The sequence below is a fragment of the Ambystoma mexicanum genome, chromosome 4p (assembly GCF_040938575.1).
Source record: "Ambystoma mexicanum isolate Mex_15411 chromosome 4p, UKY_AmexF1_1, whole genome shotgun sequence".
Classification (NCBI taxonomy): Eukaryota; Metazoa; Chordata; class Amphibia; order Caudata; family Ambystomatidae; genus Ambystoma; species Ambystoma mexicanum.
The window spans coordinates 809,803,508-810,091,865 of NC_090927.1; the positions used below are offsets into that span (position 1 = coordinate 809,803,508).

General features: G+C 46.9%; 1 protein-coding gene across 2 annotated transcripts; it reads right to left on the minus strand.

Moving 5' to 3' along the window:
* Positions 1-5,769: 5,769 nt before the first annotated feature.
* On the minus strand, positions 5,770-146,898 carry GJB7 (gap junction protein beta 7). Of its 2 annotated transcripts, none has more exons than XM_069606363.1 (2): positions 146,691-146,898; positions 5,770-6,664 (listed from the first exon to the last, which is right to left on the minus strand). In XM_069606363.1, exon 2 carries the CDS (start codon positions 6,644-6,646, stop codon positions 5,855-5,857), a length of 792 nt encoding a protein of 263 aa, XP_069462464.1. In that variant the 5' UTR covers positions 6,647-6,664; positions 146,691-146,898; the 3' UTR covers positions 5,770-5,854. The 2 variants fall into 2 exon arrangements, with proteins under 2 accessions (XP_069462464.1, XP_069462465.1); XM_069606364.1 differs by lacking the exon at positions 146,691-146,898 and adding an exon at positions 39,906-39,926.
* Between the last annotated feature and the right edge of the window lie 141,460 nt (positions 146,899-288,358).

Sequence of the window (288,358 nt, forward strand, 5' to 3'; positions counted from 1 at the left end):
TGGGGATTTACAGATTTTAATGGCACTGTGGCGGACCCAGCTACATTAGCTTCAAGCCCCACTTGTTGGACAGTCGTGGCTACGCCACTGACCTTGTGGCTGTCAGATATGCTCCTCGAGAAGCCCCGAAAGCTGGAGAGGTGGACTGGTCATAAAAGGAAATGGGGAATATTGATTTCCAATGTGTGGCATTGGAAGGCCTTTACTGAGTGTCAGAGGTAATCACATGCCAGGTTTGGATACCAATGCCTCTGCATTATTAGACACAGCTTGGGACCTAATGTAGGCCCAGCCCAGCTTTCCTTGCTTTTCATTTCTCAGGCACTGGGTTTTCAGACATGTCCTCTAATCTCCATGTAGGCCAGTTCAGCTCTGAGCAAAGCTGACAACCTAATAACGCCGCTTCCTCTGCAAGTTGAGCTTGTGAGTTCATTCAATTATGCATAAGAAAAACCTTTTAATGTGCTTCTTGATGGTGAATATTTAACACACAAGTTTTTTTTCTCCAAAACTCTTGGCGATTTTAAATTTGAACCCCCCTGTCAAACAGAGTAGAAATTTCAAGTAAAGCTAAAACCCATCACCGGATCTGGCTGTTCATTATACTAAGTCTCCCTTCACCTCTGTGCGTGGATGCTGGGTCACTCGTAGGGGCTTGTCCCATCATGAACAGAATCTGGCAGATTTTCTTTAGACCTTTCGTTCCTTGGCGGTGCACGAGGAAGGGAATCATAAACCCATGTAGACCTGAATATATTTGCTGTTCGTCTGACCAGTAAAAAACATTACTGTGGGAGCAAAATGTCCCCTGGGTAGAAGTAAATGGGCCTCATTACACGTTATGCGGTAAGGGATTACCGGCACCGTTAAGGGCACCGGTGCCGGCAATCCCTTACCACCCTACTACGAGGTCCCTCAGCGGGTCCCGTCCTTAAACGTGTGGTCAGATCACACGTTAAGGACGGGACCCGCGGAGGGACTTCAGAGCAAATAACGGTACCGCTAATAGTGGTACCGTTATTTGCTCCTTCCCCACTCCCATTGAGCCCTATGGGGGCTCAAATGGGAATGGGGAATGGTTCCCGGAATGGGGACTTACCGGTCCCACAAAGGTCGGAATAGACCGGTAACTCCCTATTCTGGGAACCCAGACTCCGACGGCGGTAGGGGGTAGCCATGGCGCTAATAGCGCTCTGGCTACCGCCTACCGTGTAATGAGGCCCAATGTGTCGATTGTACGTGTCTATAGATATCAAGGCCTCTATCTGTGGAAATGGCTGCATTATTGATAGGGAGGGGAACAGAGTCATGCTCTGCTACTGTAACTGTTTGTGAATGAGACTTCACAGATTTAATAGAGGTTTGAATCCATTATTTGATTTAACGATTTCGTTAAAGCTTGGGAGATGTTCGGGTAGCTCAGTAGTTTTAGCTTTTGCTGCTGATCGCTTAGCTCAGTGGTTTTAGCTTTTGCTGCTGAGGGCTGCCTTTGTTTGTTCCACAATCTGTGGTTCCATTCCCAACAAAGATGGACTCAAATTCATCAGCAATACTTATCAATACTATCATATTGTGTAGTATATGAAAACAGTTTTGTTCAAACGGTTCATAGTGACTGTTTCGACAGTCACAGTTTCGTTTGACTAAAGTTCTGACACAAAAGTGTCTAAAAAAAAGTTTCACATTTTTTTATTTTTTATGGGGGGGTCCCCCCCCCAAGCCCCTGTTTTTTTTTAAACACTTATTTTACCATACAAACTTAAAATAAACCCTTTAATATTAAAAAAAAACACATTCGAAACTTTTCTTTCAGAACTTTTGTCATTCTAAACGATTGTTGCGAAACTTTGACTGAACACCGTTCAAACATCATGTCTCGTAGATTGATGTCTTCTAATGATTTGCAATGAAATAAAGGTGCCTGCCCTTGGAAAAAAAAACAGTTTCACACATTTTGGGAAATCTTTAGCAGATAACATAAATGCACATATCCTACCTAGGTTACTTATTCATGGGCAGCTCTCCCCCTACCCAGAAACCTTTAGATCAGTTTCCATTCCATGCAGGGTTTGTCTTTCACCCATCAGGGGTTGACGGCTGTGCTTGGGTTTTGCAGTGTTAGGGAAGGAGGGCTGGCTAAGGAAGGGCGTGGGGGGCAACGGAACAGCAGCATTATTTGTTGTGCCAGTTGGGATTGTCTCCACATCAAGAACAAGTGTTACCATGCATTTCTTACATACTTTGGCACAGCCAGCAGGAAATCACATTCTTACAGTTGCAATATTGGCATAATTATTAGACACAGCCAACAGGCCTTAATACTGACCTATACTAACACTAAGGGGTGCCCCTAAGAACAGCGCTGGTGGGGGACAAGTAATCACAAATATATATGTATGTTCCCTGCTGCAGAAATAATTATTTTTTTTAAGTAATTTAGAAGCTCATTTGTAGAAGGTGCGTATCTGTAAAGATATCACACCAGGTCAAACCTAGGCCAATAAACATTCACGCATCATTTTTGTAATGTGAAAACCTTGGTGGGTGAAATGGATTGGTTTCAATATTCAAAAATAACTGAAAATAAATAGATCTATAGTGTTGACATAATATATACACATATAAAGTAGAAAACCAAATGTTATAATAAAACTGGTACAAGAAAGACCATTCATTTAGATGTTCCATGTACAGAAAGAGAGAAAGAAAAGAAGGTATACAAGCAGTCAGTTCACACTTCTAGTTTCCATATACAATTAGGAAACAGTGTTTGATCCAGAATCTTGAACCAAAGAGCATGAGGCAATTTATCACTCATATGGGCATAATAGTTTAATGTCCATATATAGTTATGCCCATGTGGAAGTAAGAATCTTAGCTTCTTAGAAGAACCTGGTTGTAGTTGGGATTCAGCTTCACGTTTCGGCGTGGAGGCAAAAGGTTGGCATGAATACAGCCTTCTTCAGGGCAGGTAGGCGTACCCTACGGGGAAGCAGACAAAAAGTGGAGAAAAAGGATACATGTGAATGCTACTGCCAGGGATGGTGCCTAGGCATTATAGCAGTTGCCTGATAGTAATTCTGATCCCCGGGTTTCAACTTACCCATCATTTATAAAGAGGGGACTTCCAAAAGTAATCGCTTCGCTTAGTAGGCGCTCTGGCATTCGAATACAGTCCTCCGCGATCTCCAGAAAATACATCAACGCTAGCCCTTCCCCCATATGGGAAAAATCGTGATAGGCATGAAATATAAAGAAAATGTCTATATAACCCAGCCTACCTTAGGGGTTACGTATTGGTGTCAGCGTGTCACAATGGCAAGCTATAATGCTCATGGATATACTTGTCTCCGGATGTATACGTGAGACCCGTGCAGACTTCAAAGTGCAGTGCAAAACGAAAAACAGATGAAGGAGCCGATGGTTGTTATAACTGCCTTTGAATTGACATATTAACAATATTTGGCACTCCTGTTTGATAGAGCTTTTACCTTAATTAGACCAGTGTTGTGGCCCACGTGTCTTGTTACTCCGTACCCGCGTGGCCCGTACTGCTGTCAGTGCTGTCTGTTGCCAAGGAGAACCGAGTGTCTACACAGACATTGTACCTTTCGTCCCTGCGTATGATGTATTACGTCGGGATATGTTTGTCTGCAGTCATGGCAACCATAAACATTAAACGGTAGCTCAAATCTGTCACTGATTCATCTAAGAAATAGTGATATTCGGTCTTCACTTGTCACTAAAGTCCCTAGATGGAGGGGGGGCTGGTTTTCAGGTGTCGAATGTCCTCTGTGTTATAATCAACAACCACAGAGAGTTTTTGGGCAAGAACTTCTCCTTATCTGTGCCGTGAAAACGGGATATGAATCGGGAGCTTCCTGTTGCCAAGGAGACCCGAGTGTCTACACATACACGGCACTTTTCGGCGCTGTGTATTGCGTCGGGATATGTTTACCATTAATATTATGCTGCAGCTCAAATTTTTTGCTGGTTAGTCTATGAAATAGTGCTACTCGGTCTTCACTTAGCAATAGAGTCCATGGATGGAGTAGGGACTGGTTTTATGGTGTCGAATGTACACTATGATTAAATCAAATATACTGACCTACCTTTTACACGTCCAGCATAACAATGTCTGCCCAGAACACCAAAGATGAGTCTTTGTGCCCACTCACTTTATAAATGCACAAGTAATCCAGAATAACGAATGGCATGCTTATGTGTCAATTTCTGTAAATATATACGGGGCTACCCTGCAGCAGGCATGGCTTTGTCACGCCTTGTCCATGCACTTAGAACGGTTGGCAAGCTAAGCAACCAGGAACAGTAGTAACTGATTGGTGCACTGCATGTCCGATTGGCACAATTACTACTGTTTTAAATAAGAGTGCAATGTGATTCTATTTTCAAACTGTCATTATTTTTATGGCGAAATGGGAAGCATATGTGAGTTGGGGCGGGGGTTGTGAACACTTGCAACTGTGCGAGCAGCTGGAATTTAACGTCCAGGATGGGGATACTCTGAAACATCAGACTGATACCACAAGTAGAAAGCATACTTCAATATGTACCCAGCACACAAAAACTGTATTTCTGAGAGTTTTAAAATACATTTTGCAAGACTGAAAACGAATATGTGCAGAATAAAGAATATTTTAGTGAGTCTACCGCACATCTTTGTTGTGGGTCTTCCCACATGCAACACACACATTATCGGGAATGTTAAGACATCACAATGCTGGATTTGACTTTTATGGACTTCATTGATTCATGGTGCGTCACCCTTTCTCAAGTTGGCCCTGAATCATGCTGTTCCCATCTTCGTGTATCCAGGCTTGCAACATTATGTGTTACTACTGACTTCTGCAATTGTATTCACTCTCCCCTCTTGCTTCTCCACTCTTTTTTACTGCATCCTCTCTGTTCCCTCCTCCTCTCCCTTTTTCCCTTTTCCTAGCTCCTCCCCTCCTCCTCTTACTTTCTTCTATGCACCTACTCTATCAGAATTGTCCCTGGACCTAATATGATAGCAACCTCTCCCCTCCCCTGTCTCCTCTCCCCTCCCCTTTCTCTCCCCCCCCAGCACTATCTGACATGTCATCAGGCATAGTACAATAGTCGCTTATTTTATCCTCCCATCCCTTTCGGCGCCCCTCTCGCTCACCTTTTGTTTTCTCTGGCTCCACCAGAAATATCGTTAGGACTAGTACGGTAGTCGCCTGTCTGTTTCCATTTCCTTCCCACTCTCCCCCTCCCTTCCTTATCTTTGTCTTAGTTCTTGCACTATCTGAAATGTCGTCAGGCCGAATATGATAGTTAATTTCACATCCTTACTGTTCATGGCCTGTAAGAATGTCATTTTATTTTCCCTTGTTCCCTCCCTTGCCTTGAAGCGCTTTGAAACAGATTGTGTATAGGCGCTATATAAATAAACTATCATATCACAACATTAGTTCCTGAGCTCTTATTAAAGGCACCATATATACATCAGTACAGTTCATTTTTAGCCAGCATTTGCACCGGTGCTATCATTTCCCCTCTGCAATGGATCCATCTTCTTGTTCTATTGCACACCTGCACCACTTATCACATCCTCCTTTCAAACTTTGCACTCTCCTCTTTGCGCCTAGATGCCTATAAATATAAAATGCAAAAAACATCAGCAAACGCCAAAACTATTGGATTTGCCATTTCTTGTCTAAGTTGGCTGTCAACTAATACCAATGGAATTCTCTATGAATGAGAGACTATTTTTGAAGCAAAGAAAACAATTCTAAGATATTTATTAGGATTACATTAGGGGAATAGTGTTTGAAATCATGAGTATTTACATTAATCCGAAACTCTCTTTTCAGTCTTGTGATTCTATTCGTTCAGCTTTTCCTGGAATATCTGTCAACGACTTCCGCAGTGGTACTTCGACCCCATTAACCAGTTGCTTGTGCATGCTTTCACAGTGCAGGTCCCTGCACTTGCATTCCCCCCTGGGCAGCCTGTCATTGTATCGCCTGAGGCAGTATTTGGCAAAGTGCTTAAAAAGCAGGTAGGCTAGTTCAGCTAAATTGAGCAGAATGCACAAGCCCGACGTGACGGCCACCAAGTAGAGGAAGATCTTCTTCTCCGTGGGCTTGCCAATATAGCAGTCCACCGAATTTGGGCAAGGTTTCATTTCGCATTTGACAAGTCGCGGCACATTAAATCCATCGTACAACTTGTAAAACAAGAACAGGAAGCCGAATTCAAAGCTTGTTTTGAAAATAAGGCTGATGACGTAGGTACACCACAAGCCGCCATCCATGCTACCTGGGTTATCATAGAGTTTCCTGTGGTATCTTTTCTCCCGGTTCTCTCTGTATGCAACGTGCAGAACAACTAGAAGGGATGGTGTTGACACCATGATGAGCTGAAGGGCCCAAAGTCTGACCTGGGAGATAGGGAAGAAGTGGTCAAAGCAGACATTTTCACAACCGGGTTGCCTGATGTTGCACTCGAAATCCTTTTGTTCGTCCTTCCACACCTGCTCTGCTGCCACAACATAAATTAGCAGGCGGAATACAAACACGACAGAGAGCCAGATTCGGCCAATGCTTGTGGAGTATTTATTCACTCCGCTGAGGATATCTCGCAAAAAGGTCCAACTCATGGCTTCTTCTCATCAATTCTGTAATATAGAAGAAACAAGTGTGAGTCTCTACACTTGAGGTAAACAGGCCATTCTGTTCATAGGATGTGGTGCCAAATTACCTTTAGAACTTAGAAAGACATTGAAAAGTGCAATATCGGAAACTTGTCGTTTATAATGCAACAAATGGCTCCCACTTCCATTCTTAAAATATTACTTAAAAATAAAAAAGGCATACCATCAATTGTGTTTGTTGGTTTGGGTGGGCTGTGAGTTAGTGGACGCTTGTGCCATGTGGCTGCAGGCAACTTTTTGGCTAATTCGGTCATCCTAACATTTATGGGTATTACCCAAATTGACCTTTTACAAATGACCTTTTGTCCTAATGGTATCCCTACAAAATATTCCAACCAAAAATATTGCCGTACATATGGGTGTTTGTCTCGCCATTGGCGATATTTTTGGGGGGATAATTTGTGGGAGCGGGGGTAGCGGGAGTGTCCCCTGCACATTTTAAAATAATGCAGGGGTTGCGGGGTGTCCCCTGCAGGGTCCATGATTCAATATTGCTGCAAAAATATGGCGATATGTTTGTATCATGATATTTTTGCGGGGATATTGATACATGGAACCGTCCTAATTGACCTAATAATAGTGGTCCGAATTGACCTTCTGCACAATTGATCTTTACCTTTATTTTACTTTTATATATATGTGTGGGGTGGTTTTGGGGTAATAAATAATATAATGGGATTGGGAAGGGGATTGTGGGGGGTTTTGGATTGAGTGGGGGGTTTCCCCCGCATGTATGTCCTAATTGACCTTCATTTCACGATCAATTGTGAAATGGTAAATTCCCACGCGATCAATTGTGAAGAGGTCAATTAGTATACAACCCATTTATGGGCTATTGGACCTCTTATTGCCATACACTTTTAAACCACAAGCGCCTAGTAAAGTGGCAATATATGAATACCTACAAAGAACTGGTACCATGCATTTAAGTTATGATAATATGTAATAAGCAGTTTTTTTTCAATTGGGAGGCTGACCTCCAATTGACCTGCAAGGCTTCCTCATTAAATACATAGGTCCTTAGGGGGGGGGCACACATCATTTATGGGCTCCTAATTTCGCCACAATTCTTTGTGGGCATATGTAATTGGTGAGGCCCAATGACTAAATGCAATCCCTCTTTTCCAGATGCCCACTCACCACACCAGCATGTTCATTCCCATTCTCTTATCCCAAGCACCCTGCACAGTGTATTAATATGTTCTGTCACGGTTACTCCACGACACATGCTGGCAGTACTTCAAGTACTTAATTCAAAGAATTAAGCTGTGTTGTTGGTCTAACACAGGTATTCTAATTCACCAAACTATTCTTCTATTTACTAAGAGCCAACACTGCTTCCCTTCATGCATCATAACATTCCTGCAATACTTTTGAATTGTGTGGCTGCCGGCATGATGCCAATGGCTATACCGAATTCTCGATGTGGCATGCTTTGGTAGAGTACGCCAAAGTGCTACCAGGTGGGTCACCTGCGGAATCGCCAATGGTACAAGAAAGGCCTCATTTCCCCTTTGCTATTGAGAACATCCCAGAATTGGGGGGGGGGGGAGAGAGAGAGAGAGAGAGAGAGAGAGAGAAGTGAGGGATATCAGGGGGGTGTTAAAACCCCAGATTAAGACTATGACCTGCTGGAGAGGGTGGGGATAACCTTGTCAGGGGCGGGGAGGGGCCGCAGAAAGTGATATGGCCGCATTTTAAAATCAATTTGAAAAATACAGGCACCTGATTAAGGTCCTGCTCTACCCAGGTAGGTAAATATTTATAAGACACAATTTAATACATAAGAAGTATGTTATTAATACATTTGTCCTAAATAGATTATTTGGGTCAGAATTAATAACAATTACATTCTCTATGCTAGTCCGGGTACCAGCGAGGACATCAAACAGCCTCTCGTCGTCCGCAGAAAGAAAAGCGTGCCTTTCTGCGGACGACGAGAGGCTTCTCCTACTCATCCAGTTCACAGTTGTATAGCAGATTTGAACCGCATTGGAAATTTCCTTTCTTTTGTCTAATGATTTGGACCTTCAGATTGTTGCCCCATTGCAACTCATTACGATTACATAGGATTCCTTGTGTGTATAATTCCCCCGTCCTGATGAAGGCCCGACCAAATGACAGCTACACAAGGATAGCTTCGAGGCCGAAACACAGTTGTGTTGACTTTTTGTCTCAATATTTCACTATTACACAGTCCAGTTCAGTGATTTCCACACCCTGTATCACAATTGCACTTTTGTTGCTCATGTTGTCCCGAACAAAGGACAATAGAGAATGTAATTGTTTTTAATTCTGACTCAAAGAATCTATTTGGGACAAACATTTATGTACCATGTTATGTATGCTTTAGGTATTTTATCGAGTGTCCTATGATTGCTTAATGTATTTATAACACATGCTTCTTATGTATTCAATTTTGATCAAAAGTAGCAGTCATCACCACCATTTGCTTGCTTATTGACAGTCAGGAGCTAGAGTTTTTCTTTTTGGGTTCCAGAACGCATTTTAAAATCGACACAAAAACAGCCAAAGGTCTTTTTTGTGTTCGGTTTTTAAAATGTGGTAATAACACATAGAACCGAAATGTTAGGCGTGTGCGGCCTAACTTTATTTCCGAGTCATTATGAGATGTGGAAAGGAGTCACTCTCAAAAGCAAGCCTCCTACCTTTACCATGAGCTATTTTTTACTTAATCCTAACCAAACCTTTCTTGCAAGTGTAAACCCACTTTGTGAGTTACAGAAAGGTTGGAGTATGTTTACATTGTGACTTTTGAACAGGCTGCAAGCAGGACGGAATCCGGATAGGAACGGGTTAGTTGTGATTCAATAGATCAGGATGTGTGGCAAGTATTTTCAAGAAGGAGTGTGTCAGGGCTCATCACTGAGGGAAGGATCCTAGTGGATAAAGGAAAGAGAACCCAGAGCATGGAGCAAATGGGAGAGTGTGAAGAAACAAGCAAACAAGTAGCAAAAGAGAGTGGCAGCTGCTGGATGGTTCTGAGTACGGAGGTATGGGCACATAAACAGCCTTCAAAAGAGAACTGGCATGGTCCCCAATCCATGCTGCAATCTAACAACTAGCCTCGTCTGAACCACAATGGGGAGCAACCTGGGAGAGATCAATTGAGGAGGATCCTTGTCTGAGCCTCTGGATGGACTTGGGCATTTCATGCAGTCCTGAGACTGAGAACTGTTGTTTATAGTAAGAATTTCCCCATTGTGAGTCAACTCCCTAGGCCACACCGCTCGAACTCTCACTCAGAGAACCAAATGCTGCATTTATTCTTATTTTCCTCTCTAGCAAAAGGTTAGACATCCAAGATCTAGCTGGCCTTTGATTCACTGTTTTGAGTTATTGCATATGTATTTCTCTGAAAATGAATGGCTAAATGTCGCGGCCAATTGCGCTCTTATACCACGTGATCAAATGCCAGGAATGCCCTGGCCTGTGTAACTGAACCTCTAAATGTGAATGGGATATACCTTTGTAAGAAAAGCAAATGTTTACATCTGAACGACCTAACACCTCAGAAACAATACGTCATATCTGCCAACAAGGTGCAAACATGTCCCCTTTGCAGTTTGAATGTTCAACAAGCAAAAGATCCTTTATAAGAAGCGAACCATACAAAACACCTGCAGCAATAGGCTTCTCATATATCTTTATACATTGGGCCCCGAGCATGGAAACAGGCAGTCACTATTATACCCAGCTCAATGACTGACAGACATGCAAAAATACCATAGAACATGCATTAGATTTACATACATTAAATACATTTGCGTCTATTTTCAAGCAAACAGATTCTTTTGTATGACCGGATGTGTCATCGTTTCACTTCTTCTGCAGTCTTTTCCCATTCTTAACCCCTTAAAGTCTGTTTAACCAACTGTAACGGCTTTTCGACATAGATCATGGCATCATTTGGAAATCAATAGATCTGACCCACCAAATGATAGCTTATCTGGTGGGGAGTGGGGGGGGGGGCGGCATTATCTACAGATAAGCTGCACTTAACAGAACTCAGCAAATACACCTTGGAACCAATGGAATACAATGGCAGCAGAGGGCAAGCAATCAAACAGGGCGAGGTGGCACTCCTGAGGGTAGAGCAAGCGTCAACGGTATTTTTGCCATTATAGAATACACACCATACCGTACAGTAGGCCTCAGGCACTGGTAGCTGGTGGTGGAAGCATCTGGCAGATGACAAAGAGTGAGTTGGCGCACAAGCTGAAGGCAACAAGCGCATCACTGGGCGATGCTGTTGCTTCTACTCGCCTATCATCCCGCCACACCCAGACTTAAATAATTAATCATAGAAAAGGGCAGCATCAGATTCCAAGGAAGGCAACCTGCAATATGTGTTACAAGCTCTTAAAACAAGCATTGGAAACACAAACAGGTCTTCATTTTAAATGCAGAGAGTACATTCTTCCCCCACAGCTCCCACAGGGCAAAACAGGCGTATTCTCTACATTTGCTAAACCACAGCCATTGGCTTCACCAATGCCTGAAATTGTGAATTTGCAATTGTCTAACATTCCCAGTGCAACTTCACAATAATATCGACCAGAATGCAAGCTCCGTGTTTGCTCTGAAGCCTTATTTGCATTTTAATTTCACTGAAAGCTATCATGTACCCTCAGGAAATCAGGCAGGTCTCTTTTGCATATACGTACAGCACTGCAATGCTTGGATTAGAGAATGGCCCCTTAGTCCTGTATCCTGTAATATTTTAAAATTGGATGGATTACAAATGGTTGGGTGGAGAGAGTTGAATGAATGAACAGTCCTGTGAGGTTAAACATGGTCATCGTAACTTTGACATTTTTCATCAGGAATAGTACACTATGTGCCAATTCTTTCTCCATTGGAAAAGAATGCTCAGCACAATGCACTGATCAGACATTTGATATGGTATGGCATTTATAACACGCCTATACACAAGTGTTTCGAGGTGCGACACAAGTGTTTCGAGGTGGGAGCCGTTTTAACAAAAGATTAAGGAGAGTCTTTGAGACGTCCGTAAGGTATGGAGCTGGCATTTGGATCAGTACCATTTGAAAGAGGAAAAGGAAGCTTAGAAGAATGTCAATCTTGATTGCACTCAGTCTCCCACCCCACAATAGGACCATCATCGGCAAGCAAGACATCTCCTCTGATTAGTTGCCAGAGTTCCACATAGCCTTGCACAGCCTCGCAGCCATTTAGTAAGGTTAACCCCATGCTTATGTATCACCTTCTCCTCAGTTTGGAATTGGGAGTGATCTAGCGGTTCTTTCAGCTTCAACTGTCCCTCCTTTAAGATGAGGACCACTGACCTTCTTAGATCAACTCTAAATCCCGAAAAGGCTCCACATTTATCCAGGACATCAATCAATGTTGGCAACAACACCAAAGGGTCTGGAATATGTACTAACATGCCATCTGGAAAAAGGTCCAGTTAATATTCTCAATTCTCTACTCTTATTCCCTTAATATCTTTTGTCTCCCAAATCTCTGTGGTCAGATTCTCAATAGCCAGATCAAACATCAGAGGTGGTAATGGGCACCCATGCCTCGTTCCCATTTCCAAAGCTAGTTTGTTTGAAACTATTCCAATTACCACTATGATCGTCCAGTATAACGCCTTCACACCCCCAACACACCACTGCCCAAAACCTATTTTGGGAGCATTGAAAACAAACCCCCCCAGTTGTCTCAGCCGAAAGCCTTTTCCATGTCAAGAGATAATAATACTGGGTCTAAGGAGTTACCTCCAAGTGAAACCATCAGGTTTAGTGTTTTCCATATATTTTCTGCTCTTGATATTCATGGATAAACCCAACCAGATAATTGTGGATCAACTTGGGCAGAATTAAACTAAGCCTTGCCACTGATAATCCCAGTAAAAATGTTCACGTCAACATTTAGCAGTGATATGGGTCTGTAGGAGTCACATTCACCTCTGTCCTGACCCTCATATGAAATGACTATGCCTCACACTTCCCCCTTCCAAGATTGTGTTATGTAGCTTGAGCAGGAATGGCTACAGTACACCCACAAATCTTTTATGGAAGGTTAGCATGAAGCCATCCCTTCCTCGGCTGTCCTGGGCTTCATCTTGTTGATCATCTTCAAGTTTTCTCACTGGGTAATTTGGGCATTTAACTTGGGAAATAAACTCTTATTATAGCATTTTGAGGCGTTAGATATGTGACATGAAATGCTACATTGAAAGGTGATATTTTAAAAATTGAATATTTTCATAGTTATCTCTACTTACTCGCAACTGCCCCTAAGCACCTGTGGGATCCAGCTACAAGAAAGCATTGGATTATGAGCAAAAGCCACACTATGTGAACACTGGTGTGCTATCCTGTGGAGTCCTCACAATAAACCTACCTAAAAAGTCTCCTGCCAGGTATCCAGGGAATGGCAGATGCTTCCTGACCGTGGGGGGTGGGGGGAGAGGGTGCAGGGTGGTAGCTGGGAGGATCACTAGGGAGGAGAAGGGTCACAGGGGAGCAGGAGGAATCAGTTGGATGAGACGCTGTACTCATCTTCCTCAAGGGAAGAAAGATCAGTGATAACAGAATATGTAATGGCTTGCTGTCAAAAAGAGCTGTTATCTTCCCAAACTAACTATATCAATGTGGATAAAAACAATCTTAAACACTTATGCCTTGTAAAGAAGAAAACCCCTTTTGAGGTCCCAGACATTCACAGAGATTAAAGCTCCTGTTACCTACAGGGGATTAAAAACAAAATTCTAAACATTATCAATGTAGTTATGAAAAACCTGCATTCCTCTGTGAAACAAGAACTGTCATTATAGTCTTATAATACTACTTTAGGGAATGTAAATAAGGATAGAAACAAAGTTAATAATGATATTGTCATTAGAAGAAGTAATTTGAACATTGTGGGCTTCAAGTCCCACAATGCTCAAAGTACTGTGACGAAGAAGAGGGAAACAGAGGAACAAAACTGGTGTGTGCAGTTAATTATTGTTAATGACCCACATTTGCGAGGTAGTGGGAGGTATTTAAAACCCCCTCATGCGTGGGCCAGTAGAAGCAGTTGGAGGCGTAGTAGTGACAACTGCGAGCGGCTGTTGTTGAATGCAGGAGAAGCTCGGACCACGACCTGTGTGTACGTGGATCTGGGTCCTGAGAAAGTCATCAGAGCAGGAGCTCTGAGCTGCAGAGGTTGCGCACCGGAAAGCAGTGCCGTGACGGACTGTTTCATTGGAGAGGGAGACTCACTGAAATGCTTGTTCGTTCTGGGTGGCTGGCGAGAACCGGAGTGTCAAAGGGGCAGTGCAAGCTCCTTTTCTAGGTGACCCTGGCTGCTGAAGATCAACCAAAGTGGGCAGGAACCCTTAAAGCAGCAGCGTTTTGCACAAAGGCGACCAAAGAGACTGGTGAGTTTGCCTAAGTGTGGAAACAGCGGAATGCTCTGTGAGCGAATGTTAGCTTTTAATCATAATTTTGAATACTGAACTGATATTTGTATTTGTATTTGTATTTTGCTTATTTGTATAGCACACAAGGCCCGAGGGCAACCGGGAGCATTATTTAGTTACAGTCAGCTTACATAGAAGTATTTACATTTAGAATATACAAAATATGCATGTGACATAATCAAAGGTATACAATTTACAATATACAAGTGACATAATCGAAGGTATACAATTTACAGGATAGGGCACAATGCAATGGCAGAGGCATAAAAATAGCCTGTGGTGTCATAGAATATTGTTACAGTCAATAGTCATCCTTAGTCGAGGGTGGATAGCCAAGCTTTGGCATAACGCTTGAAGGCAGTGAAGGAAGGTTCAGCTCTGAGTGGGTTGGGTAGTGTGTTCCACAGCTTGGCTGCTAGGACAGGGAAACTGCGACCTCCAGATTTTTGGAGGTTGAACCGTGGGATGACAAGGCAATTATCGTGTGCGCTTCTGAGAGGTCTCGCAGCTGAGTGCAAGGTGAACCTGTTGGAGAGGTAGCTGGGGGCTAGGTTAGCAATACTTTTATGCGTGAGTGCCAAGGCTTAAAGAGAGACTCTTTGATTAACTGAGTGCCAGGAAAGGCTCTGTCTGTATTCGGAGATATGTGCAGTTCTAGGAATGTTCAGGGCCGCTCTAATGGCGTTGTTTTGGATGATTTGAAGTTTTCTGATATTGCATTGGTTAGTGCCCAGATAGAGGGCATTGCAGTAATCGATTTTGGAGAGGACGAGTGTCCTGGCTGGAGTTGTGCAATTGGCAGGAGACAGGAAAGGGCAGAAAACTGTGATAAGCTTGCATGTGTAAGATGCAGTTTAAGAGACTGCATTAGATTGTCTGGATAGGGAGAGGGTGGAATCAAGATAAATACCTAATTTCTTCTATTAGGGGCTAAATATGCAGAGCAGAAACTTTGTGAACACAAGGATAGGTTATGTTAATGTTATTGTATTTATTTATTGGACATTTGTATGGCACAAGTGTTTCCATGTGCCACAAGACAAGATAGAGTGCGGGGGCAAGGGAATAACAACAAAACAAAAGACGGTTATATTGGCTTTGTGGCAATCCTACCGTGCAAGTGCTTGAGAAGGTTGTAAGTGCAGGGGGTTGGAGTAGAGAGAGAAGTGCAGAAGTGGGGCACCTCCAGGGGGGGGAGCTGGGAAGTTTTAGGGGGGCCAAGAAGGCAAGTGCCAGGGGAGAAAAGGGGGAAAGGGAGGATGAGTGCAGATGGCAGGGTAGACCAAGTTGGGTTAGTCCAGGAAAGGGAACCCTAGGGCAAGTGCTGGCAAAAGATGCAGGCGGGATTCATGGGGGATGGTCTGGGCCCTGTATGACTCTGAAGCAACCATCCCCAGTCGTAGCGGCAGAGGGAGAGTTAGCACGGTAGGGGGAGTGGGAAGGAAGAGGAGAAAAGGAAAGTCTTGAGATGTTACTGGAATTTTAGAAGACCCTGCTGAAGTCGTAGGATGGAAGGGAGGCCATTTCAGAGGGAGGAGTCGGCCGCAGAAGGGGACTTACCTCTCACTCTCTGCTTGGAGAAATGTTTGACCTGAAGAGAGTTGGAGCCAGAGGACTGAAGGACTCTGGTCGGGAGGAATTTATGGAGGGAAAGTGGATTGCCTTGTCATCCCACGTCCCAGGCGCCACACAGCCTTGTGGATGATGCAAAGGGTCTTGACTTTGATCCTTGCAGTCACCGGTAGCCAGTGGAGAGATTTTAGGGCAAGAGAGATGCAATGCCTGGGCTTGAGACCAAGGATAAGAGGGGGTGAAGGGTGGAAAGAGGCAGATTGAGGAAAAGGCTTTTGCAGTAGTCAAGCCTAGATACAACCTGGTCTCTGGAGATATTGAGCTTGTGGGGGAAGGTGAGGAAAGGTAGAATGCCCCTGAGAAGGTGGAGTTGAAAGTTGTACTTCTTGGCAAGGTCTGTGATGTGTGGAGAGAAATGGAGAGAGGAGTCAAAGATGATCCCAAGGTTTTTTGCCTCACAGGTGGGTGAAGGGATGGGACCCAAGCAGTCTGGCCAGAGAGACGGGGAAAAACAAGGAGCAGGCGTCCCAATGAGTAGGATCTCGGTCTTAATGGTATTAAGGCAGAGATCGTTGGCAGAGCACCAGGCCTGAATAGCAGTCAAGCAATCATGTATAATGGAGGAGGTGGAGGAGGTAGAAGATGGCTGCTTCAAGGCGAGCTATGTGACATCTGCATAACACTGGAAATGAGGTTAGAAAGTGGAGATCAGGAAGGCCAGAGGGGCCAGGTAGATGTTGAAGAGCCATGGCGATAAAACTGAGCCCTGGGGGACACCACAGGTGGAGAGTGTGGTGGAGGAGAGAAAATGACCCATTTGCAATTGGGAGGGTCTGTTAGAAAATAAGGAATTAAGCCACGGCAATGCCCTGTCTGTGATGCCTAGGGTATCACAGAGACGCTTTATGAGGATGGAGTGGTTGACCGTGTCAAAGACAGAAGAAAGGTCGAGGAGGATCGGAACAGAGGGGGAGTTGGAGTCCAGGCTGGAGAGTAGATCTTCACAGTTTTTCAGGTGGGCAGTTTCCATGCCTCTGGCAGCTCTAAACTGGACTGGTGATCGTGGAGGCAGCCGGCCATTTTGGTGTGGAGTGTCAGTTGGAGGATGACCAGTTTCTCCATGAGTTTGCCCAGGAAAGGGGTGATGGAGATAAGGCGATAGTTAGCCAGGCAAGAAGGGGCAGCAGATGTCTTTTTTAGGAGAGGGTCACAAGGCAGTGCTCACTGGGTTGAGGGAAGGAGCCAGTGGCAAATTATTGGTTGTAGAGGTCAGTCAAGGCTGGAGCGAGAGAGACAGTGTTGTCCATGATGGTTCTGGAGGAGCACGGGAGCACCTGTTTAGAGGAGACTTTCATAAAGCGGATGACTTTCGAGATCTCATTTGGCTCAATGGGAGAGAAAGAGGAGAGTATGGGGGGCAGGGGAGCAAAGAGAGGCAAGAGAGTGGGTGAGGGGACGGAGAGGGGAGCAGAAGACAGAGGACAGGATGTCCAAAGTTTTGGAGGAGAAGTGGGTGGCCAGTGCAGAGCAGAGGGCCTGGGAGCGGGAGTGGAAGAGGAGACTGCGGTAGGATTGGCAAGTTCCTTGCAGATTTTGAAGAGTTCAGTCATATTGTTGATGGCTTTAAAGATACAGGCTTGGACATGCACCTTCTTCTTGGAGCAAATGTTACAAGGATCAAGTGAAGTACCAATATACAAAGGGGACAAGACTTGAACAAGTTAACCAGGGTTATCATTGCCAAAGCCAAGAGGAAGTGATATTAAAGAAAGCATTACCCCATTACCCAAGCCAAGAGAAAGTAGTTCTTAAGCAAGTTTCTTCCTACCAGCAATTCAGAGAGAGAGCAATACAACAACAGAATGATTATATAGCATGTTGAGTAAGGCAAAGAAGGGCAAATGTGATACATTAAGATTGTTCACAGTGGTTTGTTGATAGAAAGGGTAAACAAGAGTGGCAGGAAGGCTGCCCCTCTGGTGGAATGTATTCAGAAGGAGTAGAGTGCATAACCTGCATTGCATGGGGCAATCACAAGTGTATAACAAACATCACCAGTGTGGTTCTTGTTTTCCCTGAAGAGATTCTTAAAATTGATGTTGTGAACAAGATACAATTATACTTTTTGGAAGCTTACCTTTACCACAGAAGTACTTGTAGTTAGTAGTTTAGTCTGGCATGGCAGGAGACTACATAAGGTCAAAGGACTGTGTATCCTTTTGTTCTGTTCTGGCAGGAGAGTACACCAGAGCAGAGAACTTTGTAGTGGTAGGCTTGGCAGGTGAGTAGACCAGGTGGAAGTCGATGAAGTACTGTCGTGTGGTGGTGAAGTGTCATAAAGTAGAAGTGGCAGAACCACTGAGATGTTTGTGTGAATTGCTACAGAATCATCCTGACAAACATATATCACTGAAGCAAGTGTTGTATGAACCGCTGCAGAATTATCTAACATTGATGAAATATGTGTTTTGTGAACTGTTGCAGAACAATCTCAACAAAGAAATTTTTGTTGTTTCGAATGAAACAAAAAATCATTCTTGATCCAGGAGAAGTTGCTTTGAGCTCTTTTGTCAAAAGTGAAAATACATTTGAACTGTTGGTTGAGATCAAGTTGGAACACACAGAACTGTATTGGAACCTTTGTGGTCAAGACGGAACCAAACGAACTGAGTTCGAACTTTATTATAAGACAGGATTTTCTTATTCTTTGGAACTGTTGAATAGAATCCTGCCAGAGCCTGGGGTAGGGGAATTGACACAGATTGGAAGGAGAAACCGTTATCAGATTGTGGATCTAACTGTTATTTTTATAAATTTTGATTTGCCATATATTACATTATTGAATTGTTGTGTGTACACGTGTGAGGGAAAGAAACCTTTTGTTAGAGTGATTCCTTTGGTTTATTTTAGGCACTGGAATCCTCATCAGGGTAGGGATAGTGTTAAGTTAATAAAATGGCAAAGTTGTCCCCTTCACATTTCTGACCCCTCACAGTACACATTGCAGAATCAGTCAAATAGGTTAATGTATTTCTTTTTAGGCAATTTACATCGAAAACTTTCTTTTGACATACTGAACAAACAATCTTTCATATGTCCATGAAAGTCAACAAGAGTAACTTTATAAAACGCAATCACGTTCAATGTACAGTAAGTCATTTAGAAATAAACGTGTCTGTTTGCAATTTACTCTGTTGTTGTTATTTGTTAAAAATAGCCAGATACTGGCCCTTATTACAAGTCTGGTGGTAACCTGCCGGTGATACCGGTGGGTTGCCGCCGGCCATGTAAGATTTATCAGCACTTGGCTTTCCGGTAACACCGGGGGATTACAACCCTGGCATTCCGGAATTTCATGCGCTGGTAAATATAATTCCCCATTCCCCTTGTGTCCTACAGGACTCAATGGGAATGAGGAACACAGAAGCAGACACCATTAATAACAGTGCTGGTGCTTCTGTTACGGTTTGCTTACCGTTGTGTCCTGTCGGGCACAGCGGCTCTGGCAGGCAAACCCATAGTGTGCCGGTCCGGAAACAATGGTGCAGGTAGGCTTACCGGCACCTTTGTTTCCGGACCGTCACACTTGTAATGAGGCCCACTGTATAAACAGGCAGTAAAACAGTCAACATTCGGAGAGGAAATAAAAGTAAAGATATGTTGAAATACACTCAATCTGATACAGCCAGTTTATACTTCACGCATTATAACTAAGACAAGGGGGCCTTACCACATGGTATCATGCCTCGTTAAATGCCCAAGAGCGGTTAGGCAAAATCCCCCACCTAGGGGTTTATAGCGATTCATACCCCAGAACAATCAGTATAGAGCAGAGGGTCATGTGGTACTAATAGTGAGAGGCAGAAGAGCAGGCCCCAAGCAGGCAAGAGTAGAGGAAGGAACATGCCAACTAGGTGATAGGTAGTCAGTCTAAGGCATGTCAATGGGGGTCTCAGGCGTCCAGAAGAAGGAGCAAAACAGCAGGATTGGGGAAGTTCATCAGGTGACGTAGTCATGCAGGCCCTTGGCAGGTGATGAAGTTAAGAGGGCATGGAATTTGAGGGGAGAGATTCGGGAGGCGGACAATGAAAGGAAATTGCTGCTGTGGAAAAGAGGAGGTGGACAGAGGCTGCTGCTGAAGAGGGAAACTCTGAGCTGCAACTGAGTCTGACCAATAAGTGCCCAAAATGTGCGGAACCCAGATACTAACAGCTACGACAGCAGCAGAATGTACAACATGACAGATGCTGTCCAGCAAGAATAAAATTAGATCATTTTCTGCAGCATCAACATTTCCAAATGTCTTAAGGGTCCACCTTAAGACTGCTTGCACCTAATCTATTGGTTACATGTGAAAAGAATCGTTTTTTTCTCCTTTTTTCTGTTAAATGCAATGTGTACTGTTTTCAATCTCTTATGTCTTCTACTTCCAGGGGTGTTAATGGCCTTTTAGATAAGAAATCAATTCCAGACCCGCATTCCATTCTTTCTGTTCCTCCAGTCAATGAAATGTTCCTTGTTCTTTTCTTTTTTTCGTTTTGAGAATTATCTGTGTTGTTGGTTTCCTTTACAAATCATTTCACTCCACAACATCTGAAGAAGAGGTCTGCGGGAATTTAAAAGCTAATGTTTTGTTCCATCTGAGCATATATTTTTCAACTAGTCCAATAAAAGAAATCCAAATCTGCAACTTGTGTGATTTTAAAACTGGACTAACACAGCGTCTAACTTTTCTTTGCAAATGTCTTACGAAAAGTTATATCATGCAGGGGTTCATTTTTGAGTTCCCCGGTAATTACGCTGAGGGAACTTGTTAGGCTTGCACCTTGACATACAGAGGTCCCCTCCATGACATTTTCAACTTTTGCAAGGTGGAGTGCAAAAGTGCAATGTGAAATAAGGGGTCATACTCACTTATATGCCACCCTTTTGCACTATGCTGTGGAAAATGAGTATACAGGGCCTGCCATGTGTGCAAAGGTGATTAAATGTATATTCATTGGAGGTTACAAAAACTCCTTCAGATTTCGCCTTCAGATGTCTCCCTTTCTCGTTCCTTTTCTTGCATAACTCTCCCTCCTAAACCCCCCGCACCACCTTGACGCTCACCCTTGCTATTGTTTTTCCTGGTTTATTGTAGAGGAAGCGCCCCTCTCACTTCCTCCCTCTTAGCTGTGGACCAATTACACTCAATCTTCTGGTTCTCATCCCGCTATACATACCTTAAAAAGAAACACTCACTTTCCATTTGTTTAAATATTTAAAATGAATTGCAACTTTTCAATGTTAACTACACTTTCCCCATTGAGTATCTGCAAATGTTAGCTAAATTATAATTCTGTACCAGAAAACCATGGTTAACACTAATCTCACATTTCGAGATTCTAACTACTTTATAATTATTACTGCAATTATCAGTCTTGCATTGTTCTTCAAATTTCCTTTCGTATGTGATCGTGCGACTGACCATGAGTGTCTGACGGAAGCATAGGCAGGTAGCATTAACGGCATAATCAGGCAGTGCCTGGATCTTCTTTGGTGCGGTGAATGCAAGAGCAGCACTCAGGCAGATGGAACAGCGCCTTAAGGCATCAATGATTCATCAGCAATAATCAATCATTCATAAACCAGCATTCTATATGTTGTAATCCCTGGGTATTAAAGTGATCACTGCACAGAAGAAACTTGACTCTAGTATCATTTATGGCCAACCTTTCGAATCAGCTTTCTTGCATTGAAGCTTTTTATCCAGATGCTTTAACACAGCCCTGAGAAACATTCAGTCTGACAAAATAGTTATTCAAACTAGCAGCGAGCATCAGAATGAGTGGATAGGGTTCCATGTCTTAAAATCGCAGCAAAAGGGCCGTGTTTGCTAAATATTGCAGAGAAAATGCAGTGGTTTTGCCGCCACAATCATGTAAAGGATGCAGGGGACACCCCCACAGCCCCCGATCCCCTTAAATGGTATAATGGGGTATACCTTTACCGGGTCAAACCACAGGATTTTTGCCGCGATTTCTTTTACCTGTGACATTTTTGGCGTAATTTTATTTCCTGATACCGTGGATAGTACATCCACCAGTGAGGGATAGTAAGATACACCTTCCGATAGATTAAGTGGAAATCCCCCCCCCCCATTAAAACGTTATTCATGTCTTTTCAGCTGATACACATTTGCATGAAACTAGCTGTATCCATCGGGTGCTGTGTCTTTTTGCAAAATAAGCAAATTACAAAAGGACGTTATTTAAATGTACAATTGTAAACTGTCGGTTTTCAACATTTTGCAAGTTTACTTCTAATAATCACTTCTAGAGTATGCTATAGTCATAAAAGGAATGCTGCACTTGTCTCACTGAGCAAAGCACATTATCAAAATCTAGAATAACCATGTATATTATTTTCTGAAAGAAGGTTAACAATCCCCGATGGACAGTCTGCTATACACCTATTGCACTCTAAGCCTGCTTTGCATAAAACCAAAGATGATTTTGGAAACATGTGAATGACCATAGGGAATTATATTGACAAGTGTGCCTGTGATAAAAGGGTTATATGCTTAAATCACTAAGTACATAATGCACAGTGGGCTGGGTGCTCATTTCGCATTTGACAACGCTCGCCCTACAGTAACATGTGTGTTGCATGGAAGCTTATATACTGATTCGGACAGCCCCGAGTTCTGCCTGTAGGGTAAAATGGCTCCGTCATCAGTAGGACCGCTGGGGTCCATGCGCTATCTAGGGATAATGCCTCCTTTCCCCATTCGTAAATTGAGCTGCTGTCAGGGCAAGTATGGCTGTACACGTGCTCAGCTCCCAATACACAGACATCATCAGAGCTGTCAATACAACTTTTGACCTTTGTTCAGTTCATTATTTGTATACACCAAATATTTCCAGACAGATGCAAGGGTGAAGGAATCTATTGCATAGGACTATCTTTCAGGAAGGACTCGTGCTTCAGCCTTGTGTGGGAAGGTCACCCTGCTTTCCTGTACAGTATTTACAGGCATCTAATTACTGTTCTAGTTACAGGAAGACACCAACTGGCCCTCCCCTCATTCATTTCACACAGCACTCACACGCATCTCCCACCCAGCAGTCTCCTGGGCTGCCATTCCCTCTGCAAACACCAACATTACACGGGCATGTGCTGATGTCCAGCAGGACCAGACACAACACAATATCCCATCTGCACATGACATTCAAACCCACAGCACATACACATTTAAAGATCAAGTGTCCTCTTGATATTCTAATCTTCCCTCGTGCGGTCTATTCTATTTGAACTTGCCCTCTTTTAACCTTTAAATTAAGCAATGCATATTTTAGGATTGATAAATTACAAGTGAAGACACCTGCTATATCCCACAATGATTTAAGGGCAAAGATGGGGTTGAGACGCTGGTGGTAGCCGTGCCTCTGTTGCTCTCCCACGCCCCGAGCTTCTTAAATGTGGAAGGAGGTGGATCATGGAAACTAAGCTCCGGCCCGCCACCTGGAGGCTGGCGGGAGCCCCTGGTACACCCGGGGGAACCATAGATACTTCTCCACACTGGAAGTGCATGCACAGCTTGAAGGGGACTCTCTGACTATTTCCCTGTACTCGGGGTGAGGTTGAAAGATGCCTTCCTGCTTGCCAGCACCTAGCATCTTCTGGCAGAAGCACTTTTGCCAGATGAATACCCACATCTGGGCTGCCTTTGGTTCCCAGTTGCTGAATGTGGTGGATAATCTGAGGGCCTGGTGGCCTGGCAGTGGTGCAGTAGCCTGGCAGAAGTGCTGCATCCGCCGGCCGCTGTGGCGATGAATCCCACATATGGCCAATTTGGCACTGATGCATGTTCCTTTATTAGTGGACGCAACCCACCAGGGTGGACAGGTCCCATTATTTCACATGCGCCTAAGCTACACTATTACTTTCGCTCTAGAAGAACTCATCTGTCCCTGGTGTGCGGAGGCCCATCACCCCTTCCTGTCTGTGTCTGCTCTAGATAGAGTGCCCTCGAGCGTCAACAAGCTTAGTTACTTAAATATTATTTCACAGTTGCCTGCTCAGCCAGCAGTCCTTGCTCTCATTTACTCCATAGATCAGCAGTATGAAGTTACCATGACATGCAGGACATGCGTTTTACACAGACCAAAAGTCCTAGGATGTCTCTGCAGCTAGAGCATCTTTTGCGTAAACATCCAGTTGTAACCCAGTGGCCTCCTTGAGCCTCGCATGGTAGCTCAGTCTACACCTGCTCTAAAGACCTTATACTTGCTGGACATGGAATCCCCTTCCTTCTCTATACTCCATTCCAGTGGAAATCCCCCCCATACAGGGAGCATGAGAACATGGAAACAAATGGCAGTTTCCACCCTGTAATACTTGAGTTTTCCGTAAATGTCAAAGTGGTGAAAGACCTCTCCAAATAATCTCACAAAAGAAGGCTTGTGTGTTTAACATGAACGTTACTTCTATGTGTAACTAGCACATTATCAAGCCTGCCCACGCCACAGAAATTGCTAATAATTAATGGAGAAAAGGATCCAGACGAAACCCACTTCATTCGCAGGTGCACCAAACAGCACCAAGGAAATGTTCAGATGTCTTTCGGATGAGATGGTTGTGTTTACCGCTGCTCGCCCATCATTCTTTTGCTGGTTCTGTTGTAATGGGGCAAGGACCGACTTCCTTCGTGACAGGTCCGGCAGACAAGTAATCCCAGGCTTTCAACAGTCTTTAAAACAACACGGAAGGAAACAATCAGTTGGTTTTCACGCACATGCTGCTGTGGTGCTGTCCATGTATGCATGTAGCAGTTTTGACAGGCAGAAACACGTGGGTGGTAAGTTACTTCGTGTAAGGAGGTTTAAGGAGGTGGGAAAAGGTAGTGGGGGCACTTTGTAGCGGGTGGGAAGGATTCTTTGGGGACCCCCCACCAAATTAAAAAGAATGAAGTAACCAATAGCAAAATAACTTACTGCACAGATTATCTTTCAGAGGTTTTCTGAAGAGCAGGTGGTTTTGCTGTGCTCTAAAATACATATTTAGAATGCTCCAGAAAATGGCAGCCTGTACTCTGTGGCACCTGGCCTTATGTTTTTTCCATTGGATCTTCAGTTTGCAAATCGTCTGCGTGACTGGTAATAACAGGATCCTGGGTTATTAGTAGGGGACGGCCATCTTGTCCAGGTACTCTGGGCCCTTGGTCTGGACATCCTTTTGCATGGTGAACAGGACTTTGAATTGTAGTCGGATTTAAGCACAGAGTCGATGGTGAGCTTTCCAGATGGGCTTCAGGTTCTCTGCTCCTTTGCAGGAAAAGCAGACCCGAACCTTCAGCATAAGTAGCTTTTTAGATACTAGAGTCTTGAGATTCTGAACAAGAGCTGACATTAGTTTCAATATTGTCTTGACCACAAGCTCGTTCAATGCTTGCTTCCTAGTAGAGCTCTCACTCCTGCTGAAGGAGCTAATGGGTCAAGGATGTAGCAAACCCCCCAAAATTCCTTCTGGCGGTCTCTTCTGGGGACCACAATGGCTTGCCAGTGCAAAATGATCTTGGTATTGGATCAGGATAGGTTGTGTTTAAAATAGCGTCACAGAGCTTGAACATTCGTGTGCAGGCTTCTTGGCACTACCACAATGGTTTGCTAGATCTCAGACAGGGTGAAAATGCATCCTAAGTAACTCGCTTACCAATGTCTTTAAACAATGTACAGACCCACAGAACCCAGGCTCAAAACACTGCTCTCGGAGCAGAAAGACGCTGGGGGATGAAGAAGCGACCGGAATAAGCTGAAATCAAGCTCTCCAGGGCTCTTCAGGATTCTCTCTGGTATTGAGGGAGTCTGGCACAGCAACAGGAGTCTGGAGATGCCAGGCAAATGGATCCCACTCCCAAAATTCTTGTTGGCACCTGCGTGATCCTATCTCGCAATGACCATGATAGGCTCTGCTGAAGTAGAATCAAGAAGACTCTGGAGTGAAAGTCAAAACACTGAACCTCCGCCGGCCCACAATATGTGTAGAGGAGCCATGGCACTCTGTGGAAAGAGGCAAATCACAGAATAATATAATAACAATCGCATACTTTTTATCTAGCGTTTCATGCCAGATTCTTCCTGCTTCTAAGTGCTGCAATAATGGGTGTTATTGTTACCCAATGCAGTGCTCAATTTATCAAAGCAGCAGGAAAGGCATAGGTCAGCCATGCTTAATTTTAAACTTGCCACAATCATGCAAGGTGGATCAGGAATTCAAATACTGAAATGCCTCTAGAATTGAGGGCACGCAGCATTCATTATATGACGGCGGTACAGAAGGCTCAGCTTCCAACACTTTCTATATCAGCATAATATTAGCTGATACAAGCCAGATAGGGGTTGGGGGGCTTGTGGGCATGAGGGAATGAGGGAGGTCAATCTATTATGGGATGCAATATGATGTGGTGGAAGTGTGCACAGGGGATGCGATTGGATCTTGCCCTGTAAGGGCAAAAGCCTACTGTGCAGCAATGTAGGGGCATCACTCCTGAAAGGACTTCGATCCACCTTCTGGCAAATAGCCGTCAATCCCTCCGCCATATACATTCGCCCAGAGGAAAAGCACGTGCCGAGTGACTACTGAACAAATACTGCTCACTCAATGGAATCATTGAAAGACATTCGAGGCATACTTAGAAATATTTTAAACAAAAAACTGGTGCAAGACTACAGCAGAAGTTGGAAATAATTCACACATCACTTTAAGCCTATATCTTACTTTAAACGTTCTAATTTAAGAAAGTTGGGATCAAAATGACAAAAAACGTAGGCTCCATAAGGACACACCCATCACAAGGCATTCCAGTGAACATCTCTATGATACCTCAATCGATTTTCAATTGAGCAAGGGGTTAATATTTCACTCGGCGCCTTCTGCTAGGTACATTAATCAAATGTTTCCATACGTCCTTAGCGTCCTGCAGCGTAACCTGTGGAGGTGGGTATCTTTACCACCTGTGGAAGTGGGTATCTTTAACACCTGTGGAGGTGGGTATCTTTACCACCTGTGGAAGTGGGTATCTTTACCACCTGTGGAAGTGGGTATCTTTAACACCTGTGGAGGTGGGTATCTTTACCACCTGTGGAGGTGGGTATCTTTAACACCTGTGGAGGTGGGTATCTTTACCACCTGTGGAGGTGGGTATCTTTAACACCTGTGGAGGTGGGTATCTTTAACACCTGTGGAGGTGGGTATCTTTACCACCTGTGGAAGTGGGTATCTTTAACACCTGTGGAGGTGGGTATCTTTACCACCTGTGGAAGTGGGTATCTTTACCACCTGTGGAGGTGGGTATCTTTACCACCTGTGGAGGTGGGTATCTTTCCCGTATACCGGTATTTGGCATCAGTAGAGAAGCACTGATCTAGAGTATATTTCGCGCTGGACACATTAGCTCATTCCGCGTGGCGTGAACAGCTGCCATATGAGCTCATGAGCGCATCCCAAAATGGGAGCACAATTAGTATTGACATAAAATACAAACAATCCATTGATTTAAAACCTCAGGACAACGAAAGAGAAATTATTAGAATAATTATACCCACATACGTGAAATTGGACAGAGGGACAAAATGGGCACCAATGATTCATGCGTGTTCAGATAGACTTGACAAAGCCACATTGGCGAAAACGTGCTACTGTGTTGGCATAAAACCAGAATGACAAAAGCAAAATTGAAAGCATAAAAGCTAGATTGACTTCAGCCATAATAATGAATGGTCAATAATTTGAGGAACAGAAATGTGTCCAGCACGAAATATACTGTAATAATTGTTTCCCTACGTTTTTTGAATTGAGCCCATTGGCGAGAGCAGTCCTGCAGGAGAATCCTGACCTCTCACGCCCAATGGTGTTGGTATCCAAGTTTCACTTGGCTATCCCTTGCCCTACGGTTCACAAGTTCCTATGTAAAGTGTTATGTAAACTTAATTCCACATAAATACAAAGAAATGGGGTCAAAAGCCTTTCTTCACATGAATTCCTTTTCTGTTCCTATGCATCCAGTCACAAACAAATGCACACACACATTATTTTTTTAACAAATGTATTTGTCTCTTCCAAATGCCAGCAAGACTGTGCCTGATTCACAGAAAAAAGTCCCCCAAAGTACTTTGCGTGTAAAACAACTGTGTGCCTACTTGAACACAAACGTTTTTTTGCACGTTTCACATATTAATGGGTTTTGAACCGCAAAGTAGCCTGAGGTGCAAAGAAAATAGAGTAGCACCCATAACACCCACAACACGCCCCCACTCAGTTCATTTTCAGGCTACCTTTGGCCACCTCTTCTCCGTCTCTCATCACTGATTGTCTGTCAGCTATCCAGGAGTGGTGTGCCGCCAATGGCCTCTGCCTTAATGCCAGCAAAACTGAGATTCTCCTCATCGACACACCTGCTCTCCCACCTTTCCTGTCGCTCTCTGGCCAGCCTCTCTTGGCCCTCTTCCTGCTCCCACCTGCAAGGCTAAAAACCTCAGGGACATCTTCGACTCCACACTCTCCTTCTCTCCTCACATCTCTGACGTCTCTAAGAAGTCACACTACCAGCTGCATCTCCTCAGAGGTATTCTTCCTTTCCTCTCCTTCCTCCAGAAGCTCACTGTCTCCAGAGCTCTGGTTCTCTCTAGGCTGGACTTTTGCAACAGCCTCTTTCTAAATCTGCCTGCCTCTACCCTCCGCTCTCTACAGCTCATCCAGAACAGGACTGCAAGACTTGTCCTTGGCCTCCAGGCCAGGGATCATATCTCTACAGGATTGAAATCTCTGCACTGGCTCCCAGTGGCTGCGAGGATTACATTTAAAACCCTCTGCATCGTCCACAATGCCTTCTGGGACTTGGGCCCTCAAAACCTTCAACTCTCTCTTCCTAAATATCTTCCTTCTCAAGCTCTTCGCTCACCTGCTTCCAACTCCCTCAGGGCCAGTCGCTTCTCCAAGCAACGAGCTGGTGGTAGATCTCTTTCTTCGGCTGGGGTCTGGCTCTGGAACAGCCTTCCCGCCTCCCCGAAACTTGAGGAGAACCATCTCCGGTTCCAGAAGCACCTCAAAACCTTTCTCTTTGCTTCTGATTTTTCTCCTCCTCTCCCCTGCTGACCTCCAGCCTGAACTGAAACTGCACTGGTTACCTTGCCACCCTCTGATCTCGGGCTCAGGACCCTCCCCCGCCAGTCACACACACCTGCACTGCCTGCCTGGCAACCCCCGCACTTGGGGACTGTTTCTGTATCCCTACAGTCCCACTACCAGCACTTGACACCTGATGTCTGCACTTACCTTTGCACTTGCCACCTGCTGGCCGTTACTTATTGTTATTACTCTACTTGCATGTACTGCACTGTCCGTTCCCCCCGCACTTTCCCCCTTTCCCCTTCCCATGCACTTGCGCGATCTGAATGACACCTGGCCTAGTAGGGTCGTTGTCTGTCCTCCCTTTGTTCCCCCTCCCTTGCCTCGTCGCGCCATGAAACACTTGTATATACCCCTGCGAGACTGCGTATGAACCCCCATACCCAAAACTGCACCACGCTAATCTGCATTCCATTTCATGTAACTCAAGGCAGCGCCCGGTTAATCTGCGTACAAGCCCCCATAATTCAAGGCAGCACCCCGATAATCTGCATACGATCACCCCTAACTCCAAGCGACACATCAACTATGTGCTGTCACCCCTAAATTGCTTTGTAAATGTTACCATTGTGCACTGGTTCCTATGAGCTTAGTGCTTTGCGCCTCCTACCATGTGGCAGTAAGATCACAAGGTTTGCATGTGACTTTTCCTGACGTGAAGTTGTGCTTTGAAATCCATTAATTCAATTGGGTTTGTGCTTGATTCGTCGTGCGATTTCTTTGCGTGGACTGTCCCTCAACAAAACCACGTTATTCCTTTTTCTTTCTCATTTTGCCAGGAGAATGGGAAATATGCACGTTCCGCCCCCTATTTATTTCTTTGCATAGGCCCTTCCCCACACATTGCGTGGAGTGTCGCACAAAGCACTCGACCTCATGCAACATTGTGATGGAACCGTGCAAAGTCCCAGAAAGACATGCAAAGTCCAATCCATGAATCAGTAGAAGGAGTTTTGCATGCTGAAATGTGTACTAAGTCGCTTTTCAACATGCAATAAATTTGATGAATCGGGTCCTTAATGTTGTAATAGTTTCCCGTCTTCCACTTTATTGGTCAGGGAGATACATAATAGCAGAGTAGAGACTTTTCCTGTATTACTCATTGCGGTAGAGCAAGCTCTGTAAATACACCTCTAACCAATGCACATATGTCACTAATTGTCCTGGGATGATAGCTCAGCGGCAACGTGTGCCCCTTGGAAGCAAGACGACACGAAGCAACACAGGTTCAATCCCTGGGTCTGCGCTTAGAAACGCCTGGGTGTTTAAGCGTGTTATAAATTGCAACTAAGACAATTACGCAACTAAAAAACAAAACCATTCCTGTAACAGTGCCTCGATGCCCGCTGGCTGTGTGAGCGCTTTAAAAATGCAAAAATAGAAACAAATTCATGCACATTTAACATAAGACAAAAATACCTTTAGAACCAACACTGCTGGGCAATTTGCATTCCTCTCTGTTTCCCTGACAATCCCATCAACACAAATTAATCCTTTCTTTTGACAAGTGTGTCATCTGCATGCCATTGGGTACACACCCCAGCGCAAACCCTGGTGCGTCCCTTTGTACATATTGACAAAGTTATTCACTGTAGTGACTACTTTACTCCTAGTCCATCCCCTTTCCTCCATACCTTTGGGACATTCTGTCCATTGGGAAGGGACCAGAGCACTTTAAGCATCAAAAATATTTTATTTTTACATGGGTCCACCGCACGTGACCTCAGCTCTGCCTTCCTGAGCTCTGCCCTGCGCATCACCCTTCAGTCCTTTTCTATCGCCAAGTCGAAGGAGCATTTAGCAAAATAGAGGATACTAATTAGAGGGGAAGGCGGATGGCGTCTGGAGGAAAGGGGACTATGGACTAGGAGTAAGGTAGTCAGTACTGTGAGTAACTCTGTCATACTCCTACGTCCTGTCCCCTTTCCTCCATACTTTTGGCAGATTCCCAAGCACTGACCAGAGAAAACAGGAGGATGGAAATGTCCCTTATTGGAACACGTTTTTAAGAACTGACTGGCCGAACTGGGCATCAGCCCGGGAGCTCAGGTCAAGACAATAATGCCTGCAGAAAGCCGAAGGGGAAGCCAATGTAGCAGCTTTATGGATTTAAGGACTTCCAAGGGAGATATTTCTGGAAGACAACAGCAGCTGCTTCGCCACGGACCAAGTGTGCATGAACACCCTTTGGGGGCACAAGGCCTTGAATTGTGTAGACCTCGGAGATACATGAAGCTATCCAACGGGAGATGGATTCTTTTGAAGCAGGTTTAGCTTTTGGTTCACCAAACATAACAAAGAGTTGTGAAGAACTTTTAAGTTCGCTTGTTCTGTCGAGGTAAAATTTCAAAACTCGTCTGACATCTAGGTTGTGTACAACCCTCTTGGCAATGAAGACCAGGTTCGGGAAGAAAACCGGTAAGGATATAGACTGGTTTATGTGGAACTCAAAGACAATCTTTGGAGGGAAAGAAGGATGAATGCAAAACACAACCTTATCCTGGTGGAATGTTAGGAACGGATGTTCAACAGAGAGAGCTTGAAGCTCACTTATTCTTCTCGCAGATGTTACTGCAATCAAGAAGGCCACTTTCCAAGAAAGGTACTTGAGCTCGGTAGTGGCCATAGGTTCAAAGGGCTTATGACACACAGAGCTGAGGACCACATTCAGATCCCATTTTGGATGAGGAGGCTGGACCGGAGGAAAAAGATGAAGAAGACCCGAGAAGTGTCTCTTGATTACTGGGTTTGCCAGTGAAAAGGAGCAACTGTGTGTAGACAGATAAGCCACAATGGCAGATAGGTATGTCCTGCATGATAAGACGTGGATGCCAGAGACTACAATGTCTGATATAAAAGACAAGACACAGTCAATATTATGCTTAATTATGCTGAATTTTAAGAATTCAGGTACCAGGGCGTTAAGCTGAAGGATTGTGGGGAGGGTTGCCACAACTGGAGATTGCTCTGGTGAGGAAGCTTGGGGATCTGTGGCAACCTGATCGGGTGCATACTGACATGTGCTGCAACTCTGAAAACCAGAACCTGGCTGGCCACCAAGGAGCTTTGAAGAGGAGACTGCAGTTGGAGATACTCCTGAGCTTCCAGAGGGACCGATGAATCAATGGCAAAGGAGGGAAGGCGTAAGCCTTTATGTTGTCCCAAGAGCTCTCGAGAGCGTCCCCCAAGGAAGACACTCCGAAACCATCCCTGGAAGCATAAACAGGATGTTTCCTGTTCGTTGAAGTTGTAAAGAGGTCCACCAGTGGAGAACCCCATTGCTGGAAGATTCTGGTAACAACATCATGGTTCATCTCTCACTCGTAACTTGCCGCAGATTGGAGGCTCAGGGAGTCTGCTGCAACATTGATATGACCTGGAATGTGCACTGCCTGAAGCCCGATTTTGGGCTGGATCGCCCAATTCCAAATCTGGATAGCTAGATCTACCAGAGGGGACCTGGTGCCCCTTTGTTTGTTGATGTAGAACATCGCTATGGAATTATCCATGCAAATTCAAACTACTCTCTTGATAATAGGGGGCTGAAAAGCTTTCAGCACTAGAAAGAATACCAGAAGCTCTAGGTAATTGATATGGGAGCATCTGTCCTGAGGTGTCCACAGATCGTACACCTCGAGGTGACATAGCATCACCCCCCACCCTAGAAGGGAGGAGCATGTTGTAACCGTGACTTGTGGGCAGGGCTCCTGGATGGAGGTCCCCACCAAAAGGGTGCTGGCGGATGACCACCAGTGAAGATCTGCCATCATGGAGGATGAAACCGGAATCATTTTGGAGTCCAGGTTCACAGCGTGAGACTAGCTGCTCCGAAGAACAAGCTGAGTGAGCCTCATTTTCAGTCTTGCAAGAGGTAGAGCTAACATGCAAGAAACCATAAGGCCCAAGAGTTTCTGGAACCACCAGGGCGACATGTGGGAGGACTGAAGGAAAATCTGACAAGTGGTTGACAGGTCCGCTATTCTGTCCTCTGTCAGGAACACTCTGGCACTGACAGTATTCCAACAGAAACCTAGAAAAATCAGGTCTTGAGCAACTGTCATAGATGATTTCTGCCAGTTCACTGACAGTCCCAGTTGGAACAGGAGCTGGAGGAGTGACTGAAGATTGACTCTTGCAGCGCATGGCAAGGACTGCGCAGAGGACAATCATCCGAATATGGATAAACATGAATTCCCTGCAGCCTCAGAAATGCTGCGATGACCGCCCTCATCTTTGTAAAGACACGTGTGTCATGATGCCCGCTCCCGGGGAGCCGGTTCAAGCCCTGCGTCCCCGAAAGCGGACATCCAGTCCCCAAGGAAGGACCCAGCAACCCCATATAGGGGCCCTTTGGACAGTGTCCTGGCGCCTATGGCGCCAGGCTCATAAAAGACATCAGTCCTGGCGCCATAGGTGCCAGGCTCATTATGGAAGTGCTTGGGTGCACTTACCTGATGCAGACCATGCTGCAGGATCCCGGCCTCCTTGAGGCCTGAAAGGAACTACTTTACCTGTGGGACTAATTTACCATCCGGGCGTGGTCGGGGAAGGATATATACATGATTGGAAGAAGGATACATACTTGGAACTTCTTCCAAGGCTATTTAAACCCCACCCGAACAGCCACACGTGCTTCGCGTTGTTCTGCATCTAGCAGCTGGACGCTCACCGTGTCTGCTCCTGCATCCTGACTTCTGCCACGCCTGCCAGCATCCTGGATCACCTGCAAAGGAAGAGAAGACAACAGAAGAAGGAAAAGTCCTTACCTGCTAAATCCGCATCCCGGAGACATCTCGCCGACAATCCTGAAAAGGAAGACTTTTATTTAAAAGCTCATCGCGTCGATCGCTGCAGCGCCGCATTCCACTCACCTTTACAGGGCGCCTCCATGTTCAGCAGCGATCATCCGGATTCGCAGTCATGCCCCAGCGCCTAGGGAGAAAAAGACCAGAACAAAAGGTGAGAGAGAGAGAAGGGAATAAGGAAAGCTAAATCTCCATGTTAAGACTTACCTGTTGATTCAATCCCTCTTCATTTCGGGTCCGCGCCGCATCCTGGCATTTCCGGACCCCGGCCCCTAAGGGGAAAAAGAGACATCAGCGTTAATGAGCGAATGAAAAGACATTACCAAAAAACGCTCATTAAAGACTTACCTGATTTCTACAAGGATTTCACCTCTCATCTCGGGTCGGTGCATGTTCCCCGGCATTCCGTACCGCGGCCCCTATGGGGAAAAAGACACTAGCATTAGTACATTAATGCGTGGACACAAGGGGAACCTCTTATCAAAAAACTTACCTGGAAGCCAAGCAAGTTTGGTTCTCACCAATCCGAAAATCCAGTGAAGTAACTGGATACCAACGCGCCCCTGCATCAGAAGCAGGATGGAGAGCTTGTCCTTCCAGACCCTAAGGTGAGACGCTACGAGGAATCACAGAAGGGTTTCGAGGAGGGTGAGAGGGGAAAGTGGGAGGCTGATTGCATTACCCCGCAGACAGTTAATCCCCTATTTTCGCCTACAGAAGGATACTTCTGCGAGCCAGACAAGCCAGATTTGCGGGGCCCGGTCCAGTCTGTCTTCCGAACCCTGCGCATCACCTTAGAAGAGGTCACAGCAGCGCGAACCAGGCCAGCGCCTCCGTGGGAGTCAGGTGAGTGTTACAACGTGAAGCCGAGCTGAGACCAAACAGAAGCACTCAATACTGGAAGTGTTCCATTCCCACGAAAAGATGCAGATATTTCCGATGTGGGCCCCAGGATGAGCATGTAAGTGTGCTGAGGATCTACCACACTGAGCCAATCACCCTTCTGGAGAGAGGACCTTATTTGGCTGGGTGTAATCATCTTGAATTTCTCTTGCGGTAGGAATAGATTGAAGTTGGAGAGGTCGAGGATAGTGCGCAGGCCAACCTGGTTGGGTTTGGGCACAATAAACAGACGGGAGTAATAGCCCTCCTCTTGCCTTCCACTGCTCTGAGGTCTAGAAGCTTCTATACCTCGGCTCCAAGGGAGGGCTACCCAGTCTGCTGAAGAGGATGGTGAGAGGGCAGGGTATGAGGGAGGGGCAAGCGGAAACACACTGCTCAGGTGACGGACAAAACTCATCAGTCTTCTGTGATGGTCTGCCACGCCTCCAGATGAGACGATATTCGTCCTCCCACTGGAGTCTCGTGAGACCGATGGAAAACATCATTTAGACGGTTTATCGGTGGGGAGATGACCTGTTGCTGAAGAGGAGGCTGTTGACTAAGAGAAAAACCGGCCACCTTGCCTTTGTTGCTTGCGACAATGCCCACCAGAGGGGCCTTCTGTCCTGCATGCACAGCAATCCTGGAACCCTTTGAAACCCGAGAAGGACCTTGTTTGGGTCCCCGACCTCTGAGTATAGATTGCTTTAACTCGGGCTTTGGCAAGGACCGACAAAGATTTAGCCATTTGCGTGCTTGCCGTTGTTTTAGTGAGTTCCTCATCGCTGGAGGAGTGAAACAGGTCTTTACCTTTGAAGGAAAGATCCAGTACTTTGTCCTGAACCTCCGTCCAAAACTTTGTATCATGCAGCCACGCTTGGCGGGAGATGTCTACCACAACCATAAAGCCAGCACTCTGGCATCGGATAAGCCTTCTTTAAAATCTTCGATCCTATCAGGAGAGATACATTCCTGAAACTCAGCAAGCTCCTTCCACAGCTTGAGATTTGCCGCTGCCAAGATGACCTCGTTATTTGCCTGTTGCAGCTGGAGAGCCGAATTGGAAAAACCTTTTTTCCCAATGGCATCAAATAGCTTGTCCTCCTTGCAAAGGACTCGAGAAGCTGCTGTAGAGGATGTCGAGGACGGCTTAGATTGGAGCGTAGCTGCTGCCACCACCGTTGATGAGGGGAGTGGACATGCAGTCAAGGGTATGTCTTCAGATGTGTGTAGCTTGTAGCGAGCATCAATTTTCCTGTTCAAGTGCTGCCTGGGATGAGGTTTTCCCCAGACCCTGCGGGCTTCACCTAGCACATCCTTTTGAAGGAAAAGGCCTGTGAGCTGCTGTGTCGAAAGAGTAAAGGCTCCTGAAAGTACACCTTCTTATGGAGCTGGAGACTCGGGATAGTAATGTCTAGCAATGCCATCATATCCACAACACGGTCATAAAAGGCTCTGATAGAGCGGGGTGGGTCCTCGCTATCCTGGTCCGCTTCATCTTCATCCAACGCAGTGGGAACAGAAAATGGATCCACAGTACGTGGCACCTCAAATCCCGTGGGCAGACTTGACTGTGCAACGGGAGTCTTAAGTATAGGTGAAAGTGGAGGCAGTGGTGGTAGAGGAGGAGAGGGTGGCACTACCAGAACCTGCTGAGGAGTAGCCAGAACAGGTTGCGGCTCGAGAGGCTTAGGATACATTTCTTTGAATAGATCCTTAAAATATGCCTTCTTTGGGTCCGAGTGCATAAGTGCCTGGAATTTAACAAAAAATGCATCCTCAGAGGAAGGTCTAGGCACTTGAGTGGGTAGAGGATGCTCTGTAGGGGAATTCCCCCAGGATTGCAAAGAGGCAGGTTGACAGGATGGCCCTCCACCAGCTGGATCCACATAAACTAAGGGTGCAGACGTAGGAGGGAGGGAGACTCTGTGTGGCAGCAGAAAATGAGCATGCCAATCCATTGTAGGGCGGAACAGATTCCTATTGTCAACATTGTGTGGAAAAGGCTGCTCGGCCCTAAAAACAGGGTCCTCAGTACCAGCCGTTGAGAATGTTGGTGCAAGAGAGATAGTCAAGATGGCTGCCTAAGACCACGTGGGTTGGGCCGCCATTTTGTTACTGCCTGAGGTGAACTGCATCACAGGTGCCAGTGAGGCCATTCTCACCACAGTGGTATCAGGGGACTTCTTTTCCATTTTAGCCTTGTGAAATCTAGAGCGCTTTTGATACCCCTTAGATTCTGCTGAAGAATTAGCCCTCAGTGAGGGAACCCCGGCAGGGCCGGTAACGGAAGACTTAAGGCGTTTGCCTTCCTTCTTTGCCCCCTCAGCAGGATCGGTTTGACCCACAGATTGTGTATGGGAAGGCTTAGGGTCACCCCTATAGCCGAAGCCCTCGAAGGGGGTCCCACAATCTTGCTGGTTGTAATTATAGCCCGTAGTCAGGGATCCTCAGGGATAACCTCAGTGCCTTTAGTCGCTATACAGGAAACCTCGAGACTAGTCTCGATACATTTAGTTCCAGACCCGGAAACCTCAGGAACTGCCCCGGTGAAAACAGTTCCAGAAATGCTGGGCTTAACTTTAGCCCCCCACTTGAGCCCCTCCCGGACCTAGAAGACCCCGGAAAGGAGTCTCCTGGCTGGTGTGACCTATGATGGAAGGAACTTACCGGATGCTTCCTTTTTTCTTCGATGAACTGCTGTAAATGAGAAGGAGGAATCCATTGGAACACCTCCTCCCAACTGACAAGCTGATGCTGGAGTGTACAGACGGAGAGGGAGTTGCAGTAGAAGCAAGAGTCCCACTGGTGTTCCGGCCCCAAGCACTCTAGACAGGGAGAATGGGGATCTGCCCTTGCGAAACGACGTTCGCACGAAGAACAGGAGACGAATCCCAAACACTCCGGCATAGACGGAAGAAAGAAGATTGTGGAACCCGAGCAGGAATATGAAGAACAAGGGAACAAAAAGAAAAAATTCCCTAAGATGCAAGTGCGTCCGGCCCCGACTGCACAGAGAAAAGGACTGAAGGGCAATGCGTGGGGCAGAGCTCAGGAAGGCGGGGCTGCAGTCACGTGCGGTGGGCTTGCGTGAAAATAAAAGGACAAAAAAAGTTATTTTTTGATGCTTAAAACAGTGCTCCGTTCTTGTCCTGATGGAAGGAATGTTCCAAAGTATGGAGGGAAGGGGACGAGACCTAGGAGTAATAACAATTGCAATGACACGTGACAGCTAATGCAAAAATGGCTGAATGGTGTCAATATCAGAAGGGATTTAGAAGAGTTGTTCTTGGAAAGGGGTGCAAAATTAGGCAGTGTTGTACACTTTTAAGTGGAGGTTTCCCGAAAATTGTTGCTTAGGTTGGAATTGTGGGCCACCCCTGAAACGGAACTTGAATGTTGGCAGGCGATGAGTGACAGAAACAACTCCTAAAAGGGAGTACTGATCGAAACACTTGTTCCGCTCTCCTAATTTCCCTACTCTTTGAGGCAAACCTAACACAATATTTTCAGAAAATATATATACATATTAATGCAGTCACCCAGAAATATATAGAAAAAATATATTTTCCTATAAACACAATTTAATGACACATACCAAAAATCCATAAAAAACACAAAACTGAATCAGTGCAGGGATTGGTAAATGCGTGATTTTACTGTTCATGCTCAGGTAATAATTTCTGACAAACTACAATACCAATCTACTGGTATAGATCTCTCCTGCCTTAGTACACTCTAACCGTCGTGCGTTGCCATAACCTACAGTCTCTTCCCCTTCCGGCTGTTAGGCAGGTTTCCTGCTCAATGTTAATAGCGCCGCTGTAAAAATCTTAAACCACCAGTTTTTTTAAAACCTGGATGTTCATTCGAACATATTACGTGAGAGATCTCCTAAGGGAACTAGTAGCTTGCCCAAGCTTGACATACGGAAATGTGGCTACTTTCCATAACGTTGTGCTTGATGTATTGTCTTTCGAATGCCATTGCTGAAGGAAATGGCCCCTGGTGTACACAGGCAGACGGTGGACAGCCTCCCTCTTTGTCGTTTTTTGGGCTGCACGAGGCAGTGGGTGTTCTGAGGTCAAGTCCTCAGCCACCTTCCACTTTGCTCTAGTTCCTTGCCTCGTCCAAGAGAATAAAACGACCACCTTCTACTCAACGCTATAGTTTCTTGCCTTTTCCAAGAGAACAGTAACTCAGCCCCCTTCCACTCTCTATGCTATCGTTTCATGCCTCCTCCAAGATAACAATAACTCCCTTTGCTCGTTACACCGCATGGAAATAGAGAGCCATTCAACAGAACATAAATGCATAGATATTACCAACAGAAAAGGACCTCTAGGACAGTAGAGGTAGTTCCTGCCACTGTCTGCTGTGACCCTGTGTGTGTAATTCAGTGATTCCTGACACTGCCAGAAGTTCTGAATGCTCATACATGTTGCGCTTGCTTCCCTCCTGCGGTGAGTCAGGGTCCTTCGTTAACCACCACTCCACTTTGTGAAAGGAATCTCAGTAGAGTCTCCCCCCACCCCCAACTGCTAGTTCTGCAACCACATGCCCAGTGCTATCTGCTTTGTTCCTCCACTTCTCCTGTAAGCCTGGGTGTGATAACCACCTGTAGTGGGCCTTCCATTTTGCTATGCTGCATTCATGAAGCCATTCATCGCTCTAGAGAGAATTTGTAATGCAGACCTTCTGCCCTCGTAGCATCCCTTCCCAGGGTGATCTCTTGTATATTGTTAGTCTGCAGGGGTGATTGGAGAATTGGACGAGTGCCCATGTGAGGGTAGTTGATAGTGAATGTGGATTATGAAATGGATCCCTCTTTCTGCACCCCAAGTCCCTCCATGCGCACATGGGGTGTTAGAGAGCATCCCCCTTCCTGCAGCTAGTGCAGGGGTTTGCACATCTTGGGCCAGATTACAGAAACTTTGCAGCCGTGCATGCGCCATTTTGCACAACATTTGGTCCCAGGTCAGAGGTTATTTGATGAAGTTTTGTGTTGATTCAATGCATTTTTTCACCAAGGCGTTTTTGTACTCCAATGAAAATGCAGCGTAAACTTTCTGTTAAACGGACCCTGTTCTTTTTCTAACTTCGACGGGGATGTCATGTAAGTCCGACAAAGGACACAGTGAAAATAAATCTGCAAAATGTTACCTAACGCAGAAATGCTTTTATTTTGGTTGAGCAAGAATCGATTCCCATCGAGCCAGACCATGCATTACCATGATGTCTGCATGAAGAGAAAATATGCAAGAATGATAATTACAGGGCGCACAATATGATGACATACCATTGCACTGCCCTATGCACTCACCTGCTTCCTGGGTCAGGAGGCTGCTGACCCAACCTTTGTTGCTGGGCTTCTTCAGTACTTTAGCATGCGTGGTCCTGGTGAGACTGTCCTAAGAGAAGAATACTCGAAAGGTGTCTGATGCAGTTTTTTTGTGGCGATGACATACTAGTAATTTCTATTATTTCAGTAAATTTTACGCCATTTCAAAAAATCACTTCCTTATGGTCGAATGCTGAAGCTCTGATCCACTCTTCATTTTCAGATGCAATTCCACCCCACCTTGTAGGGAACACAAAACTGGATTTTTATAACCCTCACCTGTGAGTTTCCCAGTTCTCCATTCCAGACTTCCTTGCAAGACCTCATTCCACCATTAAATAGGCTGAGAGGATAGCTCAGGGCCAACGCGTTTGCCTCGGAAGCAAGACAATGCAGAGTAACACAGGTTCAAATCCGGCTCCCGCGCTTAGAGATTGGTCTCTGGTATTAAGCGCATTACAAAAGATGAATACATCAAGTAGATAGTGTATCTCTCGTTTTTACGGACACTGAAGCATTCCCCAGACATGATTCCTCAACAGAGACAAAGTTAGGTGTCACTTTCAAAACATTGTTCCCTTCAGTCTTCCATGCCAAGCAGCGACACGACACCGCTCGTCTAGCTGAAGCTCCGCAGCAAGCGGCTGATGTTACAGAGCCTCCGCTGGGGATGCTTTCCAGTGGAGAGTAGCTTTTATATGGTTTGACTCTGGAATATCTGCAGTGTGGTACGTTCCCCAGCCCACATCTGTGAGTCAGAATCCGGCATAGGAACTCCTCCTTTGGGATGCCATCTCTTTCGGTGTGCCGCCCACGGAGGACGAATTGTTACCTAACCACCCTGTATAATAACCACCTTTGGCGAACCTAGGTAGTATTACTATCACCACACCTCTTAAATGGGTGTGATATGTTTCTGGCCAGCTTTATTTATCATTGTGCATTTATAGGTGTCGCAATAACTCATATTACTACTTTCTTCATGGCTTGTTACTTAATTATACAAGCTCGGGTTGCTGTCTTCAGAAAAACAAGAATTGGCAATGCCAATAGTTTTTGCTTTTATAGTTGTTTATTGCATTTTTTATTTAGCATGGAGGGAAGCAATGAGGAATAACAGCACAGGGAAGAATACATTACAGCGTGCGAGGGAATGAAGGACAGTGCTGGTGGGAGAGGAGGTCATTGTGCTGAAATAAGAATTGTGGGGAGAAATAAGAAATACATGGCAAATCAAGGGAGGAAAAATAAATCCAATCGATGAAGGATGGGCCAGCAACAGTACACAGGAGCATTGTACAAGATTTGAAGGAAGGCGAGGCAGAGCAAATGGTACGGAAAAAGTGACAGCACAGGGAGGAAGGAGAGACAGCACAAGGTTGGAAGGAGTAACAGCGCAAGGGGAAGGAACAACAGAGCAAGGGTGGAAGGAGTAACAGAGCTAGGGGGAAGGAGTGACAGCACACAGGGGGAAGAAATGATAGCACACGGGGAGGAGTGACAGCACAAGGGGAAGGGGTGACAGCACAAGGAGGAAGGAGTGACAGCCCGAGGGGGAAGGAGTGACAGCCCAATGGGAAAAGGAGCAACAGCAAAAGGTCAAAGGAGCGACAGCACAAGGGGAAAGAAGAGACAGCACAAGGGGGGATGGAGCAACAACACAAGGGGGAAGGAGCAACAGCACACGGGGAAAGGAGAGACAGCACAATGGCGAACGGAGCAACAGTGCAAGGAGGGAAGAAGCAACAGCGCAAGGGGGAAATGAGCAACAGCACAAGGGGACGGAGGGACAGCACAAAGGGGGAATAACAACAGAGTAAGGGCAGAAGGAGTGACAGCAGAAGGGGGACTGAGTGACAGCACACAAAGGATGGAGCAACAGCACAAGGGGGAAGGAGCAACAGCGCAACTGGGACAGAGCCAGAATTTCCGCTCATTGGTAATCTCATGGTTGAAACTCGAGACCCACTAAGACTTTGAAGTGCCCAGCGCCACCCGCACAAACTGTAAGCATGTATGCCTTCCTGCTTACCTGCCTGTGTGCCTCCTGCTTACCTGTATATAACTGCCTGCTGGCCTACTACTGATTTGTATATAACATTGTTGTACTTTATTTTTGTATTATCTATATTCTTGTATTGTAACTAAGTTTTTGAAAATTCTTGTAAAGGCTGCGCCCTGATACCCCCGGGTACGCTTGCGCATTATAAATAATAAAAACAAACAAACAAACAAACAAGAGCAACAGCACACAGGGGAAGGAGCAACAGCATACAGGGTAAGGAGTGACAGTGCAAAAAGTAAAGAGCAACAGTGCAAAAGGAGCATAGGGACCGCGCAAGGGGGGAGGGTGGGAAAAGCAAAGAGGTTGGAGGTACAGCAAGATGGGGTAGGAGCAACAGCACAAGTGGGGAGCACCTCTGTTGGTTGTATGTATAATTGCTGCCTGTTCGTAGTAGTCCTATATTGTAGTTTTGCTCTCAATGGGGATCATGTTCAGCCTGGTGCAGATGTCCTCAAAGGAAATCTGACATTTCTTCATAGTCACAGATTAACACATTCTGATGCCCTTTTCCCAACGTTTTATGCAATTGCACAAAGCAGTAGGAAAAAGGGCATTTCTACTCATTTCAATTGCATCTCAAGTTCAGAAGCGGGGTGTGCTTTGAAATGCACATAAATCTTCTTTCAATCGGGAGCAAGGGAATGCACAATGCATATGCAAGTCATTCATGACCCTGTTATGCTGTTTTTAATTTCTATCCCTCCAACAGAGATACACATGCTTGAACAACATATGCAACATCATAAGAGCACACATGTTTATCTAACAATGAAAACATAAGTCAGATATGAAAATCCTGGGATCCGAGCATTACATTGCATTACAAGCATTTTCTGGAGAGGTGCAGTAACCTTGACAACACACAGAGGTCCTCATAGATCTAAGATTTCTTATGCGGACCGCTGCAATGCATGATTTTTTGGAGAGGTCAGTACCACAAACAACATACAGAGTTCCTCTCAGATTTATTTTGAGGACCTCTGTATGTTGTCACTGGTACTGTAACTCCCCAAAAAATAATGCTGGCATTACATTGCATTACAAGCATAATTCTTTTGGAGAGGTGCAGTTTCACTGACAACATACAGAGGTCTGTGTAAGAAATCATTGATTTCTTACGCGGACCTCTGTATGGCATTATTATTTGCTGTATGGCATTATATTTTTTGGAGCGGTGCAGTAACATTGAGGTCCTCTCAGATTTCTTATGAAGACCTCTGATGTCATTGATACTGCATCTCCACAAGAAAATAATGTTTGTATTGTAACAGTCGCCAGAAAGGGAAACCTACCTCTAGCCCAATGAGCCAGGAAAGTAGCCTAAGAATAGCCCAACTCCCTCTGACTCTGAAAAGAAAGCTCACTACACGGCCCCAGCTCTGAAATTGATACACACATGTGACATGTTTCAGTACTCCTGATTAGGTGAAAATAAGTTAAACAAGCCATTACTGGATTAAATTGGCATAAGGAAACAAGAAAAAACATTCAGTGCATTGGCAGATTATGCCACAGCATTTCTGGGTGTCATGCCAAGCACAAAAGTCGCTTACTGGCCCACTTTGACTCTATTTCTCTTTTCTGTAGCAATGGTGTTGGCGATACTTCAAAATGTGCCGAGACCAAACATAGATGCTACCTTACAATGCCTATTTCAAAATTCATATACAAGCAGAGAATACAATGTAAAGCTCACACTGTGCTTCTGGGAGGGGGAGACACACCAACACAGTGTTTTTTTTGTGTTGTTGTGTTCCAATTTATATGAGCTCCTCCTCATAATATGGGGACTTTTATTATATCCCTCCCAGCTGCAGCAAATGAATACAGCAATGAGTAGTGGTTTCTAAACTTCTACTCAGCCTCACACTATTACTAGAACCGCAGGGATTCCAATATTAAAGGTGAAACGGGCACAACATGAATGGAGCACCTCTGCCCATGGCAGCACCGGAACAACAAAGTGCAGTAAATACTTGAATAAAGGACATGTCCAATCAAGTTTCCATAAAAGAAACATTGAATTAAACTAAAATAACAGAAACATGATTTAAAACACTAGCACACAACCCGGTATGAGATACACAGTGAATGCAGACTTTGGGAGAATAAGGTATCGTGGGTATTGAAGAAGAGGCGTCTACAAGTAAATAGTCTTGCAGAAAAGTCAAAGAAGTTGAATACTATAATGAAATCTCTGGGTGTATACTAATGCATGGATTGGAGCACTGACCTAGTACCCAGCACTGTTACTATTAGTGTTAATACTGCAGCGTGTGTACCGGACTGGCACCTACACCCTGAAATGCTAAGTAATACTCAATTATTGATGACTGTCTAGTTCCCCTGTGTGCATGTGTCATGTGCAAAGATGGGTCAATGGGTAATTTTATTCAAAGTGATTTCTTCACAATAGGTATTATGCAACCAAAGACTTTCTCAGAAACATGTTCTGCTAGGCTGGTTAGTCAGTGTGTGTTTCATCAAAGTGATTTATACACAATAGTTACTAAGTAACCAAAGACACTGCAAAAAGCATTTCTTCATAGGCCTACATGTTTTTCACTTTGTTGAATTTTAAGAAAGTACATGGTGTCAATCAACAAGAAGGAAGGCCACATTCTTATAGTTTCAAAAATGCAACATTCGGCAGCGTCACGTGCATACACACACTGACCATCAGCGGCGCTTGCCCCTCAACTCTAGGAGAGCCAGCACTGTGCCCCGGCAATCCCACAGGGCCAGTTCCATGACCATGCACCCCGTCAATTCATTATAACACAAAGCTGTTCTTGCAAACACGTTCCCTCCAGGTCCCCTATCTTTTCAAGTAGTTCCAATAAACACCCATTAATGTGATGACAGTTTTAAGAAGGTGCTGTGTGACCAGAGACGGCTGGCCCATTATGGCGGTGTGTTTGGTGCCCCGCCAAATAAATGTGCGTACACGTTTCGTTTTCAATGAAAATGAAACGGGTGCAGCAGAGGCAGCAGCTCAGTATGAGTCAGTAACTCCGTGCCCAAGGCTGCTTGATTTGTTTCCCTGGCCACGGCTGGCTGCGCTGGATGTCCAGTGGGGAAAGCGCTTTCAAGAGCTATCCCCACTCGACGTGCTCAGTGCAGTTTGAGCCCGGGGAGATATCAAAGGGTCTCCAAGCCGTGCGCAAACGGAGGCCTGGGAGCGGTCACATTTTTTTTAAATTTTTTTAATTTTTTAATTTTATTTATTTGCATTTTTAAAACGCTCACACAGCACGTGGGCATCAAGGCGCTGTTACAGGAATTGTTTGTTTTTTAGTTGCATAATTTAAACATTAAAACGCCCCCATGGCATAGATTGTCCACTTCACCCTGCCCTTTATCCTGTAGCGCATACAGACAGGGTTACAGTTCACTGACCCAACCCCAGCCCATGTTAGAGATAGGATAAGGGGGAGGAGGAAAGTGATGCTGTCATGATGTCACAAGCTGAAGGCGGCGCTAGGCCCTCCCTCAGCTCGAGACTGACATGCTGTGTTTTCATGAGGCTGGTGGAGGGAAAATCCCCTCCTACTGCATGTGCCAGACCAGGCCTCCAGCAGAAGTGTAGACGTTTTTTAGAGAACTGGACTGCGTAGTCTGTGGTGAGGTAAACATCACCTGTCCATGATACTTATTTGAAGTTGACTACTGACTCAAAAAGTTTAAATTATGTGACTGAGTCACGCAGACATTACGGTCATATAATTTGAATTATTTTGAGCCAGTCAGCCTATGTGAGATGTAAATGCAATGTGCAGTGCACATTACAATCTTAAGTGACAGTCACATGATTTACCTTTTAAAAGTAGGACTGCCAGTCTGGGACTGCTTTTCAAAAAGCATCCTGAACTGATAATGCTATTTTTAAAAGGTCACTTTTTTTATTGATTAAAATTTTATTACAACAACTTTTAGCAAATGACTTCAAAACCATTCCTCAATGCCACCCCCCATCAAATGGCACACAAGCATTTTTGGGTCAAAAAGGTCTTAGGAGCACTTCTCAGGCTTCGACCCAAGGCAGTTTTTCAAAAATGTAATCATAGAAATTGACAAATCAATTTTGTCCCCTCTTAGGAACTGCCCAACCACTCTTCAGCCGATAGGGAGGGAGTGGATGCCACGTTTTTGCAAAGTAAAGCGACCTCAAATCTGTTAAACCAGGACAGCGAGTGCAAAGATGTTGAAGTGTTTCCCGGACATCCGGTTCCTAACAAAACCTACACTGAGGAAATTCCAAACTATGATCCGCACTTGCCATGATGATTTCCATTGTAGGATCCAAGTTGAATCTAACCCTCATCAGCTGAGCTCTGAAGTACTGATCCGGAAAGATTTTGATATAATCCGGGGTGTGACTATATGGTCTTTCCTCCTTACCTAACTTGCTAAAAAGCTTCTGATTATTGGCTTCTTCGCAGGTCGTAATCCAGTCTTTTCCCCATAGTTTTTCTTAATTTTTGCAGGGTTAACTAATAGTTCTTCTACTGAAGACCACATACCTTCTAGAAACAATTTACGTGCTTGGTCCCACAAAGTCCTCACTTTGCTGTTTTTTGATGTTATTTCGCTTTTTATAACCCTGAAGATCTGTGAGGAATTGATGCCAAAGAGCTTGCCAAACAAGTTCAACATTTGCCACTCTACGCATCCCTTCAGTGAGATCAGCCCCATCTCTCTTCTGACAATCTGTATTGGGATTGACTTTGGTAGACCAAGCACTTTTTTCCAGAACTGCCCTTCAAGTAAAGGGCCACTGAGTCACAGGAATGGTTAGCAGGGCATCCACCCCGTAAGTCACCGTAGGCACTGCTTTAGCCTTGTAGAATTCAATCAAACGCATTAAGGAAGAACTACAGAATCTCTGCATCAGAATTGTTGCTTGGTTTGCCAGGACGCACATTTTTTGTTTCTGAATTTGGGATGTTTTAGTGGTCGACAAGTTTTTATCTATTGGGACTCCTAGGTATTTGGAGGTGTTTACAACTTCAATTTTCTGGCTCCCTAGGTGACAAGTAAATGAACGTTTGGCTTTCCCTCTGTTGTTTTGCATCACAAGTACCTTGGATTTCCTTAGATATATTTGAAGGCCATTCTACTTGGTGTATTCAATCAGTTTGTTAATTGCCTCTGTAAACCAATTGTCATCAAGTCAATCAAAGCCAAATCGTCTGCATACAAGAGTCGATTTATCTCGGCTCTTCCAATTCTTGGTGGAAAGTACCTGACATTAGCCAAAAGAGGAATACAAGTCTAAGATGTATAAGTTGAATAACGCTGGTGCCAAGGCGCACCTCTGTTTTACTCATCGGTCAGTTGGAATCTTCTCACTTAGTGTTCCCATGGCGTTCAGCCGAATTCTGCACGATGTGTTAATATGTAGAGACTTGATCTGGTCGACCAGGTCCCCTGTACAGCTCCAAGACAGAAGTTCCATAATCTGCTCCTGTTGATTCCATCGAAGGCTCTCGATAGGTCAATGAAGGCTATAAAGGCCAAATTATGAGACTGCGAGAGATATAATGTCCAATGTATTTACACCTCATTCATAGCCACATAAGTTAAACTTTAGTGAGTCAAATCGACTCTGACCCATAACAGTTCAAATTATGTGACTGCGAGTGTGAGATGTAAAAGCTCTGCACAGCACAACCTCCTGGAAGAATTCCTGTAATTCCCCTGCAAAAAAGCTCACATAATTTATGAGCTTGCTTTTTTTGAAGGGGAATCACATACTTGCTTCAAACCTGTGTAAGCTGTGTCATTAAGTGAGCGAGGGCCTGGAATTAAATCTGAAAGGATGCATATTCCATTTATTAAAGGCGTTCACTGCAAACTTGCCAAGAAACAGTAAACGCCTTTAACTAGTGGAAGCTATGTGTGTGTATCAACATATATATGTGTGCCTTGGCACGTGTGATTGTCACTTTCACCCCTAACTTCCATTGTTACGCGGATCACACGTAACTATCTTTCAGGCTCCCCTCAGCCACCTCCTCCTCCTCGCTCATATTGGACTGTCCACTATTCAGTCATGGTGTGCTGCAAACGACCTCTGCCTCAACACCAGTAAGACTGAGATAGTTCGCATTGGAACCCCTGTTCCCGCTTGCCCACTTTCACTTCACTCTGGCTAACCTCCCTTGGCCCTAGGCCCCCACCCACCTGCAAGGCTAAAAACCTTGGGGTCATCTTCGACTCCACTCTCTCCTTCTCCTCTCACATTTTGGAAATCTCTAAAAAGTCTATGAGCTACACCTCCTCAGAGACACTCTACCTTTTCTCACTTTCCCCCAGCGGCTCACTGTCTCCAGAGCCATTGTTCTCTCTAGACTGGACTATTGCAACAGCCTCTTCATTAACCTCCCTGCTTCTGCCCTGCACCCTCTGCAACTCATGCAGAACAGAACTGCAAGACTTATCCTTGGCCTCCAGCCCAGGGACCGCATCTCTCTGGTGCTGAAATCCCTCCACTGGCTCCTCGTGGCTGCAAGCATCAAGTTCAAGACCCTCTGCATTGTCCACAAGGCTTTCTGGGGCCTGTGACCTACCTACCTGTAATGTTGCCTACCTAAATACTGTCCCTCACGAGCCCTCCGCTCATCTACCCCCAACCTTCTGCACGTGAGCCGGTTCTCCAAGCAGAGATTTGGAGGGAGATCCTTATCTTCAGCAGGTGCCTCCCTCTGGAATAGCCTCCCAGCCGCCCTCGGTCTTGAGCCTGATCTTAAGTCCTGGCAACTCCTCAAGACCTTCCTCTTCTCCTCTACGTTCTCTCTCCCTCTATCCTGCTAACCTAGCTCTTTGCTCTTTCTCACTCTCTCTCTCATCTTCCTTACAGTTTGCTGACTGGCCGCCTGGTGTACCTCAGAGTGTCACAAGTCCCGTGCACCCCTGCCAGTCCTCTCTCCCATTTGCCTCAGGGCCTTGCACCTCGACCCTCCCTCACGGGACTTGAGAATTACCCAAGAGAGACACTCTCTCTGCACTTACCCCAGTCTCCACTGACTGGGTGCACTTGGACCTCCCCCTCCCTGTGACTGTCTGTGCACTTGCACGATCTGAAAGCACCACGCCTGAAGATCGTCTGTCTGTTTCTCCCTTGTCTGGTAAATGTATTATATGCACGTACTCTGCCTGTGCAAACTATTATCATCTCAGAATTTCAAGGGCTCTGAGCGACGCTTGTTTTTCCCCATGTTCCCACACTCCTTGAGCGCTTTGAAACACTTGCCTGTGTATAGGAGCATTGTAAATGAACATTACCATTACCATGTATGAGCTTTTTGGCTGGCTGATGATTTTGCCCTGTGGCCCAGCAGTGTCAGACTCTACATGCTGCATGGCTGCCTCACTGCTAGTGGGCATCATTACTGGCATTAATGAGCAAATCAAACATGAATATGTTATTATATGGGAATACTGGCATACATAGTGCCAACAGCATGAACATGTATCAGCACAGCCAGTGCACAAATGCTTTTTATTTTGGCATATAGTGTGGTGAAAGGCTTCATGAAAATGCCTTGGGAAATGTGCACGTGCACTGTTGGTCATGTGTTACCCTACAAAACCGGTTACAAACTGTCTGGCTTTTTACTCAAATCTTCACAGAAAATGTGCTGCATAATGCACAATTTTAACCTATAATTCAAAATATTTTCGAGGGTGGAGAACCCTCCCACCTCCCCAAAGTCCCTTTGGTTCAGGCTCCCTCGCTACGCTCGGTCGCTCTTGCATATTTGTGGCAAATTTGTACCCCATCCAAATAAAAAATTCACCAGCCGCCTTGTACCCAAGGGTTTGTCCCGGCTGAAAGCATAGAAGAGCAGCAGAGATGTTGGCACTCTGCAATGTCCTGTCTGAACGCAGTGCACAAGAGGGGGACCTTTCAAGACTTCTCAGTAGGTTTAAGTCCGAGCGGGGCTGAGCCTGCACAAGCCTTACTCCGCTATCATCCTTCCATTGGTAAAAAGCTGTTCAGTCTCGTCACGCCCAAAAGCTCTTCGGTTTTTAGAGCTGCACTCCGAAAGAAAGCGCAAAAGAGAGAGTGACTTGGCAGAAGCCAAGGAAAGGACCCGCTTTATTGGCGGGGCGCTCCCTATATGCGGTCTATATGATATCTGCATGACGACGCCCCTTCTCCTGACGGTGGACGAAAAACATTTGCGATACAAAAATTGCCACTCCCTTCGTGTTTTAAACGTGTCGCTCCTGTGAAAAATCATTTGGGCCTTGTTCGTGTTAATGGCTTCTTACTGCAAGCCGCTCGTTCGTAGCCCACATTGGTACAGTATACGAACTGTGGCGCATTTCGAGAAACCTGCCCCGTGAACTCTCGACGAGGTGAAGGTGTCCATACCCCGACACGTACCTGGCAGCATGTCAGCCAAACAAGTGAGTCACCCACCGGAAAGATCTCTTTCCCACTCTCAAATGAGCCTTCCTACGCAATATGCAAACGAGTGCCACATCGAACATGCAAAGCACACTCTGCTGTTTGTTGAAATGATACGTTGTGGTTTCAAGACGGAGAGATCCTGGTCCTAGAACAAGCACATTGCATCCGAGACCCAACCCTATCGCCTAATTACCCATTCATTTTGTCATTCAGATGCATGGTTTGCTGCCTAGAAAATGCAAAAGGTGTACTATAGGAGCACGCAGGATGTGTTCATTACAACCAGGGTCAGACCTAGGGGTTGCTGGGGCCCTGGGTGGCAAAAGACGTATGCCCCCCTTACTTGCATAAATAGTGAAAGGGATATTACATGGGAAATTAGATTAAAAATACTTTGCCATGAGCAAGGCAGGACACAAACTGTGACATCAATTGTCACTGTTAATATTGACCTGTCTGGCAATATCAGTGAGTGAGTTTTTTTTTGAAGCAGCAGTGTGAGCTGAATACCTTGTAGAGACTTCTAATTTTTGCAGATAAGGCATAGGGAGATAAAAGCATTTGCCCGGGAGCACACACTCTGATTAAGTGGAGAAGTCGGGATTTGAGACCACTCTGCAATTCAGGCACTTCAACACACCTCTTCCCTCATGTAATTGAAAGAAAAAGGTCTTTTTGAAAACACCATCCGTCTGTGGGAGGAAGATATTGTCAAAATATGGCGATTGTGTTTTGCTAGCTGAAGCTAACTGCTGTTTTTGAAGAAGTTTCACAATTATTTGATTTTTATTCTGTATATATTTGGTCATATTGTCCAAGCGAGCAATATGCTTTTATTTCAGAAGCTTCAGATAAGGATTATTTGGACTGTAAAAAAAAACTGGAAGCAGCTTCCAGGGATGCCATGTCAAGGCAGGAATTTGTTGGTCCTGGGGCAGACAGGGCAGGTTGCGTATACTGCAGGATGGGTTTACAGTGTTATACCACCTATTTACCTGCGAGGACTCGAGGCAGTGAGAGTAAGCAATTTTGCAGGTCTTCAAATGTGAAAAAAGTGCGCAGGGATCAAACCCTAAAAAAGTAGTGTCTCAATAATGTACGCATAGGAGTTGACTATATAGGGGCAGAGGGAGGCATAGTTGCTCCTGTTCTCCTTGAACAACCCAGACCGGAGTGTCTCGTTGCACCTCTGGAGATTCTGCAAAGTGTTTGCATGGGTGACCAAAAACAAACAATAAAATCCCGATTTAGTTCTGTGTGCTCCTCTAAATCACTGGGTGTGGCAGGATTTCTGTCTCCTCTCCTGCTGGGTTTTATTTATTTTCACTTTATTTATTTATTGAAAATTTGTAAGGTGCTTATACATCAAATAAATTGTGTTTCAAAGCACCCACAGGGCAACAGGTAGGGGACATGGGAATGAAAGGCAAATATAACAACGGAAGAGAGAGGCGGCCCTACTAGGCTTTTTGAGCATTCAGAGCGTGCAAGTGCAGAGAGAGAGGGATGGGGATTGTACATGCTAGTAAGTTGCAAGCTAAGTGACTGACAGAGATCATTTAGTGAGTGGTTGACTAACAATAAATAAGTGCATGCCTGTGATAGCACAGGCCACTGGGCGCCTAAGGCAAGTGCTGGGAGTGGGCGGAGGCTGAAAGCGATTGGGGTTGTGAGGCCAGCACCAAGGTGGATACATAAGGGCCTGGTCACCAATCTCAGCGACTGTGGGATTTAGCAAAGTAGAGAGGAAGGGGAAGGAGGTGCTGAAAAGGAAAGTCTTGAGGAGCTTCTGCAATTTGAGGAGATCTGGCTCAAGAGGATGGGGGAGGCTGTTCCATAAGAGGGAGCAAGCCGAGGAAAGAGATCGTCCACCAACTCGCTGCTTAGCAAATCGCTTGACACGCAGAGAGCTGGTGCCGGAGGAATGTAAAGTTCTGGAGAGAGTGTATTTGGTGAGAGCCAGTTGTAGATAATGTGGTCTCTGGCCCCAAACAGCCTTTTGGATGATGTAGAGGGTTTTGAATGTAATCCTTGCAGCAACCCAGTGGTTGGTTTTTAGGGCTGCAGAGATGTGGTCCCTGGGCTTTAGGCCAAGGATAAGTTTGGAAACCCTATTCTGGATTAGCTGGAGGGGACGTAGAGAGGAAGAGGGTAGATTAAGGAAGAGGCTATGCAGTAGTCAAGCCTAGAGAGTACAAGAGCTCTGGAGACATTGAACTTCTGGGGAAAAGTGAGGAAAGGAAGAATTCCATTGAGGAGGTAAAGTGGGCCTTCTTGGAAAGATCCTGGATGTGAGGGAGGAAGGAAAGAGAGGAGTCGAAGATGACTCCCAGGCTTTTGGCTTAGGATGAAGGAGAAGGGGGAGAGCCCATAGAGGGTGGCCAGAGTGAGGGGAAGAAAGAGGGGGCAGGAGTCCAAATGGGAAGGATCTCAGTTTTGCTGGAATTGATGCAGAGATCATTGGAGGCACACCAGGATTGGATGGCAGATGGGCAGTCAGGAATGATGGAGGGGGTAAGGACAGGGTCAGAGAAAGTTTGAAGAAGAGTCGTGTGTCATCTGAATAACACTGAAAGTGAGGGGAGTAGATGGAAATTAGGTGCACAAGAGGGGAAAAATATGTGTTAAAGAGCCAGGGAGAAAGGTTGGAGCCCTGGGATACGCCACAGGTGGAGATAGAGGTTGGAGAAGAGAAAGAGCCCAGGATAACCTGGGAGGGATGGTCAGTGAGGAAGGAGTTCAGCCAGTCCAGTGCCTGCTCTGAGATACCTAGGATATTGTGGAGCCGTTTTATGAGAATGGAATTGTTAATCATGTCAAATGCAGAGGAGAGAACAAGTAGAATGAGAACAGCTGGAGAGTTGAAGCCAAGAGATGCACGGGTGTTTAGAAGAGCTGTTTCTGTGCCTGTGGATGCTCAGAATACAGATTGATGGTTGTATAGGCAAACAACAAGCTCAGTATGCTGGGTCAGTTGGGGTAAACAGGCTTCTCCAAGAGTTTCCCAACGCAGGGGGTGATAGAGATGCGGCAGTAGTAAGCCACACAGGACAGGTCTGCAGAAGGTTTTTTCAGGAAGGGGTGCACAAGAGAGTGCCTGAGGGAAGAGGAGAAAGACCCAGCAGCAAAAGAGTGATTGCAGAAATCAGCAAGTGCAGGGGCAAGAGAGCCAATGTTGTCCTTAATAGATCTGGAAGAACAAGGGGAGACCTGTTTGGAGGAAACCTTCATAGAGCAGACAACTCTACTGACCTCATCAGATGTAATAGGAGAAAAGGAGGAGAGAAAGGCAGAGGGGGGTTGTGAAGCAGTAGGTAGCAGGAGGGTGGGGCAAGGGAAGGTGGAAGGAGAAGTGATGGTGCTCAGGATGCCCTGAGTTTTTGCAGTGAAGTCTGTGGCCAATGCATTGCAGAGGGCCTGGGAGGGAAGAGGTGAGGTGGAGACTACAGAAGGGTTGGCTAGTGCCTTGCAGATTTTAAAGAGTTTGTCGTGTCGTTGGATGCACCAGAGACGCAAGCCTGGATGCGGGCCCTTTTCTTGGGGTGAATTGAGAGTCAGTATTGCCTGTGGGAGCAGGTGACAGGCCAGTTATTGTATAAGCGCCTAACAAGCAAGCATTAAATAAACAATAAATTCAAAAAATGTTTGTCAGAGGGTGAGCCTGAGGTCTGCCACTTCCGTTCCACAGCTCTGCACTTGCGTTTCAGGGCAGCAAGTTCAAAGTCGTACCAGGTGTTATGCTTGGAGGCTTGTTTCAGGCAGATCCTCATGACTGGGGCAAGAATGTCAAGAGTGTTAGTGATGGCACGATGGAGGTTGCTGAGAGCAGAGTCAGTGTTAGAGTCTGCAGAGGGGGAGAAGGCGGATGAAGGTAGATGCAAAGGCAGCAGCTGACACTTGTTTCATTGACATGTTAGTATGCATCCTGCAAAATGATCAAGTGCTGCCTACTTCAAAATGAGGTGGGAGCCTCATCAATGTACCCCAGGAGCCTTGATTGAAGGGGGTTAAACAGGCCAAAGCTGTTTTTCGGGTATGGGAATAGCAGGGAGAAGCAAGGTATCTTATGGTAGAATGTTGCCAAAAAACTCATCAGGTTAGCTGACTTTTGCTGCAAAGTTATATGTTTATACCTTCCTGTAAATCATATGGCTTTTTTATATTCCTGCCTCAGAATGTGCTGTAATATGTGGTGTTTCGGCCCCCATAGCAAAAATATGCAAATTTAATTCAATTGACCGTTTCCCTTATAAGAAAGCGCACAAGGCAAAAGAGCATTGGCCTTTCAAAAACATTTATCAACACTAGAAAAATAACCTGAGAGTGGAGATTTTCCAATAACTATTTTGGCAAAGTACAAAAGGTGCCCACCCTTTAAACTCAATAATCTACAGTGAAAGATTTGCTGGAAAACAAAATCCCAGTATGAGACTTGTACTTTGACGACACTTTTATGTGGTCTTGTGGGTAAGCGTCTGCCCTGGGAACATGAAAACCTGGGAGAAATCCTCATAGCCAAACACTTGAGCAAGCTTGGAGGCCACAAACCCCCCCGAAGGTTTTTTTCCCGATCTCTGAAAAAAGTGGGCTGATGCAGTCCAACCGCATGTATCCTCTACTTGTGCCCTGAAAAGCTTAAAGCAGCACATGGCCACAACCAGGGACCATAATCCCTCCAGTCTTCAGTATTGCAACCTCTCTTGCCACATCCTGGGCAAATATTCATGACTCACTTGCCCTCTCATCATTGCCCCTCCTTATCCCATGTTTGCAAAGCAATCACACAAATATATAAATCCTTATAGAAATATGTTAGGCAAAAAGTGTACGATTGTAGAATTATTCCCCCATTTTGAATGTGAGACTACAAATCCCAGAATGCAATAATTCAGCAGAAAGCAAAACATGGTCTTTTGTTTTTGAAAATGTAATTTCAAGTCTGAAAAACAAAAGGCAATGTGTGAAAAGGTTACCTGTTTGTATTTCACAGTTTGACAAATGTAGGCTTCATATATGATGTCATGAAAATATTATATTCTATCAAAACTACACGACTATTTAGTGTGTTAAATATGAACATCTGAAATTAATGTAGTTTAAAACTGTTTTGTAGAATGTGTTTTAATTGGCTTGGATGAGGGCATAGATTAAGGCAGCTAATGTGGGCTTTGGGAGTGCTTTCAAAATAAAAATGCCCCTTTGCATTTTTTAACGAAGAAACGTTAAGGACGCCTTATCCAAAACAATGACCACTTAAATGAGCTATAACTTGTAAATCACTCCCACTTTAAAAGCTCTGCTAGGAACAAATTGCTAAGCAGTAATTATGGGGCCCTCAGTGGCTGATAGGCGCGGGGAGGGGTTGTTTGTCTCTAGAACTTCAGGGGGTGGGGGGGGGGGTTGGGCAGATGCACTTTGGCCTCATTCTGGCAAACAGAAACGCAAGCCTCGTGCTTCCTACATGAAAGCAGCAAAACCCCTCTTTAAAACAATATTATGTAGTCAGGCGGGCACTGGCAGCAGGGCCCTGGGCAAAAGCACAGACTGCCCATGCCTCTGGCCAGGCCAGCCGTGATTGTAACAGCCAAGAATACCCGCTTCAGAACATAAAGCACAATGCACGCTTTGAGAGAAAGCTGAGGCACCACACACCTTTTATTTTCCAGAATAAAAACAATGTCCCACTTGTGTAATGCTGTTAATCCTGCCATGCAGGACTTTCATGTTATTTCGTACTTTCTCGGGGGCATTTAACCCCTCAGGAAGAAACTGGTCCATTAATGTCTCCAAAACAGATCTGACTTTGTGAGTAAAATAAACAAGTTTTGGCAAATCGAACAGTCTGGGCTCACTAAAGGATCGCGTGCCTCCTTCCAGTCCTAGGCCCAAACAGGGAGGTACCGGCATGACTGATGAAAGATCACCGGGGCAGAAGAGGCAGCGTCCCTACACTGACACATTGCTACCCGCCTTCCAGAAACTCCAAGTGCCTTTCAGTGTGCACTGTGTGTTGGATGCTACACACCAATATCTATACCTATAGATCCCTTTCTTCCTCAGGCGCTAAACCACCCCTCAAGTGGCAAAAATAATGGTGCCACTAAAGAGGCACCTTTGAATCAAAACAATATTGCCTCATTAGATGGGGCTAAAGGTCCACCTATGCCAAAACTACATAGCCTACAGACACCTAGAGAGTCGTACAGAGTCCCATCCCTCCTTCTGACCATTTCATGCCAATGTTCTGCATAAATAAATGGAGCCTAAATTCCACTTTTAGGCCAAAAGTAAAAAATCGTCAGGGTGTGGTTCTACATAAAAGATCAGTTGCACGTGGCACAGTAAATATAACTTCACTGGTACATTTTTCTAAAATTCCTTCTCTTTATGTAGATTTTATTTTTATAGTACAATCACTATACAGTATAGTAGAGCAACAAGTCATACATGACCAAAGGGATACGTGATTACATTACACTTTAAGACTCAAAAATCCTGCAAAATCAGTCGGGAAAAATAGGTTTTGAAAAAAGTTAAGTGTACTACCTATAAAATGACGAGCTCTATCAGTGTTGGGAAAGACAACATACATGTAAAAACACTCAGCCTACCTGTAAAAGAACAAGCATTGGCAAAGCCAATATTGTTGGTGTTTAGTGCTATTCTTTGAATTTTGCATTTATAGACACCAGGGTGCAAGCAGGAGAGTGCAAAGTCTAAAGGTAGGGTGTGAGAAGGGATGCAAGTATGCACAAGAAAGGGCAATATAGAAAGAGTGTGGGCCATTGGGAGAGGGTGCCATCGATAACGAACAAGACAAAATATGAGCGAGAAAGGGTGAGAGGGGGAGGGTAAGAGAAAAAGCGAAGTTGGTAGAGGAAGTATGAGAGAAAAAGGGCTGCAAGCAAAGGTGAGAGTTGGAGAAGATGGAATGAGGGTGCAAGAGGGGATATCATCAAAGGTGCCAGGGTGAGGGGGAGGGTGCAAAGAGAGAGTGAACGCACAAGGGGAGAGAGTGACAATACAGAGAGACAACAGAGAGAGGGAGAGAGTGACAACAGAGAGAGACAGAGTGATAGCTCACAGAGAGCGCGAGTGACTGCGCAGAGAGACAGACTGACAGCGCATGGAGGGAGAGAGAATGACAGAACATGGAGAGGGAGAGAGTGACAATTCATGGGGAGAGAGAGAGAGAGAGAGAGAGAGAGAGAGAGAGAATAGCATTGAATGGAGAGAGAGTTCTGCCGCAGTCCCCCGCTAAACACGAATCTCTGTTGAGACTATATATTTGCCTGTAAAATCAAGTGATATGGGACTGAAGGAGGACCAACACAACAATGATGTAATTCTAGGTGACAGCTTTGGAGACCACTTACTGAGTGTACACCATTTGCTCCCTGAAATTAACTCTACCCCATTGTCAGGGGGTCTTTTTTCATATGCTGTGAATTTAATCACTTATTCTACTCTAATGTGTGCAGTAAAGTCAGGTTGAGATTTTGCCAAGGATGGCACACTTTGACTAAGCTTGGGTTTTTAACCCACTCTGCAATTCAAGTACTTGACCACACACCTTCCAGGTGTAACTATTATTAACATTTTGGATTTCAAGGCCTACAATAATGCTGTATGATAGAGTGTACTTGCCAAATACACTGATTCCAGCAACCCGGCATGTCAATCCTTAAAGAAACTGTACAGAAGCAGATATACACGTCACTCATCGAGCCCACCCCCTGACCTCTGTCATATTGGGAGAACAGCAAGAAAGCACTTTGCATGACACCTGGTATCATCCCAATACCGCACCAACGTTATGAGAGACGTTATGAGCTCAGACAACCGTACTGAATGTACCCTTGAACTGACGTGGTAGAAGGATGCCTGCGGACAACATTGGACATACAAGAGCTATAAGTAAAGTCTGACAGGTGCAACATGACGTCATGAAGAAAAGAGAGGAGGACATACTGAAATGATATGCAAATACTTAAAGAATGAAGATGTGACTGAAGTACCAAAGTGAACATTTATGCAAATACGAACAAATAATATATACTGAGAAGATACGTGAGAAGAGATGCAGAAGATGTACATATGCAGAAAGGCAAGGAAGATGAGAAATATAGAAGTTTGCTACAGTAGAAAATATAACGCAGGTAAAGCAGCCATGTTGAGAAGCTGGACGTCGGTTTTGTATAATAGTAAGCTAAAATCCCCAAGGAGAGAGATCCAGGCTGCAGAACTGAAAGGTGCTGGAATACAAAATTCAGGCAAGAACAAAGAACATTTGTTTGGCTCAGGATCAAGAACGCCACAGTAAGAAGCAATTGAAAGGTACAGAAGAAGTCGAAGAGGATAAGCCATGTACATAGGACATATTTCTCTTAGATTAAGCAAAGGAATGAACATTTGTGAGTGCCAAGCATTAAACCATCAAAGATGCAGAAAGCAAATGCAAGACAGACCAACCCAGTCTCCAGAGGTCAAGAGGGATAATAGCACCCAGTATAATTGAATCAAATAGCACTAAATAGAAAGACAGGATGGACAAAATCATGGTCTCCTCACATGTGGTGCAAGACCAGAAAAAAAGGTCTATTCATTAAGCTCCAGATGAAGATAGCAATGTACCTTCACTCCCCTTAAAGTTCAGAGGACGAGAACAGTCAGCAAGGTCCACTACAAAGAAGAAGCTTTTGCTTAGGGCCTTTCTGATGAGAGATGGTCCGCTAATTGGCTAATTGGCCAAGTGGGCAGTTGGCTGACGTTGTTCCCCACAGCCGGGTTTCATTTTGCTTAAGTGCTGCTAACAAGCCGAATATGTCTGAGGTTGGGAGAGAATGCCAACCAATCATAAGAGCGTATGCAGCAATGGATGCATTGTTGCAGAAGCCAATCCGCTGCTGTTATTCTGCTATTATATGTATTATACACAGTTAGAGGTAGTTCAAGGCGTGGCTACCAGATAAGGGGCAGCCAATAATCTTACTAACGCCTTAATAAGCAAAAGGTATATATGTTTTACCAATCCCTCCGTCAGATAGGTTTTTACGAGTGCTGATCAGATATTCTTTCCACACGGGTGGACGTGCTGGTTTTTCTTTGAGCTCTGACGTTTTGAAGGTTAGTGATACCGTTTTGGCAGACGTATTGAAAGTTAAATATTGTTATGGATACATTGAGGTATACTGTGGACACCGCACTGATGATTACTTTCTTTTTTCTTTATTATGATTTTATATTATTTTCGTTTTCTGTTATTATTTTTTATTTTTTATTTTCAATATTTTCCGACCTTGACATGGTTCATGGGATTTGCATCATCCGAATGGAAATGGGGTAATGTACTATTGCTACTGTGTTTTTTCTTCTTTGACATATGCACCTGATATGTTGATATGCAAATGTTTTATTGATGTTGGTGAATTATGATATTTGTGTTTGATTGTTTAATGCAATGTTGATTTGTTCGCAATATGGAATTATGTGAAGACAGTTGAGACCGAGTATTATAAGAAAAGGTGTAATCACAGGCCCTGAAGAAGGGTTTTTCAACCCGAAATGCATAGGCCGCAGATGTGATGAATGCTGCCATTATAATTTATCTTTGATTTAAAGCAAGCGAATGAAGTTTGATTTATTAAAAATTTCTCTTTGAAAAAAGGAATCAATTCAAGAATTTTTTCTACGATTGTTTTTGAACTACGCCACTGAGTAGTGGAATAAGGGTGTGCAGCCCGCACCGCTGGCCACACGGCCAAGGTCTTTTTTCTTTCAGGTTTTTACTATTTGCCATGTAGGATGACATCTTAGCTGATGTACATTGAGGTATAAAGCTTTTGTGTAACCAAAATGTAGTCGAGAGTGTATGAGTTGCAATCTGTTTGTTCACCAGGTTCACTCATACTTTATTGAGCTGATAATAAAGTAGTATTTTTCATATTCTTCGAGTCTGTCCGGTTATTTGGGTTTGAGATCATTTATTGGTAATCCCATCCGGCACTTGGAATGCTCCAGGTGCTACTGCACCAAACATGTTAAGCTAAAACAATATCATTGTAGCTTTATTTTTCACCTCCTGAAAGGAAAACTGTAAGTCTCAAGCTGCTAAATAATGAAAGCCTGAAACATCATCTACTTATTGGCACTGTACTTTCACAACTTTGACACACACACTGAAAGAAAGTGTGTACTAAAGTTAGCGATGGAGATTCTCTGTCACAAACTCCCAGCTCATGGTTATGCATGATGTTAAGAATATTTGACCATGGACATAAAGCAAACCTGCATGTCAAGCTAATAAACATCATGGGTACAAACAAAGCTTTAAAAGGGGCTTTATTCAGTTATTCACTAACAGATTTTGATGTGGGCACATATTTGCAAGATACCTGCTATTGATTCCTGGTCTCCCAGTTGGAAATGTCCTGTTACGCAAAAGAAAGGCTCTGATGCTGGTAACAAAAGCCATGCATTTGCAAGGTCATTAAGGTGCTGGTCACAGAGTCATAATAGTGTGAAATGCGCTGTGATTGCTTGTCTGAGCCACCAAGCTGATTCTACATTTAGAAAGAAAATGCACCGAGCACCCTTTTTGGGAGCCTTTAAAGTAAAAATGCACACTTTGACACGTTGAACTTGCTAATTGTTTTGCACTTCCACCTGTGGATACATATGAGCAAACAATGTATTTCCAAATATACTGCTGTGCTGAGTAGTCCGAAAAAGCCACAAAAAACAACCTAACTCCCATAATTTCAGTCACAAATAGTTTTTGAGTAGCTCAATTGTGTGTGAAATAGCCCAGTCTGGCAATTCTGAGGGTAATGACACATAGAAAGAGGAGGAGTGAGAAGGCAAAGGAAGGGTCACAATGCCAGTACATGAGGAAAGCATGTGCTTACAGCGAGACCACGGGTTGAGATAATCACCGAAAAACACCCATACATTGATTTAAATGGCCCGGGGACACACAATCATTGCCTTATGTAGCAAATTCATGGCTGAGCTTTTCCAGTTAACATGTCAACCAGATATCCAGCTCATGAAGACCTATGTTTCTTTCTTGTGTTAGCAATGCTTTTCCACCTAGGTGGCGCTGGCACCAACATATATGTGCCAAAACCAATGAAAGTCTAGAAAGGTTGGGAATGCCAATGTTAAGGTACAACTACGGTCCAAATGAAGTATTTCCCCAATACAAAGTGCATCACATTTCAAGCTAAACTTTATCCTACAATATAGCACTACTCCACAAGACTCACGTCAACTATTGTTATTTCTACTTCTTACAGAGATGCAAAAGAATGGTTGCAACCAAACACACTAACACACTAACATTTTATGTCATGCTCAAGTAACCCAACACCGTCTTTCTAATATCAACAAGATGCCAGTTTGCTTACTTTTCAGGTGAAAGGTTAAGTAAGACAGCTGGCAACACAATCACCTGGGACTGGTAGAATTTTGAGAGAAACTATGGGTGAAAATATGGATCACACCATAAAATCAAAACATTTGACTGAATGAACGAGAGGGCAATTAGTGATGCTGGAAATGCATTGGAGGGACAGAACCTCCCTGTCCTTATCCTCTACTCCCTTATCATCAGTGTTCTGTGTTATGTTCTGCACAGGATTCCAGTTTTTGTGTTGAACAGATACCCTTGGGATACCCTTATGGCACCCCTGGGTGAGGGTACATACCTGTACCCCTAGTGTATGTTTTGGGGCACCTGTGTGTTACCCACAGAGCAGGGTATGGGCTGGTGGCAGCTTCATGCTAATATGACAGGAGCTCTGAGTATCCTCCATTTTGTGATACTCAGGCCCTGTCATAGGAATCAGTGGATTCCTGATAGAAGGCAAGATGGCCCCTTGCCTCTTGGTTTCTATTGCCTGTTACCTTGTTTTCCAAAGTCCTGGGAAGCCCTGACGCTGTTGGGTGGAAGAATCATATATGGTATTGTGGGGAAGTCCAGTCCAGACTGGCTAGAACCTTCCCAGTGACTGTGTGTTGTGGGTGCAACCTTGGGGTGAGGCCTGTGTGAATAGAGTGTGGGACCAATATGCATTCAATGTTATGTGTGTCTGTGTGACACAATGAGTGAGACAGCCCTGCCTGAAACTAACATGAATGCAGTGTAGTGTGCTGAAAGGCTGGGTGCTTGCCCCAATCCACATTCATTGTTATGGGTGTCTGGGTGGAAGCGAATGGGCTGAATGCCTATGAGCCTGATTGGCTGCCTGCCTGCATCAATGCCCTTCTGTGTGATTGGCTGACTGAGCCTGGCACAGCCAGAGTGAATGAGGGACAGGTATGTATGTCTAGGGACCTCTCACTTACCAATTTGTTCAGAAGCTGAAGTTGAACTTGAAGCTGATCCTTGAAGCCCAGCTGGAGGAGAAGATTGCTGCTGCATTTCCTTCAACGTAATCCAAGCGCTGTCGAGTCTGTCAAGGACTGATCCAAGAGAGGACCTAGCTAGGAGACCTCTTCCCGAGCTACGAGGGACAATCGTACAAAACTGCTGTTCTTCATTGAAACACCCTGGAAACCAGTTCTGTGAGTCTGACATCTGGAAAAGGGGTCAGCTGAGAATCCTGAAGAGAGCGCCTGGACATCGAGGGTCGCCGAAGTCCATTGACGTCGACCAGGATTCGGACGATTTCCGTGAACGCTGGAAGCTGAGTGGAATTGTGTTGTCCAGGAGTGGGGACACCTTGACGCTGTGCAGCTCGACGCCCTGAGCCAAAAAGCTCCACTCTGCCTAAGAACATTTTGAAAACAGGGCTCCCTTACCATCACCGTTGACCAATTTGTCACGCCGAAGAAAGTTGAGGTCGGTGGTTACTGAGGAAAGTCCACCAGTGGGTTTCCCACCACCCAAAGCTGACAAAGACATCTAGAGGATGCTGACGGAGTGAAGATCCAAGCTGTATCCATGGCTCAGTCCCTATCGCCAAAGCTATCCTGAGGTATGTGTTGCGGCTGCAACACTGACAGGCCAGAGGACCACCGAACGCAACTCCCGACACCTAATGCCTGCTATCGTGCTTGCATCCATCACTCCAAAGGCCTTTCAAATCCATGGAGTATTATTTGCGGCATCAAACATTTTGCTCCCAGGCTTACCGCAAGCCTCATCTTCCCAGGACTTCAACCATCAAAGAATGATTGATCATCGAAGAGCACCCCGAAGGTCGAAGCTGCTATATAGCTGCAAGTGTTCAGTTTTTCCTCGAGGCTCTCGACACCCAGTGGCTCCTTCTTCATAAGGGGGTCCACCCATGAAAGATACCATCAAAGAACCCTCGAAGAAACTCTTCCACTTCAGGTAGATTGAGGTGGTTGAACCTTTTAACCAAGAAGCAAGGCTTATTGAGCACTTATAGGCTTGGCTTATTAATTATTTTATTACAAGTTGCCCAGCTAGGAGAATCCTCATTCAGAAATGTGCATCTATCTCTAAAGAAAGCATTCTGCCATTGTTTAACTGTAGCCTGCCTTACTTCCTTATTGTCTATGTTGATGCACCTTACTGAAAGATTTGTATGCTCCATTATAACTGGCAGCAGTTGATGCATTTTAAAGGAATCTAAAGTCTAAGTGTGGTACCACATAGAATTGTAAAGATTTGTCATTATAGTATTTCCAGCGTACAAAGTGAGTTATTGAATTGACCATATAGCTGAACCTTACTTTTTATATAAAGAACTGTGTTGGCACATACAATAGTGTGTGGACATTCCTTTGTAGTGGGCTTGGGGACTCACTGTACTTTAGAACCAGCCTGCATCACCTCCTGAGAGCTTAAGCCTTGGTTGCTCGTCCATGGCTACCACATAGAGAACCTTGGCTGGGGCGCTCTGTGCCTCTACTCTGCCATATAGAGGGCAGAAATACAGATACCCCCCTCCAGTCTTTACACATGTTTACACAAAAGAGCTCAAATTCCCCCTCTTTGAGCCAAATATGGGGAAGATCAGTGGCTGACAATCTGCATGGACTGTGTGACGTGAGATCAGTAAGTTTCTAAGACGTCTGATCGCCTGGATTTTGCCCTTTGAGATACCAACCTGGGATGCGTTCACTGCTGCCCAATGTCCTTTGCGACTGGAAGCTGCTTCCCCCACAGAAAACTGATCCTAAAAGAACTGAAGGGCGAGAGGAATGCCACATTCTAGCCACAACGTGGGAAGGACACTGTTGAATCACACTTTTAATCGATACATGGTGGCGGGAATATACCTTCTGGAATACTGTTTCAGAATTGTCACCTTGCTGAAGAACCTGACTCTCAATTTCAGGATTGACTAGTGCCACCTGGTGTCCTGAAGTAATTGCTGCAGATCCTGAAGAGGGATAGGAGATATCAGGAGATGTCACACTGAGCTATTGATTATTATAGCAGCAGAGGCAACCGGGATCTTCTCAGAAGGAAAGGTACCAGTGGGGTTAATTCTTTCTTGCAGTCCCTGATTGTCAAGAGAATTCTGGGGATCAAAGGGAACGGTTATGTGAGTGCTAAATAAATGTTTTCTGAATTTGATACACAATAAGGTGCTGCATGTCTTGCACGTGAAAGCACTGCAGCCAAGATTATTGCGGTATAAGGTGGAGAGCTGCTGAAACTTGGCACAGAAGTAACACAGACCATAAGGCTTGGAGCTGCCAAGCGAGACCCTGCCCAGAATGAGTCTAAGCCCCAAGCAGGGATAATGGAGCATCAGGCACCAGACATGGACTCAACCTTGATCTGGGCGCAGCAGAGCTATCACATGGGTCGCTAACTAGACACGTAATGGCTGCATAGAGTAGTGCAACCACCTGGAGTAAAGAGAATATTCCACTTGGTCAGGATAGGCATACATGTGCAAGGTGGAGATGTGGCGCTGCTAGTGTTGTGCTCAAGGTTAAAGGATATTTTGTTAGGACGTAGGGTATTCAAATATGATTAACTGAATGCACTACATCAATGTATTATTCTCATTGTCTAAAACACAATAAAACGCTTAAAAGGTTGGTGAATTAGCATGCTGGCATGCTATTTTTAGGGACTCGGATTCCGATGGAGCCCGCAACGCATCAACATATAATCCAATAAGGAAACCAAGCAACAAAGTTAGAGCTACGGTTTATTTCCATATCCACAAGTGTGGCCCCTGAGCACAGAAACCACAGTGTTTTCTTTATAGAGTTTTACACAATGAGCCTTATACAGAAAATGTCAGTGTGATATATGTAGTCGATAACATTAACAATGGGCGCCCTAATGGCAGACCCACTATTCTTGGGCTCATGGTTTTACAGCACCATTCAAGCCATGCACAATGTTGCTCAACCTTGTCACATAGTGTAGACCGCCACCATCCTTAGCAAATCTTTCAATCCTAGGTAATACAGCCTGACCCAGGACCTATTGCCCATGTGATTCTCGTTCCATTTCTCAGGTGGTGTAGTCCACCTTCAATGATGATGTTGAGCTGGGAATCTGGGGCTACCTGAGCCATGGGCAGAGCCTGACGTAACCTGTGCACAGCCTAGTGGGCTTCCGTGTGCATGCCAACTACTTGGCTTTCTCTCTGCGCCACCTCCCCTGTCATGACTGCAGGTGCTGCATCGTCTATAATCATGGCTGTGGCTTTGCTCTGTCCATGGCTCATGCAGGATTAAAGTGCTGCCAGCTTCGACAATACTATGCCAGTGTGCCTGTGTTTCTCTGGGGATGTGATTAAATAAAATTAATCTGTCAACCACTGGTGCTGTGAACTGAGCATTGTATGTTGGTTTCTTGCACAGTGAAAAGGTGCAGAGAAACCTTCGGCCCAGGAAAGAGATAAAGCATCTCTAGTGAGCGAGGGAATGGCACCAACATGAGTGTTCTGACAAAGTATAGAAATCACCACTACATAATATTGGTACCCAATCACTTTCAGATGCAGGGATGGCCCTCACCTCCATTCTATAAAACAAATCCCAAAAAAATGCAGCAATACATGAACAATAAACTAGCAGAATACCTGATGTGCTACATGACAAAACTGGGCGTCTACCGGCTGGAATGCTTACCACCTGGACATGATGTTCACCTTGTGACAGTCAATAATCTTTTAAGCCCTAAACTATTCTGGTCTGGCCAACATTTTACAGCCAACCAAAGGGGCCCACCCATCTCAGTCACGATAACCAATACCATATATTCCCAGATAACAAGGCCCAACTTTAGACCAACAAGGAAAATTCCCCACCCCAATTATGTAGCAAACATTACCCCTTGCAAGAAAATTCTGTGCAGGAAACAGAAGCCGAATCCCGGTTATCAGACCCTCTTAAAGAAATTGTTAGGACCCTCAAAATCCTTGCACCAACAAGCCAACGAAAAAACAAACTCCGCCATCAAAGTAATTAATCAACCAATCAATATACTTTATTCGGAAACATATAATTCAAGTTTATGTACAACAATAATCACAATAAATGCAACATGAAGACACAATATCATACATAGTTTTTTTTAAAACAAAGGATTCGTACCAAAGCAAGAATAAAACTGATCATTAATAAACTTCTCATATAACATACTCACAGAAAATATTTAAACTATAAAAGTTCATATACCATACAAGTTAAGAAATCAATAAGCAATAATTTAATAACTAGAAAGGCACTATGGTATATAGCTCATCAGCCCCCCTCTTAATTTAAGGACCCTCCTCGAGTATGCATGGAGACACCAGGCAATCAAGGTGTGTCAGTTAATAAAAGTGCACATGGTGCAGGTCTACATTGCCTTATAGCGATACTTCATAATAGCGGGACCAATGTAGTGATGTTCCAATATGCTGAGCAGAAAAAGTGAAATACGTCAAATCTTCTACAAGGGCATTGCATAACAGGCAGTTTACTTTGTGAGTGTTATTTACACCTCTGTTTTGCCAATACCCTGTTAATATCCTTATAGACAATATAAGATAATAGTCAGAACCTGTTCAAATTTAAATTTGACCATAAGAAGTGATTTGAAACCTTGAAAGATAAAAGAACTATACTCAACGGAAGAAATGGGCGGCAGCGGTTGGGAGCGATACTCCTCTGCTTTTTTTAAATTAAGTTTTACTGTTCCTATACTTTTATTTTAAAAAGAAACCATTTTGTTTTAAAATAAAAGTATAGGAAGCAGTTGAACTCTGCACTTTTCAACTGCACTGAATGTCCCCTTAAGCAGCAGCCACATTTGTTTGGGGGTTTGTATTGTGTGTGGGCGGGGCGAGGCAACAGGGTTTGGGGGGAAGAGCGGCAGACCAGCAGGGAACATTGTCCCACTACTTCTTTTCATACACTTCAACCACCCACTACACTGCATAATTAGCTGTTTTTCCTAGTTCCCTCTCTTCTCATTCTATCAATAAAAAGATGTCAGGTTACCTGTAGTTTCAACACCTAAAACCTTTGCGATGTTTGTTCAATTCATGAAATGGCCAACAGCATTTACCTTGGCCAAACATTTCCTTACAAAAAAAGCCATGGGACGGACATACAGTTTGTCTCACTATTGGCTCTATGATTCTGAGACAATACCGCCTTTTCATTGGGCCATATTTTAAACTACGGCTTCAATGGTTCACACAGTAAATCATCCTCAGAGTGGGACATTCCCAGCTTCCCATTGAAAGCAAAGGTTAGAGCAGAGGATGGCAGGCCGAGGAGAGCTTTAAAATAATGTTTTTCTTCAATGTGCAAACATGTAAAGCTATAAAAGGCCCATAAACAAGTGGCACATTTGCCCATGGCCTTTGGTTTGGCAGTACATGCTCTTAAGACCATAGCAATTGGTTGTGCTTTGTATTCCGTAGCAAATCTAAATAAGCCACCCGTTGCTTGTGACACATTCATGTGCTGTTTTGTGATATCAACCCAAACTGGACATCGACAATCACCAATCACCTGCTAATGAAGGGTTTCTTGTCTGCCTTTAGCTATGTCACAGAGACGACACTCATTCAGATTGTGAATGGTCTGGAGCCCTCTTCAGCCCAGAGAGATCCAGGCACAGGAATCTGCTTAAAGCTCACATAACCAGCTTGCCCATAAACCTCTGAAATGCATCCACACTATTGGTTCAGTACGTACCCACCGAACTAAAGCAATCCACGATCTCACAACTCGTAAAAACACCCAATGCCAGGGCCGGCATTTTGGCCTACTATCACCCGATTTCAATTTGACCATTTGAAGCAAAGAGGCTGGAGAGGATTGCAATAGCACAACTTGGGACATACATTGAGACCAGCGCACTCCAACATGCTCAATCCAACCTGAGCAATTAAATTGACTCTGCTCAATATCAGAGCACAGCTGTACTCTCCATCAACTGGGCCAGCAGGTCTGATCCTTCTTGATATGTCTGCATCAAACAACACAGTGGACAGAAAATCTTATTCGACCATTCGCAGCATTACATGGACTCCTTCTGGAAGGCCATCATCGGGCGCTCACAGTTCCAAGCTCTGTATAAGAGCGTATTCTTATCATTATTATAATAACTGGGGAAGAAAACACCCTTCCAATTCAGGCTGTTCTCAAAGACTTTCTTCCCCAGCCTGCTTAGTGTCTGATGGACTCGCACAGGCTTGTGGCCAGCATTGACCCACCACTGAACGTGACACCCCTACTCAGGCACTTGATGTAAAATGTAAAAAAATAAAATTAAGACTGCATTGCAATTGTACTATGCATTCAGGCTTACAGGCTGCATGCACTAGTCACACGATGAGCATAGCTAGCCCAGCGCCCCTCTTTACCCTTAATCCCCCATTCCCAGTGGTGCTGTTAAATGGGGCGATACTCTGCTTGGAGCACATTACAAAAAATGGAGGAAAAAAATGTATTGCATTATTAACTTCTGGGATATGCAATAGAGAGCTGACCCGCAATTGTAAAGTTTGGACAAGGGTGTATTGCCACCTGACATAATTCTCTGATAGATCTAGAAAGATTTTTCAGAAAGTAGCGGCGCAATCAGCCATCAATCATGGGGGTAATGGGGTCCTTTCTTTCCTTACTTGGGGTATCCAGGCAGATATGTCTTCCCACACTCCATGGATTCTGCACGCTCTGTTTATCTGACGCTTAAGGATGTCGTCATCGCTGGCAGTCATTGTCATCCAGACTTGCATCACACAAGGCTCTTTGTTATTATGTCAATAAAGGATCCTGGCCTGTGTGCAATGTAATCAAACTCATTTTGATCACAGAGCTGGCATTGCTCTAAAGGGCACATCACGGATCGCAGCAGTATTTCAGCATCGCAAAAGGTACACGAACCCTCTGGGGATCTGTGATTTGCGCATCGCCCCCCAGCAACTGAAGTGTATAATGTCAATGCGATGTTCAACTCATTGCTATCCACTCGGGATGATTAAGCTTAGCAAGGGTGCACATACCCAGCTGAAAAAACTCCTCCCGTTCCTCAGACCAGACCACAAGCAAACCTGTTTCCAAACCCCGGTGTTGAGCAAACAAAAGCATGATAATGCCATGTCTTCACTCATTCCCAAAAAGCGAATCAAAACATAACAATAGGTTTATAACTAGGCAGCAAATCTATTCTGGGCCTACGAAAACTAGAACTTGCTAAACCGGCCTTCCCCTCATTCCACTGACTACCAACGGAGCAGAGAAACACTTTCGAGTTTGCTTTGCCTGCTCTACAAAGCATACTGAACCCCCACACAATATGACCACACTATCCTCCATATCTGGAACTTAGCTCGACCTCCACACACACACACACAAAATGTTAATAGTCTTCCACTCACAGTTAAGAGACTTGTAAGTTCCGAAGGACAATCCCTTCCACCAGGGCTTTTCGCAATTGAACTTAGCCTGGCTTATCATTGTCTGCCTCCCGCACCCAGTGCTATCTCCCACGGCTCCCTTCTTTTCCTCAGCTCGTAAGCTCTGTATTATCTTTGACCCGTCTCTTTTCTTCCCCCACTTTATTTCTAACACCTCCCACACTTATAGCTTCTATCTTAAACCTTTGCCATGCCTGGCAATTCCTCTCCTTTCATGTAACTACCTTCTCATATCTACACTTGCCTTCTGCCGACTTCATTATTGTTCTTCTCTTCTAGTCGCCTTCCACGTTCTCACATTACCCCACTCCGTTTATCTATAATTCAGCTGTCTGTCTCCATTTTCAACTACCACCTTGTTCCTCTCTTTCTCCCGCCCTCCCTTCTTTCTCTCTCCTTCCCTTTAACTCACGTCTCTCCTTTCATTTTTCTCTGCAAAGTCTAAAAATGTCTCTGTGGTCTCGCCCCCTTCTGTCTCTCATCTTTGCTCTCATTTTACTCTCCTTCCCACATTCTCTGTACCCAGTTTCTTTTTCCCATCACTCTCCTTAAACCCCCATGCGCTCCCTCTTGATTTCACTTCTTTTCTCTTTTTGCTCCAAAACACTCTGGAACATTCTTCTCTTGCTGTCCGATCCTCGCCATCATACCATATTTTTCTCCCCGTCTAAAATCCACCCTCTACCCCGATTTATTTGTTTGATCATTGTTTTAATTTTACCACATCATTGAACAGAACTTTTGCGAAATCGATTTATAAAGTTCAATAAAAAACAAATGAATACACCTCTCATTGCATCTGGATTCATGTTGCTGTTTTGTACACCTTTAATAGTCTGTATCTGGAGTACTCCATGCTCTATGATTTGGCCCACGCTTACTGATCATCTACAAGAAAGATGCTGAAAAACCTGCCTTATGAAACAAAATGAGTAGCCAAATTTGCTCCAAAATTCGCAGGAGTAAATTCCATTCATTCAAGCTGTGAATGAATGGAATTTGAGAGAGTGTATTGGTCCCCGCAGGAACCATAAGAAAAGAAAGAATTAAGAATATGCTTCTTTTTGTTCAGGAAATCTGTTCAGTGCTAAGGTTTGTGGCATGCACGTTTAACACTACACTTCTCTTTCTGTGCAACGGGTGTGCCAGGATTATTGCTGCAGATGCAAGGAAAATGATGATTTTGTTTTGCAACATTTCAACATGCTAAATCCTACAATTATGCTGTGAGAAAATGGTGGAAGTAAACTACGTTTTTAGATAAGAGTATGTTCATCAACTTTATATTATTTAAAATGTCATTTTCCAAGCACATCGTTACATACACACCCAGAGCCAGCAAACGAATATTTACAGTGAGTGGCTTTTTTTAAAAACTGATATTATGGGCAAAGCCAACAAGATGAGTGAACTTATGTAGCCAAACTGTCCTACACTGCTGCCATCAGTAAGCACATTTTTTCCTGCACTGCCATGGCATTTTTACTGGCGTTATAGTCAAAGCCAATATTAGTGATCTTATGTGGGCATACTGGCCAACACTGGTGTAGACAGTAAGGACATGTTTCTTACAGTGACATGGCATTTTCTTGCTGCCATTTTTTTGGTGGCTTGGGCAAAGTGAACATAATGCATGTTCTTACAAGGACATTCTGGCCTATATTGGTGCAACCAGAATGTGCCTTTTTTTACTGGCATTATGGACAAAGCCAACAGGAGTATGTTCTTACATGGGAATGCTCGCAAGCATATATTGCAAAGTCAGCATGGACATATTTTCACGTGGTACCATAACTTGCAAATTGGGGCAAAGCAAATATGAGTATGTTCTTTTATGTTTAAATACTGGCATATCTTGGTGCAGCCAGCATGGACCTATTTGGGAACAGCAAGAATGAAAATATTTCTTTGCACTGGTAAAAGGCTGTCCTATATTGTGGGAAACGGCATGATGAAAATGCATTGGTAAACTTTATGCCAATTGTTTTATAGATAACATACTGCAAAATGCCCCATTTTAATCGACTATTTAAAAATAATTCTCGGGAGAACCCCCACCGAACTCATTATAATTAATTCGGGAGCCCTCATTATATACTCCGTCACCCACACACATTAATGGTAAAAATTGTATGCCCATCCAATAAGAATATTCACAGGCGCCACTGGCTTCACATATAGTTTTGTGGTGGGAGAGCTGTGCCATACAGGATGGTTGCATCACATTTCATTTTAGTTTTTAAACCAAGAGGAACCAACATGGCAGTGCTGCCTGTTGTATTTCATTTTAAAGAGAACTCTCTGCCAGAGCTCTTCCATGAGTATGTTGAAGCATACTGCCTCCTGGGGTCACTCCGCTGCTGCATGATGCAGTGAGTGGTTGCCTCGGGTTTACATGATTATTTGTTATGTTTGCCATCTAGGAATGGCAAGGCGCACCTCATGATGTTATGATACTTTTGTTTATAAGCTTTGTGATATTGCTATTCAGTGTTCTGTCTTCACGACTGCTTTGAGCTGCGTCATAAAATAATGTGAATTCAACTTCTCATTCTATTATTAAGGAATAGTTTTCCTCACTGTTTAGTGCTTATTCATAATATTAACAACGTGCCTAGCTTATCACCGTGTCCCAAAGCACCCGTTCCTCACCCCTCTCTGACCTATATACGCCTCGTCCCTCCCATGTCTCAGTAGAAAGTGGATGCCACTTTGTATTTGCGCTTGTTTACCCTAACACCAGGGGAGTTGCTAGGTCTGGAAAAGACCCGGGGCTAAACTGATGTCGGAACTGTTGGGACTGGGGGCTAGCTAGTCTTTTGGCTGTAGCTCCTGAGATTCTATCTGGGGCTACAACCAAAAGATCAGGGGCTATAGCCCCCTTAGCCCCCCCCCCCTAGCAACGCCCCTGCCTAACACAGCATAACTTAACATAACAGGTTCGTCCTCCCCCATAGTGTTGTGTGTACTCTCGCCTCGTGTGGTGCCAGCTACTTTACTCTGCTGCTGACACTTTGCCTAAAATGAAGAGTATCCTACCCTCCTTCACACGGCCCAAAGCATCGGAATCTCTCTATACAGAGAAAACACATTCTTCAAAAGTAGTTATTGAAAAGATTCTATTTTTGCAATCACGCTTCTAAAATATATGTGTGATCGTTGTTCCATTTTATTGATGACATATGACAACTGTGCGTGCTCGCTGGTTCACTTGCCATGCCAGCCTCAAAAACATTGCCCACACATTGCATTTGTATTGAATCTTCGATCACCAGCATCGTGTTTGCCTAGACCCAGAGCCCAGTGACCTGCAGAGCCCAGTGACCTGCAGAGCCCAGTGACCTGTAGGCTTCCACCGTGATTCTGTATCTTCCCAGCGTCTGGTTCCACTGGTCTCAAACCCTCAGCAGCATAGGTGTGTCCAAGGAGTGGCCTGGGGTGGCACATGCTACCCATGGAATCTGATTGGCCACCCCAGGTGCCACCCCATTATAGTGTGTGTCTGTGTGTGCGCGCATGCATGCTCGCACTTCATGCTACCCATGCATAAGTCAGTGCCCCACTTGGCCCACCCCAGTCAAAAGAGCCTGGACGCGCCACTGCTCAGCAGCATCACTCGCGCCACTAGTACAATAGAAACACTTTGCAAAAGCTTTGCAAGCTCAGGATTCACGTGGCTGCCAATCGCACAAAGATTACCCACCCATGCTTTTCACATCAGAAAAACAGAAACGAACTTATTGGCATTGCCAATGCTTATTTAATATACATGCACGGGAGTGCAGGCATCCGCAGGGCATTTGGTGGGCCAGAGGATTATCCCATTTAGCGGGCCTCTCCCCTTGCTACAGAAAGTAGGGCTAGACCCGTGTGCTTTATGAAGTTTGTGCTCTGTCCTGAAAATCCTCGCTTCCCAGCATAGTGGATTGCATCACAATGAACTGTGCTGCTGCTTTTTCTTTAATAATAATTTCACTCTTCACTATTTGATTAAGAAGTCGGTGGGACTTCGAAAGCTAATGCTTTGTTCCATCTCTGCATAGAATGTTCAGTTAGTCTAATAATTGTTATCGAACCTGCATCTTGCGTGACAATAAATTTAGAATAATAAACCTCTAACAATATTAATTTCCTTCATACCCTTATATTTACTAGATCCACAAGCCATGGGGTTTGTCCACTGCACTAGTACAGTGCATCCATGCACCTCCTAACATACCACACTACCTTCCGTTAACTCTCGCCCACCTACACCCTATACTAAATGAAGCCCTCTTAGGAACTAATCCACCCTTTCCCTACCTATTGCAAGCCAAATTACAACTCGTGTACGGATGACTCATTATTGCTTAGCAGCAGGCCTGCATCAGTTGTTCCCGTTGAAGACATAGTTAAAGGACTACCCTCGGCTATATCTCTGATCTGAAGTCAGCACCATTGCTCTTTTTATAATTTTACCAAAGAACAGTGTGTCTATGTTACCATGAAGAATTACCCTCTGTTCGAATTAAGTTTGCTTTGTTCATTGGAATAGTCAATGTTTCTCAAAGATTGTCACTTCAAATACTGTAAAATCCTTAATGCCAAAGACACTTTCTGCAATACCAGCAAAACATTGGCAAAGCTTGGCAGAAAACAGAGCCAGGCACAGTGACATAACAGAAGCTGTTTACATGTAGAGCACACGTTTACATGTTACCAGGGAGGTAATTTGGGTGTTGCCAGGGGTAGCTTCCTTGTAATGTTGGATATGCGTACTGCTCTCTTGAGGCTCGCCATAAAGCGTTCAACTGTCCCATTTGCTTGGGGTCGGAATGGGTCCATCCTCCTGTAATGGAAGCCCATGTATCCAGCAAAAGCCTTGATTTCATGTCTTGTAAAAGGAGGACTGGAATCTAGTGGCCAGAGAAGCCAACAGCTATTTCCTCCCATATGTTCTCATCTGGCCCATCTGTTGTGGTTCTAGGTAAGTTAGTTGTTGTGAACTTTGGCAAGTGGTACATCCTCTTAAAATCACTTCCAGCAGGTGGTCCATCCTGGAGAACCATATCTTTTTTTGCCATAAGAGGCGTTTTGTTGATACTATTCCTTGGTGTCCCTCGTGGGCCAAGTCATTCACACACTGGTGTAGCGCTGGCAGGGTTACAATCTTATTATCCTTGAGGAGTAGTTGTGAGTTTGAGGCACACAGCTCATCTTTCACCAGTAGTATAGCCTGTCTGGCGTGTACATCAATCGACATATTGGTCTTCCCTAGCCACTTTGCATGTCTCTACTTTCTGGATTTGATGCGCATGATAATGATGCTCAGAGTCGGAACCTTGGCAGTGTGTCGCTGGAGGTCTGCAATCGATAGTCTTGTCGGACATGCATGAGGAGTGAGGTAGCTTATGTACTGATCATCACCGAAACCTTTGAGGTTTGAGAGGGCAGAAGATGTCATCTTGAGAGATAATCTGCTGGATTTGCATCTTTCCCAGGTTTCTGTATGATGTCGGCTTTGTAATCTTTTAGCCGCAGCCCCCATCGCGTGATGCAGGGCAGCATGTACGCAGATGGCTTCCCGAACATGGTTGTCAAAGCTTGGTGGTCGATGATCGCAGTGAAAGGTTTTCTAAAGAGAAACAAGTGGAAGTGTTCACACACCCACACTATGGCCAGGCTCTCCTTTTCAGCTTGTTCTTTTTCCGTGAGACTCCTGCTCGTGTAGGAGACAATCTTCCTCACAGATGTCGTCTTGTCTAAATATTGGCCCGTACAGCTCCCAGACCCTCTTTTTTGAGGTGTCAAAGAGGGGCGCTGACCGATGCAAACTCTGGAAGGTATCACGTGCAGTAGCTTGTGAGACCCAGAAAAGATTGTAATTGACCGTTGAGCAGTATAGGTACTTATGTTAGCACTTTTATTTTTTTCTGGAAAGGGTTCAATCCCTTAAGTAGAGGATACATGGCCAAAGAATTTGAGGGTTGATTTGTTAAAGTCACATTTGTTTCTATTGAGGGTGAGGTTTGCATCATGTTTGTCTTGTGAAGGACCAAAGATCAGAATATTGTTACCATAATTTAAACGGATTGGTATATGGCGGATAACCTTGTGTATTTCCTCCTGAAATATCTCTGCTGCAGATGATATTCTCAAGTTCAGCCGCTTATATGGAAATAGCCCCAGATGTGAGCATCATGATGTATCTGGAATCTTTGCTGATTTCTTATTGATGGTACCCTTTATTTAGATCCTGTCTCGAGAAGACTGACTCCATTGAGAAGGTGTATCATATCTGCTATACGTGCCCTGTATAGCAGATATGATACACCTTCTTGGTGTTTTTCTCTCAGGATTGCTTGCTTTGGTATTCTCATGTCTATATACAAGCATATATAATTTTCTGGGACCCTTTTAGGCACTGGTCTAATGGGTGACACCCACGGAGTGGGCCTTTCGCCGGTTCTATGATGTTGTTCTTGATGAGAGAGTGCAATTCTTATTTTACTTGATATTGAATATTAAAGGGGTTACCCCTGCATTGCTGAGCTACTGGCTTCATGTTTAGGTTGATATGTATTTTGACCTGACACACCCTTGAACTTCCCAATACCTTTGAAATGTGATGAGAACATGGCTTCTATCATAGCAGAGGTGGTCATGTATCGTTTAACCATGAGATGGTATAGTACATGTGTCAGACCCAGTTGAATAGCCAACTTGATACTTAGTATGCATCTTCACTCATTGTCTGCTTTGATAACATGCATCACTACGTTATCCGATTATTCTTTGTATGAGCATTTGGCTTCGAAAGTACCCTTGCAGTGCAGCGGTTGGTAGAGCCATGGGCGTAAAGGTCCGCTTGAGCCTTTTTTAGTTTTAGTGTCTTTGTCCATTTTTGAAATTCCCTTTCAGACATGACATTTATCATAGCCCCTGTGTTGACAAGGAACTGGTATGACTGCCCATTTATTTTTAGTTACAGAATTGGGCTGTGCTCTATTGGAGTGGGGTTTCCTGTAGCGTATGCGTATCCCATCTTTCTTCTCTCGTGCAGAGTCACTCATGGATGGAGCGGTCGTGCACAGATGATGTAGACATCGCTTTGGTTTGTTTAATCTCTTTGGGGATATAGATTATCTATGCTGTGACCTTCTTTCAGGTCACCAGGATCTTCAACGATCCGTCGACCTGTTCTTTTCCTCTTTTGGCATGTGTATGGGTGCATTGTTGCCGAATGAGTCACTGTATCGTGCTTATGCTGTACGCGATCTAAGAGTTCTGCAAACTGTGGAAGTAATTTTCTTTGCCACATGTGGAACTTTCCTGTTCTATGGTGGGGCAGGTCCCTTCATGAGGTAACTCATAGCTGCATCTATAGCATAGTCGTTTCACGCGTTTATCATGTATCTGTTTTGACACAACCAGATTTGAGATTCATCGGCTGTTTTGGTGCAATTCTAAGCTTTTCCATGGTGGTGACTTGAATTTCGACAGCCATAAGTAGTTTGAGTCATTGTGCAGATTTCAGGTAAAGTGTGTGGTATCTGTAGTAGTTTCTTTTTCAGTGAAAGTGATAAGCACCCTGCTATAACTTGTGATTTAACAGCCTCTTTATTGGAGTATAAATGAAAGTCACAATTTTTCACTCGGATGCGCAGTCGGGTCACAAAGGTCACAAAGCTGCCCATGGTTTCTCCCTTCAATTGAGTGGTAGCGTGAAACACCTGTCCTTCTTAGTCTATATTCTTGTGTATGAAGAAGTCCTTCTTAGTCTATATTCTTGTGTATGAAGAAGTCCTTCTTAGTCTATATTCTTGTGTATGGAGAAGTCCTTCTTAGTCTATATTCTTGTGTATGGCGAAATGATCACTTAGTTGCAGCTTCGAGTCTGGGTACGTGGTTATCATATCTTCCTGCATGTCATATATGATGTCCCTTGCAGCTGGACAAGGCCTTTCACTCTTCTGTCATGTTGTGATCCCATGCCATCAACATATATTTCAAAGTTACTCAGCCACTTGGCCAATCTGGGTCCCAGGTTCGTGTTATCGATCAAGTCAAACGGGATTGGTGCTTGCACTGAGAATGCTTCCGCAGGGGCAAAGGAGAACAGGAGCGCAGATCTGGCATGACCACTGCACTGATGTAAGGGCCTACAGTTGTGTCTTGTTCGTGTTCACTTGTTAATGCGTCGTCCTGCCTTAGTTCTGTATGTCTGATTCACCTTTCTTTCGCTTGTTCTTTAAATATTTTGTTATTTATTTCCTCCTAGTGTTATATTAGCACCACAGGCCGTGTGATGCATACACGGGCAAGCAGACAGAAGATGAAAGGAGGCAGACATCCAGCTTCCTGGATCCTGCTGTTAAAGTGCTTCTTCCCTTCCGTGTCAGGGGATCATGTACCACCACCTCAAAAGAAGTGCCTGTGGCTTTCTTGCATGTGTAGGACGGGCCTATGCAAAGGGTAGGCTTCTTCAACATGCAGGTTTGTGGCCCTCTGCAAAAAGCTGACCGTGTCTCCCTCGACGTGCTGCTGCACTGCGGAAGAAGGTCCCTCCCCCGGGAGATCAGGTGACGCAGCAGGGCCTGCCCAGCCAGGCCCAGTACAGGATGAGGTAGAGTGCACCACTGCGGAGACTTTGCCTACCTCGCTAGGAGACGCGGGGTGAGGCTTCTTTCCTGGTGGGACCGAAACCCTTAGTCGCCAGTGTAATGTATCACGGTGGGGCTATGTGATACCAGGAACAAATTAATCAATGTCCACACACTCGTAGTGGTTAAACTGGACTTTCTTTATTTCCCAACCCTCCTTTCTCACCTCGTCACTTCGGTTCTGGGTACGACCCAAACTTTATATAACGCCAGTGACAGTCCGCCTAACAGGACGTTACATCAGGTTGCAGTGAATAACCATTTCAGCGTTATGCAGTGGTTGATGAGGGATGTTAGACATAGTTTTGGATTAATTGTTTTGGTTGATGTGTTTTGGGAAGATGAGAGGCGGTGATTATGACCCCAGTGTGAGTAGGGTCTCAAAAAGGGAGTATGTTTTTGGGAAGAAGTTCCATAGTTCTGGGGTCAAGGGGTGAATGCGTGCCTGCACTATTTATCTCCTGATCGCCAACCCCCTGGTTACTTATCTGGTTATCAGGGCCTCGGATAAGCGTATGTATATTCTGATTGGTTATCGGTCTCAGTGCCTTATTAGTTCATTCCCAAGTGTGTTGGCAAATCATGCCCTGATTTTGTTAGTCTACCACCTGAGCCTGTATTGATAGCCTGTTGGATTCCTTGCTCGTTACCACCCACACACATTTCCTAACCAGTGCTGCCTTCCTGGTTTCGTGTCGTGTCCCAGAGTGAGGTCACCCTCTGGCTGCTTTCTACGTGTTTGTTGTTCAAAGTGTCAAGAGTCCCGAATTATGCACAGTGTTTTGATTGCATATCGACTGCTTGGCCATGCCAAGACAGACATCTATGAGGAATAGTCGAGTCTTGGATAAGTTTGAAAGGTCTCAATGTCTTTTCTTGAACTTTACTGTGTCTCTGAATATTGCATTTTAAAAGTGTTCGTGTTATGTATTCTAGTTTATAGCAGGCGGATAATCACTGCTTGTTCTCTCTCCCTCTTAATATCCTGTATTATCTTTCTGCCTTCATGTGCACATCCTTGATTGAGTAGGAAGATGTTAGTCATTCGAAAATTATATGTTGCAAGCCTTTGCTTTTATCATAATGAACTAATAATAAAATGTTAATGATGAATTGAATTCAGCACGCTGTGCGTCTGCCTCCAAGCCTGTTTAGGAACACCTGTCCCTAGGAGACGTAGAAAAGGCCAGGAAAGCCCATGGCAGTGCAGAGCACAATGGCCTGGAGTAAAGGGTGCCAGAGGCCCCCCTGGCATGTGGATGAAGGGGAGGAGGCTGACCTTTGCACCAGGCCCTAATGTGCCTTTAGGTTCTGTTTGATAAGGCGCTGGTCGTTGCTATTGGGTCTCACTTGACTCGTCTATGATGGGGGGTCTCTCACCAGGGGCGGGCACATGTAGCTGCAAATTCTTCAGAGTGACCCTTTACATCCCACGTGACTAATATCTCTCACTCATAGTTACTGCGCCTTCCCCAGTAATTCATGGAGTATTGCGAGCGAGTGTACCGGTTCGAGGGTACTCCTCAGTTCAGTTTCCACACCTTGAAGGTGTGATTTTATGTTATTTCCTAATGATGTTTTTAGATGTATTATATAAAGGCAGGCACGTTTCGTTGACGGTTTAGAGATTCAAGAAACTGAATAACAGCAAGCAGTGTTTATGGCAGGATTCGGAGGCCTCTGTGATTTCCTAATCTGCTGCTCGTGTACATTATGAATAGAGCGGCATATAATGGGAGGAGCATGGCTTTCCTGCTAACCAAGGGCTTTAAGTGGGCCGGGGCTAGCTCAGGCTGATTCTCGGCTGTTTCCAGAAAGGGTTTCCAAGCCGGGGTCCTGCCGGGGCCCACCCCGACTAGCTCCAGCCATGCCAACACCTCAGGGAGCCCTTGTAGTGGCTGCACGCTTACATGAATTGCCTGCAGGTGTCAGCACTTTGATTTGAAAAAAAGAACAGTCAGCTTTTTTCTAAACCAAAGTACTGACACCTACAAGCAACAGAGGTAACTGTGCAGTGCGGGCTGCCTGATATCTGTGCACTGTGAGAAACCTGAGGGCATTCTCCCTCCTATTCCTCATGGGTCCTCTGCACAGGTGGCCTGGGAAACGCCATCGCTTTTGGATCCCGACCCTTGGGTGGACAAGCAAGGGTGGATCACCTGGGTGGAGGATCTGTGAGGACTGGGAGTGGGATGCCTTTAGGAGAAACATGGTATCCCCCTTTTCCTACGATTGATCAGCCAACCCTCCACTCGCCTTTATGGGGTATTTTGATGCAACTCCCCTGACTTCCTCATGTATGCCTGTTAGAAGTACTGGGATGAAGAAGAGGCAACTAGGAGCAATGAGGACTAGGTGTTTTTACCACTCTGGAACTGGGACGAGGCCTGATGAGAGTAGTAGAGGTCAGGCATGTCCCCTTAATGATGGTCAGGCAGGGTTAACTGTACAACAGCATCTGCAGCCTGTTAGGGGGCTGCAGGCGTATACCCAATCTAGTTGCAGGAGGGGTGTACCAGGAGAAGCAGGGTATTACCCAAATTGACCTTTTACAATTGACCTTTTGTCCTAATTGATCTAATAATAGTGGTCCTAATTGACCCTCTGCACAATTGACCTTTACCTTTATTTTACTTTGTATATATATGTGTGGGGTGGGTTTGGGGTAATAAATAATATAATGATATTGGGTAGGGGGGTTGCAGGTTTTTTTTGGATTGAGTGGGGGTTGCAGATTGAGTAGAGGTTGCGGGGGGTTTCCCCCGCATGTATGTCCTAATTGACCTTCATTTCACGATCAATTGTGCAGAAGGTCAATTCTCCCGTGATCAATTATGAAAAGGTCAATTAGTATACATCCAGAAGCAGTGGAGTTGAGGGAGCAGCAGTGAAGAGGCCAGAGAAAGCAGCAGGCCAGGCATCAGTGTGCATGCTGCACGTTAACGGTTCATGGGAGTAAAGCTTGGGTGCTGGGGCTCTGTGGGACCGAGTGAACATTCAAAGAGGAGCCGTGCCTGGAGGCTTCCCCTTTTCGTGGCGTTCGCAGTGCTCACTCTCCTGGAATCAGATAGTGACCCAGGAGGGCCTGAGGGGCAGAAGAAGGAGTCTTAAAGTTAAGAACCAAAGGCAGAGAAGTCTGCCCTGTGGAAACAACGAAAGAATCAACTGGTGAGTTTCTGTGCAAAAGGAAACCCATTGTGCAAGTGTTTGAAGTTCAGCAGAGGTTTACTATGTGGCTGAGTGGTCGCGTGCAGAAGTCACATTTCGAAGGTCTCTGAGTGAAATCCTCCTTAACTGTTGAACAAATAAGTATAATTTGTATCGAATGGTTGCGTGCCTGAGAAGGCATGTTATCGAAAGCCTCCCAGTGCTGAGCATGTTACAAAGACAACTTTCACAAGCTTCTAACAAAGTAACCAAATAAATAACACTGTCTTTAATTGTAACAAAGGTCTTCGAGTGCTGGGAGCATTAGAAACGCACCATACAAAGACTTATAACTCCAAGTTGAAATACAGGAAACCTTTGCTAATTACTATGAACATCTGGGCACATTTTTCAAAGCATTATGCAGTGAAACATAACACCAGTGCAAACTGAAGGAAGATCTTTAACACCTATGACATTCAGATGAATACCTACAAACATAATTTTTTGTGAATGCAACTTACAGGTGAACTTTACAAGCACCATTTCTATAATACTTTTTTGTGAATGCAACTTCCAAGGGAACTTTACAAGCACCATTTCTATTTGAACTTACAAGTGAACTTTAAACAGAAGTTTAACAATCACAAGGGAATTTAATATAAGTGAACCAATAATACTTTGGGCTCCAGAGTGAATGGAACTTTGGAGATGAACTCTTAATAAATGTTTGAACTACAGCTTCCTGCCAAATTATATTGTTATACCAAGACCAACAACATCCAGAAGACGCAAGTGTGGCATGGACCTTTAAGAAAGCTGGAAAATGCCTTTTTATATTAGAAGCAAATCTTGAGGAAGGGACCCTGAGGTTTAATGTGCTTTTGTGGTTGGAACTGAATTTTGGAACTTGGGGAGGGGAACCCTGAATATTGGTTAACTTTATATCTGAATTTAAGGTAATCCTGAGACATTTATTTGAACTGCTTTATACTTGTGGAAGGGAGTTGAAAGAAAGATGTAAGCGGGACAGAGCTCAGAACTCAGAGTTGTTGGTTGGTAACATCCCTACACATTGCGAGAGCAAGTATAGGTTTTGGACACAGACAGATTCCTAAATTGAACATTTGGACTTTGACTTTCATTAGTTTTGGTTTTGTAGGCAAATCCCACTATAGGATAGGGCAAGATAGGCGTTTTTCCTTCCTGACTTTTAAGTTAATAAACTTTCATTGTTTATTCGGAATCTGTTGTCTGTGTCTTACTCCAGGATGCCTTCACAGTACTCAAACAGGAGGAGCACTGGACTGCCTAGCTCGCCTTTTGTTTCTGAGTAAATAGTCATCACCCAGAATGAAGCCTAGGTCTAACCCTCCTCCTGTTTTAGAGTACAGAGACATCAGCAGCAGGCAGATCTTTCATTCAAGGAGCCTGTGGTTAAAGCATTGCCTACCACGCGGTTCCTTGAATGAAAGGGCTGCCTTCTGCGTGTGAGCTGGTGCACACTGGTGTCACACCATTGGTGCTTCCAGTCGATTATTTTGTTTAAAAGGAGGGACTGTGTGCATCAAAGGTAATAAAGCCAGTGCACCCCAGCTCCACTTCCTTTACCAGCCCCACCCCTTTAGGCGAAGGGGGGCTCTCGTTAGGGGGCATAGCCTAAGTACACACATACTTATGCTACACCCACTAATGAGAGCCCCTCCTCGATTTCTAATCCCACTTAATGCACTGTGCTCACCCCTGATACTGCGGCCACCCCAAGAGCTGAGCGTGCACTGCTCCCAGGGTACAGCAGGTGGTGCTGGGGGACTGTTTCTGAAAGTGCCTAAACAAAAGCCAAGTCGTGTCAAGGTTCCTTTCTCTATGGACCCTCCTCTTGCCTAACAAACAGCCTAACATAATTTGGTTATAGGGAAAGCGTGATGCCTTTCTCCTAGGCACCCACAAACCAAACATACATATTCTTACCGGGGCGTGGAAAGCCTGGAAAGCGCAACTATGATTGTGGGCTGTGATGCAGCCATGCAGAAACCAGTTAAGGGTCGTCTGTTAAGCACGGGTGACTGGGCAATGGCCAGTAAGCATATGACCAGGGACGCTTTCAGGGCCTTTCATGTTTTCAATTCAAATTGGCCCAGGCTGTATATGTATATTTATATGTATATGTATATAGGGATAGTTAGGTTTATATGAGGACTACATGACTTAAAGACACTGTGCAGACTTGAACTGGTATGGGACCTGTTTAAGTGTAAATACTTGTTTGTGTTTCACACCTCTACTATAAAAACAAAATAACTGGTGTCAGTGCTCCAGATAAGATTTAGAAGTGGGAGTAGGAGTATTTTACTCCGTATTGTTTTTAAGTTGGGAGTAAAAAAAATGTTTGGGGAGTAAAAATGTTAAATTCCCAAAGGTAGTATTTTGTAAGCGAGTAAATATAAGTTCTAACTGGAAAATAGATATGTTTTTGTAATAATTATTTCTTTGCACCTAGTTATTCATGCACGTTAAAAGATACATCATTTGAGCAGGCAGTAATAATAGTAGTATCTTCCTAGGGTATGGGGTGCACTACGGGCCCACACATATACATTGTGGCTGTGTCCGTGAAAGCAGGGACACATGGTACTACATGTCTGTTTCCTATTTTTATTTTGTGGGAGTATTTGCCCCATGTTAGGGAGTAAAAGTAGCGGATACACCCTTCTGTAGTGCTGAGTGGTGTACTTCATCTGCGGGTAAGTTAGAGACTTATTACCCAAAGAATCACTAAAAAAGCCATGCAACCAGAGTCCATGCTGTCTGTATGTTTATTTATTGTTAACCTGTGTATATACACTGTCCTCATAATGTTTTTTATTGCATTTAGGGGAGTTGGAACTTCCTGCTCCTTACCCTACTATCCCGCTTCGCGGCCTTCCTATATTTATGGAAGGTTGGCGATGCGTCTAGAGCAGGCGAGTCAGGTCTGTGCTGCTTTAGACGCACCGGTATCCTTCCATCAATGGAATATATATCGTAAAGGGAATTCTCCCAACAATCTTGATGATGGCGTGTCCCCACTGAAGGACCTTGCAGTACCTACATTAATTAGCTCCCCTACCAGATTACCGACCACAGCTTCGAAGGACCAAATTAAGAAGTCGTTATCGTCCACTCTACTTCCCAAGTACTACACTCACTTTTCAATACATGATTACCTTGATAAGGACCCAGGAGGGTTGAAACACGTGTCAGCTACAGAATAAATAGTGTTTGCCCAAGATAGAGTTTGCTTGTTACTATGAACCAAAACACCAATTTTCTAAATCAATGTTCATCCAGCGCCTGTGATGAGGGCTCCTCTTTGCAGAATTTTTGAAACTTTACTTGGGACAGAGGGGTCCTGTCCCACTTGAACCCTCAGACACACAACAGGGTCACACCAATTATTTTGATAAGCGCAGTGGTCCCTCCATTCTAGTACCCTAATTGTATGGTTCTGTTCAGTGACTTATTGTATCTGTCACTATTTGTGCCAGTGTCTATTTGTTTTTCTATGCATGTGTCGCTCTCTATTTGTCTACTTGCCCACTCTGTCACTGTCCATTTGTCACTTTCTATTTTTCCCTCCTTGTTTGTACCCCCTATATTCATGTCCCTTTTTGCCCAACTATTTGTCTCGTATATTAGTTGCACCCCTTTCCTTCTCTTACTTTTCCAGCCCCCCCACCCCTCCCCTTAGCTCCACTCCCTTCCCCATGGTCTTTTCCATTTTCTTTGTCCCAAGAAAATCCTGTTTTTCTTTAATAAATCATGTTCCAAACTTAAAAAGCTCCCTTTGAGGACTATTCTAAATATGAGTTTGCATGTTTCATGATCTCCCTTAATTTTAATCAACATTACTGAAAGCATACAAACCAGAAAAGAACAGAGTAACAAAAAAGCAGAGATAACATGTACAGAAGGATGTTGTAGATGCTACTCAAAGTAGGGTTCATTGAAGAAAATGGATATTGCAATTGCACTGCCAACTGCACACATTAGCCCCTTGCGAGTTGCAAGGAGTCATAGGTGGAAGATGAGTTTCAGGCCTGCCTTGCAGTTCGCACAAACATTTTCAAATGTTTCTGTCTTCTTGTGTAGGACACAAGTTGATGAGGAAAAACGTCTTCATACAGGAGGGCTTGTTGGACTTAAAACAGAGTCAGCAGTAAAAAATTTTGAGCATAAACCAGCACTGCGCACCTGACGCAAGGGCAGCAATCTCCCCCATTCACAATGAGCAAACTCACTATGAAGAATGAATGCACTGAGAGGCATCCAAATTCCGATTACTCCAGTGCCCATGAAAACAATGGTGCTCCTAGCTCACAAAGGGCATCGGGGTGTAAGGTTAAAGTGTTTCTATGTGAAAAGGTGTGTCTTCCTGGAATCGGTCAAACTGCTATTGTATCAAGCTTTAACACCACAGAATAATTTGATGCAATCTTCAGGAGTGAAAGAGGTAAGGCGCTTGGGAAATAGGAGCTACCAATTTCTGCTCCCTTCCACGTTGATCCTAAATTCATGTAATTGTTGTTGACCATGTGAGATATCCAGAGGCAGAGACAGTCATGTTCACAAGCACCCATGAAGTGTTCCAGAAGATAAGAACATGACAAGACACTGTGGCATCCCGAAATCTTTGAAGAGTAACAATGGACCACCTTTCCAAAATCTTAAATTCAAAGACTACCTTTAGAGAATTGGCATTTCTCATGTTTGAATCACCCACTGTTGGCCTCAGGTGAATGGTGGTGCTAAACAATCCATGAGGACTCTAAAGATAGTGTTCTAAATTGCACATGAAAGAGAACAAAAGTAAGAGGTGGAGTTATTGAATTTTCTTATAAATTATTGGATCCCACCAAACACCTTCACTGATGTGCACAGTCCACCCCCTTAAAGGGGAGAACCGTGACATCATCCATTGCCTATCACAATCCATGGATACCAGCGATTCCCTCAGAAGACACAGTACAGAGTGTAACACAACAAAACAACTCAGATCAGTCCCCACATTAAAGCAAGATGGTCCAACATCCTTCCTGAAGACTGGGCGATCATTTCCTTTAACCACATACTGGCAAGGTAACACTTAAGTCACAGGCAAGCTCGCCTTTACACCTTAATTTTCCACTAAACCTGTGGAAAAATGTTAATGCTGCCAGCAATTAATGATTGCAGGAGGCATTTACAATGTATCCCTCTGGCATGCACCTGCTTTTACTGCGTGCTAAGGTCAGACGACTCTATAGAAATGCATTGTTCTAACGCCAGCATGAAACTGCATGCTTGCATTAAACCATGTGTTAAACCATATGCTTTTGAGGTGGAGCAGGGACAAATGATGGACATGGTTTGCCCGTTCATTGCCTCCACTCTGCCTCAAAACGAAATGAAAATCTTGTGGATCCTTAAAGGTGCTAAGAGAAGTGTAACAAATATACTCCAGTCACAACACCTTCTTTAACAACTTGTGGGGTTTGCAAAATTACCCCTCAGATGTTGAGCCAGAACTGTCGTCAACAAGGCAAGTGCAGCATGCCATTCAAAACCTAGCCCAAAACTGTAATATGCATTAACGGAATTATGGTCCCTGCCGAATGCTCTCGTGGTTTGATAAACAAAACTGCTCCTTATTCAATAAATGAAGGGGTCACACATGTGTAGGAGCCACACACACGCTCTCCATGCACCACTAGACCAGATCATAAAGATGGAGTAAATAATGAAGATTACCCAGAGTCTGCCAGTAGCTCTCACCTTTTGGCCATTAACTACAAGTAGCTCTTACTAACATAAAGGTTGGAGACCCCTGATCCAGACTATGTTTCAGGCCTTTCCACAAAAGCAACTCAGGAACTTTCAGGTACTTCCACAGACTTTCCAGAGGTCAATGACGAGGTTCATGCCATGCCACACCTGTCACCACAACCAATTTGTAGGAATCTCTGGTTGAGATAACACCCTAGAGACAATCCTGAGGCTCCTTAGAGACTGAAAGATTGTGATCTGAGTTGTTGAGTAAGATTTGTATGCGTATGCCGTGTTATGTGTTGAACCGTTAGGATAACACTGCATGCACTCACAAATGTTCTGCAACATTTGATGTGACAGTCCAAGATAATAATGCACACCTGCATGCTTGAGAAGGAGAAGTAGATCAGGAAGGCAAAATAATTAATGTTTCCTACATCTTTTGTGATGGGTTACAGAGAGACAAAATGGTGAGCCAGGGAGGCGGGCAAGGACCGAAAAAGGTTTGTCCTGCATTCTTTTTCCTCACCACATATATGAGTAGCCATGCTGTGAGCTCGAGAAAGTTCTGGCAGAAGTTCTGGTACTCAAGATTTCAGAGACTGAGAAGGGGCAGTACTGCGAGCTAGAGGATAGCGGCCCACTTAAAGAACTGATTGTGATTGGCCACCACTGGTTTGCAATCAGGTTTACAAACAAAGACTCTTGTGTTGGAGATCCTGGAAATGGATGCACTCACTCCAGATCCCCTCACACAACTTCGCCAAAGCCCTAAACAAAGGCCATCGTGAGGATCTACACCGGCACAGGCTGGAGCGAATAGAGAAGCAGGAATGGTACACCCTGCAACCAGTGCCACAGCTGGGCAGGTGGAGGCTTTAGTCAGGTCATTTTTTATGTACTCAACTCATAAAAGCACAGCAGTAAAACACTGGTTACATTTATGTTATGGTTTCCTTATAACTTTGGACATTGCCACACAGTGACAACATTTTAACGACACTTTTTTAATGGGGATACACCTTGGCTGTTTTTTTTTCCCTCTCTCTGGCTGACCCTTTGTGTGCACTTTAGCTTACTATAAAATGGAATTACAAAGTCACAAATTGCTGCGCTTGGTGTCTTAAAGTAGGTTTAACTACTCTTCTGGTAATTTCTTTGTGTGTTCAGATATGCTGCCCTAAACATAAAACACGCCTTTTCTCCAGTTCCTGGTCTGCGCAGTTTTGAAACCAATGTGCACAATGGGTGCACTAAGATCAACACATTCAAAGCGTTAACTGAACCCTTGCGAAAAATGGCTCGGTGAGAACAAAGTGCACTGAGTATACGTATCGGGAAGTCACTCCCTCAGTATATAGAAAATCGCTAATGTTTTTTTGCCTTTCGAAAAATAATTAATGAAAAAAGGATTCTACATGTTGGCAAGAGACCTTTCAAAGAGTCGGCTGTATTTCTGAGAGACATCACAATTCATGTTGTGTAATGCATGTAATGCTTTGAATCCACTCGGTAATGTTTTCCTTTTCCATTGGGAATACTACGCTTTGCTTGCTCTGAGACCATTGATGCACGAGTGACCCCCATCCTTTTCTCCCTTTCTGCCAAATATCTTTCTGCTAATATGCAAGCTATGCTTGTTGGGAGTGCCATGCCTGGTAACTGGGTAGTGCTTATGAGCTTGTGTGTAGAATCTGGCTATGGCCCTCTGAGACATTGGTTGATGTATACGAGCCTGTGGGTTTAATCTTCAGCAAAGAACGAAGGGATTGCTGTACTGTAGAGAGGGTAAACAAGGGGACCACAAGCCTCTGGATCAGAGGTGAGCACCCTCAGCGCCTCCAGACATTTCACCATACAACTCCCATGAACCCTGGCCAGTATAGTCAATGCTGGCAGATTATAGGAGTCGGAGGCAAAACATCAGGAGGGCCGCCATGTTGCCCGATACTCATAACTACATGAAAGCCCACCAGTTACACCCTTTAAGGGGAATAAGTAACTGCAGTCAAGGGATAACGTCAATAGAACTATACTATAGGGAAGGATGCAACCCACTAAACATTTTTTCGCATCAGCATCTAGAAAATGCAAACATCTCACTTGCTCTCATTGCCTACTGTCTGCATCCTCTTTCCAAGTGCAAGGTTATATGGTCTGCATTGCAGACTATGTCAGGCACGGGCTACTTCTTCTTCATCTCAAACCTTGAGGGGGATTGAAAAGTTGTCAAAGTGAGAGAGAAACCTTCACGTCACAAAAAAGAGACGATCAGCCTCCACCTTTCTCCACCACCTGCATAGAATGGGGTAAAACGGAAACCTATTGCCATATCCCACCAGGAGCGAGTGCTTGCAGGAGGCTTCACATTCGCGGGCCCAGCCATTGAGGAGCATACTACCATCTGCAGGACATGTGAGGAAGAGTGAGGGCAGTGGTACATCACAGCTGCAGGAAGCTTTGCAGTGAAATACCACTCTGGCATCCCCACACCCATCTTTCCCACACCCATCTTCAGCACTGCTCTAAATTGGTAGCATGTCAAAGGTGTTACATCCTTGTGAATGAACAGGCAGCCTCCCGCTCCATCCAGACCCGCCTTAAACTACTCCTTCTTTTCCTTCACAAGGCAAACCCCCATCACCTGCCCCCATGTCCCTTGCCTGATAAGTCTTGGAAGACCTAAGGCATACTGCAGACTCCTCCGACCAGTGCTTACTTTGTGCGGGGGTTTGCCGGGGCGCAGCCTTGGCACTTATTTCTGAGCCCAGCACTTATTGTCTCAGGCTCAGTTTCATTATGATGTGATTTTTGGTAACTTTATTATTACAACTGCCAGTCACATAATAAACTCCTATAGAATCACAGCAAAATGTAAATGATGATTGTGTTTAAAGACACACTCAAGACACAAGTATATTATTTTATGTGTATGTTGAATGGTGTTTGTAAATCACACATCTGTCGTAGTGACCAAGTACATCCGTCAACCACAATAAGCTTGTGGGAGTTGCACCTTTAACCAGATATATGTTGACAGCATGAGGAGCAGCCATGGGTGGTGGCAACTGTGGGTGGGAGCTGGCCATCCGGACATGTCATGGGTGTGTTAGAAAATATTTGAGCCCAGGCACTTCGTTTTTTTTTCGTTTTTTTGGTACAAATTAAGCACTGCCTCCCATGGGCCATATTCATGGCCACAAAGAAATCCAGCGCAAATGCTGCTGTAAATGTCACCATTTTGAATGGCTAAAAACACGCTGCCCACAAAACGTCCACTAAACTCTTCAGAGTATTCTATTTTTCTCAGGGCTCTTTTGTCTTGCTACTTGGCAGTGCTTCTTGCTCATCCCTTCTGGACTGCTCTTACCACAGCGCTTTTGCTTAGATCCTTTAGGTCGTTCAACATAGCATGCTGAACCATTGCAGCCAGGTGTGCTCTGGTGCATGTCATTGATTTGTTTTGACTACTCGTTCACCCTATCACATGAGTTGCCCTCTTTCAAGGATGACCCCCATTCCTTTTCATAGTGTTGCAAGGAATGCCAACCAGCTATTTCTGTATTTCTAGCCCGTAGCAAGTCAGTCATTTCAATTACCCTACAGTGCCGCCTTGAACAACGCCTGGTTCTCGTCAACCGGTGTCCACGCCTCCCTGGATTTGATTCACTGGAAACTGGGAAAGTGTCAGCAGCAGTATTGTACAGCTCTTTTTACAGGTCTTGCTTTTTACCCAATGTTATGCCACAGGCAGGGAGGATTGGCAACCTTTTACCTGGGAGGGGGGACAGTATCATTCGCTGTCCCATGGTGCAGTGCAGTGGCCCCAAGCCCACCACACAACAGCCCCAACTTCCAGAACAAGTTAATGAAATGCTAACCTCTCCCTCGCCTACACATTCTCAAGTATATATAATATACCTTATTGACATTACTTTCCTTTTATGCAAGATATATTTCATTTATGTTTGTGGTTTCTTAAAGACCCTGAGCCAAGAAACTCTCCCACACATAGTACAATTATTCCACCAGGGTCATAGAATTGGTGAAATGGGAAAGCCTGTATTTTGGGCTCAGATTTCCCCATGTCCCAGGACCTTAATATCTGCCAATCCCATCTGATGCCATCTTTAGTTTTAGACCACTGTAAAGAGGTGGTAGAGCAGAGCCATAGCTGAACCAGGTGCCTGGCTTCTTTCTCTGAGACAAACATGAGTTGGCACAGACAAAGACCCATGCCTGGCTTCCTGTCTTCCCAGCCCACAACACAAAATCCACACCTGGCACTATGTCTACCCTTCCCACCCATGCACATAAGGTCTTCACTTGGCAACCTGCCTCCCCATCAGTTCACATTATATAAATGGTCACAATAATGATATGAAGTAAGAATACAGATTATAAACCCATATGATGGAGACTTTCCCTACAGATAGGTAAGTAAAATGAGGCATAGTGATGAAAAGTGAACTGCTCACGATCAGATTATGTATGAAGTGTAGATGGTGGGGATTTAAGCCCTGTCTTCCTAGTTCCATAGTTTCCAATTTAAAGAGCACAAGAGACTTCATTTTCTCCTATTCCATCTTCAATATTATAACCAACCAGATGATTTCTGCAAAGTGTAATTCAAGGGCTAGGCTAGTACACTGTTCAATAAATCTGGCTTTCAAAACACCAATGTATGAACAGGATGGAGGACTCTTAATAAGCTATATCCTGATGAGAAACATCGGAATTGCACACAATTGTACAGACTCAAATGGTACTTTTAATGTTACGTTAAGGTTAATGTTAAAGGATATTTGTACAATGCACTATCACCACCGGAGTGGTCCCCTGGCACTCTGGCAGATCTGAAAAGGAAAGGGTGAGTTAGTGGGACTGAACGGGAAAAGTGCAAGAGAGTATTGATGTGCTGTTGGCAGCCTCTGTTCAGTTAGCACTGTTCGCTGAGCTTAGGTGTGCTTTACGGTTGGTAGCCGTTGTGTTAATTTCCAAATTCTTTCTAGATGTGGCACGTGAATATCTCCAAATTTCTATCTAGATGCGGCACTGGCTAATAGTCACAACCCTGACTATATGTGAGGCAAGCTAATATGGAAAAGTCACTATAATTATAAGATTAGTCTGGAAAATTGTGTCTACTTTCAAAGCACCAAATCACATAATAAAACAACCGGATAAGTTAAACTCTTAATTGAAACATATGCTCATGAAGCAAAGATGCATAACTTTGTCAGAGAAAAGAAAGAATTTGAGCCAGTCCCGCAATCAGGTGCAGCGGCATGCAGGTCAGGCACAGATCTCAGCAACCGTCAATTAACATCATGAGCTACCGCTCCAAATATGTACCTCTCTTCTCATGTACCCTATGTTCCTTACCCATCAACCTCCAGCATCCTTCCCCTGTAGCAGATCCGTGATGCCCTGTTACCCCCTTCCTCACAATTAACTTTCAGACTTCTCTTCCCGCTTTGCTCCATGCTTTAACTCTTAGCTCAACCACCTTCTCTTATCTTGTCCCTCATCCTTTTCCCTTGCCCACATTGCAAAGTCACCAATTCCTTGTCACTCACTGCCTTCCATTGCCTTGGTGCACATGTAGAGGGCAGACCATCTCGATTTGCCAGTCAGTGTATGGGGTCTGCATTTGGACAACATAGAGTGAAAAACACTGAAAGGACTTGGCTTCCACGGTGCTACTTTCTTGGACGGTCAGCTGCATATTTCATTTCATGGAACCATAGGGAACTGTGAAGGGAGCCCTCCTGGGATCTAGTGAGGATGAGGGAGCAAAAGCAGCCTATTATGTTCATGTGGTTTTCAAGGAAGATGGAGTGTGTGCGTGCGTGTCTGTGTGTGTCTGTGTCTCTGTGAATGTGTTTATGTTGCAGTTTCTGTGACTGGTGATACATTTGCGTGTATTGTGACTGTGTAAAGTGTAGATAGAAGGTTGCATACGTGTTCATGTGACATTGTATCTATATATCTGAAACCGTTGTTGATTTGCATGTGTGTCTTGTTCATCACATAAGAGTGTTTTTGACAAGAGAATAAAAACAATCACAGACTTGGGGCGGTCATTCAGAAATAGGTGATAACAGTAAATTCGGCAGTATTTGGCAAATACCACTTATTTTTACCATCCACCCAATTCTAGGATTGATGAAATATCACCTGCAGTTCCATGGGAATACCAGCAGCAGTTGTTTAGGCAGACTTTCTGCAGAAAATCCATCCATTGTTACCTCTTCCGGAGAGGATGAGGTTCAAAATCCAAACTGGCCCCCATTTAAAAAAAAATGTTGTATTAGTGTACTGAAGGAAAAACAGGTGCTTACCTTCAATACAGTGAAAAATGTTTTTACAAAGGGCCATGATAAGACAGTGAAACGTAGTCATCTCTGATGCCAACTCTTTCAGCAACTTACCGATGTAATGCATGAAAAAGTCAGAATTTACCCTTTTGTGCATACTAAAAATGAACAGTAGCGCTATGACTGTACATAATCAATTTCCACTTTCACATGTAAGGTGAAAATAGGATATTTAAAAAAAAAACATTTAATGTTATGACCAGCAAATGTGGTAATGTTTAAATGCCTCTGGAGGTATACCAGAAATACCACCTCCCCTGGTAGTAAACTCTGAAATGGGGTGATTTTCAGAAAACCACAGTGGAGGTGGTAACTTTCTCCAGTGAAATTTCATAATAAATCCACCCAACTCTGAATGTCCCCCTTAGTTTGTAGTCTACAATAATGAATACTTGAATGTTGCATCTTTCTGTACATGTTTTTTAACTGCGCACAAAAGTCAGTACCACCAACAATCCAACGTCTATTTCCATAACCACCATATGGTAACATCTAGGTGTGCTAATCATCGTGCCATTAAAATCGTTTTAGAAGGAATTCACTGGTGATCTTGAAATTCACTGGGACATACGGCAAGAGTTCTTACAGAATAAAGTCAAGGGCAAAATGAAATAAGATATGGACCACTACTCCCTTGGCAAGTACGAGCCATGGTAAGGTGCTAAGGATTTTAGCTGACCAATGGTGTATGGGGTGGAGTGGTGTAAACATTACCATTCCTGGTCACGTAACCTGTCATTTAAATGTGTACATTCCCGCTGTGTGGCATTAACATGCACCTGCAGTTTAGGCTCTTCTCACTCTCACTCACTTGTTGTGGAGGGATACGTGTGGGGGGGCTCAAGCTGCGGGCACATATCTAACATTTCTTAAATCAAGACAAATACTTCACCCTACAACAAAGAAGCAGAGCAGGCGTTGAAGTACTCAATTCATTAAAAGCAACCTGTATTATGAAGGATTTTGTCTTTTTCAGTTTTATTTTGTTTGCATGTTGCAGTTCTGGCCCTATGAGCAACAGCCCAGCCAGGCGAGGGGGCAATTACATCCTTACCCGCTTCCCAGTTCACCCCTGGACACAAGTCTTCCTGCACCATTGGACACAATAAGCCCAATGTTTTCCTGCACTTTGCAGACTGTCTGTGGAATGCTTGTACCGCAGCCATGAAATACGAGCCATGACGTATGACCAAACAATTACCTTTCAGTTCTCTAATTCCTAATGCGAAAGTTACACTGATACCAGTAAGGGAAACTACTTGCAGTCAAAACTTGGGTTGGTTCTCCCGTTTTTTGAGCCACTGCTTTGTCCACTTCATTGCACACCATTGTGACCCTAAACAGGGACATCATTCTGGGGTCGCCAGGCGTCGCAAGAGCAACCCCGACATTGTTGTGTGTCCTATTAACAGGTAAAGGACTGAGGCTGGTTGACCTGACTGTTTATGGCAGCCGCAGCCTGCAGGCCAGGTCACTCACGGCCCAGCAGTGAGTGTCGCAGCCCACAGAAGGGTGTAATTCAGTAATTGGGCCTTTCAGGTGGCTGAGTGCTGTTAGTACCATGCAGCAGCGTGACAAAGCCATCACTGAATTGGTCTCTAACCCATATTCACACTTTCCACGTGTTGCGTGCATGGATGCCAAATCTAGCCCTGACTGGAAGAACTGTGTGGCACAATGCTATGATGGGGCATCAGTTATAAGTGGCTGTTTCAATGGAGTGCAAGCCAAAATCAAACAAATTGCTCGACAGGCTATGTATATTCACTGTCATGCACATCGTCTGAACCTTGTGTTAGTGCAAAATATCACTAACATTCAAACTGTAAAAGATTTTTTCTCAACTTTTCAGGCTGTTTATGTGTTTCTTTCGCAAAGTTCTCGTTGATACAAACACAAAAAGAAAGTGATCTGCTAGTAAACGAATTAGAAAGACTTGCTGGCACTAGATGGTTTTGTTGGTATGCTAGTGTTAGAAAAATACAGATTCGATTTGAGACCATTGTTGTTCTCAATGCAATAGAATTACAACAACGTGACAAGCAGGATTGTTTAGAAGCCAGAGGACTTCTCCAAAATATGCAGAGCTTTGAGTTTTTGCTAACTTTGCTAAGTATGAAAGCAATATTTAAAAAGATTCATGTGTTATCTGAAGAACCTCAGAGAATGTATCTTTACTTGCCAAATACGAGTGAACTAATTCAAGTGACAAGAACTGACCTCGTCAACCTTCGACAAGAATGCCATTGGTTACAAATCGTCAATGACGCAACAGAATTGGCAGCCAAATGTGCTATTGAAACTGTTGAAGACCACGGCCGAAGACCTTTACCATTAAGGCAGCAACAACTACCATTAAGGCAGCAAGACCTTTACCATTAAGGAAGCAAGCTAACAGAATCCTTTGTTAGTACTACTCTAGGGAGGAGGCCTGGACATTATGGGCACTCTGAGGATAAAATGCCACAGACTGAACGGTTAAAGCAAGAGGTGTTTTTCTCCACCTTGGATAGGTTTGTAAGAGAGTTGGATGCTCATTTTACAAATAACATAGAGCTTATCAAGGCCGCCTGCATGTTCAATCCAAGGGCTAAAGATTTCTTTGACGACTCAACTGCAGATATTCTTGCTGAGCACTACCCACGGCCTCAAGAAAATGACTTTGAATTGCATGCAGGTCTTGGCACTGCAAGGAGCTTTTTATCTAACAAGATTATGGCATGTATTCATTGTGTCTCCATACATCGCCAGGAGGATTTTCTGAGGTCCTAAACCTGTTGGATCTGGTCCTTGCATTGACGATTATAACTCAACAAATGCAAAAGGTTCTTTTCTTGTTTGAAAAGAGTTAACAACTATTTGCAAAATGGATGTGGAGTAAAGAGACTTAGTGATTTGTTGATAATGGCTTGTGAATCTATGGAGGTTGACGAGGTAAATTTGAGTGATGCCATTGACAGATTTGCTGACACGTGGCACAGGAGGTATCCTCTGGAAAGATGAGCCATTATCTTCCTTGAATCTGCTAGATTATAGCTCACTTTTCCAGTTGTGTCCTTCTTTTCAAGTCATTCAGACCTAATCAGTACCACATACGGGGCCTCATTACCCGGTAGGCGGTGAGCCATGGCGCTATTAGCGCCATGGCTCATGCCGGTAAAATACCGGCACCGCCTTGGCGGAAAGGGGATTTACCGCCCCATTCCAAGGTTGGAGGGGCGGTAAATCCCCTTTCCGCCATTGCCCTTCCCTATTCCCATGTCTGCCCCATAGGGCTCTATGGGAATGGGGAAGGCGCTAATTACGGCACCGCAATTTTGCGGTGCCGTAATTAGCTCCGAGGTCCCTTAGCAGGTTGGATTTTAATGCCTGCAAAAAGCAGGCGTTAAATCCCCGAACCCGCAACGGGACCTCGTAGTAAGGCGGTAAGGATTTACCGGTACCGGTATTTTACCGGTACCGGTAAATCCTTACCGACATCCGTGTAATGAGGCCCACAGTCTACAAAACCATTTGCCTCTGTCCTACACTACCAGCCTCTTATCATCATGAAGTCAGCCATGCTACATCGTTCATGCACTAAAACCAGTTTCTGTGTCTTACCTTCCAAACACTGCCTGCTATGCTCTTGAGTTTTATCAACACCCGATTGTTTACAAGTAAGCCAATAAGTATTTTCCTGTGAATCCAGACAGGCACTACTAGTAGCACATCCAAAAGCATCTGCCAACTTCCAGTCTCTTAGAATTTGAGCAGCCTGCATCAGTATCTTCTTGCCAAGTCAGCCACAAGTTACAGCACAGCCAGAGCTTTGTGTCATGAAAACATTTGCTATTCGCCTGCCTCTTCTTGATTTCAAGCAATGATGAACCATCTAAGCAGCATCTTCCTTTTAAGCCAGTCACCAGCTGCCCCACAGCTAGAGTTCAGCCATCAAAATGCCACAATGCCAGCACCTTTTTGATTTGTAGTCAACCAAGCAATGATGAGACACACCCAGTCAGTGTCTTCTGTTAAACCAGCCAGGCACCATCCACATCACAGCCAGTGTTCTATGACATCAACACAGCACCTGCCATACTGGCAGTCTCTTCCCTGCCAGCTCCACTACCAGAGATCTGTGTCTTGATGTGTTGCCATTGAACACTCACAGCCCTCCTCCGTGGTTTCCAATCACCTAAGCAACACCCAGTCAGAATATTTGCCTTACATGAAGACAGGCATGCACCATTTGTTGCACAGCCCAACTCTTTTGCCATTGAAAACGCAGCACTGGGCAAGTCTGTCAAGCCATTGTTCTGCTCAATCTGGTAAGAAACTACATTTTAAGACTTATGATCAGAGTGAAGGAAGAGCAACTGTTGGGCCTTACCCAACAATCTATACAATAGTGCTAATTGTTGGAATGTGTACCTTTATGGAGAGATACGGGTTGTAGAGGTCAATGAACATGTAGGAACATAAACCTAGGCATATAAAAAGTGTTGGTGAGTGTGGGAGTGATGCAAAATGCAGTCATGCTTTTGTTTCGTAAAGTATGGGGACAGGGTTCACGAGGCTTTTCATACTGGAGTTGGCATAACTCAGTAATGCACTGTATGCCTTTATCACATTTTTCACTATTCTGTTTGCAGCCAAAATCACACAAGAACAAGTGTTACACCAGAAGCCTCACGTGAGTACAAGGAAGAAGACGGGAGTCTTGATCTCTGTTTTCTGGATGTGAGTATAATACCTACCCATCTTCACATGTGTGCTGGGCACGGCAGGCTTGCAGGCAGAGTACTCCAAGTACTCTCCTTTTCAGATTTTGGATATGTATGCAGCACTAGAATGGCAATGCAGAAGTATATATGGAATATATGTTTCCTAAATCTAATTGCACATACATTGCAGTTTCAACAACTAAAAAGAAACAAACAGTTTTTGACTTAATTGAAGTGCATTTTAATAACATGAGGTAGCAGTGAGATAACGTTGCATCCTCTGAATAATCATTTTATTTTCACATGCACGCAGAAAAGGCACAAACGACAAAACAAGATGACAATTGACAAAAGTTAGAAGCGAGCATAGAGCAAATTTCATGTTCATTATTGGAGTGGATCAAAATTGCTGGCTAACGGAGCTCCTACTTAGCTAATTACACATTCCCATAATGGTGCAAACTGGGTCTCATCCGAATGGAAGGGACCTCATGTAGTGAATCAGAGACATTCCCAGCATAGACAGGGGAAGGGACTTCCAGAAAGTAACATCAGCCTGGAATCTTTTGGTGCTAGGTACATTACTGGGTATACAATGGGCCTCATTACAACCTTGGTGTTGGACCATGGTGCTATTAGCACCATGGTCCATGCCGGATTCCGCCATGGTGGATGGTGGATTTACTGCCCCATTCCAGGGTTGGCGGGGCGGTAAATCCCCATTCACCATGGCCCCTTCCCCATTCCCATTTTTGGCCCATAGGGCTCAATGGGAATGGGGAAGGCGCTAATTACGGCACCGTAAATTACGGTGCCGTAATTAGCACCAAGGTCCCTTAGCGGGTTGGACTTTAACGCCTGCAAAAAGCAGGCGTTAAGTGTGAATCTGGAGTTAAGGGTTTAACGGCGCCGCAGCCTTTTACGGCGCCGTTAACCCCTTAACGCCAGGGTTGTAATGAGGCCCAATCGGTCATCTACTTCCCCACCATGATGCTCAAATATGAGAAGGAGTCAAGATGTATCTGATACTTACAGACCTGAAGAATTGCTTGCACCCCCCATTTCACTGGGAATAGAATTGACTTCTGCCAGTTCACCTGTAGGCCACTGTAACGAACAAGCGTTATTAGGATCTCTATTACCTTAGGCACAGAGAGCCGTGGTTCACTAAGAAAAAGCAGTAAATTACCAGGCCGAACTCTTTAATGCCCACACTTTTCCTCTTTCTTAGCTGTCACTCCTGCCATGAACTAGATTACTTCTATTATACCTGATGACTACATCAATCAGCTTGTCAAGGTGGGTCCTGATTTCCTTATTAATCTTCCGCACTCATCGTCAACAGCCGTGTGTGCTATACAGGGGTATGGGGGATAAGCTAATGTGCTAGTGCAGAGTGTGCCCATTATGTAGTAGAGAACTCACTGCTAGGTAGGCATTACCAGGTTACATTTCTTTTTTTGTTGTACCACCTCTACAACCACCTTGTAAGCCTGACCATTAGACTTGCATGCAAGTTCCTGTTGTCCTAAAGCTTAGCCACGCCCCCTGTACTTTGATCACTCTAGGAACAGGCCGTGCAGACTGGCAATACTACCAAGAACCCTTGCTCACATGCCCAAGTATTCTGAAAGGCTGGGCAGCCTCCTTCTCCCTTGCTGTGCACTGTGCGCGTGGGCTCTCCCAATATAGCCACTTCAGCTGTTCATTCACCCTGCCTCTGGACCCTGCTGCCTCATGACCTTTAAAACAAGTATCCACACCTCCCCTGTATTCCTGCCAAACTTGCCACCAGCGGCCCTGTACTGCATTCTTCGGTGGCCACCTGAAAAGACCCCAGGCCACTGCCTGCCCATGTTTTGGGGTAGTCAGCATTTTGTAAAAAGGGTGCCTTGCCAACACCTTGCAATATTTGAGTTGGGCTGGGTGCCATATTTGTAAATGGCAGTGGTGCTGGCATACTGCAATCATAGATTGGCCCCACAATCTGGTCTCTAATACCAATGTGTCTTGCTCATGCTTGTGAAGCCAGCTGTCTATTCAAAACTAGCCACTACTATGGCGGTCTCATAAACTCACGTTACCTCTGCTTATATTAATATATTTGTTTTAAAACTTGAACCCCATGTTGACCTAAGCACTCCTAACATCCTGGCGTGTGCAGATGCAGCTCTCTCTTGCTTCTCTAAACCCTCTTCTCCAAACGCATAATAGTAATCCTCCCCTCCATTTACGACTCAACTCCTTAAATATTGTGCGACTCTTGCATGTGCATACATTAACATCCTGGAAGCGCCCTTCTAAATATTGACCACCCTTCCACCTAATAGATTTTGTGACCCCTTGTGTCCCCACTTGCTGATGTCCTGCATTTTCGATTGTGAACTGCTATCCGGCCTTAGGGGCAACCCAGCTCCATTGGTGGACTGAAGTTCCATGTGATTACATCGAAAATATTTTGTGGAATACGATTTCGTTGATTTTGTTCTCTTTGATTCGATTTGGCCACAAATATATGTAGTAGGAGACCCCCCACAGCCCACCCTCGACCACATCCTGTATTTATTATCACAATTACCCATCCCCCACATATATTTGCGGGCAAATTTATTAACATAAATTCAACAAATTCGAATTCAACCAATTCTTACATGTTGTAATCTTCCTATGCCGTGGACTAAAACCACCATCTTGAATCAGGCACACCCACTACCATCGTACTCCCTTGCTGGCCACTTGAATCATCACACTGCTCCTGCTCTGAGTAGACCCATGAGCCGGTGACCTTCTTCTCCATATCCTGACTCTTTGGAAGCTCTTGCTGCATATTTCCACACCTACCACTACCTTCGGCACCTTGCTTGACCACCTGCTTGCTCTACTCCTCTTGCTGATGCTCAGATGGCAGCCGCTCTTGCAGCTACTCTTTTTCTCCTCACATTCTCCCTCCTTGCAGTCTGGCACAAAGTCCTCTCAACCACACTCAAGTTGCAGTGTATTTCTACTTTCGAAAGCCTTTCTTGTGCTACTTGTCGTGGTCTCTATCAAGGCCTTTCTCAAATGGTTCTTTGGCCTGATGATCACTCCAGCCACTGATCCTCTGCAACTCTCCGAGGAGTTCATCATGTAAACAGGAAATGCAATATTATTCCGAGTCCATTTTTCCATGTATGTACTCAGACAAGGAGGCGCTTCCCCTCACTTAGCTGTAAGTAGGCAAAAGGACCCCTAAACCCATTGGCTTGCCCTGAATAGGAATCATACTTGAAGTGACACCTGGGATTACTGCCCACCCAATGCCCTGGCAGGGTCACCTCCTATGATGCTCCTAAGCTTCACAGAAGGGTTACAGGGCTGGGAAAAGAACTATACCAATGTCAATCCCTCTAATTCTCGCTTTTGCGGTCATGGCTAGAATATTTTCCTCTTGCTTTAGTCTATCTTGAAGCTAAGGCAGCCAACAGGACATACTGGACTATAACATGGAGAGTTATATGCCTCTGTCTGGGCCAAGCTGCCTCTGAGCCCTACTTGCTCAAGTGATGCAGACCCCACAAAGCCGAGCCCAATGGGCCAGTAACTTCCTTTACCCAGCAGTGCCCTTTTCAAGGCAGTTTACAATCAAAACCTGACAAACCCACAGCATTAGGTCAATTGTATGCAATCTTTATATTTACAGTGTAACATAGATTGATTCAGCTTGCTTCTGTCATGGGTCCACCCGAGCCTCATGGCTTTTCTACTAGTGGGTACCTGTGGTGCCATGCAAGAATCTTGAAAGTAAAGATCACCCCGATGCTCAGACTGTCTAATCCCATCGTGGAATGGCTGCAAATAGTCCCCAAAAAGGGCAGTTGTCAGAACACATGTGTGCAGAGGACTCGGGTTGTTCTAGGATGATATTGTAGGCTTCCAGAGCTCGTGATGACAGGAACAAATTGTAGGACCTCGGGTGCGTGCACTGAACGTGAAAGGTTTCTGAGCCTGGGCCAAGCCTCCCCTCGAATCCGATAAGTCTGCCAGCCACTTCCGGCTTACATAATCAAGACACCTGTTCAACAACGGAAGGAAAGCCAAGATGCAGGCACCATTAACTGGACTTAAGTTAAAGCCATTCCCTTTTATGCACCACTGAGTGCAGGGTATTCAATTTGTTATATCAATTTTGACAGTAGCCAAGTTGTGCAACACTTTTACAAAGTGCACACAATGGGCCTTTGTGTCAAGTTCAGTATACAGAAAGGGAACTTTGCCATGGCACCGAGGTACACTGATGTCCTGCTTACCCTCCTTGTGTAACCAGTTTTGGACCCTGCTCCTGAGATCACTTTTGAGTCAGTCCTAGGTCTCTATTGTGGTTCACAAACAGTAGCATATCACCATTCATTGATGAATCTTTTTAAGAAGGCCTGCCATTTACCAATCCAACTATTCCAGCATTTTACAGTTTACCAAAAACTCATAAGTATATGATCAAATCCGCTGGATGCCAAATAGTTTAAAGCCCTTGAATACGTTTTTTTTTCTAAACAAAAAAGGTTGAACAAACAGGTGGTTATATTAATGAAGCTACAGCTATGATATAGGTAGTTTAAGGGTTAACATTTTATTGGGCTATGGACATCTTAGTATTTTTCGAGATTGAGGGCCCAATTCATGGAAATATTTGCACGGGAAATAGGGAACTTGCGTGCCAAACTGTGTGTGAAAACCCGTTTGTCAATTCATGGAATTGAATGCGTGGGACTTTTTTCAGGGACTTGCGTGGAGTTCACGCAGGCTCGCCACATCTCTGCGAGCCGCCGAGTGCCTTGCACGAGACACCACACAGAGCGTGGGCGTGGCTTGCGCAGAGGGTTTGGAAGGGCACAGAACACAGAAAATGGGGAGGAACATGTGAAAAAGTAGGCATTACGAGGGACGGCCCACAGGCAGTCCCTTGCACTCCCACAACTGCACCAAACGACACATGGAACCACCTGCACAGCCTCTCAGCATAGATATGACCACGCAAATCCCTCGATCTCTACACCACTTGAAGGCAGGCGCAATGACACTTGCGCATAGGAATCACAGCACGGAGGTGGGTTTGCATGTCGGATTTAGGGGTGTGTGTATGCAACCGGGGTTCTGATCTAACTTAGAGGTGTGCGTACGCAGTGTAGCGGGGTGCAGGAATGATTTAATGGGGGGTTGCACGCAGATTGTCGAGTTACGAAGTATCATACGCATGTTGTTGGGGTGCCGGCAACAGATACGGGGGACCCTGTGCAGGGTACCCGTGATGCAGGCCTACTTGCAGGGGACCCCACGCACTATTTGAAGGGTGTGTCTATTCGCACCCGGGGCAGCACGGAAATGTTGCTGTTCTAGCTGTTTATGCTTTGCGTGGTGGTGTGTCAGGGGCGTTCTGGGCGCAACTTGCGAATAGGGTTGCTTTCGCAGTAAATTCCATGAATACGCAGGGCGCACATTTTTTATTCTGCGCGCATGGTCGTGCAGTGTCATTCTCGGTGCGTGACAATTGCAGTGGAAATGCACACTTTTCCATTAATCGGGCCCTGAGTCTTTGCATACAAATGCTACACAGATCAAGGCCTTCTTAGTAACTGAGACTGCTTTGAATGAGTATGCTTCTGTACCCACACATTTTATTGCTGATTGTGACCGAATTAAAGTTACCAAAATCTATTTTGTTTTATGGAAACCTATTCTTTTGATAGCAGAAAGGCACCGGTACGGGTGCAACACTTTCCCCTATTTTCTATCATTTGTATGTTTTGTAGTTAAAATATTGGTACATTTATGTAGATTATATTTTGGTCTAAGGATATGTACCCCATTGGCTTCCGTGTATGAATGAAGTCTTTGTGGAAAGGCAGGGTTCAGAAGCAAACACATGGGATAAGGTGTAATCCCAAGCCCTCTGCTCATCTTCAATGGAGGCACTAGTATGTGGCAAAGTTTAGTGTAGACATCTCGCAAACGTGTTGCAAAGACACCTTTAAATAAGATGTGTGGTTTACCACCAGTTATGGGCCACTAAATGTGTAGTCCCTTATGGTCCCAATTAAGGAATTCTCCTATAATGTCAAGATACATTTGTTGCAAGAACATGGCAACTGTAATTCAGTCAATTGTGTATATGCAGTTTTATGTATTTGTCACCTAATGTATTTGAGGCAGATGGTATGCACGGGGGAAACAAGTATAGGTGAACATAGGTTCCATATTTGTTATGAATCTTAACAAGCACTTCTAGTAATGGAAATGCACACTTAGCTGAGGAACTTTTTCCCAATTGTTCTTAAAAAGGGAAAATAATGCAAGTGGAGATTCACTAGAGATTTTGTTGCATGAAAAATATCGATTACTTTGAAGACTCTAAATCCGGCCCATATTCGAGACTTACAGTGGTGCACTTTGCTGTGGTATCCTCTTTGTTATATAGGAATTTAGGGATAACGTTTTCCCAGTAAGATCGCTTTCTGCTAATGTTTTTCATTTGTGTTCATTGGGACCATTATGATCTATTTAAACATTACACAACTGGTATGAATTCCTGACATGGATGAATGGATTATTCTGGTGATTGCCGGTTTCATGTCGTTACATCAGTGCTAAGAATATCGGTGTAAACGCATTGTTTTTAATGCATTCATTTTTTTTGCTTAAGAAATGGGCAGTGAACCCCCCCTCCAATGGCCTCCATTTTTATATTTTTCATTCGCCCGTATCCCTTTATTTGTCTTCAGCGTACTTTAAAAAAATATATACTTTAATAACAATGCCTTTACACTGATGCTAAGACAAACCGATGTTTTAGCACTGATGAAATGCCCTGTCTTGTAATTGTCAATAGAAATACGACCCTTATCTGGAGGCCAGGGTGCAGCCGAAGTTAGAGAATTTGATATAGGTGTGATGTACTTGTACAGATGTCTACACAAAACAAAGGCAATGTTTATTGCCAGTTTATTGCAAAAACACAGTCCATCATGTGGTAACCGTACAACCAGCAGCCTGGTGCCGGAACCTCGATGTTCCTCCTTCTTCCCGTCACCTCCATTGTCATTTTGTCATACTACTCACAACATTTTCCACCTCCTTCCTCCCTTTTTTGGCTTTCCTGAGGATCTTTCAGTATTCTGCCTCCTTCTTCCTCCAGAGCGCTCATGATGTTCTTTTTCCACTCCATCCTTGCTTTCTCCTCCTCCTCTCCTCTCCTTAACTACCTTTCCTTCCTGTCCTCTCTTGACCATTGTTTCCAGCCTCAAGCTTCCTGCTCCTGCTGCCCTCTCAGAATTGCCTTCTGCTCACTCCTGCTCTCTCCAAACACTGTCTTGCTTGCGCCCACATCTTATCTCGGTTTACATAGGGTGGTGACCCTTCCCCCTGGTGTGTGTTGCTTGTGAGTGTATGCACCTGGGATTCACAATTAGTCCTTGGCCGTGATTAATGGGTTTTGGGACTTGGCACTGCATCAGCCCCACCAGCCTATATAAAACAATCACGTGTTGCCACACTTCCTCCAACCCAGCCCCACCTTCCCTCAAAACGCCCCAGCCCAAAAGCTTCTCAGAGACTTGTTTCAGGTCAAACTCTACCCTTTCCTCGTGATTGTGATGTAACACAATTCAGATATGGTATTAGACACAAACTTACCACAATGGGCTCCACCGGTCATAGGCCTAACACATGACTGGTAGTGCCTCCCCTCCTTTGGCGTTCTAGCGGCACAAGCCTGATATGTAGATGACTGTGCCGCCACTGATCTTGGCAATGGACCGTCTTGACATCCCGAGTTTCTACTGGACTGCACCTACTACGTCCCCTCCTGCCTTCACGTTAGCACTGTAACAGGCTGTGCTATGTTTTTTTCTTTTCTTTCTCTTCAATAACACTGACGCCTGCCACACTTAACACAGTGTACCATTTAGACCTTGAAGACTGTCATGTGTGGGGGAGCTCAACATCTAATGCATACCCCTCTGAGTAAAACTACAAGTCAGGGACATAGACATGCAATGATAAGGAAAAAGGATTTCCAGAAGGGGACATTGAAGCTGTAATGCTATAAAAAGGCTCCATTTCACCCCTGCCTGAGGAAGTGGTGAAATAGCATGAAAGTTCACCAATAAGCAAATAAATTACTATGTTAGACTGACTACGGTAGCAAATCGGTTTCTTTTGAATCAATACTCTATTCAGCTCTTGGCTAACACAGTACAATTAAACTGGAATATGTGTATACATATGAAAATGTAGAGTTATCCAGATAAAGAACCAATTCTGCCCTAGATGTTTGTATGTATGTGTGGGTTTGGCATTGCACACATGTTTTATTATATATATGCGTGCATATATTTGAGAACATTTATGAGACAGTCTCTGCACCACTCTGCACCACCCGAGCCTTATGTTAAGAATGTGCCTCTTTGGAATCCGCATTCATATGATCACACCTACCACATTAATGTTTAAGTTTGTTTATCAATTGTGAACATACAAAGGATAACATGGTTGTGCCATAACGTTTAGCAAATGTGTTTGAGAATAATGAAGGCATAGTTTCCACATGGGTAGAAGATCTCTCCAAGATGGGGCCTCTTCGACAGTCTCCCTAAAAATCATTGACCTATCTAACAATACAATAAAAGGCCAGATGCATGTGTCCCTGTATGTTTGTCTGATGCAGTAGCTTTGTCTGTTGTCACCACTAGTTGGAGCTGTTGCCTTAGGATATATAGAGACAATGCCAATGTGCATAGCTTCGCCTGTTGTCACCGCCAGAGTGTGCTGTTGGCTTAAGATATACAGTGGTCCTACTGTGTCACTGAAAACCCTGTATGTTTGTCTGATGCAGTAGCTTTGTCTGTTGTCACCACTAGTTGGAGCTGTTGCCTTAGGATATATAGAGACAATGCCAATGTGCATAGCTTCGCCTGTTGTCACCGCCGGAGGGTGCTGTTGGCTTAAGATATACAGTGGTCCTACTGTGTCACTGAAAACCTGCACTTTTGCTGTGTATACGGGCCTGTACACCAGTACTCCAATATGTGTCTTCTCTTTTTAATTTCATGACTTATTGATCAAACCGTGTTAATAGCACTGAAAACCCGATAAAAACCTTGTAAAACAGTCTCCAAGTACTGCATTGAAACAAGTACACAAAAAGGAGGGCTCCACCAATAACTCACGATTACAGAAGGGAGGAAAAATACAAATAGCAAAGAGGGGGTAGGGGACCAAATAAACCTATCCCACTGAAAATATCCAGTCAACATGCTTCCTAACCACCTAGTTATAAGTCCCAGGACAAGTGACCTGAAAATCCCTATGAGGTGACTAAGAGACCTAGACTGTAGCAGTGTTAAGCACGCAAGAGTTGCCAGGGCAATCTGCACCTACAATTTCTCCCGTCAACCCAACCTCCACACGTATATCCGGTACCTGAGACACACCACCAGAAGGCGGGCAGGAGGTTTCTTAGAAAACAGACAACCAAAGAAAAATGGAGGCGGTGATGTATGATGTAAGGTTAAATGAGGGGAATATGATTGGAGAGATTTAGCAGAGGTATCAGACATTGTTGGCTTCAGAAATGAGTGAAACCAAATGCAAAAGACGTTGGATCAGAGCATGTAGGTAGTTGAGGTTTGAAAGCCTCTAGACCGGTAAGGATTGGAAGCTTGCACGACCATCTCCCCTTGAGCCCGAGCATTATATCAACAAGAGGAAATGACAAAAAGACCATCCAGTCAAGTGTCATTAGAAAGTAGATATCCCCTCTTCACACCCGCTCTGATAGTCCTGTTGGGTTTGGTGGGCAGGCAACCACAGCAGTTACTATTTTTGTAGGAACATGCTATCTTTTTCCCTATCTACAGAACATGCAACGAGAAGAGGGGGTTAAGGAAGTCATACAACAGACACATATGACCCTCAATCTGGAACATCCTGTGATTCGTTGGTGGTCTCAGTAGATGCCCAAAACAAGGCGATTGGTGTGCTGAGGGAAGAACTGCACAAGAGGCTAAGTCAGACAAGGTAACTCCAGTTCCTACAACCAAATATGTTTCCTGCCTCAATGACAGCCTCTAGACATCTTCGAAGGCAAGAATAATTCTGCATTGCATTCTCCAAGTCGTCACAATTCACAAGCACCAACAACTGCATCCAGAAGGTGCAGGTCTTGTCTCTTTTCCATTTCTAAATCAAGGATACCCTATGGGATAAAAAGTGACATACCACTGGAAAACAATGAGAAATTCAGGGATCTCCAAGAAGAAAATCAGTCAGACAGAATCCCTAATGTGCTTGTGGTAGAGAAAAATTAACCCCACCAGGTGCTTGGAAACAACATTCTTTCTTGAATTGAAGAGAAGTAGGTCGAAGAATTATTTAGTGCTAAGTCATGAAAAAGCCAGAGAGGGTGCATTGAAGACTTAGATCTAGGAAATTACTATATATTAATTGTATTTGTGTATTGTTCTTCGGTTTAAAATACACCTTTCACACATTACATGCATAACATATAATTTTAAAACAAAATTGTAAAACCATTTTAAATTAACACATCCATTGTTAGCACATTTACAAGCAGCACACTTATTCATAACTAATTGATTCCTAATACACAACCATCACGTTGCATTTCAGATCTACTTAATAAAATAAGATAGGGAACGTTAAGGATCAACATACAAGGCCAAAGTCATTAGGACAATTAAATTCACCACGAGAATCAAATAAAACCATAAAAATAGATCACTTTAACTTTACAATCTGATTTACAAAAGCTAAAACTGAAATACACAGTGAGGTTTGTTGAGCATTTAAAATCCGATAGCAAAATTGATCTATTGTTAACTTAAGTTCATTATCAACAAATCTTCTCATCCAGTGCAAAAGCTGTGACATCACTGGCTCAATTGGAATTATTAAATGTTTCATTGTTTCTACCTCTTGCTGACAGAAACGACTTAATCTCTCAGACCTTGGTATCCTTTTCCTTGCATGACTAATCTCGTTTGTTAAAAATGTATTTAATTAAAATCTCTGAAAATCTGCTCACTATGTGAAGGATGCTTTAATACACAACAATGAACATTATTAAAAGCTTTCACTTCTAATCTAACAAGATAAAATAAGTGGTAGTTCAGTATATGATCCCTGTTATTAATCCATTCATATCTGCAAATTGTCTTTTTGACTTTTCCTGGATGCATAGTCAGCCACAGAAGAATCTACTTTACGCAGTTTATTATTGCAGCAGATAATCCACTGCTTGAGTACTCTGTAAGAGTTGTTCCCTATTTGTTCTTGCAGATTCAGACAAGACTATCTGCAGGGGTTATCAATATCCTACAGCTGTAATAGCCTCGTCTCGGGAGGATAGCTCAGGGGCAACGCACTAGCCTTGGAAGCAAGATGACACAGAGCAACACAGGTTTGATCGCCCTGTCCGTGCTTGGAAACCTCTGGGTATTAAGCATGTCATAAATAACCTATTATAAATTATTATAAAAATTATACAAGCCTGTAGTGATAACAAACCTAACTCATGTCTGATACCACCAATTGGTACTCTCTGGCGCAGAGCAATTCCTATGGTATTACTGAATGTGGACAGAGAACTCTGCCAGAAACACTACAGAAGAATAAAGACCAGGTCTCAAAGGTAAATGTTCTTCTGACCCCATCTTCCCACCTTTTCTCATGAACGATAGGGGTAAGAAAAACCTCTCTCATCTATTGCCAGGTTTTTGGTGCGGCCTCCTGCAGTTTTCCAGAAGTAACTTGGGCTTGTGATCTCTCTTTCCTCCACCATTGTGAGGCAAACTTTGTAGGAAATTGTCCCTGGTCTGAAAGACTCAATTCTTCCTCTCTATAAGTCCGGTCATTTTGCTAAAGACCGTGGTTTGTAATGTTTTTCGATTCTCCTTATTATCTTTGTTACAGGAGACTCAAATTCATCCCCTTGCAGTGACGGTTGTAGGACAGCCTCGGGTCACCAGGCTGGCCTCTGAGTGTGCCGGGAGCACCCGATACAGACCATATGTGCTGCGCTCACGCAGCGGACAAATGAGTGGGGTTCACCCCACTCGCTCTGGAGCACCGGAGCAACCGACGTGGCTGGGGTCACCCAACACACGGGAGCCCCGGCTCTGGGGGCACCCAGGCCGGGGTTGCCGCATTCAGCCATGATCAGGCAGCAGAGAGGGCGGTGTTGCCCAACAAGGGCGTCAACCTCGTGGAGGGCCCTGTCCTTGGGCCTACTCCACATGGTGCTGCACCAGCAGGGTGCACCCAAAGGAACGACACCGGAGTCAGTTTTGTATCGACTGGAGAGCCGGAAGTGGCAGGTCCCTTTTATTAACATGGTCACATGGTTAGCCCATGTGACCATGACACCAACACTAGAAGGTACCATGTCCCCCAGAAGGGGTGACATGCAACACTCCTCCTTTTTCATACCAACAAAACAAAACCCCCCAAGACCACAACACAACCACACACTACTACTAATACCACCACTCTACTAATTTTGACACGCCTTTATTAACCTGGGTGAGTGGTTCCACTGTTACAAAAGGGCACCAATGAGTGCTACTGGCACCACATGAAGCATTCCATATATACAGATGTGCACCACGTTACATTGCCCACCGACTGGGCCATTTTAAGCAAGTCAGTGTCTGCAGGCCCCCAGTCGTCATGGGGATGTCAATGATGATGTCCATCTTCCACACTCGCGGAGTTGCAGGAAGCCAGTTTGTGTCCTCACCAATGTTCATTTCGGACAGTCACACCACCGTCAAGAAGGGTGGCAAAGCCGCACCTGGTGAGACCCAGGGGCCACATTGGCCAAGTCCACTGTCTGGTGGGGGCACCTGTGATGGGCACTGGTAACACGGCGGCCGGCCACTCATTGCACTCCTTTTCCTCATGGGGGCGGGTGATAGGAAGACACCGGTGGTAAGGTGCCTGGGCCGCAACCCCAGGAGGGCGCACAAAACACCAGCGAGAGCTGCACCCATCCCTTTCCCTTCAACTTGCACTGTGGGGCTGCGGGCACGATGACACTGGTGCAGCGGTATTGGCAGCAGTATGACATTCGCTCCATTCACTTCCCCTCCTTTTCCAGGGCTGCTGACAGAGCTGGCACGGGTGATAAAGTATCGGGGTCCGTTATGTGACGGACAGACTGATGGGCCCGTTGGTCCTCCTCTTGTGTCCCCACCCCGATGGGCAATGTGGGCTGGTGGGCTGCGCAAGTAGCATGGCCCTCTCCCTTGTTGCTGTGGGCCACCGGGCAATATGGCTTCCTTTTGCCTGCCCCCACGTACACTTAGGCACCTTACCCCAGTACCTTGGGCTGCTGCAGGCCTCATTGAACCTATCCTTCCTCCTTGATGATATGGGCTGGGTACCCACCAGACTACTGTGTGGCAGGGCACCCGTGCCTACTTTATTTGTTGCTTGGGGGGGCTGGCTGCATCCCACTATTGTCCAGCTTTTTCTTTCTTTTCACTGCCGCGTCAGGCCCGGGTTCTTGATGGGCTGCCACGGGCATCTCTTCCATTTTGCTGTTTTTTTTTTCAATGCAGCGACAATCGCTACTCTTCAACTTCACGGTGAGGGGCAAGGGGCAGCTCACCTTCTCATTGCGGCTGCAGCCGCTCCATGTCTCCTGGGGGGGGGCACCTCTCCTCCCCATCGCGGGCTATGACGTCGGACATCTCCCTCCTCTCGATGGGGCAGGGGCAGTGCCTCTTCATTGCGGCGTGGGCTGCCAGCACCTTCCCCCCTTTTATTTATTTTTTTGTTTTTCCGCTCAGGTACGGAGCACATTTCTGTCCTCGTGGGCCCAGGTGGTGGTGGGCCCGCCTCGTTTTGGGGGGCGGGGGCTCCGCCTCCCCACATCTGCGGTCAGCACTGCCTGGCAGTCTTCCTCTCCGGAGGGAAGCTCATCACCTAGCGGCAGATGCCGCATGCATAGCTGCTCCGGTGGGGGAGGGGCAGCTCTGCTTCGTTGCGGCAGGGGCCGCTGGGCATCTTGTTGCGGATCAGGCCGCCAGCATATTCCCTTTTGTTGCGGCCGACGCCGCCTTTTCATTGTAGTGCGGCGGAGGCCATGGGGCTGTCCCCCTCATCAGGTGGGGGGGGACAGCAGCTCACGTGGCCGATGCCACTTTTCCTTTTTCCATGTGGCAATGCCGCAATGCAGCCTTCCTCCTCATCGAGTCAGTTTTGTATCGACTAGCGAGCCGGAAGTGGCTCGTCCCTTTTATTAACATGGTCACATGGTTACCCCATGTGACCATGACGCCAACACTAGAAGCTCATGTCACCCCAGAAGGGGTGACATGCAACAGTGACATTATGTCCTTTTGTGTGTACATTGTTTTAACCTCATGTGTATCACATTTCTATTTGTCATTTACATACACGTGGTATTGTCTGTATTTTATGGTTGTGAATGGAGCATCATAGACTAACAGGGTCATTCATAGAATTTCGCAGAAAAGTGTCGCAAGCGGCTGGCGCAGAGTGTCCGCGTGCGATTGACTGCGCCAGGCACGTGCGCTAAAACCGATTTCCGCGCACAGCGTATTCATGGATTTCAGGCTCCCAAACCAGCCGTGGCGCAGAGTATCGCAGCGACCCTGCAGCAGCGCCAGTAACGCCCCCAAGAACGCCCTCGCGCAAGGAAAAGCCATCAAAATCGCTAAATCATCGCAAAGGGCAGCGCTAACCCTGGACCAGTCCACAGGGCTGCCAAACAAGGAACGCAAAGCGGGTAACGTGCATATCAGGGGTACGCGTGAAGTTTTACACGCGATTAGCCAGGGCACGTGTATCACAGGGGTACGCAGGAATTATCACACGCGATTTGGCTGGGTACGTATATTACAGGGGTGCGCGGGAATTATCACACGCGATTTGGCTGGGTGCGTGTATTCCAGGGGTGCGCGGGAATTATCACACGCGATTTGGCTGGGTACGTGTATTCCAGGGGTGCGCGGGAATTATCACACGCGATTTGGCTGGGTAGGTGTATTACAGGGGTACACGGGAAGTTCTACACGCGATTCGGCTGGGTACGTGTATTACAGGGGTGCGCGGGAATTCTCATATGCGATTTGGCCAGGTACGTGTATTACAGGGGTGCGTGGGAATTATCACACGCGATTTGGCTGGGTAGGTGTATTACAGGGGTACACGGGAAGTTCTACACGCGATTCGGCTGGGTACGTGTATTACAGGGGTGCGCGGGAATTCTCACATGCGATTTGGCCAGGTACGTGTATTACAGGGGTGCGTGGGAATTATCACACGCGATTTGGCTTGGTACGTGTATTACAGGGGTGCGTGGGAAGTTCTACACGCGATTGGCCAGGGTACGTGTATTACAGGGGTATTTGGGAATTATCACACGCGATTTGGCTGGGTACGTGTATTACAGGGGTACACGGGAAGTTCTACACGCGATTCGGCTGGGTACGTGTATTACAGGGGTGCGCGGGAATTTTCACATGCGATTTGGCCAGGTACGTGTATTACAGGGGTGCGTGGGAATTATCACACGCGATTTGGCTTGGTACGTGTATTACAGGGGTGCGTGGGAAGTTCTACACGCGATTGGCCAGGGTACGTGTATTACAGGGGTATGTGGTAATTCTCACATGCAATTTGGCCAGGTACGTGTATTACAGGGGTGTGCGGGAATTATCACACGCAATTAGGCTGGGTGGGTCCTCACAGGTGTTCCCTGTACACCCTCCACAGCCCCTGCAGGCAGCCCACAAAACAGGGGACTACCCTGCACACCTGCTCATGTCCCCCTGCACCCCCACCCCCCAGCAGTGCAGGGGCAGCCTCCACCAGGCCCCCACTCATGTCCCCTATCACCCCCACCCCCCCGCCACCAGGGGCACCCTCCACCAGGCCCCCACTCATGTCTCCCACCACCCCCACCCCCCAGCAGTGCAGGGGCAGCCTCCACCAGGCCCCCACTCATGTCACCCACCACCCCCACCCCCCAGCCACCAGGGGCACCCTCCACCAGGCCCCCACTCATGTCTCCCACCACCCCCACCCCCCAGCAGTGCAGGGGCACCCTCCACCAGGCCCCCACTCATGTCTCCCACCACCCCCACCCCCCAGCCACCAGGGTCACCCTCCACCAGGCCCCCACTCATGTCTCCCACCACCCCCACCCCCCAGCAGTGCAGGGGCACCCTCCACCAGGCCCCCACTCATGTCTCCCACCACCCCCACCCCCCAGCAGTGCAGGGTCACCCTCCACCAGGCCCCCACTCATGTCTCCCACCACCCCACCCCCCAGCAGTGCAGGGGCAGCCTCCACCAGGCCCCCACTCATGTCTCCCACCACCCCCACCCCCCAGCCACCAGGGGCACCCTCCACCAGGCCCCCACTCATGTCTCCCACCACCCCCACCCCCCAGCAGTGCAGGTGCAGCCTCCACCAGGCCCCCACTCATGTCTCCCACCACCCCCACCCCCCAGCCACCAGGGGCACCCTCCACCAGGCCCCCACTCATGTCTCCCACCACCCCCACCCCCCAGCAGTGCAGGGGCAGCCTCCACCAGGCCCCCACTCATGTCCCCTATCACCCCCACCCCCCCGCCACCAGGGGCACCCTCCACCAGGCCCCCACTCATGTCTCCCACCACCCCCACCCCCCAGCAGTGCAGGGGCAGCCTCCACCAGGCCCCCACTCATGTCTCCCACCACCCCCACCCCCCAGCAGTGCAGGGGCAGCCTCCACCAGGCCCCCACTCATGTCCCCTATCACCCCCACCCCCCCGCCACCAGGGGCACCCTCCACCAGGCCCCCACTCATGTCTCCCACCACCCCCACCCCCCAGCAGTGCAGGGGCAGCCTCCACCAGGCCCCCACTCATGTCTCCCACCACCCCCACCCCCCAGCCACCAGGGTCACCCTCCACCAGGCCCCCACTCATGTCTCCCACCACCCCCACCCCCCAGCAGTGCAGGGGCAGCCTCCACCAGGCCCCCACTCATGTCTCCCACCACCCCCACCCCCCAGCAGTGCAGGGGCAGCCTCCACCAGGCCCCCACTCATGTCCCCTATCACCCCCACCCCCCCGCCACCAGGGGCACCCTCCACCAGGCCCCCACTCATGTCTCCCACCAACCCCCACCCCCCAGCAGTGCAGGGGCAGCCTCCACCAGGCCCCCACTCATGTCTCCCACCACCCCCACCCCCCAGCCACCAGGGTCACCCTCCACCAGGCCCCCACTCATGTCTCCCACCACCCCCACCCCCCAGCAGTGCAGGGGCAGCCTCCACCAGGCCCCCACTCATGTCCCCTATCACCCCCACCCCCCCGCCACCAGGGGCACCCTCCACCAGGCCCCCACTCATGTCTCCCACCACCCCCACCCCCCAGCAGTGCAGGGGCAGCCTCCACCAGGCCCCCACTCATGTCTCCCACCACCCCCACCCCCCAGCAGTGCAGGGGCAGCCTCCACCAGGCCCCCACTCATGTCCCCCACCACCCCCACCCCCCAGCCACCAGGGTCACCCTCCACCAGGCCCCCACTCATGTCTCCCACCACCCCCACCCCCCAGCAGTGCAGGGGCAGCCTCCACCAGGCCCCCACTCATGTCTCCCACCACCCCCACCCCCCAGCAGTGCAGGGGCAGCCTCCACCAGGCCCCCACTCATGTCTCCCACCACCCCCACCCCCCAGCCACCAGGGGCACCCTCCACCAGGCCCCCACTCATGTCTCCCACCACCCCCACCCCCCAGCAGTGCAGGGGCAGCCTCCACCAGGCCCCCACTCATGTCCCCTATCACCCCCACCCCCCCGCCACCAGGGGCACCCTCCACCAGGCCCCCACTCATGTCTCCCACCACCCCCACCCCCCAGCAGTGCAGGGGCACCCTCCACCAGGCCCCCACTCATGTCACCCACCACCCCCACCCCCCAGCCACCAGGGTCACCCTCCACCAGGCCCCCACTCATGTCTCCCACCACCCCCACCCCCCAGCAGTGCAGGGGCAGCCTCCACCAGGCCCCCACTCATGTCCCCTATCACCCCCACCCCCCCGCCACCAGGGGCACCCTCCACCAGGCCCCCACTCATGTCTCCCACCACCCCCACCCCCCTGCCACCATGTGCAGCCCCCACCAGGTCCTCACAATGTGCGTAATGGTCAGCCTCCACAGCCAAAAAGCCCTACCAAGTAACCCATTCACCCACATGGAAATGGAAATCACATGTTACACCCCCAATGTACATGAAGCAAATGAACCCATGTCCGTCACACACATATTTTCCAAATGAATGGGAAAACACACAACATGACATGCATGAAACCAATGAGATGAAACCACACAGTGAACAATGTAAAAAAAAATGTATTAGAAAAAAATACGAATGCTAAAGAAAGAAAACTAACTACAATGTAAATGTGAAAAAAGAAGCTGCATGTCCGCATAAAAACACAAAACTAGAAAATCTAATCCAAAAAATTTTGTCCAAAGTGAAATGTCAAAACTCTCCGTGCAACAAAGAACTATGTACAAAAATAACAAGGGTCCATCATCACAACAGAACTAAGGAAACCTCCTAAAAAACCTACCTAAATATCAACTATATACAAAAAGTGGAGCAGTGTCCGTCGACTCCAAATCATAAGAAAAAACAAAGGAAACCTAAAACTAAAGAACTATATACAAAGGCGGCGGGCAAGTCCAGCGGCTCACTCTGTGGTGTTCCGGGCCAGGGCATCATCGAACTCCTGTTCGATGTCCCGGAGGCGGTCCAGTTCCATGGCCCCGAGGGTCCGCAGGGACGACGCCGTGTCCTCCTCCAACCCCCTGCGGATTGCCTCGAGGCACTCGGCCCGCCTCAGGGCCCTCCGCATGGAGTTCTCCGCCCTGACCATTGTGAGCCGCGCCTCTTCCGCCCGCCGCCGCTCCGCACCTATGGCGTGGCCCAACCGCTGCCACACGGAAGACACTCTCTGTCCTGGGTCCTCCTGCCCTCCGGCCGATGCCTGCCCCTCCGATGTCGAAGGCCCCGAGCCTTCATGGCTCCCACCATCTTGCTGCTGCTGCTGCTCTGCCTCTGCCCGTGCACTGCCTCCTGCTGCCTGCACATCCTCCGCCGGCTGGGGTGCAGTTGTTGATGTGGCCACCCCTGCTGGACGTCCGACTCCCGACTGTGGCAGGGATGCCTCCTCCACCAGCCTGGCCGCACTGTCAGAGGCAGCTCCACAGGGCACCCAGGTGACTGATGGGTGGGAAGATGGCACAGAGGACGACTGGCGCGTAGGGGGTCCAGTTGAGGAGGGGGTCGGAACAAGCCCCATCAGACGGAGGAATCCGGTCTGGGTGACCTGTCCCAGCAGGCTGACGTGGTCAACGAGCCATTCGAGATGACGTGCAGTCTCTCCATGAAAAGACTGCAGGTCACCTCGCATGGCCCGTTGACGCAACGCCACACCAGCCAGGACAGGCTCAACCCGGACCTGGATAGCCACGTCCGCAGGCAGAGGAAGGCCAGTTGACGTCAGCTCATCCCCTGCCTGAAAACGGGTCTGGACGTAGGCATCCCTGCTGGTGCAAGATGATGCAGGGACAGGATCGGGGACAGGATTGCACACAGGCACCTCCGCGGCCGCCTGTGCTGCCTCCTGTCCCTGGTCCTGGACTGCACCACTAGCACCAGTGGGATCCCCACCTCCAGACCCCGTCTCTGGTGCTTGCACGGCCTCCTCCTCCACCAAACCCCCCACCAACCTGGATGACTCTGTGCCATCTTCCCCTGTTGGGCCCTGTGGGGTCCCAGCTGCCCCTTCTGCTGCCGAGGAGTCCAACTGCAACCTCCGCCTCTTGGACCTCCCCCCGGCAGCTGCGGCCTGGGACGCGGCACCGGACTCCTCACTCCCCGACGAGATGACAACACGGGAGGGGAGCCGGGCCTTGCGTCTCCGGCTGGCGGTCGGATCCCCGCCGCTGTGCTCCACAGCACCTTCTCCGCCCTCTTCATCAGTTGACGCTGCAGACAGGGAGAAACAAAACACAGGCATCAGGGCACTGTACAATGGACACATACACGCATGACAGTTGCACATGAGTGGCATTGGCAAACCTCAGACATGTCATCACAATCCCCAACACACATGTCATTGCAACTGGCACACATGAGCCATACCACAGCCATACCGCAACTGCCACCACCATCCCTACACATACAACAGCATCAGCAGCCAAAGGGGAGCCATACATCACATGCAACACAGGAAGTGCACCACACATGTACACACACCACCACACTTGCATGCATGTCTACACCTCTGCCAAGTGTCGCACTGTTCAGACGTGCATCCATGTCACATCTGCGAATCAGGCTTCCACATACCGCTGTCACATGCATCCATGTAGCATCACTGTTGCACCTTTGACAAATACACACACATGCACATGTACACAGTGCTCATACATGCAGCCGAAAACAACATACATGCCTGACATCACGGACATGTCTACTTACATACACATTCATCCAAACATGTGTGCACGCAAAACTGCATTTGCCATGCAAGCCCACACACACAAGCACCATCCATGTCTCACACATTACAGCCCTCGCATGTGTCAGCCCCACGGCCCTGTACACCCCCACCCATACTCCACCCCATACAAACAGATGTGCAACCGGCACAATGGGGAATGATCACCACACGCCCTGCTCACAACCAGGATGCATGTACACTCACCGCTCGACTCCAGACGGCTCTGCTTCTCTATGACCTGGACGTGGAGCGCTGGGGATATGCGTTCCAGGACCCCCATCTGTTCTTCCGACAAGTGGCCCCGGCGCCCCTTGGCATCCGCTGCCTTCAAGAGGCGCCGGGCCTTGTTCAGGGTCCTGGACCTGAAGTCCTCCCAGCGCTTCCTGACATGTTGTAAGTCCCGGACTGCCACCCCCTCCGCGTTGATGGCAGTCACGATGTCAGTCCAGATCCGAGTCAGTCCTTCCTTGTCGGCGCGGGAACTTCCAAAGAGGGCATCATACTGCCCCAGGACTTGCTCCACCAGGACACCAACTTCGGTGGCACTGAAGCTGGTGCCCCTCTGCCTCTCTGGCCGGGGGTTGTCAGTGGTCACAGATGGTGTTAGCCCCGACATGACAACCCCAGAGGCAGGAGTGGGTGGGCAACTGGGTCCTGGGGCTGGGCTGTGGAGCGATGGAATTCCAGTCGGGAGTCTTCTGTTCCAGCAGGGGTGGTCACAGCAACAGCACCCCTGGCTGATGTGCAGGCAGCAAATGGCAGTGCACGTAGGCAGCAGGCAGTCAGGCAGCAGCAGATAGCAGGTGGGAGCGTGCTCGGGGCTCTGGGGGGCAGTAATTCGGCCTTCTGGGCAGGAGCGTGGTCTCCCGTGTGCTCACGCGTGGCCAGCTTGGTACGGAGTGAATTGGCACGTGAAAATCCTGCACGTCAGCGTGAAAACCGAGGAAAGGCCCTTAGCGCGTAAGCGCGTCAGCACGCATACGCGATTCCATTGGACCAAAGGCCCTCAGCGCGTAGGCGCATCTGTGACGTGACCCGCACGGGTGTTTCCCACACAGCACGTGATGACAGAGCACACGTGGAAAGACTGCACGTCAGAGTCTCATCGCGTATGATTGGTGGAAATGGCCGTACACCGGGATACAGGTGCGCTGACGTACTTGCGTGTGTAAGTGTCCGCGCACACCTCATATACACGTACATAGGCCAATCGCGTGTACACGCACTTTTGTCCAATTACACGCGATGAGACTCTGACGTGCAGTCTTTCCACGTGTGCTCTGTCATCACGTGCTGTGTGGGAAACACCCTTGCGGGTCACGTCACAGACGCGCCTACGCGCTGAGGGCCTTTGGTCCAATGGAATCGCGTATGCGTGCTGACGCGCTTATGCGCTAAGGGCCTTTCCTCGGTTTTCACGCTGACGTGCAGGATTTTCACGTGCCAATTCACTCCGTACCAAGCTGGCCACGCTTGAGCACACGGGAGACCACGCTCCTGCCCAGAAGGCCGAATTACTGCCCCCCAGAGCCCCGAGCACGCTCCCACCTGCTATCTGCTGCTGCCTGACTGCCTGCTGCCCACGTGCACTGCCATTTGCTGCCTGCACATCAGCCAGGGGTGCTGTTGCTGTGACCACCCCTGCTGGAACAGAAGACTCCCGACTGGAATTCCATCGCTCCACAGCCCAGCCCCAGGACCCAGTTGCCCACCCACTCCTGCCTCTGGGGTTGTCATGTCGGGGCTAACACCATCTGTGACCACTGACAACCCCCGGCCAGAGAGGCAGAGGGGCACCAGCTTCAGTGCCACCGAAGTTGGTGTCCTGGTGGAGCAAGTCCTGGGGCAGTATGATGCCCTCTTTGGAAGTTCCCGCGCCGACAAGGAAGGACGGACTCGGATCTGGACTGACATCGTGACTGCCATCAACGCGGAGGGGGTGGCAGTCCGGGACTTACAACATGTCAGGAAGCGCTGGGAGGACTTCAGGTCCAGGACCCTGAACAAGGCCCGGCGCCTCTTGAAGGCAGCGGATGCCAAGGGGCGCCGGGGCCACTTGTCGGAAGAACAGATGGGGGTCCTGGAACGCATATCCCCAGCGCTCCACGTCCAGGTCATAGAGAAGCAGAGCCGTCTGGAGTCGAGCGGTGAGTGTACATGCATCCTGGTTGTGAGCAGGGCGTGTGGTGATCATTCCCCATTGTGCCGGTTGCACATCTGTTTGTATGGGGTGGAGTATGGGTGGGGGTGTACAGGGCCGTGGGGCTGACACATGCGAGGGCTGTAATGTGTGAGACATGGATGGTGCTTGTGTGTGTGGGCTTGCATGGCAAATGCAGTTTTGCGTGCACACATGTTTGGATGAATGTGTATGTAAGTAGACATGTCCGTGATGTCAGGCATGTATGTTGTTTTCGGCTGCATGTATGAGCACTGTGTACATGTGCATGTGTGTGTATTTGTCAAAGGTGCAACAGTGATGCTACATGGATGCATGTGACAGCGGTATGTGGAAGCCTGATTGGCAGATGTGACATGGATGCACGTCTGAACAGTGCGACACTTGGCAGAGGTGTAGACATGCATGCAAGTGTGGTGGTGTGTGTACATGTGTGGTGCACTTCCTGTGTTGCATGTGATGTATGGCTCCCCTTTGGCTGCTGATGCTGTTGTATGTGTAGGGATGGTGGTGGCAGTTGCGGTATGGCTGTGGTATGGCTCATGTGTGCCAGTTGCAATGACATGTGTGTTGGGGATTGTGATGACATGTCTGAGGTTTGCCAATGCCACTCATGTGCAACTGTCATGCGTGTATGTGTCCATTGTACAGTGCCCTGATGCCTGTGTTTTGTTTCTCCCTGTCTGCAGCGTCAACTGATGAAGAGGGCGGAGAAGGTGCTGTGGAGCACAGCGGCGGGGATCCGACCGCCAGCCGGAGACGCAAGGCCCGGCTCCCCTCCCGTGTTGTCATCTCGTCGGGGAGTGAGGAGTCCGGTGCCGCGTCCCAGGCCGCAGCTGCCGGGGGGAGGTCCAAGAGGCGGAGGTTGCAGTTGGACTCCTCGGCAGCAGAAGGGGCAGCTGGGACCCCACAGGGCCCAACAGGGGAAGATGGCACAGAGTCATCCAGGTTGGTGGGGGGTTTGGTGGAGGAGGGGGCCGCGCAAGCACCAGAGACAGGGTCTGGAGGTGGGGATCCCACTGGTGCTAGTGGTGCAGTGCAGGACCAGGGACAGGAGGCAGCACAGGCGGCCGCGGAGGTGCCTGTGTGCAATCCTGTCCCCGATCCTGTCCCTGCATCATCTTGCACCAGCAGGGATGCCTACGTCCAGACCCGTTTTCAGGCAGGGGATGAGCTGACGTCAACTGGCCTTCCTCTGCCTGCGGACGTGGCCATCCAGGTCCGGGTTGAGCCTGTCCTGGCTGGTGTGGCGTTGCGTCAACGGGCCATGCGAGGTGACCTGCAGTCTTTTCATGGAGAGACTGCACGTCATCTCGAATGGCTCGTTGACCACGTCAGCCTGCTGGGACAGGTCACCCAGGCCGGATTCCGCTGTCTGATGGGGCTTGCTCCGACCCCCTCCTCAACTGGACCCCCTACGCGCCAGTCGTCCTCTGTGCCATCTTCCCACCCATCAGTCACCTGGGTGCCCTGTGGAGCTGCCTCTGACAGTGCGGCCAGGCTGGTGGAGGAGGCATCCCTGCCACAGTCGGGAGTCGGACGTCCAGCAGGGGTGGCCACATCAACAGGTGCACCCCAGCCGGCGGAGGATGTGCAGGCAGCAGGAGGCAGTGCACGGGCAGAGGCAGAGCAGCAGCAGCAGCAAGATGGTGGGAGCCATGAAGGCTCGGGGCCTTCGACATCGGAGGGGCAGGCATCGGCCGGAGGGCAGGAGGACCCAGGACAGAGAGTGTCTTCCGTGTGGCAGCGGTTGGGCCACGCCATAGGTGCGGAGCGGCGGCGGGCGGAAGAGGCGCGGCTCACAATGGTCAGGGCGGAGAACTCCATGCGGAGGGCCCTGAGGCGGGCCGAGTGCCTCGAGGCAATCCGCAGGGGGTTGGAGGAGGACACGGCGTCGTCCCTGCGGACCCTCGGGGCCATGGAACTGGACCGCCTCCGGGACATCGAACAGGAGTTCGATGATGCCCTGGCCCGGAACACCACAGAGTGAGCCGCTGGACTTGCCCGCCGCCTTTGTATATAGTTCTTTAATTTTAGGTTTCCTTTCGTTCTTATTATTATTTGGAGTCGACGGACACTGCTCCACTTTTTGTATATAGTTGATATTTAGGTAGGTTTTTTAGGAGGTTTCCTTAGTTCAGTTGTGATGATGGACCCTTGTTATTTTTGTACATAGTTCGTTGTTGCATGGAGAGTTCTTACATTTCACTTTGGACATAATTTTTTTGATTTGATTTTCTAGTTTTGTGTTTTTATGCGGACATGCAGCTTATTTTTTCACATTTACATTGTAGTTAGTTTTCTTTCTTTGGCATTTGTATTTTTTTCAATACATTTTTTTTTCCATTGTTCACTGTGTGGTTTCATCTCATTGGTTTCATGCATGTCATGTTGTGTGTTTTCCCATTCTATTTGAAAATATGTGTGTGACGGACATGGGTTCATTTGCTTCATGTACATTGGGGGTGTAACATGTGATTTCCATTTCCATGTGGGTGAATGGGTTACTTGGTAGGGCTTTTTGGCTGTGGAGGCTGACCATTACGCACATGATTGGGGATTGTGAGGACCTGGTGGGGGCTGCACATGGTGGCAGGGGGGTGGGGGTGGTGGGAGACATGAGTGGGGGCCTGGTGGAGGCTGCCCCTGCACTGCCGGGGGGTGGGGGTGCAGGGGGACATGAGTGGGGGCCTGGTGGAGGTTGAGCCTGCACTGCTGGGGGGTGGGGGTGGTGGGAGACATGAGTGGGGGCCTGGTGGAGGGTGACCCTGGTGGCTGGGGGGTGGGGGTGGTGGGAGACATGAGTGGGGGCCTGGTGGAGGCTGCCCCTGCACTGCTGGGGGGTGGGGGTGGTGGGAGACATGAGTGGGGGGCCTGGTGGAGGGTGACCCTGGTGGCTGGGGGGCGGGGGTGGTGGGAGACATGAGTGGGGGCCTGGTGGAGGGTGACCCTGGTGGCTGGGGGGTGGGGGTGGTGGGTGACATGAGTGGGGGCCTGGTGGAGGCTGCCCCTGGTGGCTGGGGGGTGGGGGTGGTGGGAGACATGAGTGGGGGCCTGGTGGAGGGTGACCCTGGTGGCTGGGGGGTGGGGGTGGTGGGTGACATGAGTGGGGGCCTGGTGGAGGCTGCCCCTGGTGGCTGGGGGGTGGGGGTGGTGGGAGACATGAGTGGGGGCCTGGTGGAGGGTGACCCTGGTGGCTGGGGGGTGGGGGTGGTGGGTGACATGAGTGGGGGCCTGGTGGAGGCTGCCCCTGGTGGCTGGGGGGTGGGGGTGGTGGGAGACATGAGTGGGGGCCTGGTGGAGGGTGACCCTGGTGGCTGGGGGGTGGGGGTGGTGGGAGACATGAGTGGGGGCCTGGTGGAGGGTGACCCTGGTGGCTGGGGGTGGTGGGTGACATGAGTGGGGGCCTGGTGGAGGCTGCCCCTGGTGGCTGGGGGGTGGGGGTGGTGGGTGACATGAGTGGGGGCCTGGTGGAGGGTGCCCCTGGTGGCTGGGGGGTGGGGGTGGTGGGAGACATGAGTGGGGGCCTGGTGGAGGGTGACCCTGCACTGCTGGGGTGTGGGGGTGATGGGAGACATGAGTGGGGGCCTGGTGGAGGGTGACCCTGGTGGCTGGGGGGTGGGGGTGCACAGTGCTGGGGGGTGGGGGTGGTGGGGGACATGAGTTGGACATGGGTGGGGGCCTGCTGGCAGGTGCCCCACAGTGCTGGGGGGTGGGGGTGCAAGGGGACATGAGTTGGTGTTCATTAGTTCAAGGAGACATGTGCCTTTGCTGGGGGGCATGCCCATGGTGGGTGGGCTGTCTGCGGGACATGACCAGGGATGCATGGTAGTCCCCTGTGGTGTGGGCTGCCTGCAGGGGCCGTGGAGGGTGTACAGGGTACACCTGGGAGGACCCACACTGTCAAATCACATGTGGAACTTCCCGCGCACCCCTGAAATACACGCGCCCAGGCTATTCGCGTGTGGGACTTCCCGCGCACCCCTGAAATACACGCGCCCAGGCTATTCGTGTGTGGAACTTCCCGCGCACCCCTGAAATACACGCGCCCAGGCTATTCGCGTGTGCAACTTCCCGCGCTCCCCTGAAATACACGCGCCCAGGCTATTCGCATGTGGAACTTCCCGCGCACCCCTGATATACACGCGCCACCAGGCTATTCGCGTGTGGAACTTCCCGCGCACCCCTGAAATACACGCGCCCAGGCTATTCGCGTGTGGAACTTCCCGCGCACCCCTGAAATACACGCGCCCAGGCTATTCGCGTGTGGAACTTCACGCGCACCCCTGAAATACACGTGCCCCCAGGCTATTCGCGTGTGGAACTTCCCGCGCACCCCTGAAATACACGCGCCCAGGCTATTCGCGTGTGGAACTTCACGCGCACCCCTGGAATACACGCGCCCCCAGGCTATTCGCGTGTGGAACTTCCCGCGCACCCCTGAAATACACGCGCCTAGGCTATTCGCGTGTGGAACTTCACGCGCACCCCTGGAATATACGTAGCCCGCTCCCCCAGGCCCGATCGCGTGAGGAACTTCACGCGAACCCCTGTAATACACGTAGCCCGCTACCCCAGGCCCGATCGCGTGTGGAACTTCCCGCGCACCCCTGAAATACACGCGCCCAGGCTATTCGCGTGTGGAACTTCCCGCGCACCCCTGAAATACACGCGCCCAGGCTATTCGCGTGTGGAACTTCACGCGCACCCCTGGAATACACGTAGCCCGCTCCCCCAGGCCCGATCACGTGAGGAACTTCACGCGAACCCCTGTAATACACGTAGCCCGCTACCCCAGGCCCGATCGCGTGTGGAACTTCCCGCGCACCCCTGAAATACACGCGCCCAGGCTATTCGTGTGTGGAACTTCCCGCGCACCCCTGAAATACACGCGCCCAGGCTATTCGCGTGTGGAACTTCACGCGCACCCCTGAAATACACGTGCCCCCAGGCTATTCGCGTGTGGAACTTCCCGCGCACCCCTGAAATACACGCGCCCAGGCTATTCGCGTGTGGAACTTCCCGCGCACCCCTGAAATACATGCGCACAGGCTATTCGCGTGTGGAACTTCACGCGCACCCCTGGAATACACGTAGCCCGCTCCCCCAGGCCCGATCGCGTGAGGAACTTCACGCAAACCCCTGTAATACACGTAGCCCGCTACCCCAGGCCCGATCGCGTGAGGAACTTCACGCAAACCCCTGTAATACACGTAGCCCGCTCCCCCAGGCCCGATCGCGTGTGAAACTTCACGCGAACCCCTGAAATACACATAGCACGCTCCCCCAGGCCCGATCGCGTGAGGAACTTCACGCGAACCCCTGTAATACACGTAGCCCGCTCCCCCAGACCCGATCGCATGTGAAACTTCACGCGAACCCCTGAAATACACATAGCCCGCTCCCCCAGGCCCGATCGCGTGAATAACTTCACGCGAACCCCTGTGATGCACGTACCCTGCTGAAATCGCGTGTTAGACTTCCCGCGCACCCCGGTATACACGCACACGTATTTTTTGTCAGCGGGTGTCCGTGTTTGTGGGTACCCCTTTGCACGTCATTTTTCCTGGAGGGCCACAGTATGGGACATTCATCATGGCAGTATATAGGTGCTATTTGTTGGCGCACCTTTTGGCGCACATTTCTTACAGCCGCAGAGACGCTACCGCCTGCTTTCTTGTGGCGGTCGTGTTTGTGCCTGTGCGCTGGTTTGAGCGTGCGCTTTTTTGCCCTATTCTATTCCATGAATACGTGTTGTAGGCGAGCGTGTGGGCGTTCCGTGCACTTGTGCCCTGTACTTCCCCCGTGACGCCCACGTTTTGACAAGTTGTTCCCCATTCCGAGTGTTACGCCCGTGTTCCGCCTACTTTTGTTGCGTGCGCCGCGCTATGTGCGAATTTCGCTGTGCCCTGTGCGATTTTCGCTGTGACCTGGCGCACGCTGTTAGATGGCCTGTGCGCCAACGTGCGCCGCGCACTTTTTTATCGCACGTCCGCTGGTTTTCTCGTGCACGGCCTTCCATGAATCGACGTGCGCTGCTTTTCGTGCGATTTTCGCAATTGCACTGCGATTTTCGCTATTCCACTGCGATTCGCACGTTTTTGCCCACTTGCGCCGCGCTAATTATTCCATGAATCGGCCTCTAAGTTGTCTAATGTGCACAAGCAAACATGACAAAAAGGTTTTTCATGGCCTAAACTCAGGTACAGATGTCTGCCTTTTGCTGTTGGTATTAGAGTGTGCACTACATTACTACTCATGGATGTGATCCAAAGCAATGCCCAATGTATGTGCATTCACTATTTACATTTTGTTTGGCAACCCATACCATGTCTTGTTGCAATTAGATTAAAAAATTCGGTGGGAGCCTATTCTACCCAGGAGGGTTAGTAGGGAACAATCATTACAATTGAATAGGTTCAAGAAATATAGGTGCTCTCAGAATACTCCTGTTTTTTGTCACCCCTTGCATAAAGAAAGAATACATTTATTCAAGCTCTGTTGTAGGATCAATCTTCTTCTTTATCTAAGGTTATACAGTTCAATATAAAATGGGCGCTCCAGAGTTAACATAAAAAAAAGGGGGAGGTCATTGACCGGAAGTACAGAAAATATTTACAACACAAGGAACCAAAAGTTTCTCGGTAAAACAACCACTTTGTGTGTGCAAGACAAAATCAAATTCAAGTATCATTTGTCATGAAGTTCACATGAGAATAGCAAACATAGACATTTGGACATTTCAACAAAAACAAGTCTTTTTCTATGTGTAAAGCAGCATAAATATACTGCAGTTGGGAATAGTGCGTCTACACCACGGTGTTTCAGCCGTTTCTAGGTGGGCTTAATATGCCACATCTGGTATACGGCCTTCATCAGGACGGGGGTCTGTACTGTATGATGTCTGCGCTATGGGTGTATTAATTCCACAGGTTCTGTTATTTAGAAGTTGTATAAGCCACAAGGGCTATTCTCTGTCTGATCCTCTCAGCCGGAGGTGAAATTTCACTTTTAAATGAGCCTAGTTTCTTTTTTCTTTCAGGTAGCCCCGCGGGCAAGAACCTGTCAGGGTGCAGGACCTGCTCGCAGTCTGCTGCTGTAGCGTTCGAACCGCTGAGTCATTCTACAATTCACGGATACCTGGCTGTTGCAATTAGATGACATCGTTTGGAAATAATCCCTGAAAGAACTCTATGGCAGTAAAATGATAATGCCTGGATGGCATGTAAATGAAATGGGCCTCATTCTGAGTTGGGCGGTAAGGGTTAATGGTCACCGGTAAGGAGACCGGTGCCGTTAAACCCTTACCGCCCAATTCCGATGTCCCTTAGCGGGACCCATAAAGGACGTGTGGTCTGACCACACGTCCTTTACGGGTCCCGCTAAGGGACCAGGGCGCTAATAACGGGCCCGCTATTTGCAGGCCCGTAATTAGTGCCTTCCCCATTCCCATTAAGCCCTATGGGGGCTCAAATGGGAATGGGGAATGGTGTACTGAATGGGGACTTACCGGGTCCTCCAAGGTCGGAATGACTCGGTAAGTCCCCATTCAGCCACACCAGACCCAGTTTTGGAGGCAGCCATGGCGCTATTAGCAGTAATCATTAAGCATCAAGGGCCATGTTGCAGAAAGTTTGCACCAGTGGAAGTGCGCTGCAGAAATGAATACATAAAATACGTGTTTTATACACTAGGACAATTATTTCCATAGTGCTTATTGCACTTGTACCTGGGAAAGGATTGCGCAATACTGTTCTAAATCGTGTCCGATTAAAACGCCATGAGAATGAGGCCCATCAAGTGTATTTAAAGGGACCTGAATTCTGTGGGAATATGTCTTTCTCCTATATCTGCTACAAACTCAATGACGTAGCCACTGGGGCGTCCCCAAAAGGACCACACCCCACCTGTAAAGATATGTTTGTCAACACCTCCTGCACTAGGTGGCACTCGCCCACAGCTCATTCCATATGATGAATCTTTGCTCCCATTTTACCCTACTAAGGCAGGCCCAGACCGCCTACCCCGAGATATGTTTGATAATGCCTCCCACCATAAGAGGAACTCAATGCCCTACACATACCAGCTCCTTCTCTGAGAGGGAGACTATCAATGTATCTCTGGTATTGACAAAGAGTTTAATGAGGGACAGGCCACTAAGCCATCATTGAGTATGCACCGACAGCGTGAAACAAGAGATCCAGTAAACACCTCGGCTGAGTACAGAACACACACTGTTTGAGTAGGGGGTGTATTGGGCATTACTAGAAACCCTGTGCTTTTGGTGGCCTGAGCAAATCTGTTGCCCCCTACCCAATCACTACCAGATTTCTGGCAAAATGTGGACAACTCCTTAAGAGCTGGAAAGCACTTCATTTGATACTCAATGATTATCTGCTGAAGTATGAACCTTTAGAAAGGTCTTCAAACATAATAAAGTGGTCTAACACATAAAATGCTTTCACCTTTATCCATATTGAAGCGTTAGAGCCCACACCAGAGGGCATTATTGTGTGGTAGGTGACCGCAGCCTACGTTACTTATCCTAACCTGAAGGCAACATTCTCTAATGAGGGAAACGTTTAATGTAAATCGGTACATTTTCTAGGACTTTAAGTTTTTAAAAAAGTGATGGGACGATGGGTGCAGAACCACTCCTGATCTACAGTTCTAGGGTTCAAAAGTGGAAGAGTTACACTAGGCGGGTTCATGGTGAAATCTGTTAACACACTAAAAAGTGAGGGATGCAGAGATCCCGCCAAACGCCAACGTAAGAGTACCTTGAATGAGTGCAACTAGTGGACATGTACCTACTGTTAATTGACCACGCCCACATTTTAAAGGACAGAGACTCCTTCCATCTTTGTTAATGGGTGCCAATTTGCATTATTTAAGGATTCAGTATGAGCACTTTCAGCAGGAAGTACAGAGGCTTCCCTAAACTTCCAAACCTGCCTCTATATACAGGTCTGATATACATTTTCAATGTTTGTTAATAAAAACTGCAAATTATTTTATCTTTTTTAATTTTTTTATGTATTGTGTTTATGGTTTGTAGCAAACCTTACACAATTAAAAATCACAATTTCACAAATACATACCTAGATGAAAACATCAAACAATTTCATATACAACATAAATCTAATGTTAAGTTCATTCTATAAGTCGATTAAAATATTTCAAATGTCCAGATAGCCATCACATCTTCCCAAAAAAACATTGTTACAAATTGTACTTTTAGTTCATACAAATTTCATTACAAAAGTCTTTAAGAAATGTAACTAGGCCACAATTATCGAGATCCGGCTACCTTCTATTATTCTAAACCATAAATGACATGGGATAACTGCGGCTGTGCAATGTACAAACTTCCCTAAATTAAACATTCTCCTTTGCAAGACAGCTGGGCATTTCTTTATACGATGGTAAAGTATTTCTGTATCCGAGGTTTTACACAGCCTACATGTATGCTCATTCCTTAGAAAGCCTAATCTAGGTCCCATAATTTCAATTGTATGCAGGCAGTCATATCATATCATATCATATCATATCATATCATATCATATCAGTTCAATCAACATCTCAGGTACCATGAACGTATTTTCTCTGAGGGGAATTGCATCAGATAAGATATAAGAGTTCTCTGATTAGCATATTGAGATAATACCTCTTTATACAGAGACAAAGATCCATTGCATCCATTACCCTATCCCAAACTTTCATTCTAGATTTAATCTTAGGCAGTACAGCATCGTCTGGTACATTCATTTCCAGATCTAAAAGTAGCCTCATTGAGTTGCTCAACATCTGCTCTCCCAATTCATCGTACAAAGAGCCCTCTGTTCCATCTCCTTATTTTCAAGCAGAGGCCAAGTCTTCAACATTTATAGCATGCCCACCATGATTGTAAATAGAATTCCAATCAGATGAGACTAATGGGTACAGACATTGGGAGCCCCAACACTGCTCTCCAGATCTTCCCTCCCAGAACATCAAACCACCTTCTCCTTTTGAACTGCAACAATTGAATTCCACATTGGGCCGCCGGAGTAACCTTGGCTCTGTAGAATTCATCCAGTGGCCACAGTGAATATGCACATTGCTTTATTTTAAACGCTTTCATAGGGGAGATGTGCTGGTATCTTAGTCTCTATTGTCTCCTTATTCCGTTTTTTCTGAGAAAAACAAGTGATTAAAAATCCTAAATAAATAAACTGTGTCACCTCCTCTGTCCTCTGGCCATTAATTGTCCATGAGAGCCTCCCTCACTTCCTCTTCTTCCTTAAAGAAAATATTCTTGATTTCTCTGGGTTCACTAAAAGGCCATTATCAATGATGGATGTCGCCACCCTGTCCAATCTGTTCTGTAGGCCAAAGGATGTCTCATCTAAATAGGATGATGTCATCAGCGTATGCAATATATTCCACTCTGAGCTTTCCCAATCTGGCAGGGAGGACACTTGATGACATCTCCAAGGCCCACAGATCTGACATGTACAGATTGACAATGTGGGGGCCAACACGCAACCTCGTCGCAGGCCCTTTCCCTTCATTACTTCGCATGACAGATCCACCTCCACATGAAGACAAACTCTGATATTAGTATTCCTGTGGAATAATATTAACATATTAAGTAGACCAGGGTCAATATCCCAGTCTGATAGGTTTTTCCATAATCGTGCCCACTCCATCCTGTCGAAAGCCGATGATAAATCAAGGCTTGCTATGTGTAGGCAGCCGGCCGTACCGTTCTTCACGGCTGACATACACAAGGCAAAAAGCAGTCCACTAACCATCATCCCCACTCCCTTTCGGAGGCCCGTCTGAGATAGACTCAGCCTATGCTTTAAGTCTGCCTATTTGGTTCGACAGTCCACACAACGAAAACCAATATTATCAATGATGTGTCAATTAACGTGATTGGCCTATAACTCAGATGAGAATTTCTTTCACCCCTCTTAAATATGGGCATTGTAATTACTCTGGACTAGGAGTGTGGCATAATCATCTTCGCAGCTATCTTATTTAAAGCAATATACAACATATCAGCCCACAAACCTGGATCACCCTTCAAAAGAGAGTTTGGCATCCCATCTGAGCTGAAGGCCCGAGAGCTGTTCAATCACAGGATAGCAAACTCAATATCCTCCTTGTCAAAAGTCACATTCCAACATTCCTTCCTTCCATTCAACGACAGATGGTCATACTCTTTGGCATTACTAAGTATAGGGGAAAATGCAAACTATTTGCAAGGCATAGCTAACAATATTAAAGGTGCCCATAATTAAAGGTCGAGGTTCTAAGTAACCTATAATGTTTCTTGCACCTTTTCAGTCAGACTCCAGCATAAGTACTCGGATTTTCCACATCAATGGTTTCATGAATAAGAATTAATTATTCAGTGCTTACGTCTGGTATATAAACCTCTGGGGATACTGCCTTCTATGTTCTTTATCTATACAGAAAGTTGTTTAAAAAGCGCTCATTTGAATTGTTTCGAAATGGCGGGAGATAGAAGCTCTTTCCATAAGCCTGCAGAAAAATATCCCTTATATTCAGCTGACTCATCATTGCCTGGTCTTCACTGCCTTCTGCCCATAGGTTTTATTTTCTGCTGCTGGTGTCGGAACGAAGGAAGGTCTGTGCTTCTAACGGTAGTCCTGGTCCCAGACAAGTAGCAAAGTGGTAGCCAATGGTGGACACCCCAGTAAAGACGCTGGCCCTATACAGTATCTGCTTTTAGCTTGCAGACTGGCTCAGCTGCACTGGGCTGGCCGGCCGAGCCTGCTCGAGCTAACCTGAAATATGTGGGGGTGGCCTCTGGCAGCATTTCCCTCTGGTAACTGTGTTTTGTTCATTCACATTACATTTCGTAGCTCCAGAGCAATTGCCCAATTTGCGCTGGTATTAGTGCTGGAGCAGTGACCCGATTTGGGATGGACGTAGTGCCAATGAAATACTAATTATTGTTCAATTTCGCCTTGGTGCAATGTCAGTATTTACAATGTGGAAACACTGGCACAATGTGCAAATATGCACAAGTGTTAGCACTGGTAACAACAACAGCAGAAAATGGTCTGTATGACAGCGTGAACACTCACACAAGTTCCACCTTTGCACCAATGCTGAAACTGCACACATTGGATAATTGCACCTGCATTGCTAGTTAAATCGCCAGCCCAGTCAGGAAATATGGCTGGTTTTAGCCCTGGTACAATGCCAATATTTTTAGTGGTGTTTCCACTGGTACCAGCATTAATGTGCTCATTGGTTCAGCCCTAACCCTCAGGCTGATCCTTTCAATGCACCAGAGCTATGTTCAATGCAGCCTGGTCACCGTGCAAGCACCTCAACCAGAAAGATATCTCTGCCATGAAAGTAATCCTCCAAAAATGCGAGTGTGTGCTAAGTTTGCACAGTCCAAGAATGTCCCCGCTTTGACAAAGCTGGAAACAGCACGCATTGGATAATTGCACCTGCATTTCTAGTTAAATCCCCAGCCCAGTCAGGGAAAATGGCTGGTCTTGGCCCTGGTGCACTTTCAACATTTATAGTGGTGTTTCTACCAAGGACGTCATTTTACCAAAATACTAGGGGTAGCAGAAGTGACATCACATGGCCCTTGACCTCTGATGACATCACGGGAAGTGATGTCATTTGACCCCACCCTGAAGTGACATCACAGAAAGCGATAGAACAGGATCTTTCACCCCTTGGCAAAACAGAAAGTGGCATCATATAGCATTGTTCCTAAGTACAGTACGAAAAATATGGTTACGATATTATTGTAATGCGATATATAGTGCGTACAAGAATGGATCCCCATATGTATCGTTAATATCAGTTTGTATACGCCCATATCACTAAATTACTGTGAATGCAAGCAGACGTCCAAGGCCAAATGATAATGATGTGTTATTATATAGCACTTACGCTTAAGCGCTTTACATAGAACAAACATACATACAATATCACCCAACCTTTGTTGGTACCCATTTATCAACCTCAGAACGATGAAAGGCTGGGTTGGTCTTGCCGGGCTTCGGACCTGCACCCTGCTGATCACACACACATCACAGCAGAGAGCGCTCAACCCACTAAACTATCTTACCAGGCTATAGCTATCTTACCGTCTATAGTTAAATAAGCAATTACATATCTAAATGTTCTCAAAGTCAGAAAGCAAAATACACTTTGTAGTGGATACCATTAAACTGGTACCTGAGATTTAACAACAGCAGGCCAGTTCATATGCAGGTCTGTTGCAAAGTTGGCCACATGTCAAGCCTGCTTGGATCTACCTTTCAGGCTTCAGGGGTTGGCAAAATACATACCATTGGGATAGTTCATAACTGTGTATAAAAGAATTAACAGTAGACCAAAAAAGGCAGTGCACTCGCACGGGCTTCCGTACTCTGGACACCTTCTACCTCATACATGCAAACAAACATCCTGAACAGCATGCCAGGGAGATAGGAAAGATACATTACAACAAAGCATTTATTGTGGCACAATGAAATCAAGGGCCACTTTATGTGCTATGGTCAAACATTTCTACACTGTACACAAGCTTTTAGGCACGAGGATTTTGTCGAGTGACCGAAGACACCAGGATGGAATCTCTTATGATCATTGTAAAAGAGACAACGGCAGAAAAAAACATGCTATAACTGCAACTTGCGAAAAGTTAATTACATACTCTGAAATGGATGCTTATTCTACTCTAAATGCTTTTTGTACGTTTTTGTCTACATTGTGAATTTGAGGTGTTTAAAAACAGACTAAATTAGTGACTTGCCCCCTGAATTGTGCCTGAAATAAACCTTTAATGAGTCTAGCAATTATTGTATAGAATTCCAGAATGACAAATTATTTGTTATTCCTATTCTTTCTTATTTAGGGTCACTGGTCAAAGTGTTACACTTGTGGAACCCCTGTGTTTTTAAGGGGCCTGAACAAGAAAGCCAGCCACTCCAGAAACAAAGAGCCACATGGTGCTGGCCACAGCCCAGGAGCTTCCATTTGAAAAAATAGAAAAACATATTTTTTATTTAGGGGTAGCAAGGGAGGCTTCAGGAGCCACATCCGCGACCCCTGGCGCCCTCCAAATGACGTACCTGATACCAATTGTTTGATACAATGTAGAAAGTGTGAGACACAAATGAAGACACCCTATATGTATCCAAGCTAAAAAGAGCCAGACTACCTGATTAATGTTATGGGTACCATTAACTAACCTGGTGGATAATTCGAAATTATCCAATCCTTAAATGGACGCTCGGCATGTTTGTTGACTGAGGTTGCTAGGAAACCGACAACGTGAGCTCCGCGCTCCGATTGGGCCTGTGTGCCATTCTAGCCCATTGGCTACCGCCGCATGGCGTCAGCTGGCCTCACTCATTGAGGCCAACATCATCAAGGCTCAATCCTGTCTTTGCCTGTCATTGCCTAAGGGGCCTAGGGGCCAGCCACGCTGCCCACCAATGCGGTAAGAATCTACATGAGACTGCCTGTTTGCTATGATTGCGGAGCCCTTAGTACACCACCCTATTCCTTCACCGCACGTCCCACCAAAGATTTTCCATATGGAGCCCACTACACAGACTTAGATCTTACTAACTTTTAGTTTGCATCTCCATTCAAATTGACCGTAATCTCGATTACACAATCACGGCCCCTGTATCGTATATCACTGGCGATGTTAGACTACTGCAAAGTACACTGCATCCCCTACTGCCTGCTTATACCTGCAAATACCTGCACAGACTTATTTTCAGCTGAATTGAACTAGCCTATTGCTATGTATAGGACTGTATTGATTAGCCGCTCTGCTGCCTGATTTGAACTAGCCTATTGTGACTTGCACACATCTGCACAGCTTCATTATTACAATAATTTAACTAGCCGAATGCTACGTATATGATTGTATTGATTAGCTCTGCTGCCTGAATTGAACTAGCCTATTGTGACCGGCATATACCTGCTTAGTATTATCACTGCATTATTTTGACCAGCCCCTCTGTGGCCTGAAGTGATCTAGCACCTTTGCTGCATGAATTGCACTAGCCTATTGCTAGGTATCTGATTAGACTTGACTAGCCCTACTGCTGTAAGAATTGAACTAACCTTCTACTAGCTATCAGCTTATTTTTTGATTAGCTAATACTGTTCTCTACGACCTGCATATATTTGCTTTGCTGCACTACTGCATTAACTGAACTAGCCTATTGCGGCAAACCTTACTGCCTGTACATACCTGCTAAGCCACTGATTGTATGATATGAATTAGCCTATTGCATCAAACCATACAGCACCTTATTGCTTGCCCATGACATATTAGTCTATTACGGCATATCTTCCACCTGTATTGCCGCCTGCTACAATCATCTATTTAACTGTCGTACCCCTATTATCATAACTAGAGCAATAGAGCTGCTACCACCCTCTTCTCCAACTGCCATACCCAAACCCACACATCAGATCAGCACAACCAGCCGTCTAACAACCATGGCCACACTTAGAAGAGGGAACACTCACCATGGCTCCCATTCTCCTGCTATTCCATAACTTATCACCGTCTAACCTCCCGCCCGCTACATGGTCTCCTACTACCTCAACCATAGCCAACCCCATCTCAGAACCCTCCCTGTCACCAGCAGAATGGATCACTAAATTCGCCACCTCGCCTACATCTCTCATCCCGTGTCCCACGCACGTGAGAAATGTAAGACTAGGCTCTCGCCTCAGCACGCATAAAGACCTTGATCTTAATGCCACATGCCCCACTCATCTGAGAAATGCGAGATTAGGCTCCTGCACCAACTTTAGGCCTAAATCTCCCAGGACCCTCTCCCAGCACCCCGGGGATAACAAACGGCTGTCCCTCACACACCCTATGACACACTCTGATACTCATAATGATTACAGCCCTTCCATACCTTCAGACCTTACGCTAGACGCTACCACACTACCTGCCAAAACAATAATTAAGGGCACACTCATTAACGCACGATCCTTAGTAGCTCATACTCCTGATATTGCAGATCTGATCACATCCAACCACCTAGACTTCCAAGCAGTCACTGAAACATGGCTACATCCTGCAGCTGGACCTGCACTCTCAATTGCCATCCCAGAGAATTACTCTATCATCCGAGCAGATAGAAAATCAGGGATCGGGGTGGTGTGGCACTCATTGCCACATCCAACCTGAACATCAGAGAAGTGACTAACCAAGGCCTACCCTCGGTCGAACTTCTCTCCTTTAAACTCCCATTATCTGACTCTAGCACTATTCTACTTCATCTCATCTACAGACCACCAGGTGCCATCTCTTCCTTTAAGGAGGACATCTCCCACCTACTGACAGCTCACACAAAATTAGGTTCCCAAATTATCCTAATGGGTTACTTCATCCTTGGCCTTCACGACCCTAATGACACAAACACGTCCCTGCTCAATGACACTATCACCCAATCAGGTCTTACACAACGTATTAATAAACCTACACATACCAAAGGTAGAACTCTGGACTGGCTCGCCGACGCCAACTGCAACATCTCCTTAAATGACATCACACCATGCGCCTGGACAGACCACCATCTGATCACCTTCACCATACCTAAAGACACCATAAAAAGTGTACCGACAACCACAGCACCATAAACCCTGGCTCGGAACAAACGTAATATCACTGCAGAGAACCTTAGACCTTTAATACTTCCGATCATCAACAGTGCCCACGTATTCAATAACACTAATCCCACATCCTTGTTCGAACTCTACAATAATACTCTAGAACAAGCTCTAAACCAAATAGCCCCACTCAAACTAAGAAAGACCAAACCCACTGCCCACGTGAACAAATGGTTCTCCGCAGAATTAAAAGCACTTCAAAACATCAAAAGATCAGCTGAAATTAGCTGGCGAAAAGCCTCTTCTACCGCCACTAAAGACAGATTCTCTTCGGCAGAAACCACTTACAAAGCTGCAATCACTAATGCTAAAAAAGAGATTTTCAACGCTAGAATCCACAATGCCAAATCTGGTACCAAAGAGTTATTTTCTATTCTAAGAGAATTAGAAACACCACTGCCCCCTTCTGATGACTGCATCAAGGACAAAGCTTGGTGTAACAACATCCAACAAGCGCTTTCAAACAAAATAGCTCTCTTACAAACTAAGATAGAAGCTAAAAGAAAAGCTAACCTTGCCTCCAAAGATCACGATAGTAATAAACCTAGCTCTCCCCAACCTGACTGCCCCCCTTTCACTTCTCCCCTGTCACTGAGGACGAAGTAATTAACATAATTGCCAGCCTCAAACCTTCTAATTATCAAGGCGACTTATGCCCTGCCACAGTTATCACGGATGGGGACAAAGACCTAGCGCCATTCACCACTACCCTGATCAACTCCTCTTTTAAGAATTCATCCGTGCCTAACAATCTTAAAGAGACATGGGTCCTACCCTTGCTCAAAAAACCCAACTTAGACCCCAATATACCGACTAACTACAGGCCCATCACGACTGTCCCCTTTCTCCTGAACATTTTAGACCGAGTGGCATATCTCCAAATACAACGCCATTTGGAAGACAACAATCGTTTAGCAAAACAAGGGGGGATCTGGGAAACTCTCTACCAGCACGAACACAGCCCATTGACTTGTTCTTGGGTGGGTGGCCCCTGGGAGAGTCTCAACCAAGTCTTTAGCTCGCTGTTCTTTTCACAGAGAAGAAATGTCCCCGCATATCAGTCTTTGTCCTGCCCAGGGGCAGTTCAGCACCGAAATGCTAGACAATTCTCCTCTGAACAAGAGTACCACAGCAACCCCATACACGTGTTTCAGCCTTGTTGGGCATCATCAGTGAGGTGAAGCTGAGCCTCTCTAAGAACAGTGAGCAAGGGGTCCACGTCTGTATCGCCCTGGTAACTTAGGGTTAGACCCAAAGTTAATTTATGCAAAACAAAGGGGGGTCTGGGAAACTCTCTACCAGCACGAACACAGCCCATTGACTTGTTTTTGGGTGGATGGCCCCTGGGAGAGTCTCAACCAAGTCTTTATCTCACTGTTCTTTTCACAGAGAAGAAATGTCCCCGCATATCAGTCTTTGTCCTGCCCAGGGGCAGTCCAGCACCGAAATGCACCGAAAAAGTGGATTCTGCCGAAGAGAATCTGTCTTTACGTGTATGGGGTTACTGATGGTACTCTTGTTCAGAGGACAATTGCCTAGCATTTCGGCGCCGGACTGCCCTTGGGCAGGACAAAGTCTGATATGCACGGACATTTCTTCTCTATGAAAGGGACAGTGAGCTAAAGACTTGGTAGAGTCTCTCCCAGGGGTTATTCACCCAAGAACAGGTCATTGGGCTGTGTTTGTGCTGGTAGAGAGATTCCCAGACCCCCCTTTGTTTAACAATCGTTTAGGCCTGCAACAATCTGCCTTTAGACCCAGACATGAGACCGAAACAGCACTCCTGGACTTAAAAATCCAAATGGATGAAGCCAAAGATAAGGGCAACCTGGCCATCCTGCTCTTATTGGATCTGTCTGCAGCCTTCGACTTAAGTCGACCATAAAATTCTGACCAAACATCTCTCTTTGGCTGCTGCATTCTCCCAGAATGCCACCAATTGGATTTGCTCCTTCCTAACTGACAGAACGACCAGGGTCTTTGCCCTCTGTGTGGCAGCCGACCCTGTCCCAATCCAATGTGGAGTCCCTCAAGGATTTTGTATCTCACCTACGCTTTACAACATCTTTACTAAGCTCCTATTTGACCACCTCGACGACCTGGGTGTCACATATACTAACTATGCTTACGACACTCAGGTCCTCATTATGCTCACTGGGAACTATGAGGAAGATGTTAAAAAAAATTAAACGAGATATACCTTGAAATCAAAGCCTGGATGGCTACCTACAGCCTTTGTTTAAATGACGACAAGACGGAACTGCTCATCGTTGGCTCCCAGTCCCGTCTTAATAAACTTGACCCCAGGTACCAATCATTCATCATTGACGGTAACGTCATAAAAGTCTCAAAAGAAGTCAAAACACTGGGTGTGTATCTTGACTCCACACTCTCGCTCAAAAAACAAATAAATGCTACCGTCTCCTCCACTGCCTATACTAATAAAAGTATCAATGCTTGTAAAACTTTTTTATCGATGGCCAGTTGCCTTACCTTGGCCAGGGCCTTGGTACTATCCAGACTGGACTATTGCAACACTCTCTTCATAGGCTTGACTAACCACAACTTAAACAGTCTACAGATTCTACACAACAATGCCCTTACATGTGCGCTTAACCTCCCCCGCAAGGCCCACATCTCCACAAGTGCCTCTCCTTGACAGCCCCTCGCTACCTATCAAATACATTCTCCAGACATAGTTCCTCTAGACCAACCAGATCCCCATATCTACACCAACTTAACATCTCGAAGTTTAACCTCAAAACAGCGGGGGGATCAAGCTTCCCTGTACTCGCAGCTTAATGTTGGAATGCTCTCCCCTTGACAATCAGAGCTCAGACCTCGTTTTGGTCGTTCAGAGCTAAGGTGAAAGAGCTGCTCTTAACCCAGCATTAGCGAGCTGGTTGCTCGCAGCATACTCTCTCACTCCTTAATACTATACTATCTACAACTGCGGACCATTCTGTAACCTGGTCCCTACTGTCAACTTTGTGCTTCCCTATTGTCATGGACCATACTGTAACCCGGTCCCACATGCTATTTATTTTATTGTACTGTCCTTGTTGTGCAGCCTTCTGTAACCCATGTTCTTCTAAAAGACTAATGCGCCCAGTTACCCGAGGGTTTGGCTGCGCTATATAAATAAACTAAACTAAACTAAACACTACAAAATTCACAACCACACCCAGATTTCAAATCCAAGACCTGTATTACTCTCTATCCCCCTTGTTTATGGGAAAGATTGAAAACATCAGAGGTAATCATTAGAACCCATGAGCTTACCACGAAGTGGACTATTTAAACATACACAAAAAGCAATCCATCCCACACAATTCGGTTGTCACATGCTGTAGTAGCTTCAATCCTCTTCGTACTCAAGTCACTAACAGCAACCAAGCAATAAAGCAACCCTTGCCCAGCAGCCATCACAGTCCCCCACGCTGAAATCATACACTTCTGTGTATTAACAGTCTTCGCCAGCTCCTTGACTACATGTACAGTACTCAAGGCCATGAATTACTAACTTGCTCTCAGTTCCTTAAGAAAGCTAGCGTAGACCCAAAGCAACCAGGCCACTACCAGCCAGCTGCCAACCTCCTCTGGCTAGTTTGTCATGTAGAAAGTAGTCACTGCTCAAATACTTAACCACACAGAACAAAACAAGTTTCTCTACAATTACCATTCTCGCTCTGTATCCTGCTAGGTATTAAATACGCACTAGTGACTGTATGGGAAGACCTACTCCACTCTGCTGGTGAGAGCCAGCTCTGCATTCTCATCTTTCTAAACCTGCCAGAAGTGCTCAACACTGAGCACCATAGCACCCAGTTCAGCAACTACTCACAGTCACAGGTGTGTCAAACAAACTGTTAAGGTAGTTTGTGTCATCCCTCCGTGAGGGACAGCAGAGCATTAGGCTGGGAGACGTCATCACCCCACCAAGAGTGGTAACAGTGTGGAGTCCCACAAGGACTACCAGAGTCTTCTTTGCTGTTCAACATAAGCACTGCGCTACTGATGATTGGGCTGATGATGCCATGAGAGAACACAAACCTCTCCTCTAATCCTCTGATGACAAAAAGCAAATCCATCTTGAGGTGTCTGGCAAAACCAACCAATGTGATACCGTGTCTATGAGGATGGAGGCAGTTGAGACATGGATGAGCAGAAACATCTTCTAAACTAAATGATGAAAGACTGAAATTCTGCTATGAGGGCTTAAAACCACCCCGAACAAAATCAAAAGCCTCGGCTCAGCTCACACCTCTTTTGGTAAAAAAAGTGCAGATCCAGAAAAAGGTGAGGGACCGTGGCATCATTAAGGACACTCACATGAGCTGGCACCCTCAGATCTGTGTGGTAGTAAGGAGAGCCTTCAACCAGATGACAGTGCTCCCATTCATTCTCCGGGAGACCCAACTCATGGTAGGGGGGTACCCTAGTGAACTCCATCCACCACCCACACATGGAAACACCTGTTGGTACACGGTAGATGTTGATGTTTAACTGGATTATGAGGTTGAATATATGGCTATGGTTTCCTTCCATATATCAAGAATACATTGTTTGCCCTAAATCTGTATCAGGTTTTTGCACATCATGTTTGTGTATTTAAAATGTGCTGAACTCTTTAGCAATAACAACATTTCTAACAAATGAAGGAAGTCAACCTTGCTTTATGTACATAATGTTGTCACGTATTATTCAAACTTTAAATTGTATAAAAGTGTTTTGTGGAATCATGTATCAATAATTGTAAGCAGAGACATGAATGTATTTTTGCAGAACTCCAGGATACAGCAAAGCACCATAACCAGCGCGGTCTGAATACTGATTTTGCAGACTCCAGTAGATGCTGCATGCCAGAAGATGCCTCTTAACCGGATTACAAAACAACAATTTTTGGCAATCCACTGGCTCCCAGTACACAAAAGAGTGTCCTTCAAGATCCTCTGCCTAGTCTTCAAATTAATCAATGGTGCAGCCCCCCACATCCTCACTGAACCCAGAACACCACCTTCTCTCCAGAGATGCGCACATGCACACCGTCCCATGCTGCAAACACAAAACCATAAAACCGAAGATCTTCTGCAGTTGGACCTCCCTTCTGGAACTATCTGCAGTGGAACCAACCTGTCACCCAATTCTGTGCTAATTTCAAGACATGCCCAGTCTCATTCGTGGCACCACTAGCCTGCTCAGGATGTCTGCATTTGCCCAACTACCTGCTAACATGAATGTAAATAGGGTGCTGCCATCTACAATCCGATGGGAACACTGCTGCCCAAACCTCTGAATGGATTACTGTGTCAATCCCTACAAGCATTACTGTAAAACTGCTGTGTGCAACTTTTCTGCTCGTTATGTGTTGCAATTGTGCGTGTAGTGAGTGCTATGTAAGTCAACAAACATAATGGAAAATATATTCTTACATTACAAAATGCCAGGGTAGAAGTCACACTGCCCTCCCAGTTTGTACCATCTGAGCTTTTGCAACCATAGCATAGTCAGTCTTTTACAACCCCAAGATTCTTCTAGTTTGCACTATTAAATTGTATTGCTCAGAAATATTTCCACTGTGCTGAATCAAAATAAAAGTCCTGTTTTAAAAGCCCGGCATTTAGTGTATACCAGTATAACTTCAGATTTCACAATCCCAGAATATTCTCTGATTTTCCAACCACATTATATGGAATTCATAACCCCATTACATTTCATGTATGTACAATATAACTATACATTAAGGTGCTCATGTTGCACCAGTATGTATTTTGATGGTGGGGACCTGGTACATTTGCAGCCAGGCATAGTCAGATCCCGCTGCCAACTTTTCAATATTTGCACAGCGTAGTGCACATGTGCAGGGCAAAAGGTGGCGTTCACACGTGTGTTTTGCCTCTTGTCCTTCACTTTTGCACTCTGCCAAGTGAGTAAATGCTGACTGCCATAGACTTATGGTAAGCAGTGTTCACAATTACAATTAAATGCTGCCCGACATGCTCGCACAAGCCAGTTCTTCATGCAATAATATTGTTGACTTGCAAATGGCACATTTAAAAACAAAAATCTGTTCCCAACAGCACAAAGTTTTTTGGATTTAGTATGACCACAGATCTCGACCACAATAAGTGCCACTAGTCTAACTCGCAATTTGTAGGCTTCCAGCGACAGCCTCACAACGCTGTTACCATGCTCGTAGGTAAATTTAGCAATCGTCCCACAGCACCTAAACAGCAAGATGCATGCTTTTTTCAAACTGACAGTATTATTTGCCTGAGCTTATAAATCTTATGCCTCGATATTCAAATATCTTGACCTGCTCATTTTTACCACTATCTTCTGCTCAAAGGAAAACAGACTGCTTGTTTTTTTGTATTCATCAACACCATAGATTTCGTTTTGTGATAGTCGATATCCAAGCCCTTTTCAATGCAAAGCCCTTTAAATAACTGAAACTGCTTTTTTTTGTTAGCCAAGTAGCTATTAATGATACAGGGATTGCATTGTCTGCAAATAATAGCAATGGGTATTTTTCTGAGGCCAAGGTTTGTGCATCAGTGGGGACTGCCAGAATGTTATCAATTACACAGTTTAAATACGGGAAAGAAATGCACCCCTGTCGGTGCTGTGCCGTGCAGTGTTTCCCGAAATATATAATGCGTGGTACGATATGGAAAGCAGTAAGGAGATCGATGAACAATACATATACGTACATTTTTCTGAGTGTGACATATTTTTCGATTAGTAAAATCAATATTAAGCACTGGTCAATAAAACTTGTGTCTTTCCGGAACCCTGCCTGAAGGTGGTTTATTGGGGTAGAGTCCTCAATCCAAATGTTGGGTCGCCCGAGCACCGCACTTGCAAAACATTTTACTCCTAAGTGTAGCAGGGAAATCAGGCAAAAGTTGGTAGTCTGCGACCCCTTTTTTTGTAGAGTGTAACCATTTTTGCCAATTTCCAAGATTTGGGGACAGAATTAGAATGAGGTGTAGCGTTACAAAGAGCGAGCGAATCAAGGGCGCAGACTTTCTGCTCCGAATTCAATAAATCCACTGTAATTCTGACGGGACCACGTGACTTGTTATAATGTTATAATAATTCCATCCAATGTAAACACCCGTGGGTCAAGCGGGTGGTCCTCGTTGAATTTCAGTCCACCATTGAGGACATCACGCGCCCTTGTCTCACAGCACAGCTCGCTAAAATGGTCGCACCACAATTTCTCTGAGATATCCCTCTGGACATTGTTGTCCTCTCCTGTATTGAAGGTGTATCACCGGCGCCTGGCCACACGGGCAATTATCCCCACACTAGTGTCTGCGTGATTTGCTTGTAAAGATCTTATCAGACTCCTATAAGCTCTTGCGGTATTTCAGTGTCATATAAGTTCTTATAAAGTTCGTATTATTGTTCCCAAAATCCCACTCGTTTCTCGCAAGTTCTTATGAGCTACTGGTAAGATTCGTATAAGGCATTTCTGTAAGCGTGCGCCCATCAACAGGGTAAATAACCTTACCCTCATCCGGCAAAGTTGAAAAGTTTTGGGCAAAGCGAGCCGAGTACCAAAGCTCGCGAACTGCAATTCCAAAGCCCTGGCAGAAGAGCTTGCACAAGCCACACTCACCTTGCGTGCAGTACATTTGTGTTAAACCCAACTATTAACCGTGCTGTTCCTTCATATGTGTATTAAGTGGCAAAGACGCGAGCCCTTTTTGTCTATCTCAAGGGTTCATACAATATCGAAGGAAGCTTGCACTAAATTCGGCCTTAGTCGCCTACTTAGATGCGGTTTTCTTAATGGTTAACACCTTAGAAAGAAATATTTGAACCTCATAAAAATGGCTTTAAAAAAAAAAACAACAACGGCAGGCTAAACACCGGCGGCGCACACACTACCTACTGTAAGCACTCGGGTTTCTTTGAAAAGAAAACTGATTAATTGTAAATTTAGGGAGACATAGCTTCAAGTGCGTAACATATAGATTACCCTTCTCTCGGGAATGAATACATTTATTTTTCTCAATACAATACCTCTGTTGGCGTTATCTTTTTTTCCTCCTGGACAATGTAATAAATCAGTCTTTCGCATATGTGCCCGGTCTCTCAACTCGCTGACCTCTGACCCCACCGCATGCTAAAAGTACACATGGGGACACACGTACGTCGTATGATTTTGCTTTCCCTCTTCATTATTTAGCGCATTTAATACCTATTCAAGCAGCGCTCGCTCTATTAGACTGAGTTTTACTTTCCCGTGATATCAAATGTATTGTTAGCAGATGGGTTTCTACCTACCGGCTTTCCCCCCCGGATTAGATGACGCGCCGACAGCTAGCGGGGCTTCTGTGGTGCTGCTGTGGCGCCGCTGCTACGCCATAGCCCGGCCTCGAGCTCCCGCCTCAGCGTAGGCCGCGCGCAGAGAGGACCTTGCTGTTTCCTAGGCACGCGCGCGCGCCAGGGAAACAGGTGTAACCTGATCGTCTGTTTGGCAGGTTCCTCAGATGCGAACTCCCCGCAGCCTCCACTGTTTCCAGTAAAGAAACAAAGGGCGCACGAGCAAATATTTAAAAGCTGTGCAGGGCGAGCTTCCTTTATCACGCAGCTTATGTGAGAAGAATGAAAAGTCGGGGGGCGAAGAGGGGGCTACTTTAAATCTTTCGATCATGTGGGTTTCCTGCATAGATCTAGTGAAAGGTCCCGTGCGCGCTTCTGTTTATAGCAAGTTCCTGAAGCTTAACAATGCATGTGTGTAGCTAGTAAACTCCTTAAAATAAAATCTTCTATGGTAGAACATGCTATATTCAGAGCCTATCCATGCCTCTGCATGGGCATGGGAGTTAAGTCCGCGCACGTTTTCACCCAAAGGACCGGAAATATTCTTCACAGACCTCCCCCCTGTCCACCTCCTGATGCACTTGAAACCCCTCAAAATTACCGAAAGATTCTCCTGAAATTAGCACCATCTAACAATGACAGATGCAGCTTTTGGTGCCAGGGTGTGGAGCAGCTCCTACAGGGGTACCTCCAGTATGAATGATTCATGGTCTATGGTATCTATTTTTTAGTGGAGCTGAATTATTAAGAGCGACCAAGCATTGTGTGGGAGTTGGAACCAACTTTGAAGAGTTTTGGGGTGAGGGGTTCTGACATGGAGATTTTTTCAAACTAATGGGTTAAAATGGCACATCTTGTAGCACAATGGCTAATCCCCCACACTAACGTGAGATGGGGGTTTAGATTCTATTAAAGACAAGGAGGTGAGTATTATGCATAACAATCTTTACTCTGAAACCACAGCAGCAAAGAAAAAACTTTTACAAACAAAAAAGTTGTAAAGAACAGAACTAAATAGGGTTAAATGTCAATGTAAGTTTGAAGCCCTTGCATCCCATTAGTACAACATGATCAATACAATAGTGACAATATAATAAAAATAATAGGAGAAGAATGTTTTAAAATGTTTTCATTTGATCAATCAGCTGACCGCAAGAGTATTGCCCAAGGCTAGGCTGGCCGAATAACTGTTTTATAAGGCATAGCCCCATACACTGCAAGAAAAACAACTGGAAGATGTGCCAATTCCAGCGTTCCTTACAGGCCACCAAAACCAACTGAGAGGGGAAAAACACTGAACAAAGTTTCCCTATACTCACAAGTTAGGAAAAAACCCATCGGAGTAATAAACTCCCCTGTTGTCCAATCAAACATTTAAAACACTTAAATTCATACCATCTTTGGGAACCTAGATAGCAAACAAAAGAAGATAAACACTTAGCTCTCCTGGAGATAAAGAAAAATACCCCTTAGGGGGTGAAAGCTTTGTAGGTTCCATCCCATGCGTTAAAGGAAGATATCATATTAGAAACAGGACATGTCACATAACTACACTGGGGAACCAAGTGGGAAAGACAAATCTTCATCAAAGGCAAATGGGAGTAAAAGGTCATTATATTAATTTTTAATAGGACGACCTATCCTGAGCGGAGCTCAACCCACAATTGTCCCCAAACATATGTATATACTAAGAAAGGTATGTCTTCTGGAGGTAGAATCACAATGGAAGAGAGGGGCCCCACCTGAAAAGTTAAACCTGCCAAACCGCCAAGACGGAGACCAACAGATCTCCCGAGCTCTTGAAGAAGGACTCTGCTACTCTGACAAAAGGAAGATATTTACAAAAACCTGACCCTTAAGAGACCGAACTTGGTAAGGAGAAAAAATGTATCTTACATCCAATCGCTACTACATAGTGATATCTGAACCTCTTTGTAGATGTGCCAGGTGTTTGGACCTTGTTCCCTCCTCCATGGTTGAAAAATCCCCTAGAGGATCATAAACTAACCGAAGGAGGACCACTAAATTCCATAGTCTTAGCAAAGACTCTAAACTGCAAAGAACTGAACACTAAACAGTTAAAATAAAGTTGCTCACCAGAAGAAAACTAACCTCTACCCTAGCCAATCTGAAGAGCCTTGAAGCCCCCAGCACCCCGTGCTGGAACCTTATTGCAAAACAATCTCCTGTGAAAACCAAAAGGTCTACCTGCCATGCAGGAGTCTAGGAGAAACAAGCCAATAACTAAATGTATATCCCAGCCCTCTGGAGATCGCACTGACAGACACCTTCTGAGATAGATAACGTAGAGACATTGGAAAGCCTTGTGATAGAGGGCCGTAATAACTTGGATGGAAGATGAGTAGCACTCCCAGACCCCTCTATCCCACCAAGGGATATTGTGCCTTCCCAAAGGAGGAGAAATCCTCCCCCACTTATCTAAGGAAAAACCTTGCAACCCAGAAAAAGGCTACCCTGAGGACCACACTAAAGCCATGCTTTACACCCTTAAAATAAATGCACTCTTACACTTCTAACCAACCCCCTGACAGTGGAAGGGGGGCTCTGCTTAACGTAGTGAAATACCAGGAAGTAGCGCAAAGGAAAGTAAACTGACGGGAGGGAAATGCTCAGTGCGAGTCTGCAATGTTCATGAGCCAGAACTCCTGTAAAAGGAAAAACGGAAACCATCAGCTGTTACTCCAAGAGGTGTAATAATATGATGCAATCTCCCCCAAGGATGGCGTTAAGGGGAGTGAGGGGGAAAGGGACTTTGGGATAATTATCCTGCCCCGTAAATGAAAGGTTGTGAAAGAATACTGGCACCACTGTCCCTTCAAACACTGAGGTCTGAGTCTCGGTATGCAATGTGAGGCTGACTGGCCACTATGGGGATCAGGGGAAGGAAAAAATTAAGCACATTGCCCATAGCAAAATAGCAAATAGCACTTATATAGTGCTACGAACCCTCAGGTATACATACGAGTGTTGCTCATCACTACTACCAATGGTGCGTGATGTGAGGTGTTCACTTATCGATCTAAGCAGGATGAAAGACAGATTTAAACCCTCCCAAATTAGGAACCTGCATCAGTAGGCTCAGCACAGATCTGAAAGCCAGCACTCTATTCGCTGCACTGTAGAAAAAATATATATATAAAGAAAGAGGCTAAACAACTCTGTTGAGGGTACAGAAACCTGCTTGTACTCCTCGAGCAGAGGAGAAATTGTAACACACTGCTAGACAGATAACTGAAAGCAGGCCAAGCCTTGGAAGGAAAACCATGAGGCCGGCGCCAGAAAGTTATTATTTGGCAACTCTTCCCTCTGATACCAAGTGTTTCCAAACACTCCATCCAATTAGAACATGGTTGCCCAACTCGCCTTGCAACAAAACTGAACAGATACCCCTGAGATGACGTTGTCTCCACCAATAGTCCAAATAGTATAATGAATGTCATAATGGGACAAATATTAAGGGAAACATGCCACCCACTAAAGAGAGCATCAAGCCCTGCAGACCTCAATAGAGGCATAACGCATCATCTTTTTCTTCCTCATGTTGAGAGAAAAATACTGCAGCTTAATCAGCACGGGTATTGGGTGGAGCAATTGTTATCAGGGAAAGCAAAGCCTAAGGAAAGGACTGAGTTGTCCTGAAACTAACTAATGTAAAGGGCGACAGAATTTTAACTAAAAGATGAAGGTTAACACCAGAGTGATGGCTAGAGAGGAAGGTACAACCCCTACATGGGTCTGTTTACAACTACCTCCACAAACTCTTTTCTTCAAAGTACTTAATAAATAAATAAAATAAAAGAAAATAATAGAAAATATCAAGGAAAGAGGGGTTACGCCCTCACAGGGGTCCAAACCCCGCCCTTATAGAAGCTGATACCTACTGAGCTATCCGGGCTACTGACAATTCTGAAAATGCCAATGTGTTCCAGGCATCACCTAAACCTATTGTTTAGCAAAAGAGTACACTGAGCAAGTGCACCTCAACTGCTCACCCTAGCAGGGTGTGGAACCAGCAGTATACAAGGGGTTCACCTCGCAGAAGAACACAGGCCAAGCCTGCCACCGAGCAGGTGACAGCACACCTACAGGGAAGATGACAACTGCCACATGCAGCACCTAATACAAAACAAAGCTGCCGACTTTAAGGGAGGAATACACTGAGCAATTGTACCTCCAACTGCTTGCCCGAGCAGGGCGTGATAACCAGCAGTACACGAGGGGGTAACCTCACATTAGAACTCAGGCAGAACCTGAAACCGAAAAGGTTATGGCACACCTACAGTGAAGATAATCATCAATGCCATATGCCGCACACAAGCAAAGTTGCGGAGTTTAAGCGAGGAATACACTGAGCAAGTGCACCTCAAACTGCTCACCCGAGCAGGGTGGCAACCAGCAGCACACGAGGGGGGACCTCGCACTAGACCACAGGCAATGCCTGCCACCGAGCAGGTTATGGCACACTTACAGTGAAGGTAATCATCAATGCCATATGCAGCAACCAAACAAAGCTGCCACCTTTAAGGGAGGAATACACTCAGCAAGTGCACCTCAACTGCTCACGGAAGCAGGGTGTGGCAACCAGCAGAGGGGGGCAACCTCGCACTAGAACACAGGCAAAACCTGTTTCCAAGACCAGCAGGTCGCCCTTGTGCTATAATCCTTCTGAAGAGGTTATGAATCAACAAAATCCCCAGTAGGAAATCCATGCTCAACTGAGCCAAAAGGTGACACTCAATCAAAATACATCTATTAAAAAATATCATTATTTAAAATATCTAATCTTAAAATATACATACTAAAAAATATATAAAAATAAATAAATATATATACACTTTATTTGCCGGGTCTTCCTGCATGGAAGACATGCAGCTCTATCCTTGAGCTATCCTGCCTCTGAACTGAAGCAGAGGCTTTTGTTACAAACATAGGGTCATAGAGGGCAGGCCAAGCCCAAAAGCCTGCAGCACCTGGAATCCCCAGGCGACCGTAAATCCCCCAAGGGGCACGAAGTCAAACAAGAGACCCATGGGCGCCGGGTCTCAAGCAACAGCTTCTTTCTGACCGGCGCGCAATGGGAGCCTAAAGGGCGTCACGCCCAATAAACCACTGCACCTGGAATTCCCAGGCGAAACGAAGAGGGCTCAGTGTAATCAACAATGCTTGCATGCGCCGGGAGAGAAGCCGGGCTTCCGTTTGAATGGCGCGTACAAGTTCAAATGACCTACAAATACATTTACATGCGCTTAGAACACCGAAGTTTACAAGCGCGAGCGACCATGTTCGCCATTCTTCATTTCACCATGCTCACTGAAACGTGAGATATAAACGTAATAAATATTTTTTGCTAACATTCTAAAAGACACATAAATAAAACCAACAGCCGCACGCGGCTTCCCAGATACAATGTATCAAGCATAAAAATGTCCTTTATAATAAAGGAAACTTAACACATATTTACAATATATATACAATATTTAAACTCTTAAAGCCTACTACTGACAAACATGCAAGACACAACTGAAAGGAGTGACTTAGCTGTGGTGTCAGCAGCAAAGAAAGAGGAGTTGGGATTAGAGTAATGGACTTGTATAAGGAAGGGTCCCTGCACATTGGTCTCCTGCAGGGCATGACCTGTCCTCCATGATGGATTGGGGACCTCCCTTACATTGACATTGAACTCTATTTAGTTCTGTTCTTTACAACATTTTTGTTTGTAAAAGTTTTTTCTTTGCTGCTGTGGTTTCAGAGTAAAGATTGTTATGCATAATATGAGCCTTCTCTCTTGTCATAGAATCTTTGAGAAAAAGTAGGTAAAAAGCCATTTACAATTGGTTCAGTAGAGTAATACATACAAAAATGCAATATGTTTCAGGTCACTAACACAGAGAGCTTTTTACAAAACATATTTATGGTCCATATGACCACAGTATAAAACACACTTTCACGGTGGGTGTGCCCACATTATATGCCAGTATTTTGACTGTAAAATGCACATGATTACTGTACCCATAATATATGCCATCAATGCACTGTAAAACAGTTTCTTGCTCACAATATATGCCAGCACTGCCACTGTAAGATCACATTTTCATGCTGGCTGTGCCAAATTAATGCTTATATTATCATTGTAAGAAACACTTATAAATGCCATATCATAACACACGTTATTGCTAGTTATGCCAAGATATACCATTATGCCAATGCATGACCATTTTTATAATGCCCAGGCTTAGCACACATATGCCTCTCCCAAAGCTGCACTTCTTTCTCCACTGAGTTGCAAAGGGACTTGCTCCCAACCCCATTGAAAGCTGCAGGGAAGTGCTCAACCCTGTTGACCCCCCCAAACCCCCATCACAAATGCAATTTTGCCCTTGTTGGGGGACAGACGTCTGAGCTTCTCCTTCATCAGGTTGTGGGTGGCCAATCTGTTCAAACCCGCAAAGGTCGTGTTAATTTCTTAAGCATAAAGAATTAGACTTGTTGTGCCATAAACATGATATACATTCTCCCTTAAGAAGCCTGGGAAGAGTTGTACTACAAAGATCATCAGGAAAAGAACCCTAATGTACAACTTGCGCTAGAGTTACCCTTTTGTTGCAATGTCAAATGTCAATAACGTGCTCATGTCACCTAACTCAGCAGCCCTCATTGTATGACCAAGAAAGGGTGAATGGCTGGATCAGCAGGGATTGGTGTCTATGCGGCTTGCGAGTTATTCACATATGTTTTCAGTAAACACAGCCTTGGGATCAGTGGTGGTAGGGGGCAGGGTGTTGAAGTATTTCTTACCCCAGGAGTTTTCCCAGAGAGTGAGTGGGTAGCACTCGATAAAGACTAACATCTTACAGACCGCACCACTCAGAAAGAAGGCGCAGTGGGATGGGGGAATGTCTGACTGGCATTGCCAGCCAGCACACCATAGCTTAACATTAGGCATAAGGACAGGAGAATAAACATAGGCATTTTGGTATGGTCACCAGTTGCCATGTATCCTGGTCCATGACAGTGACATGGCAGCATCGCTGTCAGTCAGTTCTAACATTGCCAGTGTGAGGGGACTGGCAGCCAGCAGGAATCTGCATGTGGTGTGAGATGTAAGCTGCCTGAGTACAGCAGTAAGTCTCTGGGTTTAATGGGGAGATAGTGAAACCTATGACTAATTGTATGTGGGTAAGGTTATGTTATGTTCTCGAGTCCCAGGGACCACTGGGTGACAGCAGCAGCATGCTATCATTGGCTCTTATTTCATTAATTCTAAATTTAGAGGTAGGTGTCTATGGGACCGATGGAGGGTCCCAACAGTGATGCGGGCACCGGGAATTGGGATGAGGAGGAGGCGGTGTTGGGAGGGCAGTCTGAGCTAAGCAGCATGGAGAAGGCAAATCACTGAGACATTGCTCTTTGCAAAGTCCTGATTGTATCATCTGAGGGCGTCATGAATGATCCCAACAGGTGCCAGGGGCGAGTCCCTAGGCATGATCAGTCTATGGCCATGTCCCAGTGCTCATGTGGGCCACTTCGGCGGCTCCCAACCCTCCTTTGAGGCCCAAAGGCAATCCCCAGCGCCAAGCAAACTATGCACAGCAGGAGCCCACTGGGGCCACACAAATACTTTACTAATGATAATGTTGTGTTATTTATTGGCACTTTACACAGAACATATTTACATACATACAATATCACGTTGGTAGTCATTTATCAACCTTGGAAGGAGGAAAGACTGAGTTGGCCTTGTCGGGATTCGAACCTGCGACCTGCAGATCACACACAAATTGGAGAAGCAAGTGCTCACCCCACTGAGCTATCTTATCGGCACTACTTACTACTTGACACTCTTGGTATATAGAAGAGCATTTCAAACAGAAGCGGAAATGTGTGGTTCATTTGAGTAAGCATTGTTTTCAGCAAGACCTTAAGCTTCAAAGTTTAGGTGATACAAAGTGAAATAGGGGCATTTGAATTCTGAAAGTACACACAATGCACCAGTAAATTACCCAAATCGACATCTTCTTTCAAGACAATTAAAATGTGTCACACACAATAAGTTAACTATTTTTCATGTATGATTATCTGACACGCCAAAACGCATTTGTTTTGTAGAATTTCACATTTCCCCAACATGATGTATGAAGCATGCCTTTGTCAAACAATACAAAACAACTAGGTTAGTTTTTCACGCATTGGGCCTAATTCTGCATTTGGCAGTCATTTTGCATTATTTACATAAGATTACTGCCAAACTGGATTACTGTTGCCGCAAGATTTACCACTACATATGTGTGGGGTAGCAGCTGTGTCATTGTGCATAGGACTTCATGAGGATTTTCGCAGGTTTACTGGGAGCAGTGATTCTGCTGCAGTAAATCCGCAGATTTTTTGGGTGAAGTGGGAGATTTTCCTGCAGCTACATGCTAGAGATACTTCCTCCATCTCTCCTCCAAACTCGGAGTATCGCAGTGTGGGAAAGTGGTGGTAATTCCATTACTGACGTTTTCCCCCATATCGCCGAGCTTGTAATGGGGCCTAGTTTTTGTTGTTGTAAGTCTTTAAGCTTCAAAGTGTATTTACAAACACACAGTCCATTTTTTAGTCCAGTGCTGAATTGCATTGTAGTATTTGTAGTCTTCCATTCGAGACGGGGGCTGATAATGCTAAGACCATACTCTTTTTGCTTAACCTATTTCTCTAAAGACTTATATATGTGTCCAAATTGTATAATATGATTTATGTACTTTTAAAGCCCTCTATAGGTATTGTTGAAAACCAAACATGGGGCGAGGATGCGAAAGGACAAGAGTGTAAGTGGAGCATGTTGATTTACCAGATCCACTGAAGAGGTTGTTTTTCCTGCTGGCCGGCCCTGTAATGATCTTGTTAACATTTGAAGAACTGAGAAATTGCTTACTGTCTCCACCGCAAGACTTCCCCATTAAATATGCTCTAACACAATCACATTGGGCCTTATTAAGAGTATGGCGGTCTGTAAATAAGGGTGCCAATAGGAACGTCCAGGTACTCTTTCCGTACCGCCATAATATAACGATGCTGGTCGATGGCCTGAAAACCTGGCAGGTTAGACCTGCCGGGGGATCCGTGGCCCCTGCCAGCATGGTTGTCACGGAAGCACCGGCACTGTTAGCAATGATGCCAGTGCTTTTCCGTTGTCCCATTTCTGTGGAGTCGTATTGGGCTCCATGGAAATGGGGAGTAAACGTTACTACTGCCCTTGTGATATTCCGGTGGCACTGGGATATCAGGCGGCGGTACGGCTGGTACGGAGTGGCCGGAAACCCGTCGCCTACTGCCGGCTTTTCTGGCAACCCCGTAATGAGGGCCATTGAATCCTGCAGTATAGAACTTTTTCTTTGAGTGTCCTGCGCCCAATCATTGCCATGACGTCCTTAGAACTTGCGGTCACAACTGAAAGCATTATTTAGGTATGTGGCTTGCTTCATATTTTAAAAAGGATAAAATCATTGCTTGGAGGCTCATTTATCTTGACAAATTAATTATTAACTTTAGCTACTAAATTAAAAGCATATTGTTAGTTTGGATAATATGGCAAATATATACACCATAAAAATAACCACTATTATGAAACTGCTGCAAAAACTATAGTCTGCTTCAGTTAGCAAAACTCAATCACATGTTTGTTTGCACTGCCTTGCACAGTCAGACAGCGCTTTCAAATCAAATTTGCAAAGGGTCCTGTGAGCTGCGGCAAACAGTGTTTCTACCAACTACATCTGGGAGGTTGTGCTCAAGTGGCTGCATTGCAGACTGGACTCCTGTTGTGGATGCGCCAGTTAGCAAAATGTGTGCTCGTGGGCAAATCATTTTATCTCACTGTGTCTTTTCTGCCAAAATTAGAAGTTTCAGCCAGTGATTCAGCTCACACTGTCCAGTACTCCAAAACAGCTGCACTCTTAATATGACCTAATATGTATATTAATAACGGTGGCCATTAATATATTGACATCACCAAGTTTGTTTGTCTCTTGGTTTCTTCATGGCAAGTTCCCTTAATAACGTCTCATTATCCCCTCAAATATAAAAGGCTCATTTTTTGACATAATTTTCTTTGAGGTCACTGATGTCACTACATATGCATATTAGTGGGATCGCTAGTCTTTTGACACCCAGTGCCCCGCAAATCCTAGGGAGATCACTGGCAGTTGCTACGTACGTGCAGTAGATGTGAACAACACCTCAGATGTGCTGTATTTCTACTCTTTACTTTTCATGCAGTCCCCTCGCAGTGGCTGCCCTGAATTCGCGAACGAGGACAATTTGGTACTAGACACGCTGTTAAAGGGATTTAACCCATCACTTGAAAGCTAAGATTCAAAGCCTAACAATTCAGACTAGCACCATTGGGGCTGAACCCCACCCCGTAAACTTGAAAAACTTAAGGAGTAGAAAATTCGAATTAGCACCATTAGCCCTGATTTGAAAAAGACGATGAGATTGTCGAAACACGTGTTATCACAAAGGGCACTGTTAAAAGTATAAAATATGTGTAATTAAAAGTAAAATTCTCACTACAACACAGAGAAGAAGGGTCATTTGTCTTCTTTTTCTCTGGAATATGTGGGCGCATGAGAATATTTCAAAGTAACTACAAGTATATTTTCTGGCCTACAGTGCAAAGGCCCAAGCTCACAATGCAGCTACCCCAACTTCCAGAACAAATAAACTTTACACCAACCTCTCCCCTTCCTACGAATTTTCAAGTATATATAGAAGACATTATTGACAATACTTTGCTTTTATGTAGCTTATCTTTCAGTTATGTTTGCGTTTCTTAGAGACCTGGTCCCCAGGAAACTCTCCCACATACCAACCATAGTAAAATGATTTCAGACGGATAATATCAGGTATTTAACAGGCACTGCTATTATATGCCCAGGTACTCACATCATTTTGCACCTGCTTACATTAGTGGCCAGTTAATACCACTATGGCAGGGCCTGGCAAATGTATTTCCCATACCTACATAAAAGTGAAAACTGCTGATGTGGCTGCTGATCCGTGTCCTGGATCTATAATAACATCCATATACTTTGCTTGTGTCCTACTGCTGGGGCGTGCCTATGCTAGAGTTCAAGTGTCCTCGCCAGCGTGCCCTGCTAATGTTGGGCACTCGTTTATTACTCTGATGACAGTGTACATGGATGAAGGGCCTGAGGGGACTTGAAAACTGCTTCAGTGATTATTTTAATCACTGCCAGGTTGGCAGGTCAGTGCGTGGGTTATGGTTGCAACGCAGTAGGGAGGGGAAGCGACTAGAGATTTATAGAGTCCCTCAATTCTTTGGTTAGGAGTTCAAGTATAAGTCTTTCCCCGGGATTCCAAAATCCCTAGATGTGGCCCCTGATGAGCACTGGGAACATGGGGGAGAGGCAACGCTGGGAGGCGTAGAGCAAAAAGATGAACCTTGTGACCTGGCGTCCTTTAATACGAGATAGCAATACTTAGAGATGGATGGGGAAGCAGATCTTACTCATACAATAATCAACAGAAGAGATGGCCACGCTGCTAACAACACAAAGTGTTGTATGTATTTATACTTATTGGTGACAATTATTTTCCTGCACAAAAGTCACAGAGAGTATCGCAATTTAGTAATGATTTTAATGTGTATAGAGCAAAGAACAAAACATTTTTTGTTGCTGTATAATATGTGAAGATATTCATACACAGACAAGTGAATCAAACATATTTGCAAAAAAAATATTCAGAAAACAATTCCTAAAAACGATGTTCTAAGAAGATACATATGATAAAATTACACAAATGACATAAAGAAAAAAACAAAGCCCAACTTGGAAATTAAACAAAGTCATAATAATCATACAGTGGTCAAGAAACTAATTGTGCCTGAAAAAACCCCACAGGGTTGTATCTAGTACACCCAGTAGCAGTTTTTAAAGTGATTATTTTCTTGTCCACTGTATGATTATTATGACTTTGGTTTATTTCCAAGTTGGGCTTTGTTCTTTTCTTTATGTCATTAGTGTGTGTAAAGACTGGGGGGAGTGGGTGTTGTACTTCTGCTCTCTATATGGTAGAGGAGAGGCACAGAGGACCCCAGCCAAGATTCTCTATTCGGTAGCTATGGTCGAGCAATCAAGGCCTAGCTTCTCAGGAGGTGATGTAGGCTGGTTCCTAAGTACAGTGTAGTCCCCAAGCACCCACAAAGGAATGTCCACACACTGTATTAGTTAAAACACAGTCTTTCTATAATTAATATTCAAGGTTATGTACACTATCACAATAACTCACTTTGTGCTCGGAACATCAACAATGGCAAATATATACAGTTCTAAGTGGTACAACAATTATTAGCAGATCTCATTAAAGTTCATCAACTGTACTCAGGTTAAATGTCACACAGATCAAATTAATAAAGGAAAACAACAATAGAAATAGGAGGAAGGCAGTTGGTTAGAACAATTGGCAGAATACTGGCCCCGTTACCTAGACACAGTTCTGTGTGGAGATCCCCCCACCTGGGCAACCTGTAAAGCAAAGATGTATCACAAGCCCAGTCCATATATTGTTCTGCAAGTCTTATTTCCTTCTACAATAGTTCTACCACTCCAATGTACCTGGAATTGTAGCGTTCGTCGTCAGGGAATCGACGGCCCTTCTTGAGTGCCCTCCCTTTAAGGCAGGAGTCACGGGTCGTCGAACGTCCGACGGAGAACAGGGTGAACTACGGCGGTGAAGTGGCAGCTTCTTTCCTAGCGGTGCTCGTCGACGACAGAGCGTTGGCGTCCTGCAAGGAAGAGGCGTGCGGGGCACCTCGGTGACGATAGTTCTGGACCGCAAAGAGGTGATGAAGAACTGTGGCCCAGCAAGGGCGTCGGGCCGTCGGCGTCTCTGTGGTCTTTAGGTGGCGCCGTGGCAGGAAACCCACCAGCGAATGCTCCTCTGCGCGTCGATGGTCGGGCCTTCTCCAGCGGGATAAAGCGAGCGGCGATGCAGACGAGAGCGTCCTGGGATCAAATGAAGTTCTTAGGCAAACAAGAGCACGGTGGCCTCAGTCGGCGACGACGGTCGTCGACGGTGGTGGACAACATTCCGGGCGCTGAATTTCGGGATTCCACGGCAGTCCCCGTCTCCGGTCGGCAGCCTGTTCTAGGTCTGTCTACCAGGGAGCTTTAGCAAAGATCCGCTGGTGCACGATGGTCCCTCGTAGCTCGGGAAGAGGGTGCTTTACCAGGTCCTCTCTGGGTCACTCCTTTGAGACACAGCAGCTTTCAGATCGACGAAGTAGAGCAGCAGCAAGACTTCTCTTCCAGCAGGGCTTCAAGGTTAAGCTTCAGTTTTACTCCAGTTACTCTTCGTAGTGGACTTCAGCTTCTGAACACGAATTCTAGCAGTGAAAGGCCCCCAGATATACTAGTTGATCTCCCATTCATTCTGCTGGGTCACACTCAGGCAGCCAATCGGTCAGAAGGGCATTCATGCAGGCAGGAATCCAATCAGGTGCATAGTGCATTCAGGCCATTCACTTCTCTCCAGACACTGACAACAAGTTATGTGTATTGGGACAAGTAACCAGCCATTCAACACTCTACACTGCATTCATACCAGTTTCGGGCAGGGCTGTCTCAGTCATTGTGTCAAACACCAGAAACTAGACATCCACAACAAGAAGTGCATATTTGTCACACACTACAGTCACCCAGGTCCCACCCACAGGGTGTACCCACAACATACAGTCACTGGGAAGGCTCCAGTCAGTCTGGCCTGGACTTCACAACAACACCATATATGGAACTTCCACCCAACAGCCAGTCAGGGGGAAGGGACAGAGTCAGGGCTTCCCAGGACTTTGGGAAAACAAGGTAATAGGCAATAGAAAGTAAGAGGCCACGGGGGCCATCTTGTTTCCTATCAGGAATCAACTGATTCCAATGGCAGGGCCTGGCTATCCCAAAATGGAGCATAATCAGAGCACCTGTCAAATTCAGCATGGAGCTGCCACCAGCCCATACCCTGCTCTGTGGGCCACACACAGGTGCCCAAAAACATACACTAGGGGCACAGGGTTGTAACCCCACACATGGGTGCCATAAGGGTGTCCCATGGGTCTGTTCACCAAACCAAAAGAGAAAGCTGCACCGCCAGGAGTCCCACTCCTGTGTGGAAAACACAACAGAACACATGATAAAAAGCAGTAAAGGAGAAGGATACGGAGGCCCTGTCCCTCCGATCCATTTCCAGCATCACAGTTGCCCCCACCCCAGACTGAGGATAGGGTGCCTAAACTCCCACGAGATAGACACCCTCATCCAGACGGTCAACATACCTTCTGGAAAGGCCATCTGCATTATTGTGACTCTTCCCTGGTCTATGCTCCATGGGGAAGTCTAGCCCTTGCAGGCTAATGGACCACCTGAGCAGTTTCGGGTTTTCACCCTTCATCTGCATAAGCTACTTCAGAGGCTTATGATCTGTTTGGACCTTGAAGGTAGACCCTGTAAGGTAGGGCTTAAAATGCCTAAGGCTCCAAAGTATGCTAAAACATTCCTTTTCAACAGTAGCCCACCTAAGTTCTCTACTCTTGAGTTGTCTACTGATGAATATGATAGGATGTTCTCTCCCTTTGTCATCTAACTGGGACAAGACAGCTCCAATTCCGGTGTCGCAGGCATCCGTCTGGACGATAAAGGGTTGGCTGTAGTCAGGCGCACACAACACAGGTGCCCTACACAGACTTTCTTTCAAGCCATCAAAGGCCCTCTGACAGTCTTCAGTCCAATTAACCTTCCTAGGTTGTTTGGGTGACGTCAGAGCTGTCAGGGGTGCAGCTATGGTTCCAAAGTCTGCCATGAAATTGCGATAGTACCCAGTGAGGCCCAAAAAGGCTCTCACCTTGGTTTGAGTAGTGGGAGTCTCCCAGTCATGTACATCCTGTACCTTACTGGAGAGAGGTTGGATTTGACCCCCTTTTACCTCATGACCAAGATATGTGAATTTCCCCTGAGATATCTGGCACTTGGTGGCCTTGATAGTGAGGTTAGCCCTTTTCAAGGCCTGCAACACCTTATCCAGATGTGTCAAATGCTCTTCCCAGGTGGAACTATAGACAGCAATTTTGTCTAGGTAGGCCCCACAAAAGGCCTCCAGCCCACTGAGTGCATGATTGACCAATCTCTGGAAGGTGGAAGGGGCATTCTTCAACCCAAAAGGCATGACCCGAAACTGGTAGAGTCCCTCAGGTGTTGAGAACGCCGTCTTTTCCTTGGCATGGTCCGTCAGAGCTATTTGCCAATAGCCTGAGGTAAGGTCAAAGGTGCTCACAAATTTGGCAGCACCTATGATGTCCATGAGCTCATCAGCCCTGGGCAATGGGTGCGCGTCAGTTTTGGTGACGGCATTGACTCCTCGGTAGTCCACACAGAACCTCCAATTCTTGGTACCTGCCTGGGAACGTGCCTTGGGGACAAGGACCACTGGACTGGACCAGGGACTGGTTGAGGGTTCAATAACACCCAGTTCCAACATCTTGGCAACCTCAGCCTGGATGTGGCTCTTAACTGTATCTGACATACGGTAGCACCTGCTTTTGACAGGCACACTGTCACCAGTGTCAATTTTGTGCCTACACCAAGGTGTAGGGCCTGGTGTCAGGGAAAACAGGGAGGCATACTGCCGGAGCAAAACCCTGCAGGCCCTCTGCTGCTCTGTCATCAGATCTGGAGAGAGATGTACTCCCTCCACTGAGCCATCCTGAGGGTTGCTATTCGGCAAATCAGGAAGGAGCTCACTCGCATCCTCTTCTTGCTCCGAAGCTAGCAAGAGACATGAGACTTCTGCTCGCCTGTGGAAAGGCTTGAGCCTGTTAACATGGAATACCTGAGGGGTTACCCTAGGGACTCCCATGTCAACCAGATAATTGACTTCGCCCATTTTGGAGAAGATCCTGAAGGGTCCAGTCCACTTGTCTGCCAAAGCTCTAGGCTTGGTAGGCTCCATCACAAGGATTTCCTGTCCTGGAGTCCAATCCACTTGCGAGGCTTTAAGGTCATGCCCATACTTGTTCAATCCCTGGCTGGCCTTGAGATTTGCTGTTGCCTGACCCATCATCTGTGTCACCCTCTGTCTGAGGCCTAACACATAGTCCCCCACTTGCTTGGCGGGACCTGGAGGGGTGGCTTCCAAACCTTCTCTGATCAAGCAAAGGGCCCCCTCACGGGATGTCCAAAGAGTAACTCAAAGGGGCTGAAACCAACACCCTCTTGAGGTACCTCTCTGTAAGCAAACAGCAGGCATGGCAGGAGGAGATCCCATTTCCTCCTTAGGGGCTCTTCCAAAGCACCTAGCATGCCCTTGAGAGTTTTATTAAATCTCTCAACCAGACCATTGGTCTGGAGATGGTAAGAGGTGGAGAACTTGTAGGTTACCCCGCATTCTTTCCACATGGTTTCCATGTAACTAGACATGAAGTTGGATCCTCTGTCAGAGACAACCTCCTTGGGGAATCCAACACGGGTAAAAATGCCCAGGAGAACCCTGGCAACCACCTTGGCAGTTACAGTCCGAAGGGGTATAGCCTCAGGGTACCTGGTGGCATGATCTACCAGGACCAGGATGAACCGATGTCCACCTGAAGTGGGAGGGTCAAGGGGACCGATAATGTCAATTCCCACCCTCTCAAACGGTGTGCCAACCACTGGCAATGGTTGCAGTGGGGCAATGACACTGCCTCCAGTCTTGCCAGACAACTGACAAGTTGGGCAGGTCCTGCAGTGGGACCCCACTTCTACTCCCATCTGTGGCCAGTAGAAATGGGCAGAGAGCCTCTGCTTAGTCTTCTTGTTCCCTAGATGACCAGCCAAGGGCACCTCATGTGCCAACTGCGGCAGGAAGGGCCTGTAAACCTGGGGTACCACCAACCTCTTGAGGGCACCAGGTTCAGGCTTAGTGGGCTCACTAACAAGGAGCTCACCCTCCCAATAGATCCAGAATGTCCTAGGCACTTCTCCTTGTGCCTGGGACAGGGCCTGTTTCCTCAGACCCTCGAGAGAGTGGCACTCTCTCTGTCCCTTACAGAAGTCCACCCGGGAAGGGTCCCCCTTCAGCCAACAGGCATTGAAGGTTGGGATGATCCTCTGAGTTGAGAACCTCTCCCACAGGAGAGTCTTCTGTCTCTTCTCCCTCAGGAGTTGAGTTTGGGTTTTCCACTGGACCCAGCCCGTCCGGAGCATGGATCCCAATGGGTGCTGTAGGAACAGCAGGAAGACAAGGAGCCCCCTGCACAGAGGTGGACTTCTTGTTCTTCCTTCTTCTTGCCTTAGGCCTCGCCTTTGGCTCGGGTACCTGACTCACAGCCAGACCCTGTGTCACCTGTGACCTAGTGACTGCAGCAGCAGTCATGGGAAGACCATCCGAGATCAACCCCAACTCTACCAGATCATTACCTAATAGAATGTTAGCAGGGACATTGTCCTGAACCAGGACAGGAAGCTTTGCTGTCTTGTCTCCAATCATGAGTGTGACTAAGGCTACAGGCGATACTTTGGGAGGCCCACCAGCTAACCTAGTGGTTCTCAGAGGAGCACCTACATAGTCCTCTGGCTTGAGTAGGGTCCTGTCTACCACTGTCATGCTTGCCCGAGTGTCTCTCAAACCAGTAGAAGGCTGACCATTCTAGAGGACACTTCTCAAAAACCTATGGGTGTTCTGTGGGATAGTCGCCAGTACTTCTGCGTACCGGTCCCAGGCCCCAAGGGACACTAAGGAAATCTCTACAGGAGCACCAAAGGTGATCCCTGTAGAGGAGGGGAGGACAGTGGCCTTCACCTCAGACATTGGGTAAGGGTAGCTCAGGTGGACAGCCTGTACTCCAAGTGCCTTACCTTTACACTTGGAGTTACCCCTTCTGTGATCCAGAGCCCCACAATCCCAACAAGTGCCGGGAGTGCGGGGTACGGTACTGGAACCACTGGGAGCCTGCTTTGCAGCAGGTGGACCACTACTCTTATTCCCACCCACAGATGTCTTATCCCCACTAGATTTTTGGGTCTTAGAAGAGGAAGGTTTTGGTTTACCCGACTGTGACTGCTTTTGGGACTCCTCAGCTTTCTGAGAGGTCCCCTTTTCTTTGCCCTTGTCCTTCCCGCTGAAGTCCTTAGGGGAGACCTGGTGGGAGACCCACTTGTCAGCCAACCTAACCAGCTTAAAGGGATCGAAGATGTTCTGGTCAGCAACATACTGACGCAGCTCTGGTGAACAGGCTTCAGAAAAATGCTCAAAAAACAAAAGGTGTGACAATTAAACAAACATTTTCACTTTGTAACCATCAATCCACCCCATCATGTTCATGTGCGCAGCACTCACCCAGTCAACCCAAAACACATTCTCTCTTTTCTTAAAATCCCTGCACCTTTTAAGGTATTGGGTAGGCATCTTGCCAAGCTTGGCAATCAAAGCAGACTTCAGGCACTCATACTGACCCCTTTCTTCCACACTCAGTTTGTTTCAGAATACAGTCATATCCAGTCTGAGGCACTCTGCTTAACAAACACTTAGCCCAATCTCTCTTATCAACATCATGAATTGCACAAGCCATTTCAAACGCTTCAACCCATTGGAGGATATCTGGACCCTCCACAAACACACCAACCAAATCTTTCATAGACTTGGTGGCTGGGGACCTGACACTCTCACTGGGTTTAGCTGAAGTCTCCACTCTAGCTTTCTCTAGCTGGATTCTCTGACATTCAGTGTCCTTGTCTTTGAGTTCAAGATCCCTATTCCTGAGTTCCACTTGCTGTGCCAGCTCCTCTTTCTTAAGCTCAGCATCTATTTCCAACTTGCGGTATTCAAAGGCCAATTTCATCCTTAATAACTTAAGCTCCAAGGAATTGCTGGGGTTTGGAACAGAGGCAGCAGGAATGGTGGCATTCCGAGAAACAGATTCAGCAAAAACCCCAGGGGCAGAGTCCTCATTGGTTGCATTCCCCCTTCAAGAGTTTCACAATCAGTCTGGTAGTCCACCAGGGCAGCTATCAGCTCAGCCCTAGACTTATCCACAAAGTCTAACTCCCTGGCTTCACAAGCACTCTGGAGAGCCTCTAAGCTCATCCTAGTCAATTTACCATTTGCAATAGTTTCCATTGCTTGTAATGCAGTTATCTTGTACACAACTAAACCTTAATATAATAAAGTGTAGATATTTTGTAAGTGGCACAGTTATACACTGATTCTTAAAACCATAAGCATCCCACCGCTGCCACCAGTGTAAAGACTGGAGGGGGGTGTCTGTACTTCTGCTCTCTATATGGTAGAGGAGAGGCACAGAGGACCCCAGCCAAGATTCTCTATTCATCAGCTATGGTTGAGCAATCAAGGTCTAGCTTCTCAGGAGGTGATGCACGCTGGTTCCTAAGTACAGTGTATCCCCAAGCACCCACAAAGGAATGTCCACACACTGTTTTAGTTAAAACACAGTCTTTCTATAATTAATATTCAAGGTTATGTACACTATCACAATAACTCACTTTGTGCTCAGAAAATCAACAATGGCAAATATATACAGTTGTAAGTGGTACCACAATTATTAGCAGATCTCATTAAAGTGCATCAACTGTACTCACGTTAAATGTCACACAGATCAAATTAATAAAGGAAACCAACAATAGAAATAGGAGGAAAGCAGTTGGTTAGAACAATTGGCAGAATACCGGCCCCGTTACCGAGACACAGTTCTGTGTGGAGATCCCCCCACCTGGGCAACCTGTAAAGCAAAGATGTATCACAAGCCCAGTCCATATATTGTTCTGCAAGTCTTATTTCCTTCTACAGTAGTTCTACCACCCCAATGTACCTGGAGCTGTAGCGTTCATCGTCGGGGAATCGACGGCCCTTCTTGAGTGCCCTGCCTTTAAGGCAGGAGTCACGGGTCGTCGAACGTCCAACGGAGAACAGGGTGAACTACGGCGGTAAAGTGGCAGCTTCTTTCCTAGCGGTGCTCGTCGACGACGGAGCGTTGGCGTCCTGCAAGGAAGAGGTGTGCGGGGCACCTCGGTGACGATAGTTCTGGACCGCAAAGAGATGATGAAGAACTGTGGCCCAGCAAGGGCGTTGAGTCAGCGGGTCTCTGTGGTCTTTACGTGGCGCCGTGGCAGGAAACCCGCTGGCAGATTCTCCTCGGCGGTCGACGGTCGGGCCTTCTCCAGCGGGATAAAGCGGGCGGCGATGCAGACGAGAGCGTCCTGGGATCAAATGAAGTTCTAAGGCAAACGGGAGCACAGTGGCCCCAGCCGGCGACAGCGGTCATCGACGGTGGCGGACAACATTCCGGGCGCTGAATTTTGGGATTCCGTGGCAGTCTCCGGTCGGCAGCCTGTCATAGGTCTGTCTACCAGGGAGCTTTGGCACAGATCAGCTGGTGCAGGATGGTCCCTCGTAGCTCGGGAAGAGGCTGCTTTACCAGGTCCTCTCTGGGTCAGTCCTTGGAGACACAGCAGCTTTCAGATCGACGAAGTAGAGCAGCAGCAAGACTTCTCTTCCAGTTGGGATTCAAGGTTAAGCTTCAGTTTTACTCCAGTTACTCTTCGTAGTGGACTTCAGTTTCTGACCATGAATTCTAGCAGTGAGAGGCCCCCAGATATACTAGTTGATCTCCCATTCATTCTGCTGGGTCACACTCAGGCAACCAATCGGTCAGAAGGGCATTCATGCAGGCAGACATCCAATCAGGTGCATAGTGCATTCAGGCCATTCACTTCTCTCCAGACACTGACAACAAGTTATGTGTATTGGGACAAGTACCCAGCCATTCAACACTCCACACTGCATTCATACCAGTTTCGGGCAGGGCTGTCTCAGTAGTCATTCTGTCAAACACCAGAAACTAGACATCCACAACAAGAAGTGCATATTCGTCACACACTACATTCACCCAGGTCCCACCCACAGGGTGTACCCACAACATACAGTCACTGGGAAGGCTCCAGCCAGTCTGGCCGGACTTCACAACAACACCATATATGGAACTTCCACCCAACAGCCGGTCAGGGGGAAGGGACAGAGTCAGGGCTTCCCAGGACTTTGGGAAAACAAGGTAACAGGCAATAGAAAGCAAGAGGCCACAGGTGCCATCTTGTTTCCTATCAGGAATCAACTCATTCCAATGGCAGGGCCTGGGTATCCCAAAATGGAGGATACTCAGAGCACCTGTCAAATTCAGCATGGAGCTGCCACCAGCCCATACCCTGCTCTGTGGGCCACACACAGGTGCCAAAAAACATACACTAGGGGCACAAGGTTGTACCCCCACCCATGGGTGCCATAAGGGTATCCCATGGGTCTGTTCACCAAAGCAAAAGAGAGAGCTTCACCACCAGGAGTCCCACACGAACTCCTGCATGGAAAACACGACAGAACACGCGATAAAAAGCAGTAAAGGACAAGGATAGGGAGGCCCTGTCCCTCCGATGCATTTCCAGCATCACAGTGTAATTTTATCATATGTATCTTCTTAGAACATTAGGACATCGTTTTTAGCAATTGTTTTCTGAATATATTTTTTGCAAATATGTTTGTTTCACTTGTCTGTGTATGAATATCTTCCCATATTATACAGCAACAAAAAATGTTTTGTTCTTTGCTCTATGCACATTAAATCATTACTAAATTGAGATACTCTCCGTGACATTTGTGCACAAAAATAAATGTCATAAATAAGTATAAATATATACAACACGTTGGCCCTCATTGCGAGTTTGCCGGTCCGGTAACAATGGTACCGGTAAACTTGCCGGTACCGTTGTTACCGGACCGGCAAACTACGAGTTCTGCCCACGGGTGCCTTCCCATACCGGCACCCACGAGCAGACACTGACGGTAGCACCGGCACCGTTATTAACAGTGTTGGTGCTACCTTCTTCCCCATTCCCATTTAGCCCCATGGGGCTCAAATGGGAATGGGGACTTATTATTACTGGCACCTGGCAATGGGCAAATACCGGGTCCGCTGGTGCCGGAATGCCCCGGTAATTGGCAATTGCTGGGTGCCGGTAAAAAACCAACTCTGGTGGCAGCCATGCCGGTATTTACTGGCACGGCTACTGCTGAACTCGTAATGAGGGCTGTTGTGTTGTTAGCAGCGTGGCCATCTTTTCTGTTGATTATTGTATATTGCTCCCATCGACGTCTGCCCACAGGGACCCACCTATTTCTATGTAATACGATCTTACTCATACATCAATAACCAGACCGACTCCGGAAGTTGGCAAAACAGGGTACTGTTTTATTAACAATTATCTAAAACAGGGAGTTACAACGATCATCAGCAGACGTTCGCTCGATTTCTCTCAGAGCATCATATGAAAAAACAGCATTCTTATGCTAAAAAATCATCACTACTGACTTCATCCTACGTGGCAAACTAAGAAAACCTAAACTGGATTGTGGTAGGCTTAAAAGGAACATCCAGGTATACGTTCCATACAGACAGGGGTAGTGATTGGCACTCTAAGATCAGGTGGACAACTAAGCCCATCCCAAGTGCAAGTCATCTTCCTTGTCATACTAACACTCAACACTCTATTGGCTTATAAAACTATAGGGCTCTGTACTACGTAGCCCTCTATAATTGTTTGGCACGCTAGTACCCTTCTGGAATATTCCACCCGCTAGTAGCGCACAAGCTGATCACACCAGGTGCATGTGGGCTAGGCATTGTCATGCCTTCCCACACAATTAGCCCAACATCCATCATCACTCCTGCAGTCTGCCATTCAATTAAGGCTTTGAACTCGGCCTTTTAGGAGCTTGCTGTGTCTGAGAATAAAGGGGAGTGTGGCACAGTCTTATCTTCTGGTCTCGGTGTAGCTCGACCCAAAGTCTATTTTCATCTGATCATGTGACTGTAGACCACGTTTTGTGCTCTTTTTACTGCTTTAATACCATTAAATGTTGAACTCTTGGCACCTTCAGTGTTTTTCCATTCTGCTTCAAACAGGAGTTTTATTTCTTTCTCACGTTCATGTAGCTTCTTGAACAGTCAGGCTTACGGCGGTCCCACTCTTGGTACTGGGCCAGCCAGCCTTTCTTGAATTCTCCTTCCCCATCAGCCTTTATTCAAGTACGCCACACTTCAAGCCCCTTTTCATTCTATGGGTTTCAGTTTGCTAAAGTGCATTGTGGAACATCCACATTCTATACATTCCTATGTACATACATTGCTGCATCGGCTGCGGTCTATTTACTACGTAGCCAGCCTTCTGATCACTTTGTCTACTTGCGTTTCAGCATCTGTACATTTGTAAACTGACTTGTATTATATCTTCAGTGCTTCTTTGCATAAGAAATTTTCATTTTGATCCCGAAATGTTGCTTTCACTTCAAAATTTCATCCTCAGATTCTCCATAGTGTCTATATTCTTTCATTTGTATCTTCTTTAGGTGTGTCAGCTCTTCTTCATGTGACATCACAAGTCATCCTTCTTGCTCATTTTCATGCTTCTTCTGGGATTTCTTCCAGAAGGCCGTGATGTATATAGGGTTTTCTCAATGGATACCTGTCTCAAAGATCTTTTGCGGGATTGGCACCCTCACTGGTTCTGCACATGTCATCATTTCCAGTTCCCAACATATAGGCAAAGTAGGGGCGGGACTTCTGGTAGAGGTACTTGGCTCCTTCTCTACACTCCCCCCTCTGGGAGATTCATCGACCACTCTTACAACAGCTTTCACATCCAGACATCCCTTTATGAAAAAATGCTTCTTTGGAGTCCATATTTTTATGATTCCCTTCAAGCCCCCTGCGGATTTCACATGCTCATCAACACCCCAGGTCATGCGACTGCATTGACCATTTGGGCTGCAGTAGACCCATCTTCCCACATACTTCTTGTGGTTTCTCGGATACAGGAAATATGTTCCCTCAGGTTCATAAATAATGGCCGTCACATAGTCTCTGATTTCCTAAACTGTCATCTCCTTGGGTTTGAACCCAGATTAGACATCAATCATGATCATCATTCCTGTTGTCTTTTTTGCAGTTTTCTTTCACTGTGTGATTATTATTCTATTCACACAGAATCCAAACATGGTCATCACCAACAGGGCACCAAGAAACTTGAAAATATTTGCCATCCATTGTGGTACCCATGAGAAGATTGATGCAAACCAGCTGTCATCTGCAATATCTTATACATCATCTTCCATCTTGACATTCAAGTTTGTCAGCATCGTTATGGCCTCTGTCAAGGTGCCATTCTCGTCATCATGAGAAGGTATGAACGTGCAACATAATTCTCCAATGTTGGCGCATATGATCAGAGCTGTGATCATATCTTAGACATATCTGTTCTGAAGAGTCATCAGTCTAATGTCTCTCAGCTCTTCCTTGATAGCATTGAATCCATTTATGGTACTGTTGATCATCTGCAAAAGCTCCCATCTGGTTATCTGTAACAATTTGGTATTTGCCATCGTCTGGATCCCAGGCATAAAAATAACAGTAACAACTGAAGCAGTATTGCTGAATAATCTGTGTTCATGTGGAATAGCATCAAAAGCTTCTATCGATTTAGCTGAGAAGTAATTTTCTCTCTTCATCCGATCAAGAAATTTGACAGATCTCTTCTTTCTTAGGTGAGCATCTGCTTTTGGAAGCTCACCAATGTTCAGGTCACTCTTTGGAATCACCAATGCTGGAACATGAACAATCACTATAGAACATAGTCCTCCCCAATCTCTGAGCAGCTTCATGTAAGCTCTGGATCTGCAGACCCAGTAGTGATCCATTATCACCACTGTCCCACCCTTCATTCCTGGTACATCGAATATTCATCCACATTGTTGATTTTCTCCAACATTTATGTGCCATTGTTTCTGAAGCATAGCTCTGCACTAGCTAGAGGCACTATCTGCAACTGACCTCCTTTATCTCTGACCCATGTCAGCAACTTCGCAAGCCTCAGCCAGAGAGGTTTGCATCCTTTTCCCACTCGTTCAATAACTGGTTTGTGGTGACCAGTTACTGCCACAGCTCTGCATATGACTATTGTGATGCTGGAAATGCATTGGAGGGACAGGGTCTCCGTATCCTTGTCCTTTACTGCTTTTTATCGTGTGTTCTGTCGTGTTTTCCACACAGGAGTTCATGTGAGACTCCTGGCGGTGCAGCTCTCTCTCTTTTGGTTTGGTGAATGGACCCGTGGGTTACCCTTATGGCACCCATGGGTGGGGGTACAACCCTGTGCCCCTAGTGTATGTTTTTGGGCACCTGTGTGTGGCCCTCAGAGCAGGGTATGGGCTGGTGGCAGCTCCATGCTGAATTTGACAGGTGCTCTGATTATGCTCCATTTTGGGATAGCCAGGCCCTGCCATTGGAATCAGTTGATTCCTGATAGGAAACAAGATGGCCCCCGTGGCCTCTTGCTTTCTATTGCCTGTTACCTTGTTTTCCCAAAGTCCTGGGAAGCCCTGACTCTGTCCCTTCCCCCTGACTGGCTGTTGGGTGGAAGTTCCATATATGGTGTTGTTGTGAAGTCCAGGCCAGACTAGCTGGAGCCTTCCTAGTGACTGTATGTTGTGGGTACACCCTGTGGGTGGGACCTGGGTGACTGTAGTGTGTGACAAATATGCACTTCTTGTTGTGGATGTCTAGTTTCTGGTGTTTGACACAATGACTGAGACAGCCCTGCCCGAAACTTTTTTTGGGCACCTGTATGTGGCCCGCAGAGCAGGGTATGAGCTGGTGGCAGCTCCATTCTGAAGTTGACAGGTGCGCGGAGTAGCCTCCATTTTGGGATACCCTGGCCCTGCCATTGGGATCAGTTGATTCCTGATGGAAAACAAGATGGCCCCTGTGGCCTCTTGCTTTCGATTACCCATTACCTTGTTTTCCCAAAGTCCTGGGAAGCCCTGACTCTGTCCCTTCCCCCTGACTGACTGTTGGGTGGAAATGCCATATATGGTGTTGTTGTGAAGGCCTGGCCAGACTAGCTGGAGCCTTCCCGGTGATGTATGTTGTGGGTACCTCCTGTGGGTGGGACCTGGGTGAATAGAGTGTGTCACGAATATGCATTCTGTGTTGTGGGTGTCTAGTATCTAGTGGTTGACACAATGACTGAGACAACCCTGCCCGAAACTGGTATGAATGCAGCTTGGAGTGTTGAATGGCTCGGTACTTGTCCCAATACACATAACTTGTTGTGAGTGTCTGGAGAGAAGTGAATGGCCTGAATACCTCGTGTGCCTGATTGGCTGCCTGCCTGCATGAATGCCCGTAGTCGTGATTGGATGCTTCAGTGTGACCCAGTGGAATAAATGGGAGATCAACAGTATATCTGGGGACCTCTCACTGCTAGGAATCGTGTTCAGAAGCTGAAGTCCACTACGACGAGTAACTGGAGTAACTGACGCTTGACCTTGAAACCCTGCTGGACGAGAAGAAGTGCCGTGGCTCTCCTTCACAATCTGAAAGCTGCTGTGTTTTCAAGGACTGACCCAGAGAGGACCTGGTAAGGCACCCTCTTCCCGGGCTACGAGGGACCATCGTGCACAGCTGACCTTTGCAACGCTCCCTGGTAGACAGACCTTCGACAGGCTGCCGACCCGATACGGGGACTGCTGCAGAACTCCAAGGAGAAGCACTCGGACTGTTGTCCGCCACTGTCGACGACCGCCGTCGCCGACCGGAGCCGCCCTGCTTCCGTTTGCCTAAGAACTTCCATTGATCAACGGACGCTCTCGTCTGCATCGTCACCCGCTTGTCTCCCGCTGGAGAAGGCCCGACCGTCGACGCGCCTATGAGCATCCACCGGTGGGTTTCCCGCCACCTAAGGACCACAGAGACGCCGACGACTCGACGCCCTTGCTGGGCCACAGTTCTTCATCATCTCTTTGCGGTCCAGAACATCGTCACCGAGGTGCCCTGCACACCTCTTCCTTGCAGGACGCCAACGCTTTGTCATCGACGAGCACCGTTAGGAACGAAGCTGCCACTTCCCTGCCGTAGTTCACCCTGTTCAGCGTCGGACGTTTGACGACCCGTGACTCCTGCCTTAAAGGGAGGGCTCTCAAGAAGGGACGTCGATTCCCCGACACCGAACGTCAAGTTCCCCGACACCTCTCGACAATCCGTGGCTCCTGCCTGAAAGGGAGGCACTCAAGAAGGATCGGTCGACGCATCGTCAGAGAACTCTACTCCACCAGGTACATTGGGTGCTAAAACCTTAATAGGAAGAAGTGAGACTATTGAACATATGGACTGGGCTTGTGCGATATATCCTTATTTTACAGGTTGCCCAGGTGGGGGGATCTCCACACAGAACTGTGCCTAGGGGTAGGGGTCATCATTCTGCCTATTGTTTCAACCATCTTACTTTCCTGCCTATCTCTATTGCTGGTTTCCTCGTTATTAATCTGTGTGACATTTTAACCGTACAGTTGATGCACTTTAATGAGATTCGATAACATTAGTGGTACCACTTTAGAATTGTATATATTTATCATTATTGACGTCCGAGTACAAAGTGCGTTATTGTGATCGTGTACATACCTTTGAATATTAATTATATAAAGACTGTGTTTTCAGTAATACAGTGTGTGGACATTCCTTTGTGGGGGTTCGGGGACTACACTGTACTTAAGAACCAGCCTGCATCACCTCCTGAGAAGCTAGGCCTTGATTGCTCGACCACGTACCAATAATAGAGAATCTTGGCTCGGGTCCTTAAGAACCAGCCTGCATCACCTCCTGAGAAGCTAGGCCTTGATTGCTCGACCACGTACCAATAATAGAGAATCTTGGCTCGGGCCATGGCCGAAAAGTCCGTCGATGGCGGAAAAAATCTGCCAGGGTCGTAATGAGGGCCAATGAGCCATATGGACGTCTATTTCTATAGCTATGAAGATCTTGGACTCCCTCCTAGCATAAGGTAAGAGAGCACATACATAGCAATCCTCTTTAGAAGTGCTCTTCCCCACCACTTCCATGTGCTGTTACCACATGTTGGTTCTCAAAGGTGCTGTACTATCTATATAATCATTTAATTCATAATCCTCCTCCCTTGCACTTCTATTGGGTCTCTTTCGCTGCTTTGCTAAAAGAGTGTGTACCCGATGATCATAAAGAATATCAAAAATGGATCATCCTGAAAAGGTAATCCTAGGTATGCTTTTCAGAGAACTCAGTGACTTTTCATGAGTCACTGGTGTGGGAACAATCACATATGGCCTAGGCCTTTTTGCAATATCTAGTTCTGCGTAGGTCACTGGAGTAAGAAGAATCAAAGGGACTCTCCCTTTCGTGGGGCCAGCAAAATACACAGTGTGAATCAGTAAAATCAGAAAAACAATGATGAATGCTGAACATGCATATATTATGCAACAATACATTAGACCCCACCCTCGGTGTCTCTCCTCACGTCGTTGAGCTTGTTCACTTTCTGGGATTGCATTATGCTCCATAGACCAGATGATGCCTGTGATTACTTTTAAGGAAGGAAAAACTATTTTTAATCAGGCAACCTTGTTAAATGCTCAGGTAGCAATCTTATCTGTTCTAATATTGCTGCCAATAATCGTCGGGCCATTTTTAGGATCTTGGATAAACATTCACACATTAGTGCTCCTCCCAACAAGAGCAGGGTAAGCTCGGAGTATAAAAATGAAGACAGCGAGAAGTAGTCAGGACCATTTACACATCCAAAAAGAAACTCAGTGAGAAACGATTCTGGGAACTGCTCCATTTTCCAGTCATCAAAGAGGAAATCGAGATCTGGCATCCTTTAACTCATCAGTAATTTCCAATATCCAATGTAAAGATCTCTGCGACTCAAGAACAGTTACTTGCACACTCATATCCAAATATCTATAGAGAGTGTTCGAACTGAGCCACAGTCTTTGTGTCCTTTTCCTCATCATGGGTCGAGTCTGCACATGCTGAACTCCTTCTTCTTGACTTGCTTCCGAATGGGGTCGGGATGTGATGGCCTCACCAGAATACAGCTTCACATCTCCCAATTGGATCCAAGCTCACCTCCCTTGGACTTTAACTGCTGATGGAGTAATGTCTTCCAATATCCAGGGAGCATTAAACTTGGGCTTGTGCCACTTCCTCGTGAAATCTTTGATCAGCACAAGATCTCCACTAAAAAGTTTAGGAACACATAATAGGGGGTCATTACGACCTTGGAGGTAACCATGCTGCAATTTGTGGCATGGTTACCCCCTTACCAGGTACCGGGTTCCTTGAATGAGGAATTGCCAGGCCATACCAAACTTGGAGGACCCGGTAATTCCTCATTCAAGGAACCCGGACCCGGTACATCCCCATTCCCATTCGAGCCCCCATAGGGCTCAATGGGAATGGGGAGGGGCTAACAACGGGCCCGTAAATAACGGGCCCGTTGTTAGCTCCCTGGTCTGCTAGCGGGACCCGCTAAGGGAACCTGGTTTTACCAGGTGCCCTTTGCAGGTCCCACGAGCAGACTCGTAATGGGGAGGTAAGGGGTTGACGGCTCGGCACCATCACCGGCGCTGTTAACCCCTTACAGCCAAGGTCGTAATGACCCCCGTAGTTCCTTAGGTCGGTTCTTGTATTGTCTTCATCTGTGTCCTGAGATTGACACCCCTTCTGCTTGAGTTGATCTGAAATGACAGACATACTAGCGGTCATTTATGTTAAGTATGTATGTAACTCAGCTCCTAACAATTCTGCAGTCATCTGGGCATCACTCCTATTCCTCGATGGAGGAGTTAGAGGCATTCTCATCCACCTCCCTGTAACTATCTCATGGGGCATGAGGTGGTAGTCCCGGGCTGATTCCTTAATGCATATCACGCAAGGGGCAGGCAATACAGCTACCCCTTCTTTAGTGCCAATTTCAGTTTGGCTATACTTTCCTTGAGAAGACCGTTGAGTCTCTCATATATCCCATTCGCTTGCAGGTGATAAGCAGAAAAAAACATATGTTTAATACTGAGCAACAGACTAATCTGCCCAAGTACCTCATTCACAAAATGGGGACCATTGTCGGACCTTAGCACCTCACTTACTCCCCACCTAGGAAATACTTCCTGAACTAAAAACCTTGCAGTGCAAGTGGTATCAGGATGTGTGCATGGACCAGCTTCAATCCATCTCGAAAAGGGGCAAACTACCACTGTCATATGCATGCATCAACTACAAACCTGCAGCATATCAACATAGTCAATATGTAAATGCTGAAAAGGACAGTTTGGTAGATGAATCACTCCTCTATTTTATTTATCTATTTATTTGTATAGCGCTGCAGCCCGGAGGCACCATAGCGCTTTCCATATAGACAGGGAACATGGTGACGGGGCAACAAATAGGAGTGGGTGGATCAGGTTGAAGTTCTCAATTTAGTGGGGTGATTATTAACCTCTGATTGTTCGCAGTGTGTGCCCAGCAGTAAACATTTGACATACGATGCAATTTACTACATAAAAAGCAACGTGTTCTAACAGGTTCGGTATAAACCAGCCCTCCGCAATTGATGCTGCGAGGCTCTCCCTAGTTACATGCGTGGGGTAGTGTAGCTGTTCTAATGCCACCCTTAATAAGGCTACAGGCATCACCGGCTTTCCAGTGCTGTCCTGTCACCACAATGCTTCAGAGGCGGATAAAGAACACCCTCTCCATGTCCACAATTCTTTCTATTCTTGTGGAGCACAGCCTTGAACTTCCATAAATTGCGTCCTAGACAAATGGTTGAATCTGTCATCCACAACCATAACTGTGACAATTTGTCCCTTCACATTTGGAGCATCAAAACTCATAATATCAAATGAATATGCAACCCTTTGGCCTCTTTGTTTGTGGCTTGATTACAGCGATAAACTCAGTTCTCTTAGTATGTGCTGTGCATTTAACTATTGCAATGGCTACTGGGAGTTGTAGTGCCTTAATGAGTCTGTCCAATAATGCAGCGTGTTGCACTGGAGTGCTGTCTGCTCGGAGGTAGCCCCTCCTTTTCCAACGTGCTAGCCCTGCATGCACAGTCGACATCATGTAGGAGGAGTTGCTATACACCGTTGCTTCCTGCTCAGTGTGTTTTTCAAGTGCTGCAATGAGTGCTACCAATTCTGCAGCCTGTGCTTAAAAGTGAGACGGTAGTCTTATACTCGTCACCACTTCAAATTCTCCATTAGCTCTATGTTTTACCACAGCAGACCCTGAATGCCTTTCTCCATCAGTTTGATCAACATTTGAAGAACCATCAATGAAAAGAATCTCACCACTCACTAGGGTATTCTCCTTTACCCTGGGGATTTCATTGTAGAACTCTTCATAACTAGAGCAATCGTGCACCTGCTCATCCTTTGCCAATGGTTCGGCGACAAACGTGGCAGTATTCACTATTTTACATCTGACTATTTTGATCGCCAGATTTGATATAACCACCTCATATGCGGAAGCCCTCTGAGATGTCAGTGTACCCTTAGGTTTTTCTAAAACAGCGAACTAAGCGTGCTCAACAAATAAAGTCATGGAACATCCCATCACTATGCTTGCAGACTTTTCAATAGTGAACGTGGCTGCTGCCAGCGATTGTTCGCAAGGGAAGTGTCCTCTCGTAAATGGATCTAAAATCCCACTATAGTATGCCAGAGATTTATATCCTAGTGTGGTTTTTTGTGTAAGTACTGCTGTCATAACTGTTCAAATCGTGTACGAAACTGAAAAGAATTCCTCAGCATAATTAGGAATTCCTAAAACTGGATCTGTACAAATTGCTCTTTTCAATTCCTCAAACCCTTCCTCCATTTGCTCAGTCCATCCTATTTTTTCCTTATTTGCCCTTGCTTTCTTCAGAGCCCGCAAAAGGGGTCTTGTACGTGAACTATGATTAAATACCCATGCTCTGATATAATTACACAATCCCAGAAACTGCTGCATTTGCTTTATCGTGTGCGCTTTTGCTGTTTTCATAATTACCTCAGCCCTTTCAGGTGTAACTTTCTTTCCCTCATGCAAAATGAACTGACATATCTTCCTGACAACATTGCAATTTTTCCTTGTCCACTTTATATCCTTTGTCTGCTAAGATAATCATCAATTGAAACAAATCTCATCTGCACTCTTCTTCTGTTGTTCTACAAACTAAAATGTCATCAACGTATTGCAGTACAACACTGGGCAAATCAACATTACTTAGGTCCATCTGCATGGCCCTATTAAATATCTATGGAGACTCACAGTACCCCTGAGGTAAACGTGAACTTTTCAACTTAGTCTGTCGGAAAGTAAATGATGTCAGATCATGAGAGTCTTTATGCAACGGGATTGAGAAAAACACATTTTTCAAAACAATCACTGTGAAATATCATGCTTCTGGGGGGAATACTACGTAGCATTGTTGTGGGAGTTGGAACTAGAGGGAACTCTGCTTATACAATCTGGTTAATTGGCCTCATGTCCTGGATTAAACGCCATGACCCCCCCTTCAATTTTTTTACGGGATGCACTGCAGTATTACACAGTGACTTGGACGTCACCAAAATGCGTTGGTCCATCATAGCTGATGTAGTCTTAAAAATCCCCTAATCTGTCTCTCGGGACATCGGTTATTGCCTTACTCATGGCAACATTGCTCCTGGTTTCGGCTTAATCTTCACTTCACCCACCCCCTTCAACAGGCCTATGTCATAGGGGCTTGTAGTACATAAAGAGGTTGGCATTTTTTCCATGTCCTCATCAAAAAATACTGGACGCTGCCGTGCTTTCATCATTCTCTGCAGAATTTCCCTTCTTTCAATCCTAATACAATAAGTAATGCTCATTTCAAATACTACCTTGTCATCTGAAGGATCGTCTCTGAACATACCTTCATCAGTGACATCAGTCACTCTATACCCTTCCCCAATAACAATTACTGTTCTCCATGGTCTGACCTCATCATCAGTTCCTTCGAGCATAGCCAATTCCCCTTGTACTACGGCTGCTTACAATTCTAAGGGAATAATCTGTCCCCCCTATTTGTCCATAGGTGTCTGTGGCCTGAACAGGAATTCATCAGGTATTCTCATAATTTTGACCACTAAACTGTGTAGCTATGTTAACAAATGCGTACTCCATAATGGAAAACTTCTGGTTCTAATGGCGTTCCTTGCAGAACTATTTTCCCTGTAAATGCCATGATAAACTCGCACACGTTTAAATAATGTATTCCTGGTGTAGAACACACGATACCTTCATCAGTAAAAGAAATGGTCATATTCAGTTTTGTCATTAAATCTCGGCCCAGAATATTAACTGGTGTCTGCCTTGAATACAATAATGGAACAGACATATCACATTCTCCTATAGATACCGGAAATTTCTCAGTAAAAGGAACTCTACTTGTAGCTCCAGAGAAGCTTTGTGAATTCATGGCATTTCCTGAGAATTCAAATTTTCCCTCTCGTATACATGAGCGAGTTGCCCCTGTGTCTACCAAAAAAGAAAAGGATTTGCCCCTATGGTTACATCAACCCTTGGTTCTTCTTGAGGATTTGGTGTCACCGATAATACTGAACACATCAAGTCACCCTTTGAGCTGTTCTAGTGTGGGTACATGCTTATTCCGGTGCCTGTAAAAAGACTCCCTCCCACGACCGTGACTCCCCCTATCCTAGGAGTTAATAACTGCCCTGTGTTTGCACTCTTTTGTGTCTGTATGGGTGCATGCTGCGACTGCCCTTGTGGTGAATTCAATGGTGCTTGCTGTAATTGCAAAGCCTTTTGTGTTTGCGGTGCTTGTGCCTGATACACTGTCTGATCTTGAGCGAACCCATCCCTTTTGTGGGCTATATGCTGGATGATAAGCTGTCCCCTCTCTTGAGAATTGCCCCTTCTGTACACACCCTTGGCTCCCACATGTTTGCACGATATGTCCTGTCATTCCACATGTCCAACACACAGGAGTAAATCTAATCTGTCCTCCCTGCATGTTTTGGCTATTTTGCAAATTTTGAAAGCCACCCTGGTTATTCTGAAAGCCTCCTTTTCCCCTGAAACCAGTTCCCCTGCCTCTCGGTATGAACCCACTTCCTCATGGATCTACTCACTGTTGATTATTCGTCTGAGACATGCTTAGTGCCTGCTGCATTCCCAACCCTTCTCTGCTTGTCAGTACTGCACCTTCTATCGCGTACTTTAACAGTTTCTTTTGAACAAGTTTAGCTTACTCAAGTTTTCTAGCATCTTCCTTCTTCTTATTTTTCTCTTGCAACAGTCGTCAATGATGCGCAACGGTCAACTGTATGTCTGCCCATAGCTCCGCTTCTAATACCCACTAGCCTCTTCAGCTGCCTCTGAACTGCTTCTGGCAACCCTTGACACGAAATATGGTAAACTACAGGTATAGATTTTCCCCACGGCTCTCGAGTTTCCAAAGTCCACCTTTCTTAAAAAATGTTAATATAAGCAAGCAGATTTTCATCCTCTTTCATCTTATGTGCTATAATTGCACCGATATTTGATGTATCAGGATATTGGACTCTAAGCGCTTTCCAAACTGCTGCTCTACAATTATTGAACGGCGCCCCATCATGCACTGTGTTCTGTCCTGTGACACTTGCGTATCCTGCTCTCGTCCAAATGTCATCAGCTCTCTCCCCAAGGATAGCTGCCTGAAGATCCTTAATGCCCCCTATGGCTAGCATATTTCCTCCTGTCATTTTCTCTAACTCATAAATCCATTTTCCCACACCCGCTCTTAAGCTGGGAAGTTTACATCTCAAATTATCCTTATCCATTTGCGGCCAGAGGATATACTGCAATCTGACCCCTCCTTTCTCTAATAAAGGGAATCCCAAAATCGCAATCGGCTCCCATCGTTTGCCTGTCCATAGCAGGGACAATGGTTCCTGATCGCCGTCTTCCTGGCAATGGCCTTAATCTGCTTACATATGGCGGCGATCCCCCCTCTCACTAGGAGACCGCCTTTTAGGTTGCTCTGGGTACGCCATAGGCTCTGGTGTCCTGTCTTTAGGTTGGTCTAAATCTGACCATCTTACTTCCTTGTCTGACTGGAAGCATCCCTCAGGACCACATATAATTGCTCCCTCCTCCCCATGGAAGGTTTCTCTGTCCTCATCTGACATATCTTGTCCCCAACTAGTATGACTGTCATCTCTTTCATCTCTCTTTAGAGTCAGCCTGTCCAAAGACAAGGCTCTGTGCTCGAGGCTGAATGTACTTCCCTCGTTGCCTCATGACTGGGCAACTATCGATCGATCTTCTTTTCCCCTATTCCTCGATTCACTTTTTGCTCTCATCTCCTGATAAGCTTTATCAATTTGTATCTCCAATGATTCCTATCTCAAAATTCTCATCTAGGTTTACCCTAGATGGTCCTGGCATTGCTTCTTGCAATGGGAGAAACTCCTCTATGTCGCCCCATAATACTACTGGACTTGGTTCCATCAACTCGTTCTCAATGCGGTCAATGTCGCGAGCCCTCTGTCTCCTGTTTCGTTCTATTTCTTCATCAAATTCTCTTTGTTTTTTTGCTTCTTCTCTAATCTTTTCCTCTTCCTGTCTCTTTACTTCTCTCCCTTCATTTGCCCTACACACTTCTTCATCTCTGCGTCTTTGCATTCTTTTATCTCTTAATTTCTGCTCTTCCTCTTCTCTGTCTCTTTTGCCTGTCCCGTTCTTCGATTGCTCTCTGTCTATTGCCATATTCTCTTTATTCTTCCGCTCTTTCTTCCTTTTTCTTCTGCTCTTCCTGATACATCTGCTCTCGTCTTTGTCTACTCTTTCTTTTATACTCATCTTCTTTCAATCGTTTCTCTCATTCCCTGTCTTTTTTATCTTGTTTGTCTTGATCTTCCCCTTGCCTTACTTCCTCGATGCTCTTTCCATCAAGTTTGAGCAGTATCTGTCCACCCATCCATTCATTCTCTATGAGTGCTATATCATCAGCTCTGTCTTTTTCTCCTTTCCATCTCTGAATTTCTTTTTCTATCTCTAGGGTCACACTTGAACATTCACTTTTCTCTTTGTCTTGTAAGTCCTTAGAGATCACTTCCTATTCTGGAATCCTTTCTGGGCTTTCATTGCTGCTATAAGCAGGCGGTTCATGTGTTGGATTACTATACCCTGTCGCTGCTTTTAATTCCCTCAATGGATATACTCCACCGTCCTTTGTACTTTCATCATTTCCATCAGGCGAGGTGAGGGGAGCAGAATGCTAAACACCCGCCCTCTTTATGGTGGTTAAGCATCCAGTCTTCAGCAGGAGGGTCTTCCCATTCCTCCTGGTACATCTTCCAAAGCTCTAAGCTAGCTAATCTTTTTCCCAACTTCTTTCCTGTGTACGCAGTGTGCAAGTATGTGGTCATGTGTTGCAAAACTGCCTTTGACAGTGATCCCCTTGCGGCCATGGCATAAACATTTTATCTGCCGTGCCTTTAACCCATTCTGCACAATACTGTTTAAGGTTGTGTGCGTGTTATGGCAGTTGCTTGCATAAGTGTACTAATGGAGTATCATCCCCCATTGCAACAAGTCTCAATTCACTGTCGATACTTACCGTTCTTTTGCACAAAAATTAGTTTCAGAAAAACAATAAATATGTACGCGCACCAACTGTTGCTGCTCCAAGCCTCTATTTCACATTTTACTTCAGTCTACTTACTCAATTTGCGCTGACAATGACTAAATAAGTAGATTTTTACTCTCAATCTCTTAACACAACCTATGATTTGTGGCTCTTTGACATTTCACTTCTTTTTTAACACATAGAATACATAAACATACAAAACAGACAGACTAGCCGGCTCTGACATATATCTTTCCCTGCGCTCCTCGTTGCTTTATTCTTTGCCCCTAAAATACTCTGATAGGAGTGTAAGTTATTCCCTTTCACAGACTCTGGGACTCATTAGGACCCTGGCGGTCCCGCAATGAACGGTGCCGGTACGGGACCCAAAGTCTATTTTCATCTGATCATGTGACTGTAGACCACGTTTTGAGCTCTTTTCGCTGCTTTAATACCATTAAATGATGAACTCTTGGCACCTTCAGTGTTTTTCCATTCTGCTTCAAACAGGAGTTTGTTTCTTTCTCATGTTCATGTAGCTTCTTGAACAGTCAGGCTTACGGCGGTCCCACTCTTGGTACTGGGCCAGCCAGCCTTTCTTGAATTCTCCTTCCCCATCAGCCTTTATTCAAGTACGCCACACTTCAAGCCCCTTTTCATTCTATGGGTTTCAGTTTGCTAAAGTGCATTGTGGAACATCCAGATTCTATACATTCCTATGTATATACATTGGCACATTGCCTGGAGTCTATTTACTATGCAGCCAGCCTTATGATCACTTTGTCTACTTGTGTTTCAGCATCTGTACATTTGTAAACTGACTTGTATTATATCTTCGGTGCTTCTTCGCATAAGCCATCTTCATTTCGATCCTGAAAATGTTACTTTCACTTTGATATTTCATCCTCAGATGCTCCATAGTGTCTATATTCTTTCTTCCTTTGTATCTTCTTCAGGTGCATCAGCTCTTCTTCATGTGGCGTCACCAGTCTTCGTTCTTGCTCATTTTCACTCTTCTGCCGGGACTTCTCCAAGAAGACCATTATATCTTTGTGTATGCATATAGGGTTTTCTCAATGGATACCTTGTCTCAAAGATCTTGTCATTTCCGGTTCCCAACATAAAGGCAACATAGGGGCGGGACTTCTGCTAGAGGCACTTGGCTCCTTTACAAAGGAGATCTAGCAGGCTAAGTGCAAAGTAAAATCCTGGCTAGATATTTCAAGTCCAATTACTTCATAACCAGCAAAGACATCCACCCACCTGGGTGGGGGGAGATGCCCAACAGTGGAGTGCTCTCTAACCTTCTTCAGCAGCATAGCTACAGGTAAAAGTGCTTGAAGCAATTATAGTCACAGAGGTTCTCCATTCATAATAGAGTGCCACCAATCTCTCAATGCCGTCAACCGCTCTGCATGCAGGGCGGCGATCCCAGAAGGCATAAGATGCCACAGCACCCTAAAGATTCACCGAGCACCACGATTCCTGACGTAACTTTCACCAAACCACCAGGCACACACCACTGGGATGTCCACCTGCTTCAAGAGGACTGAATAATGTCCTGAGGTGCTGGAAAGGCGACACGTTAATGTTTAGCAAAATAACACTAATCTCCCCTGGCAGCCCCAGCCACAAACCGAAAAGGCATTTTTTCTAAAGCCTGAAGCTCTGGCTCGTGTGAGATAGCTTCAGGTTTCAGAAAAAAATGCCTTTCAGCCATAATGGTGGCGCCGCACCTGCGAGGCATCCCTTTAAGCAAGAGATGCCTGTGGGCTGGCGCCACCATTATGGAGAAACGTGAGGCCGCTGGAAGCAGAGGCCTTGTTTTCTAAATCCTGATGATCCCGCGCATTCGCTGGAGTTTCAGTCTTCAGGAAAACGGCCTCAGCTTCCAGCAGCCTCACCTTTTCAGCCTTAATGGGGAGGGCCAGCACAACCATTAAGGCTGAAAAGGCGAGGCGCTGTCCCCTGCCAGTGCCAGGCAAGCCTTTAGAAAATAAAGGCGGAGATCAGCACCCTCGCCTATATGGCAGAGGGTGCTGATCTCTACAAAAGGCTGCCTGGCAGGGGGGCCAGTAGCCCATTGAGCCGGGACTCTTCAAGGGGTGTGGCCTAATGAGCCAGTAAGTGACAGCTGCCGTTAAAACACGCCCCCTTGATGGGCCCCAGCACATTTTGTAGTGCCACTTAAGGCACTGGGCTTAGATGACCCGTGCCTATTGTGTACCAGCCTGGGATGAATAACTAATTACAAATGTAGCTGGGCGGATGGCGATGGGGGAGTTAAATGCTTAAGGCACTTTGGCGATCCTGGCTGAAGGCCCTGAACTGAAAAGTGGGCACCTCCAATTGCCTGAAAATGTGTCCAGAGCCCGTGAATTGCCTCGTGCGTGTCCTCCCGTGCCTTGTCTGCAGCAGGCCTGGAGAGCACACGCTGCCCTTGCCGCAGATGCAGCGATTGCAACTACGCCTACAGAGGCTCTCACAGGCGGCGGAGCTGCTGTTTTGCAAATCCAGCCATTGCTGGTAAATCGACATTTAAGGCAAACACAGTCCCGTCATGCTTAGTTTAGTTTAGTTTAGTTTATTATTTGTATAGCGCCGCCTGGCCCTAGGGCATCCAGGCGCTTGCGATGAATACAACAAGAATAATGAATACAACAAGAATAATGCAGCAGAAATGTACAAATCGATTACATATTTACAAATTTACAGTCTTGGTGCATGCTAGTGCGGTAGGGCTAGGCAGTTTCTTTGGATAGAAGCCAAGTTTTGGTGTTGTGTCTAAATCTGTGAAAGGACGGTTCTGATCTCAGCTCGAGTGGAAGTGAATTCCAAAGTTTGGAGGCAAGCACGGGGAAGCTGGAGCCACCTGCTTTTTGGAGCTTAAATCTTGGGATATTTAAGCAGTGTGTTTGAGCTGATCTGGTAGGGCGCGCTGGGGTGTGGTGCTTGAGGTTGTCGGATAGGTATCTGGGTGCTTGGTTAGCTAGGCATTTGTGTGTGAGTGAGATGGTTTTATATTCAATTCTTTGTGGTATGGATAGCCAATGGCAGGTGCGTCTGGCGTCCGAGATGTGTTCTTGTTTGGGTATGTTCAGGGCTGCTCGCAAGGCGTTGTTTTGTATGACTTGTAGTTTGTTGATGTTTTTCTGACTGGTTCCCAAGTATAGCGCATTGCAGTAGTCAACTTTGGAAAGGACTAGCGCTCTGGCTAAGGTGATGCAGTTGGATGGTGAGAGGTAAGGTCTGCTGGCATTGATAAGTTTACAAGTGTAAGCAGTGGCTGAAGAGATGGAGTTGATCTGTCTTGTCAGTGTGAGGGAGGAGTCGAGGTAGATTCCTAGGGTTTTGACGCTGTTAGAGACGGTGATGTTATTGCCGTCTATGGTGAATGCTTGATAGAGTTTGTCGAGTTTATTAAGTCTGGGTTGGGAACCTAGGAGGAGAAGCTCGGTCTTGTCGTCATTAAGGCATAGGCCATGCTTGGCCATCCATTCTTGTATAATGGAATAAATGTTGTTGAGAGCAGTGAGGTCGGTGGAGTAGTCGCCTGTTAAAGGGATCAGTATTTGGGTGTCATCTGCGTAGTTGGTGTAGATGACACCCAAGCGGTCCAGTATGTCAAAGAGGGGTTTCGTGAATACATTGTATAGAGTGGGGGAGACGCAGGAGCCCTGGGGGACACCGCAAGTGACTGGGGCTGGGATGGCAGAGGCTGTGGGTGCGAAGACTCTCATGGATCTGTTGTTAAGGAAGGAATGGATCCATGCGTTGGCGTTATCTGAGAATTTGGCTGCTGAGGATAGATGTTTGCAGAGGATGTCGTGGTTGACCAGGTCGAAGGCGGCCGATAAGTCAAGGAGGAGAAGGAGGGCTAGTTTACCATTGTCTTTAATGTTGTCCATCTGTGTCTTAAGGTCAATCAGGGCGGTCTCAGTGCCATGTTTGGGGCGGAATCCTGATTGTCTGAGTCCTAGTAAGTTATTTTTCTCGAGGTGGTTCTGTATCTGGAGATAGGCAGCTCTGTCGAGGATTTTTAGTAGGAAGGGTACAGTCGTTATGGGTCTGTAGTTGGTGGGGACATTAGGGTCAAGGGTGGGCTTCTTGAGTAAAGGAAGAACCCAAGAGTCCTTGAGGTTGTTGGGCACTATGTTGGAGGTGAAAGATGCGTTGATGAGGGTGGTGATGAAGGGAGCAAGTTGTTTGGCAGCATCTTTAATGATAGGGGCTGGGCAAGTGTCGCCTTGGCATTTGGACGGTTTAAGGGAGTAGATTATTTCTTCAACCTCTTTAATGGTTATGGTGGAAAACTCAAAGAGGTTATTGTCATCATTTTGGGGGGTGGTGTGGGTGTGTGTAGAGGGGGTGATGTTATCGGAGAGGGTGAGGCTTTCTTTCTTTGTCAAGATTTTGGCTTGTAGCGTGGCAATTTTGCCTAGGAGTGCTTCCTGGATGTTCGTGCACCAGTGGATGTCTTTGTTGCAGGTGTCTGGAATGGGGGAGGGTGATTCGAGTTCTCTCAGGATATTGAAGAGCTCTTTGGTATTAGATTTGGCGTTGCTGATTCTTTCATTGTACATGTTTTTTTTAGACTGGATGATGGCTGTTTTATAGATGTTCGATGCTAATGCGTAGGATGTCTTGTTAATGGTGGATGGTGACTGTTTCCATGCTAATTCAGCTTGTCTTTTGGCTTTGCGGAGTGTTTTTAGTTTGGGGGTGAACCAGGAATTGAGGTGTGCTCTTGGTTTGGCTTTCCGAAGCTTGAGTGGTGCTATGATATTTATGGCCTTAAGGATAGTTGTGTTGTATAGATCTACTAATTCAGTAGGGTTGGTCATGGTGGGTGAGAAGTCGATGATGGGTTGGAGTAACGGGAGGAGTTTCTCTAGTGTGATATTTTTGTTGTTTCTTGTGAGTGTGGGTGGGGCATTGGAGGAGGGCCCTGGTGTTTGAGTGCCTTTGTTGATGGTGAAGGTAATAAGGTGGTGATAGGTCCAGGCGCATGGAGTGTTGGAGAGGATGGTAGTGTTGCAATTGAGGTCAGCTATCCAGTCAAGGATGCGTCCTTTGTTATGTGTGGGTTGTGCGATATGGTGGGTGAGTCCTAATTCTGAAATAGTGTTGGCGATAGTGTGAGCTTTGTCATCTTTCTCATCATTGAGACCTAGATTAAAGTCTCCTAGGATGAGTAGTCGAGAGTTAGGTTTGATATTGTTAGAGAGTAGAAGGGCTATGTCGTCATTAAAGGATAGTATGGGGCCTGGCGGTCTGTAGATGAGGTGGATGGTGATAGTGCTTGTGTGCGTTGTGGATAGTTTGAGGGTGAGTAATTCCGCTGATGTCAGTGATTGGTTTTGTATGTGTCTAATGTTGATGGAACTTTTTGCAATAACGGCTACTCCACCACCTTTAGCTGTTTGTCTGTCTGCACGATAGATGGTATAGTCATTGGGTATAGCAAGTGATAGAGAGGGGCCAGATGCTGGGTGGAGCCAGGTCTCTGTAATAGCTATGAAGTCGAGATCATTAGCGGTGATAATGTCTGCAATGTCTAAGGCATGGGCGACTACAGATCTCGCATTGATGAGTGCACCTTTAATGATTTCGGTGGTGATGCATGATTTTTTGATGTGGGTGCGGGGGGAGGGTGCGATCAGGCCGTGTGATATCTGGTCTGTCGGGGGTGTAGGGCGTGTGCAGTGAGGGGCAGATTTGGTAAAGGTTATGTTTTGTTTGTTGCCTAGATTGGGGAAGGATGCGGGTGTGTGTGTTCTGGATCTGAGTCGGGTGAATCTCGATAATCCTGAGCAGGGATAGGATCTGCTGATAGTAAGGTTCGTGATAGTGGGTTGGCCGATGGGAGTAGTTTGTGATGCTTCTTGGGGGCTGGGGGTGTCTGCTATGCGATGAGAGTCAATGGAGGAGGAGAGTCAATGCAACAGGTCTGCTCACTGAGGCCCTGACAATGAAGCGCTGTATTAAAATTGAGCGCATCATTTAATTAAAGCTGCGTTCGCCCCTGTTAAGTGATAAAAGGGAAAGGCCCTTCCCCATCTGCAAGGCTCAATAGCACAGTTTTCCTTTACTACTAAGTGGAAAAGTCAAGTTGTGCACTTTTACTGCTATCGCCTGCGCCCCACTCCCACAGCACCTCATTCTCGGTTAACTGTTTTATGATGGTACGAATCGCTTCCTGTCTGCGGCACTTCCGGAGAGCAACCTGTCTACCCTAATCTCGTCCAACCCACTTTAACATAAACCCACATTGCCAAACCATTGCCCTGCTGCACCCATCCTGACCAGAACTGGGACAGCGCCAGAAAACAACAGCTATGTAAAAAAATAAAAAATGCTCAAGTATTCTTCCCCAATACCTGACCACAAGTGACAAGGACCAGTTGCAAATGGTTTCCACTGGCTCCGCTGGACCATGCATGCTCAGCATAAAATACAAGGGAACGTCTACTGGTTACACAACATGCAACCGTCTGCAGCCAGCAGAGGCCAATATCCACATTGGGCAGTAATGTCCAAATACCTGTTTGCACACAGCCGGATCCAGTGAAAAACGTTATAACTGGCTGCTGTGTGTTTCTGTCTGCTGGGAAGCACACAGGCCAGTGACGACAGCCCCATTTAGAATACATTTGCCATCAGAGGGAAGCACTATACATGGGGATCGGGGACCCGTGTCGCTGCCTAGCTGACAGTCACTGCTCGAAGGTGAAAGGTGTACACACGAAGGAGTGGGGGGGGGGGGTCAATGGAGAGAGGGTTTTGCATACAACTGCATCATGTGCCCATTGACTGCGCACAAGCTTTAACAAGGCAGTGGCAGAGCAGAAGCCTAGCAATGTGGACCCGTCACTGTCTCCACCCAGGATGCCAGTGACGGCCAGGGCACTAGGTGTAAACAAGCAGGGGTGGCATGTGATCATGTTGGCATGCAGCTTCTGCAGAGTCAGCAGGCGGTGCATGTTGAACGATATTGCATGGGAATGAGACACGGGTCAAGAAGCCAAAGGCAAGGAAGGTTCATAGAGCTGTGTCTCCGTGGGCCAGTTGTGTCCAAGGCTCGCACGACATCGCTTGCGATGGCAGACCTGTCCATTAAGGCATCCGTCTGCCCTATACCGTGGGGAGCGCTGCACATGCACGCGATCTGGACAGAGAGGACTGACACCTCCAAACACATGCTCACGGTCATCAGTCATGACCGTGACAATACAGCAGCCGCTTACACACTGAACGCGCAGTGCGAGCAACTCAGATGTACATGTCAGCACACCGATATCGACATTAATCACTCCCTCTCAAAAGTTACTTGGTAAAATAATAACACGTTCACATTAAATTGCCACAACATACATGTTTTAATAGATGCGGCCCAACATCCAAAACGCATTTCGTACCTGAATGTGCTTAAGTCGACGACGTATTATTTCGGTGCTAACTACAAATAAAAAATAGTATGCATGGTATCTTTCACATTCAAACATGGCCTCTAGTTTGGCTTGTCTCCAGAGTGCTTCCTTAGGGACAGTCATGCAATATGGCTGCCTCTATGGAAGAACTCAGAGCTCAAAGAGTCCCCAGATGGGCAGGAATGGGTGGGCTTAGCCATAGGGCTTAGCATGGGGAGGCACGGGGAATGGGAGGGATCAATGACCGAACAACACCTAATACACTGTGTATCCCTTCTCGAATGTCATACATGTGTGCCCCTTGTCAAAGCCCTTTTGCCTATGTGCACGTGAATCAGTGTTTGAATGCAATGGTTTGGGCTATGAAGGTGTCACAAGTGACACCTAATAACCCAAACTAAAAATAATCATTGATTGAGTAGGGCGGTCAGCAGGGCATCTGTGTACCTTCAAATGCCAGCATAAGAATCGCATGGCCCCCAATCATGAGTGCAAAATCTATGCACTCACTATCCATCCTGGATTACAGCCATTTCTATTGCATTGCTGTGTGAGGGAGGAGGAAGCCAGGGGTCATGGCTTGGGTAGGCGGGGCATGCGGATCATTTGGATTAATATCCGCACAAAGAGAATTCTCTCTTTTCGCAAAGATACTCATTTCAAATATGCAATAAAAATATTTTCTTTATTAAAAGTTTCAGGAGAAAAAACACTTTAAAGATGCGTTGAATCAGTGTTATTATTTTCTTTTGTGGGCTAATTTTAACTTGTGAAAAGCTAAGTTCCATTGGCAACACATATATCTAGAGAGGGTGTGGCAGGCAGCCTTGACTGATCTATATGCAATGTAATGTTACTGAGCTGGTGTGAGGAGCCAGGTGTGCCTGATAGGAGCTCTGACAGTATGGAGGATGCATTGAAAGCTTTCAGCACTCTATCATTACAAGGTTAGCGATGGGGGAAAATCATCAGGAATGTGGCAGTGAGTCCGTTAAAGCCTCATTCCCGCACATTCCCACACCGCCGAACTACGAGATTGGCGGTAGGGTTTGGATCTACCTCCAGCAACAAGCTGAAGGTAAATCCGACCCCCTACTGCCAGTTTTTGGTTAAATTACATCGGCGGAACTATCACCAGCAACAGTTCTGCCAAGAATCCCATGAAGTCCTATGGAGTCTGGAAATGGGTCTTTACACCGCCATGCCTCCACTTGTAATCCCGTAAAGCCACGGGACCAAGTGCCGGTAACAGTAATCGATTTTGGTGGTAGTTCGGTTAAAATAGTGCCAAACTTGCTATGAGGCTCACGTACCTCTCGTTCCTGTTACTCAAGGTTTCCTTCCGTCAGCACACAATTTAACAGGGTCTTTTACTTGGTGCCTTTCTGCAAAATGACATACATAATATAATGACATGTATGATATAATATTGTAATATTATATTATATATGTCATTTTGCAGAAAAGCACCAAGTAATCAAGAAATAGTTATCCATGTTGGCCCCCAAGTAAACGACCCTGTTGTGAGAATGTGTGTCTACTGATCCACAAGGAAGTGTCATCCTGCTAGCTGCTCCCCTATTGCACAGCAATGTGCCTTGCAGACTGTTCATAAAGGCAGCAGAGTGATCTACAACAGCTGCTTGACATGTTATGCAGGATGACTAGTGATAGACACATTCCCATTTTAAATAGGAAATCCTTGATTCATGCAGAAAGGATGGCAATTTATATATGTATAAACTTAAAAGGTGCTGTTGGGGAGAAGCTGGATCCCCCCTCCCCCCCAGGGCAGTGGGGGGCCAGCAGCCATACCCTCACCAGCTATGGGAGGCCCCAACACCTCCCATATGGCCCCCAGAAATGCAACAGAGTCCCAAGCAGGCAGCAGCATGTTTCAAACTGCATTTATTTCTAGGCAAAGAAAAAAGAAAAAAAACAAAAGAAAAGCACAGAGCATCGTGCATCGCGAGTTCAGGCGCCGTCTTCCCCGGGGCTGGCTTGCAAGCCAGCTTTATAATCACACTGCAGGCTGACTTCACAGAATTGGATCAGCTCCCAGAAACCTATCTCCTCCTGCTATTGGCTGCAAAGTGGTAGGTTACCTATGTAGCCCTTATAGAGAGCCTGATAATTGGATATTAACCTCTTGCGTCAGTGGGTTGATTTAGCTGTGCCAGCCCCCATTACCTAATTCTAACTTGTTGCAATGTGACTTTGTTCCCATAACTTTTTAGCTGAACAAGCAGTTCGCACCTGGGCTCTGGGCGCAGATTGGCTGGGCTGCGCCATTCTTATTACAAGTTATGTTTTACATGTTGTGTGAGTCCTTGAGAAAATGTCTTTCTTTCCCGGAAAGAAAAAAAAAAGCACACTGGGTTGCCGTGATTTATTCGCATTTGTGGCAGTCTTATCTTGAATGTGCGGCCTTGGCAGTTCGGGGGGTTTTTGCGAGGAATGTTGATGAAGGCTCCCGCAGCCAGTGTTCAGTGAGTGAAATGAACTGTCTGTGCATTTAGACAATGTTAATTCATATAGGCATTTGCAAGCCTTTAAACAGGGATTTTTGTGTTTGTAGATTCTGATATTGCAGCATTGATTCTAATGTAGCATGGAAGTTGCACTGTTGGTGAAGTGGGTGTGTTTCAGCATATTTGTCACCCATGGGTGCGCTGGGGCCTGGTTCAAATGATAAGTGCGCTCCTTGTTCTTCCTGCTGTTCTTCTATATATGCGCTTGGGGTGAGGGGGCATGGGTTTGGTCTCGATTTTCCCTCTTCAGTCCCCCCTCTGGTCGACTTTTTCGACCACACCACCAAGCAACAATCACCTCCTTCCGCTCTGCATATCTTTGTCAATTCCTTGAAGTGTCCATAATTTTCTGCATTGTTGTTGATGAACAGTACATATAGGAGTGTTCTCCTTCTGTGTTCCACCACACTCACTTCCCTTTGTACTTCCTCTGATCACAGGGAGTGGCCACCTTTATTACTGCTGGAACCATGTTGCACACCGCTATCTTAGTCCGGCTCTTCCTTTCACCATGTCTCTTATTTGAATTCCGATGTCTTCTTCTGTTGTTCTCTTGCAATGTATCTCTATCTTGCACAATGGTGCTGTGCTCGGTACTCGTCCTTCCGTTATCACCTTCAATCAACCAGTCAGTCATGATGTCATCCATTACCATGCAAGCACTAGCTAGTTTTTTTGCTTTCTCTTCAGATGCATTTTTTTTTTTTGTTGCTGATCATTCTTTGGTATGCTGGTACTGCACCCAATCATTCTTCTGTCTCGCTCGAGAAGTAATTCCCCCCTCTTTTTACTTCTCTGTCTGTTTCTCTTCTTCCGATGTTTTCCATCTTTGTTAATGTGTCACTCTTCACATCTTCCTTGGTCATCACCAACAAGGGCATGCTGATGCGCACCAATGAACACTCTCCTCCCCAATTCAGTGGTAGTTTCTCTTGATCTTTAGATGAGTAGTCCATAAGTAGTGATGTTCCTGCTCTCATCTCGCAACTTCTCTCAACCTTCTTGCATCCAGCATGATTGTCCACTTCTTGTCACTGTTGTGCTGGTAACATAACGTTGGTACCTTAACAGTATACGTCCTTCTTCAGTGACCATCTTTGCACTTTTCTCTCACTCTGTTAGGCACTTATCATATTTTTGTCTTTTTCATTTTATTTTTTCTTCTCTCTTTTTGTTTTTCTTTCTTCTTTTATTATTTATTTATTTTTGTGTTTTATTTATTTATTTATTTATTTATTTTTTGTTTTCAATCTCAATGTTGCTGTCTTCCCTTGCATTCTTCTTCGCACCTTGGGATACATGGGCGTCGTGCTCTGCTATAGTAATTTCTGTTGTAGTCAATTCTCTTCCGGCATATGTTAAAGAACAGTCAGGACAGCTTTCTCCAGTGGTGTCCCTACCAATTTTGTACATGTGTGCATGTTGTTGGTCACTTCAGATATGTGTGTTATGTGTATGTTTTACACCCTTTGTGTCTGCCCTTAACTCTCCTTACTTTAGCAGCAGCTTTTCCTTACCCACTGACGCCGTAACTCTTCCTGCTTAGGTTAGGGAATGTTAGCAGGGGATACAGCGGTAATGCTCATTATTACAACTCATTTTCAAATTACCACCCCCATTATTTCGTTCATCAGTAAAAGTCCCATCGTGAAGGTAAAAGTCCTTATTTGCTTGCCCATAACCACTTACGCTGCTGGGTCCTTGCAGCTGATGAGATGATAAAGTTGCCCGCCTGAAAATCGCAAGAAAGGCGTTAATACGTTAGTACTTGTTAGTAACCTCAAGCTCCGCGAACTAAACAATCACTTAGGGCAAAAATCAAACCTTCCCCTGGACATTTCGTGTTTTCAAAATTTCTCAATATGGGTAGGGAAAATCTTGGGCTGTTTATTCAATGGAAGCAAGGAAATATACTTCAGGGAAACATGCTCTAAGGGGTCTGAGGTTCTTGATAGGGTGGGCAATTGAGTGGGGAATGCTTCACAATGTTTTACTCAGTAGACCTCACAATTTCTAATGGAAGATAACATTAAGGAAATTTCCTACACATTTCTAACAGCATACATACGCAACAACCTGCATGTGCGGGGAAAAGAGAAGAAACAAAACAGTGTTACAGCTGTAGGTGCATAAAATGTAATATGAAACTCAATTAAACTTTGGAAATGCGTGTGTCAGTCCCTATTCTAGTTGCTAGTGTGCGTTGGACCATAGGATGGCCATGTTTCCCTAACTCGGGAGTGTTCGTGCTATTTTGCAGTTCATGAAAATCTCTTGTGTTGGCCCTGTTGATCGTTGCTCCCTCTTTGCCAGGGTGGCCACCGCTTTGTAGGGCTTGACGCCTTACACTTCTAACAAAGTCTGTCAGGAGGGGAAAATGTCCCACTGTAGTCCATAGCCATTGGGTGTTGGTTGTCCGTTGTCTTCAGGCCTGCCCTGGGTCCTTTATATCTGGCGAGAAATGAAATGGAAGCGCTTGAGACCTGAGAATTTACATATTCTTCAATTTCTTGACCTAACCTCTCTGCACTACTCTCACACTATTCAGTGTCCTAGTGGGAGGAGCCAATGGTACACCTATGCACCATCCTGTCACCACCTGGTGGCGTTCAATGGCGGTCTGACTGTAAATTGTTACACAATTCGAAATGTACCCAGAAAATGGGTAGGCACTTAATTTATGTGAAGATACTCATTACACACTTGGATCATATATATGCAATTTGGGTGCTAGTGTACAAATGGGCCTTTGGATCTTTGTATTTACTGTGCTTTTGTTATAAGTTATTTATAGTGCGTGCCTTTGTCCCGTGGGGCATCAGGCACTGACAAGCTAAATAGGGAAACATCAGGGTGGTAAATTTGTCATATAGGATGGCTGTGTTTCTAAATTAAGTGCACCATGTTACTTAGTTAAAATAATCGCAGGGTTTTTAAATCCTTTTTTTTTTCTATGGCTCCTCTCACACTTCTCAGGGCGTGCCTCGCAGTGAACTGCAGGCACTTTAAGCTGGTACTAATGAAATCCGCTACCAATTTACTCCCATTCTCTCTATCCCACCCCATGTCCACTTTTTAAAGCCTACCTACTCTGTTAATTACTCATTTAGTTTAGTATTTTATTACTCCACTACTGTAATTACTGTTACATTTAAACAATATATATTTCTCCCCCCAATATCTGCTCTCAAATTTTAATACAACCATCATTCTCCAGTTCGTGCAGCAATGACCTCTTTCCCTATGTGTGTTGGCTAATGCATTTGTGCCAGTGCTATTTTCAAAAGCGCTAGTGGCATTACCACTTGCACTGTTATTTTGTCGCCAAATTAATTCTGTTGGGAACATGGACCATCCACCCTTTACCCCTATTTCTCTCCTCCTGTGGTGAACTGTCAATGAAATGTAGGCCTCCCCCCTCAAGTGCACCTTCTTCCACCTTGTGTGTCTCATTTAATTGTTCTGTGTTAATCGTGTATTCATGAGCCCAGTCTCCTCACTGAAAGATGTGTGCTCAAAATGTAGCTAAATGTACTCTCTTGTGATGCGCTATCATTATGCACCCCCCTCTGTACCGTACACCCCCATTATTCTTAAACAATCTTCCTTACTTTCAACATGTGTACGCCTGGTGTTTAACAAGTTATGGATTTCTCTGTTAATAAGGTGGTCATATCCACATTGCTCATGATGTCACAAATGTCTCTTCCCTAATGCATGGCCTAGTCGCCCCACTGTCACCCAGAAAAGAAAATGTTTTGATACCTATCACCACCCCTATGCAATTGTCCTCAGCATTATTGAGTGTGCGTGAGTGTGTGTGTCGGCGCGCGTCTCGCCCGCTCTGTCGGGGAGGTGGAGCATGAGTGTGTGTGGCAGAGTGAGTCAAATCAAGTTTGTCTTGGGCTGTCCTATTAGCGGTATAATGTCAATCTATGTCCTTTGAAAGATTTGTTCCCCATCAGGAAGACCCCTCCCAGTCATGCGACCGGTACCATTGCCATTGTGTCAGTGTTCTGTATGGGTGCTGGTTGCTGTGCAGTGCCCCTGTGTTGTTATTCTAGTCAGTCCTGGGGTAGTGGTGCTGTCATTTGTTGTGTCTGTACATGTAGTGGTGACAGTACCTGCGTTGGTGCTTGTGGTGTCTGCTGAAATGATCCCATCCTGCCCCATGTATCCTCCCCACATGGGTGGTGCATATTGTGGTGATTGTTGACACTGCTATTGTCATTCTTGTGCGTGTGTGTTGAAGCTGTTTTTAACTGCCCCTCCCATTGCATACTTTAATGATTTATTTTGTGCCTACTTGTCCTCATCTCCCTTTCTCTGCCCCTGTGTCATCAAATATTACACTCCCGGAGGTTCAGAAGGGTGAGTCCCCTCTTCCCTCTGCTCGTGTTTGTTCAACATCAGCTGACACCTCGCATCTTCCCTTTCCTTCGTGCACACAGTTCAACTGTAGCCATGTGCTTTTAAAGATATTCCCGTGTAAGTGCTGTGTATGTGTGTCCTTAGCGATTGCTGCACGCTTCTGGAGAAGCCGCCTATGAGCAGCCATGGTCTTTTTAATTTACCTTCAGTACTTTTGAATCTTTGCACACTATGTTTTACTGACTTATTTCGGCATGGAAGCTGTGTGCTACACAACAGGTGAAGGGGAGTCATTTCTGTATTGTGTGATACATTTTACCTCTATTCAATTCGAAAATTTCGATAGTCCGCTGCTCAGGGAGCAAAAGTTAGAAGATAATTGAACATTTTTCAACTTCTGTGAGCCTTCTTGGCTCCGCACCTTAGCCAGTGCACTCCACGTGCAGCCCATCTTCACCAAACCATTGCCTTCTCCGGCACACCCCCACAATCTTGCGCATGTGTCTTCCACACACCGCCTCTGGGTCACCTATTCTCCAAATCCAAAACCACACCACTATCTCCTCACCATCAAAACTTTGTGTCCTATGCATCAATCTGAGGGTGACGTCACCAAACTAAAAACACAATGCAAATGAACAGACAAATGTGCATACACAGAACAATAACCCATTTCTCCCAACCCCACAAAAATCCCAAAATAAAACCCCACAATCCCCACAGCTGTCTTCCTGTCTCAACTGGAACAAGGTAAACCACAAAAACTCTTATAATTGGACTGCACACGCTGCTTCGCCTCACGTGTGATACGCTCCTCACCAGGGGACCTTAACCAGCCAACTATCTTCCGCACTCGGGAACAATCTAGCTACCTCCTGCGGGGAAACATCATCCACTCACTGAACTAAAATGCTCAATTAGCAGGGAACCTCATCTACTCATTGATCTATAACGTCAATTCATAGGAAATCCAGACCCCGTACATGAAATCGCCATCCAGACCAATCAGCGCGGCACTCCTGTTCTATATGTAGGGAGTCACTACCCCACCCAATATGCTCAAAAACACAAGAAGAGACCACTGCCACCACCCCAGTCCCAACTACAATTCACGTGCCGATCACCACCAATGCGCTGAATTTTGCGACAATGTACAATCACCCACCACCCAATTTACAATCCCTCCCTCAGTTTCTACCCAAACAAAAGAATTTAACATTTCTGCAACATACTGATCAACAATGCATCATAATACTTTAAACATTTCCCCCCCTCAAAGCCCATGTTGCTGGTTGACTTACATTTTCCTATGCTGCACTGGCAGTTGCACCGCTGCTGGACACCCCCTCAATGCGCTTCACCGGACCCCTTCTCCTGCAGGGCTCTCACCTGCCCTCAAGCGGGGTATTTCCAAGTGGCCCCCGAAGCCTTTAGCCGGTTACGCGTTTTCCGGTGGTCTTCAGGTGCAGGCGAGGGTCCCACAGCTTCCTTGAGTCGGCGGCAGGGAGCTCAGTCCACCACAGGGCTTGCACAGGCAGTGCTCATTCACCTATGTTACAATGAGCAATGAGCCTCACAGAGGGCACCAACTTGTTGGGGAGAAGCTGGATCCCCCCCCAAGGCAGTGGGGGGCCAGCAGCCATACCCTCACCAGCTATGGGAGGCCCCAACACCTCCCATATGGCCCCCAGAAATGCAACAGAGTCCCAAGCAGGCAGCAGCATGTTTCAAACTGCATTTATTTCTAGGCAAAGAAAAAATAAAAAAAACAAAAGAAAAGCACAGAGCATCGTGCATCGCGAGTTCAGGCGCCGTCTTCCCCGGGGCTGGCTTGCAAGCCAGCTTTATAATCACACTGCAGGCTGACCTCACAGAATTGGATCAGCTCTCAGAAACCTATCTCCTCCTGCTATTGGCTGTAAAGTGGTAGGTTACCTATGTAGCCCTTATAGAGAGCCTGATAATTGGATATTAACCTCTTGCGTCAGTGGGTTGATTTAGCTGTGCCAGCCCCCATTACCTAATTCTAACTTGTTGCAATGTGACTTTGTTCCCATAACTTTTTAGCTGAACAAGCAGTTCGCACCTGGGCTCTGGGCGCAGATTGGCTGGGCTGCGCCATTCTTGTTACAAGTTATGTTTTACATGTTGTGCGAGTCCTTGAGAAAATGTCTTTCTTTCCCGGAAAGAAAAAAAAAGCACACTGGGTTGCCGTGATTTATTCGCATTTGTGGCAGTCTTATCTTGAATGTGCGGCCTTGGCAGTTCGGGGGTTTTTGCGAGGAATGTTGATGAAGGCTCCCGCAGCCAGTGTTCAGTGAGTGAAATGAACTGTCTGTGCATTTAGACAATGTTAATTCATATAGGCATTTGCAAGCCTTTAAACAGGGATTTTTGTGTTTGTAGATTCTGATATTGCAGCATTGATTCTAATGTAGCATGGAAGTTGCACTGTTGGTGAAGTGGGTGTGTTTCAGCATATTTGTCACCCATGGGTGCGCTGGGGCCTGGTTCAAATGATAAGTGCGCTCCTTGTTCTTCCTGCTGTTCTTCTATATATGCGCTTGGGGTGAGGGGGCATGGGTTTGGTCTCGATTTTCCCTCTTCAGTGCTTTCTTGATAAATGACGGATACTAATGAACAGAATGCCTCGTTTATTGTGCAACAAGACACTCATAAAAGAATTGTAATATTTTTTAACAAATTTATGTACCCCTTCCTGACAACTTGGTCAATCCAAGGTGGCCCGATTGGGTAACACAGGACATCTGCAAGCACTGTTAATAGAGCAGAACATATTCAGTTTGTGAATAAATTAGCACTAAAAGCTGTTCTTAACAATTTCCTTTTCGGTCAGTTTGGATAAAACGTGTTACCTGTTATTTAATATTCTGTGGACCTATTAAAAACACCCACGTGACAACAAACCTGGCAAAAAGTAACTCAACGTATTGTAATGTTTTCAATACATTTTCTGACATAGGTTTCGTTGATTGTTCTCACTTGTTTGTGTTATAATAAACATGTTTGCAGACAATTCCTAATTGGGAATTAAGCGTGTATCAATTATTCATGACTATCAATACGACAAGCCCTTCAGTTGGTAGTGTCAACCTAAAAATGTCACTCAGGTGTAACTGTCTGCGAGCGTCTTGTCGATAAGTAGACCCTATACCCATTGAGGTAGACAGAAAATGGCAACATAGTAAGAGGTCCAGTCATCGCCTGCCCGACAGGATTACCAATGCTGTGGGGTCAGCCTACATGGGTACGTCATTTCAGCTCAGGTGACTTTGCTCAACTGACTTCAAATTCAAAAGCCATCTGTTCTGTCAATAGATCCTCCTTTGTTTTCCCCTTTGTAGTCAGTAAATTCGAAAACACTGCACTGAACACAAACTGAATACAATGAGAACGAAGATGAGAGGCTGGGGGAGGGAGAGGGGAAGGGGGGGAGGGAGAGGGGAAGGGGGGAGGGGGAGGAAAAGGGATCTAAGCAGCTGCTGGGAAGTACGTTTAACACAATTTTGTTCCTGCAAATTCAAGGCCATCGCAGTATTTTACCTCTAAAATCTACTTTTAAAGGCACTTTGTTTGGCATTATAAATTATTTCAGGACATTTCAAGTTACAGAAGAGTAGTCCATCGTTATACACATACTTTAAAAAAAAACAAATACAAGTTATACACTCTTAGGACCATTTGCATTGTAAATCTTATGCAAATCTCACAGAAATAACCAGAAAAGATGCAAATATATGTACCGTCTAGCAGGGAGTGCTTCAGTGAGGCGAGGTCCATTGACTCTAAGGTATATGCTATGTAGTGGCAGCAGGTGATTCCTTTAATTGGAGGGGTGTAATTACTTCTGTAAAACACGCAATTCTTAGCAGCAGCTGTGCTTTTCGTATGCATACCTTTTTAAACAATGGAAATGGTGATGGGATGTTAGCACTTGTTTTTTATTTTATTTAAAACATTTCTATAGTGCAGACATGGCTAAAAAGAGCACCAGAGCGCTTCGTAAAAAAACATGTACAGTATAGGAAAGGCACATTTTACAATAATGTTCTAAACAAAATAACTAGTACACAAATTATATAACTCCAAAATGTCTTAAAACAATTCAAAGGACGGCTAGTTGGGTTCTAATTCTGTATTCTTACTTGCATGGCAGGGGAGTGCTTAGAAGGGTAAGAGGGCACAAGACACAGCTCCCATTCACACAGAAGTCCTCAGGGATCTGGTTTCAGAAGTGAAGGGGAGAGAGGTAAGGCTGCTTTTAACATTGAAGCTTCAGCAGAAGAGTCTCAGAGTTTGCATTAATGAGAGATTTGGGTTCAGCAAATATAATATGACTATTCTAAGTACACTCTTTCCATAATCATGTATATGAGGCTTGAGGGAATACTTTTATACAACCTCAGGGAATGAGTTAAACAGGGTCTGCTTACTCAGGTCCCTTCAAGAGTCCCATGCAGAAAAGCCTCTGCTCTGCGCTGTGATTGAGGCTTACACTGCTTACATGTGCCACAATTGCTCGGTGTTTGGAAACTCTGCCCTGATGCTGTCTGTACTGCAGATGTTAGGTAGGGGAAAAGCTTGCTCTCCTGCTGGCAGTGCTTTACACTTATTCTGTGATTCTGATGCTTGCACTGTTGTTGCCTGTGCTGGGCTTGTTGTGGGAGGGAAGCTTTCACTGCTGCCGTTTGCTCTGTTGAAGCTTTCACTGCTGCCATTTGCACTGTTGCTGTTGTGTGTGGGGCACTAGGGAACCTGTGCTGTTTTTGCTTGTGCTGGATCACGGTGTGCATAAAGTTTCCCTTGCCACTTTATCTTATATTTTTTAATGCAGGAGGGGAGGCTGCTTCCTGTGCTCTACCTATTGTGTGGCATGGATGCTGTTATATCCGCCCTGCGTCCCGCAACGCTGTGACGCAGGGCGTCTTAATAAAAGCCCTGCCCCGCGCATGGGAGGCAGTTCCGGGTCAAGACTCTAACAACGTGTGGCGTGTTTCATTTCGCTCCGGCCGGAGCTGCGCCACCGCGGCCTACTTCAGAGGCCTTCAACGTTCTGCCTCCGCGCAGAGCCGGAACGTAACACTAGAAATACAACAACCCAGGTGCTTTCCGCTTTGAGAGTCCTCGTGGGGCAAACTACCACACATAGGCCCTCATTACAACTGAGGTGCTAAGTGCACCAACTTTACCACCATGGTGTAAACTACGTTTACACCATGGTGGATGGCGGATTTACCGCCCCATTACAAGGTGAGTGGGGCGGTAAATCCCCATTTCCCATTTTCCCTTCCCCATTCCCATTTTTGCCCCATAGGGCATAATGGGAGTGGGGAAGGCGCTAATTACGGCACCGTAAATTACGGTGCCGTAATTAGCACCAAGGTGCCTTAGCACCATGGAACTTAACGCCTGCAAAAAGCAGGCGTTAAGGTGGGAATCAGGCGTTAAGGGTTAACGGTGGCGTTAACCCTTAACGCCTGAGTTGTAATGAGGCCAATAGTCTTTGAACCGAGCTGGCGGCTTGGTTGCGGTTCTTAGGCCATATCTCCCACCCCTGGAGCTGGGCCCCACTGTTTCATCGGGTCTCTCACCTTCCATCTCCGGCTCATCCAGGTCCGGTTGGCTCAACTGCTCCCACGTTCGGTCACTCGCTTCTTCTTCATCCTGAAAGTTAGTGGGTTCGTCTTCAATCAGCTGGGAGTCTTCACCTTCTTGGGGACAGTCCCCATCAGTCCATAGGTTGCGTGGCACAGCCTTGAACCACAACGCATTTCGTGTCACCTGACGGTGTCCTCTTTGCACAGTTATCATGGTCCCTTGTGTCTCGCTGACAGTCCACGGGAGAGACTCATAGCGGGAGTCCAACTTGGACTTTGTCGGGTTCCGCAGCATGACCACCTTGTTGCCCACCTGGTGGTTGGATGGTTTCGACCTCCTCTTGGCACTCATGTGGGCATTGGCACCTGTTCTCCTTCTTTCGGTGCGCTCATTGTCGACTCTGTCCGGGCTTCTGCTGGGGTGATGTGGAATGGAAGACTTTATGACGGTGCCGAACATGAGGTCAGCTGGCGGGACACCAGTCGTGCTGTGCGGAGTGACCCTGTAGTTTCGCAGAAAACGATAGAGGTCGACTTTCCACGGACTGGCATTTGCTCTTGATAACCTCAGCACTTTGTTAATTGTTCTCATGAACCGTTCCACATCCCCATTGGCCTGGGGCCACTTTGGCATGATGTGGTAATACCGGATATTAAGTTCTTGCAGGTAGTGTTTGAACTCCTCCCCTTGGAAGGGTGCGCCGTTGTCACTCTTGATCGTAGTGGGCAGTCCATGCGTTGCAAACATCTTCTCGATGGCCGGGATGACCACCTCCGCTGCCATGGATTCAACCACCTCGACTTCGGGATATCGGGAGTGATCATCAATGGCTACCAGGAGGTACAGGCCTTCTTGCAGTTTACAAAAGTCGATGCTTATTGCGTCCCATCTGCCAGAGCCTCGTTCCGCTGACTGGATTGGTTCTGGATCAGGTGGGGCTCCGGTTATCAGGCATGGTAGACAGGTGTTGACTAGCCTTTCCACCTTTACATCTATTTGTGTAAACCACGCTCAGTGTCGAATTCGAGCCTTCGTCCGAGCCATTCCTTGGTGGACTTCATGGGCGAGCGCCACTATTCTGTCCTGCAGGCACGGCGGGATGATGATGCGATTTCCCCTGAGCAGCAATCCTTGCTTTGTGATCGACAGGTCCTGTCGTATGGTGAACATCCCTGTGAGGAACACCTTTGCTTCCGCTGTCCTCTTGTGGGTGTTCTTCATGAAGGACCTCCAGTCGCCTGAGATGATGGCATCCTTTACCAGGTCGGAACACGGGCCCTTGTGTGTTTCATCAGCAATGTCCTCGATGCTGACAGCCTTTGGCCTCATGGCTCGCACCACCTGGCAGATATGTTCCTCGGTCTCTTCGGCTATCTGAACTTCCTGTGGCGTCGCCGCTCGAGGGTGTCTTGAGAGGAAGTCTGCCGGGTTTCCGCTTCCCGGCTGATATGCCAACTCAAAATTGTACTGTTGGAGATGTAGCAGCCATTTGGCTATTCTGGCCGGCGGGTGCAAGGATGTGCCCATGAAGATTGGCAGGAGGGGTTTGTGATCCGTAATAGCCGTGAACCTTCTGCCATACAGATAGAGATGAAAGTGGCGACACCCCCCCAGTATGGCAATTGCCTCCTTCTCAATGTGAGAGTATTGCTGCCCTGTGATTGTGAGAGCTCTTGACGCATAGGCGATGGGCCTCTTCTCACCTTCTTTGGTGACCTGCATGAGGATGGCCCCTAGGCCAACAGGGCTGGCATCCACAAAAAGTTCGTCGGGAGCGCAGTGTCGTAGTACGCCATTTTTGTGTCCACGGATAATGACTCTTTGATGCTTTCAAATGCTTCCTGACACGCTTTCCCCCATTCCCACTTTGTGTTGAGCTTGGTAAGTTCTCGAAGGGGTCCAGAGAGAGTGGCCAGGTTCCGGATGAATCTCCCACAGTATGTGGCCATCCCCAGGAAGCTGCGCACGTCAGTGGGTGTCATGGGCAGACTCGCAGCCTGTATGTCGGCAACCTTCTGGGTGTCCGGGGAAATGCCAGTGCTGCTGCCAAAAAATGATATTTCCATCTTGAAAAATTCACATTTTTCTTTGTGAATGGTTAGTCCAGCATCTTCTAGCCGGCCCAAAGCATCCGTAATCTTCTTAAGTGTTCTCCTCTGTCCTGCGCATGGATCAGGATATCGTCACTCACATTTAGGACACCTGGTATGCCCCGGATGACTTCTTGAATTGTCTGTTGAAAGACTTCGGCAGCCGAAGAGATCCCAAAGCTTAGCCGCTTATATCTTCGCAAACCCATGTGTGTCGAAAAAGTGGTTATGTACCAAGAGTCCCTATGCAGCTTCAGCTGGTGGTAGCCTGCTTTCAAATCAACCTTAGAGAAGACCCTTGATCCCGTGTGGTCAGCCACGATTTCGTCGAGGGTCAGCGTGATGTGACACTCCCGCTTGATGGCAGTGTTCGGGAGGCGCATGTCTATACAGATTCGTACCTTTCCCAGCTGTTTGGGTTTCTTTGTGACCACCATCGGGGAAACCCATGGTGTCGGCCCCGTTACCTCTTCTATAATGCCGGCTTCTTCCAATGCTTTGAGTTCTTTCTCCACCTGTTCACGCATGTGGAATGGGGTCCTCCGTTATCTGACGGCCTTTGGCTGGACCGACTTGTCAATATGGAGCTTAATTGTCTTTCCTTTCAAACAACCAATCCCTTTTTGCAGGTTGGGATACTGTGCGAGGATGTTCTCAACCTCTTGTGCTTCCTTGACTTGACTGATGAACTTTACCAGCCCTAGGTCCTCAGCTGCATCACCACTCAGAAGGCATTCGATCCCCGCATTTACTACGTAGATTTTTGACGGTAGCCTGTTTTCACCGTGGCTGAGGGTGGTGCGGAATCTGCCAACCACCGGTAGTGGTTTCCTACAGCCATATGCAAACAGAAGGGTGTCTGTGTTCTTCAGGTCTGGTCGTGGTTGCAGTGTTTGAAATGTGCTTGTGGGCATGACATTTACGGAGGCTCCCGTGTCTATGGTCATCCATACCCGCTAGTTTTGGAGAGTGACCTGGCATTTGCGCCTCCTGAGCACTTTTTTCAGCGTAGCATGTCCATGATCCAAAGCTGACACCAGGTATACTTTTCTCCCTTTCGTCCGCTGCTCCCTGCCAGGTTCTTGTTGGGTCCCTGTGATGTCATCCCCTTCTTCCTCCGTTGAAGAGTTGGTCATTTTGACTCGCCTTGCACTCGCTTGCTTCTTTTTCTTGGTCCCACTCTTCTCCTGGGGATTCTGTGGAGGCGGTAGTGGGGTGCCCGATGACCGACACATCTTAGCATAGTGGTCCTTTCTGCCACATGCCCCACATGTTGTCCCTTGTGCCGGGCAGTTCCGCCGTCCATGACGGAGTCCCCCACACCATCCACACTCCATGGGTCCCGGGATCCGTGGCTGCCATCTGGCTGGTGCGTAGTTGCCGCCAGCCTCATCTCTTGTGGACTGTCTATTGGTGACATGGGCCACCATGGATGACGTGAGGGCAGGCTGTAGTTTTTGAAGAGTCACTCCCATGTTGGCGGCCCTGGCATGTGCCAGCTCCCTTTGACGACCCAACTCCAGAATGCGTGTTAGAGAGATGCCCTTCTCACTCAGCACCATCCTTCTCAGTTTCTCTGATTGGATGCCGTTGATGAGTTGTCTCCGTGAACTCACACGAAATCGCCAGCTTCCTGAGTCGGGTGTGGTAGGCATCCAAGGTCTCCTCTTCTGCCTGAAATGTGGTGCAGAATATGAAGTTATCATAATCCGGGTTGAGTTGTGGGAGAAAATGAGCCGTCAGGGCATCTTTCGCTTGTTGGTAATTGTCCTGGCTATCAGCAATGGTTAGCGAGTTGAAGATACGTAGCACCTCGTCCCCCATATTTAACAACAGGTGCGATCTCATTTTCCTGGTGGTGGTTATGTCCTTGCACTCCATTGCCATTTCGAATTTTTTGATCCATAGCTGCCACCAGGGGCCAACTGATGAAGGATCCGTGAATGGGTCAAATGGCTGAATCATTGCAGAGGAGCTCCCTTGTGGTGACGACATTGACAGATTCGCAACGAGGCTAGAGGGCGTACCGGGCCTGGGGGAGGACGTGCCAGTCGCCATAGTGGGGCCTCAGCGTCACTTGATGGGGTCTATTCTTCTCACCTTGGTATGTTGTTTCAGGTGTCAGTGGTCCCTTTTGTGGCCGACCTTCAAACCAGTAGTTGATGGGACCGCTGCCCTCGCTCCAGGTGCCTGCTGCCGTGATCTCATGTGCATGCTGCATGTGCGATGGCTTCTCACGTGGTGCTGTGGTGCCTCTGGCCCCTGGATACCAGTTGGTTGGATGTTGCAGCGCCCTGGGACCGCTGTGTCTCCTCCAGCGCCTGGGCCCCGTGTGGAAAGCAAATTCGACAATTCAGCCGAAAAGAGAGAGAAAAAAAATTATTCTTTTTTTTTTGGGCGGGGGGGTTTTTGTGTGCCCCCCCCCACCGGGTGTCCAAAAATTGTTTGTGTCAATGCTGAGATAATCAGCTGGTAGGGCGTTGAGCGCGTGCGCTGGGTCCCGTTTCTGTTGTTGCCAGTGTTACGTTCTGGCTCTGCGCGGAGGCAGAATGTTGAAGGCCTCTGAAGTAGACTGCGGTGGCGCAGCTCCGGCTGGAGCGAAATGAAACACGCCACACGTTGTTAGAGTCTTGGCCCGGAACTGCCTCCCATGCCCGGGGGCGGGGCTTTTATTAAGATGCCCTGCGTCACCGCGTTGCGGGACGCAGGGCGGATATAACAGATGCTTACACTGCTAAAGCTTGAGCTTGTTCCCTTTAACAAGGGAAGTGTATAGTGCTGCTGTCTGTGCTTTGCCTGTTCTGTTAATGTGCGAAGAGTGTTTACTGCTGCCTTTGCTGAACCAATGGTAGCCATGAGAAAATTTGCATGATGATTTTCTGTGGTCTTTGCATGCTGCAAACCTTCAGCCCAATGGGGTGCCCATGCATTTCAGTAACCAGGCTTCACAGACTGTTTTCACCTGCAGTGGCTACAAAGGTATGAACCCATCACAAGTAGGATATGTCAACAAGTTGGGAATGGCTGGATTACGTGAACGGGGGCCAATTTGTTTTGTTGCGGGCCACTTTCATTTTCCTGCCCGGGCTAGTTTCTTGTCCCAGTCCGACCCTGTACTTAAGTGCTCATGTTTGCATAGTAGCCCATCACAGCTAGTTAACACCTCAGGAGTGCTGGCCAATACTACATTCTCTATAGGAACTGAATATCGTCAGGAAACATAAAGCTACCTGGCATTGTCCTATTTCACAATAACTTTCTATTTGTTTACAGATTATAAGTATGTTTTGATCAAAATAAACGCCATGGTATGTTTACCATGATAAACAATTCTCTGCTGTAACATTACAGAATCATTCTGAAACTGGCAGTGTCATAAACATGCCAGTCATAGAATTTTTGGGATTTTGTGGAAGGTAGAATAAACCTTGAAACAAGTTTGTTGGTAATTACTGCAAAGCTATATTAGCAAAGCTGCCCCTTGGTCTGTCGAAATTACATGCAGATTAAGAGAGGCACTACAGCATTGGTAGTCCCCATTCATGCAGTCCTTCGGATTTCATGGGGAATTGACTGGAGGTAAATACTTCACTTTAATTCTAGCTCGTAATTGGGTGGTGCGGAAAAACTTGTGGGAATTCCATTACCACCCTAAAAAAGATGTGGCAGTAACGAAATTACTGACAAAAATGTACTGCACTGTCGAACCCACAATGAGCACTATTGCATGCTCCATACCAGTGTCCTCAGGAGGGTAAGTGTATGTTTTAAACTCCATGCAGATTTAGACAAAAGCCTCTTTGCTGAGACTGATTGGGAATAAAGCAGCCTTGCCTAGAGGAACTGTCAATATCCGATAGCAATGCTGCTGAGAAGTACTGGTCATAGAAAATATACCATCTCAAGTGAAAGGTTCATATGCACACCTACTGAAAATAGGGTTACTGTTCCATTGGAGCACAGTAGCCCAGTCGAGAAATATTGGTATGGTTCCCTTAAAAGTGCATTAGTGTTGCTCAAAAGCATTAGTATTGTCAAATTAAAGTATAGAATCGGTGCTACCGCAGTTTGCCGCCGAGCTGATATCCTGGTGCCACGGGGACATTACAAGTCCTGGCAGCCAGGGATATCAGGCGGCAGAAAGAGTAAGTCCGCATTCCCATGGAGTCCCATAAGACTCCATAGGAATGGGGACACGGAAGCACCAGCACCCATTGCTAACGGTGCTTCCGTGACAACTCCGCCTACCAGGATCGTTGCACCCGGCAGGTCAGAGCTGCCAGGCACAGCGATCCTGGAAGGCATAGTTGGAGTGTGGCTTCCAGAAAGGGTGCTGGTATGGTGCAGCTGGCACCCTTTTTTCCAGACCGCTACGCTCGGATTGCGGCGCATTGTTACTAAATGTATACATTGGCAACATGACGGTAACTATGAGAATCGTAGTCAGTGTTCTATATTATTTTAAAAATGTGCCTATTGCAAATGTCTATTACTCCAACCCGTCCACTGTGCTATTTAGTGTACATCAGGCTTCTGAAAAGTGCAGGCCCTCTCACCTTTAAAAAAAAGGAAGGAAAAACATAGTAAGCTCTGCTGAGAATTGTTAGTATGCCCCCATGCTCTGCACATAGGACAGATGACTGAAGTGACCAATCAGTCTTTGGCCCCTTTTCTGAGAGTGGTACAGTGTTTTTATTACCTAACATACGCAATCTTTTAGGTGTACTTGTAAAACATTATCACACCCAACACTAAAATCCCTCTGTACAAGAGGGCGGTGCAACCTCTGACGGGCCCATGGGATCAGAGCTCACCCTTGAGTCCCTTAAGACGAGATAGCTGCACCTTGTGGTGGATGGGGTGCAGGATTCTCTTACTCCAACACCAATCAATAAGGACAACTCAATGGTTTTGCAAAGGGAAGTCCGTTTAATGACAAGTACAAAAAACGGGGAAACAATAGGAAATCATCAGTGATGCGATCGCCCGTCTCACTTCAACTTCCAACTTCTTCATTCAGACAGCAATAGTTATAGCAAATTCTCATCATCATTGACGTGTAACACTCAAAGTTTGTCATGAAATTCTATTGGTTAAAAAGATAACTTAAGTATAGCTACTATATCTGTATATGGTAACGGGGTGTGAGAATTGGATAACTCTTATAGTGTGGGCGTCTAAGCCCATCCCCATACTTCACTCGTGCTAGACGTCCCTAAAGTACAACGTCTCATTGGTTCTCCTAGCTATAGGACCCTTGATTATTTGGTCCATTGTGATTGGGTCGGTTACACCACTAGGCATAAATCTCCACTTTAATTAGCAGCATGCAGAATGGTCACCCAGATGCGGTATGCCCCAAGATTCACTCTGCCTCCTTTCCATCAATCAGTACTTTTTGGGGCTATGTGTCAATTAGTTCACAGAGAATGGCCTCGAAACTGTAGCTTCTTATCAGGAAAAGTTATGGCATCCTCTGGTGTTGGGTGCTATCAGACGTTGGGACTTCTCCATGCCTGACTGGTCACGTGTTAGTACACCGTGAAGCTGCTTCATTTTCCTTCTATTTGCATATTTGATTCTCCCTTCAGCCTTGCCACCTGTCTGGGCCTCCTTATCTTGACCTTCACGTGGCAGGCTGCTATGCTCTTAAGTTTCGATTTTTCGATGTTGCCGTTCTCCTCCCTTCCTTGGGTGACCTCGAATTCTCAGGCATGAGCTGCCTTTTGCGAAGTTACGATTCTGCTCTTTCGTCTGGCTTTTGTGCTGGTATATGAATCCTGGCCTGTTTGCCCCTACCTTCCTGGACTTAATTCTGCTTTTGTATAAAGTGGCTTTGCACTTATGTAATGTGCTTCATTGAGGTAGATAATATAGTTGGTGCTTGCTGCTCTATTCTTCTGCTAAGCATTGCAAGCAGTACTGTTTCCTTAGCTTCTTGCGTTCCGAGCCTATTTACAGGTGTTAGCTAGTTGCGTATCTTCATTCTGTTTTATGGTTACGTTTCTTTAAAGTTCAGCATCGTTTCTCCTTTTAAGTCCATTACATCATTATTCCTTACATCTCGTCTTGGCGTGTCATCTTTTGATTGTCGTTTCTTTCATCTGAACGTCTGTCCGGGCCCTTGTGTCATCACCATTCGCCTTCAAATAAGGCCCTTTGGGTCTCTTCGGGGACAGTTTGTAAGTAGTCTTTATTTTGTGTCAGCTGCTGGTACGGTTGTCTCAATGGGTACCGTGCTGCCCATGGTTGTCTGGTTATTGGTACTTTACCAGGTGTTGCTCTTCTGTTGGGCACTGGGCACAGCCCTAGCGCTGCTCTCTGTTGGTTTATTTGCTCCTCATACGTCACATATCTCAGTGAGTATGTTCCTGGTATTTCAAAATGTGTGGCTGGAATGCAGGCCATATCTGGGAACTCCTCTACACTCCTCCCTCTGGTCGGTTCATTGACCACTTCTGCTTCCTCTTTTGGACTCATCTTACTTGGTTCTTCTGTATCCATTTCTTCGTCTTCTAGGTTTGTACATGATGGTGTGAATGTGTGTGTCTTTGGAGTCCATATTTTTATCACTCCTTTCAAACTTCCTGCTGTTTTCACATGTTTGTCCTTATTCCATGTCATTAGTTGACATTGTCCATTTGGGCTACAATAGATCCATTTTCCTTCATAATTTCTACGTTTCCTGGGGTACAGGAACTTTGTTCCTTCTGGCGCATATTCGCCGGCCTTCACGGAATTTCTTATTTCTTCATCAGTCAGGTCTCTGGGCTTCCATCCTGGTTTGAAATTGATCATGATCTTCATCCCTATGGCTTTCTTCGCAGTTTTCTGGCATAGTGAGATTATTATCTTAATGACACAAAATCCTAGTAGTATCGTCAATAGCAGGGCTCCCATAAACTTGAATATGTTTGCCATCCATTTTGGGACCCATGAGACTAGTGTTCCAAACCAGCTGTCATCACCAACTTCGTCCGTTTCATCGATCATCTGGTTCTGTAGGTTTGTCAGCATACTTATGGCTTCTGTTAAAGTTCAATTTTCTTCGTCATGTGAAGGTATACACGGTCAACATGATTGTCCAATTTTTGCACAAACACCTCCATCCATCGCTGTGATCATGTCAAGTACATATCTGTTCTGTAGAGTCATCAATCAGATTGCTCTTAGTTCTTCCTTAATCACATTGAATCCTTTTATGGTAGTGTTAATGGTCTGCAATAACTCCCATCTGGTTATCTGCAACCATTTGGTATTTACTCCAACTTGGATTCTTGGCATGAGGATTGTTGTGAATACTGATGAGGTGAGGCTGAAAAGCCTGTGTTCATCCGGGTTTGCCTGAAATGCTTCTTCTGATTTGGCAGAAAAATAATTTTCTCTCTTCACTCGAGTTGTCAGTTCCACAGATCTCTTCTTCCTCAGGGGACCATCTGCTTTCGGGAAACTATCAATATTTAGGTGATTTTTCGAGATCACTAATGCTGGAACGTGGACATTCACTATTGTGCATATGCCTCCCCAGTTTTTTGGCAGTTTTATGTATGCATTGGATCCACACGCCCAGTAATGATCCATAATTACTGCGCTTCCGTGAGTCATTCCTGGAGCTTGAAAAATTCATCTGCAGTTCTGATTCTCTCCCATCTTCCTCGTGCCATTGTTCTTGAAGCACAATTTTGGGCTTTCCAGTGGCACTATCTGCAAGGGTCCTCCTCTGTCTTCGACCCATGTTAGTAATTTTGTGAGTTTCGGCCATAAAGGTTTGCACAATCTCTGTGAGTTTTCTATTGCTTCCTTGCAGGCTCCAAGGACCATCCATGCTCGGCAGATCACCACTCCTTCTTCCCATCCGTTTGGTGAAAGCAAAGTTCCCCAAATCTGCAGCTGGCCTCTGTTCTTCCAAATTTGAGCTTCTTCTGGAGTTTTTCCTTGGACGTTCAGTCTTGGGTTAATTTCCCATCTTATTCCTGCCTTTAACTTCTGGCCTTTCATACCTGATCACGTGGTTCCTAGTATGAGCTCTATTTCTTGTCTTAATGTCCTGGACGTAGTCATCTTCACCGGGGTAATCCGTTTCGGTTGCCCATATCAATGAGGCATCCCTCCCCATAAACTGTCCTCTGGTGTTGCACATTGCTACGTGTGACAAACAGTGTGCTGTCGGGACATCAATTTCTACAGCCTTGAAGATCTTGGATTTCCCCATGCTGTACGGTAGAAGTCCGCAAACGAAGCATCCTCCTTCTGATCCGCTTCTTCCGACTTCTTTCATGTGTTGGTACCAGATGTTGTTTCCTAGATGTGCTGTGCTGTCCAGGTAGTCGTTCAGTTCACTGTTATCTTCGTGTGGGCTTCTCTTGATTCTTAGTGTCTTACTGTAGTTAGCCATAACTACATCTCTAAATGCGTCTGTGTGACTTTTCCTTGCTATAGGACTCTCGGTCATTCTGGTCCATGGAGCGGGTTTCTTTATCTGCATCAATAAGGTAGGTAGAAGTTTTCCAGTTCTCTCCTTCTCTTCTTGCATTCTTTTTCTGCCATCTATAAGTGCCTTTATCAACCACCAGCCTGTCACTGGCCCAGTGTGTGGCTGCATCCTGGACCTGGTACTTGTCCCTCATTTTGGAACTTGTGTGCTCGTCAATAGAGTCTCTGTGTATTTACTTTTCAGTTCCTCATGCTGTTTCTTCGCTCTAGCTATAAACGGGAATAAATGATCTATTAACATTTGTGTCCTTGCAGTGAATTCTCCTACAGCCGCTTCTGTCTTTTTAAGGGCTTTTGTTAAGTCTTCTTTTGTTGGCCTTTCTCTCAATTCTTTTCAGTCTCTCTCATTATTTTCTGGGGCTGATTGTTTGGTTGGCAGTGTCATGCTCTCTGTTGCCTTCGCTTGAGGTTCTGTGTCCATTGACACATGTCCTGGTCCATTTGCATTCAGTGTATGGGTGCGTGTAGTTGTCAGTGGTATGTTTTCATTCATACGGTGCTGACCCTGTCTACAGCTTTTCTCTTTATTCACTACCTCAAGTGTGTATGTGTCACTGCTAACTATATTAATTCTCAGGTTATTTACCTTACCATCAGATTTTCTCGGGACAGGAATTACTATATAGGGTCTGGGTGCTTTTGTAGGACTTGTTCATACACCATCAGGTGGGTGCACTGAAATTGGACCGCTTCGTGCACCGAGAAAAAATGCAGTTCTGATCGTCAATGACAGCAAAATAATGATAAACACAATGCATAAATACATGATGGTACGGTAAGTGAGGTGGCAGCATTTTCTCTCAGAGAAGCGAGTGTGCCCCTCTGCTTGTGGGAGGACCAGGTTACTGTTCTGGGCCCCTATCTCAATCATTTATTCAATGTCAATGTTATTGAATTTCCCCAATTCAATATTGTTCTTGAACAGTTTGTATCATAAAGTGTCTGGTGCTTCACAAGTGTCCCCCCTCTTTCGGGTGACAATTGTCTCTTGATACAGGATGCAGTATCCTTGCTAGACTATGGAAAAATAGATTAGACTAACACTTTGATAAGTCACTTTTACTGTGCATGTTCAAAGTAGGTGAGTTCCCAGTCCACCACCCCCGAATCTGCTTCAGTCCTGAGGACATGCTGGACACTGGTCACTGTGAAGAAATGAGAAAATGGCAATCAAACAACAAAAGGTGAAGTTCTTGTCTCTGCTCCCTCGATCTGTCCCTTGGTGGAATGATTACGTGCTTGACTCTGCTTCCTCGCTCTGTCCCTCGGCGGAATGATGACGTGCTTGACTCTGCTTCCTCGATTTGTCCCTCAGCGGAAAGATTCACTGGAATCTCCTCAGATAATCTCTTTGAAAATTCGACAGCTCCACCTGCAACATTATTCCATGGAGGAGCGTTCCCATCTGCGCGACGTTAGCTGGATCTCTGATGAAGGTGAGGACGTCAACCTCGATAGGTCTCCCCACCATCTCTGGAAAGTCAGTGACTAGACGAAAGATGACGTTATGTGCCAGTCGGCTGTCTTCGGGTGAAAGGCACATTTGTCCTGCCTTGTTGGGTTCAGGATTACAGGCCCTTCCCTTGATGTGAACAATCCTTGCACTTTCCTGAAGCATGGATTGCGACCAAATAGCTTAGTTTGTTCCACAGCTGGCTCAAATGTTCAGAGTTTGATGGATCTCGAATAAAGGTCAGAGTGTCAGTTGTTCTCCCGACAGTATATGGGCACTCTTCGCTTATGTGAAAGAAAAGTGTATTGATGAGTTCATCTAGAATCGCCTGTGGTGGAAGCATTTGTGTCTTTATTGTTACGCTCACCTGGTATACAGGGGGACGCCACCCAGCCCTGGTTGGATGATTTGCACTCTCAAACCCTCCCCCGGTTCCTTGGTAAGACCTATGGTTGTTAAATATGGGTCTGCAATGTAGGAGAGCTGGATTCAATACCAGATTGTCTTTATGTTTTCCCACCTCCCTTGGCCTCAACTCCTTCCCCCCCTTGGGCCCTCTCCTCACCTTAATATTATAAAAGGTGGATTCTCCATCCTGCTTCTCATAGCAGGGGTGCGTAGATGTGGGGGGCGAGCAGCGACCAAGTTACTTCACTGGTGCAAGCTCCCTGTTACACTCACCTGGTATCCACATGGACGCCACCCAGCCGGGTTACTCGCTGGTATGCTTCTCAGCATTGCCCTGATGTGGTCTGCGGGGAAGGTTCTGCCTGAAAATACAGGAGGACTGTGTTCAAGACTGACTGACTGGGGTAGGTATCCTCCCTCCACCCCTGTATGATTTCAGTCCCTCTGGCGCCCTCTCCTCACCTTGTGGTAGAATTAGGCGTGCTCTCCGTCCTGCCTTCTTTGCAGGTTCACATTCTCTTTCATGGGCGAGTGCGGTCCAGTTACTTCACTGACTTCAGCCCGTTTGATATTGTTCAGGTAGGTCTTATTGCTGTTCTTTAGTTTTGTTGCTATCCTGCATGCCTTTCTTTGTTTAAAATGTCTCTTTTTTCTCCCTTAGGTATGTGGAGCTTCAGCGTGGTGAACTGGCTAGGTTGAGCCCCACTGGTAAATGATGGCGCATTAAGAGCGCTATGATGCGGTAAGTAAGCGCTATGCGCAGCGCTGCAAAGTCTTGCCTTTGCTAACCTGTGTTTTCCTTCCTTGTAGGTCGCGGTGTTCTTCAGCGCAAGCGAAATGTCCGGAGTGGTGCCAGCCGAGAGGCGACCAGCCAGGTAAGCCTTTTTAGCAGTTCGTAATTTGTAAATGTCTCTGCTGCTTTCTTTAATGTTGCCTCTATCTTCCTCTTTCAGGTCGTTCTGTCCGGGAGGTGTTCAGATTCGAGGAAGCAGTTCTCAGTAGCTGCAAATGTTTAAAGATGAAGACTGCAGGTAAGATGCTGCTGCTAATGATGCTCCTTTTGTCTCCTTGCAGGTTCTGCTTCTCCAAGGTTCGAGGGAATAGCTGGACACGGTGAGCGTCATGGTGCAAGCTGCAAAGTAACGCGAAGCGTGTTGTCTTGCTCGTGTGTGGTTTAAATAGCCCCAACAAAATAGTCCAGGTAAAGTAGTCCCTAGGCTGCCACACCCAAAACACTAGACCGCATAGCTTGGTTCTTAGGAACCAAGCTATATGAATGCCTCCATGTTGGCTGACAATACAATAAAGTAGTTCCCAAGCACATTGCTTTTCATGGTGTATGAGCCTGGCGCCATAGGCGCCAGGACTGGTGCCATGAGGGCTTTTGAAGAGGATGCCAGACTCTAGAGGCCCGAGTCCTGACTCCACCTGGCCAATGGGTTTGCCAGAGGGGGTTTTGGGCGAGGGTTGTGACAGCACTCCCCCCTAAGGCCCCTCCCATGGTGTTCCTTCTGTCTGGCCCAGGTTTGGTTGGGAAGTTCCGATGGAATTTCTTGATTAGACGTGGTGCGCGGATATTCTCACTGGGCTCCCAGGATCTATCTTGTGGTCCAAATCCTTTCCAATCGACGGGATAATATGACTTGGTCCTAGAGTATTTAGAGTCCAAGATATTTTTGACTTCAAATTCTGGTTCTCCGTCAACAAGTATGGGCTTACGTGGTGTCCCAATCCGTGTGCCGGGTTGCATTGGTTTCAGGAGGGACACATGGAATACCGGGTGCATGTGTAGATTAGGTGGTAAATCCAGTTTCACGGCTGCTGGGTTGATAATTGCCTTAATGGTATAGGGTCCTAAGAATCTGGGATGAAAGGTCCGGGTTCCCTTGATGGGTATGAATTTAGCGGCTAACCAAACTTTGTCTCCTACTTGATAATCAGGGACCTTTTTCCGGTGTTGGCTGGCAAATCTATTTTGTTTTTCTTTGGCATTAATAAGGTGTTCCTTTGCCCTTGCGAAAGCCTGAGTAACGGTTCTGTGTAGAGTCTTTACCGCTGGCATTTCCAAGCTGGCTGGAAGTTCTAGTTCAGAGGTAGGTGGATGTCTGCCATAAAGGGTATAGAGGGCGTTTGGCCTGTGCTTGAATGCAAAGAATTGTTATATGCATATTCGGCTATCCATAGTAGGTCTTCCAATTCCTTTGTTCGTGGTGCAGCATGCACTGTAAATATTGCTTGAGTGTCTGATTAGTTCTCTCAGTTTGGCCGTCCGTTTGGGGATGGTGACTGGTAGATAGCCGAACGTCAATCTGCGCCATTGCACAACATTTTTTCCAGAAGTTTGAAACAAACTGGCTGCCTCGATCAGAGACCAGAACCGAAGGGAAGCCATGCAGCTTAACCACGCCCTCCAGGAACACTTTTGCTAAAGTGGCTGCGTCTGGTAGGCCTTTGAGAGGAATAAAATGGGCCATCTTCGAAAAATAGGTCCACAACTACAAGGATGGTGTTGAACCCTTGGCTTGGAGGTAGATCAGTGATGAAGTCAAGGGAAAGAGTGTGTCACCGGGTTCAGTGATATCTTCGTCCGACAATGTAGATTCCGAGATCTCACTCTCCCCCGACTCCTCACCTTCTTCTTCCTTCCAAGAGCCCTTCTTTTCCTTTCTTCGTGATTGCACCTTTTTTTTATGTAGATATGGACGACCCCGTGAGGAAGCCACCGTGCCCCCCAAAAGGGAGACCAAGGGGCCCCTCCCCTGGGAACGACCAGGAGGGGAAAAAGCCTGTAGGCCCAAAAAACCCCTGTGCTATCACAGTGATCTTCAGAGGAGTGGAACCAGGAATCCTTGCAGGGTGTTGGCTGGTCGATAGGGTCTGGAGATATCATGTGGAATTGTACCCCGCAGAAAACAGGCAGTCCAGTAAGCGGTCCGGGGAAATGGTACACAGAGGATCAATAAGGCAGAGGTATCCAAACAGCAGACGAGAAGCAATCCGGAATACAGGCTGAGGACTGGTACACAGGAAGACGACAGCACAGTGTCCAAAATGGTTGGCGAGAGCAATCCAATGGACAAACAGGGGTCAGGTACACGGGAGAAGTAGCGCAGAGCAAGAAGAAAGAAGGTAGCAGAAAGGCTGTTTAAAGAACGAGCAGAAACACAGCCGAGAGGAAGGAAAGCAGTAAGAGCGAAGATGGGAAGGGGGGAGGGTAAGCACAAGTTGGAAGGAGGGCAAAGAAGGCGGGGAACAGAGTTAGCAAGGAAGCGAGAAAAGCGTAGCAAGCAGCAGAAGAGCGGGGAAACAAGGAAAGGGAGCCGGACTGGGCGCAAGGACCCAACCGGGGAAAAAGGCGAAGAACTACGGAGTGTAGTGACAGCCAGCAAGCAGTGCTAACGGGACGAAAACCGGAAGCGTTGCGACGCGTCCGCGACTCGGAAGGAGCTGGTTAAAATTCCGGGTCGCGGAACGCTCCAGCCAATGAAAACAGAAAGAAAGTGAAACCAGGGAAAGGGGGCGTGGCTGTTCGCGGCTGGGCGAACGGGACTAAGATCCTTGTCACCAGCGACTCCACAGAAGCCAGGAACTCGGCGGCATGACAGTATGCCCCCTTCGATAGTTTCCTCCCCCTGGTTTTCCTGGATGAAAGATGTGGTATTTGCGAAGTAAGGCAGGAGCATTTATGTGAGTGATAGGTTCCCAAGAGTTCTCTGAAGTGGGGTATCCCTTCCATCTAACTAGATATTCCAACCTGCCCCTACGATACCTTGAGTCGCAGAGTTGGGCGACCTCATATTCCGCCTGAGTAGAACCCTGAGGAACCGGGGCCTGTCTAGCCTGACGGGCCCAGGTGTCCGCATGGAAGGACTTGAGTTGAGAGGCATGTAAAACGGGCTGGACCCTTTTGAGGTTGTTGGGTAGTTTCAAGCGAAAGGCCACTGGGTTGATCTTCTGTATAATCTCATATGGCCCTAGGTACTTGGGAGACAGCTTAGAGGGATGGATCCAACGAGGTAGGTATCTAGTGGAAAGCATGACCCTAGTTCCTATATCCCACCCCGGGACAGGTCGGCGGTGTTTGTTGGCTTGGATGCAATACTGCGCTTGAGCCGACTTAATGCCTTCCTCTGCTTCTTGTGTTTCTCTCTGAGGAGCGAGAGGGAGGAATCAACGGAAGGTAAACTAGTAGAAAGGCCAGAGACAGGAAGAATGGAGCGAGGATGGTAACCATAGGTACGAAAAAAAAGGACTAAACCCAAGAGTGAAATGTGTAGAGTTATTATAGGAGAATTCTGCTAGAGGGAGTAACATGCACCAGTTTTCCTGTTGGGAGTTGATAAAGCACCTTAAGTACTGCTCCAGGGTTCCGTTCAGGCGTTCGATTTGCCCGTTGGATTGCAGGTGGAATCCAGAAGTGAGAGCTCTTTCAATACCCAGTCTGACACAGAGCGCCTTCCAGAACCGGGAGGTGTACTGGCTTCCTCGGTCGGATATTATCTTGTTAGGCATACCGTGCAACCGGAAGATGTCTTTGAGAAACACTTCTGCCATTTTGGCCACCATGGGAACCCCGGGCAATGGGGAGAAGTGAGCCAACTTAGTAAACAAAGCCACAACCATCATTACACATGTGCATCCTTGAGACAGGGGAAAATCCACTATGCAGTCTGTAGAGATTGTGCTCCAAGGACCCTTGGGTACAGCACATGGTTCAAGTAGGCCGATCGGTCGTTGGCGAGATGACTTACTCCGCAGACAGACGATACAGGACTGAACATAACGATCCACATCTTTTCTCATCTTAGGCCAGTAGAAATGTCACTGGAGGTATTCGAGAGTACTAGCCGCACCCCTATGTCCAGCAAGTTTGAAGTCATGACACCATGCAAGTGCCGTTTTACAGAAAGCTGGAGTGGGTAAATAGAGTCTTCCTTTAACAAGGTAGAGGCCGTTCCTGATTTCATAGACCAGATCTTTAGAATGTCTTTCCACTTCGAAGCGGCCTCCGGAATCCTCCTGTACCTGCTTAAGGAACGTTGAAACAACTCTGATGGTCTTGGCCAGGGGGAACATCCGTTCGGGAGGTGTATCAGTCTGTGGCATGTAATCGCATCGGTGGGAGAGAGAATCGGCCACGATATTCATCTTGCCTGGGATGTATGTGATATGGAAAATCGAATTGAGTGAAGAAGTGGGCCCATCGGGCCTGTCGAGTGTTGTAACACTCAAACTGTCTGAGAACCTGTAAGTTCTTATGATCGGTCCGATTGTTGAACGGGAACCTACCTCCCTGGAGGAGGTGGCGCCATTCCACACAAGCTGCCTTCATGGCTGATAGCTCTCATTCTATGACCGAATAGTTCCTTTGGCTGGTGTTTAGGGTCTTAGAGAAGTAAGCCACCGGATGTTCGACACCCTGCACTTCTTGAATAAGCACAGCCCCTATTGCGGCGGAGGGAGCGTCCGTCTCCAGAATGAAAGGCAGATGTCGGTTAGGTTGTTGCAGGATGGGCGCAGAACAGAAGGCTTCCTTGAGATTCCCAAAGCTGTTTTCGGCCTCCAGCGACCATCTGAATGGAGTTGTAGACTTCTTTAAGAGAGAAGTGATGGGTAATATCTTTTGAGAAAAATTGGTGATAAATCTCCGATAGAAGTTTGCTAAACTCAGGAATTTCTGAATCTCTTTGACTGAGGTAGGTGAAGGCCATTCAATGATGGAGGACACCTTGTGTGGAACCATGAATATACCATGGTCGGATAGGATGTATCCTAGATAGGGAATGGAGGAGGCTGCAAACACGCATTCGGCAAGTTTAACAGACAGATGATTGTTCCTGAGCCTGCGGAATACTTCTCTGACGTGTTCTATATGGTCTTCAGGAGTGCGGGAGTAAATCAGGATGTCATCTAAGTACACCAAAGTGGTTTGGCACAGTAGGTTCGAAAACAGCGTGTCCATAAACTGTTGGAATACCGACGGGGCGTTTACCAACCCAAACGGCATTACTTGTTACTCAAAAAGTCCGAATGGAGTCCGGAATGCCGTCTTCCATTCATCACCATGATAAGCGTTCCTTAGGTCGAGTTTAGTGAAAATAGTGGCTCTATGAACTGCTTGTAAGATTTCGGTGATCAACGGCATGGGATACCGATCTTTGATGGTGACCTTATTTAGGCAGCGATAGTCAATACACGGTCTCAACTCTTTCGAGTCTTACTTTTAGATGAAAAACAAGGATGCCCCTGCGGGAGACTTCGATGGTCTTATGAGTCCGTTTTCCAGGTTACTGTCCAAATACTTCCAGAGGCATTGTTTCTCCTCCAACGACAGTGAAAAGATCCTAACGAAAGGTACCAGTGCTCCTGGGGTCAGATCAATACAGCAGTCCTCGGGCCGGTGCAGCGGGAGCTCGATGGGTGTCTTTTCTGTTACTACCTCGTTGAACTCCTTAAGATAGTGTGGCAGGCAGTGTACCGTTCTGACTTCACAGCTGTTTGTGGTCTTGAGGTCTCAAACATTGGCTCTGGTAAGCATTCCGATTTGCAGAGAGAAGACTGAAAACTCAGCAAGTTTCTAGACCAGTCGATACTGGGATTGTATCTGCGTAGCCAACATATACCCAAGATTATGGGTAAGTGTGCAGCTCTGATGATATCGAACGTGATACTTTCGATGTGTTGCTGGATGGACAAGGTGAGTGCTTCTGTGGTGTGGGTGATCAAGCCCGAGCTTAAAGGGTCGCCATCAACCCCTTCCACCTTCTGATCTTCTTGTTTAGCTATTCTCTTCACTCCCTGCCTTTCTGCCCAATGTGTATCCATGAAGTTCCCTGCTGCCCCACAGTCGAGTAAGGCCAAAGTAGTAACTTCTTTGGTGTCTACTCTGAGAGTGACCGTGAGCACCATCAACCGGGAGTCCTCGGACGTCTCTGTGGAGGATACAGAAAGAGGAGCGTAGGGACTAAAACCAGCCCCTCGGTAATGCGTCCCAATGTTTACCGAGTGTTTCCTGACCTTCTGGGTGGTACTTCAGGACAATCTCTTAGTAGATGAGAGGAAGAACCGCAGTACATCCACAGGGAGCCCCCCTGCGCCGTTTCCTTTCTTCAGGTGTGAGTGGGGCTCGGGTAGTTCCGATCTGCATGTGTTCTTCCTTAACGGTTCGTTGGAAGGGCACTGACATGGGTGAGTGAGTATCCAAGAGAGGGGGTAAACTTAACCTGGTTTTCTTCTTTTCTTGACGCCTTTCTGTCATTCTGAAATCGACTCGGAGGGTAGCGGTCAGGAGTTCAGCAAAGGACACAGGTCTTTTCAATCCGAGCTAACTCGTCCTTCAGTTCTTCCTTTAAACCCCACCGAAATATGGCATACTGGGCCTGCTCCTGCCAACCTGCTTCAGCTGCCACCTGTTTAAAGGTGGTGATGTATGTCAGGAGATCAGAGCTTCCTTGACGGATATCAAGGAGATCCTCCGAGGCCAGGAAGGTACTTTCTGTTCGTAGAAAGGTTTGTTGTATCAGAGTCTTAAAGGCGTTGTAGTCCTGCAAAACCGGGTCCGGCTGATTTACCAGAGGGGTAGCCCAGGCCAGGGCATTCCCGGTCATGTGGGTAATCATGAACCCCACCTTAGCGTGATCCGATGCAAAGGTGTGGGGGCGAAACGAAAAATGAAGATTGCAGGTGTCCAGGAACTCCTTGACCCTTTTAGGAGAGCCATCAAACTTCCCTGACACAAGGGGAAGTGGGGGTAAATCGGTTGAGGGTCTTTCTCTGTCCGTCAGACGCTGTTGTAGGGTGGCGTTAGCTGTCTTAAGGTTCTGCATCTCCAGATTCAGGCTTTGTACAGCGGCTACGAGTTCATGTACCTGCTGTGGGGTGGCCATCTCCTTTTGGCATCGCAAACTGTCACCGGGTTCGGTGATATCTTCGTCCGACAATGTAGATTCCGAGATCTCCCCCTCCCCGACTCCTCAGCTTCTTCTTCCTTCCAAGAGCCCTTCTTTTCCTTTCTTCGTGATCGCACCTTTTTTTATGTAGATATGGACGACCCCGGGAGGAAGCCACCGTGCCCCCCAAAAGGGAGACCACGAGGCCCCTCCCCCGGGAACGACCAGGAAGGGAAAAAGCCCGTAGGCACAAAAAACCCCTGTGCTATCACAGTGATCTTCAGAGGAGTGGAACCAGGAATCCTTGCAGGGTGTTGGCTGGTCGATAGGGTCTGGAGATATCACGTGGAATTGTACCCCGCAGAAAACAGGCAGTCCAGTAAGCGGTCCGGGGAAATGGTACACGGAGGATCAATAAGGCAGAGGTATCCAAACAGCAGACGAGAAGCAATCCAGAATACAGGCTGAGGACTGGTACACGGGAAGACTACAGCACAGTGTTCAAAACGGTTGGCAAGAGCAATCCAATAGACAAACAGGGGTCAGGTACACGGGAGAAGTAGCGCAGAGCAAGAAGAAAGAAGGAAGCAGAAAGGCTGTTTAACGAACGAGCAGAAACACAGCCGAGAGGAAGGAAAGCGGTAAGAGCAAAGATGGGAAGGGGGGAGGGTAAGCACAAGTTGGAAGGAGGGCAAAGAAGGAGGGGACCAGAGTTAGCAAGGAAGCGAGAAAAGCGTAGCAAGCAGTGAAGAGCAGGGAAACAAGGAAAGGGAGCCGGACTGGGCGCGAGGACCCAACCGGGGAAAAAGGCGAAGAACTACGAAGTGTAGTGACAGCCAGCAAGCAGTGCTAACGGGAAGAAAACCAGAATCGTTGCGACGCGTCCGCGACCCGGAAGGAGCTGGTTAAAACTCTGGGTCGCGGAACGCTCTAGCCAATGAAAACAGAAAGAAAGTGAAACCAGGGAAAGGGGGCATGGCTGTTCGCGGCTGGGCGAATGGGACTAAGATCCTTGTCGCCAGCAGCTCCACAGAGGCCAGGAACTCGGCTGCATGACAGTGTGTGCCATGGAACTGGAGGAATGTCCAATGGTTGTAGGAGACCAGATGGTTTTTGTTTCTGTGATTTATTTTGTGCGCAGACACCGCAGGACTGAATATACTGAATGATGTCCTTACGCCAGGTAGGCCACCAAAAGTTATCTTTCACCTTAGCTAGGGTTTTGGCGATCCCAGGATGCCCTTCGATCAGTGAATCGTGATAGTTTGAAATAATATGCTGTTGTAATTCCTTCTTGGGTACATATAGGCGATCCCTAAGAAAGGGTAGATGGTCCTTGATGGTATATTGTTCTCCTTGAGTTTGCCATGCTGTCAGTCTAGAAATACATATACCTCTACTTTGAGACCGCAAACGCATTTTGGTGGCCGTGGGCCAACCGTCTCATGCACGATATGACAAAATATAGGTTTTCGAGTTTGCCAATGAACGGCCATTTTGATGTAACAAGAATCGCCATTTTGTTTTCTAACCATTGCTCATTGCTTTCTGTTCCTATTGCTTCGCAGTATATTTTCCACTTACACTGCTCGACTGTGAAACATTGTTGCCTGTATGAGAAACGGACAAGGCCGCAGGGCCGTGAGCATAACAAGAGTTCGCTGAAACACAAACGTAGGCAGCACCAGGAAGAATGCCCGGCTCCCTCCCGAATGTAGCCTTGAAGCAGAGCTGCAGGGCATTTAATCATTTCACAGCTGCCAGCCAGTCTCGTTATATGGTAGAATGTGTTAGAATAATACCGCTAAAGGCTCGAATTATGCTTTTCTTACGGCCCCCCTTTGCTGAGCCCGCTAGAGCATGTCGGCTCCCAGGACGCGAATAGCACCTGATAGATAGCAAGGTCTGGAATGCAACTCCCCCCGTATGTAGTTCGCTTTCAAGAACAGAAGCGCTGTGTTCTATTCAATAACCGAAAGATGCCTTCACACTCACAAATTGCGAATTGTTACTAGAATAGATGTTTGAAGGTGTCATAGTGGTCGAAGATGTCCATCATCACACCAAGTTCAAAGAAACCTAATAAAGGGGGGTGTTAAACATGTCATAGCTGATTGTTTGATATGCATTTTGTATATATGTAACTGATGTATGTAATTCGCTCTCTTGCGTCCCTCGAGGTCTAGAGATACACGTCGCGGGGCGTGAGACCGAGTTGGCCAACTGAGACTTTTGCTTTGCAATAAAACCCTAGCTTTGGGAATACAACCTTGTGTCTGGCGTCTCTATCGTGTGTGGTGACTCGCCTTGTTTCCATAGACGTCAGGGTCCCCTAGGGGCCCCTCTCAAGATGGTGCCCAAATAGGGACCCTCCCCCACTTGTTCCATCACGCAACGTTGTAATTGAGAAAGGCAGAGAACGGTGAGGACGGGACGATCGAGCCGGGATCAAAAGGTGTTCGGGGCGCCCTGTAAAAGTGATGAGAGACTCCTTTGCAGATCTGCACACATCTGATCCCTGATCGACGTGCCTGGCTAGAGAACAAGGAGGCGAGGGTCCCGAAACGTGGCGGAAGCCAAGAAACGCAGACACGACGTCCTTTGGTGCGTCAGTATATAGACGACTTGATTAATCAGGTGAGTCATTCCCCGATTCAAAGCATCCTGATATTGGTTGAGAGTTGACTTTGCAAAATCAAACGCCCTAGGTAAGGTTGATTAACCATGGGGAAGGTTGAAACATGCCTGGGGTATTGTCCACCCTAGCAGGGTTTTTCCGCTCTGGTAGTCAATCTTTGGAAGATGGCCAAATTGTACCACCTGGGGGAACGCCGGCGTATACAATGTATGTGAAGTATGGAGTGGGTGCGATAATATTCTGTGAGACTTGGCATAGGCAAACCAGAAAGCAACAAGACCATCAGTGGCCGATTAATGGTAGTTTTGAGATAGCGAGGATAGATAACCTGGAAAGGGTGTTGATAAGAAAGAAAGCGCATCCTGCAGCATTTGAGACTATTAAAGACTGGAGAAAGGAAGCAATGCTCCGATTTAAAAGCAGAGCAAAGCATGCGCGCAGGCATAAATCGAAAGGTGAAGTAGCGGAAGAAAATGAAGAGGAGGAGTGGACTGAGAGTCTAAGAAGGGCAGGTAGGCGTGACCAGTTGAATACAGAAAAGATATACCCACAACGAGAATTACACATAGCAGATGAATTGATAGAAAATATATTGACCCATACAAAACAGAGAAGTAACACCAGACACGTCAGTAGCTATTGCCCAGACCCCGTCCGTAGCTCAAGCTCCCCCTCCGGTAGCTCAAGCCCTCCCACAGCCCCAGACCACACACGTAACACTTCCTATTAGCCAACCAGGCCCACAACAGACACTCCCTGTTCCCATTGTCCCACCCGCACCTCCCGCCTTAGACACAGACTCGGTACCATCCGTTCCTCCCGGGGTTGAAGGCGAAACCGCGGGGGCAAGAGGCTGGACTGACCAATGGGGGTGCACGAGGGTAACGCGCAGCACAATCAGCAAAGAAAGGAAGGTGAAATTGCAGCAACAGGCAGAGATGTATATAGACGGGAATGATAGAACGGCAACATTGGCTTCGATATACGACTTCCGTAGAAGCAACGAAAGACAGGTAGTGTTGGAATGCATGCGTGAATATTTGGTGGAGAAATAGAAACAGCTAATTGGGAAATTACCACCGAAGCGATTGTTAGATTTGAATGCATTAGCACGCTGTAGGGAGAGGGATGAAGAAGTGAGAGAACATGTGTATAGACTTTTTGAGCTTAGAGATGAATTAGATAATGATTATGTCGAAACGTTCACTGCACCTGTCAAAGTGTTTACTACACCTGCATACAGGAGTAGGGAAGTTGGGAGACCTGGGAAGGGGGAAAAGGGGTCGCATAATGAACGGCAGCAATTACCATCACCGGGGCAGAAGGAGATGGTGAACGAATTATCGTTGCTAAAACAGATGGCGGCAGACTTGAAAGAATGTCTAATTAGAACACAGGTTCTATTGCAGCAAGTAACAGGACATAATATAGGGCGAGGGAACGCACAAGGAAGGAGTAATTCGAATATACATGGGGAACAGTGGGACCGAATCAGTGTGCATATTGTAAAGAGGAAGGACATTGGTGAGCGCAATGCCCGCATCTACAGAATAGAAATGGGTCTGGTCAGAGGAGACAGCATAGAGGACACCCAGGAGAGAATGGACCAAATAGGAATAGTATGCAGCAGCATCATAATAACGGAGGTAATCAAAACCAAGGCCAAAACCAAAATGGCCCAAACCAGAGTCAGGGACAGCAAAATCAACAATATGGAAATCAGAGTGGGGGAAATAGAGGGAAGAGTGGAAATGTTTTCGATACACAGCCAAACACGTATTACAGTAATAGTAATGATTACACATCGGGCGATGTGTTATTTCCCCAATAGGACAGCCCAGGACAGGGGTCGGAACCAGTGTCTATTCCCGTGAATCAGAGAGGACCCTACGTAGAAATGAGAGTCGGGAATGAGGAGCACCGCTTTCTTGTAGATACAGGAGCACAGAAGTGTTCAATAGACCATCACTTGGTTCCGGATATACCACTGTCAGGGCAAAAGAATATTTCCTTAGGGTTCGCAGGTACACCGGTCATAAACCCAGTGTCCAAACCAGTCCCAGTTACCATAGGACCATTTACTGAACATTGTCCTTTCCTTCTAACAGAAAACTGTGGAGAAAATTTGTTGGGATTAAATTTGTTGAAAAAACGAGGTTCTGTTATACATTGCACCTCAGACGGAGTGTTTCTAACGATATGGCCACACGATGCCCCTGTGTCAAAATTCATGTCTGAAGCGATAGCAGGGGAACTAAGTAAAGTACCAACCTGTATATGGGCAATGCATGACAATGATGTGGGATGTTTAAAGATAGAGCCAGTAAAGATTATTTTGAAAGAAGGTGTTACCCTACCGCGAATACCCCAATACAAAATTTCGGTTGAAGGTGGGAAAGGATTGAAGAGTATTGTTACTGATTTGGTGAAATTAGGGGTAATCGAGGAAATCACAGGCAGTACATGCAACAGCCCGATTCGTCCGGTTTATAAAAAAGGAGGTAGTGAGGTACCATTCTGTTTCATAATTGATCTACGCGCATTGAATAAGGTAGTAGATCCACAATTTCCTCTAGTGCCAGACGTCAATATTGACAATGATACCTGTTTCAGCAGAATATTTTACTGTGGTAGATTTGAAAAACACATTCTTTAGTATTCCAGTGGACAAGGACAGTAGATATTTGTTCGCGTTCACATTAGGAGGACGATCATTTACATTTACGCGGATTCCGCAAGGTTACACGGAAAGTCCAAGTATTTACAGTAGAGCATTAAAAGAACAGCTGGACATGCTGGAATTTCCCATGGGTTGTGTACTTTTGCAATACATAGACGATCTATTGATAGCTTCAGACACAGAGGAGATTTGTAAAGAAAGCACTGTATTACTACTGTCACACCTAGCGCCACATGGCCATAAAGCTAGTTTGAAGAAATTTCAGTATAATAGAAAAGGAGGTGGCTTATTTGGGGGAGAAGACTAATGCCAGAACGCATAGAAAGTATTTCTTGTATGCCTATTCCAAAGACACAAAAAGGAGTCAGAGCCATAATAGACATGGCTTCATATTGCCGACAATGGATTGGTAATTTTGCGTTAATTGTGAAACCATTAGTGAATTTAACTAGAAAGGATGCGGTTATGCCTTTGCAGTGGGATGAGGAATGTCAGAAAGCATTTGATGGATTGAAAACTGCATTTTGCTCGGCTCCAGTTTTGGGTACGCCGAACTATGAAATTTGTTTTAGACTATTTGTGTGTGAAAGTGAAGGATGTGCATTGGCGGTTTTTACACAGGAACAAGGTGGAAGAAATAGTCTGTGCGGCTATTTTTCTTCTGCGCTGGACCCTGTAGCACGCGCACTACCACGATGTTTGCGATCCGTCGCGGCGGCTGCTGCGTCAGTGAAACAAACGGAAGGGATGATATTGGGGCACACTTTAATTCTGATGGTGCCACATGCCATAGACGTTCTATTAAATAGAACACAGACGCAACACCTCACCTCTGCTAGATTGACAAGATATGAGATTATCTTGTTCGCGCCCCATATCCAAATTATGAGGTGTAGCGCTTTGAAGCCTGCAGAATTAATGCCACTGACCTTAAAAGAAATTGGGAAGAATGAATCACCCCCCCACAATTGCTTAATGGTCACTGAGGAAGAAACCAAGGGAAGAGTTGATTTAAGTGATATTCCACAGAAAGAGCCGGATGGAGAGTTATTTTGTGACGGCTCATGTTTTAAATTACCAGATGGCACGACAACTGCCGCATACGTTATCACTACCCTAGAGAGTGTTGTAGAAAGTAAAAGAATCCCCTATAATTCAGCACAAGGCGTGGAAATAATAGCATTGACCAGAACCTGCAAGATTTCTGAAAATTTGAATGTGAATATATATACTGATAGTCAGTATGCTTTTGGAGTGGTTCATAACTTTGGTCGACTCTGGGCTGAGAGAGGGTTTCTGACATCACATGGTGCCAGAATTCAACATGGCACTTTGATTGTACGATTGCTGTCTGCACACACGTTTCCAAAGCGCCTAGCAATAGTGAAATGCGAGGCACATAAAAAAGTAACATGCAAAGTAGGAGAGGGAAACGCGTTTGAAGACAGAATTGCGAAACAAACTGCCACTGATTTGAATACCAAGATGATGACGGTTCAGACAGAGGAAGTACCCTGTATGATAGAAGATGGAGTTGCGACTGTCAAAGAAATTCAGGCCGGGGCTACGGCCGATGAAATACAGGGATGGGCAGAGGGATCTGCTGAGTTGGATCTGGAGGGTTTTTGGGTGGACAAGGGAACTAGAAACTGGATGCTGCCAAATTCGTATGTGACTGCAATGGTCACAATGGCCCATAGCCCTACGCACATCTGTGCCATGAAAATAATACAGCACCTTTCTACAGTATGGCAGAATGTAAACATAAAAAAGAATGCAGAGAGGTCGGTGCAGAACTGTATCACGTGTTTACAACACAATGTAGGAAAGGGAACAGTGACTCCAACAGGCAGTTTTGGCCTGCCCTCCATGCCATTTGAGGTAATACATTTTGATTTCATAGAGTTGGAGAGGTGCCAAAACTTAAAATACATCTTGGTTGTGATCTGTGCATTCAGTAAGTGGGTGGAGGCATATCCTTTGAAAGAGTGCACAACAATGAGTACGGCAAAAATAATGTTGAAAGAGTACTTTTCCAGATTTGGCTTGCCCCGAGTCCTATGGTCTGATAATGGACTGCATTTTGTGGGTGCAGTGGTATTACAGATATGTGCTGGTCTCCAGATTGATAGGAGATTCCATAGTTCAAGGCATCCGGGTTCTGCCAGTCTTGTGGAGAGGCACAACAGGATTCTTAAATCAAAGATTAGCAAGATTTGTGCGGGAAGCAAGTTGAGTTGGGTGGATGCATTACCAATAGCACTATTATGCATGCGTACGTCTGTACAGGCTAAAACTGGGCTCTCCCCGTACGAAATCGTAATGGGGAGGCCGGCAAATGTTTGGAGCGCACCTCAGCTAAAACGACATAGGGGCCGATTCATGGAACAAACGTGCGCCGAAAATCTATGCGCAAGCAGGCGCAAGCAGGCGCAAGCGGAAAAAAACAGGCGCATGCGCACACGTGCGATTAATGGAAGTCCCTGCACGTGTACACCCCGGGATGTGCGCCAAACCCGTGCATGGCGCACAAGTCACTGCAACATCCCGAAAGGCGTGCGCGACGCGCACAGTGAAAGCGCACAACCTCGGCGCATACACCAGAAAGTGGGCGGGACACGGGGCGTAACGCGCGGAATGGGGAACAACGCGCGAAAATAAGGGCGTAACTGGGGATGTACTGCAGGGAAGCAGACGGAACGCCCACACGCACTCGAACCACACCTATTCATGGAATCGAGTAGGGCAAAGCCACGCACAGCCAAAGACACGCACAAGCCGAAACACGTCCGCCACACGAAGGCAGGCGGTAGCGTCCCTGCGCATTACAAAAGTGACAACATACAGCAATTGGGCCTGTGCGAGCGGGCTACGTGTATTTCACGGGTTCGCGTAAACTTTTTCATGCGATCGGGCCTGGGGGAGCGGGTTATGTGTATTTCAGGGGTTTGCGTGAACTTTTTCACGCGATCGGGCCTGGGGGAGCGGGCTACGTGTATTTCAGGGGTTCGCGTGAAGTTTCTCACGCGATCGGGCCTGGGGGAGCGGGCTACGTGTATTTCAGGGGTTCGCGTGAAGTTTTTCACGCGATCGGGCCTGGGGGAGCGGGCTACGTGTATATCAGGGGTTCGCGTGAAGTTTTTCACGCGATCGGGCCTGGGGGAGCGGGCTACGTGTATTTCAGGGGTTCGCGTGAACTTTTTCACACGATCGGGCCTGGGGGAGCGGGCTACGTGTATATCAGGGGTTCGCATGAAGTTTTTCACGCGATCGGGCCTGGGGGAGCGGGTTATGTGTATTTCAGGGGTTCTACACGCCTTGCGTGTAGAAGAACGCGTAGCCAACACCCGCTGTGAAGTAATAGCGTGTGAACCCCAACGGATGGAAAACACACGCACCGCACGAAAAGCACGTACAGAACAGTGTAAAGGCACGCGGGATCTCCAAGCCCTGCCAGGGCAACGCCCGTGTGCAAAACGTCACAGACGCGCTTACGCTGTAAGGGCCTTTGGTCCAATGAAATCGCGTACGCATGCTGACGCGCTTACGCGCTAAGGGCCTTTCCTTGATTTTCACGCTGACGTGCAGGATTTTCACGTGCCAAATCACTCCGTATCAAGCTGGCCACGCAAAAAAAACACACGGAAGACCACGCTCCTGCCCAGAAGGCCGAATTACTGCCCCCAGTGCCCCGAGCAGCCTCCCACGTGCCATCTGCTGCTGCCTGCCTGCCTGCCTGCTGCCACCATGCCCTGCCATTTGGTGCCTGCACATCAGCCATCTGCAGGGGTCCAGTTGCTGTGTCCACCCCTGCTGGAACAGAAGACTCCCGACTCAGATAACATCGCTCCACAGCCCAGCCCCAGGACCCAGTTGCCCACCCACTCCTGCCCCTGGGGTTGCCATGTCGGGCACATCCACATCTGGCACCAGTGGCAACCCCCGGCCAGAGGGGCAGAGGGGCACCAGCTTCACTGCCACCGAAGTTGGTGTCCTGGTGGAGCAAGTCCAGGGGCAGTATGATGCCCTCTTCGGATCGTCCCGCGCCAACAAGGAAGGACGGGAGAGGATCTGGGCCGACTGTGTGGTTGCCATCAACGCGGAGGGGGTGGCAACCCGCACCATCCAGAAGGTCAAGAAGCGCTGGGAAGACATGAGGTCCAGGACCCTCATGAAGGCCCGGCGCCTCGTGGAGGGGGGCCGGGGCTGCATGAGTTCCATCCAGATGGGGGTCCTGGAACGCGTACACCCAGCGCTCCACGCCCAGGTCCTTGAGAGGGAGACCCGTCTGGAGTTGAGCGGTAAGTGGCCAAGCATTGCTGTGTGAGACAGGGCATGTTGCAGTGTGCTGGTTGTCTGATACTTGCCTGTATGTGTGACATAGGCCATGTACGCATGTATGTGTGCAGGGACATCATGGTAATGCATGTGCGACCAGTAATGTGTGAACCGCACAGTTGTTGCATGTGTTTAAATGCGACATGGGGAGCCCTATGCAGATTGTACACATGAGAGCATGGCAGTCTCTGTTCCTGGACATGGGTGGGGGTGAGGGATGGGTGCTGATGCCAGGTACATATATGGTGTCCATGTCTGTGTGCCTGACCTGCGTGTCTGTGACTTGTGGATGCCATGGATGCATGACACATGTCTGTGACAATGTACAGATTCACTGATGCAGCCTAGTCATCCTTGTATCCACTGTGATTGGGGTGTATGGGGCCAGATGGATGTGACTGAGGTGAAGTGTGTGCATGTGATAGGCATGACCCATGATGCATGTGAGTTCCATTACATTGTATGTTTCGAGAGTCCATTGGACATGTATGGAAATGTCCATGGCATGCACCATGACTGTCACTGTGTGTGTTTTGCCTGGACTGACACATGTGTTGTGGAGGGACATGATGGAAGTGTACTTTGACAGTGGCACTCATCTGCTATTGCTTCCTGTCTAGGGGACCATTGTACAGTACCCTGATGCTTGTGTTCTATGTCTCCCTCTACGCAGCGGCTAGTGAAGAAGAGGGCGGAGACGGCGCTGTGGAGCAAGGCGGCGGGGATGCCCCCACGGCTGCAGCGGAAGGGGTGGGTGAGCCCCCACAGGGGCCTGCTATGGCGGAAGACGGTGAGGAGCCATCCAGGTTGGTGGTTTCCACAGAGGAGGAGGAGGCCGCCACTGAGGCGCACATGGGGCCTAGTGGGGGCATCCCTGCTGGTGCAAGTGGTGCAGTCCAGGGGCAGGGGCAGGAGGCAGCACAGGTCACCGTGGAGGGGCCTGTACATGTCGCTGTCCCTGACCCTGTGGGTGCACCACCATGCACCAGCAGGGATGCCCCGTCCCAGGCCCGTCCGCAGGTAGAGGGGATGTCCATGTCATCTGACTCCCCTCCACTTGCGGACGAGGGGACCCCTGGCCGTATGGAGAAGGTCCTGATTGGGGTCGCGATGCGCACGGCTGTGATTCGTGATGCCGTGCGTGCTTCCCAGGAGGAGCACGCACGTCATCACGAAGAGCACCGTGCCGACGTGGCCCAATTGGGATCGTCCATGTTCGGGGGTTTCCTGCATGTGTCGGCCAATCTGGCGGCCCTCTCCTCCTCTGTGGAGACTATACGCCAGTCGTTCTCCTTGCCGTCTTCCGGCCCAGATGCCACCAGGGCCCCCTGTGGACCTGCCCTGACCAATGCAGCCAGCTCGGTGGGGATCCCATCCCTGCCACAGTCGGGAGTCAGAGGTCCAGCAGGGGTGGACACCACAGCAACTGTACCCCAGCAGATGGAGGATGTGCCGGCATCATCAGACAGGGCACGTGCACGACGGCGTCGGTGGATTCCATCAGCCTGGATGCCGTCGTGCTGGCAGAGGCAGTGGCGTCGGAGGCAGCAGCGGAGTCAACGTGGGAGGCATCATGGCTCGGGGCCATCAACATCAGAGGGGCAGGCATCGGCCGGAGGGCAGGAGGACCCAGGACGGGAAGTGTCTTCCGTGTGGCAGCGGTTGGGCCAGCATATAGGTGCGGAGCGGCGGCGGGCGGAAGAGGCGCGGCTCACAATGGTCAGGGCGGAGAACTCCATGCGGAGGGCCCTGAGGCGGGCCGAGTGCCTCGAGGCAATCCGCAGGGGGTTGGAGAGCAGATGGCGTCGTCCCTGCGGACCCTCAGGCCATGGAACAGGACCGCCTCCGGGACATAGACGAGGAGTTTGATGATGCCCTGGCCCGGAACACCACGAAGTGAGCCACTGGACTTGCCCGCCGCCTTTGTATATAGTTCTTTAGTTTTAGGTTTCATTTGTTTCTTCTTATGATTTGGAGTCGACGGACACAGCTCCACTTTTTGTATATAGTTGCATTTTAGTTAGGGTTTTTTGTAGGTTTCCTTTGTTCAGTTGGGCTCATGGACCCTTGGGTGTTTTGTACATAGTTCTTCATTGGATTGTTTTATTTTTTTATTTTTGATTTATTCTCCATGGAGCAATGGTCTTTGCATTTATTTTTATCTCTGGGATTGATTTTATTTTTAATGTGACTTTGAACAACTTTTTTTTGGATTTGGATTTGTAGTTTTGATTTTTTTGGACGGACATGCAGCTTATCTTTTTTTCATTGCCATTGTAGTTTGTTTCATGTCATTTGCATTTTAATACAATTTTGTTTTCATACTTCACTGTGTGGTATCATCTCATTGGTTTCATGCATGTCATGTTGGGTGTTTTCCCATTCATTTGCAACCATTGTGTGTGATGGACATGGGTTCATTTGCTTTATGAACATTGGGGGTGTAACATGTAATTTCCATTTCCATGTGGGTGAATGGGTTACTTGGTAGGGCCTTTTGGCTGTGGAGGCTGACCATAACGCACATGATTGGGGATTGTGAGGACCTGGGCGCAGGGGGACATGAGTGGGGGCCTGGTGGAGGCTGCCCCTGGTGACTGGGGGGTGGGGGTGCTGGGAGACATGGGTGGGGGCCTGCTGGCAGGTGCACCACAGTGCTGGGGGGTGGGGGTGCTGGGAGACATGGGTGGGGGCCTGCTGGCAGGTGCCCCACAGTGCTGGGGGGTGGGTGTGCTGGGAGACATGGGTGGGGGCCTGCTGGCAGGTGCCCCACAGTGCTGGGGGGTGGGGATGCTGGGAGACATGGGTGGGGGCCTGCTGGCAGGTGCCCCACAGTGCTGGGGGGTGGGGGTGCTGGGAGACATGGGTGGGGGCCTGCTGGCAGGTGCCCCACAGTGCTGGGGGGTGGGGGGGCTGGGAGACATGGGTGGGGGCCTGTGGAGGGTGCCCCTGGTGGCTGGGGGTGCAGGGGGACATGCGTTGGTGGGCAGTAGTGCAAGTTGACATGTGGGTTGGCTGGGGGGCATGGCCATGGTGGATGGGGTGCCTGCAGGACATGTGCAGGGTAGGCCCCTGTGGTGTGAGCCACCTGCAGGGGCCGTGGAGGGTGTAGAGGGAACACCTGGGAGGACCCACACGTGCAATTCACGTGTGGTGCTCCCCGCGCACCCCTGGTATACACGTACCCTGCTGATTTTGCGTGTGAGACTTCCCCCGCACCCTGTAAACACGTACCCTGATGGAATCGCATGTGGAACTTCCCGCGCACCCCTGAGATACGCGTACCCTGCTCGCACGGGCCCAATAGCGTGTGGAAATTCCCGCGCACCCCTGAAATACACGTACCCTGATGGAATCGCGTGTGGAATTTCCCGCGCACCCCTGGAATACAAGTACCCTGCTGTAATCGCGTGTGTAACTTCCCATGCACCCTGAAATACACGTACCCTGCTGATATCGCGTGTGGAACTTCACGCGCACCCCGAAATACACGTACCCTGATGGAATCGCGTGAGGTACTTCCCCTGCACCCTGAAATACACGTACCCTGCTGATATCGCGTGTGGAACTTCACGCGCACCCCTGAAATACACGTACCCTGCGGAAATCGCGTGTGTAACTTCCCATGCAGCCTGAAATACACGTACCCTGCTGATATCGCGTGTGGAACTTCACGCGCACCCCGAAATACACGTACCCTGATGGAATCGCGTGAGGTACTTCCCCTGCACCCTGAAATAAACGTACCCTGCTGATATCGCGTGTGGAACTTCACGCGCACCCCTGAAATACACGTACCCTGCGGAAATCGTGTGTGTACCTTCCCATGCACCCTGAAATACACGTACCCTGCTGATATCGCGTGTGGAACTTCACGCGCACCCCGAAATACACGTACCCTGATGGAATCGCGTGAGGTACTTCCCGCGCACCCCAGTGATACACGTAGCCCGCTTGCTGTGCTGGTACAGGGTTAGCGCAGCCCTTTGCGCTGGATTGGGTATATTGATGGCTTTTCCCTGCGCGAGAGGCGTTCTTGTGGGCGTAACTGGCGCTGCTGCAGGGTCACTGCGCCACTGTGCGCCACGGCTGGTTTTGGTGGCTGGAATCCATGAATACGCTGTGCGCAGAATTGGATTTTAGCGCACGCGGCTGGCGCAGGGATTCGCACGCGCACACTGTGCGCCAGCCGCGTGCGCCACTTGTGCGCTGGATTCTATGAATTACCCCCTTAGTGAGATAGAACATCCTGTGCTTAGTACTTATTGTGGCCTTTTAATGCAGAAATTGCGTTTGATTCATCAGCAGGTGCAGGAGGCATTACCAGTGAGATACACCGGTACGGGGCACACGCTGGAGCCAGGAGACTGGGTGCTGCTAAAAAACTTTGAAAGAAAGTCATCATTAGCACCCAGGTGGCGCGGACCCGATCAAGTACTTTTGGCGACGCAGACGGCAATACGGGTGGATCGAAGGAAGTCGTGGATCCATGCCACCCATGCCAAGAAGATTCCAACTGCACTGAAAGACTTGCCTGACACTGATGACCGGAAAGAGACAGCGGTCCTAGAAAAGAAAGAAACTGTTGCCAGTAAGCAGCCACCTAATCTGCCAAAACGAGAAGTGAAACTCGAAACAAAGCCTGAGACGATTGCCAAAGAGGGGGAAGGGCAAAGAGTGCCCCAACGTTGCCCAGCAAAATCGACATCACTGCTGACCGACGCGAAATCTGCCTTGCAGATACCAGCAAAACCAAATCGTGTACCCCTTTGGCACCCACCAGCACTTGCCAGCACGCCAAAGAACAGATCTGCATCATTGGCGCGGCGCTCACCAGCACCTGCAGTAGCGCCACAGGCTGACTTCAAGCCTGAATCTGAAAGTGCACCGGCACTGTTCACGGATCATACGATACCAGGAGCAAGGCGATACAACCTGCGGCCTCGGGAGACAAAGTGATCTGCAGTCTTTTTGGTGTTTATGTCAACCTCTCGTTCAACTCATGGACGGAGAAGGAACCAGAGGTGTAGAGGAGAGAAGCGTGAGAATTGTGCAAGTCAGACAATTCAAGACTCGCGGCTCCTCGGTGCGATCATAAAAAGTACATGTGTCCTGAACCAGAACGGACAAACTGGGCGCACATGGTACTATGGCAAGTGAGATAACCGATTAACAGTACATGTGTCCTGAACCAGAGCGGACAAGCTGGGCGCACATGATACTAAGGCGATAAGATAACTGATCAAAGGTCCTCTGAGCAGTAAAAGAGGGGACAAGTGATCTGGCCTAAAAACGAATAATCGAATCCGGGCTAAAAGGACAGGCAGAACTGAACTGTGACAATTCCATTGAACTTATTAAAATCAGAGCAAGCAAGACGAAGAAAGATATCCACAATGAACTGTGATAAAAAAGAAGAAGGACGAAGAGAAACATGCCGGGACCGGTTCCAGCCTCCTCCTGCACCACCACCGCTGAGAATGAGTCAGTTATACAGACTATAAGTTTAAGAAAAACGCATGGTAAAACAAATTGTATGCTGGTACTAACGATAATAATGTGCTTTATGAGCGTGGTAGCACCAATATCGACAGCCCTAATATTATGGTGGGTAGAAACAATACACCCATTAGAAATGTTTTTACCAATAATTAATATATCCACTACTGAAAGCCCGGTTCAGGTGATCACTTATACCCTACCTCCAATGGAAGAAAAACACAGGGAAGGTTTTGGAAATAACACCTTACTGCTGATAATGAACATGACACATGCAATCCTGAAGAAAACAAACTGCTGGGTATGTGCCCATTTACCACAGCATGCCGGGAAAGGAATAGGGTGGTATGTGCAGCCACTACCATTAAGTTCTGCATGTAGTGCCTCTTTAGGTGCAATGTTCTATGGGAAATGGAATGAGAGTAATACGGGTCAATTAGACAGAACCAACATGGATGAGTTTGAGGAGATAATAATGAAGCCTGTGGGTTGTTCCATTTTCCATAAAGCACAAGTAATAGCCCCAGAGCCCACGAGGAAAAGTACACGAAAGATAACACGACAAAATAGACGAGATAGATTGTCCCCACCAGAAAAAACATCTGTAATGACGTTTCGTGTAAGAACAGAAGGGGACAAAGATGCAATTCCCCCATCTTACACGGTGAATTATAGCCCAAGAACTGTCCCTTTTTGTCTAAAAAAGAAAGGCTCTTTTTCAGTCAGAACATATACTGGTTGTATGAATACAGTGGTACTAAGATGGGAAATAGAACCAGTATACGTAGGTGATCCAGTGTATTTTATATGTGAAGAGAAAGCATACCCTTGGTTGCCCAGAAAGTGGGGAGGTACATGTTACCTAGGGCTATTGTTCCCAGGAGTATTCCTCTTAGAAACAGCAGCCATGGCCAGATTATCCAAAACTAGAGTCAAAAGGACTGACAAAGGTGTTTTAATAGCAACTGATGTAGCGAAATCATTCATTCCATTCTTAGGACAGATAGTGAACTCCTATAATGTAAGGCAACTGTCCAGAATCCCAAAGAATACAATAAACACAACAACAGATATATTATTTAACATGACGTTGGAAGAAAGAGGAATCAGGTTAATAATGTTGCAAAATAGAATGGCTCTCGATGTGATCCTGGTTGATCGTGGGGGAATTTGCAAAATACAAGGGATCAGCATGTTGCGTTTATGTCGATGACTATTCCCCCACGATCTTTGAAGCAATGAAGAAAATGCACGTTCTAAGCTCTGAACTCCCTACTGGAGAAGGGAGCTGGGGAATAGGATCTTGGTTTTGGGGAATACTACGATCTTGGGGATGGAAGTTGATCTCAATATTAGTAGTGGTGTTCGGAATATTCCTAACGTGCTGTTGTTGGATACATTGTTTACCCATAGTTTGCGCTGACGTAACTGAGGGATGTATGGAAGGATGCATGCATATGATAACAAAGAAAAAACAACCTCATGATCGAACTTGCCCAGACCCTAATGAGATGAGAGCAGTAAAAGAGTTGAAGGCAATAGATATTGATGAAGACAATGATGTCCACGATAGCATGCACGACTCAGACATAAGTACATCAGATTCATCATCACTAGAGGAGGTGTCAATAAATAGATGAGACGTTTGGCATACGGCCAAAGGAGGGTTTGTCAGTCTAGAAATACGAATACCTCTACTTTGAGACCGCAAACGCATTTTGGTGGCCGTGGGCCAACCGTCTCATGCACGATATGACAAAATATAGGTTTTCGGGTTTGCCAATGAACGGCCATTTTGATGTAACAAGAATCGCCATTTTGTTTTCTAACCATTGCTCATTGCTTTCTGTTCCTATTGCTTCGCAGTATATTTTCCGCTTACACTGCTCGACTGTGAAACATTGTTGTCTGTATGAGAAAAGGACAAGGCCGCAGGGCGGTGTGGATAACAAGAGTTCACTGAAACACAAACGTAGGCAGCGCCAGGAAGAATGCCCGACTCCCCCCCGAATGTAGCCTTGAAGCAGAGCTGCAGGGCATTTAATCATTTCACAGCTGCCAGCCAGTCTTGTTATATGGTAGAATATGTTAGAATAATACCGCTAAAGGCTTGAATTATGCTTTTCTTATGGCCCCCCTTTGCTGAGCCCGCTAGAGCATGTCGGCTCCCAGGACGCAAATAGCACCTGATAGATAGCAAGGTCCGGAATGCAACTCCCCCCGTATGTAGTTCGCTTCCAAGAACAGAAGCGCCGTGTTCTATTCAATAACCGAAAGATGCCTTCGCACTCACAAATTGCAAATTGTTACTAGAATAGATGTTTGAAGGTGTCATAGTGGTCGGAGATGTCCATCATCACACCAGGTTCAAAGAAACCCAATAAAGGGGGGTGTTAAACATGTCATAGCTGATTGTTTGATATGCATTTTGTATATATGTAACTGATGTACGTAATTCGCTCTCTTGCGTCCCTCGAGGTCTAGAGATACACGTCACGGGGCGTGAGACCGAGTTGGCCAACTGAGACTTTTGCTTTGCAATAAAACCCTAGCTTTGGGAATACAACCTCGTGTCTGGCGTCTCTATCGTGTGTGGTGACTCGCCTTGTTTCCATAGACGTCAGGGTCCTCTAGGGGCCCCTTTCAATGCGAGGTAGGCATCAGGATTCATTGTCCGCTGGATTTCTTTTTGTAGTTCTGCTTGTGTTAAGGCTGTCGTGATACCCAAGAGTTTGTCTTCAGGTATAATAGGTACTGGGTCTGGAGTTGTATATACTATTTCATCTATGCCCATGCGAGATAAGGCATCCGCCTTTCCGTTTCTGACTCCTGGTCGAAATGTGATTACATAATCATATTCGGCGAAGAAAAGGGCCCACCGTAATAGGTGCGAGAACTGGGCCTTGGCTATTTTGAGATATTGCAGGTTTCGGTGGTCTGTGATGACTGTAATGGTGTGTCTGGCCCCCAGAAGGTAGTACCTCCAGGCTTTAAAGGCGGATTTGATAGCCAGGAGTTCCTTGTCCGTGATGGCATAATTAATCTCTGGAGGTGAGAACTTTTTCGACCAGAAGGCCACAGGATGTAGCTGGCCGGTTTCCGGGTCTCTCTGTGAAAGGACAGTCCCCATTGCGAGACTGGACGCATCAGTTTCAACGACATAAGGGGGGTCTGGACTAAGATGTCGCAGGATTGGAGCGGAGGTAAACCTTCATTTAAGTTCCTGAAAGGCTTCTTCTGCTTCTTCGGTCCAAGCAAACTTTTTATAGTTTTTTTGTAATAGTACTGTGATTGGGTGCACAACCTGAGAGAAGTCTGGGATGAACCGGCGGTAGAAGGTTCCAAAGCCCAGCATGCTTTGTACCCCTCTCAGAGACGTCGGTGAAGGCCATTTCAGAATGGCATCTACCTTGTGTACGTCCATTCTGATGCCTCCTGGAGTAAGGATAAAACCAAGAAATTCTACTTCGGTGACGTGAAAAAAGCATTTTTCAAGCTTTGCAAACAAGCAATGTTGACGGAGCTTGGTGATGACTGAACGAACGTGCCTGACATGATCTTGTTCCGAGGCTAAGTATACTAAGATGTCGTCTATGTACACTAAGGTGCACACATCAATTAACTCCCTTTAGACGTCATTCATGAAATATTGGAATGCGGCAGGAGCGTTGCATAACCCGAAGGGCATGACTTGATATTCAAACAAGCCGTACTTAGTACGGAAGGTGGTTTTCCATTCATCTCCTTTTCTGACTCGGACCAGGTGGTACGCTCCTCGAAGGTCCAATTTGGCATAAATCTGTGCATCTTTAACTTGGTCTAGCATCTCAGGGATAAGTGGCAAGGGGTAGCGGTTCTTCACGGTGATCTGGTTCAATGCGCGGTAGTCAATACAGGTTCTCAAGTCTCCTTCCTTTTTTTCGGTACAAAGAACAAAGGACTGGCTTTGGGGGACTTCGAAGGACAGATAAATCCGTTTGCAAGGTACGGGTCTAAATAGGATTTCAAATGAAGGTTTTCTGGTTCTGTGAGAGCGTAGATCCTGCCGCAAGGGATTTGTGCACCAGGAACAAGGTTGATCTGACAGTCATAGGGCCTGTGCGGCGGCAATGTATTGGCTTGGTCCTTTCAGAAAACATCCTGGAAATCATGGTATTCACTTGGCAAGATATTAGTTGCTCCCAGGGTTGATACTGTCGCTCCGGGAGTCATGGGGATGCCGACGTCGGGTTTCCCTTCTTGGTAATAGCAGGCAGGGGAGCAGTCACCGGGGAAGGTTGATTTTCATGCCCGCCAGTCTATCAAAGGGTTGTGAGCAACCAACCATGGCATCCCTAGTATTAGCCTGAACTGAGGTGCCTTGATGAGATCGAATGAAATAGACTCCCGATGTCCGTCCTGGCTCAGCAAGGTTACCCTGACTGTGCACTGGGTTACTGGTCCGGAAGCGATTTCTGTCCCATCCACGGTGGGTACTGTGAGAGACGGGCCTCAACGACCGGTGGGAGGTGTCTGTACTTCCGCTCCCTATATGGTGGAGGAGAGGCACAGGAGACCCCAGCCAAGATTCTCTATTCGGTAGCAATGGTCGAGCAATCAAGGCCTAGCTTCTCAGGAGGTGATGCAGGCTGGTTCTTAAGTACAGTGTATCCCCAAGCCCCCACAAAGGAATATCCACACTCTGTATTGGTTAGAACACAGTCTTTATATAATCAATAGTTAAGGTTATGTACATTCATCATGATAACTCACTTTGTACTCTGGCAAAATCTACAATGACAAATATTTACAATCCTAAAGTGGTACCACCCTAGATCTCATTAAAGTGCATGAACAATACTGTACAATGCCACACAGACCAATAGAGTGAAACCAGCAATAGAGAGAGGAGAGAAAGTAAGATGGTTGAGCAATAGGCAGGATACTGGCCCCTACCACTGGGCACAGTTCTGTGTGGAGATCCCCCCACCTGGGCAACCTGTAAAGAAAGATATAGCACAAGCCCAGTCCATATATTGCTCTGCAAGTCTTATTCTCTCCTACAATGTTTTTACCCCCCCAATGTACCTGGTGGAGTCGAGCTCCTCGAAGGCGTCGACAAACGTCGAGGGGCTCGCTGTTCGGCGACGGGGAATCGACGGCCCTTCTTGAATGCCTTCCCTTTCAAGCGGGAGGCACGGGGCGTCGAACGTCCGTCGACAAACGAGGTAGAACGATGTTGACGAGGCGGCAGCTTCGTCCGAGCGGTGCTCGTCGGCGTCGGGGCGTCGGCGTCCTGCAAGGCGGAGGTGTGCGGGGCACCTCGATGACAATAGTTCTGGACCGCAAAGATTGTAGAGACGGAAACCCAGCAAGGGCGTCGAATCGTCCAAGTCTTTGTGGTCGTTGGGTGGCGGGAAACCCATCGGCAGGTTTCTCCTCGGCGCGTTGGTCGGCCTCGACTTTCTCCGGCAGGATAAGCGGTCGACGATGCGGTCGAGAGAGTCCTTCGATTGAATGTTCTTAGGCAAAGGAGCGGACGGCTCCGGTCGTCGGCGGCTCGGCGTCAAGTGGTTCCCACGGCTGGGCAACACAACTTCGACGGGCCTCCAGCGGTTACACAAACCTGCGAACCCTGGTCGACGGCAATGGACTTCGACGGCGTCGATGTCCGGGTGCTTCACTTCGATCTCCTCAGCGGTCCCGTCTCGGGTCGACAGCCTTTCGAGGTTCTGTCTTCCAGGGCGCTTCGGCGAAGATGGAGCGGTGCTCGATGGTCCCTCAGAGCACGGGAAGAGGGCGCCTTACCAGGTCCTCTCTCGGGTCAGCCCTCGACGATCTCGTCAGCCTTCAGATCGGTTGAAGCAAATGCCACAGCAAGTCTTCTTCTTCCAGCTGGACGTCGAGGATCAGCAGTTCCAGTTACTCGTAGAGTGGAGACTCAGCTCCCTGGCTGCTTCAGGAGCACAATGGTCGCTTCTCAACCAAAGGTCCCTTCTGAACACTTTTCCAGTGGTGAGAGGTCCCCAGATATACTATCCTCTCTCTCATCCACGCTGCTGGCACACACTCAGCAGCCAATCATACTGCAGGGCATTCATGCAGTCAGTCAGCCAATCAGGCACACAGTGCATTCAGGCCACACTCCTCCCTTCCAGACACTCACAACAGGGAATGTGGATTGGGACAAGTACCCAGCCATTCAACACTACACACGGCATTCAGGCCAGTTTCGGGCAGGGCTGTCTCAGTCTTTGTCTCTCATGCCAGAAACCAGACAACCACAACAAGGAGTGTATATTGGTCACACACTCTATTCACCCGGGTCCCACCCACAGGAGGTACCCACAACATACAGTCACTGAGAAGGCTCCAGCCAGTCTAGCTGGGCCTTCACAACAATACCATACATGGAACTTCCACCCAACAGCCAGTCAGGGGGAAGGGACAGAGACAGGGCTTCCCAGGACTTTGGGAAAACAAGATAACATGCCATAGAAAGCAAGAGGCCACCGGGGCCATCTTGTTTTCTATTAGGAATCAACTGATCCCCATGGCAGGGCCAGGGTATCCCAAAATGGAGGACACCCGGAGCACCTGTCAAATTCAGCACGGAGCTGCCACCAGCCCATACCCTGCTCTGGGGTCACCCACAGGTGCCCAAAAACATACACTAGGGGCACAGGGTTGTACCCCTACCCATGGGTGCCATAAGGGTATCCCATGGGTCTGTTCACCAAACCAAAAGAGAGAGCTGCACTGCCAGGAGTCCCACATGGACTCCAGGGCAGAAAACATAACAGAACACACGGTAAAAACAGAAAAGGACAAGGATTCAGAGGCCCTGCCCCTCAGATGCATTTCCAGCATCACAGTCGCCCCCCCCAGACTGAGGTGGAGGGTGTCTAATCTCCCACGGGATAGACACCCTCATCCAGACGGTCAACATACCTTCTGGAAAGGCCATCTGCATTATCGTGACTCTTCCCTGGTCTGTGCTCTATGGTGAAGTCTAGCCCTTGCAGGCTAATGGACCACCTGAGCAATTTCGGGTTCTCACCCTTCATCTGCATAAGCCACTTCAGGGGCTTATGATCTGTTTGGACCTTGAAGGTAGACCCCGTAAGGTAGGGCCTAAAACGCCTAAAGCTCCAAACTATACTAAAACACTCCTTTTCAACAGTAGCCCACCTAAGTTCTCTACCCTTGAGTTGTCTACTGATGAATATGATAGGGTGTTCTCTCCCTTTGTCATCTAACGGTGTCGCAGGCATCCGTCTGGACGATAAAGGGTCGGCTGTAGTCAGGCGCACTCAACACAGGTGCCCTACACAGACTTTCTTTCAAGCCATCAAAGGCCCTCTGACAGTCTTCGGTCCAATTAACCTTCCTAGGCTGCTTGGGTGACGTTAGAGCTGTCAGAGGTGCAGCTATGGTCCCATAGTCTGCCATGAAATTGCGATAGTACCCAGTGAGACCCAAAAAGGCCCTCACCTGGGTTTGAGTAGTGGGAGTCTCCCAGTTCTGTACATCCTGTACTTTACTGGAGAGAGGTTGGATTTGACCCCCTCCTACCTCATGACCAAGATAGGTAACTTTCCCCTGAGCTATCTGGCACTTGGTAGCCTTGATAGTGAGGTTAGCCCTTTTCAAGGCCTGCAACACCTTATCCAGATGTGTCAAATGCTCTTCCCAGGTGGAACTGTAGACGGCAATGTCGTCTAAGTAAGCCACACAAAAGGCTTCCAGCCCACTGAGCGCATGATTGACCAATCTCTGGAAGGTGGCAGGGGCATTCTTCAACCCAAAAGGCATGACCCTAAACTGGTAGAGTCCCTCAGGTGTTGAGAAGGCCGTCTTTTCCTTGGCATGGTCCGTCAGAGCTATTTGCCAATAGCCTGAAGTAAGGTCAAAGTGTGATGCTGGAAATGCATCTGAGGGGCAGGGCCTCTGAATCCTTGTCCTTTTTCTGTTTTTACTGTGTGTTCTGTTATGTTTTCTGCCCCGGAGTCCATATGGGACTCCTGGCAGTGCAGCTCTCTCTTTTGGTTTGGTGAACAGACCCATGGGATACCCTTATGGCACCCATGGGTAGGGGTACAACCCTGTGCCCCTAGTGTATGTTTTTGGGCACCTGTGGGTGACCCCAGAGCAGGGTATGGGCTGGTGGCAGCTCCGTGCTGAATTTGACAGGTGCTCCGGGTGTCCTCCATTTTGGGATACCCTGGCCCTGCCATTGGGATCAGTTGATTCCTAATAGAAAACAAGATGGCCCCGGTGGCCTCTTGCTTTCTATGGCCTGTTATCTTGTTTTCCCAAAGTCCTGGGAAGCCCTGTCTCTGTCCCTTCCCCCTGACTGGCTGTTGGGTGGAATTTCCATGTATGGTATTGTTGTGAAGGCCCAGCTAGACTGGCTGGAGCCTTCTCAGTGACCGTATGTTGTGGGTACCTCCTGTGGGTGGGACCTGGGTGAATGGAGTGTGTGACCAATATACACTCCTTGTTGTGGTTGTCTGGTTTCTGGCATGAGAGACAAAGACTGAGACAGCCCGGCCCGAAACTGGCCTGAATGCCGTGTGTAGTGTTGAATGGCTGGGTACTTGTCCCAATCCACATTTCTTGTTGTGAGTGTCTGGAAGGGAGGAGTGTGGCCTGAATGCACTGTGTGCCTGATTGGCTGACTGACTGCATGAATGCCCTGCAGTATGATTGGCTGCTGAGTGTGTGCCAGCAGCGTGGATGAGAGAGAGGATAGTATATCTGGGGACCTCTCACCACTGGAAAAGTGTTCAGAAGGGACCTTTGGTTGAGAAGCGACCATTGTGCTCCTGAAACAGCCAGGGAGCTGAGTCTCCACTCTACGAGTAACTGGAACTGCTGATCCTCGACGTCCAGCTGGAAGAAGAAGACTTGCTGTGGCATTTGCTTCAACCGATCTGAAGGCTGACGAGATCGTCGAGGGCTGACCCGAGAGAGGACCTGGTAATGCGCCCTCTTCCCGTGCTCCGAGGGACCATCGAGCACCGCTTCATCTTCGCCGAAGCGCCCTGGAAGACAGACCCTCGAAAGGCTGTCGACCCGAGACGGGACCGCTGAGGAGATCGAAGTGAAGCACCCGGACATCGACGCCGTCGAAGTCCATTGCCGTCGACCAGGGTTCGCAGGTTTGTGTAACCGCTGGAGGCCCGTCGAAGTTGTGTTGCCCAGCCGTGGGAACCACTTGACGCCGTGCCGCCGACGTCCGGAGCCGTCCGCTCCTTTGCCTAAGAACATTCAATCGAAGGACTCTCTCGACCGCATCGTCGACCGCTTATCCTGCCGGAGAAAGTCGAGGCCGACCAACGCGCCGAGGAGAAACCTGCCGGTGGGTTTCCCGCCACCCAACGACCTCAAAGACTTGGACGATTCGACGCCCTTGCTGGGTTTCCGTCTCTACAATCTTTGCGGTCCAGAACTATTGTCATCGAGGTGCCCCGCACACCTCCGCCTTGCAGGACGCCGACGCCCCGACGCCGACGAGCACCGCTCGGACGAAGCTGCCGCCTCTTCGACATCGTTCTACCTCGTTTGTCGACGGACGTTCGACGCCCCGTGCCTCCCGCCTGAAAGGGAAGGCATTCAAGAAGGGCCGTCGATTCCCCGTCGCCGAACAGCGAGCCCCTCGACGTTTGTCGACGCCTTCGAGGAGCTCGACTCCACCAGGTACATTGGGGGGGGTAAAAACATTTTAGGAGAGAATAAGACTTGCAGAGCAATATATGGACTGGGCTTGTGCTATATCTTTCTTTACAGGTTGCCCAGGTGGGGGGATCTCCACACAGAACTGTGCCCAGTGGTAGGGGCCAGTATCCTGCCTATTGCTCAACCATCTTATTTTCTCTCCTCTCTCTATTGCTGGTTTCACTCTATTGGTCTGTGTGGCATTGTACAGTATTGTTCATGCACTTCAATGAGATCTAGGGTGGTACCACTTTAGGATTGTAAATATTTGTCATTGTAGATTTTGCCGGAGTACAAAGTGAGTTATCATGATGAATGTACATAACCTTAACTATTGATTATATAAAGACTGTGTTCTAACCAATACAGAGTGTGGATATTCCTTTGTGGGGGCTTGGGGATACACTGTACTTAAGAACGAGCCTGCATCACCTCCTGAGAAGCTAGGCCTTGATTGCTCGACCATTGCTACCGAATAGAGAATCTTGGCTGGGGTCTCCTGTGCCTCTCCTCCACCATATAGGGAGCGGAAGTACAGACACCCCCCACCGGTCGTTGAGGCCCGTCTCTCACACTGGTGGCAAGCGGTGGGATGCTTATGGTTTTAAGAATCAGTGTATAACCGTGCCACTTACAAAGGCTATTTGCCCTTTATTGAATTAAGGTTTAGTTGTGTACCAGGTAACTGCATTACAAACAATGGAGTCTATTGCGAATGGCAAATTAACTCGGATGAGCTTGGAGGCTCTCCAGAGTGCTTGTGAAGCTAGGGAGTTAGACTTTGTGGATAAGTCTAGGGCTGAGCTGATAGCTGCCCTGGTGGACTACCAGACTGATAGTGAAACTCTTGATGAGGGGGGGAATGCAACCAATGAGGACTCTGCCCCTGGGGTTTCAGCTGAATCTGTTTCTGGGAATGCCGCCATTCCTGCTGCCTCTGTTCCAAACTCCAGCAATTCCTTAGAGCTTGAGTTATTAAGGATGAAATTGGCCTTTGAATACCGCAAGTTGGAAATAGATGCTGAGCTTAAGAAAGAGGAGTTGGCTCAACAAGTTGCACTCAAAAATAAGGACCTTGAACTCAAGAGCCAGGACACTGAATGTCAGAGGATCCAGCTAGAGAAAGCTAGAGTGGAGACTTCAGCTAGAACCAGTGAGAGTGTCAGGTCCCCAGCCACCAAGTTTATGAAAGATTTGGTTGGTGTATTTGTGGAGGGTTCGGATATCCTCCAATGGATTGAAGCGTTTGAAATGGCTTGTGAGATTCATGATGTGGATAAAAGAGATTGGGCGAAGTGTTTGTTAAGCAGAGTGCCTCAAACCGGGTATGACTGTATTCTGAAGCTGAGTGTGGAAGAAAGGGGTCAGTACGAGTGTATGAAGTCTGCTTTGATTGCCAAGTTCGGCAAGACACCTACCCAATACCTTAGAAGGTTCAGGGATTTTAAGAAAAAGGAGAATATGTCTTGGGTTGACTGGGTGAGTGCTGCGCACATGAACATGATGGGGTGGGTCGATGGATACAAGGTTAAGACTTTTGTTGAATTGTCCCACCTCTTGTTTTTTGAGCATCTCTCTGAAGCTTGTTCACCAGAGCTGCGTCGGTATGTGGCTGACCAGAACATTTTGGACCCCTTTAAGCTGGCTAGGTTGGCTGACAAGTGGGTCTCCCACCGGGTGTCCCCTAAGGACTCCAGTGGGAAGGACAAGGACAAGGAGAAGGGGGCCCCTCAGAAAGCTGAGGAGTCCCCCAAGCAGTCAGAGTCGGGTAAACCAAAACCTTCCTCTCCTAAGACCCAAAAATCTAGTGGGGATAAGTCATCTGGGGGTGGGAATAAGAGTAGTGGTCCACCTGCTGCAAAGCAGGCTCCCAGTGGTTCCAGTACCGTACCCCACACTCCTGGCGCTTGTTGGGACTGTGGGGCTCTGGATCACAAAAGGGGTGACCCCAAGTGTAAAGGTAAGGCACTTGGAGTACAGGCTGTCAGCCTGACCTACCCTTACCCCGTGTCTGAGGTGGAGGCCACTGTCCTTCCCTCCTCTGCCGGTATCACATTTGGTGCTCCGGTGGAGATTTCCTTAGTGTCCCTTGGGGCCTGGGACCAGTACGCGGAAGTACTGGCGACTATCCCACAGAACACCCGTAGGTTTTTGAGAAGTGTCCTCTTGAATGGCCAGCCTTCTACTGGTTTGAGAGACACTGGGGCAAGCATGACAGTGGTGGACAGGACCCTGCTCAGGCCAGAGGACTATGAAGGTGCTCCTCTGCAAACCACCAGGTTAGCTGGTGGGCCTCCCAAATTATCACCTGTAGCCTTAGTCACACTCATGATTGGCGACAAGACAGCAAAGCTTCCTGTCCTGGTTCAGGACAATGTCCCTGCTAACATTTTGTTAGGGAATGATCTAGTAGAGTTGGGGTTGATCTCGGATGGTCTTCCCATGACTGCTGCTGCCGTCACTAGATCACAGGTGACACCGGGTCTGGCTGTGGGTCAGATACCCGAGCCAAAGGCGAGGCCTAAGGCAAGAAGGAGGAAGACCAAGAAGGCCACCCCTGTGGAGGGAGCACCTTCTCTTCCTGCTGCACCCATTGGGATCCATGCTCCGGACGGGCTGGGTCCAGTGGAAAACCCAAACTCAACTCCTTTGGGAGAAGAGGCAGAAGACTCTCCTGTGGGAGAGGTTCTTAACCCAGAGGATCATCCCGACCTTCAATGCTTGTTACCTGAAGGGGGACCCTCCCGGGCGGACTTCTGTAAGGGACAGAGAGAGTGCCACTCTCTCGAGGGACTGAGGAAACAGGCCCTGGCCCAGGCACAAGGAGAGGTGCCTAGGAATTTCCGGATTTATTGGGAGGGTGAGCTCCTTGTTAGTGAGCCCACTAAGCCTGAACCTGGTGCCCGCAAGAGGTTGGTGGTACCCCAGGTTTACAGGCCCTTCCTACTGCAGTTGGCGCATGAGGTGCCCTTGGCTGGTCATCTTGGGACCAAGAAGACTAAGCAGAGGCTCTCTGCCCATTTCTACTGGCCACGGATGGGAGTAGAGGTGGAGTCCCACTGCAGGACCTGCCCAACTTGTCAGTTGTCTGGCAAGACTGGAGGCAGTGTCATTGCCCCACTGCAGCCGTTGCCAGTGGTTGGCACCCCATTTGAGAGGGTGGGCATCGACATCGTCGGTCCCCTTGACCCTCCCACTTCAGGTGGACATCGGTTCATCCTGGTCTTGGTAGATCATGCCACCAGGTACCCCGAGGCGATACCCCTTCGGACGGTTACGGCCAAGGTGGTTGCCCGGGCTCTCCTGGGCAGTAGAAATGGGCAGAGAGCCTCTGCTTAGTCTTCTTGGTCCCAAGATGACCAGCCAAGGGCACCTCATGCGCCAACTGCAGTAGGAAGGGCCTGTAAACCTGGGGTACCACCAACCTCTTGCGGGCACCAGGTTCAGGCTTAGTGGGCTCACTAACAAGGAGCTCACCCTCCCAATAAATCCGGAAATTCCTTGGCACCTCTCCTTGTGCCTGGGCCAGGGCCTGTTTCCTCAGTCCCTCGAGAGAGTGGCACTCTCTCTGTCCCTTACAGAAGTCCGCCCGGGAGGGTCCCCCTTCAGCTAACAAGCATTGAAGGTCGGGATGATCCTCCGGGTTAAGAACCTCTCCCACAGGAGAGTCTTCTGCCTCTTCTCCCAAAGGAGTTGAGTTTGGGTTTTCCACTGGACCCAGCCCGTCCGGAGCATGGATCCCAATGGGTGCAGCAGGAAGAGAAGGTGCTCCCTCCACAGGGGTGGCCTTCTTGGTCTTCCTCCTTCTTGCCTTAGGCCTCGCCTTTGGCTCGGGTATCTGACCCACAGCCAGACCCGGTGTCACCTGTGATCTAGTGACGGCAGCAGCAGTCATGGGAAGACCATCCGAGATCAACCCCAACTCTACTAGATCATTCCCTAACAAAATGTTAGCAGGGACATTGTCCTGAACCAGGACAGGAAGCTTCGCTGTCTTGTCGCCAATCATGAGTGTGACTAAGGCTACAGGTGATAATTTGGGAGGCCCACCAGATAACCTGGTGGTTTGCAGAGGAGCACCTTCATAGTCCTCTGGCCTGAGCAGGGTCCTGTCCACCACTGTCATGCTTGCCCCAGTGTCTCTCAAACCAGTAGAAGGCTGGCCATTCAAGAGGACACTTCTCAAAAACCTACGGGTGTTCTGTGGGATAGTCGCCAGTACTTCAGCGTACTGGTCCCAGGCCCCAAGGGACACTAAGGAAATCTCCACCGGAGCACCAAATGTGATACCGGCAGAGGAGGGGAGGACAGTGGCCTCCACCTCAGACACGGGGTAAGGGTAGGTCAGGCTGACAGCCTGTACTCCAAGTGCCTTACCTTTACACTTGGGGTCACCCCTTTTGTGATCCAGAGCCCCACAGTCCCAACAAGCGCCAGGAGTGCGGGGTACCGTACTGGAACCACTGGGAGCCTGCTTTGCAGCAGGTGGACCACTACTCTTATTCCCACCCCCAGATGACTTATCCCCACTAGATTTTTGGGTCTTAGGAGAGGAAGGTTTGGGTTTACCCGACTGTGACTGCTTGGGGGACTCCTCAGCTTTCTGAGGGGCCCCCTTCTCCTTGTCCTTGTCCTTCCCACTGGAGTCCTTAGGGGACACCCGGTGGGAGACCCACTTGTCAGCCAACCTAGCCAGCTTAAAGGGGTCCAAAATGTTCTGGTCAGCCACATACTGACGCAGCTCTGGTGAACAGGCTTCAGAGAAATGCTCAAAAAACAAGAGGTGGGACAATTCAACAAAAGTCTTAACCTTGTATCCATCGATCCACCCCATCATGTTCATGTGCGCAGCACTCACCCAGTCAACCCAAGACAGATTCTCCTTTTTCTTAAAATCCCTGAACCTTCTAAGGTATTGGGTAGGTGTCTTGCCGAACTTGGCAATCAAAGCATACTTCATACACTCGTACTGACCCCTTTCTTCCACACTCAGCTTCAGAATACAGTCATACCCGGTTTGAGGCACTCTGCTTAACAAACACTTCGCCCAATCTCTTTATCCACATCATGAATCTCACAAGCCATTTCAAACGCTTCAATCCATTGGAGGATATCCGAACCCTCCACAAATACACCAACCAAATCTTTCATAAACTTGGTGGCTGGGGACCTGACACTCTCACTGGTTCTAGCTGAAGTCTCCACTCTAGCTTTCTCTAGCTGGATCCTCTGACATTCAGTGTCCTGGCTCTTGAGTTCAAGGTCCTTATTTTTGAGTGCAACTTGTTGAGCCAACTCCTCTTTCTTAAGCTCAGCATCTATTTCCAACTTGCGGTATTCAAAGGCCAATTTCATCCTTAATAACTCAAGCTCTAAGGAATTGCTGGAGTTTGGAACAGAGGCAGCAGGAATGGCAGCATTCCCAGAAACAGATTCAGCTGAAACCCCAGGGGCAGAGTCCTCATTGGTTGCATTCCCCCCCTCATCAAGAGTTTCACTATCAGTCTGGTAGTCCACCAGGGCAGCTATCAGCTCAGCCCTAGACTTATCCACAAAGTCTAACTCCCTAGCTTCACAAGCACTCTGGAGAGCCTCCAAGCTCATCCGAGTTAATTTGCCATTCGCAATAGACTCCATTGTTTGTAATGCAGTTACCTTGTACACAACTAAACCTTAATTCAATAAAGGGCAAATATCCTTTGTAAGTGGCACGGTTATACACTGATTCTTAAAACCATAAGCGTCCCACCGCTTGCCACCAGTGTGAGAGACGGGCCTCAACGACCGGTGGGGGGTGTCTGTACTTCCGCTCCCTATATGGTGGAGGAGAGGCACAGGAGACCCCAGCCAAGATTCTCTATTCGGTAGCAATGGTCGAGCAATCAAGGCCTAGCTTCTCAGGAGGTGATACAGGCTGGTTCTTAAGTACAGTGTATCCCCAAGCCCCCACAAAGGAATATCCACACTCTGTATTGGTTAGAACACAGTCTTTATATAATCAATAGTTAAGGTTATGTACATTCATCATGATAACTCACTTTGTACTCCGGCAAAATCTACAATGACAAATATTTACAATCCTAAAGTGGTACCACCCTAGATCTCATTGAAGTGCATGAACAATACTGTACAATGCCACACAGACCAATAGAGTGAAACCAGCAATAGAGAGAGGAGAGAAAGTAAGATGGTTGAGCAATAGGCAGGATACTGGCCCCTACCACTGGGCACAGTTCTGTGTGGAGATCCCCCCACCTGGGCAACCTGTAAAGAAAGATATAGCACAAGCCCAGTCCATATATTGCTCTGCAAGTCTTATTCTCTCCTACAATGTTTTTACCCCCCCAATGTACCCGGTGGAGTCGAGCTCCTTGAAGGCGTCGACAAACGTCGAGGGGCTCGCTGTTCGGCGACGGGGAATCGACGGCCCTTCTTGAATGCCTTCCCTTTCAAGCAGGAGGCACGGGGCGTCGAACGTCCGTCGACAAACGAGGTAGAACGATGTCGACGAGGCGGCAGCTTCGCCCGAGCGGTGCTCGTCGGCGTCGGGGCGTCGGCGTCCTGCAAGGCGGAGGTGTGCGGGGCACCTCGATGACAATAGTTCTGGACCGCAAAGATTGTAGAGATGGAAACCCAGCAAGGGCGTCGAATCGTCCAAGTCTTTGAGGTCGTTGGGTGGCGGGAAACCCACCGGCAGGTTTCTCCTCGGCGCGTTGGTCGGCCTCGACTTTCTCCGGCAGGATAAGCGGTCGACGATGCGGTCGAGAGAGTCCTTCGATTGAATGTTCTTAGGCAAAGGAGCGGACGGCTCCGGTCGTCGGCGGCACGGCATCAAGTGGTTCCCATGGCTGGGCAACACAACTTCGACGGGCCTCCAGCGGTTACACAAACCTGCGAACCCTGGTCGACGGCAATGGACTTCGACGGCGTCGATGTCCGAGTGCTTCACTTCGATCTCCTCAGCGGTCCCGTCTCGGGTCGACAGCCTTTCGAGGGTCTGTCTTCCAGGGCGCTTCGGCGAAGATGGAGCGGTGCTCGATGGTCCCTCGGAGCACGGGAAGAGGGCGCCTTACCAGGTCCTCTCTCGGGTCAGCCCTCGACGATCTCGTCAGCCTTCAGATTGGTTGAAGCAAATGCCACAGCAAGTCTTCTTCTTCCAGCTGGACGTCGAGGATCAGCAGTTCCAGTTACTCGTAGAGTGGAGACTCAGCTCCCTGGCTGCTTCAGGAGCACAATGGTCGCTTCTCAACCAAAGGTCCCTTCGGAACACTTTTCCAGTGGTGAGAGGTCCCCAGATATACTATCCTCTCTCTCATCCACGCTGCTGGCACACACTCAGCAGCCAATCATACTGCAGGGCATTCATGCAGTCAGTCAGCCAATCAGGCACACAGTGCATTCAGGCCACACTCCTCCCTTCCAGACACTCACAACAGGGAATGTGGATTGGGACAAGTACCCAGCCATTCAACACTACACACGGCATTCAGGCCAGTTTCGGGCAGGGCTGTCTCAGTCTTTGTCTCTCATGCCAGAAACCAGACAACCACAACAAGGAGTGTATATTGGTCACACACTCCATTCACCCAGGTCCCACCCACAGGAGGTACCCACAACATACAGTCACTGAGAAGGCTCCAGCCAGTCTAGCTGGGCCTTCACAACAATACCATACATGGAACTTCCACCCAACAGCCAGTCAGGGGGAAGGGACAGAGACAGGGCTTCCCAGGACTTTGGGAAAACAAGATAACAGGCCATAGAAAGCAAGAGGCCACCGGGGCCATCTTGTTTTCTATTAGGAATCAACTGATCCCCATGGCAGGGCCAGGGTATCCCAAAATGGAGGACACCTGGAGCACCTGTCAAATTCAGCACGGAGCTGCCACCAGCCCATACCCTGCTCTGGGGTCACCCACAGGTGCCCAAAAACATACACTAGGGGCACAGGGTTGTACCCCTACCCATGGGTGCCATAAGGGTATCCCATGGGTCTGTTCACCAAACCAAAAGAGAGAGCTGCACTGCCAGGAGTCCCACATGGACTCCGGGGCAGAAAACATAACAGAACACACGGTAAAAACAGAAAAAGGACAAGGATTCAGAGGCCCTGCCCCTCAGATGCATTTCCAGCATCACAGGTACCTTGTCCATAGTTGGCTTAGAACACAAAGGAAGCCCCATCTCTGCTGCCAGTTCTTGATCAATATAATTTCCAACTGCTCCGCTATCGATGTATGCTTCAACCGCATGTATTCTTGACGACTGTTGGTGGTTAATTAAGATCACTGGTATTGCAAAGTGCGAGGTCAGCAACTCTTTCTTCTCACTCGACAAACTGACCTCGACGTTTGTCGAGCTTGGTAGTTTTCTGATTCCTTAGCTTCATCCTTCTCTGTGGCCCCGACTGTTCTTCTTGGGGGTTTTACTGGACAGTCCTTCAGGAAATGTCCTGGTTTCCCACAATACAAACAAAGCTGTTGTTGTCTTCTTTTCTCCTGCTCTTGTTTTGTTAATGAAGGCCGTATCCCTCCAATCTGCATGGGTTCTACAGCATTTTCAGGCACATGGGGTGTGTTTTCCCTTGGTCGAACACACATGGTCCGAGGGTCCATCTTAGACCGGTCTGCCTTTCGGTCCTGCAACCGGTGGTCTAGCTGCACGACCAGATTCATGAATTCTGCACAGTCTCTGGGTGGATCAACCACATGGGCTAAGACGTCCTTTAATTTGCCTCGTATGCCTTGATGGAATAACGTGGTTCTTTTGTTTTCTGGCCACCTAGCTTCAGCAACCAGTCTGTTGAAGGTAGCTATGTACGTTAACAAGTCCTGATTCTCCTGTTGGAGGGACAAGAGTTCATTGTCTACTGCTTTTTCCTGGGTATGGCGAGCAAAACGTTTTTCCATTTCTCTCTGGAACCCCCCAAAGTCATGTAATAGAGGATCATCATGGGTTACCAACGGCACCGACCAATCTGCTGCACTACCACTCAGGTATGATAAGAGAAAAGCTACCCGAGCTTGGTCATTTGGAAAAGCTCCAGGCCTACAAAGAAAATGAAGGCGGCACTGATTGATGAATGCCGCATACTTCCGTGGGTCGCCTGAGAACCTTTCTGGTGGTGCCAGGGGCACTGTTCCAGGTAACGTGATCTGTACCGGAGTGGGTGGTATGGCTGGGTTTTGCATCATTGGATTGCTTCCAGGTAGAGGCGTCTGTCCTGCCTGTGATTGCAAGTATTGCCTGCTAATCTCTTCAGTGCGTTCTTTGGTCACTATTAGGTCTCTCCGGAGGGCATTAGTCTCTTGTCGGGCAGAATGAACCTCAGCACGAAGCTCTCCTAATAATTGGGCCAATTGGTCCATTGCTGATGTCTCCATGGCGCCCAGGTGGATTTGTTATGGTAGGCTTTGCGTTCTGTTACGCTCACCTGGTATCCACAGGGACGCCACCCAGCCAGGTTACTCGCTGGTATGCTTCTCAGCTTTGCCCTGATGTGGTCTGCGGGGAAGGTTCTGCCTGAAAATACAGGAGGTCTGTGTTCAAGACTGACCGACTGGGGTAAGTATCCTCCTTCCACCCCTGTATGATTTCAGTCCCTCTGGCGCCCTCTCCTCACCTTGTGGTAGAATTAGGTGTGCTCTCCGTCCTTCCTTCTTTGCAGGGCCGCGTTGTCTTTCATGGGCGAGTGCGGTCCAGTTACTTCACTGACGCCGGCCCGTTTGATATTGTTCAGGTAGGTCTTATTGCTGTTCTTTAGTTTTGTTGCTATCCTGCATGCCTTTCTTTGTTTAAAATGTCTCTTTTTTCTCCCTTAGGTATGTGGAACTTCAGCGTGGTGAACTGGCTAGGTTGAGCCCCACTGGTAAATGATGGCGCATTAAGAGCGCTATGATGCGGTAAGTAAGCGCTATGCGCAGCGCTGCAAAGTCTTGCCTTTGCTAACCTGTGTTTTCCTTCCTTGTAGGTCACGGTGTTCTTCAGTGCGAGTGAAATGTCCGGAGTGGTGCCAGCCAAGAGGCGACCAGCCAGGTAAGCCTTTTGAGCAGTTCGTAATTTGTAAATGTCTCTGCTGCTTTCTTTAACGTTGCCTCTATCTTCCTCTTTCAGGTCGTTCTGTCCATGTTGGCTAACAATACAATAAAGTAGTTCCCAAGCACATTGATTTTCATGGTGTACGAGCCTGGCGCCATAGGGGCTAGGACTGGCCCCATGAGGGCTTTTGAAGAGGATGCCAGGCTCTAGAGCCCGAGTCCTGACTCCACCTGGCCAATGGGTTTGCCAGAGGGGGTTCTGGGCGAGGGTCGTGACACCCCCCTGGGGAATCCAGGCCTGCTGCGACTCCGTAGGTTTGCTGCTTTACAGTCTTTATATGCAGTTCTTATGTTCCTCTTAGTTCCAATAATAATGTCTTGCTTCTTTACTTTTAGGTATGGAAAGGTATTTTGGTGTTGTCATGTAGTTTGAAGATGAGCATGGGCCGGTAGGCGAAAGCGCGGTGTGCGCCATGCTGTCTGGTGAGTAATGCGCAATGCCTTTTATATTGCTAACCTGTGTCTTTTCTCTCCTTGCAGGTTTCGATGTTCCTTGCCGAGCGCCGTAATTTTCCAGCAATGATACTGACCAGGAGATGATTACCCAGGTAAGAATTGTGTGGCTTTCTTCATTCGGGAGGAAACGTGAGTAAACGCTTACTAATGCTGTCTTTCTTTCTCCTCTTTCCAGGTTATGATATTCCAGGATGCATGCGGTGCCGGATGATGGAGTTCGTACCTTCAGGTGAGTGGAACTGAAGTCAGCGATGGATTGAAGACAGGATACTGTTCCAGGTAAGTTTCATAGTGTTCTTTCTCTCTCTGCAAGTACTTGGTTTCAGGTAAGCTGGCATCAAAGAACTGGACACAGTGAGCATTACGCTGCCCACAGCAGAATAACGCAAAGCATGTTCTGCTGTTTGGGTGTGGTTTAAATAGTCTCAGGTAAAGTAGTCCAGGTAAAATAGTCCCAGGCCTGCCACACCCAAAGTAGTCCAGGTAAAGTAGTCCCAGGCCTGCCACACCCAAAAGACTAGACCGCATAGCTCAGTTCCTTGTAACTGAGCTATGTGTGGGCCTCCATGTTGGCTGAACCCCCCCAAGTTAAATAGTCCCAAGTAAACAGTCCCATTCTAATGTTGGTCTTCATGATAGTTATGAGCCTGGCGCCAAAGGCGCCAGGACTGACTCCAGGAGAGTCTTGGATGAGGTTTTAAGGCCTTTCACCTGTCCCTAACTGGAAGGCTGACTTGCCAGTGAGGGCCAGGGGAAAGGGTCATGACATTTATCACTGTATTCAGGTAGTACAATGAGGGCTTCCGCAATGACGGTAAGTAGTTTACCTTCTTGTTGGCAGGATCTTGGATAAGGTCTGAGACACTGGTGACCCTCTCTACTAGTGACGGATATGATACCAATACTAACTGGAAGTAGGTTAGTACGTCCTTTGTGATGTTTCTGCTGGGGGACACCACAAGTGCTGCCAAACAAAGTCTTGGTATTGGATGATTCAGGATACTGTATTTTGCTCTTAAGGTGAAAGTCCTTGATCACTGTCTGTTAGGGTCTTGTTTCTCAACAAATGCTTTAGTGTGGCTTGGTTTACAAGTTCATGTCAGCGAACGTGTTGTGGCTTACATGCGCAATTTTCTTCTTCACCCCACAACTAGGATGCACAGAGTGTCCGTTTTATGTCCTTATCCCCTTTTTTGCTTAGAGGAAATGTCCAATTTAAGCCACAACTTGCAAATGGGTTCTTTTGTCTTGGCTTTGCTGCTCATGTGTCCTTCTTCCATGTCATGGATCTCGTCTGCAAGTGCTGTGGTTCTTCCCCGTTGTCTGTAGTTTCTTTGCAGTGGGGTGCAGCTAGAGGTCTTTCTCCGATATAGGGCTTAATGTCATTGAGAAAAATCCATGCTCTCCTGCCTTGTAGTTTTACAGCTGAAGGAGTGCAGTCCTCCACGATGAAAGGACCATTGAATCTCGGCTCGTCCCACTTTTTTCTTGTATGGTTTTTTACCAACAGGGCATCTCCAGGGAAGATGAGTGGAACACGTAGACCTTGAACTGCGTCTGTTTCAGTAGCTCCTGCTGTGTTTTGCGCTGTGCTGCACCCTTTTCATCGTCGCTGCAGTTGGTCTGAAATTACGGCTGAAATTGAAGTAAGGCTGGATGTCATGCAGTTCAGATATTCTTGCATTTCGGTTCCCAGAACCTCTTGTGTAGTCTGGGCATCACATCTAGCTCTGTCTCGAGGGGTTAGGGGAGTATTCATTCTCCTTCCTGTGACTATCTCGTGCGGCGTAAGATGATAGTCGGAGCATGGTTGGTTCCGAAGAGCATACAATGCCAATGGAAGGCAGTGCAACCATCCCCTCTTTAGAGTAAGCTTCAACTTGGCGATCCTTTCCTTTAATAAGCCATTGAGCCTCTCACAGAAACCATTACCTTCCGGATGATATGCCGACGAGTACTTGTGCTTTATACCAAGCAACAAGCTAATCTGTTCAAAGACTGCATTTACAAAATGAGCCCCATTATCTGATCTCATCCCTTCACACACTCCCCATCTAGGGAACACTTCTCTCACTAGAAATTTGGCTGCACAGGTAGGGTCTGGGTGTGTACATGGACCTGCTTCTATCCATCTAGAGAATGGACACACCACTACAATTAAGTATCTGTACCCGTTACACACTTGAATCATGTCGACCTAGTCGATATGTGAGTGCTGAAAAGGCCCATTTGGCCGGTGGATGACTCCTCTCACTACTTTTAATGTGTGCCCAGCGGTGAATTGCTGGCAGATTATGCAGTTCACCATAAACAATGCAACATGCTCTGCTAAATTCGGTATAAACCAGCCTTCTGCAAGTGTTGCTGCTAGATTCTCTTTTGACATGTGTAATGGGTAATGCAATTGCTCCAATGCTATTTTTAGTAGGGCTACAGGCATTACTGGTTTACCAGTGCTGATTTGCCGCCACAATCTGTCAGAGGGGTTTAAAGAACACCCTCGACATTTCCACATGTTCTTTTCGTTCTGCGGTGCCTCCCCTTGAAGCTCCATTAGTTGCGTTTGCCCCAGATTACTATATGCTTTGGGTGTGGTACGTACCACCATCATTCTCTCATGGGTGCATGCCACTTCCACTTCCATGATCGTCTCACTTTTGGAGGCCATACGCTTGGCTTCCGTGTCTGCTGCGTGGTTTCCGCGTGACACAAAATCTGTTCCTTTGGTGTGGGCGGTGCATTTCACGACTGCTATGCCCACTGGGAGCTGTAGTGCCTTAATCTGCCTGTCCAATAAGGCTGCATGCTGCATTGTCATGCCGTCTGCTCGGAGGTAGCCCCTCCTTTTCCAGCGCGCTAGTCCTGCGTGCACTGTGGACATCACATAGGCGGAGTCACTGTACACCGTAACTTCCTGGTCTGCGTGATTCTCAATGGCGAGTACCAACACCGATATGCTATGTGTTTCATCACAGCGACGCCTGTGTATCTTTGTCCGTCTTCTTGGTCAATTCTTGAAGATCCGTCAATAAAAATGATTTCCCCTCCCGCCAGGGAATTTTCTTTCACCCTTGGGATTTCATCATAGAATTCTTCGTAGTTTGCACAGTCATGTATCGGCTCTCCTTCAGTGACTGGCTCAGCTATAAATGTAGCTGGGTTCACTGTTTTACATTGAACTATTTTGATCGATGGATTAGATATAATCACTTCATAGGCAGAAGCTCTTTGAGATGTCAATGTGCCCTCTAAAATGGTGCATAATGAATGCTTGTCGTATAACGTCATAGAACATCCAATTACAATGGTTGTCGCTTTCTCTATGGCGAACGCTGCGGCAGCTAAGCTTTGTTCACATGGGAAGTGGCCTCTTATTACTGGGTCCAGGTTCCCACTGTAATATGCCAGGGGCTTGTACCCCAACAAGGTTTTTTGAGCGAGCACTGCCGTCATAACGCTGCCATCTGTGTGCGAGAACAGGTAGATTTCCTCTACATAATTAGGAATCCCGAGAACTGGAGCCGTGCAAATCACTCTCTTGAGTTCTGCAAACCCCTTTTCCAAGGACACAGTCCATTCAATTTTTTCCTTTGTCACCTGGGCCTTCTTCAGGGCCTGGAGCAAGAGCTTGGTATGCGAGCTGTAAACGAAGACCCATGCTCTAACATAATTGCACAGGCCTAAAAAGCTCTGTATTTGCTTTATCGTGAGTGGCTTAGCCATGTTCATGATGGCTTCAGCCCTTTCTGGAGTCACCTTTTTCCCTTCATGTGATATTAGCTGCCCTATGTACAGCACCTCCTGTTGACAGTATTGTAGCTTTTCCTTGTCAACCTTATATCATTTCTCAGCTAGTATAGTCAGTATCTGAACAGAATCATGCCTGCATTGCTCCTCTGTAGTACTGCAGATTAAGATGTCATCCACATACTGCAAGACAACACTTTCTAATGCAATATTGCTTAGGTCCATCTGTAGGACTCTGTTGAAAATGGACGAGGACTCACAGTACCCCTGTGGCAAACTCGTGCTTTTCAGACGCATTTGTCTGAATGTGAAGGACGTCAGATCTTGAGAGTCATGGTGCAACGGGTTTGAGAAAAAGGCATTTTTCAAGTCAATCACCGTGAAATATTTTGCCTCAATGGGTATGTTACATAGGATTGTAGATGGATTAGGGACTAGAGGGAACTCAGCTTCAACAATATCGTTTAATGCTCTTAAATCTTGGATTAAATGCCAAGACCCTCCCTTTGATTTCTTGACGGGATAAATCACCATATTACTGGATGATTCTGACGTCACTAAGATGCCCTGGTCCATCATGGAGGAAATTGTCTTTGCGATCCCTTCAGCCGCTTCTGTGGACATGGGATATTGTCACGCTCTCGGTAAAATTGCTCCTGATTTCAGTTTAATTTTCACTTCTCCCATCCCTTACAGGAGGCCCACGTCATATGATCCTGTAGTCCATACTGAGACAGGCACCTGGGCCATGTCGTCATCAAAGTATTCCGGACGTATCAGCGCCAACATGATTCTCTGAGGCACTTCTCTTTTGATCATTTTTACCCAAACTATGAGACTCACTTCCACCCTTGTCTCTTCTGAGTCTGGTTGTTCTTCAAACAGATCGTCATCGGTGACGTCAGTCACTCGATACCCTTCTTCAATGGTGATAATTGCGCACCATTGTTTGCCTTCATCATCGTATCCGTCGACCAATGCTACTTTCCCTCGCACTGCTGCTGCATGTATCATGAAGGGAAATACTTGTCCCTCCTCTTCATGCATAGGTATTCTTGGTCTGAATAGAAACTCATCAGGAGTTCTCATAGTTCTATTTGCGAGGCCTGGTAATCCTGCCATAAGCACATGCATGCCATATGCGAAACCTTCTGGCTCTAATGGTGTAGCTCTCATGGCTATGTGTCCTGAGTATGCCCTGATCATTTCACACACGTTTGAATAATGCATTCCTGGAGTGGAGCATACTATGCCCTCCTCCGTGAACTAGATCGTCATGTTCAATTTTGTCATTAAGTCTCAACCCAAAATGTTTACTGGGTCTGACGTGAAAACAACAAAGGTACATTCATTTGGCACTCTCCTACGGAGACTGGGAGTGTGTCTGTAAAGGGAACTCGACCATGTGCTCCTGTAAAACTCTGAGTATCTATGGCCTCGCCGTACAAGGAAAACTTGCCTTCTTGTATGCACGAACGTGTTGCACCCGTGTCAACTAAGAAGGAATATTCTTTACCCCTTATGACGACATTCACCCTAGGTTCCCTATTAGGGTCTGGTGTCACTGATAGGATAGAGCACATCAGGGTTCCCAGTGAGCTGTCCTAGTTCATATATAAGTTCGGTCCACTGATCACTTGTGGATTCTCTCCATTCCCTGGTTTGCCTCCCCTTCCGGAGTTTGTGCCTGAGACGTTTGCGGTGGTGCCTGTTGAAATTGCCTTTGTGGCAAATTCCCCATGTTCGGGGGTTGAACCCCTTGTTGCACACCTTGCTGCATGCCTGGTGCTTGCTGCTGCACTGTGTGATTCTGTGCACCGCCCTGTTGTGAGATTGCAGGTGGATTCGCCGGGTCTGCTTCCGTCCCTTGGCTATTCTGCCGCGCGCCTTGACTTCAACACATGCGCACTAAATGCCTTGTCATTCCACGCAGCCAACATATTGGCGGTGGTCGGATTATTTGTCCCTTTGACATATCTAGGCTGCCTGTTTGCACGTTTTGAAAGCCTCCGTGATTGCTTTGGAACCCTCTTTGATTACTCTACCATCCTCTTCTTCTAAATCCTCTTCCCCTTGGGTACTGACCTACGTTACACTGGGTATTCTGCTGTGGGCTAGCCACCTGTTGTATGTTCTGTTCATCTGGGTTAGTTAGCATTGCTCCTTCAAGAGCATACTTTGATAATTTCTTTTGCACCAGCTTCGCTTGCTCACCCTTTCGAGTTGCCTCCTTTTTCTGATTCTTTTCTGGCAACAATCTACAGTAATGTGTGATAGTTAACTGTATTTCAGCCCAGGGTTTAGCCTCGACCCCTACCAATTTCTTGAGCTGTTTCTGCACTGGTTGTGGAAACCCTTGGCACAATATGTGGTAAAACACTGGTATAGATTTTGTCCAAGATTCATGTGTTTCGAGCACCCACGCATCTTGGAAATTCTGGATATAAATCAACGGATATTCTGACGCCTTCATTTTCGAGTCATTATAGCTCCCATATCGGAAGTGTCCTAGTAAAGCACTCGTAGTGCTTTCCATACTGCTGCTCTACACTTATTAAATGGCGCTCCGTCGTGTGCAGTGTTAATTATGTTTACACCAGGGTACCCTGCCCGTGTCCAAACATGGTATGCTCTCTCACCAAGTATGGCGATCAGGAGACCTTTAATGTCCTCTATAGCTAACGTAACACCCCCTGTCATTTCTTCTAACTTGTGTATCCACTTCCCGGCTCCCGATGTCAGCACTGGAAGCTTGTTTTTGAAGTTTTCTCTATCCATGTGTAGCCATGGAATATATTGCGGTCTTGCTCCCCCCCCCTTTTCTAATAGTGGAAATTGGATTGCACAGTTCTTTGAACTTAGGTCATTGCTAATAGGGCTTCCGAATTCACAAAAATATAATAAAAATAAAAACAACTTTTCGGCAATTACTGTAACTAATCAGTAATTATGTCAATTTCAATCTCTTAGTATTCAGTCACAAAGAAGCCAAGATTAAGGTACCATTCCTATGACAATATATCAACACATGTATTGAGTGGATGATCACCATTGGTACTATTTTTCCTATTTTGGTGTTGCTAAATAACAAAAAATGTTCTGTTTTTTCTCTTTCCTTTACCCCTTTTTTCACAAACTGTTGTGCGCTGCCTTATATATACTTTTTGAATTACTTATGAACTGCCGCATTTGAATATTCTATACATATTTTGCTTAATGTTGATTTATTTCTGGTTTGCTTGTACCAACACAACTGCCCTGTTTCTCTGGGTTTGGGTGTTTACGATACTATGTCATGTGGTGCAATTAATTGTTAATTTTTTTGATATCCATCAATTATACTTATCATCATGCAGCCTCAGGGGAAGAGATTGATGCTCGAAACACGTGTCAGGCTGCAACTGTGCTGATAAAATTTACAAGAAAACCAATTGGTTTTGGAATCTTGTTTGTGTGCGCAGAGTGACAGCAAACTATAGCCTCCTATTAGGAAGGTGGAAATGTAACTAAGAGTTTAAGAAGTGTCACTTTCTGGAATGAGTCTGCGGGAAGTATACTTGTAACCTTGATTATATTAGCAGTTCATAACATTTTTCCTTCAAAAACCAAAACCTTATTAAAATCTCTCAGAGCCCCACAGCAAATGTTAACCTTGCCAGACCTGTGCCACTCTGAGGGATTAAACATTACCCACTTGCTGTGAGGATGAGCTCTACCTCATGGCCTCAATTCTATTAAAGCGCTCATGTTTTCAGCCTGTTCTTTGCTTGTTCGGGCGTACTGCTGCCTAATGCTGAGCTGGGTAAGGGCTGCGCCACGGTGAGACTGGCAGCAGACAGCACAGGAATCCTGTTTTTTTTCCTCCAAACTTCAAGCGTTCATTCATTGTAACAATTTGGTCCCGGTAAAACACAGAGTGGGCAGAGAGAGCGCAGAGCGCTGCAGCTCAGGCTCTGCTTGAGGGAGCCTGCGGAAACGAAGTTACACTCTTTTAAACACACGTAGAAGTGTGTGTTTAATCTACTTTAATTCCGGCCCAGATGTATGGATTATAAAATCGGCCCCACCGACAAGAATATGATTCGGCCCACGGCCGAATGCCCGTTAAGCCATTCCACCGTTGTAAATATTCCACACAAATATGCCACAGAGGCCCAGCATAGCGTGGGAGCACAAACCAATCCAGGTGGGGTTTGAGACGGTTTTCTTCCAGAGAAACGTTTTTCTTTTTGGGTTAAAATGGTGCATTTACAGCACACGCTGTGTGTAAACTGTGTAAAAAACCAGACTGTTGTAATTGGTTTTGTAGGGTCACTCCAATCCAAAAATGAAATAGCTGCAAGTCACCAACAGTGCACAGGAACATTTCCCAACTCATTTTATGATGCCTCTGGCCACTATATTTGTGCGTATGAAAACACTTTCAAACTGGCTCTGCTCATACATTTTGCATGCTGGCAGTACCATTATGTGCCAGAAATCCTACATACGAACATGCTCATGGTTGCTTTGCACATATTGCAGTAATGATAATATAAGAAAACATGCCCACACTGGCTCTGCCAATATATGTGAGTATCCCCACAAAACAACATACTCCTATTGGATTTGCCTTCCAAAGTATCATGACACAATAAGAAAACATGTTCTAACTGGCTGCACAATCTAGTCCAGTGTAGACATGTAAAAACACTTAACATGCTTGCTTTATCATAGATGCCTTGAATAAAAAGCCATGTCACAGTAAGAAAGGGCTAGACTGGCTGTCCCAAAATCCCACTCTAGCCAAGGAACACACACCATGCTTGCTTTATCGTAACTGCCCAGAATTTCCTTTTAAAATGCACAGTAAGAAAGGACTAGACTGACTGCCTGAAAAGGCAAGTTTAGCTAAGCAATATTGCATATCATGCTTGATTTATGATTGCTATGCAGTAATAGATGTCATGCCACAGTAAAAAATGGCTAGACTGGCTGCCCAAAAATGCCTGTCTAGCCAAGCAATAACACATCATCCTTTCTTTCATCAACTCCTGGTTTAATAAAGTGTGATGATTTTTTTACTGGGCATCTATGATAGATGCCCAGCAAAAAATGCATTGTTGCGCGCCACACCTGCACCCCCACTCCTACACTGCATTCACTCCCCACTCCAGCACAAACACACATGAGTATACACATTAACACAACACATTAACACCCTGCATGCGTGGCTGGGGAACGGAACTGTCAAAGGGAAACTGTGTTTCCCTTTGACAGTTCAAGTCAGCCCAGGAGCACTCCCTTGGCTGCAGCAGAGGGAGCACTCCTGAGCTGGCTCTGCCAAAATGGATGAGGGTTCTGGTGGGTCGGCGCCCCCTTGCCCATTATGGATGAACTGCCCCTGGTGTGATGCAATTAGTATAGAAGAGATTGTCATCGTTGGACAATTGCCTTGCCAGTAAACTTAATAAATGGACTTTAATAAATTTAGATTCATAACAACAACCAGCAGCGTTCTTTCTTCGAAACTTTCAAAACAGCTGCTGCCTGGCCAATGATAAGATCCTCTTGAGCAGCTCTACGAGCTTGGCTCCACATTTCCACTGTCAATCTGGAAGACTGGTTTGCTGTAATCAGGGCCTTCAAATATCTGGATGCATTTTTCCGATACAATTGCGTATTATCTACTGGTCGTCCTGAATGTCGCAAACAGAGACTTCCTCATGATCTGACATCAAGCTCTTTCACCCACCAACAGCACACAGATGATGACACATTTTGTATTTTGATGGGTACTTGCATTTCTGCTGGGATACTGATGAAACATGCATTGCATGCATCTCAGAACACTGTCTACAAATGTATCTCCACCTCATTATTATGGTCCTGCAAATAGCTTAACGCAGTACATTTCCTAACCCAGAATCCTTTGTAAACTCAACCATGCATCCCTGGAGCAAAGCATTCAGAGCATATGAGTTGCCACAATACTTTGTAACAAAAGGAAAACTGCTGGAATAGGAATGCTTTTTCTTGCCTTCCTTTCGCAGAGGATTGCACTACGTGTACGAACCCCCAGCTGACTGGGTATACTATTCTTGTACTTGGGAACATCTCAGTGAATCACTCACAAAGTTGTTGGCATTCCCCAAGTCCTCCTCCTTGCGCCAGACCGAAAGGGCTGCTTAAGCAAATATATTCACGAACATTGGCAACGATAAAAGAAAAAATGAACAACGATAAAGTACAAAAGTGAAAAATACCTCTATGTATAAGCAGCGGAAATATCAATGCATCATCGATCATTTAGACAAAACAAGCTCCTAAAAGCAATGTACGCAACATTTCACATCTACTGGCTTCTACAAAATGACTGTTGTTATAACAGCGCTTTCTCCGGGATGCATAATGGAGAAAGATTCTCTTGTTGTTCATCACCGAACAGCTAACCGACACAGGGCTTCTCGATAAGATGTATCTTCATGAGCTCTGATGGCAACGAAAGCTCGCTCTGGCAGACCTAAAGGGGGACTAAAACTGCTTGCACACAGAGCAACTTGCGGCAATGGCCCAGGGTACTTGAAGAACTACGTAAAGCCCTAAATACCCTCAAGACCCCTATGGTTCACAACAATGACACCCCCTTGCCAATGGTTCACAAAAATGACACCCCTCTGCCAAAGCCCTCCAAACAAATAACCACTACGTGAAAGGCTCCTGTCACAGCCCCACACTTGGTAACAACATTCCCAAAAACATTGAGAGATGAAAACAACTTCTTAAAGGATAGTTCCGGGACTTTTTTTTATTGTCCCTACGATTCGGCCATGTGTTTTTAAGCATAAATCGGTAGATCGTAGAAAACTTTCCTATGGACCTTACCCGACTTTTCGTCCATTAACGCACTCGAAATCAGCCGCCATTTTGTGATAATCCTATCATTTCCCCCCATTGACCTGGCTCACCTGCGTTTGCGGCACTAAATCATATCCCACGCCCCTGAAACAGACTTTATCAAAACATTCATATTCCCCGCCTCTATCCGTGACGTGACTGTGCTGCGTAGGCAAATGCGCCCAGGCGTCTTCTACGCGACTCCACACAGAACCCGGAAACCAACACAGATCAGCTCACAACACAGCGCGCCACAATTCGGAATATGAAACTGTACTTTTAAATCAAACCGCAAGATTGTAAATTTGGTAAAGTACATTTATTTGACATCAAATGTTTAGAGAATATTCAGCGATTTGCATTTTTCTTTGCTCTCGATCCAAAATAGTTCGTCTTGAGGCAAGCGATGTTCGTGTGCAGTACACAGGGTGTTGGTTTACGATAAAATAAGCTCTTCGGTCGCACTGATAATCGCATGGCTGTTCCAACAACGAGGCACTAGGCCACCACAACGGTATGTATGTTGCATCTAGCCATTAGTACCGTGTTAGGGCATACTTGTACTTGGCGATCGTCCCATAAAATGGTCAGGGTGGTAACGTTGTTCACGCGGAGAAGCAACTGGTGATTGTAAAAGCCATCCGCCGGTGTCTGGTACTCGTGACACATACAATAATGAAGGATGTACCTGTTTTAAAAACATAAAAAATGAAATTAGTCTCACCATCAGATCTTTATTAAAATTATTCATTTTATATATTAGGTCGGGAAATTATTTCATAGCTAGGACAGTGCAACTGGGTATTATACGTCATTTCCAGTAACCCACCCCCTCTCCTCCGCCTTTTTCAGAGCCGCCTGAGCGCCAGTGGACCACTTCGTCACTGATATGATATAATATGGCATTTGCAACGCGCCGATACACAAGTGTTTCAAGGCGTGGCGAGGCAGGGAGGGGGGGGACAAGGAGAAGACAGACAACGATCCTACTAGGCCAGGTGTCATTCAGATCGCGCAAGTGCAGGGGTAGGGGGAAGGTAAAAGTGCAAGGGGAAGGGGAGGGGGAAGTGGAGTACAAGGTAAGTAGCATAAAATAATAAATACATAGGGACAGGAGTTGACAGGGAGGCAGTGCAGGTGGAGAGTGGAAGGGCCCAGGACCGAGGTTGCAGACAGTGGACCAGTTGTAGCAGGGGAGAGGGAGAGAGAAAGCAGAAACAAAGAGGAAGGTTTTGAGGTGCTTCCGTAAAAGGAGATGGTCCTCCTCAAGATAGTGCGCGGTACAAAACAATATGCCACATAGAACGAACAAGTACAACTTAACCCGTCTTTAAAGCTACTGTATAGTAATTAAATTGCGGTATAAACTCATCTAAAGAGTTACTTACATTATATTTGCATTTTCCATTGTGTCTGTGCGTAGGGCAGCCCCGAAATACCACTCCTTCTATGCCGACGTTATTTCTTCTAATGAACGAACATTAAATGGCTTTCGTTTCTGAAATGATATTCATTATCGTTTACGTTATTGCACCACACCCCCAAAAAGAAGTCTTTCGGGATGGTCCCGGCCTGTCAAGGTCAAATAACAATAGAACCTTATACTGAGTCGTGGGCCATTCCGGCACCCGAGCAAAAAATCAAAGCAGCTGACCTTCACTTTGAACGAGCACACATTCCTAGTTAGCTACATTCAGTGTAAGGCCATCTCACAGGACTTGAAATTTACACTCCATCTTTGCATTTTGTCTGCGTGCATTTGCAGCCCCAGAGAACCATAAATACGGAGACATTCTATATTTTTTGAAAATTGATTTATATTACTGTTTGGTTTAATTTAATGCGCAAATGAACAAGGTTGGATAGACACATTGCATGTACACTGAGCAATCACTTTTATTTACACAATACATAGCTACACATATTCAATGGGCCTGCGACATGAGGAGACTCCAGAGCAAAGTCACAGGTGACACCCGGGTGGTTCGCACAACTGCACGGTGAAGGGAGGGGCAACGGTGGAGAGACACATTGCATGTACACTGAGCAATCACTTTTATTTACACATTACATAGATACACATATTCAATGGGCCTGCAACATGAGGAGACTCGAGTGAACAGACAATCAAATTACAATCATTTAAACCGTGATGTGTATTTCTCAATGAGCTCTGCTTTAGGTGGACATGGAACAGAGGCAATGTTGGGTGGCAATGCAGTTGTCCCCTGCACAGGTTCGTTCACAACTCCATGTATGTGCCTATCTAGGACATCAACAATAAGTCTCTCAATAAACTCATATTGCATATCCTGAAACACTGGTTTGATCACCCATTGTTTACTTCTTTTAGTGAAGGCCTTATTGTAGCGAAGCGTCCCTAAAGTTCCGGTCGTCCTACTTTGTTGACGGCCAACATTATGGTTATGTGCCAAGACCGCTAGAAGAGTCCAATTTATCAGGCCCTCCATGCCAAAATGCAATCGTTTTGGCCTGTACTTTAGGCACATATTGTGGAACACCTCCAAATCTCCTGTGTGGCAGAATTCCGTGAGTCCCCTCAAATCTCTTGTTATAGTTTTATCAAATACAATCTTTTCAATGGCTTTGTGAGTGGGTGATGAAGGAATCAACCACTTCTTCTTCCGTGCTTCCTCTGTGGACAAATGGCCATGTTCACAATTGTGGAAATGTTGGTTTGTGGTCCAGCGGTGAACGTTGCTACAGTGTAGCATTACTGACCACCATTTTTCCAGCAGAATTTCCAACGACCCTCCACATGTTTTTGAGCTCCACCAAAGATGGTTGCTGATTGACTTGGACCACTGTGAAATACCTTGCATATCTTTTTTTTTACCTGCAGCCGACATTTTTTTATTGATTGTTTTTGCAAGATGCCATACGTCAAATTGGTGATTTATATTTTTGTACTCTTCTCTCATTGTCTTGGCAATTGAAACGTGTCTGTCCGTGGCTATCAGGTCGATCACCATTCCCCGCGATTGTAGTTCTTGCAATGATGCTACAAAGCCAACTTTCTCCATGGCCACTGAGGATGTACTTTGTGACACCTGCACGACCACCGAACTCACAATTTTCTTACTTTCCATGTCCTGAAAGTGGTAGGTGCAGTACTTGGCTGAAAATCCTGGGCTGTCGCACTGTCCATCACCGGCTAGCCTGAACCGTTTGCCCGCGAATGTACTATCAATAGACATTTTTTCCATTCTCCAAGCTTCGCTAATGGCTGGAAATAGATAATCGATTTGGTATTTGTAGAACTGAGTTTTCGCAATGAAATGGATTCCCACAAACTGAAAGAAATACTCTAACTTTTTAAAACTTGAACCACTAAAAAGTGCGGCCGCTGCACAAAGTAGATTGCCTGCTGGCAGTTGCCCCAGCATGGGTTGTGCAGACCATGAGAAAGGATGATATTTTGTACAGGTGGCATGTATTTTAAGGTTAGTGCCTCGAATTGCACGAGTCACATTAATCAATGGCTCCCCACATACTTCCCCACCAACCGAATGCCCACATTTCATCCTAATAATAATATCAATCAAACAACTATCGAATACAATGAATTTGGCCTCTTTCCTTATACTGTCACTCTGCATCCCAGCTGGTTCGGCCTGTAACGTTGAGGACATGTCACTCACATGAAAGGTAGAATCTCTGATATCGTCTTCCGCTATGTTCAGTGATATTGATGGTGTTTCATTGTCGTCCACTTCATTCTCTTCCATTGCAACATCTGTTCCTTCTCCGGCGATGGGTGAATAAAACAATTTCTTCAACTTTCTCGCGGTCTTAGTTTTTGCGGGTGTGGATTCTGTGAATTGATCTCCGACTGGATCCGAACTACCAGGAGGACATTCACTATCAATGGCTGGTGGTGGTATAGCTCCGTTGTCAATCACTTCATATTCTTCCCATTGGCACGATGCATCTCCAGTCTCAAGAGCCTGCCAAAAGGTTTGACAAGCAACATCTCTCGTTCGCTTCACTGTCTGTGTAGATCTAGTTCGTACACCCACTCGCAACTAGAGGACAGATTGGAAAAGGGATGTTCAGTTTAAACACAACTTACAGTATTGAACTATTAACAGTGAAAAACAACATAATATAGTGACCAGGACACTAACCTTCTTTTGCTTTCTTTTCTTTGAAACTTTCTTGCCTCCAACTTCAACATCAGGACGCTGTTGCTCCGACTCGTGTGTGCATGTCTCCACTTCCTCTTGCGCTGCAACGACTATATTTTCATGATAAGCACATCCATCACGCACTGACGCTCCATCGACTCCCTGAAACATAGAACTTTCATTAGTATGTATAATAATATTGAAAACACAAAATGTACTTGGGGACCAATACCCACGTACATCTCAATAGCAAAACACAAATGAACGCATTGTGTAGAACATTCAAATGACAATTATTCACGCATTGTTGATCTAGTTAGATGGAACTGTCAAGATCCATACCTCGGGCTCCGCATAGACTTCCATTGATGATATTATTGAAGATGACGCTTCAGCAACTCCCTGAAACACAGTAATTGCATTAGTATGGTTTTCTATTTTGTTAAAAAGAACATAAACTTTGTGCAGGCGTCAACGGCTCATCTAAATAGACCTGCACAAATGATCAGTTGTCTAAAATAAGTAATGGATATCTAAATATGATTCGATTTGCTCGATCGTTGGAAGTGTCACCACCCAGAGATCTGCATCAACTACTAGGGGTGATGTTCTTGTAGAACATTGCGCCGACCCGTAACTGCATGCTCCCCCTTCTTCTTGGACTAATGCTCCATCGACTCCCTGAAACATAGGACTTTCATTAGTAATGAACACAATATTGAAAAAAGAAGACACATAGGCGACGACAGAAGGACATATCAATGGCTAAAAACGAAAGAAACATTGTGTGTAACAATCACGCTACAAGAATGCAAGATCTGATGATCTCCATCGATGGAACTGTCCAGAAACGTACCTCGAGCATCTGAGTGACATCAACGGTTGTCGTCAATGCGTTGGACTCCTCAGCATCTCCCTGAAAGACAGTACTTGCATTATTTTGGATAACAATAATTATAACTGAAAACAAAGACTAGAGGACGAGTACTAGGGTGTACCATTAGGTAAAATAATTACACGATAAATTAAAACTATTGATTTACATGCCTAAAACAAGTCAGTGGCAGAATAGCTAAGTAAGATTACCCGATAGGCGCTTGAAGTGGCTGATGACTGCAATAACGACACGGATGGAGAATCTTCCGCCTTCATATTGAGTGGATACATAAATGGGGAAATTATTGTTAGCTAATGCTACACACTAGCGCAAGGCCGAGAGCTAAATCCGTAAACTTGACTCACCAGTGAAGGGATGTGGACGAATAGAGTGGGAATAGCGGTTGAGAGCAATTTTTGCTTCGCTCGCGGTGTGTTCTTCTTTATTAGCAATGATGTGGAGTACATGTCTGAGCTAAAGTGCCTGCTGCAGATGCGGTATCGATCACCCCTCTTGTCCGTAAAGACTTCTAGGACTCTACTTTCAAGCTCAGATGGTGGATATCCGCAATATCGGACCCATTCTCTTATCTGATCTATTGTCTTAGGGAAAACATGCATTATAGTACCTTCAGATTTTTTATGGGTCTTCGAAGGGCAACCGCCAATGGAACAGGCAGGCATTGTGGAAAGTTCTGAAAAGTAAAGATCAACAATTCTCTATGAATACCAATGTGTTAAAAAATTAAATGACACATAAAAGGTTCAATGCAAGGTTCGTTTTGGTTCTTGGAACTATACACGTTATTCACATGCGGATAAGTATTTGAATAACTTTAAAAAAATAGAAAAATAATTTGACTAAACTCAGAACATGTGACTAGTTCCTTGCATGTACTGTCTTGAACGAAAAGAAAACATGGATGCAATTTGATGACTACTAGCAAATAGATATAAATTAAAAAATTGGATGCAAAATGATTATGGTACATGGCCTTACCTTGACGAACAAACAGTTAGATGCAGGGATCAGAGTAGTTTCTTGTCGTAGAACAGGGAGCAGTTCACAGGTTGCAAACTGACGAGTATGCTCGAAGTGGTCACGGAAGTTCACAGAGACGAAGAGCAGATAACCAGCACCTTCACGGGTTGACTAGCAAAGCGCAAAGAAGTTCTCATTAGAAATATGAAGTGGGTTATAAAGAATTCGAAACAGGGGTGTGTTTGTGAATGAATGACGTGAATATGTCGTGGCATTATGCGGATTGCAGGGGGGCGTCCAGCGTGAGGGGGGATGCTTGGCAGGAGACACGGGGTCTGGAGGTAGACATGGGAACAACAACCCATGCTCTATAGACCACTTTGAAGTGTACATGGTCTTTGGCACCTCTTGGCCTTTATCGCTCCCTGACAGCTCCACTTGCCAGCGCAAGTACCCCGGTGCGAACTGCCTTTGATAGGGCGGGGGGGTGGATTGGGGCGGTGGTCGTGCAGACAAGACACAGGAAGACTCGTGAATGGAGACACACTTATGTGGATTGCAGGGGGGCGTCCAGCGTGAGGGGGGATGCTTGGCAGGAGACACGGGGTCTGGAGGTAGACATGGGAACAACAACCCATGCTCTATAGACCACTTTGAAGTGTACATGGTCTTTGGCACCTCTTGGCCTTTATCGCTCCCTGACAGCTCCACTTGCCAGCGTAGGTACCCCGGTGCGAACTGCCTTTGATAGGGCGGGGGGGTGGATTGGGGCGGTGGTCGTGCAGACAAGACACAGGAAGACTCGTGAATGGAGACACACTTATGTGGATTGCAGGGGGGCGTCCAGCGTGAGGGGGGATGCTTGGCAGGAGACACGGGGTCTGGAGGTAGACATGGGAACAACAACCCATGCTCTATAGACCACTTTGAAGTGTACATGGTCTTTGGCACCTCTTGGCCTTTATCGCTCCCTGACAGCTCCACTTGCCAGCGCAAGTACCCCGGTGCGAATTGCCTTTGATAGGGCGGGGGGGGTGGATTGGGGCGGTGGTCGTGCAGACAAGACTCGTTTGCCGCAGGGCATCACCAAGGAGAGGGCATCTAACTGCATGTAAGAGGCAGGCTGCAGGATCTAGTACATGGAAGGCAGGGGGGTGAGTTTATAAATACCTCACCCTCCCAGGAGAATATATGGGTGCAGTTCACCCTGGAGACCCTGGATGCCTAGGCAGTTAGTCAGCAGCAGGCTGGCCTGTGGTGGCAAGGCGGCACAGGCCAGAGGGGGTCATCTCTGTACCCGGTGCCCAAAAGGATGATTTATTATGATCAACCATATTGATTATTTACCTATAACCATGTTTTGTATGGGGGCGTGGCTTGGCGGCCATGCGAGAGTGAGCAGACTCCGAGAGGCTCCCACCAGATCCGACCAAAGATCCTGAGAAAGGCGTATATTAGGACAAAAAAACCCGAACAAACGCCAGGAAAAGGCGTCGGAAGACCCAAGGCACACACGGGAGAAGACCCGAGGAAAAACGGAGGCCAGAAGAGCGAAAACGAGAAGAGGGAGAGACGCGCGGCAACACCAACAAAATGGCGGGCGCGCAACGCTGAAAAAGAGACCCGCGTCTCAACACACGAAGAAGGCCGAAGGGAAGGAGTAGAACCGGGCGAGATAGCCGATCAACATCCAGCGCAGGCAGGACCGAAGTACCACCAGAGTGGCAGAAACCCGAGACGCCAACTGCGGAGATAGCCGCGCGACACCGACCCAGAGAAGGTGAAGACGGCACGGCTCAAGAACAGGAAGCGGCCCACGGACCGGGGCTGGAGAACAGCTTTCCCCAGCCGATGCGGAGACGAGCAGCAGCAGCGGAGGCCTAGCGGAACAACGAAAGAACCTGAGCGGTGAGGCAGCGGAAGCGAGGGGCGACCCATAGACCGAGCCTCAGAAGAGCGGAGGTGAGCGTCAACGGCGGAGAGCCAACGGAGCGACGTGGGACCCCGAGAGACGAGGCGGCGGAGACTGGGAGACGACCCGTGGACCGGACCAAGAGAGCCCTCCCCTGACGCGGAGGAGTGTAGAAGCAGCGGAGGCCCAGCAGAATAACCGGAGAACCCGGAAGGCGAGGCAGAACGGATCGAAAGCGGCCCACAGACCGAACCGAGGCAGATTCCCTCACGCCGAAGCGGAGGTGAGCAGCAGCAGAGCAACGAGGGATCCCACAACGAGAGGAAACGGAGAACGAAGAGCGATCCATAGGCCGGACCACAGAAGAGCCTCTCCTGGCCGACACGGAAGTGAGCAGCAACGACGGAGACCTAGCAGTGAAATGAGGGACCTTGAGAGGAGAGACAGCGGAGAACGAGAGGCGGCCCACGGACTAGACCCAGAAGAACCCTCCCCTGCCAACGCGGAGGTGCGTAGCAGCAGCGGAACCCGATAGGAGAAGCAGTGAAGAATACGAGGCGGCCCACAGACCGGATCGCTGAAGAAGAGCCCTCACCTGCCAGTCCGGAGCGGAACCGAGGGAGACAGCAGATCAACGCCCAGCCCAAGCAGGATCGGAGCATCACCCGACCGGCAGCGAGACAAGGCACCGACGGCAGCAACAGGAAGAGAAGCCCGAGACAGCACTACAGAAACAGCGCGACACCAAACTGGGAAGGAAGAAGGCGTCGAGACCCACGGACAGGAAGCGGCCCACAGATCGGACCGAAGAAGAGCCCTTCCCTGCCGACGCAGAGGTGACTAGCAGCAGCGAAGAGCCGGCAAAGCAGCGGGAGATCCCGAGAAGGGAGGTAACGCCGAGACACAGGAACCAGGCCCAGGGAACAAGAGACAGACCGCGGGGCAGGTCAGGAGAGCCGAGACCTAACAGAGACGACATAAGAGAAGAAGGTAGCCGCCGTCGTAACGAGGAGAGCAAAAGAATTACACATAGACCCGGACACCACCCCAACCAGCTGCCTCACAGATAACCAGCAAGCGGGGGAGAGAACGTAACAGTCACTACGAACCACAAATCCATCCAGCACAAACAGACCCCCCCCACACAGGCAGAAACTGGGGGATGAGCCGCCTCACGCAAGGCACAGACTCCAACCACCAAAAAGCGAGAGGGAAGAGAACACCGGAGAGAGACACGGCAAATGGACAACGAGGGTAAAGACACAGAGAGAAATCGCTTATTAAAAAGGCAACACACGCAGGAAAGAGTGGAAGCGAGTGTGAGAATTGAGCAAGGACCCACTGAAGCACAAACGAAACCTGACTGAACAGGGCCCAACTACAGGCCAAGAGCAGTGGGTACTAACATGCCAGACAAGCCTAAAAGCGGCAGAGGGAGACAAACAGTCATGGAGACATTCACCCGGAAGAACGACGACCAGCAGCCAGAGGCTAGGGAGAAAGACACGCCGGAGTCATACGCCACGCAAGGAGAGATCAGGCAAGTGGAAAGCAGCATACTGGAAGCCATAGGGGCGTTAAAGACGTCGATAGAAGGCAAGTTGGACGCAGTGATGGTAGATGTGGGACTCCTTAGACAAGATACGAGAAACCTGGCAGAAAGGATGACAACAGTGGAACAACAAGCACAGAGCAACTCAGTGGAAGTGTCCGCCTCGCGAACACAAATGTCGGAAGCACTGGAAAGAATTAATATACTAGAACGCAGAGCTGAAGACGCAGAAGGCAGGGCCCGGCGCAACAACGTACGAATAGTGGGGCTGCCAGAGGGGGAGGAAGGAAGGGACCCCACGAACTACATAGAGAACCTCCTGATCCAAGAAGTGGGAGCAGAGACCCTATCCCAAGGCTTCGTGGTAGAAAGGGCACACCGGGCGCTGACTAGAAGACCGCGCCCAGGAGCACCACCAAGACCAATGATCGCAAAAATTATGAACTTTAAGGACAGGGAAAAAATCCTGACTTTCTCGAGAGAAGGAGGGAACATCACAAGGAACGGGGCCAGGATAACGATATATCCAGACTATACGGTACTTGTGCAAAAGCAGAGAGCCCAGTTCTGGCAGACCAAAGAGCGCCTTCGAGCGGCAGGGGTGAAATTCATGCTGCTGTATCCAGCCAAACTAAAAATACTGCATGACGGAAAAACACAGATCTTCGAGACAACGACCGACGCCCAGGAGTGGATGGACCAGCGTGGGATTCCACAGTCGGCAGAGAGGAACGAGCGAAACAGAAACCACCCCCGGCAAAATAGAGACTAGAACCGGGCGCGACAAGTACACCCAACGCTACAGGAGCAAGAACAAGACGGTAGAGATGCCCTACCGGGAAGTAACGAAAAGGAGTAACCGACAGCCTCCAAGTTGAAAAGCCCACAGTAAAGAGACTTACAAAGGGAGCACAAGACTCGGGGAAGGGGAACCGCCAAGACCCACAGAGAAGCCCCAGTAAAAACAATGTTTATAGTGTCAGTTTCAAGACACTACGCCGCGACAGGCAAGGCCGAGGAGGAAAAAGCGGCACCTGGAAAGCGGTGGAGCCCGAGCAGAGGAGGGGAGGCTGGGCGTTTGTTGACGTTATTTGGGTTAACAGTTATAACAGTTGGGAAGTTAAGGCAAAGCCCGCAAAGAAAGGAGGAGAGCGGAAGAGGAACTAACAGTTGTCACACACAAAGAATCGGCAAGGAAAACAGATTCAGGGGACAGTACCCACAAACAAAAAGCTGGCGGAAAGCACGAGGCAAGACCGCCCACAACAAAGAGCGGCCAACAGAGAGAGAAACGACCCGAGAGAGAAAACGAACGGACGATTCAAAACTCAACAGCCAGAAGAAGGGACACAGATCCCCGGCAGGAATACACCGAGAGGATAAGACACTGAGCGAGCCCATGGGAAAGAACAGGCCGCAAGCGCTAGTCCCCACAAGGACCAAGATGTCTTAAGAATTGTCACGTGGAATGTCAGGGGGATGAACGCATATGTCAAGAGGCTAAGGATTTATACCTGGTTGAACAAAACAAGGACCCACATTGCACTGTTGCAAGAGACGCACCTGACGGCGGAAAAACAGGCCAAAATAAAGAAAAAATGGGGAGGCCAGATGTATAGTGCAACATACTCCAACTACGCTAGAGGAGTCATAACCTGGGTCGCCCCGGGCGTCCCATTCCAGCTCATCAACCAAGAGAAAGACGCGGAAGGGAGAATCCTGGTAGTCCATGGGATGCTAGAAAATCGGGAGATATGCCTCGTGAACACCTATGCCCCTAACCACGACGCTACAGCCTTCTTCAGGGCGCTCCCGCCCCGGCTGGCCCCGTACAGGAATGCAACGATGATTTGGGCAGGCGACCATAATTGCACACTGGACCCCCGGCTGGACAGGTCGGACAATAAGCACAAGAGAGCGGCGCCGCCAGCGAGAGCACTACAACAGATGCTGGACCGGCTCGGGCTCGGGGACGTCTGGAGGAAGGTACATGGGGAAGAGAGGGGATACACGCATTATAGTGCCCCACACAAGACATTCACACGGATAGACTACCTGTTTACGGGCAAGGAGACACTGGGGGAATTCACTGAGGCACACATACACGCGCGAACCCTATCTGACCACGCCCCCCAGACGATCACATGGGCGCACACAAACAGGAGAGCCCCTATACCAACATGGAGATTGAGGGCAGAGGCATTATTGGACGCGGGCTTCCAGGAACACATCCAAAGCGTAATAGAAGATTATTTTGAACATAATGAGGGTAGTGTGGAAAGCACAGGAACGGTCTGGGAGGCCTTCAAGGTGGTAGTCAGAGGGGAGGCGATGGGGAAAATGGGAGGTCTCAGACGAGAAACCCTAGCACAACTAGATGAGTTAGAAAGGAGAATCGAGAAGGCTGAGAGACAAGCGGGGGAGAAGGGGGCGGAACAAGAGAACCTCACCACCCTGCGACAACAGTGCGTGGAGACCTGGGAAAGATTGGGACGGCTAGACTATGGGAAATATATACAGAAACTACATGCTGAGGGGGACAAGCCTAGCAGACTCCTGGCCTGGCTAACCAAGCAGGAGACTAAGCGGGAGCCAATTAATGAAATTCAGAACAGAAAGGGAGAGGTGATAAGATCCCAAGAGGGAATAAACGAGGTGTTCTCGCAGTTTTACGAGGACTTATACTCCAGGGTCCAGGAGGCAGAGGAGGGGTACCTGAAGGAAGCCCTCGCGGAAATTAGACTCCCACAATTGACGGAGGAGCAGGCCCAAATATTAGACGCCCCTCTCACTGTAGAGGAACTAACGGAGGTAATCGCCCAGCTCCCGACAGGGAAATCTCCGGGGCCAGATGGGCTCCCGGGGGAATTTTACAAACAATATAAAAATGACATAGTCCCGAGACTGCTAGAAACACTAGAAGAAGCATACGAGAAAGGAAGACTCCCGAGTAGTATGTCAGAATCTATAATAATCCCGATCCTTAAACCAGACAAGCCCCCCCTTGAATGCGGTTCCTACAGACCGATTTCCCTAATAAACCAGGACTCCAAGATCCTGACGGCGGCACTAGCCAACCGCCTGAAAAGAGTGCTACCCACCCTGATCCACACGGACCAGACAGGGTACGTGCCAGAACGGAACACGTCCTGGAACCTGCGCAGACTCCACTATGTTATAGAAAGGACAAACCAGGAGGGAGGGGAGTGTGCTGTAGCCTCACTGGATGCAATCAAAGCATTCGATTCGGTGGGATGGGACTGGCTCCTGGGAACGCTCACCCACTATGGGATTGGACAAGGGTTTACAAGATGGATAGAACTACTATACAAAGACCCGAGAGCGAGAGTCAAGACGGGTAGACAAGTTTCTAGGGAATGGGGCATAGAGCGAGGCACAAAACAGGGATGCCCCCTGTCCCCAATGTTATATATCCTGGCCCTGGAGCCGTTCGCAGTATTCCTAAGAACGGATTACAAAGACACGGGCATAGAGATAGACGGGGAAACACACCAGATATCCATATACGCAGACGATATACTCCTTTACATACAGAACCCACGCACCCACCTGCAGGACTTACTAGAGGCGCTGCGCGCGTTTGGTAGGTTATCTGGAATAGTGGTCAACAGAGAAAAATCCTTGCTGTTTCCCCTGGCAGGCCTACGCGCAGTGCCGTCAGATCAATTACCGCCTCTGGGCATCACATGGGCCCCGAACACCTTCAAATACCTGGGAGTGGACATCTATCACGACACCATGGAAACACACGCAGGTAACACACAAGTAGCTTTAGACAAAATTGAAAAGGCTATGAAATTCTGGCAGACGCTACCGTTGGGCATGATAGGCCGGGCGGCACTACTAAAAATGACAGTCCTACCCCGACTCTTATATTACTTCACGAACATCCCATACAACATACCAAGGCCCTTCTTCAAGCGCCTACACACTATGGCGAGAACCTTCCTATGGGGAGGGGGGCGAAACAGGGTGGCACTAAGCACACTACAGAGAAGCTATGAGTGGGGGGGCATCAAACTCCCAGATTTTGAATATTACTATTTGGCAGCACAACTCCAATTTGTGGTGCGATGGCTGGGCGAGGAGACCTCAATAGATGCAATAATTATTGGGCCAACACTCCGGAGGTATTACCTGAGAGAATTATTATGGGTCAATGCCGCCCAAGCCAAAGACCTACCCAAAATAGCCCAACTAGGCCGAACACTATGGAAAAGAGCCTGGAAGACAAGGGCATATGAGACCCCTGCTCAAGACATATCCCACTGGCGGGGCTGGTGGACACCCGAGTGGCCAGCCTGACCACGTACAGGGCACAATGGGAAGACAAAGGTGTGGCCCAAATTGGGGACCTGTGGCGTGACGGACAGTGGGCTGAATTCCAGACCCTGATGGACGAACAAGATGTACACAGGGGCCAATTCATCCTGCACAATAGCCTAGTTCGGACAATAAAGAAGAGGTGGAGCACTATGCCAGAGCCTGAGGACACCGAAGGGGTACTAGAGGCATGGTACGATATATCCGAAGGAGGTCATACGGTGTCCAGACTCTATGAGCAAATACTGGGACACACCAACAAAAAGACACTAACAGCACGGATGAAGTGGGAAGAGGAACTGCAACAACCCTTCGAAGACGAGGAATGGAACAAAGTCCTCATGTACACAAAAAAGGTGTCCAGAAACGCCAGGTTCAGACAACTGCAGATATACATAGTACATAGAGCATATCTAACTCCCAAGAGAATGTCAAAGATGGGAGAAGGACAAACCCGGAGCTGCCCGCGGTGCGGAGACGAACAGGCCGACATGGTGCACATGTTCTGGTCGTGCCCGCAAATAGCAGACTTCTGGAACACGGTGAGAGAAAAGGCGTTGACAGCAGACATACGGATGCCAGCAAGAACACCAGCAACATACCTATTGGGCCTGTTCCCAAGGGGGCACCGGCAGATGACACACGTGGCAAAAATGAAGGATTTAATGACAATACTAGCGAAACGCCGCATAGCGATGGCATGGAACAAGAGCGAAGGCCCCTCGAAGGAAGGATGGTGGGCCGACCTACAAAAATGGGCAATAGCAGAGACGGCAGTCTGGGCGAGAGCTACACAAAGGGGAGAGAGCGACAGCGGAGCCAGACTACAAGCATGGAACTCCCTGGTGCAAGACCTGTTTGGCAGCGGAGGCGAGGATGATACGACTGACAATAGCGATCCAGGCGACTCAGGAAACGATGAAATTGAACCGCCCACGTCGGGAGGCACTACATAACTCAGAGGAAGAGAACTAACGGGAAGAAAGAGACGAGGTCGTGACCAGCGCGGACTCTGAACAGTGCAAATCCAACTGGGAAAGACCAGCAAACACATGCAAGGACAGGACCAAGGGAAACTCCCAGGGAAAGGAGGGAGGCCACCGGGAGACCGGCCCCTCCGCTACGAACTTGACAACGGCCGGCGCCGGCCCCGAGGCGGCAACGGACCACGAACATACTGCGGCAGCCTTTGGGGAGAGGGAGGGCGGGAGGAAGGGGGAAAGGAAAATGGGAGGGTGACTTTTGTTTCTGTTTTGTCTGTTGTCTCCCATTCCTTTTATGTTGTAAAACCAATAAAAAGAAGTTAAAAAAAAAAAAAAAACCATGTTTTGTATCAATAAAATCCAACGGCCTTTTATTGCCAACGCTTGAACAAAGTGGTGTGGTAAGTATTTTTGGGGGAGGAGGCAAGGCCGGGAGGCTTGATGCCAACCCGCAAAATAACATATGTATGTCTGCTGCATATGGGTTCAACGGTTATGTGGATTGAAGGTGGGCGGCCAGCGTGAGGGAGGATGCTGGCCGGAGACATGTGGTGTGACAAGACAAGGCACAGGAAGACTATTCAATGGAGACACACTAGATTCATTTAAAAAATCAAAACAACCATTGTTAAAATATATGTTGGGTTTTATTTTAGATCTTAATTTCAATTGAACATAAATAATAAACATTACACATTGTAAAGTTCCGGTTGCAGCACATCCAGGGAAAATCCGCGGTATTGTCCACTGTCGCTGGGGAAATGTTGTCTAATGGCAAGTACCGCACAGGCAGGTATTACTCTCCGAACGCGGTGTCCGAGCCTCCCGTGAAGCCACCAAGTGAAGCAACGATAGGCCACCAGCCTGTACCACCGGTGAAAAAGAAAGATGCAAACGGTATTAAAATGACAAAACTTTCTTATCAATGTCGATGAAGGTAAAAAATGTCATTCTGCTTTGAAAAAAATTCTATCTAGAAAATGCACAATATGGAACCAATTTACATGCGTTCGAATGATATGTAGATGTAATTTTATATGTGGGAGACGACCATGAAATAGTAGTGGCATCACTGACATCACAACCAGAGTATACTTACTCGTTACTCGGATTACGCGGACGAACAGTGCCGCGAAGTTCGTGCATAAGCACCATCATCATCCTCAACACGGTCCGTGAGAGGCAGGCTTCCCTGAACTCTGGCAGCACGGTGATGCATTACGGACTTAGCTCGCCTTCCGAAATGTAGGCCAAGCACCCGGAATTTTCACGGCAGCAGCAGTTCTCCTCCTCAGTTGGCATTAGCTCGCACCGATTGCACGTGCACCAGGTGGAGACGCCGTCCATGCGACATGGTCCAGGCTCTTCATCCGTTGACTGGTCCTCCCAACTGCCGTCCGAATCCCCATCGTTTTCGCGTGCTTGCCTTTCCAGTAGTTCCTCCTCGGTGTACTCGGGCTCGTACATATACGGCATTATTGTAGCCATTGTGTGGTAAAGAAAGTAAAATAATTTACAGAGATGGTACAGGTGTTCACAAGGCCTAGAAGCGGCAAAGGTAGCTGACCAGAGTACAGAAACGAGTCACAGAATACTCAAAGTAACACAGAGAGAGTAATGGAATCGAAAATCTGCTGCTGTGTGTTGTGAAACGGTGTGTTTATACTTATTGAGGAAAGAGGCGTCCTGCCATTTCCATGGCGACACTTAATTAGCTGAGGCGCAGCGATTGTTGACCAGCACCAACTACAGTGAGGTCCCGGTGAAGCCCTGCTCCTCTGCCTGATCTCAAGAAGACCCTCATTGGTTCTTCGCACCTCGACCAGTAGGAACAACCAGTCTTGACCCCTGCTCATGCATCTGTACCTTTTGAGAGTTCTGAAGTGTCCCTGGACCAACGGTGGACTGACCATCTCTCTCCTGGGTAAACTCACTACAGCCGTCGCCATTCTGTGTGCATCCTTGGAACTTGGAAGATTTTCAGCATATACTACAAGGTGCCTGCTCCTGAATTTTGAGCCTTCTTGCATCAACGGAAGATGTGTAGCGCCTACTCCTTTGATTGTCCACTGAAGATCACTTATCGCTACCTGCCCGTGGTGACTCCCATTGCTATCTATCTTCTTGGCACCCTGGAGGTGTCCTCAGGTTTCCTTCCCTGCAGAAGTGTTCAACTTTCTATTGCCTGGGTGTTCAGCTGGATAGTGCCTAGAACTGAGATCCAAGTACTGCGACCAACCGAAACTATATCCTCGACCCCTGGGGATCTCCTGACCGGACAAAGCACAGAAGATTGTGTCCCCAACAGAATATAGAACCTCAGCAGTGGTCTCCAGAGAAACCGGAGTCAGGGGTGTAATTTAACATACCTGTTCCTTACCCCCTTGTTTCTTATAGAGTTACATGGATGTAAAGTCTGGTCGCTATTCAACTCTTTCCAGACTTTGGTGAGTAGAGACCTGGACAAGGATCCCTTTCTAGGCCTATCTTATTGTAAGGGATTGAGTGAGTTTACTTACCTGAACTTCACTCACCTTTTGGAACTTCGAATCATAACCACTCACATCAACCAATCACATAGTAAACCTTCCTGAAATGTATAACCTTAGTACTAATGACTTTAGGGCACAATGCCCCAAACCATTTTAGGGCTGGACTAACTAAGTATTAGGGAACTGATGTATTGTTACTCTAAAAAGATTCTACTGAACTTTATGCATCTGACTACTTAGCTGTGTTACACTGGTTATTGAAATAAATGCTTTCTATCTTCTCCTAACCTGTGTCTGTTTTATATTAAGTGTGTAACAATATTTGCTTAGGGGTTTCATTTGCTTAGTGTTTATTTTAAAGGCCTAATATATAATTGCATTTTATTGTACTTACCTGTCTAACTGTAATTATTGGTGTTGCTCTGTGTGGAAACATTGTAGACCTAGACTACTCTCACACACCTTCTGCGTCTACGCCTTTCAAATCTGCTGTATTACCTCGATTGGGTTTATCTAGATTCCAGCTATCCGCCTAAGCATAAATAGCCAAAATATGAAAATGTTTTTTTCTCCCAAAAAAGTTATTGAAATGTTGCCCAAAAAGTGTCATTTTTCTGTAAATTTGCAATAAAAAGCAGTTATAGTTCATCAGTTATTGCGTGAGTTTTTTTATACATCACACATTTAGTTTACGTTGTAGGTTATTTTTTGACAGCTGTTCAGGATTTCATTGCATTGGTTTCAATAAACTTGCACGTGGTTGACTCAGGAAGGGAGCAATTGTGTAGATCATTCAAAAGAGTCGTCACATTAAAAACAAATTGAAAATAAACTGAAAAGTAATTTTACAATTACAACTATTACAACTATGATTAAGCAATACATAAAGGCAACAGCTGTCACAAAAACTGAATAACATGGCATGTTATAAATTCTTCAAATGTAGAAAGTAGCGTGAACACAAGCACAGCAAATGTACCCACATTTCAAAACGGACCATACCCATTTCCAGAGACCCATATAAAATGTGTGGGAGTTTTTGTCTTCCTACTAGTGGAAATGGAGGATAAACATTGTCGCTTGTGTTAGTTCTATAAACATACAAAAAGCCTTTTAATTAGCAAAGAAATTGCATTTTTGGTATAACACATGCTTTCTTTGTCCCAGTAATTACCATAAATGAAAAGGTGAAACTGAAAAAATATGTGGTGTACTAAAATACTGTAATGAAAACATGTCGTTTTTTTTATTTTTCACTTATTTGTTACCTAAAACGTAAATTGTAACCTTTTGTGAATCACATTTTGGAAAACACTTTAACACTTTAAAACTTGCCACAGAAAAACAATCACTGACAAACAACACCTTTACTGTAAGAAAACATTCACATAGTAAATCCAAATGCCAACATATGCACAGGTTTCACACGTGTGCGCTTCTTCAGGGCAATAGAACATAGGCTAACC

What these genes read in the sequence shown, in the direction of transcription:
- GJB7 (XM_069606363.1), bottom strand. Translation starts at nt 6,646, where the DNA reads ATGAGTTGGACCTTTTTGCGAGATATCCTCAGCGGAGTGAATAAATAC.